Here is a 288,358-nt window from a genome sequence, read left to right as displayed (position 1 = left end):
ACCAATGTAGTGCTATATTGTATATATCAGAAATATAATTTTACTTGTATTCTTTGCTTGTTTTGCACATTATGTAAACGGGTGTGTGATTAAATAAATTTTAACATTCAGATATTGAATGAAAGTTCAAATAATGATAGTAAAAACTAAATAGATAACATATCAAAAGAGAACTTGAATTTTGTCCTAAATCATAAAATTTGGAATGAAATGGGCATTTGATGATGCAGCTGTTAGTAAAAATAAATACTTCTATGCAGAAATTTCCAATGGCCTGCATTCGAGGATTTAAGGATTTTTCACTCGCACTGTTCGTCTAGTGTTGGAGGAAAGTCATAAATTTTCAGTCATATAACCTCTATATGAAGGAGGTTTTTTTTATGCCAAAGCGTTAAGTATAGTTTCCGATTACGAATGTCACGTACGACAAAAATAAAGCTATTGCTCAAACACTCAAAACATGTGCTCACACATTCCCTGTGTTTCCTTGTTACTATCAAGTGCACGACATGTGCTGTCAGGAGCGACAAGCAGCATGTCCTCGAGTCTGTGTGGACGTCTCAGGTATATAAACTCCCGGGCACACTAGCCTACTGCTGCTGCCTGAACAACCTCCAGCCATGGTAAGCTATTGTTGGTGAACTCTTTCAGATTATTATATATAGTTAAATACTCAATGTAACAGAAGATGAAAGATTTTTTAACGAAATTTTGATGTGTTTTTCAAAGATAGCGCTGTTATTAAATTATAGGAAAACTTCAGTGAGGTAGATATGTAGGGTTTTTAGATAATTAATGGGTTTACAGAGTTTGAAATAAGATTTCTGTTGATATGGCCATGTATGTGAGTCACCAGGTGTTATAAAGTTGAACTGTTACTTACAATCCACTGATTGAGTTAATTAAAATATACTCATTATTAAAGCATATATTAGTGCTTTGAGCTACTCTCAAACTGAGAACTTTTCTGAATAATGATGGCAACTAAATTTTAGATAGAAACTGCCTACATGGTTTTAACAAGAGCTTCGTCTCACTAAAATTTTAAAGTAAAAATTGTTCGCTTAAAGAAAGTCCAAAAAGATGCTAAGAGCTGCTTTATTTGAAATTATGTTTCTATGAACATTATGTATTTGCTACATTATCTTTTTACGGTCAGCAACTAAAAAAAACCTATGACCTATACATGTATGTAAGTTTCCTTTCCTCCTTACAAATTTTAATACAGATAAATAGAAAACAACTAAAGAAACCAACAAAATGGTTTCAATTAAAATAATCCCAAACTAATAACTTAAATTTGCAATTTAACCGACAACCTAACAACTAAATACTACGAAACGTAGATAATTGAGCAATATTTTTTAAAATAACGCAATGAATTAAATCTAACAAAAGTAGCAAATATGATTCAGTTACATTAAATTGTGGTTTTTCTTTAGTTCACTTTGAGGCATGGAGTATCATGATCTATATGGACACTATGCTATTTGGATTCCAAGCCAGAAATTAAAGTAGTGTGTTTGGTTTTGAAAGCTAAATGTGTATAAATTAAATATATCACAAACTCTTCAACCGTTTTTGCTCATACACCCATGTAAAAATATTCATTGGCCATACCTGCCCACCTACCTAATTTTATGACAATACAAATACATACAAATGCCGATCGATCTACTGGTTACGGGGACCTCGCTTCACTCTGTTAGAAACTTCGAATTGCATTTGCATTTTATGTTAATTGTGGTTTCCAGATCAGCTGTGCCTATTTTTATTGGAAACTAAAAACAGAAATTATTGCGAATAATTAAAATTTAATAAATTAAATGTTGGAAATGTGGTTATAAAGGTTGCCCCACATATTAGAAATTAGCAATTTACAAATAGATCCTAATTAAATTTATAAATTAGTTATAATTTTATTTAATTTTTTTAATGAAGTAACAGGTAATCTATACAAATAAAAAAAATATTGAGGTAAAAGGTCTTTATATTGGAGGAAATGATGGGAAAACTATATGAAAATGCTATTTACATTATTGAAAACTCTAATATAGATTTCGAATTTTTTTTATATCTATCTATCTGTTTTTTTGGTTGGTTCTTCTGTGTTTTCCAGCATCAATCGAAAACTACTAGACGGATTTTGATGAAATATTTTTTTAATTATAAAGGTCATTGCCTAACGAAACAAGGCTAAATATAATTAGAGGGGTAAATGTCGTTATAAGGATATTAATTCTGTCTCCGAAACAAATCAACCATAAAAAATATATATGGGAAACAATAACAAACAAATGCAAACTACCAACCACAATTTTTTCACTTCGCTAAATTCAAACCCTAAGAGGTAAAAAGAGAGGTATATATTTTTAAGTTTAATATTTATATATCAGAGTTTAATTAAACAAAATAAACGATACTAGGTACCAAAAATAAACATACGTAAACTTATATCCACAATTTTGTAAAATTCAACTCCTAAGGGGAAAACGGGTGAATGCGTTTTTAAGAAAAAATTATAACTCCAAATGAAATTAAAAAATAATAAATTATATTGGTTACCAATAATAAACGTACACACCAAATTACCACAATTTTACCATTTTGTTAAATTTCACCCCTAAGGGGTAAAAAGAAGGTGAATATGGTTTAAGATAAATAACTATTTCTCCAAATATAATAAAGCATTACAAAAGGTATTGAGTACAAATAGTAAACATACAGAAAATACTAACCATAATTTTCATTTTGATAAATTAAACCCCTTATATAATCAAGCATAAGAAAATATATGAGGTTTTAGTAATAAACAAACGACAAATATATCAACCACCATTTTACCACTTTGCAAAATTCAACTTTTAAGGGTGCAAAAGGATTAATTTTATTTTAGGTAAATTATTATTTCTCTTAATCTAATGAAGATTAATAATAATTATACGAAAACTACTATCTACAATTTATCATTTTACGAAATTCAGAACCTTATGTAGGTAAAAGGGCTAATAGGTATTTTTTTAAAACGAAAATTGAACACTTACGATTTATTCAAAACTATAAGTAAAAGACTAGGAGAGAGCAACTTGTATCTGGAGTTAAATATTGCATTTTATTTTCATTTAATGAAATTTTGTCTCTTAAGAATGTGAATAGGGAGGAATTTGTTTTATTTTAAAGAAAATGTATCTTTGAAACTAATTACGTACAACTGAGACGTAAATTATTTGGTAAGAATATTAAAAAAAAATCACATTTTTATTTTACCACTTAGCAAGATTCCACCCCTTAGAGGTGTAAAAGTGTAAATGTTTAGTTTATAGAAAAATATGCACATTTATGATCTACTCGGAAATTAATAATGAACAACAATCATATAAAGTTACAAACTGCATTTTTTCAACCCTCCAGATTTTGACTTCTAATTTGTGAAAAGAGAGTCTTCTTACGTTAAATATAAATGGAAGTGTGAAAGAAAAGTAATGTCATTTGGTGTCACTTTGTCCATAAATACACCAATGCAATACAGTTATACAAATATACCTCACCTTCAAAATACTCTAAACATTGTTGCATTGTAGATATATATTAATACCATTATTCCTTCAAACTTCGTAGTCGGCTATGTATTGAAGCTCTGATGATAGAACTGAGAGTCTGTCGCCATCTGATGTTAGAAAAGGGTCTTCATAATCGATGAACTTGACATTTGACCTGAACCTTGAACCCAGCGACCTTTTTCAAAAAAATTAAAACATTTAGCCAATTTGAATTCCACCATTTTGAATTTTAGAATGTTCCGACATCTTAGAATCTTAAACTTTCTGCCACTATAAGAATCTAGAAAATTCTGACATCTTGTTTTCATCTGCTAGATGCCACCATCTTTGTTTCTGGTATTCATTCCTTGAGAGCGCCAGTGTCGCTCTGTGTATGTCACACATAATGTCGATTTTTCCAGTGGCTAACATTAATTTTATGAACTTTAAGGAAAACTGTATTATGTATTTCACACAAGATATACATAAAGCAAAGTGATGACAACCTTATCAGGTCCAACCTCTAGCATGAAAAAAAAAACGATTTTTTTGACCACACGGCAATCGACAAGACACACAGAAGACTGAAAATTAATTACTGTATTTATAAAATTAAAACTGTTCGCACTTCTATTTTTTATATGTAAAATAAATAACAACGCCTGTTGGATGCCACCATCGCATCGTTTAATTTATATTCCTGCTGATAGAAGCGCTATAATAGCATATTGAACACCTCGTTGGCTAGAATGCGCTACCATCATATCTGTGTTCATTGTTTGTACTAGGAGTCCTAGTGTCAAATATACCATACATCGTCTGCTAGAGTGCACTCGTGTCACATATTGGTTTATGTTTTATCCACTAAAGCGCACTAGTATTACTCACCACGGCCACTGAAGTCACGCGCAGTGTCACTTGCCGTACACAGACTTAAGACATACCACGCGTGCCTGGCCGGATTACAAGGGCAGTCGCTACCCCCTCGCATCGACCCTCCTCGGCACTGTTATCCACCGCTGAGCGGCCTTGGGAATTCCACAGAGGCCGCCGCGCAGAGCAGCGTGAATTGACGACGCCCTTTCAGACTGTTCGAGCGTCGGGTCGGCCCGGAATGGCACGATGCGTCACCAACCGCTCTCGTCGGTTCGAGAAGGGCTGCACAGTAGCTAAGCAGCAGCGCTGGTCTCCGCGAGAGTTCCATGATGAGTCCCGAGAAGAGCGCCGCGTGACTGCCGAGTTCCGAGAGTTCGGAGAGTTCCGCGAGTTCCGCGAGTGAAGGGAAGTGCGGCATCGGCTGAGAGGGTGAGAGAACCCTCAAGAGTGGTGCGACGAGGCGCTATTGGATCGACAGTGCAACTGAGTGACGCGAGACTGTGTGTGTGGACAGGTGCGGGGTAAGGGCTGAACCACTGTTGAGTCTAGCTCCAGTGAGGAGTGCGAACTGTGGAACTTGACAGACATTGAGTGACTTGAGAATAAACATTTTTAAGTGCAAGAAAATGGTGATTGAGTATTTTTAAGTAAGATAATTTATTATTAATGTAAATATTAGTATATAATAGAACTGTAATAAAACTCAATTTGGCTATCCTTTACCAACCCAGTTCTCCCCACTTCACTAGTTTGTAACAATATATATGTGTCTGTATACATTTATATAATTTATGAATCTTAATTTTTTAGGACTTCAAGATTTTCAAAATGTATTATATCTAATGCATACAATAAATATTTCTACACATAGAAAAGCAAATAAATTTCTCCCATTTGGTTCTTCTGATGATGCGTAATATGCCTCGTCTGCCTCTGCCATCTTACACCTTTGCTGTCAATAATCTGGAAATTACTACAGACTTTTGTTTCAAAACCAGCTTCCTAGACGTTATCGTCATCATCGCAGCTATCGGCATAATCATCATCAACATGCACATTCCTATCTTGTTCTAGATAAACTGTAATATCTCGAAATCTTTGACGCGGAAGCTTCTCCATAATCTTCAAGCATTATTTCTAAGTGTCTATCATTTTTCCAAAGACAGAGTGACCTACTATAAATCGGCTTGAATGCATTATAGTAATGGTACAATGATACTCCTACTGACTTTGTTCTCCTTAAACCTTCGATAGTAGTATACACATGTATAAGCTGGGACTGGATTCCGGCAGTGGAACCGGGAGCAAACCGCCATCTTAGATTGTGACATCACGACGGCCATTTGTACTCAAAACTACTCGAAAATAACTCACAAATGACTCCAAATGACTCGAGGGAAAAATTCCCGTTTCACTTATCGAAAATTTTAAATTTGGAACTCTAAAACCTCAAAAGATCTTTTTCTTAGAAAGAACTCAAAAGCCTCAAAATGTCTTAAGACTCCTAAAACCAAGCCACCATAAGTCGCTGATGTCAGGACCTTGACCTTGATCTTGGCCATAAAATTCAAATTTCTTTAATTTACGACCAAAAAATTTTTCTAAAAAATTTATAAAAATATATAAAAAAATTATTACTTCAAATTTTTAATTACTTAATCGATTTCGGTATTCGGTTCGATTGCCAGAGAGGATAAATATATAATTCATGAATGAAATACTGAAAAAAAACTTAATTAAAATTTAGAAAATAATAACATATCATTACATCACACCCACCATCTTCATTTTTTACCTAACCTTTTGTGCCGTAAATTTGAATTATTTGGCACAAATTTATTTTCACCTAAATTCTCTAACATAAACTTTGATAGTCCATTTTGCATACTGATCAAATATTTTCTATTAGAGTCCCGTCACTTTTTCCCAACACTTAAACCTATACCCAGATGTGATTTCACCTATGATAGAAATTCATCTCATTTATTTCCCCACCGCGAGTCACGAACCCGACCAGTAACACAGTCCTACTTCATGAGCAGGAGCGCGCCTCTCAGCTGCCGCCCACAGCAGCCCAGTTCCCAGACCTCGGCTGAGGTTGGCAGCTCCAGTCATGCCTCGTTCTTATGTTCCAGTACCGTCGGGCACGTATCGACGCCCGGCATAAGTATTCTCTCACAAGCTAGCATCCCCCCACCGCCACTCCTATTCCAGTGACACCGGGGCCATTAACCTCACTAGGCCGCCGAACGGCCTGTTTGCGCCATCTCCGGGCGACAACGTGAACTAACTTACCTTAGTTCGGCATTGGAGAGAGACCTCTACCGGCCGCTGCCATCAACTCTATCTAGTTCCCTTTTAGCCTGACATAGCGCGCACCAGTTGGTTCCATAAGGATTATGCTTACGCTAGTTCCCCCTCGCGGTACTTCGGCTTAGTAACATCGAGTCGGTCGCGCCTGATCTCCGATAGAGCACACTGCTTTCACCACCGATGCGCCTTAAATCTAGGCAACCAGTCAGCTTTTCAATTATTTTTTTTTGGTGGGCGGATCATGTTCTCCACCAGCCTATTCCAGCCTATCAGAGGCCAGTTCCTTAACTCCCTAAACCTCCGGGCCTCTGCCCCAAATTTAATTGCATGTTACCTTTTTGATTGGGAGATTCGTTCGTCTACAGTCACCGCGGTCGTATCTTGTTGGAGCTTATCGTCCGTGACCTTAGCCACGAACCATCTCGCCGCATCTAAATTAAGAGATGTGATCTCTTAAGTTGGGAAGTGTTCCCTAACTATAATTTTTTTATGTTTCTAGTGGGCTACTTGCCATTAGCTTAGTCAAGTAGTAATTCCATATCATGTCTCGCGACGGACTACCCCGAGCATTGGTGCAGCCTCTGTCGAGGGAGTGATCCTCTTCATTCCACCCTCAGCCTGGCAAATGGAAAATTCCACGTTCTTTTTGGCTATAGTGGCCTCCCTTGTCAACCTTTTGCCCTAAGTTCTCAATTCATTTGCTATTCTTGACCACTGGGTTCCTTTTTTGGTTCCAGTGGGGTTCAAGACTTGTTTCAAGATTCATTTCGAGATTTGGTTCAACATTTATTGCAAGACTTATTTCAAGATTGATTTCAAGACTTAGTCTACAAAATCTACGCCGGCCCCTCTGGAGTGAAGAATGCTAGTATTTCCCACTTTCTGTCAGCCAGTAAACAGTCAACGATTCAGTATTGTAAAATCAATATTATATATAGTCCAGCACTGGTGGTACCAACATATATCTTAATTTATTAAATAATGTATCAATATTAAATTTTTATTAAAAAAAAATGATTATCAAATTATTAAATGTATAATAATATTTAATTGATAACTTCTATCGGCCCGGGCCCCCGTCATAATTATTTCTGATAGTTGTAATTTCGTAATATCAAAGAATAACAAAAGAAAAGGTCAAATTTTAATTAACAATAAAAAAATAAGGTTTAAGCAAACTTATTTTGTTATTCAATTCAAATACGATGCTACAATTAGTATATAATATGCATGTTGTTTAATCAATTTTAATTTATTTTTCATTAACGTGAATATGTCTAAAGTTTTCCTGATCTAGTCAAAGAATTTTAATTAAACGACCTTAAAAGTTTAATAATGTAATAATACAATCTTAGCATTATTACTCCTGATTATATTGATAGTAACGATGATAATATGATAAGGATTCCTATGTCGGTGTTAAAACAAGGACTATATAGATTTACAGAATGTTGACAGTAAAGGTGTATCAGTAGAATATATAGATAACACATCGTGAGATAATCCAAGTTAATTGGTAGGCAGGGTGAAACATTATTTTGCTTTTCTATGTGCAGGAAACTATTTTTTTTGACGTGACAACGTCTAATAAACCGATGAACGCCAGCTGCACGCACGAAAAAGTGTCCCATTACGCACATTGTCCCGTTTCGCTGTGTCCCGCTACGCTCATTTTATATTGCTCTTTGCTAACCTGAACATCCTAGCATTGCGACCGAGTCCGTGGCGTAATTCTGTTTTCATGCATTTAAATGTAACATTTTCATTGCTCTTTGCTAACCCGTTCCTCCTAGCATTGTTGCAGAATCCGTGGCGCAAATATATTATTTTTGACTGCATTTTGGTGTTGGGTAAGCCATTTTCGTTCACATCATACTTGAAACACTCCCATTCGTTTCCTACTTTTTCTATCATCATCCTATCCTTAACAAAATAACACAGATTGTAAGAAGTTAAATAGCAAACATGTATAAAAGTTATAGTTAAAATATCTCTGCGTTAAAGTAATAAACATATTTGAATTAATGAGTGCAAATAAAAGTCAATTTATCAATTAAATTGTAGATTTCATTTCACTCCTTCTTTGTATCCATACAAAATAGTGATAATTCAATAAAAATGATTCAATTTTATTCATAAAAGTATGCAATCATTTCATCAATGTTTTGTTATGACGTTGTCACTTTAAACTATCGTCCGTAAACCGACTTTACCAGACAACCAATTTCACAAGGAAGAGTTATCATCCCTACTTCAAGTCCTGAGAGATGAAAAATTGTTAGAATAAAAATATTAATTTGTGTCGAAGAATTTTTTATGTTATACTTTGAAAGCTTAAAGGCTTAAGGGCGAGGAGGGAGGGCCATAAAATGGCTGGGACTGCGGAAAGGTGTTTGGGAGCAGATTAAATTACAGGAAAAACATTACGATTAACGTTTGCATTTAATAATACCAAAATAATACTGAAGAGTAAACGACAGCAAGACAGACTATGTTTGTCTAAGTTTACAAGTTTTACTTCATTAATGACATTAATAGTTAGACATTTTAATAGTGACAATAATTGACAAGGAAAATACACGACGAATATTTAGGTGGACGAGCCATTTCTCAAGGCCAAGAAAAACGCAAGTGACACCTGCTTAACAGTGCGTGGTCCCTAATCGGACCATCAAAAGGGACGTTGTGTCCACACAAGACAAACTCCTCAAATACAGAAATGTTACATCTAATGAGACTTCAAAGGCAAAAATACGCGAACAACAAAATAAAGCGCGCAAGGAAGTTACATGCGGTTACATAATTACTTAAATTACTTTACGTATTTTACGTACGTTTTACGTACGTCGACGCCTCAGGGGAGAACAATTACAACAAGTTCATTAAGTAAATTCAGTTAATCCAAACATAATTTTCTAGGTGGCGGCCGAAAGTGAATTTAAACAATACAGCCTATTATTTTACATTACATTAGGGCAAGGGCCACCGCCTCACTCGCAAACAACGCAAAATAGAATAACACTTACATTCTTTCCCCCGAGGTCGCTCTCGCACGTTGTTACAATTTAAAGATTAACAGACTACTTGCCGAAACAGACGATGTAGCTACTCAAGCTACTGGACTAGACCAGACGAGACGAGCAAATCAAGCTAACAAGACCGAATTACACCCTGACAGCAGCTTTTATTAAATCGGCGCGGCACAGCGCGCATGCGCCAACCCCTGGAGGGGAGGCGAGGAGAAATCAAACACCCACTAGGAGGGGTAAGGAGGAGGGGGAAGGTGCGCCGACGCCCGCGCTGACGCGTCTAGATCGATGGTAGCGGACCTGACCGCTACAACTTCTTTAAGCGCGGTATGAAAAAATGGTGAGAATGAATTTTTACGTTGCGCGCGTAAGAACAACGAAATTTACACGGGATTGAAATAACGACTAGGCAACATAAAATGAAATTTATGTATGCTCTTTTAAATCCTATACTTTGGTGATTAATATTGATTACGGGTCTATATCTTTAAAAACATTTATTTATTGTTAATATTAGCTACAGAAATTGTGTATATAAACATTTTCAAATATATTTATGTAAGTGATGTTATATTCTCTTATGCAAATTTTATTTTTATTATAAATTCAAAATTATTGCAATATTTTTTAGTAATTATTTAAAATTACAAAATTATAATGAAAATTTAGCATAGTTATTGACATTTATGCTTATTTAAATTCAACTCCATTGTTTTACTAAATTAAGAAATTAATTTTATACACGTGTTTATATTATTTATGAATACTGAGTATTTGTTTAAATTTTTAATTGAATTGAATTTATACTCTACCAAACTTATTTATAACACTATTCTAGTCCTTTTATTATTTTATTTCTATTGATTATTTGCATGCAAATTTAAAGTTACTTTTTTATTACACCACTGATGTATAACGTCTAATATGAGTACATAAGTACACGCATCATTTTTTTTTTACATTTGTGAGGCCAACCAAAATGTAGTTATTAATTTATGTCCAAATGTACGGTTTTTCAATCATGTTCATACAAATGTTTGTCCATTTTGAAATGTCATTAATCTGTGCGTTCAAATGTGCGACCATTTTGATAAATGTGCGTACCAATGTACACCCAAGATGATGAATGTGCGTCCGAAACTTGATCCTTTTTTACGAATGTTCGACCGTATGTGCGTCCTTTTGATGATTGTGCTTTCAGATGTGTGTCCTTTTTAATGAATGTGCATTAAAATATGTTTCCTTTATGATGAATGCGCGTTTAAATGTACGTCTTTATTGACGAAAGTAGTCTATTGTTACGAACGCGTGAGACCAGACTGCGGCGCGCGCCAGGTTCGGAGCTGGTTGGCGGCCCTGCCAGGCCACATGCGTCATGCGCGTATCACGTAGCCGCCACTGACGTAAGGCATGCTACGCGAGCCTGGCCGGTTTGCAAGAGTTGTCACTACCCCTCCTTTCTTCTGCTCTTCCTGCCTCGGGGCCGTTATCTATCGCTGAGCGGCCTTGGGAATTCCGTGGGCCGCCGCGTAAAGTCACGTGAGCGAGCGACGCTATTCTCTACGCTTCGGGCGTCGGGTCAGCCCGGGATGACGCGACTTATAATAGCTGCTCTCGTCTGTTTGAGAAGGGCGCCACTCACTACTGAGCTGGGGATCTTTAAGGTTTCACAATGTTAAAATAAAATGAACAGAAACAAGGTGTGATTCCGTCTGAATATAATTACGTCAAATTTATTAAAGGAAAATTTATAACAGGTATTAAAAAAATATAAACACACAATATCAATTACGTACTTAAACAGCTCTCAGGTATATTCAGAAAGAAGAAATAAAAATATGGGTCGACCCGAAAAAAATTATAAAAAGGTTTCATCTAAAAAATACACAAACCAATAAAAAAATACAAATATATTTAAACCATCCCAGTATTCTCAAAGTCCAGAAATGTCGTTTATCTGATGAACTTCGTCTGACGGCGTAGTTTAAGAATGTTCAGAAAAGGTTAAAAGATACAGAAGCACCGGAGGTCGGGGCTTCGTTTCCCGGAGATCACGCGGGAAAATGATGCCAGGGCGCCTGTGTGTTGTAGAGGAAGGGAGATGAAAATGCCAAATCGGCGTCCGGCTCTCGGACCCTGTCAGACAGGGAAGTTGGCTTCTATTTACCGATGCGTCGCCAGCCAGGAACTGGATCCCGCGAATACGCGGCTAAGCGCGGACGTTTCCACCATTTCAAAAGAAATAATTTAAAAGAAAATAATTATTACTCTTTATATTATGCAGACGGACTAAACTACTTGAAGAAGATTACAGGGATAGCATCCCTTATTTAAAGGACTACATCGTCGGTTGCGGCCGGATGGAAGTCTTGCAGTGTCTCGTCGATAATCGCAAACGGCCCGTCTGCAGTCGCGACGCGAAGTGTCTCGCGAAGAACCGCATCTCGTAATTAAAAGTAAATGTTCAATCAAAAGTGGAGGGAGGGACTGGGAGGTCCAGACCGAAAGATTCCGAAGTTCCCCGAGTGTGCATCATAAAAAACTCTGACTTTGATGTCTCGAAGTTGGTAGCACTTGCCGACTTTAGCGCTACCTGTTGAGGGGTGTCTGAAATAAAAAAGAATCGACTCGCCCAAGGCGTCTGCTATAACAAGGGGATAAGGGCGAAGTCTAGTGCTGCACTCTGGTGGCCTATAGGGGACAAGAGAGGGGGAGTTAGCAAGCTCGCCCACAGGTGTCGCGAGCGTCAGCTCCACGAGCTGGTGCCAAGAGAAGACGTAACAGTTTCTGCCGCTATAAGTCTTGTGTTGTCCATCTTTGCACACACATTTTTTTTATGCCAGTCGTCCTTGGAGACTGTCACTGCCTGGCGGGGTTTACGACCGGTCATTGGTCCTGATCTAAATTCTGAGAACCGCAGTGAGCTGGGAGGGGTGGGGGTGCAACGAGGCTGGGAACGAGCGTCCTAGTCGTGACTTTTGAGGAGTGAACCTAAGATGTATGCGTGACGGTAAAGGCTACGGTCAGCTCGTCTCTGAGAAATGATAACAACTCGTCCAGAGCTGTTGTATGCAGTTTTAGTCATGAAGTGAAGTAATATTACAGACCTGGGACGTGCCTGCAAGCGAGGGAAATGTTAAACGGGCTGCCAACGAGGTCTTAGATTTGCAAAAGCGCAGATAGGTCTCTGGTAAAAGGTGCCTTGGTCTACTGGCACAAAGTTTAACTAAGGAGAGTACACTAGCCTAAAAAAGAGTAAATCACCCAATGAAACCAAATTATAAAGAAACATAAAATTTCCAAAAATAATTTAAAATTATATAAACAATAAAAAAACCTGTCGAAATACCAAATTTCCGGCACACTACTTAAGCAGCGACTTCGGCCTCTGCGACTGTTTTGGTGGCGAGAGTGCCGCGGGTGCGGCGATAGTTCGGCGACAGGTTTTTGGTGACAGAGTTCCACGGGGTGTGCCGCGTGAGTTGCGCAAGGAATGCGGCCCAGCGAGGAGTGCGGACTGTGGAACTTGACAGACACTGAGTGACTTGAGAATAAACATTTTTAAGTGCGAGTAATTGATAACTAGGCATTTTAAGTAAGATTATTTATTAGTGATGTAAATATTGGTAATCAATAAAACTGTAATAAAACCTCATTGGATTATCTCTTACGAAGACAGTTCTCCCAACATTATTATTAATGATAACAATATAATAGTTACTCCGAGGACTGGCTTCTGGCTGTAGAACATGGCGCTGTAGATTCTGACGTCACGGCGGCGATATTGACTGAAATTTCTTCAAAAATGACTCAAAAATTCTGAACATTTCCCTTTTTCGGGGTAAAAATTCTTGTTTTGAAGGAAACTTTCCCGTTTTATTCCTCAAAAAATTCAGAAATTCGGCATTTGTAAAACCTCAAAAGACTTTGGCCTTAGAAAGAACAAAAATTCCAAAAAAAAAAAAGGCTTATGAGTCATAAAATAGCTGCTCCTGAGCCTTGACCTTGACCATAAAATTAAATTTCTTTAATTTTCGGACAAAAAATTAAAAATTGCCTATTTCAAATGTTTAGTTACTTAATCCTTTTCGTTCCTCTGTTGGATTCTCGGCGAGAGAAAACTTGTAATTTATTAATTATATAATTAAAACTTCTTATTAAAAGTTTTTTAAAAATTTCTTACGTCACACCCGCCATCTTGAATTTTGACGTAAACACTGCAATTATTGTTACGTCCGCCATCTTGAAAACTCGTAATATTTAACCCAGATTTTCAGGAAAAATTCCAAAAATCATGACCAAACTTAATTAATAAAATTTTAATAAAAATTCCGCCATCTTGAATTAAGACAACACCATTTCACATTTCGTAATGGTCACAAATTTGAATTCTAGAAATGCCGAATGTTTTGTTACGCCTGCCATCTAATTGCACATTTGGTCATGGTCTCCATATTGAATTCTAGATTGTTGCAATTATTGTTATGGCCTACATCTTGAAAAACTGTAATTTTTATGCTAGAAAATAGGGAAAAATTTTAAAAATTATAAAAAATTAATAACATTTTTAATAAAAACTCCGCCATTTTGAATTACGTGGTCACGATCGCCATATTTAAAATCCGTCATTATTATCAACAAAATTTAAAATTTATAAAAAATTAATAAATAAAATTTTTAAAATATTAAATAAAAAACACACTTACGTTTTGAAGTCCTTGGTTCGAACCCGGCGAGGACAAACTAAAAAAAGACGACAGATCATTCCTCCATGGAAGCCACTGACAGACTGACTTGTATGATTTCACGTCCGCCATTTTGTTTTCCAAAAAAATATTGGCAGGGAAAAGATCATCGGCCTTACATGAATGAGACAGAGTGATGCTGGCGCTTTCTAGGAATAAACAGCAGAAACAAAAATGTCGGTTTCCAAGATAGCGGCATCCAGCAGAATATAAAAGAACCAAGATTGTGGTCATGACATCATCCAAGATGGCGGCCTACAGTAGACGAAAACAAGATTGAGAAATGATATCAGAAACGAAAACAGTGACTGTGATGTCAGATCCAATATGGCGGCAGTGACATTTTAATAGATGGGCCCATAACGAAAGTCGCAACGTTCGGGAGTGGGACGTTCGATTTCAAGATGACAGAATTCAAGATAGCGACTGAGGTCAAAGGAAAAGTTCTAGGACAAAGTTCATGGTCATGATAAAAGGTCACGTTGAAGGTCAAATATCAATTTCAAAGTTCAAATTTAATGTTAAAAGTCAGGTAAAGTTTAATTTGAAATGTCAATGTCATAGTCAAAGTTCAAGATCAAGGTCAAAGGTTAAATGTCAAGGTCAAAGTGAAAGGTTAAGTCACAGTCATACAAATATGTTCGACATAGTAGTATGTAAATGTATGTCCGGGGACAGCGTTCTTTGACCACACAGAAATAATCAGGAGCACACGGAGAAAACTATCATAATATTGACAAGGACAATCAGAGAGCACACGGAGAAAACCGACAAACACATTTCTTTGACATCAAAAAATGACAGAAAAAATTTCAAAATAATAAAAAAAAATTATATTAATAAATAAAAAATATATAAAAAATTACAAAAAAAAATCTGACAGCTTGCGAACTTCTCATTTGTTGAACATGGATAGAGTTCTAGCACAAGCCAGAATTTTTTGTTATTTTTTATCAATTGTTTATTTTTATTATTATTTTCTATTGTTTTTTGAAAAATTTTCTGTGATTTTTTGATATCAAAGAAATGTGTGTGTCAGTTTTCTCCGTGTGCTCTCGATTATTCTTGTCAATATTTTGATGGTTTTCTCCGTGTGCTCCTGGTTGCTTCTGAGAAACCAATCTAAGCATGAAGGATTTTTACTTAATGAGTCATGTTTTTTTATTCAGAGTTAAATTTAATTAATTGAATTTCTGCTACTAAATTTAATCATCACTTGTAATATTTTTATCAGGTGGAATTCAAACGAAAATATCATTACTCAGTCATATATATAATAATAAGCTCTGAGACATATGGAATCAATAATAAGTAAGACGAACTTCCTTCTTCTTGATGCTTAGCGAAGCCATCCTTCTTTTGCGATCGTAAGTGAGCACCCTGCATCCCAAATAAAAGAACTAAATAATATTTACCTGTAAGCATCATGTGGTGTCATCTGTTGACAGTAATCGACACTACTTTTAAAAGGTTATTTTGCATGAGATAAAATAACTCTCACCACTGAATGGTGCTATTGTAGTCAGAGTCATGTAGTCTCGTAGCCACGTAGCCTCGTGTTCTGGAAGCTTCGTAGTCATGTAGCCTTGCAGTCTCGTAACCTTGTGTTCTGAAAGCTTCGTAATCTTGTAACCTCGTAATCACGTAACCATGTAGACTTGCAATCGCATAGTCTCGTAACCACATGACTCGTAGTCACATAGTCATGATGCCTTGGAGCCTCGTAGACTTGTAGCTACGTAACCAAGTAGCCTTGTAATCTTATAATATAATGCTGTTGGAGAAGTTGGAGCAAAACAGAAAATTCCGTCGAAGATAGATGCGGCAATTGGAGCCTTGTAGACGCTACGTCACCAAGTAGCCTTGATATGTTATAACATAATGCTGCTGGAGCAGTTGAGCCAAAGAGAAAATTCAGCCGAAGACAGATGTCGCAATTAGAGCCATGTAGACTTGTAGCTTCGTAGTCAAGTACTCATGTAGACTTGTAGTCGTGTATCCTCGCAGTCTCATAAATTTGTGTTCTAGAAGCTTCGTAGCTCTGTAGCCTCGCAGTTTCGTAAACTTGAAGACTCGTAGTAACGTAGTCTCGTAACCTCATGGCTCGTAGTCGCGTAGTCATGATGTCTTGGAGCCTCGTAGACTTGTAGCTACGTAGTCAGGCTTGTAGCTACGTAAACAAGTAGTCTTGTAATCTTATAACATAATGCTGGAGTAGTTGGAGCTTTGTAGACTCGAAGGCAGTTGGAGGAGTCTTGTAGACTCGTAGAATTGAAGCTTTGTAGACAAGTGGTCTTGTAGCCATGAAGTCTTGCAGTCATTTGGAGCCGAGTAGACTTGTATTCTTGTAGCTTCATAGACATGTAGTTTCGTAGCCACGCAGACTTTTAGCCATGTAGTCTCGCAACCATGTATAACTCGTAACCAGCTAGATCCTTGTAGACTCGTAGCCTTGTAGCCTCATTGTCTCTTAGACTCGTAGCATTCTAGCCAAATATCATTGGAGCTGTTAAAGTAAAAGGCAGTTGGAGCCAATGAATGTTGAAGCCAATGACTTTTGGAGCCAAAAGACTGTTGGAGTCAATGACTTATGGAGCCAATGACTATTGGAACCAATTACTTATAGGAACTAAAAACTGATGGATTCATAGACTGATGGAGACATTATATCCTAACTTAACATTGACGATCGCATCCTACCGAGTTGAATGTACATGAGAAAGTACCTCCTTTTCGTTAAATGAGCTTTCGTTTTGTATAATGTGCTTCATTTTGATTGACAGTGCGTCCCAAACGTGCTTCCTTTTTGTTGATTGAACTTTCAAATGTGCTGCCTTTTTGATTATGCTTCCAAATGTGCTTCCTTTTTGCGACTGTGCTTCCAAATGTGCTTCTTTTTTGAGATTTTGCTTCCAAATGTGCTTCCTTTTTGTGATTGTGCTTCCGAATTTGCTTCCTTTTTGCAATTGTGCTTCTAAATGTGCTTCCTTTTTGTGACTGTGCTTCCAAATGTGCTTCCTTTTTGTGACTGTGCTTCCAAATGTGCTTCGTTTTCATTAAACGCTTGAACTGCGTGAATGTTGTGTGGTCATTGCGTCCATTACGTGTACAATGCGTGTATTGCGCATTAATTGGGTGAACATTGCGTGTTCGATCCGTTTCCTGTGTGTACTATGTGTACTGTGTGTTCATGTCGTTGTTTCCTGTGTGTACTCTGTGTACTGTGCGTTCATTCCGTTTGCTGTGTGTATTGTGTTTACATTGCATACATTGCGTGTATTGTGCGTCAATTGCGTTAACATTGCAGCTTCGTACCGTTTACTGTGTGTACGGTGTGTACATTGAGTACATTGCGTACATTGCGTGTACAATACGCGTATTGTACGTCAATTGAGTTACCTTATTTTTGTGTGAATCTTTTTTAAATGTTGTTTTCACTCGAGTATTATAGTAAATGGTTCTTGTTTTAAATTAATCGATCGGTCGCAGGTATATAAGCGAGTCCTAGACAGCAGGTCGCTCAAATTGTTACTGTCGTCGACGATGTAAGGATCACCTAGTTGGTTTCATCTGGTGCATAAGTCGTGTAAATTACCTGTTCTTATGAACTCGATGGCATCTTTACCGTCTTTAACGTCAAACTCGATGGAGGTTGTACCATCGACTACGGGAACCATGACGTCAGCGACGACGATGATGGAGCAGATCCCGTTGGCAACGGTGACGTCAACACTGGAGGATACTTCAACAGTCGTGGTACCACCAGCAGAAGGTAGTGCTGGCTGTACAGGAAACCTCGACGAACGCTGTTTCGCCCTCGATGGAGACTTCAATGGATGACGAATCATCAACAACTAACCAACATCGATGTCGTTACTGCGACATGATTTTCTCAAACATTAGCATTGCTCGTCAACACGAGAAGAGAGAATGTGCTAAGAATCCTCCTCGCAACATGTTTGGTTGTGAAAAATGTCATAAACAGTTTGCCAGAAAAGATCATATGAAAACGCACATGAGAACTGTATAGGTCCTGCTGTGCGGCGGAGAGAAAAGGTTTCTATACAACAACGATGCATTAATGTTCATAAGAGTATGCCTGGAAATTGTACAACTGTGGAAACGCCAGTATCTGGATCAGGTCTGAAAGGCGTGTCTTCATCACCATGGTATCCTTGCAGCTACTGTGATACGTCGTTCGCATTTTCCCATGATGCACGAAGACATTAGCGAAGCAAATGCAAGAATAATCCTTGTCACATGAAGTTTCGCTGTGATGAGTGCCATAAATGGTTTACTCGAATTGATAGTTTGCGACATCATGCGAAAAAAATGTAAAGGTGAAGTTTGTGCGCCTACTGCCGAACTTCCTGCAGAAATTTCGACTCCTCGCTTTAGATTGGAGACTCGTAAGCGTACAAGCAAGAAAACTGATGTGCAGCAACCGATTTCTATGACGACTGAACATGAAAATAAACCTAAGACTGTGTTCGGTGCATTACATTGAAAGACTACTATTATCTAAATACGTTAAGTGAGTCGAAAGACATTTGTAATTTTCTTGATGATATTAGACAGGACATAATCAATCAGCTATTGATGACATAGCAACAAACGGTCAATTAAAATAAAACTTGTGGTTGGACTCTATATATGGAAAGCCGTATCCGTTCGATGACAAAGTGAAGAAGTGTGCATTCAAGACATCGGCTGCAGTAATTTACAGTTTTAACGATGTGAAGCAAACTGTTAAACACGGTGTTCAGAAACTCTGTCAAGAAGAGGAGGACTATGTCAATAAATGTTTTGGCTGGTCTCTGTCTAGTATAAACCGATTGGAGCTAAGAATTAGTCATTTCACGCCCATGCAGACCTAAATGTTTGTAAGATTGTTTGTGTTGCAGGTGATCCTGTAGTAGAATAAAAATTAAGTAATAAAATTATTTTGTGAAAGAACTTGTGGTGTTTTATTTCACGAACCTGTCACTATTATGTTAAATTGTTGTTATATTTTAATTTTTTGCATCATCCATGATTGTACCAAGAATCTAAGTCGATCTAATTAATCAGTATATTGATTTCAAATTTATTTAATGAATTTTTAACTTTTTCCTGAATTTCTAGGTTAATTATTACGAATTTCCAGGAAGGCGTCCAAATTTAAAGATGGCGGACCTCAGTTATAATAAATTATTACTGCACTCTAGCAGGTTAGAATAAAACTAGCATGATGGTAATGTACTCTATAAGATGAGTAGCCTACACACACAAGATGGTGTCCTCCAGCTGACGAAAACAAGATGGTGGCAATGTCCTCCAGAAGGTGGTGGCTCCTCGTAGTGTGTACTGAACACAAAATGTCGGATCCATGATGGTCGTCAAAGTCCAAGTGAAATTTCCAGGTCAAGGCCAAATTTCAAGGTCAAGATCAAAGTTCTATGCCAACAGTCGAGGTCAAAGGTATGGTGAACAGAAAATCATACTTACATGACCTCAGCACACTCTAGCAGACAAAAACAAGATGGTGATCTCCAGCAGACGAAGGCAAGATGGTGGACACGACGTCATACCAGCTGACGATATATAGGCTATCTTGTTATTGATGGTGAGAGGTCAGTCTAGGCGGCTTCTGTGGAGGTAGGATCTGTCGTTTTTTATTTTTTGCTCCTACCGGTTTCGATCCAAGGATGGGAATCAAACTAATCAATCAGTAGTCTAATAAGTAAATTTTTTGATGTATTTTGTACTTTTATTAATTAAAATCTGATAATAAATAAAGATTTTCAAGATGGCATCCGTAACGATAATTGATACAGTGGTGACATAATTCAAATGTCGGGTGTGCCGTAAGACGTTTTTATTACATTTTATTGAGAATTTTTTTAATACTTTCATAAATTACTAGTTTACTCTCGCCGTAAATCGAACCGAGGACCGAAATCGTTTAAGTAATAAAACATTTTAAGTAGACAATTTTTTAAATATTTTTTTGAATTTTTTTTGGACATTCTAGCATTGAAATTACGGTCGTAACGAAACTTGCAAGGTTTTTTAATTTTTTTATTTAAAAATTCTTTAATTATTTTATAAATTTTAAAACTCTTTTCATTAAATTGGATTACGATTTTGAAGGTCAAAGGTCAAGGTCATCCAAGATGGCCGCCGTGACGTCACAATCCAAGATGGCGGACGACAACACTACAACACCACACCCTGAACCCTGTCCCCGGACATACATTTACATACTACTCGCTGTGATATCTGGGCAGTCTGTCATTGACCGAACCACGTACCACAACCTGAAACCAGTGCCCGGTCCACCAGTCATATACTACTTTAGTTTTTTTTTCATAACTTTTAGAATCATTCATTTTTCTTATTTTTAATAATGGGTTTTTCACTATATTAATAGATTATTATTTTTATTTATAATTCTAGTTTTTAATCATCGCTTTGTAAGATGACGGTTAAAATGTTCGAAAATATGGTGGATGATACAGTAGCTCACAATCTAGTGATTGATTTTAGTGTGCTCTAGTTGGTCAAACATATACAAATATGCGGTAAAAGCACACACTAGCAGACGATGTATGAAATACTTTACCCTAGCACTCCTAGTAGTAAGCATTAAAAACAAAGATGGCGGTGGCCAATTCTAGCACACAATGTGTGTAATACAATATATTATCTCTCCAAGCAGATGGCATTTAAGTTAAATAATGGTGGCCTCCAACAGGTCATGCTATTTAAACCTCTATTAAAAAAATAAAATATGAATTTATTTTATTTGTATAAATACCTTATTTAATTTTCAGTCTTTTGTAAGTTTCGATGGCTGTGTGTTCAAAGGCATTAATTTTTAAATTAGTGTTCTGATCTTTAATGAATATAGTAAACTTCTCTTATTGCTTTTTATATAATTAGTTATATGAAACATAATTATATTTGGCTGAGGTCGCAGTTCAAAACAATTACATGCAAGTAGTTTGCGAGTGCATAACTATGCTAGTGGTGCAAGTGAGAAAGTTTGCAAGTATTCAATTATACAATTGTAAATGTATACAAGTATGCATAAATGCAAGCTTGAAAGTATGTAAGTGTACAAGTATGCAAGTGTGCATGTATGCAAGTTGTCAATTATGCGAGTGTAAATTAATGCAAGTGTGAAATTTATTCAAGTATGCAAGGGTGGAAATATGCAGTTGTGCAAGTATGCATGTGTGCGATTAAGTTCAATTGTGTTAGTATGTAAGTGCAAGTATGTAAATGTGTAAATATGCAAGTATGCATTTGTGCAAGTCTGTAAGCACAAATGTATTAGTATGTAAGTGCAAGTGTGCGAGTGTGTAAGTATGCAAGTGTTCAATTATGCAAGTTTGCAATAATGCAAGTGTGCACTATGCATTTGAGCAATTATGCAAATATGCAGGTGTGCAAGTATGTAAGTACAAATATGCAAGTATGCAAGTGCAGGTATGAAATTGTGAAGGTATGCAAGTGTCCTAGCATACAATTCTGCAATAATTCAAGTATGCAAGAGTGCTGACATACAATTTTGCAATAATGCAAGTATGTAAAAATGCAACTGTGCAAGAATGCTATTATTCAAGCGTGCAAATATGCAAGTGTGCAAGCATGCAAGTGTGCAAGTATTCAAGTATGAAGTTCACGTTTGCAAGTGTGCAAGTACATAAGTGTGCAATTATGCGAGTGTGCTGGTGTGCAGGTATGCGAGTGTGCAAGCACATACGTGTGCGAGTATTCTACGTCATTTATACCTCTCCCCTGCCATATCCTCCTTTACTAGTACCCCACTATGAACCTTACTATTCCCCTCATGCGATTGGGATTTTCGTAACACTCTAGAATTGTAGCCCCGTCAGCATAGAAGTTTACTTAAAAATCTGTGCTCCAATTATGGATTTTATTTTCTAGCTTTCTCGCAGGCCTTAATGTAGTCTGGTGGTAAATGGATTGACTCTGTCTTCAGTTTATGTTCTATTGCGCTGTGTACACTGTTCACTTCCATTTGTGTGTGTCTTCATATAAAAAAAAGGATAATTGTGACATTTCCTTCTTTGAAAATAACAGAAGAGCATTGATTAGAACACTTTTACTATTTTGATATGTACAACCATCTGAAAAAGAATTACTGGAGGAGCAGATTTGAGGGAAATTTGTTGCCGTGGAAAGTCCACAGTACACGAAGCAAAAACTGACAATTCTTGGCCACCTTCTGTCTTGTTTCGGAGAAATATCTATTTAACCGAGTTGTGAATAGTTAAGTTGTGCCCATAGAGCTAGCTCTTATAAAATATAGCAATAGCTTTCAGAACTGGTGCAAGTTTTACACCTTGCAGATCATGGTAAGTATCTGCAGCTGATATTGTTTGTAGCTTTCATTTTATGCATGTTATGCTTCCGGTTATTTGCACTGCTGAGAAGTTGTATACATCTATTTGGATGCTACTCATTCTCTATTCTATGCACACTTCACATTGATATTTATTTGTTTGGAACACAGCAATATTTGTATTCCCTAATAACCTTGTAGAATGAAGTTTTCGATATTGGTGTCTGGGATTTCTCCATACAGTTTTCACAGAACAACGCATACTGACCGTCCTTACTACCAATAAATTGCTCCAAGTACTACAGATTAGATGTACTGGTTCTACCATAATATAAAGGCATTTTCGGAAGCATGTCTAAGAATACTTCAACATGTTTAATTAAAATACTGTGAAATTTCTTAGTCATTTTTGTTGCTTCCTTGCTTTTGTGGATTGCTTCAATTCCACTCAAAACCTATCTATGAACTGACCACTCTCCAAGGCAGAAGGAATGTGGACAGAATCATCATATTGCACACATGATAATAAATCCCACCGACATTTAAATTTTATTTTAATGCAAACTATTGCATTGGTGTGTATCTTCCGCAGATTTCTTTTTCTGCAGCACATAGGAGGTGATACTGAAACAAGGATACAAACCACACTAAAATGATTGCAGTCCATATTTGCCCAAAAATACTCACAAAGTGCCTTTCTTTCTTCACCACTGACTTTATTAGAACATTCTGACAAGACACACCTCTCACCAATTTCTCTTGCTTGTTTCTTGGTTGCACACTTGGAATTTTCCGATTCACTCTTTTTAATACTTATGTAAGGCATTCCTTTAATTAGATTTTCTTGAATTTTTTTTTTTCAAGTGCATGTATCAGATATTTTTATTTTAGGTTCTTATCAATCCCTTTGCTGCTTTCAGGTAATGGGTGTAGAATATTCTCAGAATAATAAATAGCGTCATAAGCACCAGCTTCAATTTTTGCAACTGAATCTGTGTTATTTTCAAAACCAGCAAATTCGTCGAGGAATACCTGGAACGGAAATATCTGGAAAAGAAATATCTACATCTTCGTTTAGTAAATCATTTAATCTAAAAACAGCTTCCTTTTCAATAATAGAAACACAAACAGCTTTGTTTTCACTATCATAAATATATTAAGCTTGTCCTTCATTCACAGACCGTGAAACTTCATTTTGAGGTCCATGAATTTGAGTGCTTTCATCCTGACCACATTCTCTAAGTTATATGAATGTTACCACAAACATCATGGTGCTGACTTCCGTGTATTTCTAGGGTAAGCTTTTTTAGAGTTCCATCTTTATTTACCTCCACTTCTCACACTGAAATGAAAAGCTAAATGAGTGTTCCAAACATGTTAGTTTAATGATTAATAATCGATATTCAAATCTTGAAACGACTATAGATTTCATGCAAAGTTAAAACTTTTACAAATTAACTTTGCACAACAATAACGCGGTGTTAACAAACATTATCTCAAACATTATGTTAATATGCCACAAGCCACAGCAGTTTTACCATTATTAGTGAGATATAAGTATGTTTTTTCCAAAACTGAGAAGCAGTATTATTGTAGCTAAGCAAATTAACTTTCAATTGAAAGTATGAACTTACTTAGAATAAAGAATCGTCCAGAAATTATTTTTATCAAACGGTTAAACAATAACACAAAAAAATATCACAGAGTAATAACTACTCATATTTTAGCGTTTCGTCTTCAAACTTCGATTAAAATTTTAAAAATATTTTCACATATGAGATTTGGATGTAAATGTTTTACCTTTATATATGTGGTTTTTGAATCAAACAAAAACATGGCGATATGTTGTCAGTTCACTTACGAGAATTTGGTATGTTGAAAGCGATTTTTGTTCTTACCATTACCAACATGTTTCCCCCCAAGAGGGAAAACAAGAGGAAGGGTCGATTAGAGCGAACACTAAAACAGTGTTTTGAGAAACACACGAAATGTTTATTTAAATTATTACAAAGTCCAACAAACTAACACTCAAATATGCTTGAAGACTTGAAGACATTTACAGCAGTGCTTGGTTACTGGGAGTACTCCATTAAGCATAACTAAAAACAAAACATAAAATGTCCGAATTAACTAAAGGTAACTTTATCATTACCACGATACAAATATCAAAGCTATTCTCATCGTAAACATAAAAATATTACTATGCAAAAGTAAAGTAAAAATAGTAATCTGATTACAAAACAGTTAACAAAAATACAAATGACCGAAAATGGTCTTATTCAAACCTCAATGCAACTCGTAAAATATGGTTCAAAAACAAAAACGTGTTTTTACTACAAGAATATTTACAAGACGATTACTAGTAGTATGTAAATGGGGTTTCTGGCGCACTGTTATTCTTATGGCACTACGAATTGGTGGCTTACTCTGTTGAGGCTTACCAATCGTCAGAATTCGGCCATGTTCGGACGTTTCCGTCGCTGGATGCCTAAGATCAAGACCTTGTCGACAATCTTTTGACAATTTAGTCTTTTTCATCCGCAAGCCTGCCCGATGGTTCGCTAGCTGTGCTAGTGTCACCTGCGAGCTGCGCTATGGTCACCAGACACCATATTCTAGTTTTTTTTTACCGTCGTCGATGGAATTTTTTAAACAATGTATGTTCGGTAACGTAAATTTACCAGAAAATATGACCTTTATTAACGTATTTATGCTTTATATTATTTTTTCACAAACAAATGCTGTTCAATAATATTAAGCAGCAAGATTTAAAAGAAATACTTAGTTTAGGCAAAAAATTGAGTAAAATTTTAATGTTTATCATTTGTCTAACCTAAATTTAACAATTAAAAGATAATGAATTTTTTTTAAAAAAAGAGTGTGGTAATAATTGTGTGATGTTTTAAATAAAATAAAAAAACCATGCTAGTAGTATATAATAGGGACTCCGGCGCCTGGGTTCTGCGTGAGGATTCATGATTGTTTACATAGTGACGTAACGACGGCCATCTTGGATGATCTTCACCTTCAACAATGATTAAAATTTACTCAAAATGACTCAATATTCCTAAAAACTTCCAAATTTCGCAGGAAAAATTCCCGTTTTGAATTAAAATTTCCCAGTTTTTTTATCCTCAAAAATGCCAACAACTAGAAAGGTCCCCAAGACGGCTTCAGTTCCTTATTAAGGCTAAAGCATCCATGTCTACAGCCTCCGATAAGCCTCCGACGTAATCTAGGATTACGACTTCACCGTTGCACTTTTCGCTACGGGCGCCATCTTGAAAATCTTTATTTTTATCCGATTTTAATGAAAAAATGTCTAATATTTATAAAAAAATTAATTAATTAAATTTTAATAAAATATTACTTAAAAATTATCTTTTCACCTTTTGTTACAGCCGCCATTTTGGATTCTAGAAACATTTCTTGATTCGTTACACCCGCCATCTTGGATGACTATGTCGTCATCGTTACACTTTACGTTATGTCCACTATATTATATTCTAGAACGTTGCACTTCATTACGGGCCCCATCTTAAAAAACCATCATTTATGCTAGGAATTGTGGCAAAATTTTAAAAATTATAAAAAATATTAATTAAACAATTTAAAATATATATATTTTTCAAAAATGCACTTACGTCATGGAGTCCTCATTTCGAACATGATGATATCATAAAAAAAAAATGGCGACAGAAACTTCCTCCACGGAAGCTGCCAGGAGACTGAGCTCCCATCACTATTGCAAAAGTATATATCGCCAGCTAGTATGACGTCATGTTCGCCATTTTTTTTGTCTGCTGGAGACCAACATCTTGTTTATGCGCTACCGTCATATTAGTTTAAGTTTTACCCGCTAGATTGCGGTAATCACTTATTATTACTGAGGCATAGGCCATTTTGAAATTTTGGGGCATAATCCTAGAAATCCGTAATTATTTAACAAAAGAATGGGGAAAAATTCAAAAATTCATTAAATAAATATGCAATTAATATACTTATTGGTTTGGTCGATTCCAGTCCATGGTTCGATCCCTGGGAGATTAAAAAATTAATGTTATGTAAAATATATACTTTTTAATAAATATTTTCAAGATCCTAAAAGCAGCATGGGATCCTAGTCCACAAGCCTCTAGAAAGCCTATATGTCCGCCATCTTGACATTTGTGTGCCATCGTCGAAGTTCGTAGTATTTAACCTAGAAATTCAGAAAAAATTCCAAAATTCACCAAAAAAATCACTCATTAAAATAATGACTGAATCGATGGATTCCTGTCATCGATTTGATTCTCAACCAGTGACAAGTGTAACTAAATATAAAAAGAATATTGTATTCTGTTTCACATTTCCTTTCGCGGAGTTTATTAATCATTAACTCTAAGAAAAACTATTCAAGATAATATACCTGTCCGACGAAATAAATGCGTTGTCGACAAGCCAAACATATAAGTCTAATTATCAATATTTAGAATAACTTCTAAATCTTTCATGTACAAAACCATACATATAGAGCAAACGTCTTCGGACCACGAGACCAGGTCATTAACAATGTCAGACGTATAGACGAGACATTTCCGAACCTCATAAACTTTTCGTCATCAGCTAATATAACATATTTAGACCAGTCAAGACAAAGTCATCGAACTGTCAGACCTAATGTATCAGATTACAATCAATTAGACCAACCTAACATGTTTTACGCTTACAAGAGGACCAAGAATCACTTAAAAATGATTTACTAAAAAAAGTGTTTCATTAGTAAATATTCAGAGCTACTACAGAGCTACTACAGATTTGACTACGCACATTTAATGAAACGCCCCACAATCATTTAAAGAAAATAACACACTGAACATACAGTACACACGTTACAAACAGAAAACGGAATGAACACACAACACACCCAGTACAAGAAGGAAACGGAATGAAAACACAGTACACACAGGAAAAGGAATGTACACACAGTTCATACAGGAAACGGACTGAACACTCAGTACACACAGTACACATAGGAAAAGGAATGAACACGCAGTACAAAGAGTACACACAGAAAAAGGAATAAACACTGTACACGCAGGAAATGAAATGAACACACAGTACAAACATAAAACGGAATGAACACACAGTACACACAGTACACGCAGGAAACGGAATGAAAACAGTACACATTGGAAACGGAATGAACACACAGTACACACAGGAAAAGGAATGAACACACAGTACACACAAGAAACGGAATGAACACCCAGTAAACACAGTACAAACAGTAAACGGATGTAACGCTAAGTGCACACAGGAAACGGAATGAACATACCGAACACCAAGTACACACAGGAAACGGAATGATCACACAGTACACACAGGAAATGGAATTAACACGCAGTACACACAGTACACACAGGAAACGGAATAAACACAGTACATACAGTAAACACAGGAAACGGAATGCACACACAGTACACCCACTAAACGGAATGATCTCTCAGTACACACAAGAAAGAGAATAAATAACCAGTACACAACTTACACACATGAAATGGAATGATCACCCAGTACACACAGGAAACCTAATTAATGCTTAGTACACACTGGAAAAACAATGAACACGCTTTACACACAGTACAAACAGGACATGTAATGAACATACAGTACACACAGGAAACGTAATTAACATACACAGTACACACAGTAAACGGAATGAACACCCAGTACACACATTACATACAGGAAACTGAATGAACACAGTGTACACACACGAAACGGAATGAACACACAGTACACACAGGAAAAAGAATGAACACACAGTACACACCGGAAACGGAATGATCACACAGTACACACAGGAAACTGAATGAACACACAGTACACACAGTACACATAGGAACCGTAATGAACACGCAGTACACTCAGTACACACAGGAAACAGAATGAACACACAGTACACAGAGGAAACGGAATGAACACACAGTACACACAGTACACACAGGAAACGGAATTAACACACAGAACACACAGTACGCGCAGGAAATGGAATGAAAACACGAGACCTTAAGCTTAGTTAGAAATCGGAATACAAGAAATAAAACATTTAAATGTTTTTAATTTAAATTATTTTTTACTTCTCAACATCATACAAATGCAGGTAAACAAGTCATTATTGTATTTAGCCAACCTCCTTCAGTTCTTTGAGTATAAATGATATTTCTTTGATGCACGAATAGTTTCCTGCACAAAGCGAAGCATGTATAAGCCTTAGCCGGTCAACAAATATGTTTGGATCTTCCCATGGTTTGTAATCAATCACTTCTGCTATCCTCTTCCTTGCATGTTTATTACAAATACTTTTAATATCATTATCGTCCCGGTGATCATAATACGATTTATCATATTTATTTATTATAACACGACGTTTCCATCTTTTCGAACTCAGGGCTTCATCACAGTCTTCGATCTTGTCAACTTTAGGTACTTCAGCACAGTCTTCGAACACGTCACAACCCTCAGAATCACTATCGTCATCTCCGTAGAAGTCAGTTATATTTTTTAGATAATTTTTTTTTTTGCATCTTCCATGGTCCGAACCAAGGACAGGAATCGATCGAATTAATAAGTATACTATTTACTTATTTATTTAATGAATTTTGGAATTTTTCCCGAATCTCTAGCTAAATAATTTATTTCCACGATGACGCCCAAATTTCAAGATGGTGGACGCCTTAGTATTAATAAATGTTTACTGCACTCTAGCAGGAAAATATTAAACTAATATTACAGTTGCGCACTCCAGTTGACGTAAGCAAGATGTCAGTCTCCAGCAGAAGAAAACAAGATGGCGAACATGACATCATACTACTGGGCGATATATATACCTTTGCATTAGTGATGGGAGGTCAGTCTGCCGGCGGATTCTGTGGAGGAAGGAATTGCCATTTTTTTTACCACACCGGGTTCGAACCATGGACTCCATGACGTAAATGCGTTTATTAAATATTTTTTATAAAAAAATTATTTAATAATTTTTTTGTATAATTTTTTTAAAAAAAATCCCGATTTTCTAGTATAAAAATTAATGTTTTTTCCTTGTAGTAACGTAAAGTGCAACGTTCTAAAATATAATATAGTGGACATAACGTAAAGTGTAACGAAGATGAAATAATCATCCAAAATGGTGGGCGTTACGAATCAAGTAATGTTTATAGAATCCAAGATGGTGGCCGTAACAAAAGGTGCAATGGTGTTTTTTTTAATTTATTTTATTAAAATTATATTATTTTTATTAATTTGAAAAATTGTTTCTTAAAATCGGATAATACATAAAGATTTTCAAGATGGCAGCCGTAACGAAAAGTGCAACGGTGACGTCATAATCCTAGATGACGTCAGAGGCTTATCGGAGGCTGTAGACAAGGATGTTTAAGCCTCAATAAGAAATTTAAGCTGTCTTGGGAAAATTTCAAGTCGTTGGCATATTTAAGGACAAAAAAACGGGAAGTTTTCCCTCAAAACGGGATTTTTTCTGCGAAATTGTATTTTTTAATGAATTTTGAGTCATTTAGAGTCAATTTGAGTAATTTTTGAAGGTCAAGATCATCCAAGATGGCCGCCGTGACGTCACAATATAAACAATCATCAATCCTCACCCAGAACCCAGGCGCCGGATCCCCTATTATATACTACTCACGTTCTACAGTAAATACAATTAAAATCAGTATCTTTAAAACAATTCATGTTTATATATTAATTAAATATTTAATAATAAACATTACTGTTTTGAATAAATTAATTTTCAATATACATATTGAATTGTTTAAATATATTAAATATATGTAATTAATAACTGAATTATGAGAGAGATAAAATAATGAATATGTAGAAAAGCTACGCTAATGAGTGTCCAACCCGAACTGACAATTTGTTAAGTCATGCGTTTGACCACTGCGCCAAGCTTATGATTAGATTGCTATTGTTAACATGCATCTGAAAGACAGATTCAACTTAACTATCAAATTCGAAAAAAAAAAAAAATATAAGGAATTGGTAAGAATTAGGCATTTACCAAGCACCCAAACAAATAAAAAAAAAATTAAAATTGAGACGGAATTATGACTCAAATCATATTTTATACGAAGCTCAGATTTAACAAAATGTTAATGATGAGTTCAACTAATACTAGCGCCAATAGTTTGCAGGCAGCCGCCAGTTTCACTAAGCGGACTTAAAACGTCAAGTAAAAGGGTAGGAAGTTGCCAGACCTATCTATATGACCGTGGCTGAGACTAGAGATGATATAAACCGATATCATTCGATAACAGTCTAAACTGTGATTGATCCTTTTGAATATTTGTAGTATAGGAAAGTATTTCCTGCGCCTGGCTTCTGGCTGTGGACCGAGGCGCCGACCACCATCTTCGATTGTTACGTCACGGCGGCCATCTAGGATGATCTTGACCTTTGACCTTGACATGACACCGGTGGCTATCTTAGATCAGCCATCTCATAACCTCCATCTTAGATCCGCCATTTTGTTTTTCGAATGCTCCTGATTATTCCTGCCAATATATATATATATTTTTTTTGTTATTCTTCATGTGCTCATTATTCCTGTGGAGATTTCTGCTGACATTCTGCTGGTGCTTCTGGTTATTTCTGATAAATAGATCTCTGCACGAAATTTTTTTTTACTTAATGAGTCACGTAATTTTATTTTGAGATACATTTAAATTGTGAATTTCTGCTGCCAAATTATCAATAAAAAGGTCATTTTCGTTAAATGTGCTTCCTTTGTCGAATTTTCGTCCAAATGTGTGTCCTTTTCGTTAACTGAGCTTACTTTTTGACGAATTGTCGTCCAAATGTTCGTCCTTTTCGTTAAATGTGTGTTCCTGTGTGTACATTGCGTGTTCATTACGTGTTCGGTGTGTTCATTGCATGTTCATCACGGGTTCGGTGTGTGTATTGTATGTTCGTTCATTGCATGTCCTATATGTTTGTACTGAATGTTTATTGTGTGATCAGCGTGTGTACTGTGTGTTCATAGCGAGTGTACAGTGTGTTCATTGTGTGTGTACTGTGTGATTATTGCGTGTCCTGTGTGTGTACACTGTGTGTCCAATGTGTGTCCTGAGTGGGTACTGTATGTCCAGTGTGTGCCCAGTGTGTGTATTGTGTGTTCATTGCGTGCCGTGTGTGTACTGTGTGTACATTGCGTGTACTGTGTCCATTGTTTTCCAGTGTGTGTACTGTGTGTGTATCGTGTGTCCAGTGAGTATTTTTTGTTCCGTGTGTATACTGTGTGTTCATTTCTTTTGTTATATGTGTGTCATTTCGTTAAATATACGTAGTCAAATCTGTAGTAGCTCTGAATATTTACTCTTTAAAAACCTCTTGGTCTTGTTAAAACATTTTTCAGGGATTCTTGGTTCTTTAGTAAGCGTAAAACATGTTCCGTTGGTCTAAATGCTTGTAAATGATTTTATCGATACTTTAGGTCTGACAGTTCGAGGACATTGTCTTGATTGCTGGAAATATATTTAGCTATCTACGAAGAAGGCCATGTGGTTCGTAAATGTCTGGCCTATATGTCTGACATTGTTCATGACTTGGTCTCGTGGTCCGAAGACACTTGCCCTATACGTCTTACATTGTTAATGACCAGCTCTTGTGTTCCGAAGACACTTGGCTTATACTTATAATATTGTATATGAACTGGTTGGAATGTATTTCATACATAGAAAAATAATAGACTTACTTGTGAGGTAGCGCGACAACATATTTAATTCTTTTGACAGGTATCTTGTCAGTGTTGATTTTCGTAGAGTGAATGATTAATAAACTACACAAAAGGAAATGGGAAACCGAATTTAAAATTTATTTTAAGCTTTATTTACCCTTGTCACTGGCCAAGAATCAAACCAAGGATGGAAATCTACGAGTCAATCATTATTTTAATAAACAATTTTTAATGAATTTTGGAATTTTTCCGAATTTATAAGTTAATAAATACAAATTTCCAAGATGGCTGTCATATTGGCTTATTGGAGGCTGGTACTATATGAGGAAATAAGCCGCTTGTAGGATATAAAGGTAATTTATTATTTTTTTTGCCAAATTTTGTTTTTGCATTGATCAAGTATCGAACCAAGGACTGTAATCCATCTATTCAATCAGTTAATTAAAAAGTTTTTTAATGACATTTGAATTTTTTTTCTATATTTCTTGGTCAGTAAATACAAATTTCCAATCTGGCGGTCATAAAGGTTTACTGGAGGCTGGTATATGAGGAACTTAAGCAGGTTTTAGGATTTTAAACATGATTTACTAAATAAATAAATGTTTTCTTAAATGTTTTTTGAGTTGTTCAAGTATCGAACAAAGGACGGATGTCAATCTAATTAATCATTATATTAAGGAGTGATTTTTTCGATGAATTTTGGTAATTTTTCCCGAATTTCTAGTTAAATGATTACGAATTTCCAAGATGGCGTCCGAATTTCAAGATGGCTGTGCCACAATAATAATAATGATTGCTGCACTCTAGTGGGTAAAAATTTAACTAACAGGATCTTTATGGCCTTTAGGTCTCTTTATTTTTATAGTTAAGAGAATAAAAATTTTCTTTGAAGTCGCTGGGACTTTATAATATCACAAAACGATAACACATTAAACCTCAGAGGTGACACTAAAGGCCAAACATAGAAGGTCAATGCCTCCCTGAAAACAGGGTGGAGACTGTGGATCGTTAACTTTATATTAATGAATAAAAATGCAGGTTCGTCTATAGCCATACTTCTATTTATTTTGCTTCATAGATCATTGTGAATTGTTACAAAAGTAAATAGACATCATTTTGATAATAATAAGTAAACTTTATAATAACATTAATAAGTTAAATTTATAATACGGCTGGCCTGAAAATGATTACACAAATGCATTAAGACATAATTAAAAATAAAATGTAATACAATATGTTAAACATATTGTAATTTACACACTGGCGCTTTTGTTTGTTACATAAGTAATTATAAAAATGTGGCGCTATTTAAATTTCACATATTTGTTCGACTAGATGACATCGTAAATCTTGTAGAAATGGCCGGTTGTGAGTGTCGTGGAACACATAGGCGTGCGCAGGACTTCAGTAGTGGTGGTGCCAGATTACACAACAGCCCTGTCATTCACGGACCCGGAGCCTAAAGCAGGGGGTCCGGGGGTCCTCCCCCGAAAAAATTTGTATTTGAAAGCGCAAAATGGTGCTATTTAAGGTGTTTCCGAACAAAAATATTAAATACACAGATGTAAAAATTTTAACATTTTTTATGACAAATTATGGCTTTGAACGTTATAATCGCCAGGAAAACTACTAAACTATTTACAGTTTTAAGCTTTGTTGAGCCATAAAGTAAATTGCACAAATTGATTGCACGGAATTCATGCTGGTGGCTTTGAAAAACCGTACTTACATGTTTTCTGAAGACGCCAAATAAATGCTAGGAAAAACATTCTCAAATGTTAAGTTTTAAAATCAAAAAATCAAGGGAGTTTTTGTAACATACCTTTAATATGTAAAATAATAAAAATACACAAATAAGAGCGGGCAAAAGTTTTAACTTTTGGAATACAACAAAAATGTTTTGTCGGCGCACAACACAAGTAATTGCACCTGGCTTGTTTCCGTGTGTATAGTTGGTTCGATTGATAATTGATATACTGATAGTATTATGAGCACATATCTGTAACTCGACACGATTGGAAAACATTTTTTTTTTTGAAATAATACGGTTTTTTGTAAGTATGTATTATTTCTGCTTGTAAAAAACAAAATAACGTTAACCCTAATGGTGGTGCCAAGGCACCTGTGGCACCTACCGTGCGCACGCCTATGGTGGAACATAAAGGTGGTTCTGAGGCTTCGTGGAGAATTTGGAAGTAGAAAGTTCGTAGCCTGTGGGTCGGGAGTAATTATTTCAAATGGTGCCAGGAAGACCATTTGGCGGCCATCTCGGCTCCAGTTCTTGAACCCTGTACGCCAAATCCAAAAGTATTTTACCTGGTTCGTAGACAGCCGTTAAAAGGCACAAATGCCCGCAAAAAACTGGAATTATCTGGAAAGAGAATGGGTATCGACTACTCACCAAAACAGGGTGTTGCTCTTTGAAATCAGGAGGTGTCTTGCCGAGGTACCCACGAAACTTGGCGCGAAACTAGCGTAGTGGACGCGGATACATTCATAATTTAAGAAATAACCAAACTATGACCTATTAACACTGATTGACTACAAATGCTAACTTAAAACGAGATTTTGGTAAACATCCCTTGACGAGGCGACTACATCTTAATGTAAATGTCGGAGGCGAATCTCACTAGGCGCTGGCCTCTCAAAGAGGAAACGGCCGAGAACGATGCAGTCAGTCTGAAGACGCACCAAGATGTTCCTGGTATGGCACCTGTGGCGCTTAATTAAATCTGACGCTTCGCCTTGAAAGGAGGGGATACTTCGGCTTCAGGGCCGAAAGGTTCCGAAGACGTCCGAGGGAGGGGTCGAGAAATGCAGGATTCGAGAGCTCGACACAGTTGTCGGCACCCGATCGCAGCGCGATCTACTGTGGATTGGCTGAAACAGATACGAAGTCGATTCGCGCATCTCTGACAAGATTACTTCAAAGGCTTGTGAAGGGGACTGGTGGAGCTCCCTGGTGGCTCAGAAGAGAACGACAGGAGAACATTTGTTGCGTGGGTCGCTATAGGGCAGGCCAGGGGAAATAAGTGACAATTCCACCACTAGAGGTCAGGGGCGGTACATTCGAACACCAGTGGCCAGTCGAGAAAGGCCGTCGGTCGCCGGGGTTAAGCACCGGTTAATGCTCTGGGTTGTGTTCCTGGAAAAGATGGAGGGGGAGGTGTAAATTTGCAGGGGCAGTGGGAAATGAGCTCTACTGAGCCTGGAGACGTGCCGGGGTGTTAGGTAAACTGAGTCGGGAGCCTGACTGGATGTGCTCACCTCAGGCGAGCTCTGAGAAACGAGCTGCCCTGGGAAGCTGCAGAGTAAGGTGGTCCTGGTGACAGTGACAGGGAGAATTGCAGCAGCAGGGCGAGCGCTGAGGCGGAGAGAAGATGAGGCAGGATGCTGGTCTCGCAAAGGGTCGGTAAAATCTCAGATACTGCGCTTGGAACGACTCGAGGAAACAACCGAACAACGATTAATTGGGAGGGTACAGTGAGCGAAACAAGTTTAAATTTAAGCTATAAAAGTACTGATAAGATGATCATTCAAAATTCATATTTAATATTTGTGCCAAAAAATCACTATTGGCGGCACAAGATGGAAGCCTCTAGAAAACGAAAACAATATGGCGGCCTCCAGAAGACGAAATATATAAGGCGTAATGATGTCATACTAGTTGTTTATATATATATATATATACACCTTGGCATTGGTGGTGTGAGGTCAGTCTGCCGGCAGCTTCCGTAAAGGAGAATGATCCATCGCATTTTTTAATTGAATGACCTCACCGAGTTTCAAATGAGGACTCCATTATATTTGTGCGTTTTTTAAAATATTTTATTAAAATTTTATCAATCAAATTTTAATAAATTTTAAAGATTTTCCCATTAAAATCTGGCGATAATTGCGGATTTTCGATATGGTGACTGTAATCTTATAATCCATGATTGCCAAGTGTTTTATTTAAAAAATGTATTCACTTTTTTATAAATTTAAAAAAAATCCCGTTTTTCTAGCATAAAAAATTTGTATTTAAAGAAGGTGGTCGTAAAAATAATTGCAACAGTTATGTCATAATTCATTATGGCTGCCATGGCAACCTAATTGTCAAGGACTTGACTTCGGAGGCTTAGGGAAGTTTTTAGATGGATTCGTAAGCCGTTGGCAATTATGAAGACTAAAACGGAAAATTTTCCCTAAAAACGGGAATTTTTCCCTCGGAATAGAATTTTTTTTTGCGAAATTTAGTGCAAATGTAGGCAAATTTTGCATTTATGACCAATTTTGAAAGTCAAGATCCAAGTTCAAGGTCAAGGTCATCCATTATGATAGCCGTGACATCACAATCCAAGATGGAGGTCGACACCACGTACCACAGACTTAAGCCTAGGCCAGAAAATACTTTTCTATACTACTAATAAGAATGAGTAATGCGAATTCCCTAGCTGAATATATAGTTGTTCAGCTGGATTAATCCGCGCATGCTCCAAGCAATCCCTGGTTCAGAGGAGGGGGAAAATGAAAAGGGAACATGGCTAATATTATCTTTGAAATTTGTGCAATGGGAGTGCATAACTTGATGTAAGCTTTTGGACACACGCCATTGCTAAGCAATATGGCTGATTCTTTGATTTTCCTTTTTATTTTACCGGGTTCCTGTATGAGTGGGGTGGAGTCTTCCCAGAGAATGTTTTGGCAATTAGCAATGGCTTGGCAATGGCGTATGTCCAAAAGCTTACATCAAGTCAACATGGCTAATGAAATAGGGAATAGGAGGGGACACAGAAAAAGACACGATGCAACTTATCCAATAAAGTCCGATTATCTCCTAAGTTACAAGGGCACCACTTTCTCTCTAGCACTGGTGGAAGCGATAAAAGGATATCAAAATTTTAATATATAAAATTTAAAACACCATTTAATATTATCACTGACCTGTGATTAAATAAACAAATGAAATAGATCAAATCAATCAGTAAATGTATAATTTTATTTTTAATAATTATTGGAAACATTTCCTGTTTTTAAAAGTATGTAACGTTTAAATATTTTCAATGTTGTGAACACGATCACCAACTACGATATAAAGGATGCTATGATAGCTAAGGCCCTGTTGACATAGAAGAGTTCTAGATTGTAACAAGTAAAAAAAATGTCAATTAATTATAGCGTGCTTTCTAGTTTACGAAAAGGAAATCCGACATTGCGACCAACATCTCTGCCGTGACGACCAACTGATAGAATTAATAACTTTTTGTGGGTGTAATGGGTGATTAGTCCCCTATTTCTAAGGACATAGGACCAATTCTTTTTTAGAGTTTTAATGCTGTTACTCGGAAATAATAGTAAAATATAACTGGTTTTTGTTATTGGAATCCCTAGTAGCTGACCCCTTTCCTTGCTTCTTGCACATTAGGTCCATTATACCTACTCCACCTTAAGAACCTTGCACCAAAATACTCTATTTCCCTCCACTAGTGATAATTTTTTACTAGTAGTGTTATAAATTTACACAGAACCATTAACTTGCATACCTGTATACTTAACTACAATTCGAACAGCCATCGTGGTGTTACTTATGAAGAAAAGTTCATAAAGTCCGATGGCTTTAGCCCGACATTAGTAATACGTCATATGACTAATCCAGAATAAATGTTAGTCCTGACTAACACAAATTAGTCTGTAGATCAGAGAGAGTCTGGCTCTCTCAGTGGAAAAATATTTCTCACAAGATGAATTTTTCTAATTCCTGACTAAAACATTATCTGAATGTATCATGTCAAGCCTGGTTTATAAAAACATCTCATATATTTAATTTATTTTATGTTGTCCAAGTATTTCAGATAATGCTTTTATATAGACACAATAACTTAAATTTACTAGAAAATATAACAGTTACTAAGGTATTTATGGTTTTATATTAATTTTTCACAAACAAGGAAGCAAGATTTTATAGAAATACTTTGTTTAGGCACAAAATAGAGTAAAATTTAAATGTTTATAGTTTGATTAATAACCTACATTTTTCAATAATAAAGTAATGAACATTTTTTTTTTAAAAAAAATGTGATGTAATAAATAAATGTACATTATCATAATATAACTTAAAACTCATATCCGACAAATTCTAAAAGATACAAACATATTCAGAACGATTATTTACCAAGGCAAATTGCTTTGACGATCAGCGTCGTATGCAAGGAGGTGGGGCAAAACTGCCCCCCCCCCCCCCCCCCCGAAAAATAAAACCTACACATAAACTGATGTTGGTGATAAAACTAAACTATTCAGTCTCATTTATAGTGCATTTACCACAAAAAAAAGGGAAATTTGGTAACAATATAGCCTAGAAACAAAACATTATTGGGAAAAAATTCACAAATACTAATTTTTTCCTTCAACTTTATATGAACGGTTACTATTACAAGTTTCATTAGATCCCAAAAATATTATGTAATAAGAACTGTGTTAACATAAAAATGTTCTGTTTTCAGGCAGATGTAACTTCTGACTTCGTTAACAGCACCACGACAACAGCATGCCTCACTGAAAGTGCGAGGTTTTACACAAATATCATGAGCTACTTGATAAATTTCTCACCTGAACCAGCAGCTGAACCATATTACGACTTCGTCATCGTGGGTGGAGGAACTGCCGGCTGTGTTCTGGCTAGCCGTCTGTCTGAAGTTCCAGAATGGAAAGTGCTTCTTCTGGAGGCAGGAGGTGAAGAACCATCTGCTGCATCTGTTCCTGCTTTCGCCAAATTGCTGTGGAACTCGTCCTTGGACTGGGGGTACACCACGGTTCCCGACAACCGCTCGTGTGGAGGGAGAGGCTGCCACTGGCCCAGAGGGCGAGTCCTCGGAGGCTCTAGCACCATCAACCACATGGTCTATGTGAGGGGCAACAAGGCTGACTACGATCTCTGGGAAGATCTTGGCAACCCAGGTTGGGGCTATAAGGATGTCCTCAAGTACTTCAAGAAGTGGGAAAACAACCACGATAAGAACATTGACAGTTCTCTGCATGGCACGACAGGTCCGCTGAAGGTAGAGAGAATGCGCTATGAGGATGTTAATGTGTTGGCAATGCTCCAAGCATTCCAGGAGTTACACTATGCAGAAGGAGACATAAATGGTTTTAGGCAGGATGGGACTGCAACACGCGCACAAACTTTCACATTCAATGGCAAACGACAGAGTTCTTATGCTGCCTTTCTCGAGCCCATTAGAAATGCGCGTAAAAATTTGAAAATTGTGACCAATGCCACAGTCATAAAAGTGGTGTTCAACAAAGGCAGGGCAGTTGCAGTGGAGTACACCAGGGAGAACAGGAGTACTGTGCTCACAGCTCGAGTTCGGAAGGAGTGCATCGTCAGCGCGGGAGCAGTAAACTCTCCTCTCGTACTCATGCGATCAGGAATTGGACCAAGAGATCTCCTCGAGTCGTTGGGCATAACAGTGTTGAAAGACTTGAGAGTAGGCTTTAATCTGCAGGATCATGTTTCCACATCGGGTGTCAGATTTATGCTTAATACAACTTCACAACTGCGTTGCACGCGAAGACTCACAGATCTTGGGGAATACTACTTAACTTCCCGTGGTCCATTGGCTGGGATAGGCCTGACCGAGGTGATAGCTTTTGATAACTCGTCGTCCATAGGTTTTGGAAACCACACTGCTCCAGCAATTCAGTATATGTTTGATGGCTCTATTTCCAATTCCATTTTAGATGCACCCCAACCTATGTTATCATGTTACTACAATGAAATATTAGTCAGAACAATTTTAATGCACCCAAAAAGTCGTGGTTCTGTTAGATTATCATCCTCTGATCCATATGCTAAGCCACTTATTTATCCCAACTACTTTTCTGAGCAAGAGGATGTTAACGTTTTGGTTAGAGCTCAACAGACTGCGACACATTTAGCGTCTACGATGGCATTAGCCAATTTTAGTTACGAACTCAATACAAAGTCACTGCCTGGATGTGAGAAATATGTTTTTAATTCAACATCATACTGGGAATGTGTCCTGCGAGTATACACACAAACTATTTATCATCCTGTAGGCACTTGCAAAATGGGTCCTTTACATGACACTGAAGCTGTTGTTGATCCTGAGCTGAAGGTTTATGGTACTGCAAACCTGCGAGTGATAGATGCTTCCATTATGCCGACCCAAATTACAGGAAACACTCAAGCATCTGTTTTAATGATCGCCGAAAAAGGTGCAAAAATCATTAAGACAAAATGGAAATCTTATCATTAATTACTGCCAATAAATGAAGTAAAAACATGTCGACCCGAAATAACAAGCTGGAATTTAAAGAGTAAACTAAGTGTTAATTTTCTTCAAAAAATATTACTTGTCTATGTGTTATTTACTTCAGTTGAACCAGGAAAAATATGAGTGGTAATGTCAAGCCTCATTGGCACTCAATTGTCACTTGGAGGAAATAGTATTTAAATGCAGGTGGCAAGTTTAGTAATGACCATGGCTCGTGGTAGTGAGTTAATTTTTTTATATAAGACAAATTCGCATCTAAAGTTAGTAAATTCAGGTACAAAAGTAATAGTTTTAGATGCATATTGTGTTTAAATGATAGTTAATTAAAAAAAGAAGTGAAATTTGTATATTAAAATCAAATTATTGACCTGTAATCATTTAGGCAGGAAAATTTTGCTGCTTAAATTAAAGTACACCTCTATAAACCAAACCTATATGATGATAAATCGCAACAAATTGATGTTACTTCCGCTATGGTGTTGTATAACCCATTGCTTATTAAATAACTATTTGGCAATGCTTAACAGGCAGACAAATATATAAATCCCACAATTTTATTTTCGAAATTAGATTATAACCTTCAAACACGCCTCTAATAGTTATAACATGGAATCATTACCTTGAATAGAGCAAAAAATGTATCAAATATATTGATTGAACTATTTTGATTTGTTTTTTATTATAGTCATTATAATTTTTTTTAATTCCCTACACACAGATTCACAGTTTGCTATATTTATTATTTAACACTCTCTTAGGCCTCAAAACTTCTCAGTGAGCACAACAATTTCCTGAGGTGTATTGGAATGGTCTTGGTCTTATAGACCATATTACAGCCAACGAGTAATTAAGGCAGCCAAGCAGGCAACGCGAAACTCAATCCATCAGTAGTCATCAGGAAACGCGTGTCTCAATGATCGACCATACCAGAAGTCTGCCAAGACCAGCCCGACACCACGACAGAAGAGCTCAAGAGGGTGTTGTTCGGCACGTATAGAAACATGGCGGACGACGGCAGTATGGGGGAAGGGTTAAACGACTCGCCAGTATATCCTGGGAGAGTGGATGACTACAAAGCGATTGGACTGAAATGCTACCTCCAAGTTACGAACAACACGACGATCAGTGATATAATTTGGAGTCCGCCACCAACGAGTAACTACTCGCTGGGCGATTAGTGGTAACCCAGACCCACCGTACGCCCGATTACAAGAAAGATTGCCAGATCACAAAGGGTTGATGTATGGTATTCAGTTACACATACCGAGTACTGGCAGAGCGAGTGCCATCCCTTGGTGAACAGCGAGCTTCAGGAAACACTGACAAGATGTCCCGATAACTCATCGGGAGACATCGCTAGTGTAGCTCCGATCCGCAGAGGTGGACAGTGGCGGATGAGTCAGCAAGTCCCTGTGTTCATTCCTAGGTGGCCCGACAATGCAACTCCCCTGGAGACACTGCACCACAGAAGGCGAGTAGGTTTTTTTTTAGAAATGAGCCCTATTACTCCGCAGTGTTTACTAAACTCGATTTGTAATTTGTATTTTTAAATGTAATTTATGTACATGAATTGGAGACTGAAATGCAGAAATTTTTTTATTTAATTAAAGTAACTTTGTTTTTATGAACTCTTTAATAACTTAATTTTGTATAGTTATCCACACTAATGCTTACAAGCATCACGTTTTAATGGTTTTACCATTTATATAAATTTTTAATAAGAAGCAAAAGTGATCCCAATTATTTTTTTTATGATATATCAGTAATAATAGTTGTATTAGTTCATGTAATCAAAACTTTTGTTTACAGGCAGCCCTGGTCTGAAAGACCTGGCTTCAGAAGGTAAACCCCATTTTTACCTTAAGTTGTTGATTTGGTTCTCATTCTATGTCAATATAGATATTTATTGTGATAAATTAACGAAAACGACCTGTGGTGCTTCTGAGTTCCGACCTCCCATGTTCCCTAATACCGGTGGTTTAGAAAATAAAATGCAAACAATAATAAAGTTAGCATATAATATACAATCAGGTACTTGATTGTGTGTAACTTGTCCCGTGTAGATTGTATAATGCCGCTTAGTCTGGCAACCAAATAGATTTTGTTTCTTTTTTTTTTTTTGCATATGACACACTGATACAGATTTCTTTGTAAGTTTTCGAACATAACATCAACTTCTTAAATACCTGCTAGCATTAGCTGCTTTGGTAAAGTAATTTCCACAATACCTCTACTGATGCTTCAAGGATGTCGATGAACCTTAATTATCATCACCGATGGATTCACCAGGTAAAATTAGTTGATTGTAGCTACTGTATACACAGATGTATCCTCAGCTGAAGACACTACATCTGTTGAAGTCTCCACTACTGTTGCAATGGAAGACAGTATTGGAGCTGCCACCACAACGATTTCCGAGGACTTTGACATCGCTGTCATCGATGACTCTGATAACTCTACACCTTAAATCAAACTTTTAAAGGAGGATTCTCAACTAAGTACCTGTATAAGTACTAAAGAGAGTTAATTCATGCTATAATAAAGCTAAAGACCAACTGAAACACCTGCCTCTGTCCCCTTGTCTTATACTCGCAAATTTCCTGGTAAAATATGTGAATCAAAACAACCATTTTTGGCAGTTTCTTGTTTATGATTTTTAGATTGACCAATTATATTTCACCCCTGCTCGAACTGCATACATTTGGGTCCAACTAGCTCAAATTGCTTTGGGCTCAAACTGCATTTAACTACCTCGAATTACTCCAAATGCTCCAATAGCTTTATTTATTCAGCTTGAACAAACTGCTCCCACTTATCTAACTGCCTACATTAAGCTCCATGTACATTTAAATACCTCCAATTTCTCCTACGGCACCCATTGCTCCAACTGCATTTGGCTGGAATTTGTATTTAACTAACTCAAATTGCTCCAACTGCTCCAAATGCTACAATGGCTCAAACTGCTTCAATTGACTACAGTGGTTCCAAATGCTCCAAATTTCCAATTGTTAAAAATGTTAAAATTACTTAAACTGATTCAATTGCTTCAATAGCTTCAATTAGCTTATGTATCTACAATGGTTTTCAACTGGTTCTAAAGGATCCATATGACTGATTTCAACACGTGCATGGAAGTTATGCACGTAAATCATTGTATGTATCTGCATTGCTATTCTTAGTTCATGGAATTGAGGCCGATCTCATTTCGTCCCGAACACTCGCTGCAAGTAATAACTCTTTTACCAAATGACAAGGTACATTTGATTGTCCAGATGGGACCTAACCTGCATATTAAATGAAAATCAGAGGATATAACCTAAATGCTGAAAACTTTAGAATATGGCATAACATTAACTAGACAAAACAAGTAAATTGTATTGAATGTATAGAAATGAAAACATCAAACAAATATTGTGATTAAACAAACTTTCCATAATTAATCAAACTGGTGTTATTTTTTCAGGTACAATGAAGTTATTACGCAAAACGGGGTGAATAGGACCATAGGGGTGAATAGGATCAAATATGGGTAACATTATATTTTGAAAAATAATATAGAAATAAATAGCACATAGTTCTAAGAGCTATCATTTTATTTTAAAACATTATTATTCAGTATTTGGTTAAAATTAATGTTAAAGATTGGTTACTATGGCAGCAGTAATTTTTGTTTTCGTGCTGTGTACAGTGAGGTTAATAAGTTTGCTGATAAACTTTGTCTGTGTGGAGCAATTCGGTATAAATTTTTATATATCGGTGTGCTTTCACGCTTGTCACACACATGTCTGAAATAAAATTAGTATTTGTTTTATTCAAAAATGTAATAATTGGTTAAAATCTGGCAGATTCGTTTTGTAAAGAATTTAGTGCTTGAAAGTGGGGTGAATAGGATCGCCTAAGAAAATGCCACGTGTTTACTGTCCTAAACCAGAAGGTAAGAGATACAAGAAGATAGACTTGTATAAAGTTACTAAAGCAAAGAATGATGTAAAGAGTGGAAAACTGTCAATAAGAAAAATCTTAAGCATCAGGGGGGACAGCTAGCCCTTTCTGTCGAAGAGGAAGAAATGTTGGTGGGGTTATCCACTTGACTCATTTGACCTGCGATGCCTTGTAAAAGCCTATTTGGACAGGCGAGGGACTGCAGTGACCAAGTTCAAAAACAACTTCCCAGGAAAGGACTTTGCCGAATCATTCATGAAACGCCATAAGGAAGAGATTTCTTTGCGTCTGTGTCAAAATATCAAGAGAAGTAGAGCTGCTGTCTCACATGTAGCGATCAATACATTCTTTGATAATCTTGAAATAACACTTCTTGATGTACCACCATGTAACATTGTAAATTTCGATGAAACGAATTTACGAGATGACCCAGGCATAAAGAAAGTCATCATTAAAAGAGGCTGTAAGTATCCAGACAACATACTTAACAGTTCTAAATCTAGCACATCCATTATGTATGCTGCTGCAGCAGATGCAAATATCCTACCACAATATGATGTTTATAAGTCTGCACATGTATATGACTAATGGCGTAGAGGTGGTCCAAGAAATGCAAGATTTAACATAAGCAAAAGCGGATGGTTCGACTCAACATTTTTCGATGATTGGATTGAAAAATTGCTGTCCCTTACCTAAGTAAACGTGAAGGGAAAAAAACTTTACTGGGAGATAATTTGTCTTCGCACCTCTCTGCAGATGTCATTAAATTGTGCAAAGACAATGGCATTTATTTTGTGTTCTTGCCAAAAAAAACTCGACTCACCTAACTCAGTCACTAGATGTGGCATTTTTAGGCCTCCTAAAGGTGCATGGAGATAAATTTTGTCAAAATGGAAAGCTGGTCCTGGAAAAAGATAAGCATCCATACCAAAAGATGTCTTCCCAAGGCTCTTGGCTAAACTGCATGATGCAGTAACATTGATTGGTAGCACCAACGTAAAATCAGGTTTTGCTATGGCTGGAATCCACCCATTAGACAGAAATAAGGTCCTGAAAAGACTTCCCAATCTTTCACAAGCTGAAGGAGAAAGTGGCTCCAGCATTACCGGTACCGGTACCACTCAGGAAACCATGAATGAATGTTTTGTGAATTTTTTAAAAGAAATGAGATTTTCTGATGTGCCGAAACCACGTCCTTCTCGTTCAAAACTTCATGTTGAGGCTGGCAAGAGCGTTGAAGCTCTTTCAGATTCGCAGGAGGAGGAAGAGGAGGAGAGAAACAATTTTTCTGACAATGAAGATGATTTAATGCCGGAAAGTGGTGAGTCATCTTCAGAAGAGGAATTTCAGATTCAAACATCAGTTCTAATTAATTGTGTCACAAAGTTTGGGAAAACCATTTCTAATATTCACTATGTTTCCAAGGGATCTGTCAAAGTTTGTGACTGGTTGCTAGTTAGTTTTCCAACCACTGGTTTGAGACAAAAGTTTAAACTTTTTATTGGACAAGTGGAAGAGGTGTTCACAGAAAATTATTTTGAAGGGATGATTTGCGTTTTAGGCAACCAGAGACAACAGTGGATACATATATGTCTTTCCTGATGTTGCAGATGTAAGCAAATTTTCTTATGAACAAGTTCTTGGGAGGTGTGATCCTCCAGAACAGTTTCGACATGGACAAATGAAATTCAGTGTCAACAGCAAGTCGTTCACATAGGTTAACTTTTGAATGTATTGTATGTAAATAAAAATATTGTGCATACATATGTACTTAACTAAAAACTTATAGGTACATGTAAAAATTAATTACTTAGTATTTTGATTTATTCCATGATCTTTCTTGTAATTTTTTTTTCCTTGTTAGCAATGATGATTGTAATCAATGCATTATTGCACTTACAATGTTTTTAAAAACATTCTAAGTGATCCTATCCACCCCATGCATGCCAGAAAACAGATTACTAGGCAAAACAAATATGTCATCCTATTCACCCCGACTGGAGGGTGAATAGGATCAGGCATGTTTTTTATTATCATTTAATTATTAATTAGTCATTTCGTGACTTTTACCACTTGTGCCTCAACATAGAGGCCTAGAAAATTACAATGAACATTTCATAATGTCCTCCAAGATTAAAATAAAGGCACACAACTCCAACAAGTTTTCAAATTGATCCTATTCACCCCGTTTTAATCACACGAAATTATCTGAAAAATATTCTCAACTGTTAAATATATATCTCAAATTACTCATGACAAATTTTTTTGAGCGATCAGCACTTAAATATCTGAACAATAACGAAATATACAATTAGGTATAAATAATTTCAAGGCTTTGGAGATTTTAGTGAACTTAATAAGTTAGTTACAGAGTTAAGTAAGTTACTCTGAAACAAATATGGCCTCCCAAGTAAACAGCATAGAGAATGTGCAGAAAGTGCAAACTAGTACTGAGTATTATTAGCACCATGTGTATCACACACAAAATACCAACGAAAAAGGTGTCAGAAATTTACAAGTAACCTTGTACAACAGCAAACATGTCAAAATTGACATAAAAACTGCTTATTAATAAAGATAACTAACACAATAATTGTACTTAGTTCTCAAAAAACCTACATACTCTCGTCTCTCTCTGATATTATTTATTTATGGTGGAATCGTCTCGAAGGTCCTGCTTCTTTATCCTGAACTGCCCAAAATCCAAAGAATTTATTCCCTCAAATTGTTCCTGTCTCCCTCGAATTGCCTCTCAAACTCTATAGGATGAAATAGAAAGTCTGGGATGGTTACAGAATGTTCTAGAAGACTCTTCACTGTAATTCAAACAATCAATGCATAGGCGGGTCTTCGGGTAGTATTCTTCTTCTTGCTAAGATCTCGATTGGTACCCCCTAGTTTGACGCTGTTTTGGAAGGGACCCTCATGGTTTTGCTTGAAGGTTACTGTATTAAACAGTAAACAGCAGTAGCCTATCTATCCATTGTAGTGATTCTACATGTTAAACGTGTAAGGTTATGTTTCTATCGTGTCCTTAAATGTTTTTAATGTATAAAATGAACACGAAACATTTCGTGACCAATACACATAGTCACAAAATATAGGCCTTTTTTTATGTTAGCTAAATCTTCGAAACTTTCAAATATCTGTAAGCAATATCTTCTGCTGCTATCATCTTCCTTAAATGTTTATTATTTTAAAATTCTCTATGATCTACATTATCGCTATGAATGGCCTCATTGTTATAATGATCGTGACATTACTAATCACCCCAAAACATGATCAGTATCATTTCAATTTTTTTTTAATGTGACCTTTTCATAGCTTTGGTCTTCGATCTTGTTAGCTTCTAGTGCTCCTACATTATTCTCAAATTCGCAGAGGCAACTAGAATTTGAAGGGAATATATTTCAAATCCCATGGAGGTGGAACTTCAATCTATCAGTGTCTTTTTAATACATTCGCCAGCTTTCAAATACAAATTGTTATTGATATCTGCGATAACGTTGGTAGAATAATCATTTCATATTCTACGAAATGGAATAATTCCTGTAATGTTTTGTTTTTAATCCACTTCCTTGATGTGGAAGATAGTATATAAATGATTACCTGTGGCAGGAGTAGGTTCGATGTGTTGTTGTCGATGGTTGCTATCTTAGATTATGATGTCACATTAGCCAATTTGTTTTAGAGAACATTCTGCCATCTTGTTTTCCACCATTTTACTTTCCAGAACATTCCACCATCTTGTATTCTGTTATCTTGGATTTTACCATTTGTTTTTAGAACTTTCTTTAATTTGGGATTCTGCCATTTTTAATGACGATATATCCGCCATTTTGAATTATGATATTTTGTGTGCTTTAATGTAAACACATAATAAATATCCCAAAAATCTGAAAAATTTAAAAATTTCTAAAAAACATAATTACAATTTTGATAAAATTTTATTAAAATGGCACTTACATCATGGACATTTAAGCATTTTGTTTGAAAATGGAGAGGGCAAAATTTATGATGTGGCTTTCCTCCATGGAGGCTACCAGCAGACTGAACTCCCACTACTAATGCCAAGGACTATATTACACCAACTAGTATGAAGTCATGGTAGCCATATTGGATCTGACATCTTGTTTCATCTACTACAGTTCGCTGCCTCCATATTTGTTTATTTCTCTCTCTAGAGTGCTGTAGTGTCAATCACTAGACCATCATATGTCTTAACATCCGCCATTTTGACTGTCATTTTGGTCGCCATAATGAAAATCTGTAATAATTCAACAAAAAAATTCGGGAAAATTCCAAATTTCATAACATCTTTACCTATACAATATTGATTGTTAAGATCAATTTACATCTTCGGTTCAATCTTTGCTCGATAAAAAAAAATATTTTAGCTTAAAAATATTTACCGTCTTTAATTTTTCCCATTATCTTTCAAAGAGTTTATTAATTTTAATTATTAAGATAATGGGCTAAATACAAGATGCCCGCCTGAATAATAATGTTACATCCTACCACTATTTCCTATTCATTGAGGCCATATTCGGTGCACATTACGACTACTAGACCACCAAATACAAGCATATTGGTCGAGCATCTTTAATCCATGAGACCATCGTTGTTAACACTAAGTATCCAATACGTCCAATTAAAAGCCAATGAGAAACATATAGAGCTAGCATTTACGAACCAAGAGTCCCTCGTTTTAGACACTTGACATTTTTTAACCAAAGTCATTTTCAATGTCAGGCATACAGGCCAACCATCTCCAAACCACGAGGCCTTCTTTTTCGATTCTTTGCATTACTTTCAACCAGTCACATTTAGTTTTAGGGATATGGGCCAAACGTCTCCGAACCATGAGGCCTTCCTCGATGATACTTGAAATTCCTCAATAAGTTCATGTACAATGTGTTACACTCCTCAGTCATAACAGAGTAAACCTAAATTCTGTTATTATTTTGTCACACTTCACTCTCTCTCTCTTGATGACTGGTATAATTAGTGGATCTTTTAGTTTCAAAAGGAAAATAATTATCTCGTCTAGATAGAAGTACCTATACGTTTATTTAACTTTTGATTACTTTTATAGTAAGATAAAATTAGATAAATTGATTGACATGTATATAATGAAATTACATTTACATTGATTTAAAACATTTCCCGATATGTTCAATGTCGTGATTCAATGCTATTCCGAAGATATTAAAAAAAAATAATGAAAAACTGGCAGTTTGACGATTGCTGTGCGAAGTGAAATGGCTAACTGGTCGTCAGAGGGCCTAAGTCATCCGGCCCTTGGACCCTCATCTGGTCCTTGGAATCTCATCCGGCCCTTAGACCCTGTCTGTGAACAGATCCGAAACACACATGTTCAGGACTGGTTCACAGACAGTTGGAAAAATAGGCAAAAATGCCTTCTAACCACGATGATGGTCGGGGAAGATTGGTGAAGGGAAGGGGGGTGAAAACAGCGATAATATAAGGAACGAGGCTCTACTGAGCCCGGAGGCGTGACTGGACGTTGGTGAAAATGACTCGAGATCATGCCACGGAGTGCTCACGTCAGGTGAGGTCTTAGAAACAGCCTACTCTGATAGCTTACAGGACATAGCACTTCTTGTCACGGCTCGGAGGCGAATTACAGGCGACGTTCGTGCTCCAAGGAAGGAATAAAATGATACACAGACTGACTCGCAAAAGGCTTGGCAAAATCAGATCTAGGGCTGGGAAATGTTGCGGGGACAGGTCTGACAAAGATTAAACTGGAGTTAACAGGAGGAGGAAAAAGTTTATGTTCTTGCAGCAAGAAAATAAAATGACTGGCGACAGAATTTTCCAAAAATTCAAATTTAGAATTGTGCCCAAAATACTAGTTGGCGGCACAAATTTAATGTGTATAGGCCAAGCATATCCGATACCAAAAGCCTTCTTTTTCGATACTTGTCATATATTTTAAACAATCAATGGCCTTTTTCAAGCAGACAATACAAGAGTCTTCAAAAAGTTTGGATATAACCCATTACAAGCAAACAGACCAACAAACCAAGCATGTTTTATGCTTATTATAGGAACAATAATGCCTGAAAAATGTTTAACATTTACTACAGGCCAAGAGGTTCAAAACCATTGAAACTTCAGTCCTGATTACAGATTTGACTTTGTTACACATTCTCTGTACATTAGTGTAACGTAAATGTCTCCCTGGAAAAATTTTGGGAGACTGTGAATCTTTATTTCAAAACAATAAATTACAACAAATGCAGGTTCGTTTATAATTGTGCCTCTATTAATTTTTCTATTATAATTGTTTGAACAATAGTAAATAAAGTATTATCTTGAAAGCCCCAATAAGAAGTTAAAATTTATAATATAGTTGATACCTTTATAAGAAATAAATTTATAATAGGGCCAGCCCATGCCGAATTATTAAGAGGTGCCTTACACCATAATTATAAATAACAATTAACAATCCCAGAGTAATAATTATTAGCACATAGCATAGTTAAAGGCCTGCGATGACCACTTTAGTTATCACATATATGGTACAATTAGCTGGCACTTATAAATGGCTTACCACTGGCACACTGTAGAAGTCGTGGGGAATTGGGGGTCGTATAGTTGGAACTTGCTGGTCGGAAGTGAAAAATGCTACTGTAGGCGGGCTGCCAGGTGGCGCCTCAGTAGTTTCTGGTAACTGAAGATGAGGAAGAGCATTTGGCTGCAATTTTGGTGCGGGCTCTGGGATACCAATTCTTGGTTATGATTCTTGGATACCGGTTCTGTGATACCAATTCTTGAACCCTGTCTGTGAACAAGCCAAATCAAAACGATGACAGCCAGTCGTCAAACGGGCAAAAATGCCCACAAAAACGGGTATCGTTGGGGAAGAGAAATAGGTTGTTGAAAACTCACCAAAACCGGGGTGTTGTCCTTGCGCTCGGGAGGGGTCCCACCGGATTGTGCACGAGATCCTGACCGACACAAGCGCAGTGGATGAGGAAGCACTCCTAATTTAAATTTAATAAAAATTTAACAAAATATTAAAATTTTTACATTGAAACACAGACTAAGTACTATCTAAAAACATAGGGAAAACAACACTTGATGAGAAGACTACATACTAGAGGGCATGTCGATGGTGAATCTTGCGGAGTTCTAGCCAAGAAACGAAGTAGTCAGTCTGACATCGCACCAAGAAGTCCCTGGGGGTCGGTGTGATGCTTAATTAAAACAGGTGTTTGATTTAGAAAGGAAGGAGGGATACTTCGGCTTCAGGTCCGAATGGTTCCGAAGACTTCCGAGTGAGGGATCGAGAAAAACTGACTTCGATATCTCTATGTAGGTGTTAGTGCCCGATCGCAGCGCGATCTACTTGGAAGTGGCCGAAACCGAGATGAAATCGACTCGTGCATATCGCACGAGACTACTTCAAAAGCATGGTGCTTATGGAGGAGACTAGTGGAGTGCTCTTCTAGGTCGGGAAGAAACGACAGTCAGATGATTGTTGCGTAAGTCGCCAAGGGGCAGGCTGAGCTTTACAATCGCTCGGAGTAGTTTCTAATTTCGCCACAAGATGCCAGAGGTAGTACATTCGAACACTCGTGTCCAGACCTTGAGATAGGCCATCGCTGGCCGGGGTTAAACACTGGTCAATGTTCTGGGTGGTGATTCGTGGAAAAAAGGGTAGGGGGGAATGCTGGCCTTTGAGAAATATCTTACCCGGACCACCTACATGTGCTCGGGAGCCCTGAAATCGCAGAACAGTTATGACAGTAAGTGCTCACCTCAGGTAAGCTCTGAGAAACTGGCTGCCCTGTGAAGCTGCAGCCACAAACAGTCCTGACCACGACGACATACGGTGTTTCAGTGACCTGATGTGCTTATGGAGGATACTGGTGGAGCTCTCTCGTGCCTCCAGAAAGAACAACAGGAAGATGTTTGTTGCTTGAGTCGCCAGGGGGCAGGCTGAGCTTGACAACTACTTGGAGTAGTTGATAATTTCGCCACTAGAGGTCAGGAGCGGTACGTTCGAACACTCGTGTGCCGACCTTGAGATAGGCCGTCGCTGGCCAGGGTTAAGAACTGGTCAATGCTCTGAGTGGTGATTTGTGGAAAAGATGTAAAAGGGGGTGGAAATTTGCTGTGGCAGTGGGAACAGAGCTCTAATGAGACAGGAGATGTGACTGTGGGTTTGGTAAAACGACTCGTGAGCATGGCTTAAGGGTGCTAACCTCAGGAGAGCTCTGAGAAACTAGCTACTCTGTGAAGCTGCAGTCACAAGCAGTCCTGAGCATGGCGACAGGCCATGTTTCAGTGACCAGACGTACGCCGAAGCGAGGATAAGAAGAACTTGAATGCTGCCCTCGCATAGGGTTGGCAAAAATCACATATGGTGCTGGTAACGAATTGGGGAACTAGCCTGACAAAGATTAAGTGGGAGTGTGCAGTGAGCGGAAAAAGTTTAAGTTTTAGTTACAAAATTAAAACTAAAATAATAATTTAAAAATTCAAATTTACATTTTGTGCCAAAAAATGATAATTTGCAGCACAGTTTGCAGTTTGCTCCCCGAACTGTTCGGGTCATTCGTGTTGCCATTGTTTATGTAATAGTACTCACAAATACAGTGATGTGACGATTTATTGATGACTCATACTCTCTACACGGTGCTGTTATAGGCCTGGCCAGTTTCGCTTTAAATTTAACGATTTATTTGGCTTTGCACACCAGTATCCACTTGCTTGTGGTACAATTCACAACACGATAATAACTGCTTGCAGACATTTTCCAAGACTGGAAACAAGCAGCTGATGCTATGGGGAGGAATTTTTCAATTCGGACTGTCCAATGAAGAAAACATTGATGTAGTACAATTAACACTTACAATAAACTACAAAGTTACCAAATATATTTACAACGGGCATGATGTAACTGACTCGTGGATGCCGAAAAATGGACATTGATAGTAAGTGCTCTCGGTGGAGTGTGAGCTCATTGTGAAAAAATTGTTGATTGCTAACAGAACACTATAGACAACAGAGAGATTGACATTGTTGACTATGACTCCCGACCGGCGCGCACCGAAACGTACGGACATTGCTAGACAGTCTGCCCTCGGATAGCACGGCACAAAATGGTTACACAACAGTACTAGATCACTAACAAGATCATGCAGGATGGCGGATGCTTGCACTTGCACATTGATGTTCTTACTAAGCAGGGAAAGTCCAGTCCCCTAAAAAGAGATGGTAAGGATACTTCGTAGACCCGTGAATGCCATAGATGCTACACAGCTTACTGCAGAGATCCAGTTAATGAAATGTCCTTACAAAAATGTTTTACACTTGAAGCCCTTAGGCAGCCCTGTGTGGGCGAAACAGCAAACAGCCTCGAGGCTAACTGAATATGGTGAATGCAGATCTACACACGTAGCACACTTGAAAAGTACAAAATTTACGTAGAAAGCAAAACTGCTTGTGAAAGAGCCAAAAATAATTAGAGAAATGACTGGCAGTGTCTGACCAAGTCGGGTGAGGTTGACATCGTCCGACCGAAGGCCACCCCAAAGCCCGACCTGCAACCGCCAGTATTCGACCTCGCTAATGGAACGCACCCCTAGCCATGGCCCACCTGAGTCAGGCGAACACCGTAACAACAGGTAGAATCAAATACCATGCCCTAATTAACCAGCCACCTCGACTCCAGTTCATTATAAATCAAACACAATTTAATGGTAACGTCACTTTTTATTAAAAACCCCGTCCAAGGGAAGTGCGACGTAGGAGTGCCCGGGTCACTCACGTGTGAATTTAAGTTAATAAATTTCTGAGTGCTCCCCTTGCGGTCTTCAGCCTAAATAAATTAGAGTATTGTGTAACGTAATTATGACCTCCCCATTTTTTGTGTATAACTCGCCACTGGAGCAGTTAACAAATGACGAACAGTCTCCAGTATGACTCGTATTATTCAAACTTAATTAATGTAAACTTGTTAAATCTAATTCTTAGAGAGTATCGCAAATTAGGTTAATCTATATTTTAATGTATGAAATTAGAGCCACTTTCAATCTCTTGTTAATTTAATAATTTCCGAATAACAGAACTTTAGAAACCTTGGTGCGAGAGAACGCTGAGGCCTCCCCTCGCGCCAAGGCCAGACGCCAGTACCGAGCGACTCGCGGACCGGAGCGGACGTGCGTACCACGGGGAGTCCTCATCTTTTGTCTCCACTGAAATTCATTACTGGTAATTATAGTCATTCTAAAAATCCTTTTCGTACTTAAACTACCCGTGCGCACCCGGTCCTTTTTACGGTGTAGGGCCTAACCAGGCCACTTAAACATAAAATCCCCACACAAAGCATTACGCGGGGCAGTGCAGCATACAGCACGGGCCGACCCCCGCTACCAATGACTTTTGGATAATCGTCGAGTGCACAGACGCCGGCAACAACGATGTAAAGACTTTTAATAAATTTAATAGCGAACCGTGGTCCACACAGGTGGACCCGGTATCGCCGTTTTGCAATTTTCGGGATTGGCCGCCTCCAATCGACCTCCCCCTCAACCTCGACTGGCGTGAGGATTTAAGATTAGTGACGGCGCATCAGAGTGCCCAGTGTCAATTTAGTAAAATTGTAGCGATTTGAAATGCGCGCGTCATCGCGGGCCTCCGGCACTTCGCTCCCCTCATCCTTCTCCCTCCTTTTCCCCCCCTCCTAATGTTTGTTCAATTTGTACTCGTTTCTCCCACCCTTTCAATATGCGCTGGCGCGCGCTGCGGCGCGAGTTTATAAAATCTGCTGCAGACATGATGAGGGTCTTCTTCTATTGGTAGCCTTTGTGAGGCTTTGTTGTCAGCAGTAGCTGACCCGTTGTTAATTTCACTAGCATGTAGTCCGAGAGCTTCGACTTAGTCTTCGTGCGTGTGCGACCTCAGGGGAGAAATGTAAGTTGAATCGAGTCGTCAGTGAGGCGGTGGCCCTCACCCTAATGTAGAATCAGTTATGTTTAAATTTGTTCTGTCTAAATTCCTTTTCGGCCGCCACCATCAAAAATTGTTTGGATTTCTGCCTTAAATTTAAATTTAACTTAATTTGCGTTTTTCTGTTTGTAACTGTCTCCCCCTGAGATGTCGTCGCATGTATTTGTTTGTTAATGCTTTTTAAAGAATAATGAAACTTCTTTCTTCTGTGTACCTGCACTTTGCAGTAATTTCGTAAATGTAATTTTTTTGTAATATAACTTCATACATGGAAATTATGTCCCTTTTTGACGATCGTTGATTGGATCGTTCACTGTGTAGCCGGCTTACCCATGCAAATTATAATTATCAACTAACTCGTTTTGTCAGAAATGTTAACGTTATATTTATTGTGTATTAATATTGAATTTGTTCTTGCTTTTTGTATTTAACTTTGAATTAGTTAAACGTAACTGTATCTGAATAGTAATTATGAATTAATATTGAAGTTGTTCATGCTTTTTGTATTCAACATTGTCAGACATGTTGACGTTATATTAATTTTGAATTAATATTGAATTTGAATAAAATGTCTGTGTACCTGAAACCTTTTACCTTGATTACCCAACTGCTCCAATCACGTAATCCGCAGTCCTATCTCTGGTCTCCCTCCAAACCTAATAGTCCCCCACCTATTACAAAAATTGTGTAGGGAAATTCAATGTGCATTATGTAACTGTAAACTGCAAGTGTAACTGTTCGATTCCATTAAACATCCACCCAGCACACTCCGTGCGCAACGTGTGTACGACAGTGCAAAACCGAATCCGTGTATGTTATTGTGTGAACTTTCCTAGCCCAGTCAGGAACCAGCGTGTTATGCTGTGCAGGGCCCGTAACGTGTCAATAGCCACGACCACTGCCGACAGTCCTAGGGGGCCATGCAGGGGCATTCACACCCAACGACCCAACTCTTGGTTAGACACAGAGCTAGCCTGGCGCCCTCCCGGATACACTTTTATTAAAAAACCAGCCTTCCCGCTAGGAACCACGCCGGATCTCGAACACGAGAACCCGGACGATGGCAAGGTCGACCACAATGCATATTAAAACCCATTTAATATAACTTACTCTATTATAGTGAACTCAATTTGGCGCGAAGATGTGGGCTCCATGGTTTGAGGAGTCAATCGACCTCGGAACCCGGCCAAAGGTGACTGAGCTGGCTCCCCGCGGTGTCGTGCCGTACGTGGTCGCTTTTGCGCGTGTTGTGTACATTGTGCGGGGAGCGAATCAGGTCAATAGTTTAGTATGGTCGCACGATGAACAACAGTGTTTTAATTAATAGGTACCAATTAAGAGTGAATAAATACATATTATGAATGGTTGACATATTATATACATGTTATAGGTCAGTGGAAGAATACTAAGATTGATGGTGCGGTCGACAGACATGTGGGTGGCTATAGATACGTTGATGGCACGGGACATTTGAGACTTCACATGCTTTCACCCTACTACACGCACAGGTTCTTTTGTCGCACCCGACCTGGTAAGGCACCGATGTGGTATAGCAGCCTGTGTGACTGAAGAGAGTAATGGTAGTCTGCCTTAACCTGTTTATGGCCGGCATTCCACTGTAAAATATTTTATAAAACATATTTTTAAAAACTTGCCGTCACCCGCGGTCTTGGCTTCGAGACCTGGGCGGGGCCTAGTGGGAAGTGGTGGTGTGTGGGTATGTTCTGGTGGGCGCCAGGCTAGCACAGTCGCTAACCAATGGTTTAGGGCGTGGTTACTTTCTGCCCCGTAGTGGCCCACTAGGCCTTCGGCTGTAATTGAATTTAAGATTGGGGTTTTCGTAGAGCTAGTTATCCAGTACTGACGTGTCCCAGGGTTGAAAACCCCCGAGGTGTAGCAGGTTCAGGTGCTACCGAAGAGTTCCTTCTTGTCCAGCTAATGATTGCCCTGCCTGGAATGTCGTCTGCCTGCCCTCTTGCTGGGCATGAGCGAAGATAGAGGGGAGGGTGGGGAGAACAGGAGCCTAGAGCGAAATCCCCGAAAAGCCGCTCCAAGGGGGGGAAGGAGTCTAGAGCGCAATCCCGAAGGCCACTCCAGCAAAGGATTCCAGCGCATAATCCCGAAGGCTGCTCCGGAGAGAGAGAGAGAGAGAGAGAGAGAGAGAGAGAGAGAGAGAGAGAGAGAGAGAGACACACACACACACACACACACACACACACACACACACACACACACACACACACACACACACACACACACACACACACACACACACACACACACACACACACACACACACACACACACACACACACACACACACACACACACACACACACACACACACACACACACACACACACACACACACACACACACACACACACACACACACACACACACACACACACACACACACACACACACACACACACACACACACACACACACACACACACACACACACACACACACACACACACACACACACACACACACACACACACACACACACACACACACACACACACACACACACACACACACACACACACACACACACACACACACACACACACACACACACACACACACACACACACACACACACACACACATCCAATATTACTGCTGTATTTCCCCAGAATTTTCTGGGGTAGGGATCTCGCCAGGTCAACATTGCTGGAGTAATATATCCCCCAGCCTGGTACAATTGTCAGTGGCATACAGTGGCAAAATACAGTTACCCATACGATCTCGGCACACTTCCCTAATTTAACAAATACTTTACAACATTACTATATTACACATGAATGCTAATTGGTGCCACAGTTTAATAGAGGCCAAGACACATCATTGTTTAGTCTGTATGTGTATAAATTATAGTTGCCATCTATGGGTGCTGGCTGAACTAACATTCCGTAGAAGCACCAGGTCAGAGACATGTACAATGTCTTTCAGACAAGGGTCTGTTCCAGAAAGAGGTGGGTTTACTGGCGGGCGGTTGCAAGTCGGGCTTGAATCGGCCTCCGGCCGGACGACGTCAAACTTCTTTGACCAAGATTCTTTATAGTGTAATAGGTCATATTTTATAAATTATATCTTCTATAAAATTTATTTTATAAAATGTAATAGGTTGGCATTACATTTTATAAAAGAATTTGATTGTTTACATCGATTCATGGTAGGCCTAGTAAATTTTAAAAATGCCCTCAAATAAGTACATTTGGAGTCTGGAAATGACAAAAATGTTGATTGCTGAGCATGAATATAATGAAATGCTGTACAGTGCAAAGCACGAAGATTACAAAAATAATTATGATTAAGGTAAAGAATTAATATACTGACGCCGTCCCCGCTACCTCTGATTATTTAGACGCGATTTTGTTAGGTTCGTGTTCTCAGGGAAGGTTCGGACTTGTGGCTAGAGGTAGGGGTCAACGCAGTAGGGCTCCCCGAGCTGTTGAGGCCACTCGGGACGCCTGAATAATAACACAAAACTTCTTCAGATAGTGGGTGAATTTAATACAGCACAGCCCAATACATGGTGCTGCCCGTTCTGGCCGTAACGGTTTGCCCGACGCGACTAGTCACACGCGCAGCTCACTTCCTCAGTGGCGGCTCACGAATCTTATGCGCGTGAGGGGCAGACTCGTATACGTGACGCGAAAGTTACAAAAGACACTCTGACATGGCACACGATATTTTGAAGCACAATACACTACACTAATACCTAGCTCTGGATAAACTGGGCTAGCAACACGTAGGCCCGTGTCTCCGGCGACTCTACGTGGTGTCTAGGTGTGTCCCAGGGACTGAATCGTTATTAAGTTTGGTGGCGCACTGCCGTACGACGGTGATACATAAGTCCTGACATGACGAATTACACTTAGGCGAACAACTATTCCACTAACATATTACACTTGATAAACTGGGCTAGCAGCACGTAGGCCCGTGTCTCCGGCGACTCTACGTGGTGTCTAGGGGTGTCCCAGGGACTGAATCGTTATTAAGTTTGATGGCACGTGTCGCCTGCTGGCTGCCCCGTGCGGGCCAAAACTAAGTAGCCTGTAGGCTAGGTTGGGCGTGAAGCGCCGACGTAAAACCACATACTCTCCCCACAGTACTTACGTATGACGTGGAACACTCATCTCGGAGCACTGATTGAATTAAGTTAAGTACCTCATGGTAAATTTAGGCCGACCGCAGAACTGTACAAAAGGTTGAAAAGAAATTACACTATGGAAAACTACATGTCGGTGAATGCAAAGGTTGAAGGTTCCGCGTTGCGCGCAGGCTGCCGGCCTGGTTGAGCTCTCGAAGGACACTGACAGTGTCGCCGCGCACGACCCCCCTCCCCCGCCAGCCCTCCTGCGGAAACGTGTGAATTTCGCGGGAAACTGAACCGGCCAGGTTCGGGACAAATCGCACATTGAAACATGATTTTGCAAAGACTTAATTATTAATTAATAAAAAATAGTGTTTAATAAAATCCTGTGGAAAAACATAGTTATAACAATTTGTTGTAGTGCGGCGGAAGGATATGCCACACCCGGCCGGATCCTTGCGCTGGTGTAGCACTCGTTGTATGGTGTTCGCCACGTCGCACGAACTGCACTTTGCTGCGCGCACGGGCGCGTTCGGTGCACACGCTTTTGCGAGACGTTGATGAGGCATAGCGGTCTATGCGACAGAGGAGCATTGGCGGTCGGCGTCAAATGCCCCCCCTTCTCCGAGACCGCTATGTGCATCAACGCCTCGCTTCACACGCTGAGCACTTCACTGACGTTCGCCGCACTGCGAGCCCTACACTACGCGGCGGAGTGGATGGTGTGTTATGATGTTGTAACCGATTCGGACACACCAGGTCGGCTACAACCACTAAGCGGACATATCACCCTTATACACTTAACAAGTGAAACACTAGTTCGGCAAGCACTGTAAGTGTGAGTTAAAGACGTAATGGGGCTGACCCTAACGAACAGACTTAATACAAGAGGTACCAAAATATATATTTTATTTTAAAACAATTCAGAACAATATCATCACAAATAACAAATGTATAAGATATTTATATAGTGGAAATTGATACATTCATATAAAACAAATTTATGTTAACGCCCATGTCTATATGAATTGCCCTACAATTACGGGCGCACAGTCACATACGAATTACAAATGCAACACACATATATGGCTGCAAAATCTGACTTACTTCCTCTAGACCGTAGCCTTAATAACGTTAGTAATACGATAAGTTAGAGCGCATATACAAATCAACGCACTTGTACAAACAGTACATGCCTTAAACGCATACTTATGTACGCCATTCAAGTGTTTGGTAGCTAAGTAAATTATCATGAACAAATATAAATTTACCCGTATAAATATCTGTAATTAAGAACTCTTAATACACAACACGAATAAAACAGAATGCATCTCCTACTAAAGTAAGATGAGCCTAACAGCCCCTAGCAAATTTAAGAACGTAAGGAGGTACTATACCCGAAATTACAATAGAAACACCGGACATGTGTAGCACAAGGACCGTCAAAGACAGACACCGAAAAACGGTAAGTCCAAGTACAACCTCACACTAAAAAAAAAATCTAATGAAAACGCACCCGAAGAAATCCGCAAATCCCGAACACAGACCAATTGCTGTGTATACAAAAGGAAAAAGGCGCAGCTAATAAAGCTCAGCTAATAAAGACGCGGCTCTATGTTCAAACATAGTAACGGCCTACAACCACTGCCAGAAGGGCGATCAAGGAGCCGACGGGCATAGTAACGGTGTCAGAACGAGCTCGTAGTGCACATGTCGGTGGACAGCCTTGCTCAGAGGGAGCGAGGACTGCGAGGAATAGCCTCAGGCCAGGGGCTTATATACCAGCAAAAACTAAGCCGATAGAGGCGCTAAAATCGCGGTACACAGGGGAAAGGAGGAGAAAAGAGGGGAAGGAGGGGCGGCATGGCTGGACTAGGGGTGGGGCGGACAAGTTTAAGAAGGGGAGGGCGGGGAAAGTATTGGCGGGCCGCCGGGGCTTGCAGAAATTGGCTACAACTCCCCCCTCCTTAAGCTCCTCAAGCCTGCGGGGAACGTCAGTGCAAACAGATTCGGCAAGGTCCAGTCTCTATGCAATCATTAATCTTGAAGCGTGACTGGCAAGACTACGTCGAATTTTCTCACATCATCTTGGTTTGAAGTTGCATGGAGCTTGACCCATTTCAGCATGGATAAACGTTCACAGTAGCAGGGTCAGTCATAACACATATCAGGCACAGGTACCAAAATCATCTCATGGGGGCGCTAAGGAGCGGCTAACCATCCCACCGGTACCCCTCTTGAGGCCTGCAAGAAAAGGCACAGAAAACGATCGCTGACCCGAATCAAACGCCTCCAGACATCCACCAGACTCGGGAAGTCGGAGAAACGCAGAAAGCCAGAATCTAGTTAATCTTGCATCCACTCACGCCACCCATTCCGGGGTGGACCGATGTGTTGATCTCGACGAGAAGTCCATCCCGCAGGCGAGGTACACTCTAGCAGGAGGGAGAAAAACGGGATCAAGCAGACGCCTCTGTCACTGTCCCGACGAGGCGATCCCACGAAGATTAGCCCCGGCGTGACTGCGCCAGGAAAGGACGGAGAAGAAAACAAGGGCGGTCGCGACCAGGCTAAAACAGGTAACAGAGGTGGGGGGGAGCCGCACAGCACCGAACAACATGGAGAGAACACTCTTATACCTACATAAACAAAAAAAAGGGGCTCCTAAACTGCTTTATTGCCATAGAAGGGCTTTATCTGCTCCACATAGGCCTTGCGAGATTTTCTAGGATTTTTACAATCATTGAGCAGAACAGTGTTCTTACCAAGAAAACGATCTATAACAAAAGGACCTGCATAAGGGGGCATAAGGTTAACATTGAGCTGCGAAGCTAAACTAGGATGTTTGAAACTCCTAACTAAAACAAGATCACCTACTTGATAAGCATGGTCACTCCTATTCTTATTATAAGCCTGGGCAACATCTAGACATGCCTTGGTAAGGTTGCAAGAAACAGAATCTAAAATGTCTTCCAGCTCCCTGGCATCCAAGTTTGAATCTATGGGAGGAAGACCCCATTGGTTAAGGAGAGGGTGGGACACCTCCCTGCCCAGGAATGGAACACAGGGAGGGAACCCTGTAGCAGAATGAGGTGTGGAATTGAGCCCTATATTAAGGAATGGGATGTCGGTGTCCCACAAGGTTTGATCATGTCGATAAAAATAAAAAGAAATAAGAATACTTTTGATCACCTTGTTTACCCGTTCAACCATATTCCCTTGCGGGAAGTATGGAGAGCTATAAATAGGTTTAATGGCCCACTGGAAAACAAAGTCTTTATAAATAGCGGACTGAAAGTAAGGCGCGTTGTCTGAAACTATCAAGTTTGGAGGTCCAAAAAATTTAAAAACGTAATCTGCTAAAGATCTTACTATGGTTTCAGCCTTCATGTTACGCATAGGTAGCAGGATAAAAAATTTGGTAAAGATATCAATAACTACTAAAAGGCACACATTGCCCTTCTTTGACCGTGTCAGTGGCCCAAAGATATCGACATGAATGCAATGCCATGGAGCCTTAGGTGGGTCAGCCGCATACAAACCCTTCTTAGTATTGTGGGGGGGCTTAGAGAGTTGACAATCGATACAGGTTTTCACAAACTCTTGCGTATCCTGGCGCATCTCGGGCCAAAAAAAATGAGAAGAAATACATTGAAGTGTTTTATCAATCCCTAGGTGACAACCTATAAGAGAAGTGTGAAAATACTGCAGGATCATAGGGCGCAGGACCTTAGGTACCACCGCCCTTCGTGCCCTACCATTTTTACCTGTATGATATATCAATCCATTTTCAACTATAAATTCATTAGTTTTCTTAGCCTTAATATCACGTATTAATTCCTTACAAAATAAGTCATCTTGTTGATACAGGCGGATATTTATATAGGATTCTGGAAAAAGTCTAAAAGCGTTAATGCTATTCACATTATCAGTTTCTGAGATTGTATTTATATTGAACTCGTCAGGGTTGAACATACGAGAAAGGGTGTCTGCAACAATATTCTGATTACCGGGCAGGTGATGTATTACAAACCTAAATCGTGATAACCTCAGAATCCATCTACCTAACTTGCCTAACTGCTGCGGATGGTTAAATAACCAGCTTAGGGCCTGATTATCCGTGAATAAATCGAACTCCCGGTTATCCAGGTATGACTCGAATTTTTCCAAGGCGAATAGGCACGCTAAGGCTTCTTTCTCAATTGCAGAAATTGGCTACAATGTAAACATTCTGCCCTGAATACCTCTCCCACTCAATGAATGCTAAGGGGTTACGCCCTGACCCGTGTCCTTTCCCCCCCTGGGACTGGGCAGCGACGTGCGCCTCTTCTAGCTCAATATGGTGACAAGTGGGTGGGGGGGTCAGTGTGGTCGGGGTGTGGCAGGGGGGGGGGATGATAGGGGTCCGGCCACGAGTGTTGGCACCCCTGGATCGCCCCTTACGGGCCGCGCCCGGGTGGAGTAGCTCGACGGGGACCTGGACCACTCGTAATCCGCCAGGTAGGCCGGGGGTCGGCGGGCCCTCTGTGGTCGTGTGGTGGGGACTGTGCTGGTAGGGGTCTCCACTGTGCAGAGTGTGGTAGGTTCCCTCGTGTCCGGTAGGGTGGTCGGGCAGCTCGCCTCCACGGCGGGGACAGGAGCGAACTCTACCGGCTCACTGTCGTCCGCGCAGCACGTCCTGACCGGGGCCCGACGTCTATGGGTGGGGCGCCTATCCCTACTGTCTGGCTCCTCCTCCCCCTCCTCGGGCTCGTCCACGGATACCCGGAACGTGGCGTCCGCCAGGCTGAGGTCCAGCGGCCACAGTGGCTCGTCGTCCTCCTCCTCACAGACCTCCTCCCCCTCCTCGTCAGGAAACCAGACCAACGGATTCCCCACCTCCTCGGGGACGTGCGGAACTGTGGCCAGCGGCACCGGGGACCTGCTCGGGGTGTCCCGGAGGTCGGGTTGGTTGCACTCATGTGCCTGATCGGGGCTACCCACGTCTGTGTCGCCCGTGTGCATGTCCCCCCGGGTGGTGGATTCAGGTGCTGCTCCTTCCCGCGGCGTATCTGTGGCTCCCTGGAGTGTGGGGGATGGTGAAGAGGGGGTCGTTGGACCAACTCTGACCCCGTGCGCGACTACGCGCAGGTCGTCCCGGTGCACTTTAGCGGGCCGCCCCCTTGGTGTCCGGACCGCATAGGATGAGGGGCCCGTCCTCCACAGGACCTCCCGCGGCTCCGACCATCGGGGCGCCAACCCCGCACAAAAGTTACGCGCCCCGGACGACAAGTGGTGCTGCCTGACATATACCAGCTGACCTGGCTGGATGGGGGGTGGGGGGTGACTACTCATGAGCGTGTGGGCCACCAGGAAGTGGGCCTGCCGTTGTCTGGCGTGCTCCCTCCCCTCCTCATGATTGGGGCGTGCCACCGTGCCCATGGCGACATCGGCCACCCTGCTTTCCCCGGGCAAAGCCAAGTTCTTCCCGTACAGGAGCTCGGCAGGGGAATGACCGGTGACAGCGTTGGTGCGGCGCCGGAGGCAATACAACAGCTTCGGCAGGTGGACGTCCCATTTGGAGTGGTCGTCCCCCAACCTCAGCCGCAGCTGCGCCTTGACCTCCTGGTTCCGCCTCTCAGTGGGGTTGGCCTGGGGATGGTAAATGGGGGTGGTGTGGTGGTCGAGACCCCAACGGCGACAGTCAGCTCTCCAGCGCCTCCCGCTGAACTGACAGCCGTTGTCCGTCAACATCACGCGCGCGAAACCATACCGCGGGAATATCTCGTGGTCCAGCAGGGCGGCTATGGTTCCGGCGCGCACGTTGGACACCGGGAAGGCCTCGACAAACCGGGTGAAAATGTCTGTGATGACGACCAAGAACTTCCTTCCCCGGGTGGTCCGCGGGTAGGGCCCCATTATGTCCAGGGCCAGGGTGTGAAACGGGTCGCGGGGCCGTCGGGGGCACTGCTGCTCCACCCCGTCAGACCGCCTCGTCTTCCTCTGCTGGCACTGCTGGCAGCGCCGCACCAGGTCCCGTACGTCCCGCGTCACCCCCGGCCAATGGAAGGTCTTACGGATGTCTAACTGGGTTTGGTGCGCACCTGGGTGTCCCGCCAGCTCGTGCGTGTGGTGGAAGCCCATGACCTGCTCGCGGGCACCGAGCGGCACATGAAGGCGCCAGGCGTCCATGTCCCCTGGTACCCGGGTCTCCAACACCCCGTCCACGCACCTGTGGTAGGGGTGAACCTGCTCCCCACATGACCGCACCTCGGCCTGTGTGGGGTCGTCTGTCCGCTGGGCCTGTTTCACGAATTCCACTAATCCGCTCAGGGTCTCCACAGGCAAGACGGCGGGATAATCGGGGGCCCTTGGGATGTGGAAAAAAGTTGCGGGCGCCTCCCCTGGAGTGACCGGCGGCGCGACTCCCCCTGGCGGCAACAGCCCCTCCCAGTCCTGGTCATCCTGAAACGTGTTGTGTGGGTCGGGATGGCGCGACAACTCGTCGGCGAACTGGTTGTCCCGTCCAGGGACGTGCTCGACCACGAAGTCGAAGTTCTGGAGCATCAACGCCCACCTCGTGAACTTCGACTTGCGGCCCTGGGCGGAGTCCAGCCAGCGGAGACACTGGCTGTCCGTCCGCAGCGTGAACCGGCGGCCCTCCAGGTGGTGGCGATAGCGGCACATAGCCCAAACGACGGCCATGCACTCCTGCTCGTTCACATGGTACCGCCGTTCGGGCTGGCCGAACTTGGCGCTGGCGTACTCCACCACCCGGCTCACGCCTTTGTCCCCCACCTGGTATAGGACGGCCCCCATCCCCTCCTGACTGGCGTCTGTCTGAAGGAACAGGGGAAGGTCAGGCTGCAGACGGGCGAGCTGGTGGCACTCGCAGAACTGCTGTTTCACCGCGTCCAGGGCGGCGTCCGCCTCGCTGGTCCACTAAAACCGGAGCTTGTGTGACAGCAAGTCCGTCATCGGGGCGGTGACGCTGGCAAAATGCGGAATGAACGAGCGCAGCCAGTTGAGAAGGCCCATCAACTTCTGCAGCTGCTTGCGGGTTCGTGGGGCGGGTTTGGACTCAATAAGGTTCAGGTGATTTGGCAGAGGGCGGCAACCCTCCGCGTCCACCATGTGCCCTAGGTACTCCAGTTCAGCCGCGCCCACATGGCATTTCTGGGGGGCACACGTGAGGCCGTGTCTGGCCAGCCGCTCAAGGACCAGGCCGAGGTGCCGGGCGTGGTCCTCCCACGACCGTGACCAGATGATGACGTCATCCAGGTACGCGGCGGCGAACTCGCCCGCGTACCCGTCTAACACACGCACCATCATGGCCTGGAAGGTCGCGGGGGCGTCCATCAGCCCGAACGGCATGGCACAGAACTGGAAACGCCGGCCGTCAGGGGCAGTGAACGCGGTCTTCGGGCGGTCCTCTGGACGTACGGGCACCTGCCAATACCCGGACTTGTGGTCCAGGGACGTGAAGATGCGGGCGTCGCCCAGCCCTGCCAAAGCATCTGTTATGTTGATGAGCGGTGGTGGGGCGGGTATGGTTACTGAATTGACTGGTTTGCAAATCACACAAAAACGCATGGAGCCATCTTTCTTGTTCGCCATGACAATCTGGCAGTTGTATGGCGACTCACTGGGTTCGATGACTCCATCGCGTAACATTTCCGTGATCTGGGTCTGGATGACGTGCCTTTCAGTGGGTCCGAACCCGTATGGTTTTACGAAATGGGGTTGGTGAGGTCGGGTGGGGATGGTGTGTTCCGTGGTTGTGGTACGGCGGAGCATATCTGTGGCCGCAAACACCTGTGGCTGTTGAGACAAGACATTGTTTATGAGCTCTACATGGGCAGCGGGCACACCGTTCCTCAAGTCCGCGAGCGTGATGGGTGTCCCCTGCTCGGCGGGTGGCCGATAGCCCAGGCTGTAAACTGTGCGCTGCTCGTGGTGGCCAACGTGCAACCTCCCCTCCCTGACTTCCACAGTGGCGTCCTCCTGCGCCAGCCAAGGCAGACCTAGGATCAGCGTCTCCAGTAGTCCCTCTACTACTAGTGCTGTTGTGTGACTAACATGGTCCCTGATGGAGAGGGTGATGTTCGAGCGGCCGACAATACGCGCTGTCGCCCCCTGCGTCGCTAACTGTACCTCCTCCGCCCCTGAGTCAATGTCCCGTACGCTCGAGCATTGAGCCGACACATACGTGTGGCTGGCGGCCGTGTCGACAAGAGCATGCACTGGCTGTCCATACATCCTGACGGGAATCCGGAGTAAATGCCCCGCCCCAGGTCCCAACTGCCCTAATTGGAATGACTCACCACACTGCTCCCGGGGCGCTGCCGCTGCCGTCAGGCGGTCCGCAGGTGCTGCCGGTGTCGCCGGGGCCACCTGGTGTCCGGTACTGCTCGCCGACGACCCGGTGCAGGCCGCTGATGAGTCGGGTGCACCGCGCCCGTCCGTCCTGACGGGGCGTGCCGGTGTGTCAGCGGACACCGCAGGTGCTGCCGGTGTCGCCGGGGCCACCTGGTGTCCGGTGCGGCTCGCCGACGACCCGGTGCAGGCCGCTGACGAGTCGGGTGCGCCACGCCCGTCCGTCCTGACGGGGCGTGCCGGTGTGTCAGCGGACACCGCAGGTGCTGCCAGTGTCGCCGGGGCCACCTGGTGTCCGGTGCGGCTCGCCGACGACCCGGTGCAGGCCGCTGACGAGTCGGGTGCGCCGCGCCCGTACGTCCTGACGGGGCGTGCCGGTGTGTCAGCGGACACCGCAAGTGCTGCCGGTGTCGCCGAGGCCACCTGGTGTCCGGTGCGGCTCGCCGACGACCCGGTGCAGGCCGCTGACGAGTCGGGTGCGCCGCGCCCGTCCGTCCTGACGGGGCGCGCCGGGGTGACAGTGGAGGCCGGGCTAGGGTTCCAGGGACAGTGGCCAGCCATGGCACTACCCCCTAGCGGGCGTTTCCCGACGTGGGACCGCCCGCCCCACGGGCTTGCCAGACAGCTGCCCGCGTGGGACAGACGTCGTGCCAGTGGTACCGCTCCTCACGGCAGTACTTGCAGCGCGGAGCCCCCTGGTTTGGTGCCCCGGTGTTCTCCCTGGGTGCGGCACGTCGGGACGGCTGCTCCCCCTGTTGCCTCGGCACTGGCTCCACGTACGGTACCAGAGCCCTGGAGTCCCCGGGGTCCGCCAACATCGGTGGCGACGCTCCTGGCCGTCGGGTGGGCGGCTCGCGGCTGCGGCGGACAACTTTCACGTCGCGCTCCACCTCGTTCGCCAACCGCACGAACGTCTCCAGTCCCTTGTCGGTGGCGGCCCTAAGGAATGGCCGCAGTTCGGGCAGCATCAGCTGGACGACTACCCCTAGCATGCTGCTGTCGTCCTCCCCTTCCGCCAGCCGTCGGTGGAGCCGCGCCTTAGACCTGATGAAGTCCTCCGCGCTCTCCCCCGCCTCCTGAGGCCGGCAGAACAGTGACTGTTGACACCGGGCCCGGGCACGGGCGTCGTTGAAACGCTCCTCCAGTCCGTTGGCGAAGTCGCCCCACTCCATGCCGTATTCTCCGGCTGTGGTCCACCAGTCAAGGGCACACCCCCTCAGCTGATCGCACGCCTTCTCCGTCCACTCATCTGTAGGAACCGCGTATCGTGCCAGCCTGTCTCGGCATGTCCGTAGGAACTTTGCGGGGCCCTCGTGCTCCTGCCCTCCGAACTCCGGCAGTTTGAGGGTGCCGCCGGGGCGCGGTGCGATAGGGGCCGCCGGCGTCGCTGACGGTCTGTCCAGCGCGAGCTCGCACGCGCGACACATGAACATACCCATTCCTGAAGTTGAGGAACTCCCGGGCCTCGGTGCACGCGCGGTGCCTCACGGTGCCGCACTGGTGGCAGAACGCCACCTCATCGGGCCGCCGATGACATCCCCTCGCGCCGCACTTAATTGTCGACGTCGGCCCTGGTTTCCTGTCGTCAAAGTCTGTTTTGTACTTCCTCTCTGTGTCGCAGGTACAGGTGGCGAAAATCCCTGCCGCGGCATGATTTATTGGCAACCCTGGCAGAAGGCATGCGTGGCATACCCCTTCCATGTCTATCCTTACCGCTCCATCACGGCTCATGTTCGTGCTCATGTTCGGCGCGTAGCAGCTGCGCAGCTGCGCCACCTGATCCGTGTGTGAGGCGCGCGGACTTCCGCTCCCACAGCCGTTATCTCGCCTGGCGCGTAACTTGATGCGCGTCTGGCGTGTAACTTGACGCGCGCCTATCGCCAGGTGCCGGCTCCTTTGGCTGTCTGCGCGTCGCGTCCGTTTCCGCGCGATTCCTGACTTCCTACGCGAGCCCTTACTGGTACACTAATTTGAAGCACAAAATTTGAAAAATTTGAGAAAAAATTTGAAAAATTTGAAACAAAATTTGGAAATTAATTTTTAGAAAATGAAAGCCACACTAGTCGGGCGCCAATTTGACGCCGTCCCCGCTACCTCTGATTATTTAGACGCGATTTTGTTAGGTTCGTGTTCTCAGGGAAGGTTCGGCCTTGTGGCTAGAGGTAGGGGTCAACGCAGTAGGGCCCCCCGAGCTGTTGAGGCCACTCGGGACGCCTGAATAATAACACAAAACTTCTTCAGATAGTTGGTGAATTTAATACAGCACAGTCCAATACATGGTGCTGCCCGTTCTGGCCGTAACGGTTTGCCCGACGCGACTAGTCACACGCGCAGCTCACTTCCTCAGTGGCGGCTCACGATTCTTATGCGCGTGAGGGGCAGACTCGTATACGTGACGCGAAAGTTACAAAAGACACTCTGACATGGCACACGATATTTTGAAGCACAATACACTACACTAATACCTAGCTCTGGATAAACTGGGCTAGCAACACGTAGGCCCGTGTCTCCGGCGACTCTACGTGGTGTCTAGGTGTGTCCCAGGGACTGAATCGTTATTAAGTTTGGTGGCGCACTGCCGTACGACGGTGATACATAAGTCCTGACATGACGAATTACACTTAGGCGAACAACTATTCCACTAACATATTACACTTGATAAAATGGGCTAGCAGCACGTAGGCCCGTGTCTCCGGCGACTCTACGTGGTGTCTAGGGGTGTCCCAGGGACTGAATCGTTATTAAGTTTGATGGCACGTGTCGCCTGCTGGCTGCCCCGTGCGGGCCAAAACTAAGTAGCCTGTAGGCTAGGTTGGGCGTGAAGCGCCGACGTAAAACCACATACTCTCCCCACAGTACTTACGTATGACGTGGAACACTCATCTCGGAGCACTGATTGAATTAAGTTAAGTACCTCATGGTAAATTTAGGCCGACCGCAGAACTGTACAAAAGGTTGAAAAGAAATTACACTATGGAAAACTACATGTCGGTGAATGCAAAGGTTGAAGGTTCCGCGTTGCGCGCAGGCTGCCGGCCTGGTTGAGCTCTCGAAGGACACTGACGGTGTCGCCGCGCTCGACCCCCCTCCCCCGCCAGCCCTCCCGCGGAAACGTGTGAATTTCGCGGGAAACTGAACCGGCCAGGTTCGGGACAAATCGCACATTGAAACATGATTTTGCAAAGACTTAATTATTAATTAATAAAAAATAATGTTTAATAAAATCCTGTGGAAAAACATAATTATAACAATTTTTTGTAGTGCGGCGGAAGGATATGCCACACCCGGCCGGATCCTTGCGCCGGTGTAGCACTCGTTGTATGGTGTTTGCCTCGTCGCACGAACTGCACTTTGCTGCGCGCACGGGCGCGTTCGGTGCACACGCTTTTGCGAGACGTTGATGAGGCATAGCGGTCTATGCGACAGAGGAGCATTGGCGGTCGGCGTCAATACATAGAAGCCAAAATTTTTTTAAAATCTTTTTAGTATAAAAAAATGGTGGCGGGGGATCATCATGACCTCTAGCAACTGGGCCCACAGAATCTTGTGGGGGGCCTGTCATCCATAGTAATGTTTTCTTTAAACAATTCAATGTGGTTAATAAGTTTAACTGTTTAATGAACACTTAATACACTACAAACAATCAAATGCTATGCAATTACTGACTACTTCTTTGACAACAATCTTTTATGTAGTGTACTTGACAGTCAAGAACTTTTATAAAATAAGCACTTATCAAATATTTTATTAAAAGATCGAAAATATATTTTATAAAAGATGTTTTATAAAATATTTTACAGTGGAATACCGGCCTATTACTTCAGAAGTGTATTATCCTGTGCACCCTTCTGGGAGTGAGTCGTATTTCTAAATCTGTCACTGGCTGGTGACGAGCACAACAAATTGCAATACAATTGTCTACATTGCATTTAATATTAATTGTCTTCGGTCAGCATTCTGCATAACTTCTCCAATCAATCAATGAATTTTTTAAATTGATTTAATTTATACTTTAATCATTTTACTTTCTTCGTGTAATTATTTACATATAAAATTAAAATTAGTTTTGTATTAAGCCAAGTATGAATAACTTTCAACAAGTGTACATAAGTACACGCAAATTTTATTTTTTATGAAAGTGACTTTTTTTAACGACGGAGATTCTAATTCCTACTTAATTACCATCATCAGACATTACTAAACAATATTTCTTAAAAGTGATAGGCGGAACAATATGACGAAGCCACAGTTTAAAAGTGACTTCATAGTATGCTGTCTTCTGATAATTATTTAACTCTATGGAAATATGTTTTGTTTAAAGTTATATTTGTTGTGATATTCGGTTGCTATGCAACCATAACTTGTAAATGTTTATTTCTTAGTGGCGGTGGTGAAATGTTAAAAATAATAATTTGACCAACTTTCTAGTTCCAGATAGGAATTTGAATTAAAGTAATGTTACTATTACCAAAATAATTTCTCCTTATTCCTGAGTTTTAAATGTCTTCTCTAGGAGATGAAAAATCACGCGGAAGATGAACCTAAAGATAAACCTCAAAATGCATCGTTTTTAGATTTGGAAAGAAATGTGCCAAAATGGTTCAAGGATTTATCAGGGTAAGTGTTATTTGGAAGTTTGCTAGTTTAAGTTATTTAGTTTAATTTATTGCAACCGTTGTCTTATTCTTGAAGTTGGCTAAAAAGTGTATCCAAAAATAGAATGATAGAATGTTAATCAATAATTAATAAAGAAATGCGATACTACAATGAGAAAGAATTATTATAAGGTAATTCGGAAGGAAAGCTACTTTTCCATAAAAATTATAACAGAATTTTCTAGAGTCGCAGCTTTTCCATAATTAAAGTATTAAACTTACAAAATTGTTTTTTTTTATAACAATACCAATCAAAATTCCTGTGAGATTACAATAAAATACCATTTAAAGGTAAAATAGGTAGCTTGTGCACTTACACGGCTGCCACTATTGTTTTTGAGCATAGCAACTTGATACTGTTTGTCTCCATATGTGAGTTCTTGTATAATTTGTATTTTGTTTTTGTGATGCAAACAGTGGAAGGTAATTAAAAGTTTTAAATTATAATTGAAATTTTTTTCATGTACGGCCTGGACATGAGAGAGTGTCTAATGTGCATCTAAACCAAGCATTAACCCTGGACAGGTTTTTTTTTGTAACATTATGGTGGCAGGGAGGGCTCACGTGTTACGTGCGATTGCACCTGAGGTATAATAGGAATCGTCATTACGTGTATACATCTGACACAATCTGTGCCTAATTAGGGTGGAAAACAGTGTTGGCCCTAGCTGTATCATACTGACTATAACATTTCTGTCTTTTAGAAATCATTCTCGGCTATGCTGTATTCCTAAATATCTCTGGACAACCACAGGATCAGGTTGCAGCTATTATCAAGTTAATAGGTAGTAGGGCATGACAACAATCAAGGATATCTCTCATGAGGAACATTTACAGCTTTGCTATTAAATCACATCATAAATTTACGTCACTATAGCAAGCACAGATAGTGGCTGCTCTACTGGACAGCCTACCTTTATTAATTTGTCTTTATAGTTGCAATTATATATACATATATACATAGGTACTATACATATACACATACATTGATCCAGTGCTACATGATGCTTGTTTTAATTTAGTACGTAGAAAGAAGATCCTGGCCAAACAAAAACTCCAATATCACAATACAAGCAAAAAGTCAAATAGTGTTGAAAATTTTTCTTTTGTATTAAAATTACTACCATAATTCTTTGTTATATTGTGGTATCTACCCTCTGCACTCGGTAAATAGCATAAGCTCAACACCTGACTGGTTTAAAAATAAATAAATTGAAACTAACTGCAACACGATACGCAAAATGCAAGCAAAAATCGAGACCGAGTGTTAAGAAAAATTATATTGAAAACAGTTCCTTAAAAAGCAGAGCACAAAGATAATGGTGTCAATGTGGGCATTTGCTGAAATAAAAGAAAATGTTATTAATCATACTAACTTTTATTTTTATTTTACGTAATACTTTAACGAAATTTTGGTATCCATTACAAACGTAAATGCTCCAGTAAATATGATGGTAGATATTTGATTAAGCGCAAAAAGATAAAATTATAACAAATTGAAATAAAAACATAGTTACATAAAAATTGACTACCAGCAAAACAATTTCATTACATAATCCTACAAACTTCTTATAGGCCCTATAAGAACTATCCCTACACAGCCGAAAACCTTCAAAACTGTATGATGCCATTAACATTAAAAGTAAATACAAAAAAACATACTACGTATTAACAAAACAGCAATTTATAATATTACGAAAAACTCTAAGGGCGTGCATGAAACTAAAACTTTAAAAATTTAGTCCTCTTCACGAAGAGTAAGCTGTACAACAGTGATGGAGTTTCTGTCCATTTCTCACAACCTACACCCAAAATAATCGGAGCAAATATACTTACAGTTTCTTTCGTGTGTGCACCAAACACACTCGTAGCCAATTATCAAAACATGCATTAAAATTTCTTGCTGCCTGCAATAAATATGTCTAGTCTGACCTCGACAGCCGAGCAATACGTGCTCGAGACTCAGCGTGAACTTTTCCACTCCGCGCCCGACCATTGCTATATAGCCAACAGACGTCAGGTGAATTTTACTTGGCACGCGCGAATGAAGCACCCAGAAGGTCTGCTTTCGACCAGCCGCTGACTTTGAATCCCAATGTCTTTGCAAAACATACACCCACACACCTTTTTCCAGGGCTGCCAACTTGCACTTCTATTACCAATTGTCCCGTAAAGTCACTAAGTACTCGAGTTAACTCATTGCGCACTCCCCGTGCAACTCCCCACCGAATAAATATAATTAATAATAACAAGAGCATTAAAAATAAACTAAATAAAAAAAACTTTTAATTAAAAACTAAACTAGCCATTAAAAATAACATTTAAATGTTAAAAAAGGTTACTTACAAAACTATAATTACAAAAATGTATTTTGGCCAAGTTGTTGTTATGTCAAGTATCTTTAGACGCACTAAATTAAAATAGCAAGCATAATGTACCACAGTATCATGCCTTCAGTATCAATGGATCAGTTTGTATGTACATAATACTGAACATTTACCCTTAATAATAATAATCTTTAGCTTAAGTTTTAAAAACTGACATTTATTTTAAATAACAAAAAATATTTTAAGGTGTTTCACGTCATTCTTTCACTTACGTTTACATAGAGAATAGCTAAAATTATGAGACCTGGAATTTCTTTATCGTTAACCATTTACAGGTATGCCAGCGACCAACATACAAGAGAGAGTATCAAAACCTTTACTCTCAGTAACTCTTGCTAACATATAAAGATAAGTTAACCAGACAATTAAGTTAGTCTAGAGAGACTTACATAGACAAATGATCTCATGTATCTACGACTCCTGTCCTCTCCACAGTGGCGAATTCTACATCCCGGGCCAGAGCCTGCAGCTTACAGTAACTTTCACTTAAAAACCCTTGATTTCCCTTCCAGAAGGTTTTGGTTCCACCGTCTCCAAATTGGGCAATCAGGGCACAAGCCTGCTGTGTAGGCCACACGTCGCTTGCGCCTCGAGGGACAGAGTTGTCCAGAAATGTCAGCACGAGGCAGCGCTGGACGCACAGCCCGCGGTACACATCGGTATGTGCGGTGTCAGCACAACCACCGCCTGAGTCCACCACATGCTCCCGTCACCGAGTTGCGCCGCCATGTTACTGTGGCGAAACACAACCAGCCCGCACAAAGATGGCTCGGTTACACCGAAAACATCATTTTGTCTTGGTATTACATGACTTGGTTGTGTCATAAAATTTTGTAATTGATGTTTTTAGTGTTAGTATTAAAATCCATGTGAAGGGTTGAAATTTTTTTTTTTAGTACTTTCTTCTCTGCTGCCTATTCTAGCACAGTGTGAGTATGTAATCTATTTGTCAAAAGTGATCTCCAAAACATTTCTAATAATTTATATTGTGATTAGTCCTATTACTATTTTTCCTTGATTATCATAAAAAGCATGTTTTTCAATTCTAACTGGAGTCTAAAAGGTTTGGTGTTGGGAAGGACTATGAAGAAGAAGGAAATTGTTAGATAAAAATTATCAAAACAGAGATAGATAATTTTAATACTGTTGGAATATGTTATAGGAAGGTAAAACACCATATACTCATTGAAATATCTTTAAAATGTAGAAAGTTAGAAAATAAGTTATATGTATCCATTGTCTTTTTAAGAATTCATTTAGGATAAAAAGAAAAACCCACTAACTATGTAACTATGGTTTTTATTGTTATTTGGAACAGGGCTATCTTGACATAACCTATCTGTGTCTTTAGTGAAATGGGGTAATAAATTGTATGACCACCTATGCCTACAGTAACGTACTTTACTTTACCTCGAGAAATAACTACAGCAAACCTTAGCACTGCACATGAAAATGATACACATTTTAAGAAACGGTCGTCGGAGGATGTAATTGCTAATGGGTGACGTAGTTGTAGCAAGGGTTTTGGGTTTGATCACTACACTCCCGGCATGACATATGAGCACTGAGTCAATACCCAAGTTGCTTAGAATCCACTGATATTTCGAAAGCTCTGTCACCCTAAGCCTTTCTTCACAGCAGTGCAATGTACCTATAACCTTAATAAATCAAATACAGTAGACTTACGATAGTCTAGCATCCAATGGCCCAGAATGCCAGATGGTCTGGAATCCTCAGGGAATGAGCGGACTTAAGCCACCTAAGCAAACTCAATCCAAAAACAACATTTTTTAGTGCTCTGCGTAAACCGGTATTATTTCCGAATTGCTTAGAAGTGATTGGCGTATTTCTTCAAAAGAACTTGGCAGCCGTTAACAAATTTATTTTTAGCCTGTATTTGGGTTGAAATGTTTATCGTTATGTTCCTCCTAAACATCATCTTGCAGATGTATTTGCTCTACAACATAGTATTTAGCTATCATGGGAGATATCGCCCTAAGTGCTGGCATTTTTAGCATACCGGCACCTGCAAAGTCCTGAACGTGCCAGATTATCGGAAGTCTACCGTACAAGAATCAGGAATAAAGGGGAAAAAAAACCCTTAAACTTTCTTATTTCAGAGGGACTATAATTCCGTATCATCGTGGCACGTGGCTGTGTTGAATGGGAGCAGAAAGTCAATAAGTCATTTGCGCTTGCCTGAATATTTTGTGATTTATATAGAAAAATAGTGTATGTTATAACTGAGACAACATAAAGAAATAAAAGTAAATACTTGAAACTTTAGCATTAAAATAACAAATAAAATAATTAAATGAATACAATTGTTTAGAAACAGTATTATGTGGATTTCAAAATGTGTTAGCCAGACAAAGCAGCTTGAAACATCAAGAATGACATTACTTGACCTTTAAATTAAGTAGGCCTAAATATGGCCAAATGTACACTTTGTAAAGAACCAAAAATGTCCGAAGTGTACAAATCTACATTAAAAAACATTTATTTATTATAAATATATGTCTACCGTGGAAGTGGGTAACAAATTTTTAATGGTAATGCCAAAAATTATTTCTTTGGTTTGTTTAACTTGTGTCATTAAACTGGCTAAACTACATAATTATCATTTTATACTTCTGAGCAATTTTAAAGTGTTTTTGAAATGTCTGAAATTAATAATTACACTCATTTTTTTCTTGTTCAATTGTACCTCTATAATCTTTTGCAGAGTACAAGGTATTTTATTTTTATAACCAAGTGCCATTCATGCAGTCAATTAAGTTCTTACAAATTTTGTGTACAATAGCATTCTCATTATAATCTAGAAATGTGTTTACACTTCAAAAACCAAAATTGCTCCCAATAAGTGGGTGTGTGTGTGTGCAGAGAGTGTACAGTGTCTCTCACTCTCACTCTCTGAGTTTTGACACCTAGACAGCTTGCACTCTGTGACATACATATCATGAGGTAGCAAGAGGGAATTGGAACGCAATCAAATATTAAATAAGGGGAAAATATATTGATTTGTTAGAACCTTCTTTTTTTGGCATGCCTTTGATTTAATTATTGGAGCACAAGTTTTTTGATGTAAAACGTGGTTTGCTTTTCGACCTCAGGTGGTATACATAAATTTTAATCGTATCGATTTTCCAGCTGTAGTATATACTTGTCAGAATAACATAACGTAATGGACATCTATAACGAGGACATATCAAGTTGTGCTTTTTAAAACTGCTCGGTAGGTACTGAGTACAGCATGTCTTCCCGTGAGGGTGCAGTGTGAATGGGGTCTGTCACTAGCAGTGTTCTTGTGTTCTCATGCATTGGTGCAGGAAAAACTAAAAGTTTTATTTAAAACTTTTGATCACTTATAATTTATGGTTTTTATTTAATGGAAGATCAGCCTAGATAATAATTACTTTTTTCGAAGACACTTAATGTGAATAAAATCAAAGTTGGCAGCTTTATATTTTCAGTAAAGACACATACACACAAACACACAATTTACAGCATCTAAATTTTTGGATGACAAATGTATATTTTTATGCTTGATATTCATACACCTGTTAATGAACTCACCCTCAGAAAGTAATTCAGTGACCGAGATATGGTTTTTATAGTTGGGGAAATTTGGGAAAGTAGAGAAGAACTGAAGGAAAGCTTTTAAAAGAAACCCAAATGCAATTGCTTCATTAGTTATCAGTTCTGTTTGATTTTTTTGTTGGTAGAGGGAGAGGTTTGTCTAGGCAGCATGTAAGTGGCTTGGTTAATATATGTACCACTGTGTTAGAAGGGCATAGGGACTTGGTATGATTGCACCCATATGGAGTACTACCCTTGATTCTCCTGTTTCAGGCCTCCACAATGACCTGGCCCGCTCTCAGCATTGGGCATGCAAACCTTGTGCATGCGTTGAGCTGACAAATCATTTTGGTGCAGTGGGTTCAGTACTAGTTTTTACAGTGTGTGTTTAGGAAGATCCAAAAGAATGGTCTTTTTGGGCCAATGTTAGGCCAGTAATTAGTAGTTAGGCAGAGATAATGTTTTGTCACTAAGAGACTAGCAGGTCACAAGCCTCACATAGTTTGCCCCGGGCAGCTGGTACTCATGTCTCTGCTATAGTAGCAGCACCCAGCGACCCGTCCATGTAGAGTGTTTCTGTCCTTGTGTGGTTAAAGAAAGCTTTTTATTAATTTATGTTATAAAAACCCTGGAAGTTGCTTTAAGTGGGAGAAAGATACTATAGTACATTCAGAGGTACACAAGGGAGAAACATTAAAAACAGGAAACTTACTTCTCACAATAGGAAGTAGATAATGGTTTGTATTTGAAAAAATAAATAAAAAAGAAGAGTTTTGCATAAAGCTTACCCTTTTTATTGTTAATTATGGTTTTCATTATTTACTTTTGATAGTTTCGAAATTACAAAAATACACAGATTAAAGTTAATTGGGGGCCCAGGCTGTAAAAAGGTATAAATTACAAGTAGATTATAAATTGTACAATTTAATAATCATGTTTTCACAAAAAAATAACATAAATAAATTTAATTAGGAAGGTGAAACGTTTGTTAGCCCAAGCAGTGCAGGACTATGTATAATCTGATTTCACTATATCTCATCTTTGACTGTTCACTGACGGTGATTAGAAGCGAGTATGTAAATTTAGTTGAATTTCGTGATGGGCTTGAGTTGGAGAAAACCCTGAACTCTTGCACCATCTCTTGGACCCCACTGGAACAAAAAAAAAAGGATCCAGTGTTCAAGAATAGAAATATGTGATAAGCAACAGGAATCGAGAAGTCAGGTCAAAAGTTAAGTAGGGAGCGAACTATAGGCAAAAGACTTAGAATTTTCCACTTTCCATTCTGGGGGTGGAATTTTGAAAATCACTCCCTTTGAAGCTGCACGAGTGCTCGCGGTAGTCACACGCGGGTCATGCTACGAGATTACCTAGTAATCAGAACTAAAGCGACTAGCAAACTAGAAAACAAAAATTGGGGATCACTCCCGGACTACATAGGATCACATCCTTTAAGTAAGTCACGACGAGACTGGTTCTGAATAGAGTCGCGGCCTAGAAGCACTGGAGGGATGCGACCACGGTGACGACAGAAGGACAAATCAATCAATCCATAGGACTGCATGTAGTTAAAAACTTGTGTTAGGGGCCTGGAGGTCCAGGAATTGGGGGAACTTATCTGATTGGCTAGAGTTAGTGCGCGGAGGGCTCGCTCTGCCAACCATAAGAAAAAAATAACAAAGTATTTGGTAGCCTAACTTAAGTGGCATTGGAGATCACTCGCGCTCCGAAAGGCAGCGCGCTCCGAAAGGCAGCGCGCTCCGTCAGGGTACAGGGAAAACAGACTTGGGGTTAGTTAACAAAAGTCCCGCAAGAGGGACTAGCGTAAGCCTGGCACTTATGGGCCCAGCTGGTTCGCCCTCTATCGAGCTAAAAAGGAACTGGAGAGAGGATTGGTGGTGGCCGGTAGAGGTGTCACTGTACTAAAGTAAAGTAGTTGGCCTCTTCGCCACGAGGTGGCGAAAGCAGGCCTTTCGTCGGCCAGCAAGGTGACCGCGATCCCGGCTCGCCGAGAGGTGAGGTTAAAGACCTCGTTCAGTGACCTGGCTGAGGTTCGTGGAATAGAAGGAGAGGGAAATATGTTGGCTTATGAGAAAAGTGTTAGGGTGAGCGCCTATGCGTGCCCGACAGACCTGGAACATTATAATGGGGCATGACTGGAGCGGTTAACCTAAGCTTAGCTCTGGGAAGTGGGCTGCCCTGGGAGGACGCTGAGAAAAGCACTCTCAGTCATGAAGCCGGACACTGTTAGTGGTCGCGTTAGTGGCCCCAGGTAGGAATTTAAATGATGTCTAGTACTTCCTTGGCAAAATCACTCCGGGCTATCGGTTGCAGCGCTGGGAAAGCTTATTGGGACTATAGTAGGAAAGATTGGATCAGGATGAACAATAGGCTAACAAATGTTATATTAGGGAATTTAGGTGAAAAATAAATTTTTTGTCAAATATTTTAAATTTGCGGCACATCAGGGCAGAAAGTGTTAAACAACTATGCAGCATTACTTAATGGCAAGTGTGAAAATCACTAACTCACAGCCCAATCCAATATTGAACCCTTGCCCTACCAAATTACAACTCATACTCAATCCCTTTCCTTACATTGGAAACATGGTGGTGTCAGATAATGAAGAATGACCCCCTTACATTAGGTGTCGTTACGTACATTCATTATAATAAACAGTATTAATTTGAATTATTGCAAATACTTTCGGAGTCTACTCCAGTCTTGCAGGATCCCAAATATTTGTCTCTACTGTCTGTGTGTCACATAGCATACTCTCATTACTCTTTTCGAAATCAAATTCAAACCCTTTATAATAATTATTTTGTAAAGTTTTTCTGCTTAGTAACTTTTTAGTAATTACACACTAATTTCCTAGTATAAATCATGCATTTAATTAACCTTGTAAATTTTACCCTTACTTCCAAGACTAAATTGTAATTTTCAAATAATTTCATGAACTTGCTTTGTGTGTAAACATATGCCAAATGTTCAAACATACATTGTATGTGGAGAGAGTAGATGGCTGGTAGGGTCTCGTTGCAGCAACGTGCGCAAGAACCGACCGGGCTCGTGGAAGCTGTCGCTGGAGTCGACCCCGGACGGCGGCAGTCTGCACAGCGGCACCCGAGCTGAGGCGTCGCCCACCAGCGAGATGCAGACCCTCATGGCCAGCCTGCTCGTGGACGACCTCGGCCTGTGAGTAGTTGCCCCAGCTTGTCCGTCTCCAGTGGTGTGTTGTGAAATTTTCTTGTGACCAAAAAATTGTTCTTACTGTAGTTTATTTCTAAATTCCATTTCAACAATGCTTTTAATGTATAGTTTCTATATTTTTAACTGATGGTTGGCAGAATTGATTTAGAAAGATTTTAAGGATACGGACGTACAGGTATGGTTATCGTAGTTGCGAAAATAACACAACCAGGCTGGTCCACTTCCATAAAAGATTTTTGGTGGCATTTTATGTAGAAATTACTTGGTGGTAGATAAACTGTAAGAAAAAGACTGTTTACTGATAGTTCTGTTTGAGATGAATATCTAAGAATTGAAAGCCTCTGTGTATTTTTTATCAATTTTTTTTAAATCTGCAACCCATCTGGCTTAGTGGATTATTGGGAGATGGTCAGTTTAAAATTGTCACTGGACATGTGCAGTACTTCACAACTGATCTTTTGTTTCATACCCGCAGAGTCACGAATTCTGTAACAAGTAATACTGCATGCCCCTGTTCAATGTATTACACGTCCTTTTTGCTGTATCACTGGCCCCATCTGATCCAAGAGCAATAAATGATTGAGAATCTCCTGCAGGATACTCAGAGGCAGGTGATTTGTGACTTGGTCCATGTCCAAGTCTCTCTATAAACCAAAATTTAAATGTATGAGTCCTTCATCTCTTCATTCAATTAAATTTGTATCAGGTCCTGCTTCACGTTGAAACCAGTGGAGGCCCTGGGCCTATTGCATCCAAAACCCTGCCCCGCCAGTTGCGTACAAAAGTAAATTAAGGCCTTTAAGTAGACCCAGCCTGTGTGCCTATCATTTAGAAAGTCTCTACTAGACAGAACAGGAGTCTGAAATGAAACAAGTTTGATTTCAACTCATGCTCAGATTTAATTCCACAATAATGTATTAAGTTTAAATCACACAACTTACAAGAGCCGCTTGATGATGAGAATTTACAAATAAATAAATTACCGATCAAGCAATACATATAAATAAAATATGAATAAAATTTAAAATATTTTAAACATTTTACAAAATAGCTTTGGAAGAAGCTCGGTAATATACATGAAAATGTGTACAAGACTAAAGCATTGATTCTCACATAACAAGGTTGACTCCAACATACCTACTGAATGCCAAAGCTACATTGACATACACTTAATCAAAACTAACATGCCTATTAAAGTTTATGTCCATGGCCTTTACAAAAGATGTCGTACTGACAAGATGATACATTCGTAGCCTGAAAATACGATTACTTACACATCTACTAATTTTACAGTTACATATCTACTAATTTTACAGTTACATTTACAAATACAAAATTAGTTACAGTCTCTTGCAACATGTCATTTTAAAAGTAGCTCTTCCTCGTTATCCTTCTTTTTTATTTACGACCCGTATTCAGACATGTTGCAACAGCGGCTTAAATATAACTGGGTATGCAGACTCCATAATATTGCGACAGAAGTACAGTTACATAAAATGACAGTTAATAATAAGCTTAGTATCAGCTTTAATCTCTTAAAATTAGCAAAACATTCTTGTTTTACTGAGCAGGTGGCGCAGTAGGTATGCATGAGACTCATTCTGGAGATATGGGTTGAATCATAGTTTGGCCAACTTAATGTAATTCTCCATGGTTTCCCAGAATAAATCTGGGCAATGCTGGTATGGTTTCATCCCCAGTTTCCTTCTCTGGTTTCAAGTGTTTGATCATTGCTAATCTCCTGGTTTTGAAGTGGCGTTGAACTCAACCAATATAAAATAAAAAACATCTAATCTCTTGACTTGATGTAAGTTTTTGGACATACGCCATTGCTAAAAACCTTTTTCTGTTGAAGGAAAACTAAAAAATAAAAATAAAGAAATATATATCTTACACTGGCAAGATGTCTACAGGTCACAAAAGTCCCGAAAGTCAGGAAAAGGTCTCCAAATAAACAGTAACGGTGCTGAATGTCACGAAACTTTAATTTCCAGCACCATTTTGCTAACTTACATTTTGTTTTTTGACACCTCTTGTCAGTTTATAGCCACACATTAAATGAAAATATTTTGTGACTCTCCACTTAAATCATGTGGTAGTTATCTCTGAAAATGTTTAAGCTTTCTTTTTTTAAAAGTCGGTGCATTCATTCTTTATTACATTGGCTCATGTTTAAATTTGATTATATGTTTATTGAGAAATCACCCTTTGATAAAAAAAAATCTTGTTGAAAAATATTTCTAAATGGTCCTGAAAAAGTATGAAATTGGTTCACCAGGTATTTTTAGACAATTGACATTTATAAAATTTACACATGTTATTGGTGAATGCCAGGGTGGTTTTGTATCAAGAGTTTTTATATTGTTTTGATTTGGAAAGCAACTTTATACTTTTGTTATTTCGATACCATTTATATTTTATTGAATGGATATTATTGAAACCACAGACTATAATATTGGAACCTCGGCTCTTATGGTAGAGCCATACAGAGAGAATCTGGCTAATAATTAGTGTTGCCAAAATGGCTGTAAAAGACAAAAAAAGGGATTTCAAAACTAACGTATATTTATTAATAAAGGAAGTCCGTCAACCTCACCAAAGCTAAGGCGACTCATAACTGCAATGTATAAAAGCAAACTTTAAAGCATGGCTACAAACCAAACAAAGTTATGCACTAAACTTTTCTTGGCCACAACAAGCACTTCAAATCAATTCAAACGTGATAAACGTGTGACACCGACGAGAACTCTTGACAAGACCATAGTCACCCATGGTTCTCGACGCACCACCACACAGCTGATGACCCCGGACAAAACAGGCCAGCTGAAGGCTGAACCAAGGCTTGTATAAAACACATCAAACAGGGGGCGCCACCAGCATGAACGTAAGCTTGGAAAGTGGAGGGGGCGCCTACGTCACGAAACGTCAGAAGGGAAGGAGGGGAAGAAGGGGTAGGGGAGGCAGAAGTGAAGGAACGGCAACGGGAGAAGTAGGCGCCTACTTCAATTCCATCAAACATTCACTCTTTCACTCTTTGAATGAATCCCAAATTTTCACATACTTGTCAGGTCGACATACATTGAAGTCTGTTAGCTACAAGAAGGAATGAAACAATGTGAGACAGTGTCTTACTTGTATACACTGTGGCGTCTGCTTCTGCTCATACTGGGACACAGTCTTGGCTGAAGGGTACTTACTACTGTTTTCACCAACTTCTCCCAACCATACCCTCAGCAAGATTAAAGTCAATACTCACAAATTTGGTTTTCACTGTCGTAACATCCACTTACGTAGAAGTGGCTTAGGTAGGGACCATCTTACCATAGAGTTTCACTTTGTACAGATAAAAGCACTAAAAGTTTTCATAGCTAGCCAATAAAAAATTCTTATTAAACAAGAAAATGGTGTGTTTGTTCTGTTAGCTGTATTTTCATGTTGTTTGTTTATTTACAAGTTTAGGAAAGTTGTGTAGTTTGAACGCCAAAAAATTTCATAAACAATAAGAATACAGATGCAAATTTTTTTTAAAATAAATGTCCTTAGCTTATTTAAAAGGTACAAAATGGTAACTGAAAATAGCGGACGGATGCCTTTTCAAGTAAAAAAAAAAAGTGGCATAGGAAAACTTGGTACGTATTTAATTTTAGTGTATTGTCCTCTAATGTGTTCTCTAATCTAAAGATCTTTAATTATACTGCATGATAACTTAATACATGATTAAGAAAAGGCACATTCCAATGAGAAAATTCATCTCAAGAAAAATGGTGATGGACCAATGTCAGGTATAAAAACTGATCCAGTTCTTTTAAAGATACTGATGAGGAAGAGTTTTACTAGTCTGAAAAATCTCTATGATGATGATTTTACTTTTGGTGTGACAGAAAATGTTATTGTTGAATGTTAGTATAACAGTACAAATTTCTTGGCCACATTAGTATTTTTTGGTGCGTCTACCTTTACCATGCTTTAACTTTATGGACTAAGTCATCACTCAGTTTTGGTTGTTTATTTGCTTGCATTCCATATACTCTGTGGGAACATAATTAATTAAATGGAAATGGAAATGAGTTTTCCTTGGTACAAGTTTGATATATGTCCAGTTTATTTTTCACCATACTACTAGTACTAAAGCAGTGATCACATGGACTGCTGTCTTGAGATGACTGCATCAACCATTGGCTCACACTGTCATGATTAATTGCAGCGACTGCCTGCAGTTTGAGTCTAGCGAATAGTAGCGAAGCTGACCTTCCTTCGACATTCATAGCTCAGTTTGCCTATACATTCGAGGGCATCATACCAAAAGGGCGTATCAACGAAAATGCAAGTTTACAGGGGAGTCATTTAAAGTTTGACTGTTTTTTCCTTCCTTTGTCTACATAACATGGTATTATCATTCAATTCATGGTTATGTTTTTCAGAAGCTCTGAATAAGTGTTTATGAACCTAATTGGGTTATATTACATTTATCTCGATATTGCAAAAAGTGTTGATACGCCCTTCTGGTATGATGCCCTCATATTATGAACCTAAGTTCATGCCAGCTACAGAATGAGTGGACACAACATCTAGCAAGTTATTTAAGAATTTATTAGTTAAGCCAAGATGAAAGGGTCGAGTGGTGCAACTGTTACAGTCTAAGATGCTGTAGTTGGACAGATATTATGCATGGTGGTGGACTGCTGTCAGGCACGAGGCCTCGATGACGGCACGGCGGGGCTCCGTGCAGCACGGGCGACGCTCCGTGCTGGCAGGCACGAGGTCCGCGGGCAGCAGTCCGCGCAGGCCACAGCTCAGCGCGCAGGTGAAGGGGGCAGTGCACAACCAGGCGCTCGAGGAGTCCTGGAGTTCGCTCAGCTTCTTCGACAAGAAGCACAAGGGGAGACTCACCAAGACGCTGGACGGTGAGACCTCACGTGCTTCATATTGTGTACGATTCTCAAACACATTTACTTATTTAGTTACTTTGTTCAGTAAGTTCTTTTTTACTGATACCAAACTAAGTATGGTGTTAAAATATTAATGACCAGCTAATGTACCCGTTCTTCTCTATAAAAATCTCGAGGCAGAACACTTGCACTGTGCATAATATATAAGGGTGCTAAATATCCTTTTTTAGTGCTGTTCTATAACCTACGATAAACCTATGTACTTATGATAGCTATTTAACTCTGTATTTATATATGCATAGAGTGAACATGACTGGTAATCATGCTAATAAGTTCATCTTTGCTCCTCCTGATAGTTCCGCCACTGCGCCTCTTGATTCTTCGCTCAGGATAAAATTAATTATTGTCACAAAGTGTTACAAATGTAAAAAAAAATATAAAAGTAGAAAAGTAAATAAATAAATTCAGTAAATTAATGAAAAGAGTTGTTTGAAAAATAAAAATATACGATTATCTATATTTTTTAATTTGTGAATTATTTTTTTAATGTGAAAAACATCAAGCTGAATAACACATTAACTATATGAATAATGAAAAACAACTGTTACATTTTAGAAAATTTTTTGTGGATATAACGAAGTGTATACTGTACAACCCAGTGAAGTGGAAATATTGGCACACTTATTTTACATAGGTTTTGCCATGAACCCTAATCCACTTTTGGAGTCAGTATAAATCTTAAAAATATGACTTTGGAAATGTTTTTAACTATGATCCCATTTTTAAAAAAAATATTCAAAGTCAACTATCTTTTACTTAATTAATATAGATACAATTATGTAATATAGATTAAAGATACAGATAAATCATTCTATATGTAAAGAGCCTCTTGGTAAACAATATTAAAAGTTCTTCCATTGAGAGCTACAATATACAGATTTTTAATTCATTTAACTCTGGATCATCCAACATACGGCTGTCCAGAGAGAGACAATGAGTTTGCAGATCCAATCCAACTACATGAAGATATTTTCCTTGTGCTTTTTTGACGCTGAAAGCAAAACTGAGACAAACTGGGAATTATAGACATTTAAATTTAAATATTTTTTAAGTGGGATAATTGGCACGTGGGAGAGAAGACATCTTGGACGGCAGCTTGTCCAGTCAGTATGGTAGCTTAATTTTCATAGGGCATGAGTTTTTTAATGCATAGTCTTGTAACATTGAATAACACAAGTGGATTCAAATATGTGAAGGTATGCCTGGTAACTCCAAAGAGTTCTGAAATTCAGTCGGATAGTTTACCGCCTCTTCAAGATCTCATACAATGTCAATAGACTTGTAAACATGAAGATTTCGTGGAACTTGAGATTACAATTATTTTAGTTGGGTTACTCATGGACTCGTTTTGTGTTTTGTTGTGCAAGGGTAAGTCTTTGTAAGAGCCACGCATGTTTTGAAAATGCTGTGGCATTTTAATAAAAAAAACACTGTAGAAGTTGTTCGTGATTGTCAACATCTTTCCAAGTTTTTAGATTGATACGAGCAATCCGAATTCTGATGATTAAAGGATCCATTTCCTAGTTCAGGAAGCTGGGCAGTAAATTGCATAACAGAAGAATATCCCAATGAAATGAACTTGCATGTATCTTCTCAACTGTACATTTCGAAAGCCAATCCAGATGTATGAATATTTGATGCTTGCTTTCAATTCATTAGCTCTTGTCCCATGTTGGAATGACGAATAACATCTGACAAAAATCACTAGCCAATAGTAGAGTAACACCACCCATTATTTTGTTGTTACCACTCAGATCTTGCAGCGTGGTATTGGATGGTGAGATGATCAACTGGCCAACATCAGAAACATTTCTATCATTTAAAACATAATCTCTCTTCTGATTAAGTGATATGTATCGTAGCCGTTTTGATTCAGTCTTTGCATACATATCCACAACAAACTGGTGAAAAAGCTCATTGCATCACAGAATAATATTGAAACTTGTTGTGCAAAACATTAATCTGTATGCATATAAATCCATAGCAGGAATCTTTATATCATCTGTCAACATGCAGTGGAATGGTTTCTTTGTTGTAATGAAAATGGGTTGTCATCTTCTCCTTGTCAGAAGATTAAAGGAAACTGTTATGAACCATAAGCCCTATGTGTGTCTGCAATTTTCTGAATATTTCTGTTTATTGCTTTGAATATATCTCTTAGGCAGTGTTCTTCTCTAGCCATGATAATGATAGCAACTTCTGATTTTGTAGAAGCATTTAGGCATCTCTGACGTTCACAGGTCAACAGGTAAAGTTTTAACACAGTGAACGATACACAGTTCAGGTGAGAGTTTTTCAATTTCTGATTTAAAACTTCTGATGTAACACTATTCAGTATATAACGTGTGTTGCAGCTGCAAAACTATTTTCTGTTTAACTTGTACTATGTAGCAACATTTGTGTAGCTTGCTGTGTGTCACTGCTTTTAAAGATAATTCAGAGAAATTTTGGCTGTTGGTCAGGTAGAGTAAGGAGACTAAAGATTCTGTAGTAAACCTGACTCTGTATTTTAAATATAGGTATGAATCCAGTCTTTATAACTTTTTTTAGTTTCAAATGAAATCATTAGAAAGCAGCGGTTTTATGGTGTTATGTTTTTGTGTAAATGTTTGGCATCTGGCGATTCAAAAGTCAGCAATGTATAAAGTGTCTAATGAGAATCCAATAATGGAGGCAAATGCACCTTTCTTCCTCTTCAATGCATACCAGGTGCTTCACCTTTCCATTTTGCAGCCCGACAAATTTGACAGTTAACTGACATTGCATCAGTTACTAACTCTGAAGCTAGAAGAAATATCTACTGCGGGTTATATGCAGAGGCATAGTTTTCTTTATCCCTCTAGACGTCTTGTCTTGAAGCATGTTTTTTTGACAGAGAAGCCATTTTTCTCAATTTAATGAGAATATCTGTGGCCCTAGATGCAACTGTTGAACACTGTCAGATTCTCATGTTTTCTTATTTTACTCTACTCCTGTTTCTGCGGCCTTGGATCTTGCTGTAGCTGTGCAGTGAAGTATTATTTTCGCTCTTGGGGTGTTTTATTATGTTGTTTAATTTCTTGATGATAATTTTTTTTTTATCGCAAGCATCACTTGTTCCTTGGTTGAAGTAGTATTTTGTAACGTCACTAATGCTGTGATTTCAATATAATAAAAAAAATTCCAATTTTTTTTTATTATTGTCTTAAGTATGATGGAGAGAAAATTTTAAATTTACTCAAAAACTAAGGGGAAAAAAATACTGCTATTTTTTTTTGGAAATAAAGTTAAATTTTGATATTCTGCTAAGAAAATACAAGGAACACAAAAATAGCATAGAGATATTATAAGGTTTTCCATTTATTTTAAATGGAACATGAAATGAAACTGATGAAAAAAATTTAAATGATACAGATGAACAAAATGAAAGTATTTATATTGAAATTATTTTATCCTAAACTTGAAGCAAAACCGCATTGTTAACAGCTACACACAACACAGTAAAGCCCATTACTAGAGACACGGAAATTTCGCGAATCACGATATCACGAAATAACACTGCAATTTACCTTAATTCGTGACAAAACACCAAAATCGCACAGTATCGAGAAATAAAACTAATATTAATATTTTGAGTATTTTGTGCTAAGATAATAATTAGACTCTGGCTAATGAATTAGACCACCCATGTGAGACATCGCGAAAAACAAGTAAACACGACGTTGACGGCACATCGCCATTTTTCTAAGTTCCAACATGGCCGCTTTGTAGTAATAAAAGTAAATAATGATTTACACGTAATCATGAAAATTTGAAACGAAAGGAGGTACTGCAATCATAAACAAATTAAAAAGAGAAAAACGTACCTGAGCATCAACAATAAGTTAATACAAAATACCGGCGATGTTTTCAACACAATATAGCTGCCATGATTTTCAACCCACTCTTTGCTGCAAACTGTCGCCTTACAGCTGTATTTACACATTAATATTGTAGAGAAATATAAATTTTTAATTCTTCCTTTCATGTTGAATGGTTAACAACCTCATGCTTTCAACTACGTTTGACTGGCTTGGCAACCTACTCGTAAACATGAACACATGGCACTACGCCGATTGATAAGCAAAATCAGTGACCTGTAACTGCCGTAACTACACTTCACAGCAAATGCAACATGGCCGCAGAGCAAGTGAATACGGCGTCAACGGGACAAAGAACAGCAGCAAGAAATATTACAAGAATACTAAGTTGAGACATGCCGTGCCAAGGCACCGGGTGAAGCGACACCGGGCTGTGCCGAGCTGTTTCAAGCCTACAATTGTTATTTGCCAACAGTGTTGACTTTAGAGTGCAGTATGCGCCGTGCCACTATTATTTCGCCAAGCAAAACTTGCCTATCTGCCATCCTTTTGTTTGTATTGTGTACCTACATTGTCAGAAGAATGCCTGAAATAATCAGTTTATTTTAATAAGAACTACGTGAGATAATAGCTAGGGCATCATGCCAAAGCCTAAGGTAACGCCTCAGGTCAGGGCTGCCCGGTTTAAATGTGATGGATTTTATGTCACAGACAACATTCTTATGTGCAAGTTTTGCAACTGCAGGCTAGAGCATGAAAGGATGGATACTTTAAAGAAACACCTTGAAAGTAATCGCCACAAGAAGCTGAAACTTGGAAGTTTATGCAAACGGCAGCTATCACTTCAAGAAACACAAGAAATCGCAAAAAAATCCAAAACTGACAAGGAATTGTTTGTGAGAGGCACGACAGAAGCATTTGTTTCTGTAAGCATTCCACTGGAGAAACTTGACCATCCCAGTTTACGGACTTGGATTGCTAGTTATGTGTCTGGAGGTGGAGATTTGCCTAGTGCTGACACCTTGCGAAGAAAGTATGTCCTTTAATTGGTGAGAAAATGAAAAAGGAAATTAAAGAAAATGTTAACGATGAAGACTTAATCATATTGTGTGATTAAACTACAGACAATGGAGGGAATCTAGTTTTTAATGTTCTCTTCAAGCCACTCAAATCCTCTTCATCGAATAATGTGCACTTGGCAGCTTCAGTGATTTTGGACACTGCCAATTCAACAACATGTACTCAGGCCATACTTGAAACCTTAAATACATATGAAGTGAAGTTTGAGAACTGCATTGCGATTGTTACAGACTCGGCTGCGTACATGAACAAATGTGCAAATACCCTTGTTGGAGTTATTGGTGAACATTTGATACATATTCAGTGCTGGGCGCACAAAATTAATTTGGTAGGCAGTACTTGGCAACGTACTCTTAGTGAGTTAAACAGTTTTGTCGTGAATGTCAAAAGTGCCTTTTTGAACACAAGAAAAAGGAAACATGCTTATCTGTCGTTCCTTAGGGAGAAGCATGAAGATCGTAAGGAAGTCAAGCAATTTCCATTGCCAGTACCGACACGTTGGAACTCGTGGTTCAAGGCAGTTGTTTACATTGATCAATATCTAGATGACATAGTTGAATTTATGAATGAAGTTTCTGACTGTAACAATGCAGGGGTGAATTTCATGAATGACGTGTCTAAAGATCAACTTCAGGAAGTCAGAATACAAGCTTGTTTCGTCAGTGAAAATTGCCCAAAATTGGTTGCCTTAGTAGAATTATTGGAAGGTAACTCTTTCCCAACATCCCATCTTCTCCATCTCAAATTGGAGGATATCTGCACCAAGCTGGAGTTGCTCAAGGAAGGAATATTCTCACCTGCTTTAAAGCAAAAACTTTCAGTTCTTCGAACTGTAAAACAGGCTGAAGTAACAGCTAAATTGAAAACAGCTGCTCAACAAAGTGAAACTAAGCTCAAAACATTGATGTCCACAGATCCTGCCAGAAATATTTTCAAAGCATGCAGTGAACTATTAAATACAAGGCACCTCACAGTTTGATCCATGAACAAAACAGACATAGCAAATTTAATGTGCAAACTGCCAGCTTTCAAAGAACCATGTTTGCAACCACCAAGTATTATTGAATGTTTGACAGTCCTGAAACGAGTAGTTTCAGAATAGTTACGAGACGCACACACACAGACTGTTGATCTATGTCAAATTCTTTGTTCACTTAAAGCAGAATATCCTGAATTTGCAACATTTGCTTTAAAATTACTATGGTTGCCTCCAACCAATGTTGATTCAGAGAGGTCTTTTTCTACATATGCTTGCATAGTTAGCGACAGAAGAAGAAATCTCAAACCAGAAAATGCTGAAGTCTATACAATGGTGTCTTTCAACTAAACATTGCTATTTTACATTGAAATTATTGCTTTCCAATTGGTACATTTGAAACTGTATTTATTAATTAACAATTACAAAGACATATGCTTAATACTAAGCAATGCCCTGCAGTTGTAAACCAGCCTTTTAAAGTATTTTTTTAAATCTAGGTGTCATGTAAAGTGAAATGCTCAAATATGTGTAGTTTATTTGTACAGGAATCTTACTTTTTTATGTTTATTAGTAAAATTCCATATGTATAGTTAATACATTCTTTTAAAATTTGTGGTGTCGTTTGAATATGTAGTTCATAAAACCATTCTCAAAAGTTAAACATGAAAAACCAAAACAGCAAAATAAAACCGAAATTTGATTTTTTCAAAATTAAATTTAAGGAAAAATAAAACCACTTTTACGGGACTCTACCCATTACATATAGTTTACAAATGCAATCTTTTGAAATTTTGTACAAAATATTTTTTATATCCTTTAACTTATAAAACAGTATTAGCACTACGATTCATACAAAGAAATATAAACCAAAATATGACATTTTTAAAAAATAATTTAGGTTTTAAGATTATTTAGCTGTTTTTAAATTAAGAATTGGTAGGGACAAGATTATATGTTGAATTTCGTTAAAACCAAAATAATACCCAGAAACATGTGAATACACCATATAACACCGAAATTCAAGGAAATTCACCATACAGCAACAAAATGCAACAAAATAATGAAATTAAATACGTAGCTTAATTAATCAAAACTGAACTCAGAATACAAAAATGTAATCCATAGAGTAGAATTTTTTTATTTTTGCTACAGTTATTACTAACAAATAATAACATTGGTCCTTTTTTTAAATGCAACTATATATGTATATGCTGATTTATTTATATCATTGCCAGTAGTTTTGACATGCTTATTACAAATTATTATATGGTAAACGTGCATCATGTATCACTAGGGACAGAGTTATATGGTGAATTGTGATAAAACTGAAATAACATCGAAAATAATGTCGATACAATGCATAATAATGAAGTGCAGTTAATACACCCTAATAGCACTGAAATGGAAGTTAGGTATATCTTGGAATTATACAGAATTTAACCAAACCTTGATTCAAATCACAAAAATGTTAATGTTTGAAAATCAAGGAATGTCATTATTTACAGTCAAAAATTGTACCCAAATGCACAGATTAGAATAATTAGTTTCATTTTGGGTTATTGTGTATCTCTTGTTGAATAATATCTAAACCGCAAATGTTGACATTTTATTTTTATTGTTCTGACTGTATGTTTCGGACAATTTATTACAAATAATTTTATCACAAAAATGCTGCATACAAATACACTATATGATGGAGTACATATTAGAAAACATTATTTATAAAAATTAAAGCAATAACACCAAAATTTTCTGTTTTAAAAAGAAATTTGACTGAAAATAAAACTATAATATCGTGTCTTTAAGAATTGGCCTTTGTTAAGTCAGAATTAACTTATTAATAGTCAACACAAAAATTGCACACAGATTGTGTTAAAATTATTTACTTCGAATTTGAATTGAAACTACAATGTTAACGGCCACATACGACTGGAATAAAGAAAGAAATGTGGTAATAAAGTTAAATATACTAAAATAAGTGGCAAATAATATGTAATTAAAGAACCTAAAAATCACACAAAGTATTAAAAAGGAAATTATTCTCAGGGTTACTACGGTCAGGGAAAAAGTGGAAAAGTCAGGGGATTCCATGTGTCCTGGACAAGTCATGGAAAAGTTAGGGAAATAAAATAAATAAATCTGGAATTACTATACATACTTAAGAAACAATACAATTTTTTCCCACGCTGTTAAAATAAATTTTTTTAAGTTTGTTTAAGAAAACTTTTTTTTCTGCTGTGATTTTTAACTCTTTCACTTCGAAAACACGACAGATAAGACTGTATTTAATAAACTACAACAGACCTTATAGCATGTCCTGCAATTTTGACTGATTAATAGGCACTGATCTTGGAATAGCATGTCGTTGTAATGTACATTGAGACTGATAGTTGGGCAATTGTGACTCTAATCGATGTCTGCAATAGATGGAAATATTCTTGTAACTTCCATTGCACGTTTTGATTATAGCCTAGCTATTATACTGTTATGGCGCCACTCATTGCGGCGACACTTGTTGCAGGGCCACTCGTGGCGGCACCTCTTAATACGGGGGCCGTAGTCTCTGATATTTACTGATTGAATTGTAATGCGTGCTCGGGTTTTATGGGCGCCACCGTGCCACGTGCACGGACCGATGTGAGACTCTTTCTCAGGGTCGTGACGTCGCCCATGTGAGGCGTGATTTTAATTTCCCCCTGAATACACCTAGCACGAATCCCTGCCCGCTCTCAGCGTCGGGCACGCTATTATCTACGCAGTTGGCTCTCAGGCGTCCCACACGCCGTCACACTCCACGTGGTCTAACAGATTTAAATAACAAAATAATACATTTGATTTACACACCTGATTTATTCGGCTAATGCAACTTACACGATTGGAACTGTTTAAAACGCCCGCGGCACAAATCGGTTTAGGTGCGAAGACCCCCACGTGGTCACATCTTACATTACGTATTAAAAAAGAGCAAAGACAGTTGCTGGTCGTAAGACAAATAGTTATACAGTCCCCCGACCGTGAGGAGCTCCGAGGACAAAAAGAAAACAATTTATACGGAATTAAATTGAAACAGTATTACTTAGCGGTGAAACAAGCGGTGAGGTCCCCGGAGTGCTGGCGCGTCTACTCTCGGTCGTTGATGGCGGAAGACTGGCTGAGATCATGGCTCGGCTCTACTAACATGGCATCCTCCCGCCGAAACAATTGCAGTTAAAATATATTTGCGAATTCATGCCACGGGAAACTAAATTAACATGACAAGAATGAATTAAAAATTATGTGACAATTTTTGAATAAAGAGAAAAGATTGTACAAATTATAATTATTAAGATTTAAATTTAATTATTGTCTGGCTTCGGGTTTCCTCGGGAATGTCCGTAAACGCTATTATATTTTAATACATTATTTTAAAATAAAAGTACATAAAACCCTCCCGGCCGATCTGCCGTCACGTTGCACTTAGGGGACATAAAAACAAATAACACAATTATATTTACTGATGTTTTAGGGGTGCGGCGCGCTGACTCGACAGCGCCCTCTTGCCGTGTGAACACACACGCACGCACACGTACGCACGGGTAGGCGGGAGGTTTGAATGGAGGGTGGGGGGTTTTTGGGCGGTGGCATATCGGGCTTAAAAGGGGCCGCAGGCCCGGACAATGTCAATACAAACGGTTCAAGCATTGCAAGTAAACAAACAAAAAATTTTAGAAGAGGCTTAGAAGGAAGTCCATCTCTTATAAAATTTAATATCTTAAATTGACAAGCAACAGCCTTAAAACAAATTGAATGATGATTTGGTTTACCTACTTATCATAAGTTTTTATTTTTGGTGTATGGTGTTGTATGTATATTCTTATCAACATTTGTAAATTTCGGAAATACTGTACATTCCACAAACATTTTATATATTTTGTATTTTTAACATTTGGAAAATATAAAATTTACCATTAGTTCTGTGAAATGTGTAAGTACTTTTTAATTTTAATCTTTTTATGATTCTGTGCTTGTTCACTTGTTTGCTTACACTTATTAATATAAAAAAAATGATTTGGCACATTTCCAACAGTTAGTTAATTAATTTGTTCTACTTGAAGTGTAAATTCATACTGTTAAACCACTCATTAAAAAGAGGTCTTAAGTTAACTATTGCTAAGAGATTAATGTTCTTAAAGGACATTTATATAAACTATCAGATAGTCATGCTGCAGATATGCTAGAATGAAATTGCAGTTTACGAACAGCACAAAAAAAGTTACCAACTGCAAATACAATCATATCTAATCGTCTCAAAAATTTTCCATAGAGACTGAAAAACCTGGAAAATTCAGGGAATTTCATATGGAAAAGTGTATAGCAACCCTGTATTCTATTCGGAACTTAAATTGAATCTGCAATGTTAATAGTACTCAGGATTGTACTAAAGAAAACAATATAAAAATAATGACCAAATAATGTAAATTGTAGTGAATATACAGAGTGTATCAAAATTAATGTTACAATGCTTGAGGGTAGAAAGCTCTTATTATTTGCAACCATTTTTGCCAATAAACAGGTTGCCGGAAACGCGTAGTTAAGCCTCTGTAGCCCCAGAAAGAGTCAGCGTAGGCAACCCGTTCTAGAGTGTTTTGTTGTGGATGTGCGGGCGTTCGAGTAGAGAAATAACCTTTTTAATCGTGGCACAGATTTTAATTTCACTCTGAAATCAATCAGCTTCGGCTTTGTTTCACAACATTGAAATTGTTGCATACGTTTTAACGTGACAGCCTAAAGCAACGGCTCAAAAACACGCCCACCTTGAGCGACACAGAGGTGGCAACGGTGAATCATGTTTTCACGGATACGCTGGAGCATGTGTGGAGTCGACCTTATGATTTCAAACGCTTCAATGATTCGCTGTGTAAGCTATTCTACTGTTTCTACTGGCGTAGCGTAGATAAGCCCTTTTACGTAACCCCACAGAAAGAAATCTAACGGGGTTAGGTCCGGTGACCTTGGCGGCCATGCGACAGGGCCCACTCGTCCAATCCATCGGTTTGGAAATGTTTTGTTTAAATACTATCGCACTTTCAGGGAAAAAAGAGGTCGTGCCCAGTTATGTTGGTACTACATCACACGTCGGACAAGCAATGGAACCTCTTCAAGAAGACCTGGTAGTTCGTTCTGAAGGAAGTGGATGTATCCGGCGCCGGTAAGTCGTGGCGGAAGAAAAAAAGGCTCGATGAGTACGCCATCAACAATACCGGCCCAGACATTAACTGAAAAATGTTCCTGGCGAGCTGTAACACACGTTGCATGCAGATTGACATCATTTCAAACATGACTGTTGTGCGAATTGAGAATAGCGTCTTGAGTAAACTTGGCTTCATCGCTGAATAAAACCGCTAACTCGGGGTTCCTCAATACTCTTCGAATGTACCAACGAGAAAAGGTCATGCGAAGAGGATAGTCCGCCGGACCCATGTATTGCACTTTTTGTAGGTGGTACGGGTACAGGAGTTGCTCATGAAGAACTTGCCAAACAGCCATTTTGTCAGTGTCCATATCGGAACCTTCTGCCCTTGTGCTTGTATCCGGACTCTCCTCAAATCTCTGAAGTACATCTTCAAAACTGGGAGTACGAACACTGCGTGGAGCACCAGCATTTGGTCTTGTGATGGCACGTGTACCAGTATCACGCATTCGCTGAGTAAGTCTTGCAAACATGGTGTGAGCTGGAATCCTACGACCCGGATATCGTTCTTCGTACAGACGACGGGCGGCACGTCCATTTTGTCTAGCTTCCCCGTAAACAAGCAGCATGTCCGTGTACTCACTAAACGTGTACTCCATTGAGCTCCACTAAAACGTCGCCCTTTTCAGAACCACAGCGAAAGAAATGACACCTCGAGTTTGCTTGTACGACAGAACAGTCAACGACAGACCACCAGTGATATCAAAACACACTGCGACACTGCGATGTCACACTGCGCAGTGCTATGGCACGGCACAAACGGAAGAAAAGAGGTGAGGGCGCCACCAACGGAAGTAAAAAGGGGCTGGGTTCAGCATTCGACATCGTACAGTCCTCTCGAGCGCTGCCCGGCGTCGTAAACACGTAATTCACCACAGCATCGTCTGTCTCGCACAAAGCCCAACGGGTTGCCTACGCTGACTCTTTCTGGGGCTACAGGGGCTTAACTACACGTTTCCGGCATCATGTTTATTGGCAAAAATGGTTGCAATTAATAAGAGCTTTCTACCATCAAGCGTTGTAACATGAATTTTGATACAGCCTGTATGTTGTAAAAAAATTGAATTAATTAAAATTGATTGTAGTGAAGAAAGCATCAGCAATGCAGTAGATGTTTCCAGTAGAAAAAATTAAACGGAAGGAGAAAAATAATCATTGTAAGAATTTGTTAAACTAAAAAAAATTACTCAGAAATTTATTACAAGAAAACAATAATAGGTTCATTGAAAGGAATTTTTGAATAGTGTAAATACACCTTGATTCACCCAGTAGCTCAGTATCTCTGAAGTGCAAGTGGAACAAACATGGCACCATATAGCAGTGAATATACCCACTCTTTTCCAAGATGTTGATGGAAAAATACTATCGGTTAGTGTTACTCGCTAGGTAGCAACATGTTATAACTTCAAATTGTTTGAATGACTGCCAATAGGTATACAATTATTCTTTTAAAACCTGTGAACACATATTGCAACAATTTTCTGATGTATCATGTACCATTATACACTAGTTAGTGTATGCAGTATGTTTATGATGATTATAAGAGGAAATTTTTGGGATAAAATTGTTAAAAATTAAGAAAAAATTAAATTAAATTTTGAATTTGAGGTTCACACAGAGAATTTATGTTCCACGACTAAGCCTTTCCATCTCCACACTAAGCCAAACAGAGAACCAAATGGATAAACTATTCTCTTGTTATTAAATATTACATATCAAAAGATTGGCATTTTCAGGACAAAAGGAAATAGTTTGTAAATAACACATTAATAACACGTAGAATTTATTAAAAAACAAATTATTTATTTTTTGAATTTAAATCACAACTGCAAGGTTAACAGCCACAAAAAAAAACTGCTGTAAAGAAAACCATACGGTGAAGTATGCTGGAAATAAAAATTCACAGTTGGAACAAACAACAAACATTACGACAATTAATGATCATGGAGTCTGATAGTTGCTTCTCTACTTAAATCCTCACACAGAAAATGAAGGGTGAAAATGGCTGAAAAATAAAATAAAAAATAAATTTTAAATTAAAAGAATTTATCTTGAGGTGCAAAGGAACCCCCCCCCCCCCCTCCCTCCCCAGGAAAAATTTATGTACCAAATTGCATGGCTCTAAACTTCTTCATCTCAATGCTGTGTGAAACAAACTAACTAACTCTCTCCTTTATTATATGTATTTATTTATTTATTTATTGATTCATCATCTATCTAGTTATTCTTAATTCATCATTGCATTTATTTTGTTTGATATTTATTTATTCATTAATTGAATTATTTATTTGAATGTAACACTTTATTTTGCTGGTGCTTATTTCATAGTTTGTGGTTTAAGTAAATTTAACTACAAATCAATTGAAGCCTTATTTAAAATTTTTGTTTTATGTTTTGCCATTTTTTAATGTCAATAACACATAGTAAAATTTATTATAAGCTTGGCATGTTTAATATCCACTGTTACTCATGAAAAATTAGTGGCCACAAGATGATTTTATCATAAACTGCTTAGAACTATTTGAATGTGCTCATTATTTTAAAGTAATCATTACCTTTATTGGTTAACCGAGCACACTGTAGGGTGTAAGTTATTTTTTGGCCAAACCTCAAAATACTGTGTTATATGTTCAGTGTCTGCCTGGGTCAGCTGGGAACTTATAGTAGAGGATCTGAAGTAAAATCGACCTTCACCCATCTGTTTAATGGATAAAAATTATTTTATTAGTAATTTTGTATGTTAAAAATTATAAAAAAATGGGTTGCCTGAAAAAATCCTGGCCAGGCTATAATTAATTAAAAATTCAAAAATCACTTTTTCTTAATTTCTACCGATGAGTTTAACGAAAAATTTTTACACCAACTGTAAGTACAAAGCCTATATAATAGCCAAACGTAGGATTGCCTATATTTTTCCCGGTCTAACTATTGGGTTGCCAGGTATAAACAGGTATATTACGTTCACAATAACTTCTGAAAGGAAAAAAATGTTACATCTAACCTGAAATTTGACAAAAAAAATTATAACAAAAAGAATATTACTGTATTGCATGAGGAAGGCTGTAATCTGGGTTGTTACAACTACATCATGAGAGTGAAATAACAAGCCAGAGCTTCCTACTCTATAGGCGAGATGTGGATAAGCCTAACTGAAAATAAGTAAATACCTACACAGAACCAAGACGAATAAGAACGAGAAGGCTGGTGACAGCCCTTACAAAGCCTAGCAAGCCCCTAGTGTGCATGACTCGAACTAGAGAAGAGAAGGGTAACTCACAAAAAAAAAAAATTGTGGTTGAAGAGGAAAAAGTGGAGTGACGGATGAAGGCTCGTGCGAGCAAATGCAAATTTGAATTGGCGCTGCAACACAAACGTGCAAACCTACAAATGGAAATGATTGGCTATGTATCCAAATCAACCATTTTGATTCTGTTGGTAGATTTATTTTTATTATATTTAAAAAGGAGGTTATATCTACTTAGTATAAAATAACTAAACCAATGGACTCAACTATGTATTAAAATTATTATAAAAATTAGTTAAGAATTAACAATCTATGAATTTTCATAAATTATTGTTTAAAAAACTATAAGTTAAAATTATTTGCCTATGATTTGGTATTCGGCACAGGAATCTTTGAGAATATTGACTCCGCACTTAGGCACTGTACTATCAATTGTTATGAGAGATATTGAAGAATATTGTATCATTTATGGTTGAATCTTAGTACTATTAAAATGATTTTCAAGTTTGATTATTTCTTTTTGTGAATATTAACCAACTGTTATAAATTATATTCCAGGATAATTTTACTATCAAAATTATTTATTTAGCACACTGATACGCTTAGTATGTCCCCTAGTGTTCATGAAAGTAAATATATACAGATTAATGCCGCCCCACGCAATTGGCTATCTGAACAACTTCGTCTCACGGGCACATGCAAACTATACATTTCATCATGTTAAACTTCCGTCCTTGGTGCATGTGAACGTATTTCCATATCTGTTGCGTACTAAAATTTCACCCTCAATGTGCCTAAAGTACTATAACTTCAAAAAGTGGTTATCTGTAAAAGAAACTTTTGACATAATATATAAACAGTGTTTTCAAAAATATTTTGAAGCATGTGATCAAAGTCACATTGCTGTTGTTCATTTTCCTTCTGCTGCATGAATTTATTGTTAAACACAAACAGCCTGGACTGCACACACAATAAAATATGGTCAGCCTTACATAAAGTTATGAGATTTAATTTATTTAATTTATTTGCATTAAATAATTTAAATATGAGCTACAAATAAATAAGTGTAGGCAACTCACACATTTTTTTGGCTCATTTTGTTATGCTTTAGGCTTGACTTTGTGAATAGTTTTTGATGACTTGTATATATTTTTTTATTTTCCTCTACATTAATTGATTTAAATTAGGATAAAACATAATACAGAAAAAAACTGATTTAATATTGTTGTTTGGAGATAGCAAACACACTATCTGCTTGCTTATTATTGCTGAGAGGAAAGTAAAAATATATTTTAATTTTCAGAAAACTGATAAGGTTTATAAATGTCTTAAAAACAGCCCACAATGCTGTGCCTGCTCAGCGGTTATTTTAATTAAAAGCATGGCGAAGGAAACGTGTATTGATCTGGTAGGAAACACCCAAATTTAAAAATAGGGAGTTTCGTGCTACGACATGTTTTTTGAGTAGTTGTTCTCACCGACCGTAAGGATGCAGGCCTGCCCCTAACACCTGGTGTTCTAACAGCTGCTGGAAATGCTTATCTTGACAGCTCTGATAGTTAACTCTTCCCCTATGAGTCAACAAAAAAAAGTTAGCCCTTTTCCCCCAAGCACGGCACACTGCACAGGTGGGTGCCATCTGGCCTGCCGTGCGTTCCACCTTTCGCAACATTCCATGTCTTGCCCGCTTCCGCTCCCGCGAGCAATAACAAAGCCATGTCACGGCAGAGCTTAACCTTCTGACCTCTCTGGAGTGGTTTATGGTTACTCCTACATGTATAAAAATTAACATTTTAAATAAAATTCCTTTAATTTTTCTTATGAAATAGTGTCAAATGGACTTAGCGATCGTTAAAAGATACAGTTTTGCCACATATTGCATCAAGTTTATGCTAGTATAGGTGACAGATGTTGGTCCGATTGCTTCTTTTTTTGTATCTTTTATTTTCGGAAGATGTGGGCTGTTAAAATACATTTATGTTTATGTTTAATTTTAACTGGCCATTTTCGTGGCGAATACAACTGAACACACACTTGGTGTGAGAAATGGTGTATTTAGATGTACATGGGGTTGGGGTGTGTCAAGTCGTCCAAAATATTAATAATGAATAACCTCCCTCAATTAAAACCATATTTTCAGGAACTGCAAAGGGTCTTAACAACGAGGTTTTACTGATAGTTGCAAATTTATTGAAGAAAAAAAAAATCAGTACATTTTCTTTAAAACTTGGTGTTTACATTAATCTGTGGTCTTTCCTACCACCCACTGCAGAGTTTTGATTTCTTGGTTCTTTAAATTTTTAACCATGTGGTGGTTATTGTTCACAGAATATAAACCTTCAATCCTGGAGACACAAAGTGTACACCCGTCAGAAACAAAGACACCACCAGAAGCTAGCATGGTCACTGCCGTGCTTGATGACAAGGCTGATGATGCTGACTTCATCATTCCGGAGCTGCCTTTGGGCAGGCTCCTGGTGCTTAACATCAAGTCGACGTGGGGCGATCGCCACTACCTGGGCTTGAACGGCATCGAAGTGTTTAGCAGCACGGGCGAGCCCGCTCCCATCTCCACGGTAAGACACTAGTTCCATCCATCCAGCTCCTGCACAGGCAGGCTCTTACCTGCACTCAGGGTCTTGGCCAACAGATTGTTTGTACAAAGCTAAAATAATCTGATTCTTCATGTAAACTCTTTGGTTAATGTTTTTTTAGTCTAATTATTACACTTTTTGTGGCCCCTTACAATTCTAGCAGTTTCCCACAATGTTTGTAGTAAGTATCACATGTTATGAACTTGTTTGTAAGTGTTTTGTTTGTTGATTCTCAGATATGCGCTGACCCAGCGGACATAAATGTGCTGCCAGAGTACAGCAAAGACCCGCGCGTGGTCGGGAACCTCCTGGATGGAGTCAACAGAACTCACGATGACATGCACTTGTGGTTGGCGCCGTTCACTCCTGGGGCGGACCACGTCATTACCATCACATTCCAGCACACCATCAGCGTGGCGATGATACGAATATGGGTGACTAGCTGTCTGGTAGAGATGTGCATGCATTGTAGGCTTTATCAAAACAGTAGCTATTGAATTCTCTTCAAAAAAAAACCAAAACTTAACAAATATATCCAAATTTGGGGGGGGGGGGGGGGGGGGAGGAAATTACATACTAAGCCTGGAAGCCCTCCCCCTTTATTGGGCTCTGGATATGTGACTTGTTGATACTAGCGACCCAAGCTGTGTTTGTAGTGAAGCACTAACTAATAGACCACAGGTTCTTTGAGGAAAGCGCTAAAGTCGCCAAGCGATGATGTCTTTCTCTCCCACCCCTCTCTTAAATAATGTCATGCTTCTCATAATGAACCAGGATGAGGGGCGAGGCGGGTCACCTGCCTTTATCCTTTATGACATGACATGATGACGTTAGTCTACTGAGAGTAGAGCGCAGAGCAGGTGTGTAGACGAGGACTAGCGTGTAGCTTTTAGCAAGCGAGTAGAAATGGTCAGTTTTGTCTCAGAATAAGTTTTAGTGATGCTCCAGCAAAGTTCAAGTTTCATAGCTCTTTACAGAATAGAACCAAAAATGTTCTCTTGAGAACAGGCCTATTCTGATAGCTCCATTTCTGATCGCAATTCCCTGCATCCCTCAGTATCATCGCTGACTGGTCAAAATATATCAATACTAATAATAAAACTGTTCGAGATAAAAAGTCTATAAATTGGATAAAGTGATGGAAAAATATTGGAAATGGCTATTGAAAATATTTTGAACTCATAAATAAGGTTTTTAAAATTTTTGTTCTTTTGGTTTAGCTTCCTGTTTGCTCCAGCATCAATTTAAAACTACTTGATGTATTTTGATGAAACTTTTGTTGTTAGTAAATTCATAGGTTAACTTAAAAATTAGGCTGTAAATTATTTCAGCATTCCAGCCTAAGAGGATAAAAATGGTATTTGGTTTTAAGATCTCCAAATCCAAACAAGCATATGAAAAGATATTGGGTACCAATAATAAACATACGAAAACTGACAATCACAGTTTCATAATTTTGCATAATTTAATTTATAAGGAAAGTTAAAAAGGGTTAAATATAGTTTTAAGATAGTTAATTATATCACTGAATCTAATAAAGAATAAGAAAAAATTGGTTGTCTGTAAAGTCGGTTTACGGACAATAGTTTAACATGACAACATCATAACAAAACATTCATGAAATGATTGCATACTTTTATGAATAATATTGAATAATTTTTATTGAATCATCACTATTTTGTATGTATACAAAGAAGGAGTGAAATGTAATCTACAATTTAATTGATAAATTTACATTTATTTGCACTCATTAATTCAAATATGTTTATTAATTTAACGAAGTGATTATTTTAACTATAACTTTTATACATGTTTGCTATTTAACTTCAAGATCATCGAGAATGTTTTACGCTTTTTCGCGATTACACATTTATTGTTCGTCGTGAATTAAACATAGAATTTAATAAAAATGCCCTTGCAGTTAATAAAAAAGTACTAGTAAGTTTAAGAAAGAATTTCGGCTTTAATCTCCAACCCAGACGCTTGTGGTGCGCTGGGGCCGAGATTAAAATTCGTCGAGAATATTTTTTATGTTTTTATGTCTTCCAGTGCTCAAAATGATATGCAATTGTGGCCCTGGGCACGAAATTTTATTTATAATTAATTAATAATAACGCCCCTCGCGATAAACAAAGGAAAATATGTATTAACGAGTGCCTGGTTGCCGCGGACGCGGATAGATAGCGCGATTCGTTCGGTTCGTGTCCGTCACCGTAGACGGCAGCACCGTAGGGGAATAATATTATTTTGTTTTTATAATACGATTTTATAACAAATACGCATCCCAAATACACCAAACTTATTTATAATGTGTTACAATATTTTTTAAAACATTGTGCAACAGATCCCGGGTGTAATTTGAATTATTATGTGTAACTGTAAAACACCATTGTTCGTACAAAAACGTATTTCAAAATTCAACATTACTTTTAAATAACGGTACCGATAGTGCTGAAAATCGGTGGATGATCGTTAAATTACATAATATTAATAATTCAAATGACGAAAACATAATTGAAAAGTCTAATCGAGTGAAAGAGAGATGCGGCGCAATTGTACAATGAGCGTAACGGGACACATCGTAGTGGGACAATGTGCGTTATGGGACACTTTTTCGTGCGTACAGCCGGCGTTCATCGATTTATTAGACGTCACGTCAAAAAATATTTGTTATCAGTAATAAACGTACCAAAACTACCAATCCAATTTGACAAATCTGTGAAATTCAAATCCAAAGGGATGAAAAAGGGGTAAATATAGTTTGAAGATAAATATTTTTTCTCCGAACATTATCAAACATAAGAAAATGTATTTGGTCCCAATAATAAACATATGAAAACTACCAATGGCAAAGTAACATTTTTGTGAAATTCAACCCCTAAGGGGGATAAAAGTGGTAAGTAACTAAGTAGGTATGGTTTTCAAACAAAAAATTAACACTTCCGATTCTCTTAGAATTAGAGGTCAGAAACTAATTAAAAACAACTTGCATATAAAGTTACGTAGCCTATTGATTTTTTTTTTTAATTTTTAAATTAATTTTTAATTGTCTGAAAAGGGAGTAAGTTTTGATTTATTTAAATAAATGTTATCCCCGGAACGAATTAATAGGATGTAAATTATTTGTTAAGAATAATAAAAAATAAATGAAACATTAATATTTTACTACTTAACAAGATTCTGGCCTTAAGGTGTGTAAAAGGGATCAAAAAGCATAACTTAGAGAGTCACGAATTGTATTTTTAATTTTTCTGGATTTCGACTTTTAAGGGGAGAAAAGAGGGTAACTTTTATTTTATCATAAAAATGTCATTTTTCCATGGAAAATAAAGCGATTGTAAGGAACTGAGCATGAATAAATTAAATGATTAATTATGTAGGAATTGTGTAGGGTGATTTTACCATTTTTCAATTTCACAGTAAATGAATGCAGTGAAGTGGGGGTAAAATTTATAGCAATATATCACACATCCATGTAAATTAAGCTGGAGGTAAAAAACTGAGTAACATTTTTCTATTTTTCACTGCAAAAGGTGTAAAAAGATTGACATGGTCCGGGCTACGCCCAGCTCGATATGCCATCACACCCCGCCACTCCACTCCTTCCCTGGCGTTTGAATCTCCCGCCGACATGTGTGTGTGTGCGTGTGAGGGCGCCGCCAACCACAGGAAGAGGGCGCAGTAGAATCAGTGCTTCGTACCCTTAAATTATTAGTAATTGGATGTTTGTAATTCGCTTTCCTTTTTTACCCCTGTTATTTTTATAATATTTGTCATTTCAATAATTAACGTAAATTTTAAGTGTCTTGATGACGTATCCTGCAGGCCGCCAGAGACGTAGACTTGCCGAGGCCATAATGCAAAACCGATCTTCACCTTTTATTTGGAACTGCATAATAAATTTCTAATGTAATTCTTATATTTTATAATTCTATGTAAGAGATTAAAGAATAGCTTTTAGGGTTTTCTTGAATAAGCCTCGGCGCAATACGGCCCGAATAACAGTATCATCCGTTTTGGCACGCTGCGTCATTGTCTAGCCACCCCGACGGCCATTGCTCGCCCCAGTCGATCTCTAGCGCTCACCGAGGTAGGAAGCACGCCGCACTCCGGGGACTTCAACTTTGGTATTCATCTGATCCGGTAATTCTGTCGACTAGTAAGTACTCTAAAACGCTTTCGTGTATCCCCGGGGCCTACCTCGGGAGCCGACTGTTTGATTAATATCTGTTAACTCCGGTAGCGGGACTTGAAACTTTCGCGAAAAATCTAGCACGGCCACGTGGTGGCCGGCCTCACCTAAGCCTATTGCGCCGTAAGGCTTTTGACTGTTAAACGACGGGACTAGGAGTATGTAAAGAGTTATCGTGCCGATGTGTATGCAAGGCCAATAAAAACCCGGATCCGTATCTTGTGTTGTGATTGACCACGTGTGTGTTACCCGAGTACCTAGGGGCGTGTGGGACGCCCTGAGAGCCCACGGTAGGGACTAAAGCGTGCCCGACGCTGAGAGCGGGCTGTAGGTCTGGTTATTGCATAGGCAGTATTCGGGGGAAACGAGTCACGTCTCCACACGGGCGACGTCACGCCCTGGGATAGGAGTCTTGCCGGGTCCACGTGCCCCTACACGTGGTGGCGCCCATTAAATTACAGCCTAAACTTAACAACAACCCCCAGCCACGTCATGTGGCGCCCAAGAGCGTGGGGCGTGACAAAACTTCAGGAATAACTAGGACCGAGGCGCGAGGGAGATGTGCTGTTGTTGCACGGAGCGACGGAGCGAGCGGAGCGGATAACGGTACTCTGGCGCGACGGTCACGTGACCGTCCCTTGGCGCGCGCGCTTACAAGAATTCAGCAAGGGCATGAACAGACTTGTGGAGTGCGGGGCGAGAGTAGACTAGGCAGTACACCAGCCATAGCACGATGTCGTACTGTACGCGGACGGACTGTAACGTAAGTGAGGTGAAGACGGAAGTTCTGTACAACCTGAACAAGATGTACTGCATTAAGTGCGCGCGACCGAAACATGTGGGAGGTCTGTTAGGCGCGTCCTGTGCGGACACGTGTAGTGCCACGGGGGACAGTCCGCCGGGAGAAAGGAAGGCGGCCGTACCGGACTATTTCAAGTGCACGAACGTAACCTGCGACGGACGAACACGTGAAGGCGTGTGGTGTAAACAGTGCCGTGCGTTCAAGCACGTGGCGTGTCTCACGCGGACGGAGATGGACAGCACCGAGAACACCTGGTACATCTGTGCGGAGTGTCACGGCGCGCGGCGCGCAGGGGGAGGAATGGTCGAGGGACAGCAACCCGCCCCGCGGACCCGAGGACACGCAACCCCGGTGGGGCAGGTCGAACTCCCGGAATTCGCAGGCCGGACAAGTGACGACCCGAGGCAGTTTCTCAACGCGTGCCGCGGGACGTTGAGTCGCTATGGTGTTCCGGAGGAGGAGTGGGCCGAGAGAGTAGGCGGAGTGCTACGTGCGGACGCTAGAACGTGGTGGACGATCATCCACGAATTCGACATGCCCTGGCCGGAGTTCGTCCGATGGTTCGAAGCCAGGTTTTGCAGACGCGCGGACGAAGTTGAAGGTGCGCACGGAGCTGTTCTGCCAGGAACAAGGGCACGCAGAGTCGGCCGAGGCGTTCATACTCAAATAAATACGCCTGTACAAGTGCCTGTTCCCGACGCAAGCGCCGGAGGAAATCCTAGGACCCACCATTGAACTCATGCGCCCGGAAATCCGCCCGCACCTACGTCACGCGGCCCAAAGCTCAGCGGAGGAATTCGTCCAGCTCGCGCGGACCGTAGAACAGGACCTGAAGGCGCTCAAACCCACCAGAGCCAGCGCTGCGACGCTGGCGCGCATGGAGCCGACGACCGACACCACCCAAGCTGTAGTCACGTACGTCGCGCCGCGGGCAGAGGCGCGCCGCGACAACTCACGCCCAGACAACCGGTCGCCACCGGCGTGGCGTCGACGGGCCATTGGAGAGGGCCCCCCGCCACAGTGCCAAACTTGCCCGGCGGGCACCTACCACTGGCACCAATACTGCCCAGTGCGCAACCGCTACCATCCGGACCACGAGACGCCGGGGCAGTCGGGAAACGGACGCGGGGGGACAGCGCAGTGACTCCGACGCTTCCCCCCCCCACGACAACAGCCGAGGTCTGCGAGCACGCATCTGCAGGCCCCCTACTGGGTCACGTCAGTGCCGACGAAGGCGACCTCCTGCGCATCCTGATCCACGTCAATGGGCGGGCCGTGAACGCGCTGGTTGACACAGCCGCCAGCCACAACTGCGTCGCCGCACGCCTCCTGGAAGACGCCCAGTACGAGCGCCAGCCGGGCCAACTCCAGCTGGCCACGGCCGGAGACGTCTGCCAGACGCAGGGCGTCGCGACGCTACACGTCGACATCCGAGACCAGCGGTCGACGACGACAGCCGTGGTGATCGCCGGGCTGCGCGACGACGTCATCCTGGGTCAGCCCTGGCTCCAGCAGCAGGACGCGAGTATCGAGGTACGGGACGGCCGGGTGCACGTGGGCGTCCAAGGCCGCAGCACTGTCTACGGGCTCGGAAGGGCCGCACCGACGCCGGAGGTCAAGGTCAGTCTCGACGGATTTAAGCATGGGGTTCCTCCCGTATTCCGGGACCTGATTCAGGGTGTGCTCGACCAACAGAGTACTGTGTTCGCGAGTGCAGATCCCCTTAAACGGACCACAGTGGCCGAACACGCCATCCCCACCCATCCTCACGTCCCAATGTTCATTCCACCAGGTAGCTATGGGTACGCAGGCAGGCAAACTATCCTAAGACAGGTCAATGAAATGCTTAGGGACAGTATCATTGAGCCAAGTGAGAGCCCGTATAACTTCCAGATCGTACTTGCAGAGAAAAAGGACGGCACTGCCCGATTTTGTGTTAATTTTAAGCCCATTAACAAGGTCACAGTTAATGCACCCCCACCTCTGTTGAATATAGCGGACACGATAGCCGGCCTAGGAAACGCAAAAGTGTTCTCGTCACTGGACCTGAAATCGGGCTATTGGCAGGTGCCCATACGACCCGCCGACCGCCCAAAAACTGCCTTCACCATCCCAGACGGGCGCAGGTTCCAGTTCCGAGCGATGCCTTTCGGGTTACAAGACGCCCCCGCGACCTTTCAGAACATGATGACGCGCGTGCTCGACAATTACTCAGGGAAATTTGCGGCCGCCTACTTAGACGACATCATCGTGTGGTCACAGACGTGGGAGGAGCACGCCCACCACCTTGCGTTAGTGCTAGAACGGCTTGCGTCACACGGCTTGACCTGCAACAGGGAAAAATGCCACCTGGGGACGACGGAGTTAGATTTTTTGGGGCTCGTGGTGAATGCCGACGGCAACAGGCCTACCTCACAACAGCTCGAGGTCATACTCAACCAACCCACCCCGAACACACGCAAACAGCTCCAGCGGTTCATAGGGCTAGCCAACTGGTTAAGGGCCTTAATACCCGATTTCTCAATCGTGATGGCCCCGCTGACGGAACAACTGTCACCAAAGAAACCCTATAGGTGGACCGGCGCCATGCAGCACGCATTCGACGAACTGAAACGCCGATTCCGTCAATGTCTCACACTGGCTAGACTCGATCCACATAAACCAATCATAGTGCAGACCGACGCAAGCCAGGAGGGCGTCGGCGCCATCTTACTCCAGTTAGGCGAGGCGGGCGAACCACGGATCGTTGAATACGCGAGCGCTAAGTTCGGGGATGTGGAGCGTTGCTACAGCGTCAATGAGCGCGAATGTCTCGGGGTCGTGTGGGCCATAAGACGCTACCGCCCGCACCTGGAGGGGCAGCGTTTTATTCTGAGGACAGACAGCCAGTGCCTCAAGTGGCTCGCCACTATGCAAGGCCGCCGCTCTAAGCTGACAAGGTGGGCCATGCTTCTCCAAGCCCTGGATTTCACAGTAGAACACGTAGCGGGGAAGAATAATGAATTGGCCGACGAGCTATCGCGGAACCCGGACCACACGGTACAGGTGCAAAATGACGCGGAATGGGAAGAGCTACTACCGCCAACCCGGGGGCATGAGGGGCGCGAACATCAGGGGGCCGAGGCGGACGCACGCCTCTGCGCGATGCACCTGGCCACACCTCCCACGCTTCCCCCGGGGGCCGAACTCGACGACCTGGAAGCGTTCGTACGAGCCGTACAAACCGCCGACGCGCACACCCAGGAGCTGGTCCGTAGGTGTGGCGAGGGTACCGTGGAAGGGTACCGTGTCGTAGACGGATGTTTACAAGCCCACCCGGCGGGGCAGCCACAGGCAAGATGGCGGACGTACGCACCGCGAGAGGCACGACGGGACATCTTCTCCATGTTGCACGATAATAAGTTGGCAGGACACCCCGGTACCGATCAGACACTACGGGCAATACGGGAATGGTTCCACTGGCCGGGAGTAAGCAAATACGTCAGGGACAATGTGCGCAGCTGTAAACATTGCCAGCGGCACAAGACCCGCCGGCCGGACGGGCGCAAACAACAGGTACCCCGGCGGCCCACAGAGACCTTCCACTCCGTGGCCCTCGACCTCATGGGCCTATACCCCCGTACACCGCGGGGCAAGAGGTTCATACTTGTGGTCACCGATTGCTTCACCCGGTGGGTAGAGGCCTTTCCGCTGGCAAACTGCCGGGCCAGCACGATTGCCAGGGCACTGGAAACGGAGTTCTTCCCCCGGTGGGGTTACCCCCGGGTGCTCCTGTCTGACAACGGTACGCAGTTCGCGGGGCGCAAGTGGAAAGCCTTGTGCCAAAAGTGGCGGGTCATACCACATACGACCCCTGTGTACCATCCCAGAGCGAACCCCACGGAAAGGCGCAATCAGGAAATTAAGGCCCAGCTGCGTCTGCGACTAACAGAGGACCACACCACCTGGGACGTTCATCTTCCGGACATTCTATACTGCTTGAGGCGCAGGGCAAATGAGGCTACCGGCGAGACACGAGCCACCCTAGTACAGGGGCGTAATCGGCCACTTCCGGGACAGTACCGGGTACTGCAAGTACGGGGGGAGCAGGAAGAGATCACGCCTGACGCACGCGCGGAGCGGACGGAGACGGCCCGGGAGTTGGCGCGACGAAGACAGGCGGAGTATCAGGCGCGCATCACGCCGGCCTCCACGTCACCACCCCCAAAACTGAGTCCGGGGCAACTAGTATACGCCAGGCTACACCCCCTCTCTGCCAGTGGGCGGAAGTATTGCGCGGGGCTGGCGGCAAAGTGGGTGGGCCCCGTACCAGTGGTACGAACAGCCGGTACCACAGCCGTGTTGCTACGTCTACCCACCGGCCGAGTGGTTAAATACCATAGGGACACGGTGAGGTTGGCACCGGCAGAGGAGGGGACAGACGCGGACGTACCGAGCCACGAAGTGGAGTCACCGCGCAGGGAGCTCCCCAACCCAACTAGCGACAGTTCCCCGGAAAGCGCCAGGTTCCCAGAAGAGGACGGGCCGGGTCCCGAATCAGAGACGCCGTCAACCGCCACGTCAACGGGTCCGGCCGCGGACCAAAGAGCAAACTCCACACCCACTAGCGGCGGGACGCCGGGATTCGCCGGTTTTCCGGAAGTACCAATGATATCACCCGTCCGACAGGCCGGATGTACCACCCAGGCGAGACGGCTGTTCACGGAAAGCATGGACGAAGACTTCTACGGGTTCGAGGAAGGGGAAGACGTAGGTGGCACGGAGACGGGTCGTCTCCCAAACCCCCTTATCTGGCACCCAGACAATGAGGGGGAGCGGACAGACAGTTCCCCATTGGAGTAGCCGAAGTGGCCCTTCCACTACTCACTGGCCGACTCGTCCTTCCGGGTAGTGGTGGAGGAACCCGCAGATGAGGCACGCAAGGAGGGCGGAACGGGGGAGGGAGAAACGGACAGGCAGGACGCGGGGCATGGGTACAATCTCCGCCCACGCCAAGCGACGGCGCCACCCCAATGCTGCGTCGTGGAGATGACGCACCTTGGCCCGGCCGGCGCAGACGTAAACACCAAGGGGCACGCCCACCCAACTGTCCACGGCGCGCGGCCATATCGAGCTACTTTTGGGGGGGGGACAATTGACATGGTCCGGGGCTACCCCCAGCTCGATATGCCATCACACCCCGCCACTCCACTCCTTCCCTGGCGTTTGAATCTCCCGCCGACATGTGTGTGTGTGCGTGTGAGGGCGCCGCCAACCACAGGAAGAGGGTGCAGTAGAATCAGTGCTTCGTACCCTTAAATTATTAGTAATTGGATTTTTGTAATTCGCTTTCCTTTTTTACCCCTGTTATTTTTATAATATTTGTCATTTCAATAATTAACGTAAATTTTAAGTGTCTTGATGACGTATCCTGCAGGCCGCCAGAGACGTAGACTTGCCGAGGCCATAATGCAAAACCGATCTTCACCTTTTATTTGGAACTGCATAATAAATTTCTAATGTAATTCTTATATTTTATAATTCTATGTATGAGATTAAAGAATAGCTTTTAGGGTTTTCTTGAATAAGCCTCGGCGCAATACGGCCCGAATAACGGTACCATCCGTTTTTGCGCGCTGCGTCATTGTCTAGCCACCCCGACGGCCATTGCTCGCCCCAGTCGATCTCTAGCGCTCACCGAGGTAGGAAGCACGCCGCACTCCGGGGACTTCAACTTTGGTATTCATCTGATCCGGTAATTCTGTCGACTAGTAAGTACTCTAAAACGCTTTCGTGTATCCCCGGGGCCTACCTCGGGAGCCGACTGTTTGATTAATATCTGTTAACTCCGGTAACGGGACTTGAAACTTTCGCGAAAAATCTAGCACGGCCACGTGGTGGCCGGCCTCACCTAAGCCTATTGCGCCGTAAGGCTTTTGACTGTTAAACGACGGGACTAGGAGTATGTAAAGAGTTATCGTGCCGATGTGTATGCAAGGCCAATAAAAACCCGGATCCGTATCTTGTGTTGTGATTGACCACGTGTGTGTTACCCGAGTACCTAGGGGCGTGTGGGACGCCCTGAGAGCCCACGGTAGGGACTAAAGCGTGCCCGACGCTGAGAGCGGGCTGTAGGTCTGGTTATTGCATAGGCAGTATTCGGGGGAAACGAGTCACGTCTCCACACGGGCGACGTCACGCCCTGGGATAGGAGTCTTGCCGGGTCCACGTGCCCCTACACGTGGTGGCGCCCATTAAATTACAGCCTAACATCTTAACAACAACCCCCGGCCACGTCAAGATGTAAACTCTGAAGTTAATCAAGCGGGATGTAAGTTTAGTGGTATGATTTATTAAATTGCATAATCTACCTTATACAATTTCCTAAAATTTTACTTAAAGGGGTGAAAGATTGTAGATATGGTTTTAAAATTTAATGATATCTTCTGATCAAATCAAACCTAATCTAAGATATTGGCAGTGATTAATAAACATACTGTACTTTAAAATACCTTCTTGTAGTGTAGGAATGTTAGTAGGCAGTTGTTGGCAACTGTGTAAGTGAGCTATGGCCGTTAAATTAAATACAGGAGAATCCCGTTATAGCGAGCACGGTAATAACGAGAACACGGCTATAACGAGGTCTTTTTAAGGAATTTACGGCGTGTTCGCGTGACGGGCGCTGTGGTTATCTGCATGCTTTATCTCCACCCCTCTCGTTCGCCACTAGACTTCTTGCCGTTGACACCTGTCACATTCTTCAGCCTTGCAGTCGCCACCTAAGTGCGTGGCTTCTTTCTTTCTTTTATCAAACTTCCGCTTGGCTTCAAGGCCAAGGTATGCTCGACTCGAATAAACCAAGCATTTGAATATACATATACTTGTACACATTTCTTATTATTTAGAAAATAGACAAAATCTATTTTTTCTTGCCATTAAACATAACAATCTGCCCTTTTTTTAATATAAATGCTCTTAATTAATTTGTTGGGACATTTTCATTAAAAAAGTCGGAGCCGTCTTTATACGTGCTGCTAATTGATCGCGTTAATAATACACAAATATTTATAAACTTGTTTGGAATTATTTCAGTCGTGACACGTTTACAAACACGTCAGGTTTTTTATTTTATCATCTGACAAATAGTAGGCACTACCGTATTTATTTCCGAATCGCCAGGACAGTTTTCTTGTTACTTTTGTTTCGGTCAGTTGTTGGGGTATCTGTCCGGGAAGGGGGTTGTGATGGTTTGAGTTTAATCCCAAATTTATTTTCAAAAAAAGTTTATAGGGTTGTTTAAATGAAAAAAAGTATAGTTTTCCAGCGACTATTTCGTTTGAGGCGTACGTGCGTTGCCACACTCCTGCTTTTTTGTAAGGAATTAAATCGTCGCGCTACACTAGCGCCGTCTGTTAGCTACATCCTGAACCAACATGGTCGCCAGCAGACAGCCCGCGTCGACAATAGATAGCAGCACAATGCTGCGTCGGCCGCGGGCCAAGTCGAGTAATCGATTGCGGGCTAAGATGCTATACTTACGTGGCGTGGTAGGGTATTCTGGTTATTTTGACGCAATCGGTGATCACATCCGTACTTGTGGGGTATCGTTTTAAAGATAATTCACACATCTGCTCAAAGAAATTAAGATTTTGTTAATATAACCTGTTATTTTCCAATTTACAGGTTTAAACACAATTTTTATGCTATTTTCAGTAAATTTTTATTTTTTGGGGGCCAAAATCTGTCCAATTCGGTTATAGCGAGGATCAAACCCGGAACCGTGACACCTCGCTATAACGGGACTCTTGAGTACATAACATTGGCAACGAGGTATTTATTTTTTGTCGGAACGAGTGGAATTTTTATATAATAGCATTGTTTGGATGTATGGATGATTTTGAAGAACATTCTGAAATTTGATGCGGTTGTGCCACAAAAATTTTATGCTAATTCAGATAGTAATATGCTGATTTGCATACTAATGACCAAGCTAGGAAAGAGATCCTGAAAAGGCTGTTGCACTATTATTCGGATGTTTTTGTTTGTTTATTTGTTTATTTATTAAAATTGTTACTTGTCCATCAACAGGGAAGGGGCAAGGTAGTAGACACAATACTTATATACATAAAAATACAAACAAATATATAAACAAATACAAAAAATATAATAAAATACCAAATAATTTACATAAATGAGAAAGACAAGAAAAAGACATAAAATACATAAATAATAAGGTAATACCTAATTGAGATATTTGAAAGGAAAGGTAAATAACAATAATGCACATGAATCACTACAATAAAATGATGTAATAATTCTAAAAACTATTACAGTAAAACTTCACTACAACAAACTTCAAGGGCCCAAGATTGCCAGTGGTTTGTTGTAGTGAAGTTCTTTATACTGAAATCATAAAAATTGCATTATTTTTGGTTGTGCCTATTAACAACATAAAAATTATGTTAGCAACTGTATAAAAATTACTTTTTCTCAATTCATCACTATAAAAAATCATGAAATCTTGTAAATAACTCTAAACACATTAAGAATAAAAATATGTAATATTTATCAATTCTAGTTTAACTGATCTTCTCTTTAAAAACAGATGGTGCAGACTCAAGTTCATGGGAACACATTAAAAAACACTGTTGTAAAATATAAAAGTAAGACTATGTAATTATATGAAGTAAACTAAACTGATTTCAACAACAAACACACAATTCACTTTGATTTTGAAAAAAAGTCTTTAATTGATGACTGCTTTTTCATTGCCCCCAGTTCCCGAGTAACATCCTTCTCAATACTTTGGAGAACTCCCATGTGGTGAGATAAATTTGCGGATGTTAAGAACAGCCTCTCCAACACATCTAGTGCAGCACAAATTTCTTCTCTCCGAGGCCGCTTCAGCTCAACCTCTTCCGTATGATTCTCCTCATCTTCGTTTGCCTGGGCGGTCTCCTCGTCACACTCTGAAGTTATCTCATCTGATACAGGAGGACATGTTGTCAGCTGATTATCAATGGTAGAAAAATCATTGAATGATGACTGGCAGCTATCAAATTTTTTTTGTACTTCCACCCATTCAGCTTCACATTCATCTGCATCATCAATACAGTCATCTCCACTTGAGCTTGCAGGGAACCCTGCCTTGGCAAAACATTTCACATCAGTGCTAGGCTTGATTCGGCTCCATGCCGAACAAAGTCTGTGGATAGCTTGCAAAATGTTCCACTTTAAAGCACTTGCTTCTTTACCACAATCCATTTGTCGCAGAAGAAACTGCACCAGTTGTCTTTTATAAATAATCTCGTTTCACCTGTGCTATGATACCCTGATCAAGTGGATGTAATGTACTGGTGCAATTTGGTGGAAGGAAAACCACTTTGATGTTCCTTAGAGCAGCAAAATTAGCATTATCATTATGGGCAGCACAGTGGTCAGTAAACATTACCTTTTGGTTTTGAACACCCATCCTTGAGTCAAAACTGTTGAGCCACTCTTGAAACAATGATGAGGTCATCCAAGAGTTCTTGTTATTCCTATACTTGCATGACAAGAGTTTTATATTTTAGAAACAACGTGGTTTAGCAAATTTACCAACAACTATTGGTTCCATTTTTTCAGAACCATCGCTGTTTGCACAAAAAAGCACTGTGAAACGTTCTTTGCTTCTTTTGCCTCCATGGCATGTTTGACCCCTAACCTCCAAAGTTCTATCAGGAAGAAGATTAAAAAATATTCCCGCCTCATCAGCATTAAAAATGTCTTTCTTCTCATAACCGGAAATCAGAGAATTCAGTTTGGCTTGCCATTTCTCCTGCACAGTGACATCAACAGCAGCAGCTTCACCAAACACTTTCAGGGTACTCAAGTTGTACCTTGCCTTAAATCTGTGTAGCCACCCACCTGAAGCTTGAAAGTTGTCAAATCCCAATTTTAGGGCTTCTTTGAGTGCCTTCTCCTGCAAGACATTCCCAGCTACTGGTATGTTTGATGCTCTTGACTGCATCAACCAGTCAAACAATTGCTTCTCCAGGACTTCATATGGTACCGCTGAAATACATTTTCGGCTGTCGGATAAAAAATCATGTTTCATAATTTCAGACCACTGATTTAAAATCATGGACAAAGTAGATTTCGCGATTTAAATTCTGTCGCGATGTCGGTTTTCTTCTTCCCGTCGTCTACTGCTTTAATTATAGCTAGTTTCGTTTTCATATCAATTGATTTCCGCTTTCTCGGCAACATTTTGCCAAAAAAATTTGAAAAACTCAAAAAAAAAATCACAAACTTAAAACTGACATGATACTTTACAATTTACGTAGCATGTTTCGTATTGCAGGCACGAAATAAAAACACACAACACGGATATGACGTAATGGTGTATACAAAACATCCGCAACGGAGAATGGCCTTTGGCGGTGGATGCTAGAAGTAGGAGCGCTGCAGGCGCGTCAATGCAAGGTGGCGGCAGATGCTATAAGTAGGAGCGCTGTAGACGCGTCAACAAAAGACGTTAGATATTAATAGCGTTGTTACCTAATTGATGTGTTCTGCTGTCATTGTGTGCCGTATTGTTTTGCTTCTTGCGTTTCGTTATCATTTCATAACAAAATTTTGAGACGGAAGTATTTATGATGATTGTCCAGCGTATATATCGTGTTCGTTAGCGTGAATATTTTGTAAACCTCTCGCAAAATATTGCTGGAAAATTTGTATAAGTTGAAAATAATTTACATATGATTGCATTGCGTTTTTGCGGGACTATAGGAGATGTTCATTATAGTGAAGTGTACGTTATCCTGAAGTTCGTTAACGCGATGCTTTACTGTATATAAGTATGAAAACTGAGATAACTAATCAACTATTGAAAACTTCATTGTCATTTAGAAGAAATATCATAAAATTAATAGGTGGGGTATTTTAAAATATGCTTGTAAGGAGCGAACATCAAATTCTTTTTCTACTATTAGAAAAATACTATTTATTCTGTTGAAATTATTTACTTATCTGTATGAAATGTCATTTTTTACTAATAGTGTGACGTCGACCAGGGCTATGCCCTCCCTAAGCCCAATGTGCCTCACACCACTGCCGACCCCCTCTCCTCCCACCGACACCCTCTGTTTCAAACCTCCCGCCAACAAGTGCGTGTGTGCGTGTGTCCGGTCGCCCTGCACGAACCCTTTCGGCGCCCACCCTAACTGGAGCAGTGGAGACTGCATGTTTTTTAAATAATGTAATTCTTAAATATCTGTAATCCTTAAATCTTAATTAACTTGTAATTTTTAAAAGGTTTTAATAGTTATGTTTAACTGTATTTAATATTAATGTACTAACGGTAAGTTCAGCACTTCCTGTGGCCATGACACCCAGGGCCCGGGGGAGTCTCTTCTGTTCGCCGTGCGGGGTAGGACGCACCTCAGCACCTCGTCGACTTCAACTTTTGCTTGTAACCGATCCATTAACATCCGCTATCGTAACTATTTTTTCAACTTTTTTTAATCAACCTTCGAGGCCTACCCCGGCGGCAGACTGTTTAACTTAATTAAATAATTAATTAAGAGCATTTTCAGTATTATCAGCGGACTTATACTTTCGGGGCCGGGCCACGTGGTGTCCTGGTCAGCAAGAAACCTGGACTATGTGCTGTTTTCTGTGTGCGTCTTGAGTGTACGTGTCTGCGCCAATAAAGCTCAATATTCACCATACTCGTTGCACTTAATTCCCGACCACGAGTTTCCCAGCACAGAGACGGAGGTGTGAGACCCCACTAGCAGTAACATAGCGTGCCCGCCGCTGAGAGCGGGCCGGTGAGTGCTAGTGGGGGGAAGTCGAGCCTAGCTCCCCACGGGTCACGTCACAGCCCTGGGACAGAGTCGGTAGCCGGGTCCACGTGCCCATCCACGTGGTGGCGCCCAACATACACGTACGTCGATTTGAACCCCCACCCCCCCCCCCCCCCCCCCCCCTCATGAAAATTGAAAATGGAATCAGTGTGGTAATTAAAAAGTAATTTGGAATCAAGGATGATACCTATGTCTTAGACCAATTTTGGTCTTGGTAACAGAGTGATTTCCTAATGCATAATTAATATTAAAGGTGTGGAATTTTCTGGTAAATGTTTTAATTGTAGTTTTTCCATAGTTAAGAGTGACTAGATTTAGTTTGCACCAAGCAGTAGTAGCATTTATGTCATTTTGGAATATAGCAAAATCCTGGCAACAGTGCCCACTAATTATTCTCTACTATAAACTCAATGCTCTATAGCCAGTTAAGTGTTTCAGTGTTGTAACACCGGTGCAGTTTGTTCCATTGTTGTGTTTGTTTGTAGAACTACAACAAGTCTCGCATCCACTCGTACCGCGGAGCTCGTGACGTGGAGGTGCGGCTGGACGGCGTGCTGGTGTTCAGAGGGGAGATCAGTCGAGCCTGCGGCGGGATCCTGGGAGGAACACAAGCATTCGGCGACGTGAGTTTCTCATCCTCGGCTGTGGAGTGTGCAGTTTCTTGTGCTCATCTGCAAGTGGTTTTAATTATTTGTAATCTCATTTTGCAGACCATTTTATTTACCACGGATGAAACTATTTTGGAAATGATTTCACACTTTGATGATTCTTTTAGTGGCCTTATGAATGAAGAGAAGCTTAGCATGACTGCAGTGATGGAAGATAGGCCAATTACAGCTCACAGCAATGTAAGTACAATGATTATTAAAAATAAAACAAATTGGTAAATATGTAAGTAAACTTAGTAAAGTGTGATTCAGCTTATGTGAACACTTTGAGTCTAGAAGGTGTTGGAAGATGGTACTATGTGGTCTGATAGGTGGTTGGCTGAGGTAAGATCACACAGGCTGTGTTTATATAGAAGGTAGTGCACAGTCGTGGACAGGGATCACCCGAAATGTTCCGACCGGTTGCAGTGCCTGTGGCTGTATCAGGTGTTGATGCACAGAGCACACAAGTATTAGCTTCGTGTTTCTGCACGAGGCATGTCGACAGGGATGAGACAAGGTGTGGCGAGCAGCAACACTGTGGAGAGGTGAAGTGAAGGGGAATATTCCCGGTAGACGTCAGAGGTCAGTGCCACAGTATACATGTAATGTCTGGCATTGAACCGTGGGATGTTACTGATTATTGGTGAGCAAACATTTTATCCATCCTTTTATGTTTTAAATAGACAAAAGGGGATTACAAGCTCTACGTATTGGCAGGAAACTTATTTAAGTTGGACTTAGATACAGTAAAACACTGTTAAGATATTTTTCAAGGGACTTGATACTAAAGCTTACTATCAGGGAAAACTTCTTAAGAAAGAAATACTGTGCTCAAAATCAGTTCCAACATAAAAACAAACTTCACTTGAATGATATACGTACTGAATCAAGTAAAAAATTAAACTTATCTATTTTCATTATTGTTTGCATGCTGGAAAAACTATGTAATTATATCAAAAACTTTATTATTTAATCTGAGTCCAATTATATAAGTACAAATAAATACAATTATAAAAACAAAACAATTATAGCAAACAAAACTGTTTATAACTCTTACTGTTTTGTAAAATACTGGCCCAACGTTGTCTGTTTTAAGACATTTCAGGACTGACACATCACAAAATGGTCAAGTTCCCACAAGCTCTTCCACATGATGTGGTATTGCATCATGTATGCCAAATTTGTAAAAAGTTAATCACTTTCAAAATAAGCTACATAGGTACATATAAAGGTAGCCAATATGTTACAAAAAAGTGTATTAAATCCACTAGTTATTTAAACAAAATAGAAAATTAAAAAAAAATACAGTTATTCTTTTACGTTGGCTGTAAAAAGCAATGCAAATATTAAGTCCAATAATTTTCTAGAGCCATGTGCTATGCCACCGCAGATTTGAGTTCAGTTTCAATTTTTGTTTATAGTCTAAGAGCACACCAAATGACTTGTGAAATATCCATGCTTGTTAACGAAAGCATTTATAATATTGTAAACAGTATGATTTCCAAGCAGTACAATAGCAAAATTGCACAACGACATCTACCGCACTTGCGCCTACTTGTTGCACAAAGGTTCTCTGTTCAACATTAAAATGGATACGTGTGCTGCTTATTGAGGCATTCTATCCACTACTTATTTGTTGATAGTGCTTCTGCACCAACTCAATCGGGGAGAAACCTGTGCTCACGTGCCACACATTATTAGTCCTTCCTCTTCACTCACTACATTAGCCCACTGGCTATGATTTTCTCAGCAATACAATCCAAACAGTCTACCTGACTCCCTCAACACTCTCTCCACAGGATTTGCAGCTGGATGAACAAACATCTAGAATGCCAGACAGTGTTTTATATAATTCTCTTCAGAACTGGGGTCCATTGACCGAAATTATCTTCTTAGGTGTCTCCACCTCCTTAACATAAACATCTAAAATATTTTCAGCTACAACCTTTGAAGTAGTTTGTTTGATGGGGTACAATTTTTCATAGTTAAAATATCTTAAACCACGAAAAGGTACTTGACTTCACTCTCTCCTGTTGCTAAGGGTCCAAATAAATCCACACTAATTAGTTTTAATGGTTATTTGCTAAAACATGTTGCATGACTCCCTTACATTACTGTTCACTACTTTTGTTTGACCACATAACAAAAAAACTGCTAAAAACTTTTGCAACAGATGGTACATATCTCTGAATGAGCAACATCCTTAAAATTTGTTGAACATTTTTTTTTTTACTCCAAAGAATACAGTTTCTATATGCATTAGTGTAAATATTTCATCTTAAATTATCAAGTGTACATAAACCCCATTTGAGCACAGTATTACTATCATTCAGAAAAACATACTCTACTTTATTACAGATCTTATAGTATATTATTTCTCTAGCCTGTTTTTCTGTCGGTCCGTGAGATCTTCCTTATTCCTTTATCAAATTCCATGACTTACCCCTCATTTTAATGCTTATCGTGCCAGCTAATGACGAAAAATAAGACCCACGGTCTAAAAATATACCCCTTCTCTTAAATTTGAGATTTAAAGTCATCTAAGAAGAAATCCTTTAATGAATGCGTCAATTTTTCGATTGATATCATATCGGATTCTATAAATATTGAATCGGATATCTACTTGAAACATCAGCGTTTATATATTTATTTTTTAAATTGCACTTCCATCGTGATAAAGAAATCTTAGATGATCCTTCAACTTAACCATAAAATTCCACCAAAAAACCACTAAACCAAAACTTCTGGCATGTCAGACTTTTCTTATATGTAAGTAATTTTGAAATTACTGTTGATATTTGGTATCACAAACATAACCTACAAACATAACCTGTTACATTTTCTTCTCATAGCATCAGTTAGTCACAATACTCAATACTTGAATAAATTCTTTGTTCACATTGAAGGTTCATTAACATTGAGGAACTTTCAAATTCCATTTAATGTATTTAAATAGGTTTTGTAAACGTGTATATTATTGGTATGTTTGAATATAATACTTATGTAAAATAAAAATGTATAACAGCTATTTGTACTGATGTGTTCAATTACAATCTTCTTTTGTACCAACACTCATTTACTTTTTTCTATTCTTCTTCAAAATGTAATTTCTCCCAAATTTTTAAAAAATGGAATGCCACACAAAACGATTTGGTGCTCACTGAAGAATTGTGCATGGGACGACTAGTTTATTTTAAATATGTTTAGTGGGGGAATTTATAACAAGAAAATACAATGCTGAGTAATTACGTATTTTCCTGTTGTAGTGTAACAGCTGTGTTAAGTGCCCTACTGGCAGAACTGATAGGTACCTGTGTGTCGTCCTCATTTACCTGAAACATTGGTGCAACACAAGCAATGTGAAATTTCTCATTTAATTTAAGAAGATATAAGAGAACTTCCTTTTCCAGCTTCTGTTTCAACTGTTCCACTGATTTCTAATGCTTATGTCCCCATTCCCGACATTGTCAATTCTGCATCAACTTTCTCAACAGTACTCAAATATTACTGACATTCTGTTTGTATCTCCAAAAATATTATAAAAAACAAATAAATCTCTCCACCTGCTTACGATTTGTCAGTGATGGATATTACTTGCTGCTTTTAACTTTTTTGGGTCAATGTGAATGCCCCCGTCTTTACCACATAACCTTAAAAGTTTGTTTTGTTTTCCAAAAATTCAGACTTTTACAAATTAGCTATCATTCGACACTTTTATAATGTTTGTAAAAACCTTTTGATAATCTGATAATGTTTCTCAAGAGTTTCTGTGGAAATCAATGTATCATGTACATAAATGGTTTACATAATATATATTCACATATCCATAAACTGCCTAAGGCCCTCAAAAGAAATTGACACATTTAAGCCAAAAGTAATTTCTTAAAACAATAAGTTTTGCTTCATAGAAAAAAGCAGTCCACAGCTTAGACTCAACAGCCAATAGAATTTTCTAATATTTTGTAACCAAATCAATTTTATATAAGTATGCACAACCTTCAAATTTCTGTAATAATTATTCCATGAGTTCTGGTGTCTGGTATTATTGTTTGGTTTACTTTCCTGGCATCTAAACATATCCTAACTATTCCATTTATCTTTTGACTACCACCATTGGATTCAAATATTCTGAGCTGTGCCTCTCAATGATGTCATTATCTTTTATGTTTTGAATTTGCTGTTCTATTACTGGCTTCAGCTGATTGGGTAAGGTTTCTGGACAAAGAGACAGTGTTCTGTTGAATTTAATTTACATTAATATTTGTTATTGAGGCATGGAAAGTTATTGAAGGCCCTGTGCTGTTCCTGCAAAATTTCCAGGAATTAAGGCTGAATTATTCAGCCTTATGCTAATCAGTACTACTATGTAATGCATTTTGAGCAACATCTGTTTCAGTAATGTACTGCTTTTCCAAAAAAATTACACCCCAGTTCTATTTCTTGCTCAAAATTTTTCCATATTATTATTTGAAAACTAAAAGATTGTACTTTAGTGTCTGTCTCAAAACCAATGTATGCCTTTATTAACTGAATATACTGCCTGGAATAATCAGTTATGACATCATCCCCCTGTGGTCACTCTGCGCCTAAAACAACTTCAATAATGAGCTCCCTCATTACTACAAAAAAAAAACCTTTTACTACTATTACTGCCTCTCCGAATTTGGTTTCAAAAATTACTGGTTTTTTAACATAATTTCTTTGAACTCCAGTAGCTCCTACAATAGTTAAAATTTTATACTGGTGTAGTAACTTCATTATCCCAGGACAAAAAAGAATCTTCAGACATAGCAGTCACTTCACTACGTGAGTTAACTAGCATGTTATTTTTTTTTTTTTGCAATAATATTTTCACCTAGAATGTACAGGCTGACACATACGTTTCCTTGTAACACTTTTCAAACCAGTCTTCCATCTTGTAGGTAACTTGGTTTGGCTCCTTGGTATATAAAACATGACCCTGTGACTCAGCCCCTGTCCTGCTCCTGAGGTTCCTGCCTATCGTGTGCCCTACCCTTACCTTGGCGTCCCTGCTGGCGCTGCCCCTGCCTCCGTCTGGGTAGCCGGTCGTTCCCTTGAAGTTCTGGTTGACTGTTCCTGCCTCACCTCCCGGGGTGGTCCCTGCTGCCTGCCTCTCAGCCCCTCCTCCCATCCGTTCCTCCCGTCTAGTGTTTCGAGCAACACTCTTAGCTGTAGCCCTACCTGTTGGTAGATGTGGTGCACAATGTGAGAAGTTAATTGGATTATTTAAAAACTATGACTGCAAGTACAACATTTAACCATTCTTGCCTCAGTGCTTTCATGAAAACAAATATTGCAAAAAATCATCTTGAACGTAAATACCCAAATTTTCTTTTTTTCTTTTTTTTTCCTTTCAAAACTGCTGTCTTAGTTTCCTCGAATGTCTTCCATTCTCTTTACTTCTGCATCACCCACTGTAATGCTGCTCCATCCAACTTGGTGACAAACAACTGTACCTACTGTTCATCGAAACCCTTCAGATAACCATAAACCATTTCACATTTTTTTATGGTTTCAATTAGTCCCTTTGTCATCCCTGAAAATTTTTGTACTGTTTTTTTTTTTTTTTTTTTTTTTTTTTTTTCAAATTTGTTGACTGAATCAACTGTCAGCACTGAACTCTTAATACCGCTGTTTGATCACCTCTGATTTGTTTTAATTTCTCATCTACCTTCTTCAAACGTCTTGCTCACATCATCTTAAAATGTTTCAAACTTGTCACAAACCAGACCTTCTGAGCTAGCACAAAATTGGTCTGAAGTAGACATTCATAAACACTTCCATAAATATTTGGGTGCTGAAAAATTATGTTAGTTCCAAATAAATCTAACTATCGCTGATTCGTTTACTGAAATAATGTCTCTCGAACAGAGTCTGATATTAACATTTTTTATTAGCATTTCATGAATATTCACAAGTCATCACGGTGGCCATCTTGCAACCACAAGAACAAGTACGGTACATGTAGGATTACAAACAGGTTGCACATAACCTCTTCACTGATTTATAAACAAACAAGTTTACTGTTCGCAGGTACCGAAGGGTGAAAAAATTAAAAATAGTTCTTAGTAAAGTCCCTTGGTTACACACAAATTCACGGTACAGCCGGGAGACTACGTCCTCGGAACAAAGGTGTGATCACTCGAAAATTGCCGTGGGCTAACACCTGCGAACTGCGGTCAAAACTTCTAGTTAATATTCGGAAAGATGAAAACATGTTTATAATAAAAGGTAGCGCCCAGACCGCATTTGATAAATTCTCTACAAATTCACATAATTATGTGCTTTTGTTAGCCATTGCTCGACATGTGACCTTATCGGTACCTCGTCCAGACAAATACTAAATGAAAAAGGTTACACAGCCACATATGCCCGAATGATATTGCAGGTGCATTACCTCTCTAGCCAATCAGAGCACTGCACTCACAAAACCATAGCAGTATACCAATTTCATGCACAAAGGAGCGAGGTGCTTTGACAGAGATGAACCCCTGAAACAATGACGTGGTCTGGTGACAACACTTTAAACCAATCACAAAATTACCTTAAAATATTACCAGCCAATGTGGGCGCATAACAACAACTGCCGAACACCTTCAAACGTTTTTTCTCAGTTACAGAATTATTTGTCTCTCTCTAATCTCATCCTTACACAACTGGCCCAACTATTGCATCAGCTTAACCTTCAGACAAAGAATCATGGTGAGAAAAAAATAATTACTTTAATACGCCATTTCGAACAAAGCAGAAACTAGCAATCCTTAAATAATACATGAAAGCATTAAAAAATGTAAATTCACAACCAGACCGATAAAATCAAGGCCTAGGGGCTTATTCACTATAAAGTGTACCAATCATCAGAACACCTTGAAAAGCATGAAATGATGTAAGTTATGATTATTAAATATAGGGCAATCACAGGAATACTTCTTAAAAGTAATAAAAATATGTTATTTACGTGATATCAGCAAACCTAATCAAAGTATTGAATATGATGAAACAACATAATAAATCATTACTTAAACCATTTAATAAGTGGGGAGGACATTATTCTGGGTTGTTACAAACTTCTGTCCTATTTTTAAATTTTCAGTCAATCCTTCCTCAAAATTTATTTTGAAATTTTTTCAACTTCCTGTATTTTTCTCTTGTTTACATAAATGCTCCAAATATCCTCATTAATCATGCCTTGCAGATCTGTGAATTCTTTTTGGTTCCTACCAATGTTATTCAGCACCTGCCCTTAATTATTGTGTAAATCTGTAAATTTTTTTTATTTCCCTGAACATCATGACCTATGTATACATCAAACTACAAATTTCTACTATGTATATACCCAATCCATCCTGTATTTCTACATTTCTAACTTTACATTCAGTCAGCCTGTGTGCACAAGTGGCTACCTGTCCATTCATTCTGATTGCAATTTGTCAGTATTAGTTCCTATTCATACCAATTTCTGCTGTACTCATGGTATTATTTCTTTCCGTACCTGTGACAGTTCCTGCCTAGTTTCATGCCCTGTGTGAGGTTATGTTGTTTTTGTGTTATCCATTTCATTTCCTGTTTAATTGGCTGAGTGTTCTGTGAATTTTGTCTCATTTCCTGCGTCATTCCCATTGGTATCTTAAATATGGCTTATTCTAACCCCACCCTCTCCCCATGCATTAACTTTAGTCATTGGTGCAGGATCTTTCAGACCTGAAAAAAACCAAACTATAAATTCTACATTTACATTTGGTTTTTCTTGCATAGTTTCTGAGCTTCCCCTTCACAACTACCCACAGTACTCGTGATCCTGTAATTTTACAATGTAATTTACTTCAACACTTACCTAACCTCATTTTACTAAACAAAAAACAACTTAATTTAAAATTTTGTTAAAATCATGCCCTTTTTTGACTTGTTTCATTTAGTCTTCTGTCCCACAAAGTCCTGTGACGTGAAGAATTTGAAGACCTGCATTGTCCGGTGCTGTTACCTTCCCACAATATCACATGTTCACTTACTGGACACTGGATACTGTATCTCGCCAACAGTGCTGCTTGATGCGTAGAACACTTGTAGGTATTCGACACTCGTTGAAAACTGCATTCAGTCACTCAGCAACACAGCATCACCTACGATCGTGTAATACTTTAATGATTGTGCAAAAACCTTTTTTCACTCAACTGCTGTTTACTATTTTGGCAAGGCGTGTTAAACTCTAGCCTTATGGCCAGGTGCCAGTGTGCTAATCCAGACCTCACCGGCTAGCTATCGCCTGAATTGCATATACAGTGAACTCTCGATATCTCGGACTTCGATATCCCGGACATCGGATAACTCGGACATCTGCAAAAGTGGGGTGCGCGTCATTTGCTGGCGCGAGGTGCGAGAGACTTGGCAACAGTGCGTGATGGGCGGATTGGGAGACGTGGCAACGGTGCCCGGCGCGCCGAGGTGTCTGTTGTTATTAGTCACCAGCCCGTCACGTCGGCGGTAACAACGGCAGTAATTGATGCACTTGGTGAACTAATGGGTAGTTGGAATAAATAAATCGACACGTAGCAGTATCTTTTATGTTTATGTTCAGTTAATTCTTTACACATTAAAATGGCGCCTAAATGAAAATGTGTATCTTTAAGTATCGCGCAAAAGTTAAAATTGATTGAAAGGCTAGAGTCGTGCGCGTCTGTGGATAGTTTGTGCGTAGAATTTGGGATTGCTAAACAAACTTTCAGTTATAAATTTACATTACATACGCTCATAAAAACCTTTATCGGTACGTATTTTTTATCGGTAAATATTTTGTATCATTATCTCTCACGTTTACCGTCCACCCCCTCCATTCCGTAAGAGACGTTGAGAAACAGCTGACCTCGCCTCTCTCCGTCATTCTCTTTCATCTCCTCCCTTAGACCATTCCATAAACAACACGAGTCTCCTCAGCAGGCAAACAATGGATTCATTATTCAGCATATAGCACAGGCTTATCTTATCACCACGTCCCGGACCACCTCTCACCCCTTTTAGTCCGAGATATCGAGAGTTCACTGTACATAAACACTTAAAAACAAATCCATAATAATTTGCTGGTAGTCTGGTAAATTGATCTGTCTATGACTGGTAAATGAATCAAAACAATTAATGATGATTCTTAAATAAAAGAGTTGAAATGATTTTAGTCAATTTATTCTTCTCATGTCGAAAAAAAACTTACAGCTCCTTTACAAGATTGTTTCTACTCAAAATACTCATTCACTTTTATCACTTGCTACTTAAAGTCATGTGTCTTCACAAAGTAATGTCCGTAGCAACTCTGCATGTGGGACTAGGTACAGAGAAACTTGGGAAACTATGTTCCTGTGGGTCTTCCGACCACCCGGGCCTATGTCCCACATCTGGGGCTTAATTTATAGCTGAAACTTGAAAAGAAATATAGGTTTAAATTTAGTGGCGGCATGGCTTGACACCCAAACATGAAATTATCTGCCCTAGGCTCTCATCAAAATGTTATTTATGAGCCGTCACCCTCTCACGTCCCTCGACGCAGTACTTGAACAACGACTAAAGACAAAGAGTCTGTGTGATCGCCCGCCACCTCGCAGAGTACAAGTATCACGTGACCTCAATGACCAGTGACATCACAACACATTACAATAACACAACAGTATACCAATTTCCTAACCCTCGGAGTAGGGCTTTTCCCGCAAACAGTAAAACAATAAAAAAAATTTTTTTTTATTACTTATGCAAAAATATGATACAAATACAGGCTCGCCTGGGAGAGGACATATGCAGATTTTTATATAATAAAACTTGCAGAATGCCCCTGAACGCCTCTGCACACAAAAATAAGTCTAAAAAGTTGGCATTGCTGTGGCTCACAACTATCTCGTATCCTTTCTTTCATAAACCAAGTACACAATGTTCCATAAACTTTCTGATTGCTTTCAAATAAATAAAATAAAAATATGGGCTTGTGAAACGTATTTAGAACTAGCTGCCCGACCCGGCTTCGCACAGCTATACTAATGGAAAAAAATTAAGCCACATCTCCCATTTACAGTAATGGTAAATAAAAAAAAAATTCAGTGAAAATTTATTACAATGCTGTATAATGTACCGGAGAGAAAATGAATAGCACCGATGGTTTCCCGACTCGTGCACGCAACGTACAACTGATGTATCCGTACTTCGCTACGACATTCTACAGGCAGATCACTCTTGCGCCGCTCATTATACATGCCCCTCCTTGTGGGTACGCCACTGCCGCGCGATGCCCGTTGCCATGGAGACGCAGAAGGCATGTGAACAATGCAAAATCCTGTTCTCATGCAGACAAAGTACCCACTGTTGCCTGGTTTTAACCAACCATGGGATCTAATTTTCGGAAAATGTCATCCTCCGTAACATAAGGAACATTACTGTGAAGTTTCAAGTCTGTAAAATATATATACTTGAAAAAAAGGGCAATTTTTGATATTTAAAGTACCCGCAAAATTTCAACGGTGATGACTGCACTAACAATGAAATAGTCGTTGCCATAGAGACGAATGAAGCATCAACAAAGCAACAGACGTTGCCATGGTGATTTCCTACCAAAAACTGGAAATTTTGATATATTATGCCCCCGAAACTCCCCTTGGGATCGGATTTCCGCAGAATCCGTTCTTATTGAGCGTGTACATCACAAAATGTGTAACTATGCTAAATTTCAAGTCAATCGGGTGTATAGTTTTAGAGATCTCGTGATGAGTGAGTCAGTGAGTGGTATTTCGCTTATATATATATGTGTGTGTGTGTGTGTGTGTGTGTGTGTGTGTGTATGTATATATATATATATCCCCTTGGGGGTAGAATTAATCAAAATCCTTTCTTACCGAATGCCTACGTCATAACATCTACCTGCATGCCAAATTTCAGCCCGATCCGTCCAGTGGTTTGGGCTGTGCGTTGATAGATCACTATGTCAGTCAGTCAGTCACCTTTGAGTTATTTATATATAGATTAATAAAATCCGAAAAAATGCAGTTACTTAAATTATAACCAAGCATACAAAGTGTGAACCAGTTAAAACATATTTTAATGGCTCTTCTGAATAAAACAATAAGCATCAAAATTAATCATAGGAATATTTCGAATTATAAAATAAAAGTTTGGAAATTAGGTTATGTGGACCAATTAATACACTGTCTCACTGGAAAATATATTTGCAGTAATATACTTTGCAAAGCTAGGGAGTTGAGGGGTCTGCAACGATATACTGCTCTAAGAGTCCACATAATTAACATTTTCAATTACTCTAAGTAGCATACCTGATTCTCTGAAGAGGTGTGTTTATATGTTCTTAGACTTTGTATAGCCTTGTTTGGATCAAAACTTAAATATGGTACTGCTATTTAGAACAACATTAGTAAAACTGTAAACTGATAGTGACTTACTTGATAAATTCTGAAGCAAATTAATTAATATTTTAATCCTAATTGAGAAATTTAATAACTAGTATGTGGATTCGCACTCGCTTCTTGCCTCTTTGTCATGATGAAGAGAAACAATAAATAATATTAAATATTTAAATAAAATTTTTTAAAAATTTAACAAATTTTAATGAAAAATATTTGTACAATTTTTATAAAAGTAGCCCTAACTGTAATTATTTACTTGGTACCACTGTTATAAAAAATCTTTTCTTCAACAGGTGTAAGCTATCTTTAATTTGTACATTAACTGAGACTTGTGATATTTTATGTTGAATGCTCACAAAATTTCAAAAATTAAATAAGTTATTTTTTATTATGACTTAATAAAATAATATCACTTATTTATCTGAAAAATAATTACAGTATCAAGTAAATACGTTATGTTGTGTTATCTATGTTGTTAAGATTGTCTTGTAATCATATTCTTGTCCACGTTTCTGTAAATTTTGGTATTTTTTTATGTATTCAAGATTTTGGTATTCTGCATATCATTTAAGTCTCTAAGCGTAGGCAGACATGTAACAAATCATATATAAAACAAAAATAAAGTTTAATAAATAAAATTCTAATTGAATCTTAATGGGTTATCTTGTATAAGCCAGTGGAGTCAAAAAATTTAATGTAATATTTTTATTATGTTAAAGCAGCTAGAGTTCCTGGAGATTGCATTTGTTGTTGCATTTATGACAATTATTTTTAGGTTTAAGAGAGAGAGAAAAAAATTTTTCTTGAAAATTTACTTTTAAAAGCTGTGGTTTCTTGTTGATAGTATAATTTTTCCTTTTCACTCGTTAAATAGGAGTTACCAACCTATTTTGTCCTCTAATTTAGAAAAATTTAAGTATAATCCAGTTTGTACTTACTATAGAGTTTTGATATGAATGTGAAAATTAACATAAAACATTTTCTGGTTGAATTCACTAAAATAAATAATTTGAATGGTAATAACAGATATTAATCAAAATATAATTATTTATGTGATTTTGACTGTGGCTTCGCCTCATGAGCCTGTAACGACTCGGCTTCCTTGCGGGCTGTTGTATTGCTGACGTACGTGACTGTGTGTTTATTTAATTTCATCTTAATATGTGCAATCCTGACTCAGTCTGTAAAACTTACTCATTCTTTAATCTTTATGACTACTATCCGGACAAAAAGAGGCACCAAGTATAGTTTCTACAGGAATATAGAATCAAAAAAACAATTATTATTGTAATATGTTGACCTTTTGTTTATAATAATTGGTTTTATAATGAGCCATGTTTATAAGCTACGTAGTGGAATTCATAAATTTTTTCCTTCTGTATTTTTCCCTAGGATGAGCGTCCTTTCACATGTGCGAGAAATGCGAGCTTAAATGGTTCACCAGCCTCAGACACATGTGATATCTTTGTAAGCGGACAGAAGATTCAATTCACTCTTCTGGCAAACTGGGGGCATCCCTCTTTGATAGGTATGTCACATATGTATTTTTTTCATGCATGATTGTAAGTAGTTAAAAGTAAACAGCAAGTAGGCCCAAAAGAAAATATAAGGAATCAGCTTTATATGTTTGTTCCAAAAAATACACCATTTAAGTTAGTTCTTTCATATAAACATTGCCTAATCTAATCAGTTATATCTGAAAAAAATGTTTTTGAATAACCACTCTAATGATAAATCTTAATTTTTATTTTTTACTTACATAGGTAAATTAATTGTGTAACTTTCATTAGAAATATTTAAATCTTAATCATATTTTATTGTTTTTTATACAAACATATTATAAAACCAAGTAATAACACTTCTCAAGTGTAGATGTTGCTGTCACCTTCTTGTTTATTTTTTTGCATATGTTACTTTAGTATTGCGCAAAGTAAAGACATCAATTTGTCTATCTGCATTGCTATTTTGCAACCTCTTACTGCTTGATTATGTGTGACCATGTTATTAAATGAACCAGAGCTAAGTCACTTCTAATTAGGTCATGTACTTGTATTCACTAGGACACCTTGTTAACTATTGTTGAGTTCAGTAAGCATAGATGCTTTAAAAACTTGAGATAATGTCAGTTTTGGTAGAGAACTTAGATTTTTTTTATAAATAGGATAGTAAAATTATTTGCAATTTTTTATGAAAAACAAACTCTGTATTTTTTGTGATACATATATGTCAGTGTGTATCTGAAATATTTATAATGTAAAGATGTCTTAAAATCCGTGGAAGGATCGTCTTCCTCCCTTTGGTTAGAAACAATATGTTTCATTACTCTGGACTTTTGATTTCTTACAACTATAATTTTTTTAGTTTATTTTATTTCTGCGGTAACATGATTATCATGTAGAAATAATGCTGAAGTTAATTAAAATATTTTGGGCTAAAACAATTCATTAAACAAACATGAATACTATATGGAAATGATTAGAAATCATTACATAATATGTAACTCATGTATTTAATGTTTACATAAATTAATAAATTTAAACAACCACATGTAAATTATGGTATGGATAATAAATATGAACGTTAAAGTTCTTATGACATTATTTAAGTTATAGAACAACAATAAAATTTATATGTATGATTAGAACTAAAGGACAACAATAAAATTTCTACATAACTTTTAGACATATTTACATTAAAAATATTTCAGATACACACTAACATATATGTATCACAAAAAATACAGAGTTCGTTTTTCATAAAAATTGCAAATCATTTTTTTCTCCTATCTTATAAAAAAATCTAAGTCCTCTACCAAAACTGACATTATCTCAAGGTGTTTAAAACATCTATGCTTACTGAACTCCAGTTTAAAACTTAAGTTGAAAGCAGTTGACTCAAACTATTTTATTTAGGTACTATGTCAAACAATTTTATCACCCATGTGGTAGTAGGCAAAAATTTTAATTTCTGGGCAACAAACAACTGCAGTTTTTCCTATTTATTATATTAAAAACATAGGCTCAGGTTGAATTACGTACACTATTCCTTTTGTAATTTATTTGGTAATTAATTTATTTTAATCCAATGAACAATAAGTACTGAATGTTAGCGTACTGGTAAACCTAGTGTTATAGGGGCTGGCTACAAGAGTAGGCAAGTGATTTGGAGGAGATCCAGAACTGAAGCCTGGGACATCACAGTTGTAAAATGTAGACTTTTTTTTATATACACATGAATAAAATTTTTAATGTGTGAAATGTTGTGAAGTATGGAAGAGAAAGTTAAACCTACACTTATCACGCTTATCAGGTAGACATGCATAGACACTTTATTCCTTACAACAATTAAAATTGTACATATCTATTTCATACAGTATTAAAAAAAGGAAGTCTTGAAATATAAAGGACCAAATTTATCTAATATTCTATTTTGAAAATATGGATGAAATATTTTTTATTATTTTAATTACAAGTACCAAAAAAATTAAGGTGAAGATGCTAAAATTATAACAAAGGTTTCTGTAAGTAATTATCAAACAAACTAAAATAAAAAAGTTACAGAGCAACATTTATGATATAATGCTTCTTTATTGAAGGAAAACTTTATGAATTAAAGAAAGTGTTCATATTAGTCACACCAATATCACTTGTCAGGAAAGAGTTCTTACCTAACTTCTTGTTCGATCTCTCTGTGGCACTCCCCAGGTGTTCGTGATTATCGGTATAGAGTGCAGTCCTCTGAAAGTGGGAGTCTGTAACTGCAGTGGTGGTCCACAGGTCTCACGGGTCTGGAGCTGGTGGGGGATGCTGGCTGTGCTGTGCCCATAGAGCCTCACTACCTCCACTGCTCCGAGCGGTCCTCGGACATCTACAGGTAACACTCGACACGGCTCTTTGAAGGTTGGCTGGTGGCAATTAGTGGCCGCTAAACCTGCCTGGTTGAACTCTACTTAGAATCAAGTCTTGTGACATGCTTAATTAAACTTTAACCTTGTACATACTTTATGAAAATATTAACCATTATATTTTGATTCGAGTGACACCTTTTGTCATGTATTTGTATTACGTATGACTTATAAGTGTCAGTTTAACTACCTGAGGAACAGCAACAACTTTTGTTTTTCCAACTTGTTTAAGATTATACAGTCATTGGCATAAAAAGCGTACGGGCCATTATTGAAAAGTCAAGGATCAATGGAACGGGAAGGTTGTAATGGTGTATGTAAATGAGAAACAAATATGTTTGTAAAGGTGTTTTTGTTTCTGCTTGGAGAAAACAAGGCTTAGAGGTAGGCCATCAAGAGAAATATGAAAATATCTTTACTGCTAAGCTGCAACTGTGAATTTGGACTGGGCCAAGACTGTGAATGGCTAGCAAATTTTTTTGATCCCACTTGTTTTAAGTAGCAGTATCAACAAATTGCTAGCATATTTTAGCGACTTAAACATGACAGCGATAACATTGTCATCATTAACACATTACAGGAGGAAAAAGTTTTAGTTTCCTGTGATTTAATCAAAATTATGGGTTTATTGAAATATATTAATAATTTGGGTAAATAATATGATATACCATTGTTCGATGAGACTTGTCATGCGATGATGGCCACTGAACCTTGGTTATGGAATGACAGTGTGGATGGATGATTAGAATAATAGAGCAAGTCTGAAATGTTTGCTAGTAAATTTATTTAAAGTTCTTTGCTGCAACACTATAGTAAAATACCTTGACACAACTAAACATCCACAGAACATGGTATAGACGTTTTCTTGTGTTACGTGAGTGCAAAGTTCCTTCTTGGGTCATGTTCGGTTTCATGACATAACATGCTGATCCTATATCTCTGTCGGACTATCGACTGCCGTGAAAAATTCCTTTTCTCTGTAAGCTAATTCTCTACTACGTCCGGAAAAAACGTGCGTTGCACTACTGTACCGCAGAACAAGCCATCTTAGCAAGACTCTAAGTAACAATGTCAGTGGTTGTTACAGCAGCTCCTGAAACTTACCAATATTTTTTTTCCAGACGGAGCATGGTTGCAGGTTGCTAACCAGAATTTTAACATGATGGAGGATATCATCATGTCGGAAAATAAATATTGAATTTTATACATTATTCTCAATATTATTAGATTATTACCATTTTAGTGCAAAATAGTTGATCATACCCAAATACATTACACATGGTGTCCTGACGCTGAGATGCGATAAGATCTTTAAATGTACTTTATTCCTAATATTTTGCCATTTATTATGCAAAATACTTTTCCTTACCTAAATGTGTTACATATCAATTGTATTGTTTCTATGGAACATGATGAGGTTACGGAATCTGTTCTATCCTTAATTGACGACCACATTAAACCGCAAAATGATTTCTCATAACTATATTGATTACGTTATAAAACCATGTAATGTGACAAGAATGATGAACTGTTATATATTTAGTCTGTATGGAGTGGATATAAATTGGGGAAAGCATCCATGCAATCGACTATTAAGTCATATACCCTCAACACAATCACGATGTGGGAAAACATTAATGGAGATTCCGATGCAGCCGCTCGTCGAGATGCCAAAGAATGTCTTGAAAAAGAGCAAGAGCACTTAAAAGAAGATGAGAGGGAGAAACAAGAAAGAAGCGACAAGACAGGAAGCGGCGAAACGAAGAGCAGTGGCAACTCGACTGGCGCTTGATGCAGCATGCACTAACGCTAAATCAGCAGGCAGTGGGACATCTACAACACACTCGGCGAATGCATTGATCCCAATTCTTATACATTATGGACTTAAGGTTTTTTTAATGTATTAAAAATCTAAATTGAAAAGTTGGCTTTCAATCCATATTTGTTTCATTTCAAAGTGAATGATAATTTAGCTTTAAGTCCGAGCTCATCTGTACTTTTCTTTGAACATCACAAAACAACTGTTTTTCTACATGATACTAGTCAATCGGTTAATTACTTCAATAATAATACATTGTAGTATTTATGCCCACTTTGATGTAGTACAATCTGCATTCCATGCACAAATAACTGTGATTACTACACTTCGTAACACAATTGTATGTGTAATGTGACATGCTATTTAAACAGTGACAGGATCTACAGGACACGTTACATGAAGTTGTTAGGAAATAATTGTATCATTTGTACATCATACTTTGCATCTCAGTGAAGTTTTGTGTATGGTTGCTATCATATTATAGTCATAAGATGATAGTCAAAAAATAAAAGTAATCATATTTTAAGCATTGATTTATTACATCACTTATGTTAATATAAACATTATACTTGATTTCCCTAAAAATTTGCATTTTGTGTCAAGTGTCCGCATGGTATTATAGTACGCTGATAATTGACTAAATACATGTGCTTGCCACCAAAAGTATTTTTATAACTGTCATCAGGATCATCCGTCCTTACTTATTTATCGCAGTGGCGACAGATGTTTGGTTTCCTATTTGAACGGCATTGTGCCGCGCCATACTAGCTATTTTCTGACAACCTGTGTCATATGGATGCAGTAACAGCAACTGTCAGCAATCTTTGTCTGAATTTTTTTGCAGCTTATCTTTAGTCGTTACTCATGGATCAAGGAAACCTTACTCAGACATCTCAAGTTCATATCCTAGAAACACATGAAAGGTAGACATCAAGCTGCCGTACTAGCATTATGATGCAGTGACTTTTTTTATGTATCTTGTGCTGAAATCCATCATCATATTTGCAGTATGTCCAAATCCAGTATGTACTGTAGGGACCCCAGAAAATGGTAAATAAAACTGGCTCATTTCGGTGTAAAAAAATGACAAAAGCGGTGCAAAAAATCAGTGTAAAAATAAGCAAGCGGTGCTAAAAATCGGTGTAAAAATTTGGTGAGATACATTAAATTAAAATTGAAATTGGCAAACGAGGATTGTTTTGCTTAAAATTTTTTTAAATTTTAATATTAAGTTAAACATAAAATGCACTCAGTTGGCAAAGACTGGAACCTGGAATTTTACAAAAAAGTTTTTTAAGTATATGTTTATACAATGAAACCCTGATTGTAAGTTCCCATTTATAACATTTTTCTGGTTACTAAGTTACATTCTCTAGTCCCAAAAACTGATTTTTGTAACAAAGCTATAGGAGGCCTACATTCACATTACTTATCCTAACTTACGTTTTATGCGGGCATGATGAACTGAAGAATTATTTCATTGGCCAAATAGTGCTTAACTACTGCGCACACACAAAATAATACAAAAAATTTAAAAATGCAATAAAAATACTGAACCACAGTACCTTGAATATATTTATTTAACCAGGTCCTCATGTTTGGGTCATCTGCTTTTTCCAAAGGTATGTTTGCCCCCACCATCATTTCAACAAAGTCAATTATAAATTATTGTTTGTTTACAACTATGTTTTTAGAAGTTTGCAAAGCAGCTCCTATAGACGTCTGTTTTGCAGTACCGGTAGTCGACGTTGATGCCGCACATAATTTTTTTTTTATGAGTTGCGTTAGAAACATGTTTTAGGCATGTGTCTCGACGCATCCAGTCCACACGAACGTTGCAAAACTTACACATTATTATCTTATCCCTAACATCAAATATATAAAATTCGTCCTGCTTCATCTTTCGTTCTCGATCGAAAACCGTAACTATTTTCGGCATCTTAACACAAAAATAAGCACTACTAACTAGATGCTTGGATATTAATACCGAGTAACAGAGTAACCGAGACGTCATAAGAAAAACACTACTGCAAGCTGCACCGTAAAAACATTTATGCCGTAGTGGTACGCACACGAAAAAATATTGTGTTCGGCCAGAATGAAACTGTTATGTAAGCGTAAATATTGTGTTCGCTTCTGTGCGCTAGAATTTTTGAGAACTAATACCAACTACACGAAAATTGTGTTCGTAACGCTGCTGCATAGCGGCAATGTAAATATACATGTTTGCCGCCATGTTGAAACTACAATCGATTTCGTTACGCGATATCAATACAATCGATAGTAAGATTATTTACAGTATCCGACCAATGTAAACATTCTTGGTAACGGAAATTACGTGGATTTCGCGCAAAGTTTCGTGTTTTGTGAAAAAATAGCAGATTTATTGAAAACGGTGAAATAGTGCCCAATTTCGCGGTATTTCGTGTATTTCGCGGTTCACCATTTTCTGGGGTCCCTAATGTACCGTGTTTTTTCGCATAATTGTCACACATTTTATTCTAAAATGAAGTTTGAAAAGTAGGGGTGCGACGATTATGCGGAACAATTTTTTTTGTTAGATAAATTTATTCATTAAAACAAAATCCATTCATGGAAAGTACGTTTATTTAAAAAGGGAAGTATAAAAGAACACGCCAAAAAATTTAAATTAATAAGTCATACATCAAAAACCTTTATTCAACTTTAAATAAATACATCTGTGATCCAAATGAAAGCCGAACGAACGCGTAACTACCATAGTACACAACATGAAAGAATGCGGGTTATCAAATGTAGTTAACTCAGCACCTGATAGAGAGCGCGCGTTGTATGCACTCGGTGAGATATCGATATTCGGCTACGTGCGCGCGCTCTATACGGAAAGCAACATAACCAAACATTAATGATTGCAACGAGCGCTGGCTACAGTTTTGTACGGGATACACCGCGGCGACACTGACGAACGGATGAAGGTTATAACGTTTAAAAAGTCTCTAAAAGATAATGTACACGTCAGACAACTTCGTATTTCCGTTAATTAAATAAGTAAGTGGTAATGTCAGAATATATATTAGATTTATATTTTAAAATACATTGTTTTATACGGAAAAAAATACCCACACAAAGCGCTTGGAATCTAATAGCGGGACCAAACACATTATGTGACGTTTAAGGGAAAGTTTTTTTTTATCCAAATTTTGACACCCTAAAATATGGGTGCAACGATTACGCGCGTGCGACTATTATGCGATAAAAGAGGGTACTAACAAATGAACCTATATTATTGTCTTTTGGCTGATAAGACATCTCCATGTGGTCTGCACTGGAACATAAGGCTGCAGGTGCATAGTTTTTGAATGAGTGCTATTCGTGATAACGAGTCCTTTCTGCAGTTGACCATTATTAACACATAGGAGTATTTATGTCCCTGGCACTGCAGTATGCTTTGCATCCCCTATACACTAATCATAACTCCACATCATCACGCCTTGCAACACAACTGTAGGAGTAAAATGGCATTTTAGACAGTGGCTAGTAGCACATCAACTAGCTGTTTCCTCTAATGCCATCCAAGCTCGATTCAGCTGTATTTAACATAACGGTGTCATTGGGAGAACTAAATTTGAATGTTATGTTTGATGTAACTTTTTAGACCAGGTTAATGTGTTCTGGTTTGCACCTAAATTGATTATGTGTCATTAGCATTTTGACTTATTAATTTTTTTTTAATATGTGAAGTAACGAGTGTAAACTTCATGTCAATAAAAACCTCTACTTGACACTCTTGAGTATTTATCCAGTACGACCATGTGTGTACTACCATGGGTATGAGCATGGGCGTAGATCCCGGGGGGGCCAGGTGTGCCCGGGTCCCCCTGGAATTAATGGGCCCCTCCTTGGAGGGGCCCACTTTGTGATTTTAAAGTTAACGGTGTACACAACATATATATATATCAGATTATTATTTACAACGACGACAGACACTTTGACATGCTTTACATTCCTACCTTCGAGTTCCGTAGTTATTTTCCCCTACCCCTTCTGCGACGAAAGCCATGGTATGGAGTTTTTCAGTGAGAACTTTGAAACCCTTAATTCCTAGAAACCGTTCATTCCAAAGGATGAAGCTAGGGTAGGGATCCGTTAGCATTTCCTCCCCATTGTTATCCACACTACCTTGTCCTCTGAAACGACAGTATTATAGGTTTCAGGTAGTCTGTTTTTAAAGTGGTTTTGCTCTCGTGTGCGCCAGTCTTCTGCTTTCTTGGCAAACATCAACATGGATAAGTTTGTGACGCGTGACCTGGTAAGCTTGATTGTTTTATAAGTAGTGACTATTATTTAGGTAATATATTTTATTTAAGTGATTATGTAACGTTATTTTTTCCAGTAAATAAACAACTTAATACTTTAACAGTAATTATAGTAGAATTTAGTTTATTTACGAACTGAAACTTATATACCATTTTCTGGAATTTTTTAGCTCATCTCCATTCTGTAAGGCTAACTGCTCTGTACGTTACATGTGAATATACAGGGAATAATTTTTTTTCTCGTCAATATGGAATCTTTAATAACTATTCAAGCGGAATATTTTAACTAAATAATTCACTGCCAAAATACTGATTATACTAAATATAAGCCGAGAAATGTATGTGGTTCAATTAGCTGTAGGATAAATTTCATAGTTCTATCTCCAAGATTTTTCATTTGTGTCATTAAGTTTTTCTTTTTTACCTGGTTCATGCCTTTACTAAATAAAATAGTCTTTAAGGGTTTTAATATCATTCAATCATTCATTTTATGTTGATTGGTTTATTAGGTTTGGCGCTTTGGGTTTTTAGGGCGCATCAAAAACTGTGAACAAAGAATTTTACGAACAGCATTTGAATCGCAGTAATTATGTGATGTGGCATAAAAAATCCGAGAAAGTGCGAGTCGAACTCGCGCACGAAGGGTTCCGTACCATTATCTATAAAAACGGCAAAAAAAACATGTCTGTTGTATGGGAGCCCCACTTAAATATTTATTTTATTCTGTTTTAGTATTTCTTGTTATAGCGGCAACAGAAATACATCATTCGTGAAATTTTATTCTGTTTTCACGTTTGTTGTATGGGAGCCCCCCTTAAATATTTGTTTTATTTTAATTTAATCATTTATTTTTAAAGTGAATGTATAACTAAATATTTTGTGAATATTTCAAGCGTCTAGCTGATACCGTTTTCAATATCGAACAAACGTAAAAATAAAGTGTATAACATACGAGCTTATCATCCAGAGAAGACTTGTTTCGGTTGACCTTAAACCACAGAATTCACGGGCCCCCCTTGGAAATACTACAGATTTGCACCCATGGGTATGAGGCATGTGAGCCATCTTAAGGGCCCACTAACGACAATCTACTAGAAAACTCATAGTGTGCATGACACATAGAGCAGGCCAGGTCCTATGATTGGACAAAAGAGCGGAAACTTCTAATCTTGCCCACACATAGGTCACGTCATGGGTTCTGTAACCCAGTCTCTCCTCCAGGTCTGCTTGCCCTTCCACAGGGTGATGCCATTGTTAAACTACCAACGACTTCTGCCGTAAGAAAACCTTATAAACCCCTAAACAATAACATCATTCTGTGATGTTAGTAGTAACCATTCTTTACTACATGTAATTGTTTACCCCATTAACAAAATACTTTGTATTACATAATAACCATAGTTTTGTTATAAAGAAATTACTTAGCACTATAAATTCTGTCTAAGTTTTAGCAATAGTGAAAACACTTTGTATTAATGAGTGTTTTATAATAACAGGAATTTTATTAATGAGATTTAATTGCAGTGGTTACAAGTCAAGTGTTAGGTTTGTAAAGTTTTTAGTGATATTGAACCTTTTAAACATGGAAGTTATCATTTTGAAAAATTTATGTTTACTTTGCCACAAGTAAATAAAAAATATGCCAGAGTACGAACATCTAGCGTGAAAATTGGTCGCCCATGACATATTGCCTGTAGGTGAGATCATAAATCAGTCACACTATTTAACTTCTGTATAGCATTTGGTTTTATTATGGTTCCAGCCCCCAACTATAAACCATATTTAATCTGGAGCTAATCAGTGTTTGGCAAAAATTTTATAGTAGGTTTCTGCCAAATGGTTTTCTTTTTAATACTTCTGCAGGACTCAGGCTTTGTGGTAGTGAGGTTTGTGTGCACTGTGTGAGGCAGGCTGGTGGACGGAGAGAACGTGACGACAGATGAGAGACACATGTGGTGCACGCACTTCTCTGGAGGAGATGTGGTGCTGACAATAGCCTTCCCGCTGCCGGTGTTTGTGTCCTCTCTCAGGCTGTGGAACTACAACGCTTCCCCGGAGCTCAGCTACTGTGGGGTGAGTCGGAACACTGACAACTGCATGCACTGTCTGCACAATTTTCAACAACTTGCAAATATTATGTGTGTAAGTTTCATGGTACTACCAAATCCTTATAAATGCTAATATATTATTTTTCCATCTGCAATGCACATTAAGGTTTGACTTTACTCCTAACATTGGGTAGTTGCATTTTTTTGTCATTACTTTTGTTCAAGAACTCCTGCGGATTTTTTACTATACTAGCTGAAGTACCCAGCATTGTCCTGGCTAAACACATCATAATATGAGGAACAATACTACCGAGTTTCAGGTCTGTAGGACATGAACTTGATTTTGATTTTAGAGTCCCATTGATTGAACAATCTCAGTGCTGCAAGCCTACGCATCAGCAAAACCGGATGCCAATCTTCAGCTTCATTGTGGGAAGGCAGGTAACTCCTAGGCAAGATGTGACGGATGCACCAAACGATTGCGCATTTAAGTTCAAGGCAATTCCATCTATTGATGAAGTTCTATACTAAACTTTTATTAGTGCCTTTAGTTCGCTAGCAGCCTCGAGCTAGCAATTGGGCTATTCTGATGACTGTAGTCTAATAAATCCTAATTAAAAATTTCATAAAGGTTTTAATTTTGGCATAGCCTGAACCACAGAACTGAAAAATTCTCTATTCACCACTTTAATACATTACTTGTGAGCCACCGCCTGACATGTGACCTACCAGTATCTCGAACAGAAGCTGGCTGACTCCATAGCCGCTCTTTGTCCTCCAACAGAAAAAGGCGCTCTGTGACGTAATTTCTACCCATTCACAAAATTACACATAAAAATATCAGCCAATACTGGTGCATGCCAACAGCAGTTCAACTAAATCCAGAGTCTTTCTCACGCTTAGAGAACTCTGTCTCTCTCTAGTTATTATGTAACTTGCAAACTATTGCATCAGCTGGTTTTCAATCAAAGAACCATGGAAATCATAAAAAAAATACAAAAGATTATTACGTGAAGAGACACAAAATTGTAACTACATGAAAAAACAAACAATTTAAAATATCTTGAAGTGGTTTATTCACCACAAAGCTAAAAAATCATCAGGAACACTTAAAAAGTATGAAATTATAAAAATTATGATCATAAAACATGGCTAACACACAAATACTTCTTAAAAATATAAAACACTGTTTAAAGCATTCCAGAAAACCTATCCATAGTACTGAATATATTCTGACAACATAATTAATCAATATTAAAACTCATTTAAACATTAGGGACGGTAAAAGTCTGTACACCTCGGACTCGCATACCGCGAACAATTGGTTCCAAGAAATACTCGCGCTAAGTGAATTTGCGTTACGTGATTTCGGCTATCCCCGTTAATAACAATGTTATTTACATGTTATGGTTTAGTGAACGCACAAAAATTCCGTTTAAGTACGAGGGGAAGGTAATAAAACTGTCACACGTAGTGGTAGAGAACATCAGTCATATTAACTTTGAGGAAAAAACATCTAAGAACAATAATGAAACATGGCACAACTGTTTGGGTGCACACACACCAAGTTCCCTTTGAGTTTTCCCCTAAATTCTTACGTGTGTCTGTTTAAAAAAAAACCTAAAAAAAAAAAAAAAATGAACTCGTAAACACACATGACATAAGTTGCAGATTGCTTTACATTAATGGAAAGATTAACGTAGATTGTCAGGAGGAAAAGCGGATGTGGATGTAGTCGCTTCTTCCTCCACGAGTGAAAATGTAAACAAGCTGTCTTTGTGTTCGAGTACAGCAGGGGGTGAATCAACTTCCTGTCCTGAAGTGGGAGGGGTAACTGGCGTGTCACAACCTTCATCTTCTCTTTCGCAAGCCGGCGCCGTCGCCTCCTTCGCAAGGTCTGCTCTTTTGGAAGTCGATGCAGGCACAAAAAAACTTTCTAGCCGTGTTTGTGTTTTACTTTTTTTTTTGTGTTCGTACAAGTCTTTGTACACCTGACGTACCTTATCAATTTCTTTTTTGAAGTTGTCACTTCTTTCTTCGTTAGGATCATTCTCCTCTACAATCATACAAGCTTCATTTATTTTGCAAAAAAATGTAGCCAGATCTGTTGATGTGAGGACTCGTTCAGCTCTAGGTGACATGTCTTCTGTTGCTTCCTGCTCTGCACGTCTCACCTCATCCTGTTCAATAAGTTCTTGTGCGGTCAGTTCTACATCATGGGAGTTAATGTGTTCATTCACATCTGTTGAGTCAATTTCTTCAAATCCAAGTTTTTTGCCCATATCCACTACATCCTCTGCTATTTCCTCTAGCCGATTCTCAGCTGGCTCAAAGCCAGGGAATTCCTCTCTAAAGAATGGACACAGCTTCTTCCAAACACCACTTAGACAAGATTGTTTCATCTCATCCTAGTTTGCAGAGATGTTATCAATGGAATTTTTTATGGACTACGACTTCCAAAATTCTTTCAGTGATGGTTTCCCTTTCCCATCCATCGCTTTGATTGCCTGCAGAAAAGTGCGTCGTAAATAATACGCTTTGAATGTTGCAATCGCCCCTTGGTCCATAGGCTGCATCAAAGAGGTTGTGTTTTTAGGCAAAAATACTACCTTAAAATTTTCGTTCAGGTCTGTCAGGTGAGTTGGGTGGCCAGGAGCATTGTCTAGAATCAGCAATGCTTTGTTATCAAGGTAGTTGTCTTTGTTGTACTTTGTAACATCTGGTACAAAATGTTTTGTAAACCAATCTGTGAAGACAGCCTGTGTAATCCATGCTTTACGATTTGCCTTCCAGATTACTGGCAAATATGGTTTTAAGCAGCCTTTGAGTGCTCTAGGATTTTCGGAGTGGTACACTAATAAGGGTTTTATTTTATTATCTCCCATTGCATTAGTGCCAAGCAGAAGTGTAAGACTATCCTTGGAAGCCTTAAATCCGGGGACAGTCTTCTCCTCTCTTGAAATGTAAGTCCTGTCAGGCATTTTCTTCCAATATAGACCTGTCTCGTCTGCATTATACACTTGTTGAGGACTGAAGCCTCCCTCGGCGATGATGTCTTCTAGAATGCTAGGATATGATGTTTACAGTGCATATTGTACCTGTCTATGAACCTTGAAAACCATCCTTTACTTCCTGTAAACACTTCACTACTATCGGGGTACTTAGTTTTTAAAGCAGTAAAAATGTCTAATGCTTTTTCTTTTATCATGCCCGAATTAACACCACACTTATCTTTACCGTGATTTTTTTCAAACACCCATTTACTGAGCAGTCTTTCAGTGTGAATCATGATGGGTGTTCGGTTCCGCACTCTCACCTCCGTGGATGTTAATGCATCAGATGACAACAGCTTCTCCAGTTCACTTTTATTTTTGATAATGGTCCGTACCATAGATTCACTTAGGCCTAATGCGCGACCAATTGCACTGTTGCCTTCATGGTTTTTAGAACGCCGTACAACTTCCAACTTCGTTTCTAAAGGAATAGTTTTTCGTTTTGCTACCACTTTATCAGACTGTATACTTCTTTTGCACGTTTCATAATTATTACATATGTACTCTGAACTTTACCACGCACAACAACAAAATGACTAGCTGATTATAAAGTGTACAACAAAACAAAGCTTGACGATAACTAGTATATCTACAGTTGCCTGGGAAGCTCTTTGAGTCATGAAAAGGACACACACGCGTGGCGGGCGGGTAAGATGACATGATAGCTGAGACGGCTTTTTCCTGCAATAGTTGACGCGCCGAGCTCTGCTAGACACTGCCCGAGCGGCATTCACACAATGTATCGGACAATGCGGCAACACCCTACTGCAGTCAATTTATACCAAAAAATTAATTTTCACCTTGCGTTATGCGGGTTTTTATGTCGCACTATCTGAAACCATTCCACAAAAATTGTTCTCGCGTTATGCACATTCGCATTAATTGAACTCGTGCTATGCGAGTCGTAGGTGTATTGCTATAATATTTTCATACTTTCTGATACTTTTGCGTACTTTAACATACTTTTACATATTCTCAGAACTCGTAATTTGCAACTAAACTCTCAACTTTAAAGTTTGATCTGGTGTTAGCATTAGAATTTTAATAATTTGTTTGAATATTTTCAGTAGGGTTATGTATATCATATTTCAGCTATCATCAACCCATTAATTCATTCATACATTGCATTGAAGACATGGGCAAACTTAGTAAATAAATATCTATTTTAAATGCATTATTAATAAATACAAGATATTCTGGTTTTTATTTTAGTCAAATTTTGTTAGGTGTTATTGTTTCTATTTTGGTGTAAGCTGTTTAATAATACTTAGTTCACCAAATTATAGTAAATTTTTTATGCTCCATTTTTACAATAAAATAATTTGTAATAAATTGGTCTAATATTGATACATTCATAACAATAAAAATAAATGATCAAGCATTTGGTTTGAAAGTGATTTAATAAGAGATGCACAATAAAACAAATTAAATATTTTTTTTTCTGAAACATGCTCTTTGAATTATATATGGTGTGAATGAAGTTTTGGTTAAATGATATTTAATTCCATGAGTAGGTTTTGTTTTCATGTATCTATGTGTTAATTGTGGCATCTTGTGTCTTTTGTTATATTATGTTTATGTGTTTGTTTTTGTGTTGGGCCTATCATTAATGTTAACTGGCTTAACCATTGATAGGCATATAACTAATGTAATAATAAATAAAATAAACAAATAACTTGCATTTTTGTGCTATATGGTGTATTAACTTGCATTTCGGTACTAAGCAATTTTTCGACCTGCTTTTTAGTGTTATTTTGGTTTTATTGTAATTCACCACATAATCTTGCCTGTAATAATTACACATGATCAAATATTAATGTATCCTAAGAATTTCATATTCCTCTTATGTGTGAAGTTTTACTTCTAACATGCATGGTGGCTCTAAAATATTAATAAATAAATCTACTAGTATTCAGTCATAAACTGGACTTTGTTTGAAATGAAATTTCTTTACAGCAATTAGAGTAAGTCGAGGTGATGACATCATCAGTGCATAGTGCAAGAGTGAAGCATTCGATGGCATATTTCCATCATAGCTCACTTGCACACTTTCGCACTGCATATTCACTTACTTGCATACATGCACACATTCTTATACATTCTCATGCATCTGTCTTGTGAGGTTTCACTTCTGACGCGCATGGCGGTCATGCACCCATGCTTTTGTTTTACTGGGAGTTCCACTGCATACTGATGTGCATGATGCACGTTGAAGTGTCGCAGTGATATTGCAGTAACAGCACGGATGGTGGTGTATGTGGTGGATGGCATGAACTGACATGTGTTTCATTAACTGGAAGTTTATTCTCGTACAAAGTGATAGTTGGATTTTGAAAATAATTTAAATTAGATTTGGTTCAGTTAATGACAAAAATTATAAAAATCGTTTTAAAATTTTTTTTTATTCTTTAATGTTATTTGTAGAGTTAGAGCATATGCCATTTTTGCATGTCTTTAGTGTCAAATAATAGCTTTTCAATAAATAGTTCAAAATTTTTTTTTAAAAAACCCTGTAATGACAGCTTTTCAGTGAACAATTTTTTAAATATAAAAAGCTTGTTTTTACATCTGAATTTTTGATATTTATTTTTTAGTTTTATTAATTTTTTTTATCATCTGAAATGCATATAGATGATGTTAGTTCATAAATAACATGGAGTTATATGGCAAAGTTTGATACAGGGCCGTGGCCTCCGATCTTTAATAAAGCGGGGGTTTTCGTTGAATGCTCGGAATTTAAGGGCGCCACCGTGCAACGGGCACGAACCAATGAGAGATTCTTTACCAGGGTCGTGACGTCGCCCAAGTAGGACGTGATTTTAATTCCCCCCTGAAGCCAGCCTAGTATTAATATCTGCCCGCTCTCAGCATTGGGCACACTAGTTCCCTACGCCGTGGGCTCTTAGGCGTCCCACACGCCGTCACACTCGAGATGGTCACACAGGTTTAGAAATTGAATATAGATTTAAATTTACACACCCTTATTTATTTAGCCAACTCCGATTACACACGCACACAATTTAAACTGTAACAAACGCCCGCGGCACGAATCGGTTTAGGTTAAGTGACCAACCACGTGGTCACACATCGACTTACGTATAATACTTAGGAAAAAAGACCAGTAATGTTCACAATGTAATTATTAAAGCAGTCCCCCGACCGAGAGGAGCTCCGAGGACTAAACAAAAAAAGATTTAAATAGAATTAGTGACGAACAGAATTACTATGCAGAGATGAACAAGCGGTAAGTTCCCCGGAGTGCTGAAGCGTCTACTCTCGGTCATTGATGGCGGAAGACTGGTGCAAGCTCTCAGCTACAAAAACCCACAATGGCGTCCTCCCGCCGAAACAATTGCCGTTAATGGTATTTTCGATTCCGTGCCACGGGGAACTAAAGTAACATGAAAAAGATTCTTAAAAAATTACGTGACATTTACTGAATATTAAAAAGGGATAGTAAAAATTACAATTATTAAGGGATATATTTAAATAGTGTCTGGCTTCGGTTTCCTTCGGTGTGCTTCGTGAATGTCTGAAAACGACCTTATAATAAAATACACAACTCTAAATAAAAGTACATAAAAACCCTCCCGGCCGATCTGCCGTCACGTCACACTCGGGAAACAATATAAACAATTTACAATGATGCATTTGATTATATTTAGGGGAGCGGCGCACTGGCTCTACAGTGCCCTCTTGCCGGGCGACCAACACACACACACACACACACGCATGCACTCGTTAGCGGGAGGTTTGAACAGAGGGTGGTGGTGTTTGGGCGGTGGCATATCGGGCCCAAAGGGGCCGCAGGCCCGGACGATGTCAAGTTACAACTGAAAACAATATTATTAAAACAAAAAATTTGGATTTTATTTTGTAGTACAGAGATAAATTAGTATTAATTGTAATGAAAATAATTTTGGATAGTAAGCTTGTGCTCTATATATCTTTGAACGATAGACAAGGAATCAGAACTGTGGCACCCTTATGAATCTGCAGAAAAAACACATACGTAATATGATATTCGAGACTTTTCCGGCTAGCTATGATCTAAAATACACATGCCTAAACATTTAAAGAAATTTTGATGGAATCTTAAAATGTTATAATAGAGAAAGAAAAATATTACTGTCAATGATGGATTATTGAAATAATGTCTCTTTGACACAAACTGATTTTTACTGCTTTTTATTAATTTCATGAGAAATTTACAAGACACAATGACCACCATTTTCCTGACCTCTTAAAATAACATCGCAAAACGTTGCTGACTCCACAAACAATTCTCTTTTCAACTTCTACCAAAATGTCCGAAAAAACAATGTTTTTAAATATTTTGAAAATTGTAATTCTTCCTTATTTCATGTCCAGTTTATATAAAAAAAAATAGTTTCAAAATCAAATATATTTAGGTTGTGGTACAGTTTCACGTCTCAAACACATTTAACTGCTTACTTTGTTGTATTATTTTACGTTAAAATACAATTGTATATCTTACGTAGAACAATTCTATACATATTTTCATTACCAAATATATTTTGGTAACTCTTCAGCTTTGCATCATGATGGCAATCAATTCCTCTCTTTATTTTCATATTTTATTTTAAAATACAACTGGATAGACAATAGAAAACAATTACCCTCAAAATTCTACCCATTAGTTGTCGGGCCATTGCCCAGTCTTGACCGTTTAGCTCTAAATCTCACACGACTCTCTCCGATGCCTAAGTAACGACTGACATGGCAACCAACGAATACAACTTCTTGCCCACTGGGAAAAACTGCACTCGTGATGCCATCAACACTAAATCATAGAGCAGCTTAAAATTGTGACCAATGACAATACAGTACACATAGAAAAATAAGCCAATCAAGTGCACGCAGAAACATCATCTCAAACAACTCCCACTGAAAAGCAACGTCTGTTTCTCTCTCAAACTCATATAACTGATAAAGTGATTGAATCTTCCCGCTTTCTCAAAGAACCTTAGCAAATAATACAAAGAATACTACATGAACAAACCCAAAACTTAACCAACCAGTAAAAAATAGGTAAAAGCAACTTTAAACAGCTGATTGAATGGAAGTAAACAAATTATCATAAATACCTGCAAATATGAAATAATGTAACTTATGATCATAAAACATGTTGCAAATACACAATACCTCTCAAAAGAATAAACATCTTTTATTTAGATCATTCCAGAAAACCTAACCTTTTTTATTTCTCATAATAAAAACTTAATTATCGTTAAAAAAGTAAAATCAAAAGTAGGGAGGCCAGTAGCCTGGTTTGCTACAATACATTCCACTTACAACAGTTAATTCCCAATTCTATTTAGCCAGGCAATAACAAACCGGTCAGTGTAATAACCTCCTTTTTGGAAAGTCAAAAATTTCGACCAAAGAGGCCAAAAGAGACCAAAAAGTAGATTAGTTGTTTTTATTTTTGGCACAATAAATTATGATTCTGTTAGCGAGCACTGTATTGTCGCAGCATGTTATCTATCGAAGGTCTCGTGGCTGTCCACTCCGCCTCGAGGCATCTGCATTCCTGTCCGCCTCCCACTTATCACAGTGCTGAAGCCATCTTTCTTCCTGTCGTTCCCAACCTGCCCCTTTCCTTTTGCCTGCAGTGTCGAATGCCGGAGGGGTGGTGTTTTTATAAGCACTGGACTGCTGGAGTGAGCAGAACGAAACAGAGCTGACTGTGTAGGTATTGAGGGATGCTGCGACACAATCTTGGTCAGCGAGCACAAAGTGCTGGAGGTGTCATCTAGTGCCACATATTTTGTTAACTATCTGTAAAACTGTAGCGGTTAGGTCCGCTACTTTCAAACGGCGCGCGTCATCGCGGGGCCTCCGGCACTCCGCTCCCCTCCTTCTCCCTCCTTTACCCCCCCTCCTAGAGTTTGTTCAATTTGTACTCGTTCCCCCACCCTTTTGATTATAGGCGCATGCGCGAGCTGTGGCGCGAGCTTATAAATTAAGCTGCAACCATGTTGAGAGCCTTCTTCTACTGGTTGACTTTGTCAGGCTTGGTTGTCAGCAATAGCTGATCTGTTGTAATTCTACTAGCATGTAGTCCGAGAGCTTCTAGTTAAACTTCGTGCGTGTGCGACCTCAGGGGAGAAATGTAAGTTAGTTTGAGTCGTCAGTGAGGCGGTGGCCCTCACCCTAATGTAGAATCATTTATTCTTGAATTTGTTCTGTCTAAATTCCTTTTCGGCCGCCACCATCAAAAATTGTTTGGATTATTGCATTAAATTTAACTTCACCTTTGCTTCCGTTTTTCTGTTTGTAACTGTCTCCCCCTGAGACGTTGTCACACGTATTTGTTTGTTAAAGATTTTTAAAGAATAATGTAACTTCATTCTTTCTTGTACCTGCACTTTGCAGTTGTTTTGTAATTTAATTTTGTAATATAACTTCATTCGTGGCAATGCTTGTGTTTCGAGTTAACTGCGCATTGTCTCTTTTTGACGATCGTTGATTGGATCGCTTACTGTGTAGCCGGCGTACCCAAATAATTGTCAATTAACTTGCTTTGTTAGAAATTGTTCTCACTTTATGTATTCAGTCTTGCATTGTTTAAACTTAACATTATCAGCAATGTTAACTTAATGTTATTTTGAATTAATTTTGATTATGAATAAAATGTCTGTGTACCTGAAACCATTTACCTTGCATACCTGATCTATTCCATTCACATATACCCCAGTCCATGCCAGGTTCTGGCCTCCCCCCTCCAACCCTTAGTAGGCCCCACCTACTTCAAAACAAGAACAGCACTTGGAAGAATTACGTAATTTATATTCCCTGACAATATGAACTTCATTCCATCAGTATGTATGTTTAAGCACTGTCTTTATAATATTTAAGTGCATTTATTTTTAAAATGTGCAAAATCTTACCACTCATAGTAGGTGTACTCTAAATGTTAATGAGTTGCGGACTCTAAATTCTATGTCTACTTGTGGCGTTTTAACTTTTATGTAGCTGTGTCTTAATAAAAAAAGTCCTGTCTCTAAAGAGTATCGTAACATGACTGGATAGCTTAGCTGTGGTGGGGGCATGTAATTTAAAAATGGTTGAACATGGACTTAATTTGAAAAATGTAATTTTATGGTTTTGGGTTGAAGGTAGGTTAAAATAAGTCTAAATTACAATAGTAAATTTCAGAGTAAACAATAATTTTGTAAAAATTTTTAAAAATATTTATATGTTTCTTAATAGCCTACCTCGTTCGAGCAGTGTGCGCCACAGACTCCTACGAGAGGGTGTGGTAGTTTCAGTGCTCCATCCCCTTACATGATTATAAATTAAATTGTAAACTTTTATTTTTTATCCTAAGCATTTTGTAGCACTGAAGATTGACTGGGAGGGTTTTGTTTAGTAAATCTTACATTTAATTTTGCTTAAAATAGAGACGGCACCAGACATTTCCGAGGCGGATCTTAGTCCAGCCGAAGCTAGACTTTGAATATTAATTTTTAAATTATTACATGTTTTGATCATTCTATATGTGAGAAAGCTTGCAATAATTAAACAAGGGTTTTGTGTGTCTAGTTTTTAATAATCCTTGGCACACAATCATAAAAACGTAATGGTAGTTTGTTTCGGCGCGAGAGACCCATGCAGAGGATTTGCTCACCTCAGTCCTTCATCAACACCGGCCGGGAGCAGACATGCCAGCACTCCAGGGACCTCACCGTTTGTATTCACTGAGAAGTAGTTTTCTGTTAAAATTCTTAAGTCCTTAAATCTTTTTACTTTTCTCCTCGCGACTACCCTCACCCGGCGGGCTGTTTAAATAATTATTCTTATTACTCTCCGTAATTATTTAATCACCCTTACATAATTCTTGTGTGGCCATGTGTATGGACCACATCACAACATAAACTGATTCGTTCCTCTGGCTTTTTAACTGTTTAAAGGATGATGTATACTTGAGTGTGTAACTTCTTTATAAACCTAGATGTGTAATTGAAATAGTGTTCCTTTCGTCTTGTGCCCACGTGTATAACATCTACTGCATGGCGACGTGTGGGATGCCCTGAGAGCCCACTGCGTTAATCCTTAAAGCGTGCCCAACACGACGCTCAGAGCGGGTCAGGTTTTGGCCATTGGTGTGCCAAATGTAGAGGGTCTGAATCTCGCTCCCGCATAGGCTACGTCACGCCCGAGAGGAGTCTCCGCCGCATTCGTGTGCTTTTTCATACGGTGGCACCCATACAGTAGTTCTCGTATCGAAGTAATCAAGCCCTCTAGCCCAGACCTCATAGGTATAATGTCTCACATGTAACAACTTTGTCCCGCATGTGATGCTAATAGTAAACTATATTTTGTCAAAATGATTCAATTGCTTCTTTTCTAGAGCTCATTGAATAGAGATAATTCTGAAGATTTATGTAAAAATATAAAAGCTGACAAATGTTTTTTTATATTGATGTCTTTTTTCTTCGTACTGATGACAATCCTCAAGTTTTTAGTATAAATAAATGTTATTATATATATGTTCCAAAAATGACAGGTGGTATTTATTTTTTCCCTATTATACTAAGAAATATATTAATGATTACCAAACCTGAAATCATGTAATGCATTACATTTATGGAGTTATTAGATTTATAAAATATTACTTTTGATATTTAATGACCAAAATATGAAAAATGTTTTCAACTGTCCCACACGAGACAATGGAACCCCCCATTATTAACCCTTTCAACATAATGACATTTTGCCCAGAAACCGTCATGGGTAATAAAGAGTTGACTGTTTTATTTATTAAAGCTGCATAAGACTGCTTGGATGTTTTACTGTTGTTCTTTATCTTTTACTAGCTGTTCCGGCAGACTTCGTACTGCCTAATTAAATTGCAATAAAGTCCTGTCAAAATTTGTAATGTGACATTTTTTTTTTGCCTACATATTTTATAGTCGGGGCAAAAAATTCTCCTGAACAGAACTGTCACCCTGGTGATAGGGTGTTGTGAATAAGAAATATAATTATATAAAACATATAAATAAAAAGATAAATAAAAAAAAATAAGTAATCTCTTTATTGTTAATCATGTGAAACATAATAATTTTTATTTTCATTGTAGTGCATGATTAGATCGCTAATTAGCTTGGTTTGTAGCATTTCGGGTTCTTCTACCTAAATTGATTCGTCTAATAGGATGCATATCTTCTATATTATAGATTATTTTGTCACATGCAATAATTAGCGATCATAGGTAAATAAACACTGCACAAATCACTATATAGGTAAGAATTTGTTTCGTGTATAAGTTGACAAAACCAAACTCATTAGGGTAGGTAACCTAAAATCCAAGGAAAAAAAAAAACACTGACATTGACATTTTGTTGTTGTTTCAACTTTTTTTTAATTTGATATGACTTGGAGTCAAATCTTTCAAGCCGTATTTAAAATAGGGAAAAGAAATAATAAAAACTTAAACTTATGAAATACTTTTGGTAATGCTGGTTTTGTTTGACTGATGTAATGACTTGAAAACTGATGCATTTTAAAGTAAAACAAATGAAATAATATCGCGAAGCCGACCAAATTGAACTATTCGAGTTCGGTTTATTTTTTTTTTTTTATTTATCTGTGCTCCAACGCACACTGTTTTGATAGATATGATTGAACGTTGTACAGAGGTAATAAAGTGCAAATTGACTCTTTGATGTTAGGAACATACCTACATTGTTTAAACAACAATGAGTGCTCGTTTTAGTTAGAAAACGTTTGTATGGAAAAAAGAAAAGGGCTGGTTTTAGGGTTTTTCCGGCAATTATTCAAATTTTTCTCGCCGTAAAAACCATCTTTGAACTTCAACGAACATTTAAAAAAAAAAATTGGCCAAATTGGTCCAGGCGTTGTTGAGTTATGCGCTTACCAACACATTTTGCGATTCATTTTTATATTATAGAAGATTTTAAAGCACTTCATCCAAATTATGGGCTTCTATGTCATTACAGTATTAGGCCTACATATTTAATACCTTATATTTCATACCTGAATTATATTTTAATATTTTAGCAGTTTCAAAGTAATGTTATTGAAATAATATAATATTTTCAAAAACAATAATAATAGAAAACCTTACTACTTACACCTAATATTTCTGATGATTAAAGGTAATATGTATTTGTACATTAAAGCTTACATTATACATGGTTGTAATGATCCTAAAAGGTTTTGTGTAAGTAGTTGCAGCAAACCTTTCTTTTTGGTAGTAATACATATTTCAAATATGTTATATGTTCAATTTTTATGACGCAAATAACCTTTAAAATATTCTAAGAAAATATAAAATTGCAAAGAAACCTTTATTATAGCTTTATTACTTGTATAATGCATGTTACTTGATGTTTTCTCGTACATGTGAAGGCACCTTGCTGATTCACGTGGACAGTTCAGGTACACGTGTCCGTGCACGAGATGTGAGAGCCAGCGAGGGTGGCTGTGTGCAGGCGAAGCTGGTGTCCGTCCAGATAGACGGCCGGCAGGTGTGGGAGGGCCCGAGCGTGTTCACCGCGAGGCGGGCGCCTGGCAACTGCCACTTCAACTTCGTCCAGGACGTGAGCCTGGCCCGGGGGGTAGGTGTCGACAAGCCGCCCGCCGCCTTGCCCTCGCCGCCGGTCGAGCTCCTGGTCGATGAGGAGGGCTACGAGCCCCCGGACATGCCCCGGGGCTTCGTCTTCCAGCTGCTGATTCTGTCCACCTGGGGCGACTCCTACTACGTCGGCCTCAACGGACTGGAGATGTTCGATGACGACGGGGACAGAATAGCTCTGAGCGAGAGCAGTGAGTTGCCTTACTTCCTTGTAGCACATACAAGCAATTCCTATGCACGTTTCGCTACATATGCTACATTGTGTGCTTTGTTTTGTTGCAAAATATGATTAACTGTCTCTCAGTCAACTGATAGTGGTAATTTATCATTTCCACAACTGGGTAGTTACTGAAACTTGGCTTTAAAAGTCATGTTTGTTTAATTTTATTTATAAGTATATGAAATTAGTAAAGAAGAAAACTAAAATGGTGAATACAGCTGTACTAAAAGACAAACTGAGCCGCAAGGTGAAGTGGTCAGACCACTCACCTCCTACCCAGGTGATCCAGGTTTGATTCCTTGCGAGTTAGAATCATATGTTTCACAAGTGTGATACTTGGTGGACATCTCAGTGACCAGGATTTTGCTTGGGAAACTCCACTGTACCAAGCATATTCATACCGTCAAGGTTCTGTAACTCTGTCATCACCACTCATCACCTAATGACCTTGATGTTGACTAGACGTTAAATACAATTTATCCAATTGATTTTTTGATCTATTGATTCATTCAAACTGCAGATTTTCTGTTATGTAGTTTTTACTGTTACCAATGAACAACGTTTTTGCAAATACATACAAAGTTATTTATTTAATAATTATAGAAATCATAAAAGTATCCCAAATTCTGTTTAAGAAATACATGCTACCGTGTTTTGTCGCATAATCGTCGCACATTTTATTCAAAAGTCAAGTTTCAAAAGTAGTGGTGCGACGATTATGCGGGAATTTTTTTTTTGTTTGGTAAAGTTATTCATAAAATCAAAACCCATTCATGGAAATTACGTTTATTTAAAAAAAAAGAAGTGTAAAAGAGCATGCCAAACAATTTAAATTAATAAGTTATGCAACAAAAACCTTTCATCTTTAAATAGTAAAACATAATCTGTGATCTAAATGCAAGCCGAACGAACGCGTAACTATCGCCGTAGTATACACCACGAAAGATGACGGGCCATCAAATGTAGTTAACTCGGCACTCGACAGAGAGCACGCGTTGCATGCACTCGGCGAGATATCGATATTCGGCTATGTGTGCGTGCTCTATACGGGAAGCAACATAACCAAACAGAGAGCGCATGTTGCATGCATCGGCGAGATATCGATATTTGGCTACGTGTGTGCGCTCTATACAGAAAGCAACATAACCAAACTTTAATGATTGCAACAAGCGCTGACTACAGTTTTGTAAGTGGTACACTGCAGCGACGCAGACGAACAACTGAAGTTTATAACGTTCAAAAAGTCTTTAAAAGAATATTTACACATCAGACAACTTCGTATTTCTGTTAATTAAATAAGTAAGATGTAATGTCCGAATGAATATTAGATTTCTATTTTAAAATACATCGTTTCATACGGAATAAATACCCACCCAAACTGCTCGGATTCTAATAGCGGGAACAAAAACATCATGCAACGTTTACACGAGAGGTTTTTTTTATCCAAATTTTGATGCCCTAAAATATGGGTGCAATGATTATGCGAGTGCGACGTTTATGGGATAAAAGAGGGTATTTTATTATTTTGTATTAAAAAAATTATATTACAACTTTTTAATGAAAATATAACAAAAAATTTAAAGTAACTAGATAATTTTCTCGTAACAGCAAACATCATGAAACAAGAATCAGTTTTGAGCACTTGTTTGGTAAAGACATCTTTTTTGTGAAGATAAAATTTTTAGTGTTCTCAATTTGATTGAATACATTTTCATTATTAATGCTTTTTACTCTTCCTCTTGATATACCAAAACTATATTTGCTTTAGATTTTTATTCTTTGTGCTATTCTATAATGATGTCATTTCAAAAGTTTGTATTTTTTTATTTTGCATAATCTGTACAAGTATCTAAATAGAAGCCATAATAGGAAAAAGTTTTTAAAGTAATGTTCCCTTTTTAAATGTTACAATTTGAATGAAAATGTCTTACATTTCTCAATTAAAAGAATGGTATGGAGTCTATTTATTATGTCTTTGCATGTTGCTACAATCCATTTATCGGATGTGTTTAGATTTGTATTTATGAGAAGTCATTTTGAGCAAAGTATGTTTATTGAAATACTAGTCACCTCTTTATGGTCACCTTTTAGTGGGAAGTAGACATCTGCGAATTGTGATTTTTCAGTTCAAATTGAATTCGAATTTAAAAAAATTCACGAGTTTCAAATTTTTTTCGAATCGAATTTGAGAATATTTATTAAAATAATATAGATCATAGTAATTACTGTATTTTGTAAATTTACAGACTGGCAATCATTAGTGTGTTTGAACGTTTGACAGTTTTAGTTGGTTATTTTATAAAGTGGAACTTGGCTACGCACATTATTTACAGTAAAACCTATTTCCACTTTTCATGGGGTCAAAGTAAAAAAGTTTAAAAAGCGGGAAAGTGTAAATAAAGGGAATACCATAAAACTTATCACAGCTTACCTTATTTAGCATGTTTGACTTTCAAGGATAAAAATATTATTAAAAATATCACTGCATAAGGAAGTTGTACAAAAGAAAAATTACAAATTTACCTTTTTTATCGCTTAAATGTCGCACATTTTATTCTAAAATCAAGTTTGAAAATTAGGGGATGAGACCGTGGGTGCTACTATTATGAAGAAAAAAAATGTAAAGTAATCCATGAAAACAAAACCTATTCATGGAAAGTACGTTTATTTAAAAAGTAGACTTTGCGAAAGCACGCCAAATAATTTAAATTAATGAGTGATGCAATAAAACCATTATGTTCAACGTATAAAAAAAAGAAACCCGTAACAAGAATGTGATTTGTAACTATACGCATAACGATTATGCGGTTTAACTCAGTTCCTGACAGAGCGCGTGCATGCATGCAGACTGCGAGCTATCGATATCAATCTTTGACTACGTGCGCGCGCTTTATACGGAATACAGGAATCAACACAACCAAACTGGCACTGCGTACGTTTTTATAAGCGGTATAAAGCGACTCCCGAGACGTTAAAGATGAAGTTTTAATTATAACTTTTAAAAACGTCTTTAAAACACGATTTACACATCAGATTACTTTGTAATAGGATTAATTAAGTTAGAAAGCTGTTTTATCAGAATGAACGGCGTAAACGGCGTAAAGCAATAGGCGTGTTGTAAACAATGGGAATTTATTGCATTACATCAAATGAGGTTAAAACAGGACAGAAATAAAATGATTCAAATAACGGGGAAACGTAAATAACGGTAACGTTAATAAGGGGTTTCGCTGTATAATTTTTGTAAGTGGAAGATGTAATCGTCCATTTACATTTCTTTTAACCATGGGGGGGGGGGGGGGGGTAAATATCTTATATTAGTGTATCCGGGCCAGAGTTTGCAAGTCGAATTATTGTAAAATGAATTCGATTCGAATTGACGAATCTAATATCAAAAAATTCGAACTCGAATTTGGAAATTTTGAATATTCGCAGAACCCTAGCGGGAAGGGGGGGGGATGGAGGAGAACTGTAGTAGTTAATGCATTTTGCTGAAAAATGGGGAACATTGTAGTGAGGGCCAGTCCAAAAAAAAAATGTTTAACCATGCGGGGACTCCTTGCAGAGACCGAGGTGTTTGTCAGGGTGTCTAGGCACGCAGGTTCTCCAGGGTGCCAAGAACGAGACGTACCAGTGTAGCTTGTTCAGTGATCTCCTGAAAGCATTGACAGGGGCACTGAAGTCCTCACCTGCTCGTGGCCTGCAGGGATGCCGCAGTGCTGTAACAAGTATCGACAGGTCACGAAAGTCTCCACAATGTAAGGAAACAGAAGTACTGGTTGAAAACGTCCCTAAGTAAGCAGCAGTGATGCTGTAAGTTACAAAAACCTTAATCTCCAGCAGCGTTTCGCTAAATAACAATTAGTTTTTTGATGCCTTTTTTAACTTAATAATTGCATGAAAAAATTATTTTTAAAAATTATTTAGTTTGTTAACTTTAAAATTTCTACGTTGTAGAATGTTTTGTATTGCATTAGCTCATGATTATGTTTGGTTATGAATGTTAGTATTTTGTTTTCAATATCATCCTTTGTAATAAAACTACTTCAAATTTTTGACGTGACAACGTCTAATAAATAGATGAACGCCGACTGCACGCACGAAAAAGTGTCCCGTAATGCACATTGTCTCACTACGGATTTCCCACTATGGATGTGTCCTGTTATGCTCATTGTACGCATGCGTGGCATCTCTCTTCCACTCGATTGGAACAACCATCGATTTGACTTTTCAATCATATTTTCGTCATTTTAATTATTAATATTATGTAATTTAACGATTGTCCACCGATTTTCAGCACAATCGGTACGGCTATTTAAAAGTAATGTTGAATATTCAAATACATACGTTTTTAACGAACAGTGGTGTTTTACAGTTACACATAATTCAAATTACACCCGGGATCTATTGCACAATGTTTTAAAAAATATTGTAACACATTATAAATAAGTTTGGTGTATTTGGGATGCGTATTTGTTATAAAATCATGTTAAAAATGAAATAATATTATTCCCCTACTGTGAACAAAATCTTTATAAATATATATATAACATCTGAATCTATTATTTCTTATATGGCCTCGTGGCCATGCAGTTAGCCTCACTGACTACCAATTCAAAGGTTGACGGATCGAATCCCCGCCGCCGCTAAACTTTTATTTTTGTACTTTTAAAAATAAATACGGTGCAAACGACACTACAAAAGTAATAAACATATTTGAATTAATGAGTGCAAATAAAAGTAAATTTATCAATTAAATTGTAGATTTCATTTCACTCCTTCTTTGTATCCATACAAAATAGTGATAATTCAATAAAAATGATTCAATTTTATTCATAAAAGTATGCAGAGGTAGATTTTGTCATACAAAAGATAGAAAAATTAAAAAAAATTACTTGCTCAAAGAATAACATATTGTTATGATTTACCGCAGGTTCGTAAAGGATGGCCCAATTTTAAGATTTTATTACACTACACAGTTTTATTTATTGCCACTACTTATGTCACTAACAAAAATCTTCTAAAATAGCAAATAATTAATTACACTTAAAGAAAGGTCTATTCCCCAGCCACTCGTTCCACACACCTTGCTGGGCCGCACATCTGGCACAACTCTCGCCGCAGCACCCCTCGTGGGTCTCCGCCGCGGGACTCGGTCGCCGCCGACGCACTTCCCCTTCGCCGATGATCTGCTCGACTCCTCGCTCGGAACTTCGCTCGGGACTCCGCCGCGCCCGCGACTCTATCGCCCGGAAACAGCGCCGCGGGAAAACTCCCGACTGAACACTCCGAACTCACTGACTGACTGCCCTGATGTCCTCGGGCATATATATAGGCCCCGGCGCAATTCCAGAACTCACGAGAGCGGCCGGGGCCAGTCGCGTCATCGCGAGCCGTCCCGACGGCAGAAATCTCTCGAAAACATGTGTTGGCGGCTCGCGTAACTCTGCAGCTGGCAGGTTTCGAATGTCAAACTAACAGTGACGCGCGGGGGGTGGGAGCGGAGGGCTGGAGGGAGATAAGCGGCGACCCAGGTGCGCATGGCACATCTCATGTTACGGCAGCTGCCAGCCCAGCTAGCTCTGCACCTGCGCGTGGCGTGGCCTTGCTAACGTTCGTAACAATATTTTTAACGAACAATGGTGTTTTATAGTTACACATAATAATTCAAATTACACCCGGGATCTTATGCACAATGTTTTAAAAAATATTGTAACACATTATAAATAAGTTTGGTGTATTTGGGATGCGTATTTGTTATATAAAAACAAAATAATATTATTCCCCTACCGTGCTGCTATCTACGGTGACAGACGCGAACCGAATGAAACGCGATATCTATCTGCTATCGTGGGAACCAGGCACGGCGAGTGCAGTATAATAATAGGTTATGTTACAATTGACTAAAGAATTATGGTGATTCATATAATTTATGATAGATATTTAATTACAGTTTATTTATATGAAAACTTGTTCATAATTATATTTAAACTTTATAGCTAAACACCAGTTTTTAAAATCAATTACAAGTCATCTAGTCGTGAACTGTTTCGTCGACTGTTTATAAAGTGAAGTGAAAAGTTAATGTGGTTTTCAACAACAATTTTGACAATAAAGGTTAATTCAAGACTGCCATGCCAAAACGTTGTAAGTGCCAAACCGGGCGAAATGTGTATTCCTGTAAAAATAGGTTGTAAGTGCCATGCTTTTTCATGTGTTAAAAATTGGTGATGATTGTGGCGCTCCAAGTGGCAAAATATGTTTTGTGAATCTCAAAACGTTGTAAGTGCCATAGTGCGAGTGCATCGCATTTTTCCTTCTCCTGAACATTTTAGTCAATGGCACTTACAACGTTTTGGCATGGCAGTCTTCAATTATTCTTGCATTTTAAAAATCTGATTACTAGTATAATTTCAACCATAAACATAGAAATACAAGAGATATTTTTAAATACTGCCTTACAGAAAAATTTATTCTGTATAAGTAAATTTTTTTCGTGACATAGGTCACATTTTGGGGTAAAAATGTTGTCGCCTGATTGGCTAAAGCTACCATTTACAAGAAAAATTGCTAAAGAATATGCATTGCATGTTTTTTTTTATTCACTGGTGCAGCCCTGGGGTGTTTGGTGCAGTGGTGAGATTCTGGACTCACATTCCAGGGAACCCAGATTCAAATCCTGGTCCGGCTCCTGATTTGGTTTTTCCTTAGTTTCCCTGAATCGCTCCAGGCAAATGGTGGGAGGGTTCCTTGCAGTAGGTACGGGCGACTCCTTTGTGAGCCTCCTGGCACTGAGATGTGCGTGTGTGTCTCTAAAGACTGTGTTGTGGATAGCAAGTTTAACTAAAGTAAAAAAAAAATAATACAAGATGAGAGAACCAGCGTGCTGGTATAACCTGCGGCTTCGCTCGTGCCAATTTCAGGACACTGCAGTTATTTTTTTATCATTTCAAGAAAAGTATTTGAATAAATACAAACATTTTTACTAAAGATATAGACAAATTAAAATGTCAGGTGTACATAACAATTTATTTATACTTGCTGGAAGGTTAATCCAATCGTCCAAATACCACCAAAAATCACACTACCACTGGGTGGTGTAGGCTACTGTATCTGCGAGGTGGCTGGATGTCAAGTGTCTTACATCTCGGGTACAATCTGTGGTTGTCATCTCTGTAGCACCTGGACTGTGCCGAGCTGTGTTGTCATGTTGTCAAGTACCTGGGCTAGCCTCAGTTGACGTGTCTTAGCCATGAGTCCTGTCAGCGAGCTTCACAGAGGAACACCTGGACTCCTGAAACTAGTGGCCTATGACTACCGCAATTACAAATTTACAAATTTGTGTGATATTTAAAAATTATTTTGTGTTTGTACCTAAATTTATGAATATATAAATTATATATAATTATTTATTTACATGCATATAAATTATTTAGCATATTGTGTTTTGTAGTTTGAATGCAGTATTCATATGTATAGTTTATTATATTTTATGTTGTTTTCTTTATTGTATTAACAAAAGTTTTTAACTAAAACTATGATAGAGCAATCTATGATTTAACTTCTAGATTTTTGTAATCAACCAGTGTACAATCATTGTGTTAAAAAAAAAATTTTATTTTTGGGAAAAAAATGTAGTGGCTTAGGTGTAACGTGCATGTGACCATAGGTCGTTTGGTCCATTCCAACCCACTTTTTTTTTATTGAATTTGTGAGCTTAAAATTGTTATTGGAGTGGTTCGATGCACTGCTTTGTTTATAACTTTAATACCAAAAACTTTCTATTTTAATGGTAAAACACCAAACTTTTTTAAACCTCTGTTAATAGAAACTCACATCTATTCAGGCTTGCACCTAATGGTTTGAAAAAAAAAAAATTCTTAAGAAAACAAAAAAATATTTTTATTCGAAAAACAAGTTGTGTCAATATATTGTGCTGATTTCAGGTTTTGCTGTAGAAACACTTACTTCAATTTTGATTAACACAGCCTTTTTTTTGTAGCTAACTTGTTAAAGCTTTACCAAATTTTGTAGTTATAGAAGTTGTTATCTACATGAACATAGATCTGTATTTGGGAATTCTTAAATTTTTTTAAAGAAATCTGTTTTATTGGCTGTTCCCAATAATAAATTCTCTTGATATACATACATACGTCAACTACCTTATTGGGATATAGCTTTTTTTTCTTTCCGTAATACAGACTATAAAAGGCTCCAAAATTTTAACAAATATTTCTCTATTAGAACAAATTTTTCCTTATTTCTAATTAAACCATTGTAAATTTTGAAGTCAGAACCATAAAAATTGGGAATATCTACTTTGTGATAGGAGTTGGGTCACTAATGACTTTATTCAAACCATTTTTTTTTTAATTTTTATCTGTGTGTTAATCAGTAAGTTAGATTTCATCATTTAAATAATTACCCTTACAATTAATTTAAAAAATAATTTATTTTACTTTTATGTTCACAAATAATTGACGGTTTCAAGTATCAGAATAAACATCAGTAACAGATTTTGTATGGGCTTCCAATAAAAATAATAATAGTTAATTTATTTATTGTTTTAGTGCTTGCAAACAGTCTTAGTGTTTAAAAACAGGACAGAACGTAATGACAGAACACTTTTTATTGTTATTTAAATTTGTTAAAGCAACTCTTCACCTATGTGCCTCACTTTGGCAAAAATGTCTAAAAAAAATATTTATGAGCCAGAAAAATTAAGAAAAACTGATTCCTACCCCCTCTCCAACAAATTTAGTGCTTGCGGTTCCCATGCAATTCAAATTTAGTGGAATAGATGTTGTTGTAAGTGGTTCTTGCATATATTCGAACATAAATACTATATGTGCACACAATTTTTAATCCAAACTATCACATTGTTGCAAAAAAGAATACTTAAATTTTATTTTTTCCACCATTCAATTTTTTTTTCTTCTTTCTCATAATCTCCCTGTTATAATGCTTACAATCCACGAGTGTTTTAGGGGCCACCCGGAAATTAAAATCCTAAAGTGAAACGCGGGGAGCCGCCACCAGTGGTTGAGCAGTTAGTTAGCCTTGAGCACTGCGGAGGGGCGATAGGTGGGGCTCGTATACCTGCCTGGCAGCTGGACCGGGCCGGGCTTTGCTGGCTTTAGAGATCCTGGCATCCAGAACACTGCGGGCTGTAGGCACTGCTTGGATCCTAAATATCTGCTCCAATTTTATCATCATTCAAACATGGTGACACATAAATATTAAATTGAAATCCAAACGCACACTGTGCGTTCTCACTTTATGATTAAAATATAACCCTTACGGTTTTACAGTCTAAAAAATAAGTAATTTCATGCCTGCACATTTTCTTATCACTTTGAGAGCTATTTCAACCATTGCCTTTAAAAGAATATCAAACATACTTTAAGTGTACTAAATGTAATTGATATAGCTCATCTTGTTTTTGTGGTTAGTACCACAAAATTGGAGAAAAAAATATCTAATTTTGGAAGCTATTTATTGAAAAATTGCTTACTGACATATCTTAAATTTGGTACAAAATATAATCGGTCGGATAAATAAATGTCATAAACAAAACAAAAAGTTTTGTAAACTGCCCCCTTAGGTTTGAAATTTAGAAAGAGGTTGTCACACCCTAGACCACCTCAGCTAGCTCAAAATATTCGGTCTATAGTGGACATACATGCTTCATGAGCACTTGTAGAAATGAATTGGCCAATGAAAACATATATAAGTTTGAAACGTAAACAATACTGTCGACCATTGGATACTTAAATAAAGTATTTTGGAACACAACCTGAAATTAACTGTTTTTTATTAATCTTTCATGAATATTCACAAGTCATCGTAGTTGCCATTTTATCACAAGAACAAATTATTTTGAGATGACAAACAAGATGAACATAACCTCTTCCTAGACTCCAAAACACCTGTTCACAGGTACCGAAGAATGGATGTTAAAATATAGTTTGCAAGTAAATCTGTGGTTGCTTGCAATACATAATGCAGAAAGACTCTGTCCTCGGAACAATGGCGAGATCACTCAAGCATTGCTGTGGGCTAAATACGTGTGACTGGTGAAAAAATTCAAGTTACAGCTCCAAAAAACAAAAGACGTTGATTATATAAGGTAGCACCCGGACCACAGTTACGAACTTCTCTCTTCAACTCACATTAATATGTTACTTGTGAGCCACCGCCCGACACACAACCTATTGGTACCTTGTTCAGACTCCGACGAGACTATTTGCAATTCCGTACCACCTGAGGAAGTGGTAGGTGCACTACCTCTCCGACCAATCATAGCACAGCCCTCACAAAAACAATGCAATAAGTCTGGTGACATCATTTGTGACCAATCACAAAAATACCCAACCTGAAAAAACATCAGCCAATCAATGCGCATGGCAACAGAACTTTGACTAACTCCAGAGTTCTTTCTCACTGGTACCGAACTCTGTCGCGCTCTAATTGTTATGCACCATACAAACTACTGCACTTGCTCTTTCAAACAAAGAGGGATGGCACAAAAAACTATAAAAAAACTTACATTATCACACATTTACGAATAAAGAAAGAACAAGCAACACTTAAAAATTATGTTAAAGCACAAAAAAAACCTAAACACACTAATTAACAAACAGTTAAAAAAATGCCTAGGGGCTTTGTAGTAACCTTGGGATTACGATGTACAAACTGCGCACCAGTCTTTGTTTGGCCGTGTATCACCAGCCTCCATCCCGGAACTGTATGTCCGGATGTGCGTTGCCAACCTGGCAGTGCACAATATACCACACTCCTCTCCTACCCATAGTAGCGAACAAACAAACAACGACACATGGACAAAGAGTACTACTAGAAATGTATTTTCACACACATCACAGGTTCATCATTTTTTTGGGGACCCTGTTCCTTTTGGGGTATCGTTGTTGACTACTGGCATCACCACTCACGAATACACTGTCTTCCCTTAGCACAAACCCCTTAAACCCGCTTTCCGCATCACTACACCTACTTCTTTCTTCATTTTGGACACTGCCAGCTGCACTTTTCATCACGTTTTCCTGTGGCTCCTTTTCTGTCAGTGCTGCCCTGCCGCCTGTAGGCTCCGAAGTTGAGGACGTTTGATGGCAGGGTGGCAGCTGTGTTTCTCTACCACTGACCCGCATGTTGTTGCTGCTGACCGTGTTTGCCTCCATCTGCGACAGCGGCGGAAGGGGGCGAAGCTGATCTAGGTGGCGGCGATGGGTGACTCCGCTGGCCCCTTGCACACTGTACGTGAGTGGACCCAACTTGCCAACGACCACCCCCTTCTCCCAACTCTGTTTCCCACGTGCATAAACGGTAAACCCAACACTGTCATTCACCTCAAAAGCTCTGTTCCTGAGGGCGGAACGTGAGACCACCGAACCCATTTGGCGAGTTGCAACAGTGGTGGCTACAGACGGGGCTAGTAACGACAAACGGTTACAAACAACCCTACCGAACATTAAACTGCTAGGTGACTCCCCCGTGACTGTATGGGGGGTTATTCTGTAGCTCAACAAGAAGCGGGGTAAGGCTGTGTTGAGCGGAACATTAGAGTGAACCAATGACTTGAGTTTGTTTTTAAAGGTTCTGACCATGTTTTCCGCCAGACCGTTTGAGGAAGGGTGATACGGAGGTGAAAATGTGTGCCTTATGGCATTGTGTTTACAAAAACGTTTGAACTCTTCCGACGAGAACTGGACACCATTGTCTGAAACTAGCTGTTCTGGCAACCCGTATACAGCGAACCACCAACGCAACTGTGTTATCACTGCATCCGACGTAATACTGGGAAGAACACTGATTTCTGGCCATTTTGAATGGCTATCCACAAGGACTAGGAAATACTTTCCCATGAATGGACCGGCGATATCCACATGAATTCTTTGCCAAGGTCGGTCGGGCCACGCCCACGGCAGCAGGACTTGTCTTGTCTGGCAAGGACTTGTTCTGGAAGCATGGGGTACAAGAAGAAACTACCCTCTCCAAATCCTTGTCTATCCGATGCCACCATACATACGAACGTGCCAAGGCTTTCATTTTGCATATACCAAAGTGACTGGTGTGCAACTCCTGCAACACTCGATCCTGCAAGGCTTGGGGAATGACGACCCGGTGCCCCCACAAAACGCAGCCCCCTTTCTAGTGCAAGTTCGTTTCTTTTGTCATAGAACGGTTTGAGCGTGTCGGACAGTTGCGTGGCCCAACCATCTCTAAGACACCTAATGACTTTACCTAACACTCCATCCCTTTCAGATTCTCGCCTGATTTCCTGAGGCGTCACTGGCAAAAACTCTGACACTCCAACATCCAAATATGAAAATTGGGTTGAAGAAGGCTCAACATTTGGAAGTGGCAACCTAGAGAGGCCATCAGCATTCGAATTGGCGTCACCTTTGGCGTACTGAACTGTGTAGTCGAAACCCTGAAGCAGCACTGCCCAACGCTGCAGCCTATTGGCAGCGAGCTGCGAAATACCACAATGGCTACCTAGAATGTGTGTTAATGGTTGATGATCGGTAATCAGGGTAAAGCTTCGGCCGTACAAGTACTGAAAGAACTTTTTAACTCCAAATATAATTGCTAAGGCTTCTCTATCTAGCTGAGAATACCCTCTCTCTGCAGACGACAAGGTGCGAGAAGCAAATGCAACTGGCTTCTCTTCCCCGCTGGGTAGGACGTGGCTTAGGACTGCTCCCACACCATATGGGGACGCATCGCATGCCAAACGAACTGGCAAATCCGGGTTGTAGTGTATGACAACATGTGAGGAGACTATCAGCTGTTTTAACTCTTTGAAGGCAGAATCACAGCTTTGTGCCCAAACCCACTTATGACCCTTTTTCAAAAGCTCATGTAAAGGTGCCAACACCGTGGCTAGGTTAGGCAGAAAACGGGCATAGTAATTAACCAGACCTAGCCATGCCCTCAACTGGCTGACACTACGAGGTGGTGGTGCATCTACTACTGCTTTGACTTTGTCATTACTCGTATGCAACCCCTCCTTATCTACCCTATGCCCCAGAAAAGAGACTGATGAACGGGAAAATGCACATTTCGCTTTATTTACCTTGAAACCAGAGTCCTGCAGACGTTGTAACAGTCCATGAAGATTTCGCCAGTGAATTTCCTTGGTAGCGCCTGTTACCAAAATGTCATCTTGAAAACACACAACACCTTCTAACCCCTGTAGGACTTGCTCCATTGTGCGTTGAAAAATAGCGGGGCAAGACACTATTCCAAAAGGGAGTCTGCTAAACCGAAACAATCCCCTATGCGTGTTGATAGTGCACAGCTCCTGCGACTTCTCATCGACCTGCAACTGCTGGAATGCCTGGGAAAGATCAATTTGAGAAAACTCTATCCCCCCTTGCAGCTTGGAAAACAACTCATCAACTCGCGGTAAAGGATAATGTTCCACAATGAGGTTAGGGTTGACTGTGATCTTAAAATCAGCACAAATACGGACCGTACCATCACGTTTTGCAACGGGAACGATTGGGGTGGCCCACTCACTAAATGACACTGGATGAAGTACACCTAACCCCAGAAGCCTGTCTAGCTCTTTATCAACCTTACTCTTAAGCGCAAAGGCTAGGGGCCTAGCAGGTAAAAAGACTGGTGCTGTCCCTTCACGTACATGCAGTGACACCTTACTTCCAATGAACGTACCCAAACCGTCATCGAACAAGGTAGGGTAATGTTTGGTAATGACACTCAGCACTGACCTGTCCTCATCTGAAGTGGCCCTGATATGGTTGAGACTCGGTTTTGGCAGCTCTAAAGCATCGTACCAATCCCTGCCAAGAAGTGGAGGGCCTCCATTTGGAACTACAAACAAATCTAGCTTCTTGGGCTTGCTCGATTTCACTTGCACCAGTACTGTAATTGTCCCGCATGGGTGTATTACACCGTTCGTGTAAGACTTGAGACTAAACCGTGTCGGAGACAAGGGGTATTTTGAAAACTGCATCCTATACAGCCTTTCTGAAATAGCGGATATGGACGCGCCACTGTCGATTTCCATATCCAGGACCACGTCCCCCACCGACACCTCCATAACCCAAGGTCGTGACCTGGCTGCCAACCCACACAACTGGAACACAGACGCAAAATCCTCGTCCGACGTGTGTACACTTTGGCGATCAGGGTCTTCACGCACAACATAATTATGACGGGTCCGGTCAGTCGACATGAAGTTCGGACACATTCGTTTAAGATGTCCTATACGTTTACAATTATTACACTTGTACTTACGGAACTTGCAGTCACGCACATAATGAGTAACATTTCCACAGCACAAACACCCAGGCCCGCCCTGGTTTTTGACGCCATCTTCCCGCGAACGTGTTTTCACCACGTGTACATTTACTGGTAGCTCGGTCTGTTCCGCCGAGCCGTGTGAAATTTCAACTTTCGGCACATTTACATGAAGGGCTGCATTTCCCACGGCCGCTTCATGCTGAACTGCTATGCCTACTGCCTTTTCGAAGGTGAGGTCATCGGTTTCCAGGTAAAGCCGCTGGGTAATGTTTCTGTCCCTTAACCCTACCACAAACTGGTCACGCAAGGCGGCGTCTAAGAAGGTACCAAAATTGCAAGAGCGCGTTAATTTCCTTAAATTCACCACAAAATCTGAAACTGTGTCCTGTTCTTGTTGGACACACTTGTGGAAGTTGTGACGCTCGGCAATCACAGACGGCCGTGGAGAAAAATGGCTCATCAACAAAGTGACTAGCTCGCTGTAGGTGCGCTCCGATGGCTTCTTGGGCTCACACAGATTGCGTAGCACTTCATACGTTTGTTTCCCTACAGACGAAATAAGGATTGCACGTCGTTTAACTTGATCTTCTGGCTTGTCTCCCACGCCGTTTGCGATGAAAAGCTGTTCCAGCCTTTCGACATACGAGTCCCACGTGTCCTCACCGGGCGTAAAACTTTCAACTTTAAACCCCGACATTCTTTCTGAACATTACACGAGCCGTAATGCACGCAAAGAAACCAATCCCATCCTCGTCGCCAATGTAGTAACCTTGGGATTACGATGTACAAACTGCGCACCAGTCTTTGTTTGGCCGTGTATCACCAGCCTCCATCCCGGAACTGTATGTCTGGATGTGCGTTGCCAACCTGGCAGCGCACAATATACCACAGGCTTATATACTATATAGCAAGACAATTGTCAGAATAACTTAAAAGCGTGAAATAATGTTAATTATTGTTATAATACATTTGGCAAATACATAAATATTTCTTGAAAAGGGATTGAAAGATGTTATTTGAATGAAATCAGAAAACCTAACCAATGTACTTAACATGATTTTTCTCCATAATAAATCGTTAATTAAACCATTTAACAAGTGAGAGGGCAGTAACTTGTGTTACAGGGGATATGTGTAAGCCTGTTTAATGTGGATTTTATTGCTTCTATTTTAGTGTATTCAGAGATACATATTTTGCCTTGATAAAATCTCCTTTGCCTAATTTTAAATTTATATGTTACTCAATTAAAACATTTTAAAAGAAGCCTACTTAAATATAATTTGTAAAATATATTTTATATTCCCACTTTATTTTTGTATGCACAGTGTAGTTACAAATACTTTTCTTATTTGAAGATTTTTGAAATTTTATTTATTTTAAATGTATATCATAGTTACCAAATTTTTGCCAAACATTTTAGTAGCTTTGTAGTCATGCTTAGTTTTAATGAAACAAATCTGGGGGAAAAATTTGCCTGTACTACAAAAAATTTTTTTGGAAGTAATGGAGCTACTTGCTATTATTATTATTATTATTATTATTATTATTATTATTATTATTATTATTATTATTATTATTGACATTTAGCACTTTATGTTTATTTATAATGTTAAAGCAAATAACTGCTATTTCACACTATATAGTATGTGATTGTTTGCATTTCAGACATTGGAGCATTTCCAGACAGCGTTAACATTTTGGAAGGTGTCAACAATGATGTCCGTACGCCTGAAAAACTCATAGATGGTGTTAATGAGACATTTGACGGACGACACATGTGGTTAGCACCAATTTTGCCGAACCAGGTATTCTGTATTTTACTAGAAAAATTTTATTTTTGTGGTCTGTTGTTATGTTAGGTTTCTGAATCCAGTGATAATATAATTTTTTTTTTAAATCTTTAAACTTGATATTTTTCATTAAAAAAAGTAATATGGTATCAACAATTTTTACTGTCCCCACTGTGTCATTGAGTTGAGAGAAGTTGAAGAGATATGATGATTCACGAGTCTTCAATGAGGGTCTCTTCTCTACCCCGGACTATGCTCCGTTCTCATCCAGGCGCTCGGCACCCTCGCCTCGGTGGCCGAGCCTGGCCGTACCTCGCTGCTGCATCTCTGAGTCAATACCAACTGGCTCAGGTCGATCTCGGTGCGCCCGTAGGTGGTACTGAGGAGATACTCCTACACTTGGGTTAGGCATTGAGTGGCTGTCTGCTCTTTTCCTTGTGCAAAGCTCAAGGCGTAGACTACCGTCAGAAGTCCCACATCTTGAAATGTGTCATGTCTGTCTGGCCAGACAAGATGCAACAAATTAAATCTTAGACAATATTTGACAATAAACATTTAGTTCTGCCAACCGGAGATGAAAGTTAATTTTCCTAAATAAAATAGATGGGATATTTATTCAATTAATTAATTTTTTTTCAAAACTTCTCTGAGAAACATTACAAAATCCTCTTAACACTGTTACAAAAATGTTTTCTAATATGATGCATTTTTTGGAGCCCCCTAGCGATGTGCTGCCTGCTGGCCCAACGACCGATCTGGTTGAACGATGTGATTACCTATCCCTGACAGAGAGGGAAGGCGGCACATATCTCAATGGACAAATCACAAAATAGAACTAAAATTCTAGGTCATCTTCACAAGCCTGTTACAGATAATCATTGTTCCTTGATGTTATGTTGCTTACCACTGCATGTTGTTTTCTCATTGACTACACAAATACTATCCAGTGAATATTTCATTATATTGCAGAACATATATACCTGCTGGATTCCCCAACTGACAGAATTTGAAGAATTGTGAAAAGTAACTAGAAACAAAGTTGGACAAAGACACAATTGCACTGCTGCCTGCATACCTGCAGTGCCAGAAAAATTTTTGGTTTTAAACTAAGCTCTTTCCGTAGTTGACATCTGATCTCATAAAAGTGAAAGGTACGGACTTCTCGGAGCTGGAGTGGAAGTACTAGTACTAAACTGCCACACAGCAGAGCGTGTGGAGATTGGCTAGTAAAATTAAAATGATAGAGATACAAAAAATTTAGAATATACTGAAGTAACTGGGATTGTGGGTTGTAGCCATGTCCTTGGCGAATAATTCACTGACGTTTCGGTCAAAATTACAGTCGCCATCATCAGGGAGCAGTAACACTTCACAAAACATACTGACTGTCGATGAACATGGCTTCACCACTGTACAGTACTCATATAATCGGCTTTTTAACATGTTTAATAACAATACAAAATAAATAACTATAGGCTTATCAAAAGCAACTAAACTGTTTTTAAATATGTAGTCCATGGAAGAAGATAAAATAATTTCCTTTTAATTTTTTATAACTTGTACAAACTTATAAAACTCTACCTACTGCAGAAAAGAATTTAAAGAGATACTAGTAAGTTTTAAATGTAATGTTACGAACTAATAATGTGGGTAACTGGGTTTGTAAGGGATAGCCCGATTAAGTTTATTAGAGTTTTATTAATTACTCATATTTATATTATTAATAAATAATTGTACTTAAAAATGTCCGATCACAAGTCACTGGCACTTAAAACTGATCATTCTCAAGTCACTCAATGACAGTCAAGTTCCAAGTTCGCACTCCTCACTGGAGCTAGGCTCAACAGTGTTTCGCCCCTTACCTCGCACCTGTCCACACAGTCTTGCGCCACTCAGTTGGTTGTACTCTCATGATCCAATTGAACTCTGCGTTACGCCACTCTCTGGGGGGGAGGGGGGGGAGCGCCCCTCTCTCTCTCTCTTCACCGATGTCGCACTTCCCTTCAATCGCAGAACTCTCCGAACTGGCTTGGAACTCTCCTTGGACTCTGTCACTGGACCTACACGGCATTCATTGCGGAACTCTTGCAGCGCTCATCGCAGGACTTGCACGGCACCCTTCACGAAACTCTAGCGGAGGCCAGTGTCGCTGTGTAAATGCTGTGATGCCCTTCTCAAACCGACGAGAGCAGCTGATGACGGGTTGCGTCATCCTGGGCCGATCTGATGCCTGAACAGTCCAGAAAGGTGGCGTCAATTCATGCTGCTCCGCGCGGCGGCCTGTGGAATTCCCGAGGCCGCTCAGCGGTTGATAACAGCGCCAAGGCAGGACGATGCGCTTGTGAGGAGGCGGGGAGGGGGGTAGTTACGACCCTTGTAATCAGGCCAGGCCATGCATGCGACACGACTCGTGATGCCAGTGGCCCTGCAGGGGCGTCAGCCAGCTCCGAACCTGGCATCGCGTTCGTAACATTAATAATGAAGGTAACTGAAAGTAATATTTAAAAGTTTAATACTCAGATTTTAATCTCAGTACTCGTGAATTATCAGCAGTTTAGGTGTGCATGACTTACCAAGCGTGTCTCAACAGGCTCTTCTCCTGTGGTGACATGCTGCTCTCTGTAGCAGAGTTAGTACAGTTGTCCCTTTCTTTGATTGAGGACATGCCTACAGTGATTAATTGTTGTCTAGTTATAGATTTTTTAAGTTAATGTTTTTAAGTTAAATGTCATTAAGGCAGTAATAATATAAATTTTTTTAAAATTGATGTTGATTTTAAAGATAACTAAATTTTTTTTGAATATATAAACTTATTTTGTTGACTTTGTGATTTGAAGATGAGGTAAATTTGAGTGTACAAGTAGTGAATGGATTTTTTTTTGACGACTATGCAATTGAATGTGTAATTACTGGCAGTTTGCCAATAATTTAGAAACCCCTAATAAATACTGCCTTTTTTTTGCTAGTTACTAAACAATATATATGTATAAAATAATTTTTTTATTTTGCTTTAAGAACTAAAATATTTTGCAAGTATCAAATGAAGAATAATACTTAATTTTTATAACTGCATGGTAGAATTTAAAACCTGTATCATTGAACTATTTAAAAAATCAGACTGTTTCTAAACTATCTACAGACCTTCAAAAGAGTTTAAATGTGTTTCTGAATCAAGTGATAAAGGAAAAGATTTTATTTGCCTTGAATCTGGAATTACAAACATCTGTTCTCAACACACCCACAACTTTTTAAACTTATTTGAAAAGTATCAAACAATCTGTGTAGACCCTTTAAAAAAAAACACAAAAAGCCTATTAAAACCATTGAGAAGTATATGATTAAGCTTTTCAAAACAATTGATAGCAAAAAAAAATTTACATTAAACCTGGCCAAAAGCTCTGTTCAACATGCCGTAACTTTTGTGAACATAAAATAAAAATCAGTGAGAATGAAACTGATGATGTACTCCTGAATGAATTAGATTTATTAGAATCAAGAAATGTATCCCTCTCACAAACAAACACTGCTTTAGATGATTTTGGTTCACACCTTGTCATCACATAGTAAGGGGTTATATTATAAAGAAAAGTTGATAATGTAACTATGGCTGTGAAAAGAAAAATTTCCAAAGCACTAGATTATGATGTACGGAGTTCTGATGAAGAAGATACAAACAAGTATTGTTAAAAAGGCACAAGATTTTGATGTGATGATTTCTCTTTTGAAAGAAAAGATTTCATCTTTTGGTAGGTCTCAAAAAATCCAAATTTGCTACTAAGCAAATATAAAGTGATGAAGGAATCAATGTGTGTGAATACATGGTGTGACAGTCAGTAAAGCTGAAACGTGAAAAGGGTATTTTGGAGATTCCTGTTCCAAAAAAAGGTAAAACATTTTCTGAAAATGCAATTAAACCTTTGATCATTTTATCAAGATAATGAAATTTCAAGAGTGTTACCTGGGGCAAAAGACAAATTAAGAATTAAGAATTTAAAAAAAATGTTGAGGTAAAAAATAGACTTATCCTGTGTAACTTGAGAGAACTCTATTCTTGTTTTAAATTGGAATATCCAAATGTGAAATTATGGTTTTCAAAATTTTGTGGTTTGAGACCTAAATGGTGTATCCTTGTTGGTTCTGCAGTCAGACACACTTTATGTGTCTGCAGCATCCACCAAAATGTAAAACTGTTATTGGATGCTGCCAAAGTTGAAGAATCATATACATACACCTATCCCTCACTTAACACGACTAATTCATTCCTAAAAATGCTCGTGTAATTTGAAATTGCGTATTCTGAAGCATTAGTTTCCATAAATGAGAATGTTCTGATTTATAATCATTGTTTTTTAAGTGAAGATCTTGACTATGACACAAGTTTTGTTAACTATGTCCAAAAGGAAATTACAAAATGGCTGGCAATAAATCATCAAGAAATAGATACAGTCAATTATTTCACTGATGGCTGTATTGATCAATATAAAAAAAGGAATTGTTTTAAGAACCTGTCTGAGCATTTGAAGAACTTCAATATGAAAGCTGAACACTCATTTTTTGCTACCAGTCATGGAAAATTAATATGTGATGGTCTGGGAGGAATAGTAAAAAGAATTTTAAGGAAAGCGAACACCCAGCTACCAGATAAAGATCTAATTATGTCAGAAAATGCTGTCTGTAACTTTTGTAAAAAGAACATTGAAAACGTTCTTTCATTTTATTCACAAAAAAATGCTGAATCACTATGATTCAAACTATAAAAATGATTTTCAACAACCTATTCCTGGTACTAGAATTTTTCATAATTTCAAACCACTTCAGACAAACGACCTTGAAATTAGTAGGACTACTTATAGTCTCAACCCTGCACTAATATTTTATCAAACGTCTTCTGATTGGGTTTGTGTTCGGCCATCTTTAAATAATTATATGACTGCAAATTATGATGATAATTGGTATTTTGGACTAGTAAAAACTATCTTCAGTGAAGAAGATGTGGAAATCCTTTTTCTTCACCCTTAAGGACCAGCTGTATCTTTTTATTGGCCTCAAAGAAAAGATTTGTGCACAGTGTCTTTGGAACACATCATCAGTGCAGCAGAGGCACCTCATTCAAGTAGCACCGGAAGAATGTATTATATTTCAAAAAAAAAGGTAGTGTCTAAAAAATTGAAAGATGTTGGATGAGGTGGAAAAAGTGTTTGTTAGCATCTATATGTATTTAAAAGACAAACAACTCACAATATTGAACGTGGATTGGGAACTATATATTTTGTTTGATGTAAGTACTCAATGGTGTATTGAATTTGAAAATATATTTTTCTGTTGTGCACAGAAATTAAACATGTTAAAAAGCCAACTATATTTTTTATTTAACTAATAGCCTATATATTTAAGAGTATTTTAAAACAAATTTTATCATGTCTTAGACTCCAAATATTGTTGTTTTTGTAAAACAAAACACCATTTTATTATATTTATTAAAAATTATATTTATATATGTTTTTTTTTGGGGATTGAGATAGGGAAATAATAACATTTTTTGTTGCTTTTAAGTATAACACACAAACTTCCTGCAAAATTCTGTGATGATATCTGGAGTAGTTTTCAAACAAATAATTTTAAAGTTCTGAATGCACTTTATAGGCATGATTTGGGAGACTTCAGATAGCACCAAATAAAAATAAAAAAAATAAAAATTCTAAAATATCTAAAAGAGCGAGTGAAAAAAATAATTTGCATGTGTTATCAGGATAGTAATATGTAGAATCTATTGTGCCAAGTTTCATAAAAATTTGAGGAGGTGTGTGTCAATACCTGGGTGACTTGGTGTGGAATGACCCTGACTTGTTTGGGCAGTTAGTGTATGTTAATGGTGCGAAGTGCTTGTTTTCTCTCACAGTGCGGCAGTGTCACTTGTCTGTCAGCACTACAGGCTATCTGCAGGCTCGTCACATTGTTCTGAGCATGTTCTCTCTCATTCTAACTCTGGTAAAGCTTTTAATGTTTTTATATTCACGTACAAAATTAATTTTACAGGAGGTTTAAGGCCAGGGTAAAATCAATCAAATCTTTAAAAAATATTAGGTAGTATGTTTTGTTCCAGGTATTTATTTTTTATTTACATGAATATATTAATATGGTTACCTTGTAGATTTTTTGAGTGGCTGAAATTCAATGAAAATAAGAAAAAATTTACAGTGCATTCTTCTTACATAATTATCTCCCTAAATTGCATTTTAATGTCTTTTTTTTTGTGAAGTATGGATAATGAGAAACAAATGGACATGTATTTAAGTTGAAAAACAATACCCATGGCTATTTCATGATATTAGTGAAATTTCTTGTAAATAATTTATTTGATTTTACTTAACCTTTCAAAATTCTTAAAAATTTTGGCAGTTATTATGCAAGAATGTAGTTCACCACATGGAAATTCTAAAAAAATATAACACTATAAATATTGGGTGAGGTATTTATTCATTTATACTACATTAAAAAAATTATGTTTTAATTTTTTAAAATATAGAATTTTTGAGACCTAAATTATTTTCAGTATTTTTACAATTTGGTTTATTATTTTTTTATAATAAAAATCACTTTTGTATAGCTATACAAAAGATAATATTTTTATTTTCAGCTCAACAGGGTGTATATAGTTTTTGATTATCCAGTGACAGTTTCTATGATTAAACTGTGGAACTATTCAAAAACTCCAACGAGAGGTGTCAAAGAGTTTGAGGTGAGAGATGGTTATATTACTCTAGTATAAGATAAAAAACTTTAGAATATACAGTCAATGCATGATACTCAGAATATTAACTACTAGGTAAGCACATGCTCATGCACATCCCCCCCACCCCAAGTTGTCACTCTCTGTGAGGCCTAGCCCACTGTAAGTTCATTCCCTTCATTATTTTTACAACTTTGTTTTAAAAGTATCAATATTTTTATTCATTCAGTGTTTTGCATAACTCACAAAAATTTTGTTATGACCATAACTATGTATTTCTTATAAAATATGCTGTAATATAATATGTGCAAAGTAAAGAAAATTTAATATGTTTTCAAAAAATCAAGCTCTGGAAGCCATTTTGGTGGATAATGTGCCGGAGCACACGGAAACTCGAAAACATACAAGATTATCTGGAGAAAATTGAATTTTTCTTGCCTCGTCGTGACATTGCAGGCTGCTCTCCAACAGCAGCTGATGCTACTGGGACCCATGCTTTTATTATTGCCAAAGGCAGTACCACGTCAAATAGTTCACATTGAAATACCTATACATCTCAAAATACACATATATTCATTACAAATAGCTGATATAACAATTAAAAAGAATTCTCAATACTTTTAAAAGTAAATATAAACCATCATGTTAGTATTTTACTTGATATAAATATAATGATTCATGTCTTATCTATATGAAAACAGTCAAACCACATAGACTTGTTGAATTGGTTATGGGAGAAGGCAAGATTATATGGTGGATAGCGATAAAGCGAAATAACAGTGAAATATAAGCCAATACACCACCAAACACTGAAATCATTGTGAATACATCAGACATCACATAACACTGAAATGCAGGACAAAAAACAAAAAAAATGCAACATTTTCCTCAATTACTTTGTTTTGGGAAACATAGAATTATTTTTATATATATTTAGTTTAGGCTTCTATTTTAAAATCTAAAATATTATATACTAAGTAAATATATTTATTTAGTTTCTATTCATGTTTTTTTTTTCCAAATTAAATAAAAACAATCTACAGCTGATGCTATACAGAAATGGCTAAAGGCCTACAGAGAAACATCACAAATAAATGTATAATTATTATAATTTGCATATTGATTTTTTGATTCATGTTAATAGTAATAACAACTTGGCTTTAGACATTACAATTTAAAAAAATTGTTTAGCTGTACTTTTAATTTGCATGTTTAATAGTAATAACAACTTGGCTTTAGACATTACAATTTAAAAAAATTGTTTAGCTGTACTTTAAATTTGCATGTTTAAAACTTTCATCAATATATGTATAATGGTTTTATGTGACACATTTTAAGTATCTTTTAGATGAAATGTTGAAGCAAATGATTTACATTATTGGGTTTGATATGTACTTGTTATTAGCCGACAGGTTTTTAAGTTTTTAATGATGATAAAGACTAAATCTATTATTTTTAATGATGCAATTTGCTTTTTAATAACACCATATAATCTTGGCTCTAGTTATGGAGTCTGTTTGTTTCTTTTGTAAATGTTTACTACACTGTTATTGTTTGAGTAATTTTTAATTTGCTCTTCATTCCAAGCATGTGATAGCAAGTACAATTATTTAATTATTTAATCTAAGATTTTACATCCAGACAGATATTTTTATGTAATGTTTTCTAGATCCTAGTTGATGATCTGTTGGTGTACAATGGTGTCCTGGATAAAGTGTCGAGACCATTTGGTGAGCCCGGGAACAAAGTGTCGTACAGGACAGTTCTTTTCACAAGGGACATAAACCTCTTGAGGCAGGAACGAAACACTCAAGTCAGGTGATTCTCCCCATAGTTATAAAAAGTATATTTGTAAAACTCCCATTGTCCTTTTAATTTTTTTTTTTACATAAAAATTGAAAGTTAACTTATTCCAGTGCTAATGTTGACACTGTTGATTAGAACACCAATGTAAGATCTAAAAGTAAGCCACATTTTCTGTGACCATGTAGTTTTATTTGTTTTAGTTATAATGTGTTAGGTAAAGGTTTCATCATGTCTCTAAATCACAGAGGCAGTTGAAACAGTCCAGAAATATTATGCATGTAATTTAACAAGCCAAAATTTAAAAATAAGATTTGACACTCAAGTTTTTATTAATTGCATACTTGTCAAACTACTGTACACTGGTTAAATTTATTCCTTTTCCTAGTATATTATTTGGTTGTACAGTGTTTTTTTGAAATTAACAAGTTGTTTCTAAAAAAAATTCTTTAATGTTAATGTTTCGAAGGCTTGGTCTCACTTGTCTAATTGAAGTTTTTAGTTTTATCCTTATCTTTATTTTATTTTATGACTAAGTAGAATCCCGTTATAGCGAGCACGGTAATAGCGAGAACACGGCTATAACAAGGTATTTTTGAGGAATTTACGGCGTGATCGTGTGAAGCGTGCTTTGGTTATTTGTCTGCTATATCTTCACCCCTCTCGCTCACCACTAGACATCTTGCCGTTGACACCTGTCACATTCTTCAGCCTTGCAGTCGCCACCTAAGTGCGTGGCTTTAAAAATAGAATCCCGTTCTTTCTTTCTTTTATAAAACTTCCGCTTGGCTTCAAGGCCAAGGTATGCTCGACTCGAATAAACCAAGCCTTTGAATATACATATAATTGTACGCATTTCTTATTATTTAGAAAATAGACAAAATATATTTTTTCCTGCCAATAAACATAACAATGCGCACTTTTTTAAAATATAAATATTAATTAATATGTTCGGACATTTTCATTAACGAATAATAACATTGTTTATAACTATGTTAGGGCAAAAAAGTTAGAGCCATCTTTATACTTGTTGCTAATTGATCGCGTTAATAATACACAAATATTTATAAATTTGTTTGGAATTATTTGTCGTGACACGTTTACAAACATGACACATTATTAATTTTACCATCTGACAAATAGTAGGCACTACCGTATTTATTTCCGAATCGCTACGACAGTTTTCTTGTTTTGTTTTGGTCAGTTGTTGGGGTATCTGTTGGGGAAGGGGGTGGTGATGGTTTGAGTTTAATCCCAAATTTATTTTCAAAAAAAGTTTAGAGGTTTCTTTAAATGAAAAAAAGTATAGTTTTCAAGCGACAATTTCGTTTGAGGCGTACGTGCGTTGCCACACTCCTGCTTTTTTTTGTAAGGAATTAAATCGTCGCACTACACTAGCACCACCTGTTAGCAACATCCCGAACCAACATGGCCGCCAGCCCACGTCAACAATAGATAGCAGGACAATGCTGCGTCGGCCGCGGGCTGAGATGCTATACTTAAGTGGCGCGGTAGGGTATTCTGGTTATTTTAATGCAATCGGTGATTGCATCCGTACTTGTGGGGTATAGTTTTAAAGAGAATTCACACATCTGCTCACAGAAATTAAGATTTTGTTAATAAAACTTGTTATTTTCCAATTATACAGTTTCAAACACAATTTTTATGGTATTTTTGGTTAATTTTTATTTTTTGGGGGCCATAATCTGTCCAATTCGGTTATAGTGAGGACACGGTTATAGTGAGGATCAAACCCGGAACCGTGACACCTCGCTATAACGGGACTCTAGGTATTTATAAAATTTTAACTCGAGACCTCTTTTGTAATTTTTGTGCTACCACAAATATTTTGAACAGATATTAGCTTATTATAATATTACAAGAGCTAAAAGTTGCGCAAGTAATGATAATTCCGAAGACTTGAACGCCTTTTCACACTCCTAATTAGAGACTCAGAAAAATTGTCTCTCACATATTTTGAATAATTTATTAAACATTATTAAACAATGAAAAATCTTTTTTCATAAAATATAAAAATTATTTCAGATATTTTTGACATGAAAAAATCTTTTTGAAATTATATTATTCATGAATTTTATAAATATTCAGGAATTATAATATTTGAGAATTTTTTTGTTATTTTATTATTATTTCAAATTATAAAACATAAAGGTGCAAACATACAATAACTGTGGTACATCAAACCATAAATATGTTATGTTGTGGTGTTAGTTATGCTTATGACACACTATAGTTAATTTAATACTACACATTATCCTATGCTTTACCCTTAAATGATGGTACATGACAGCAGAACATTTTTACTGTAGTTCTGGAGAGGCAGTGGTAGGCATATGTATTATATTTATCTCAGTCTTAGACAACTATTAATTGCAAAATATAATACATCACTCATCCACAATATCATTATCTATAAGAAAAATATTATTTTCATTAAAATCTTTTAGATAAGCAATGAAACAGTTTTAAAAGGATCCAGAATAAAGGCCTAGTCTATGCTGGTATGTGACAGAAGCAGCCTTCAAGCAGGAAGGAAAGATAACTTTATCTTGGAGGCCTGTGTGATTTAACACTCAAAACAAAAACTTATTTTGTTCTTTGCGCTTGCCCTTAGTTTCAAGCCTTTAAGGGCATTTCTGGTTAGAGTTGATGATCCTTTATTCATATAGTCTCTCTCTCATTCTTTCAGTGATGTCCAGCCGAGTTTTAAAATCACGCCCACCCCATTCTCCAGTAGAACGTGTTTCCTTTCATTTGTACTTCTTGACCCTGCCTGGACCAATCCAAACACATTCCCCTTCTCTTCTCACATTGGCCTTAGCTTTCCAAGTCAAACGACCCAATGAAATTAATAATTCCAGTATTCTGAGGGGCTGGGTTTTGCAAGACAAAGGGTTCTTTTTAATATCTTGTGGATACAAATATCTACTCCTTTCATTAAATAAGTAATAAAATTAGCTTCTCTGAAGTTATATTTTGTCATAAGTAGAGTTGAAGAGGTATTAAACTTGTTTTATTTATTTTTATTGCAACATACAAATTCAAAAGATCCTCGGGTTGGTATGCTTGTCTATGTCACAGAACCAAATAATTTTTTACTAGAATTTTTTCAATTTTATCCAAAAATTTTGGTGCTTGTCAGCCAAAAATTTGAGAACCTGCTACTCCAGAAATTATTGAATATCTGTTGAAAATATTTAAGGCTGAACAACAAATCAAAGAGAGGTATCGAGTTTAAATTTTTAGAAATAGTCCCTAAGTAAATGTCTGCGAGATTTGCGGCAGCGTGCGGCACAACGTGTAGCTACTGAAAATGACAAACAACGAGAATACTGTTGTGCGGGAACCTTCTTAGTTGTTTAGGCCCCGCTAGGGTAGCCAATTAAATATGTAGAGCTACTTTCGTGCTGCTTAGTAGGCTCCACACACACACTTAAACGTTGGGCTGAATAAAACTGTGTAATAAATTAGATTTCTTAAATTGTGTGACTCTTCACTGGTAATGTTGACATAAGGTAAGTCACAGTTAGGTGTTATTTGATTGATATGGAACATACATAAATACACACTGGAGTAGGTGGAATTACAAATAACACAACACAACACTGTGAATATTAAATATAGAATTATTTTATTTCCAATGTAAAAACGATTTAAAAGATTTCAATCTTATTAATATATTTAATTATTATTCATATCCAAAACAACAACCTAACTTAACGGTGACATCATAGTAATTCAATAAAAGTTCAATTACCAGGAGTTATGTTGCGCACATTTAAATATTTTCAAAAGTCTTAATTCGGGTTCGTTGACACTACACAGTTTTTAATTAATGTTTTTTTTTTAGGGAACTTAAATCAATTTACCTCGGCTAGATAGGTTCAAAATCATCGGCAGAGCTCAGAGCCTCTCATCTATAGGACCACTGAGTCTGTTAATTAATGTGTAAATTCGTAAAATTTATGTCCAAGTATTATTTAAATCCTCTATAAAGTCAATTTAATTCATGAAATCAATGTTTATAATAAGTTTCGGCGACGATGTGACGTAAAAACGGGAGTTTCGTGATTCGTGCATAAGATTAGGGCACAAAAAATCTGGGCACTTTTATTACTCACGTTAATCACTCCTATGATATTTATCTTTTTAGATAAATCCTATTTAAATGTTCTGAACTCCCTAATGGTTCATAATTATCATCCACTATCCGGGATGCCTGATGCTAGATAGCTAATTTTCAGGATTTAAATTCGCCGACGTCACGAAGTTGCCGCTCATTCAGCTGGCCATTGTAGAACTCTCCTTCTTACTAGTTTCCTCAAAATAACCAGTAAGACTCACTTTTAAATGGTGGCCCGTGATTGGCCAAAAGGACCGTTTCAGTTACCTAATTTCTTACCGAAAACGTAAACTCCGAACGCAACAATTGCGCGGATAACAAAATTTCACTTAAAATTCAAATACATAAATATTAAAATTAATAATTTACATAATAAAATTACGGCGTTAATTTTACCGTTTACAGTTTTCAAGTCCATTAGTCCTTAGAGGGGTATCAACAATACCTCGTTCAAATAGTCCGGTAAAAATCCAAAGAATCACTTTTCCATAGACATACATAACCAAATATTGCCGTTTCTGAAAATAAATGATATTATACATAGAGCAAACAAAAATAAAATAAATCGTAAATAATAATAAATAATTAAACTGTCAAAACAAACATGTTGCAGTACAGATTTTGCCGCCCTTGTCAATTACATTGAACAGTGCTCTTTGACCTGTTCAAAACGGTGCAATGTGATTGGCACTTCTCTTTCTCCGTCGCACAATACACAACACTCTTCGTTGCCTAGCAACGCGCGCACCAAACGACAAACAAAAAAAACAACTTGAGAGAGACTACCTCTCCTCCTCGATTCGTTTTTTACCGTTGCGCGCCTGAAAATCGCGCCTTTTTAAACACTTTTTATCGGGTCGTCGCTGCTAACAGACCTGCGCGAAGAAGTTCACGGATTTTGCAGTGCAAAATCTTCGAAGGCTGGAACTGCTGCTGCTCTCCGACAGCTTCTGCCTTGAGCCGCTCCTGTTGAGAAGGACTCGGGAGGACTTACTTACTGTGAGTATGATTCACTAAAGGGATTCGAAGGGGTGCAATGTACACGTGAGTCAACAATAGGACGTTCTCCAGGTCACGTCACGGCAATGGGTCAACGTCCATCTGCGGTGATGACTGCATCCTTGCTGCGACTCCTCCTTCCTGCAGCGGACAGCGGCGTCGAGACGGCGCCTGTCCTCAAAACGACCAACAAACCTGGCCTGGTTCACCACGCGTCGACGGGGTCTGGCGTGGGGCGATGATGCTGTACCAGACAGCACGGCATCTGGCACTGCAGCTGACGTCATCAACTGCTGATGTGGCGGCGTCCAGCCGCCCTGCCTCACGACTACGCGCGAGACGGCGTCGTGGCGTCTGCGGTGCTGATTGCGTGGGGCGAGGTCACCACTTCCCACAAGGAAGCACTCGTCTATTCCCATCACTGTTAGGTACACAATCGTTGCGAACCGCACTACGTCTAGCTCACTCTGGTGTAACCTTCGCACCTGACTTAAGTATAGGTGTCCGGGTCTTAATCGATACCTTAATCACTATGTGCGTACTTGTACTCTTGCAAATACAAGTGTCTGCAGGCAATACAACTTGTGTACTTGCCGCGGAACACTATGACGTCACCGTTAAAACAAAAATATCTTAAATTAACCTTAAAATTCCTAGCTTAACATATAACATTCTCATTATTAACATCATTGTTAGAAAAAAAAATAAATAAATACTATTAATTATTAAATCTCAATTCTTGCATAACAATGCCTGGTTATCAATATCCATTAAATTCAATATTAGTACTTTGCTTGCTACTAACATATCACATTGTTAGTTCGTACTTGATTAGTATGCATCACAGTGCATTTGCTTGTTTGTGTTCTCATTTCATGAGATTTCATACATTTCACCACAACATTTCATTATATCGTATCATTATTGAATATCAAACATCACATGTTTTGCTTTTCATTATAACATATTGATAGCTAACATAATTTATATTCATTACTCAATGTTTGTAACTTACATGTTTACATTTCATTATTAAAAATATTTGCATTTAACTATAGCATATTTAGCTTGCAATTTACATTTGCATTTCATCACACTTGTTAACATTTCATCCAAGAATATATATCATATCATGTACATACTGACAATTAATAGTTCATTGTTATGTTTACATAGTACATACTAGCAATTGATCATATAATATAACATTTATATATAACTATATATATATAATAACATTTACATAACATACCATTAACCTTTCATTATGTTTACAAGTTATACAATCAAAATTTCATAGCGTTTTTACACATTGTTTACATTATCTTCTCCTATACAGAGAAGTCGTTGGTTTACACAATTACCAACTTAGTAACTTTTTCAATTTCAGTCTGCTGTGCTCAACTCAACAGCTGTAGAGGCTTTATCTTCCTCTTCTCATCTTTCATTAATGTTGTTTTCATCCCGTAGCGGTTTCGCTGGGTTGAATAAGTGTTCACATTTCATCTCATCTTGGTTACTATCAGTAACATGAGTCTTGTAATCTACTGAGGTTCCTGACTTCAGTGTAGCTAAGGTTCCTTTACCAATCAGCTGTTTCACAAACATGCTGTATCAGGATAGCTTTCAACACATGGTATCACATGTTCAATATTTTTTTCATTTCTTTTTAAGAAAATTTTCTTGCTTCTTCAATTTTATAACTTCTGTTAGGCGAAGTTGCTTGTGGACACTTGTTTGCCGGAGTATCTTCACTTCTCGTGACAAAGGGCTTAGATCCTGAGTTTTTCAGATCCACATTCTTCGCTATTCTTCACATCATTCGAAGAATACTATTCAAGCAACTATGACAGTGATGCGAGTGAATAGTGTTGAGACGACGTAATTTTCTCGTATAGGGGCTTCTCCCAATAAATTCTTAAAAATCATCGATTTCAAATTTCAGTGTTTTCATTTCATAAAATATCAATGCCTTGACATCCAAAGTTTAATAAACTAAATATTTCAGCTAAATCTGATTGGATTTGTATGCGAAATGAGTGCATACTTTTCTAACCTGCATTCTGGGTAGAATGCAATCCTAAAGATCATTCTTTTCCCTAAATTCATCCCAGAAATGGTAATAAAATAGTGAAGTTTTAAAATCTTAGTGAGTTCTTCTATAAATATTAGAAAATTTAGTGATTTTCTATTTTTCATCATCAACATAACGACGCCTATTGGATTACTCAGCATCATCATTAAATCAAGGTAACCTGCATAATATTACTCTGCTTGTAGTTGCAAAGGGTTATGTGCTTTTAGAGATGCTTTGCATGCCAGTGTTTATATATGTCTACACAGCAGGATGGGGTATCATACCACCTAGTTACATCGACACTAAATAAGCTTAATTTCTTCTCGTTTGTTAGTACACAGTACATACAGCTTCACATAGGTATAGGCTAGTCTAATGTTGTATATATATGTCTTAGTGACATTTGAGTTCATACTCATACGAGGAATTGTGCAAGCCAACTGATACATAAATACAATACACATTGTACACAGGTAGCTTCACAGGCTACAATAACATCTGTATGGGTGGCATTTCACTTCACCTCAAATACAGCAATATAGCGGGAATTACACTTCCGTATAACCACAGGGTAAATATCTGCATAGGTGGCATTTTACTTCACCTTTACACAGAAACAAGCGGGAATTACACCTCCGCTTAACATTACAAATTACAGTGGCTGCACTACGCCTCACATGGCGTACTAGATCACATAATCACAGTGACATACACTTACTCCTCTGTACAGTTCAGATCCTTGGTCTGAAACTTACACTTAGACTGCTCTCAGCTGTTTATGGTACTACACCTTGTACCATCACGAGGCATTCGCAGCTTAGGTCGGTACTGCTTACATAGTAGTAGGGCTCTTGTATTCCCTTAACTGCGTTATATTATAACGGCCTACTGGTCGGCCTGTTGCTGGCTCTGCTAGTGCATAGCAATTCTCTTGTACTATGTCTGTGATGACATAAGGACCTTCAAATAACAAAAACAATTTCTTGGTTACATGTTCCCAGGCCTTGCTTACCGGAGTTGTTTTCTTCAGTACCTGGTCTCCAATTTTAAATTTTGCTAATTTTGATGCTGGTTTCCTCTTGCGTCTGATGTCAGCTTCTGCTGTCAACTTCCTCTTCACTAGAGCTTCTACCTCTTCTCCTGTAGGTAGTTTTTCCTCTTCATTAGGGGTGTGTTCACATCGGGGTAAATATTTCGGGTTGATCGCCACCGATCTATTCAGGCTCATGGCTTCTCCAGGGGTAACTCCAATAGAACCATGTACAGTATGGTTAATAACGCACTCTACATATGGCAACTTATCTCGCCATGATTGCTGCGAGTTATGGCATAGCGTACGTAAAAGACTCCCTATTGACTTCATGAGTCTTTCCACAGGGTTACTTTGTGGATGCCGTACACTGATGGTTGTAGGTATTGCACCTAATTTCCTGACTCCTGTTTGCCACAAATCACTGGTAAACTGGGTACCTCTGTCTGACAATACCACTTTAGGTAAACCAATTTCTTCAACGAAAGTTTTTAATTTTTGCATAACTGCTTTTGCAGTTGGGTTCACAATTGCATATAATTTGGTGAATTTTGTGAAAACATCTTGCATCACAAAAACATACTTAACACCTCCCTTTGACTGTGGTAGGGGGCCAAATAAATCAACTGATAATAATTCCAATGGTGCTGTTGGAATGATTGGCTGCAATTCTCCATGCAGGTGTTGTCCAGGTGGTTTCACCTTCTGACATAGGTCACAGGCACTTGTGACCTTACTTACATAGCGTGACATGTTAGGCCAATACACTTGCCTCTTTAATGCTTCAATGAGCTTCTTGCTCCCTACATGTCCCAAGGCTACATGTAGTTCCTAGGTGATTGGTTGCCTCAAATCAGCTGGTATCACTGGTTTCCAGTGATCTTCGAAAATGCCTCTCTTCCTTGACTGGGCAAACAAAACATTTTCTGCTGACAAACAGAAATGTTGGTGAATTTTATTATCAGCTGACTGCTTCTGCAGCTGGTTGATGGTGTTTTTGCAGTACTCATCTGCCTGTTGTTTACATTTTATATCCTTCAGGATATCTCGGAGTTTAGGGTTGGTTTTAAATATTTCTGTGGATACTGGTGCCACTAAAAATTCCTTCTGTCGTTTTGATGTAGATGGTGAACTTTCTTGCAGTTCATGCAGGCGACTTAGGTAATCTGCAGTGGTGTTGGCAGATCCCTTGATATGATGTATATGAATATCATATTCCTGCAGTAGCAAAAACCATCTCGTAAGGCGGCTACCAAATAACTTGCCTGCCTTAAGGCATGTTAACGCCTGGTGATCTGTTAACAATTTCACTGTTTCTCCAAGTAGCAGATCCCTGTACTTCTGGAGTGCCCATATGATGGCCAGAGCCTCTCGCTCTGTAACAGTGTAATTTCTCTCGGCTTGGTTGAGAGTACGACTAGCCATTGCTACAGTCTTTTCAATTCCATTTTCCTCCTGTGCAAGCTTACATCCTAGGGCTGTGTCAGAGGCATCTGTGTATAACAGAAATTCCTTCCCTTGGGTTGGATGGTAGATGACGTGTTCAGTCAGGAACAAGTTTTTCAAGCTGATGAAGGCTTGCTCGTGCTCTTCACTCCACATCCATGCCTGACCTTTCTTCAATAGGCTGAACAGTGGAACTGCACACTGTGCAACTTGGTTGGAGTATATCCTGTAAAACCCAATTATTCCAAGAAACGCTCTTAGCTGTTTCACGTTCCTCGGTGTAGGAAACTCTTGGATGTTCTGCAGCTTGTCTGGGGCTGTCTTAATGCCTTCAGGTGTGAGGATGTGTCCTAAAAAGGGTAATTCCTCTCTGCAGAAAACAGATTTTCTAATTTTCACAGTCATGCCTGCCTCTTGCAATTTGTGCAGTACAGTGGCAACATGCTGCATGTGCTCTTCAAAATTTGATGATGTTATTAATATGTCATCGACATACGCCCTTGCAAATCCCTGACACTCGGGTCCTAAGGTTGCGTCTAGACATCTCGTAAAGTCAGCCACTGCGTTACACAGTCCAAACGGCATAACTGTAAATACATACTGCTGATTCCTGAACAGAAATGATGTATATTGGCAGGAATTAGGCTCTAATGGTATCTGCCAATAGCCTGACGACAGATCCATGGTTGTGAGATACTTCACACCTTGATACAATCTTAAAATTTCTGCCGTTTGTATAGGACTTTCCCTGTCCTTGACTGTAATTTTGTTGAGCTCCCTAGCATCGAGACACAGTCTTACTGTCCCGTCTCGTTTACTCACACAAACTATGGGGTTAGCATAGGGGCTTGCTTCTCTCCTGATTACATTCCAATCAATCATAAGTTGTAGGTAGGCTGTGGCTTCCTGAACGTACTTCACCGGAATGGGATAGCATTTGCGGTGGTACGGTGCCTCCTCATTTATTTTAATCTTCGCTTGGTAGAATCTGTTTCTGCCTGGCTTGTCAGAAAATACTGACTGAAAATTGGCCAGTACACCAAACAGTTGTTGCAGCTGACTGGGTGATACACTCTTCACCTCCTGTAGTGACTGTCTTATGTCTTCAAGTGATGCCTGAAGTTGCTCACTTGCTTGTGCATTGTATATGTGCCTGTGCATAGGTTCACTGTACAATATTCCCACAAAACTTTCCCTCACATGCCACTTGCCTGTGAGTGTGACTGGAGTTTCACAGTCATTTGAATGAATTTTACATAGTTTAAAATCTATCACTACACCAAATTGTGATAGAAAGTCGGTGCCTATTATTAGCGGTTTTGCTAGGCCTTTCACAACTAGTGCAGTCATGTCTTTCGGTCTGCCTAGGCCGTGTACTGTTATCAGTACCTGTCTGTTTACAATAGGGCTTGCCCTTGATGTCACTCCAATTATCTTGAGTGCTGGTACTGGTATCTTGGGTAGTATGATGCCCTGATGCTCGAGGTAGTTCACCAACTCCTCACTGATACACGTGACTTCAGCGCCACTGTCAATTAATGCATCCACGTTGCATTCTTCAATTTTTAATGTCACATGTGGACAAACTGTACAAACTTGATGAACCCTATTTTCATCATTTTCATTATAGAGAAAGTCCCTTTCACTTTCTCTTAGCATAACAGTGCATATAAATTTATCGTAGCTGATGCAGCTGTAAATTGGAGTTTTGTCGTTATGTACCCCTGAGCCTGAATAGTGGGTTTCTGTTCGGGGCGATCCAACTGAAACCCGTTCTAGTTTAACGTGCCCTGGTTGGCACGTCCACCTGGAACACGTTGTTGTTGTTCTTTGTGGTTCCAATTACTTGGTCCTGCGACGCTGGACACTGCAGCCTTGAACTCGGCTGCTACCGGGTTCACTTCCCCTCTCTGGTAGTATGCAGCTTGATGTCCTGGATGCTGCGCCTGGAATGGTGGTGGAAATGTCGCGTTCTGGTAGCGTTGCTTGTTTCCAGAGAACTGGCTATTATGGGCTTGGCCGCCATGATTCTCTGTCGTCTGGGGGGAATAATGGTGGGGTGGCATTCGGGTTTCTTCGTGCCGGCCCTGGTATCGAGGTTCCTCCGTCTTGCGGTACTTCCTCGCGTACTCTCTCTCGTCTTCAGACGAGGATCTTGGGCGTCGGTCACGGGACTCCCTGGGAGGCCGTACTTCAGGCGAGTAGGAGCGGCGGCGGTTGTCGTTGCGGTCGTCCTTCCTCTTGCGCTGGTACATCTCTTCGTCGCTATGATAGTTCCTCGTATTTGACCACCAGGTCTTCCTCTTGTTGTAGGGGCCTTTGCGTTGGCTCATAGCGTACCGGCCATATGAGCTTTGCTCTCTGCCCTTGGGTTGCCACGTCATAGTGTGGACAGCTGCCTGACGGTTGTCCCTTGGCTTGTTGTCCCTGTTTTGCCAATAGTTATTCAGGGGTGGCTGGCGGTTCTGCTGGGGTACCCTCTCGTGGTCCTCCTTGGGTGCTGGCGTCCTGTCCATTTTCTCCAGCTTGTCGTAGTTCAGGAGCCTCTCTCTGAACTCTGTGACGTCTCGGTACGTCAGGCCGGACAACTGCTTTTGGTAGCGCAGCGGCAACTGAGTGAGTATTGCCGCTACGAACTCCTCGTCCGTCATGGGCAAGTCGAGGTATCTAGTTTTCTCAAACATTGTTGAGAGGTGGGCTTCCAGCGTTGTGCCCTTCCTGGGGTCATACCTCTCAGTATGGAGCTGGGCACGCAGATTGCTCTGAATGCGCAGACTCCAATACTGCTGGCGGAACATGGCCTGGAAGTGATTGTAGCTACTGGTGGTTGCACTCAGCATTTCCCACCAGTAGAAAGCCTGCCCTTTCAACGCACTGTTGAGGCATTTTAGTACCTCAGCCTCGCTGAGATTGAACGTGGCCGCATATTCCTCAAAGCGCTTCAAGAACCGTATAGGGTTCTCGGTAACCCTTCCTGAAAACGTGGGCATGGCCTCTGCCCAATGCTTGGCCGGGTGGTGGATCAGAGTAGCAGGGTCCATACTCGACGTGTTTACAAACGTCCTGCTACTTGGCCGATGAGTGATGGGGGTGACACGTGACGGTTCCTGGGGCAGGTGCTCAGTGTAGCACTCGGTGCCGCCCTGTTGCTTGCTTGTGGTGGGCAGTGTTGGAACAGTAGGTCCATGGCACTCGCTTGCCTGGGCCTGGCCTATACTACCAGCTGATGCAGCTGTAGGGCTCGGTTGGACAGATAGATTTTCAAACCTGTCCCTCAGCGTAGCTGTGGCCACCTCGAAGTCACCAAGCCTACTCTCCAGGTGCTGGATGTGCTCACGCACCTCTTCCCTGGCGTTGGCCTGTCCTCGATGCTCGTTGGCCATCATGTTCCTCAGGGACGTGACGTGGGATTCCAACCCATCTACCCTGCTGTTGTATTGGGAGACCTGTTCGGCTATCTGCTGAATCTCCTCATGTTGTTGCAAGAGTCTAACCTCGATGCTGTGCTCGAGATTCCTTAGGCTGGCATTGTTCTGTTCCATGGCAGCATTGGTCTGTTCCAATCCAGCCCTCAACTCAGCCGTGAGATTGATGTTATTTTGCTCTAGTTTTTCAGTGAGAGCAGTGTTGTTTTGCTCTAGTTTTTCAGTGAGAACGGTGTTGTTTTTTTCCAATTTAGAGTCGTTCTGCTTCATCTGAGCATTTGTCTGCAGCAAGATCTGCATCAGTGACTCTAGTGTCACTGGTGGTGGAGTAGGAGTGCTATCCTGGGGTGCAATTGTGTGTAGGACAGTGTCATTTATGTTTTCCTGCTCCATGATTAGGGGAGATGTGAGCCGCCCTAACCTTTCCTCACAGGTGACTACAGGCGAATTCCCTGCAGATGATGAAGGATTCGACTCACTGCTTGAGGTTTGTGCAGTAGCAAACTCCTCCCCTACACTTCGTGATCTTTCTCTAAGAAAGTATTTGTTTTGTTCGTCGGCCATAGTGGTGTGCAAGGAAGTAATTGAAAAAAATAATGCGTTACACAAATAGTGCACTTGCACACAGTACTCGGATGGTACAGAATTTACACAAAAAAATTGTTGAGGTGTCCCTTAACCTCAAAATCGGCCCCACCGTATGGGCTCCAAATAAATATGTGCGGGAACCTTCTTAGTTGTTTAGGCCCCGCTAGGGTAGCCAATTAAATATGTAGAGCTACTTTCGTGCTGCTTAGTAGGCTCCACACACACACTTAAACGTTGGGCTGAATAAAACTGTGTAATAAATTAGATTTCTTAAATTGTGTGACTCTTCACTGGTAATGTTGACATAAGGTAAGTCACAGTTAGGTGTTATTTGATTGATATGGAACATACATAAATACACACTGGAGTAGGTGGAATTACAAATAACACAACACAACACTGTGAATATTAAATATAGAATTATTTTATTTCCAATGTAAAAACGATTTAAAAGATTTCAATCTTATTAATATATTTAATTATTATTCATATCCAAAACAACAACCTAACTTAACGGTGACATCATAGTAATTCAATAAAAGTTCAATTACCAGGAGTTATGTTGCGCACATTTAAATATTTTCAAAAGTCTTAATTCGGGTTCGTTGACACTACACAGTTTTTAATTAATGTTTTTTTTTTAGGGAACTTAAATCAATTTACCTCGGCTAGATAGGTTCAAAATCATCGGCAGAGCTCAGAGCCTCTCATCTATAGGACCACTGAGTCTGTTAATTAATGTGTAAATTCGTAAAATTTATGTCCAAGTATTATTTAAATCCTCTATAAAGTCAATTTAATTCATGAAATCAATGTTTATAATAAGTTTCGGCGACGATGTGACGTGAAAACGGGAGTTTCGTGATTCGTGCATAAGATTAGGGCACAAAAAATCTGGGCACTTTTATTACTCACGTTAATCACTCCTATGATATTTATCTTTTTAGATAAATCCTATTTAAATGTTCTGAACTCCCTAATGGTTCATAATTATCATCCACTATCCGGGATGCCTGATGCTAGATAGCTAATTTTCAGGATTTAAATTCGCCGACGTCACGAAGTTGCCGCTCATTCAGCTGGCCATTGTAGAACTCTCCTTCTTACTAGTTTCCTCAAAATAACCAGTAAGACTCACTTTTAAATGGTGGCCCGTGATTGGCCAAAAGGACCGTTTCAGTTACCTAATTTCTTACCGAAAACGTAAACTCCGAACGTAACAATTGCGCGGATAACAAAATTTCACTTAAAATTCAAATACATAAATATTAAAATTAATAATTTACATAATAAAATTACGGCGTTAATTTTACCGTTTACAGTTTTCAAGTCCATTAGTCCTTAGAGGGGTATCAACAATACCTCGTTCAAATAGTCCGGTAAAAATCCAAAGAATCACTTTTCCATAGACATACATAACCAAATATTGCCGTTTCTGAAAATAAATGATATTATACATAGAGCAAACAAAAATAAAATAAATCGTAAATAATAATAAATAATTAAACTGTCAAAACAAACATGTTGCAGTACACTGTCACGATCCATTGACGAGGGGGGAGAGAATCGTAGCTCTTTACATAGAAACAACTCGCTTGCTGGCTTCAACTAGTCTTAACTTCATAAAATACTTTACTGTACCTATGATCATAGGTTCGTCATCCCGTACAGGATGTCTGGTGAGAGCTGAACTAAGGAGATTTTGCAAAATAACATAATACTAAATTAAAATGAATTTATTCTTAACATCAAATAATCAACATCTTTTTTTAAAGAACATTTAAATAGCGGGATTACAATTTAAAACAATAATCTCTTCATTACTTCCTTAACGACTGAACAATCTTTACAAGAGAGAAAGAGAGAACTTCACTAAACTCTTCCCTAATCCTTCCGAATACATCAAATCATAATTAATACTTAAAATTAAAACAAAGATAAGTCCATACTCACATTTTCCGAAAAGCCTTTCTTGATCAATTACTTAAAACTAACGTAGGGGCCTCTCCTGCCCTTGAAAACCCGAACGAACATTACATTTTAAAAACTAGAACTAAACGACTAGTGACGAGAGCCATAGCCTCCGCCCGAGTGCTTGAAGACGACTACATTAGGACCTAACTTAAACTACATTACGAACTAAACTACTCGTGGCCTCTGGCGTCGGCCATAGCTTCCGCCAGAGTGAGCCCCGAGCTACCAATCACTTGCGCTTAAATTCGCGCGCCCTGCCGCACCTAGCATAACAAATCGCTCGTTATTGAAGCCAAATTTACTAAACAACTAACTAGAACATCTGGGAAAGCTACCCCCCTCTACCCCGACGTGCAGGCCACACCGCGCGGCTTGTTACGACAGCGTGCCCCAGTAACTGCGGCCCGTGGCTGCGCCAGCGCGCGGCCGAACAACCAAACAAACAAAATTCTGTAAGCCCGCAGCGCGCCGTGCCGGCCCCGTGCCCCAATTACATGGTCACGCCACTTGCGCTGACGAGTGAACAGAGCAGCCAGCCCAGAGTCCCGTCAGTAAAGTCCCTAAATTTGATTTCAACAACTCTGCAAAATTTCAACCCGCGACAATACCTATTAGAAGAACAAAGACGTCGAGACGGTAGACGTCGTAGGGCTTTAGAACTTAATAATTATTTACCGACTTATAAATGTGCCGTTACTTCAGCTGTGCAATATCACGCCTTAGGACCATTTGAAATTTTGTGTATCCATTGTGGTGCATTGCATTTCCCTGAGGAACGCATTTATAATCGTTTAAATAGAAATTATTTTGGTGACTGTTGTTTGCATGGACAAATTTTAATGGAGCAACCAAAATTTTCAAATGAATTAGTATGTCACTTTTTAAATGAGTCTTCTTTATGTAAAGTTTGAGAAACCTGACCAGTTTGATGACGAGTTGAAGCTTCGTGAAGTTAGATTGTTTATAAGCATTGTTTAGGCATTTTTTAGTAAACAAGTAAACACATGAGTTAAAAAGACACAAATAATATAAGTAAACAATTTATTTTCTTGGTTTAACCTCAAACCAAACACTCATTGGCTTAGTGTTGCTTAACAACGCCATCTACTGGAGTAGCTTTAGTGTTGTTGTGTCGTTAAAGCAGTTAGTTGCTCCCAATTGAAAAAAAAAATGGTATTATTACTCGCCAATAGATGTCAGGAAGAGTCATTTATGTTTAAGTTGATTATTGATAAATTTGATTATTGAAAACATGGATAAAACAACTTTTTCTAAAAATGAATCCTAGCTAGATCGATTTATCGCCCGCGAAGCCCCATGCATACTAAATTTCATTAAAATCTTTGGGAGCCATTTCCGAGATTCAGATTATATATGTTTGTGTGTGTGTGTATATATATATTACACACATATTCAAAAATTTAAATTTAAGAATATATTTTTACTTAAAATATTAATTATTTTACTTAATAAACTGATTTCAGCAACATTTCATTTACTTTTAACTTCAACAAAATAAGCAATATGCCAATAGATAGCCAAGAGTGAATTGTATTTTTGCTGTAGTGCTAGGCTCCACCGACAAACAAATGCTTTTGATTCTCATCTGAGGTGAAACTGCCATGAGGGCATCAACTCAAAGGCTGGCTCAGGTGTGTTGCTGACTCAGTGGGGAGGGGACCGCAGTGAGGCAGGGCAGACCATGGGAGATGATTCTGCAGTACGGAGGTGAAGGGCCAACACAGCACACAGTCCTGCACCAGGGAAGGAACTGCTACACGAATGAAAATTCCCAAACCAGCCAGGAATCACACCCGTACTCACTCAACAATCAGAAGGTTTAAACACTAAGCTTACAGGTTGCACCAGTTCCTAGTGCCACATGATGTACTGTGTTGATGACTCAGTTTTTAAAGAGAGTCACCGAGATTGGATTTGAGGATGAAACCAATTACCTTACAGATGATGTTCATGTTTATTTTTTGGCCCTAGCAAGTCACTTTAAACACTTATTGAAATGCAACTATGTGCTGTAATGTTTACATGGGTGACAGATGTGTGGTACGTAAGGCACGTGGGCGCTGCGGTGGTTTTGCTTCCAGACACAGCAGCTACGGCCATGCAGTGCGTCTGCTGAACAACCAGCAGCGAGTAACTTCGGGTGGATTGAGCGCATCGGCCGATCAGTCTCTGCGACCGTTGACCTCGCTCGTCCCGCCCAACCGCAGCAAGAGCATGCACGACATGTGACGGCCGTGCCGTGCACGCTGGGAACTGCAGCTGGATTCATGTGGGGCTTCCTCGCCCTGCCAGCCTTGTGTGCTGTGAGTGCTGGGTTCAGCACCGTACATCTGTGATGACAACCTATAACACTTGGACAATCAGTGACGCATTGTGATGTGTTCCCAGAGAACTGCTTGCAGTTCTGGTTAGTTCTACTTGCCATGCGAGAGGATTAATATTCAAATATCTTCTTAAAGAAAGATATCAACTTCCTTCAAGCAATACACATTAAGCTGCTGCCTTGAATTGATTAAAAAAAAAAATGAGCCACATCCTGCAGTAAAGATGTACGTATTGTTAAATTTTATGGCTCGTTAAATCACAATTCATAGTTTTGGACAGTTGAAGTTGACCTTAGTGGCGTTGTGTTCCTGTTATGTCAACTGAAGTGGTTGCATGAAATAATGAGTGACTTTCTCCGGATAGTTACATGTTAGAGCTTACGTTCTTTAAATGATTTTTGTGTTGGATAATTTTGATTTAATGCAATTTTTTGGACAAATACCATTTCAGTTTTTTGCATTCTTTGCCATGGAAAAACTTCCATGGCAAACAATGCAATACTACAATGGTGTATGTCCAAAGAATTATGTCAAATCATGATAGAGCCTGTTTGTTTTTACTAGATGATAATAGTGTGAAAAACCTTACAATATTATATATTATTTACTATGATTTAAAATAATTTCTTTCACATACACCATTGCTGATACAAGCTAGTTGCAAAAACCCTCAGGAATAAACAAATAATATCAGCTGATGTCAAATTTTATATTTTTGAAAACTCAGAAAATTCATTGGATGGAATTTAGTCAGAAAATATGACAGCACAGACAAACTCAGTAGGCCGACGTCAGTTGCAACAAGAACAGTAAATACAAAAAAAAACTTTGTACAACACTGTAACATACAGGTGTATCCATGTATGAAACTAAAAAGATATCTGGCTGAACACTGTAGGCTTTGACTAAACAGTTGCGACGTTCAGGAACTCACGTCTGCTCCCATTATGAGTTTTGTTTTTGTGACAACAGGTGTAAGCCAGCTATGGTGTGTGTCCAAGATATTAAATTAAATATATCCTTGCCGTTGCAAAAAAAATTCAAAATAATAACCTTCACAAACGATAACTAAATCTAAAATGGTGCATTATGTTTCCTTTAATTTTTATTTGCTTATAAAAGGTTCTTTTTTCCTACTAAATGAGTCCCCATTCAATGGTGTTTTAGAACTTAAAGAAAAATCTGTATGTCAGCCCTAGCATTGTGTGAAAACATTAAATCATGTGCTAAACAGTTCTGGATTAACTGTTCATAAATAACCTTCATCTTAAAACTGTTTATTTTTAGTATATCATTCATTCACTAAATAAATAAATATTTTTTCCCAAAACCAAGAGACCTAAGTTTGTCAGTGTTTTCAGAAAACCAAATGTATAATAACTTAATAACACAATTGAACAGATGTTCATATGATGTACTATTTACTACCATGTTATGTGCAAGAATACTGCAATGTATGCAATGACAATTTTTCATCAAAGAAATATTGAAAACTTGAACAAAACAATTACTAAAACATACACAATTTTAAATTAGAATATTTAACATATAAATAAATAACACTTTAACACAATGCCACACGTGTCCCAACGGTACGTATCTCTGGCACGAGCACTGCCCAGTGAGAAACTGATATCGGCCGGCGCCCGAGCAAGACAACAGGGCGGGAAACGGACAGCCGGGGGCGGTACGCTGAAATAACCATGCCACCCCCAGGCAGTCTGGAAACACCGCAAAGTGCAGAAGAGAGGTGAACTGCTGCACATACTAGTGGTAGTAAATGGACGCGTGGTCCACTCACTTATTGACACCGCCACACGGTTCGCCGAGGGGTCGGGCATCGAGGCCCACCCGGGCTGCCTACAGCTGTCCACCACTGGGGACGCCTGCCAGACCCTGGGCGTCGCGACGCTGTGGGTGTAGGTACAGGACTACAGCTCGAGCACGACCGCCCTGGTAGTCGAGAACCTCCGGGATGACGTGATCCTGGGGCAGCTGTGGCTGCATGACCAGAACGCCACGATCGAGGTACGCGGAGGCTGTATACACATCGGCAACCAGGGCCGTCGTACCGTGTACGGCCTCGGACGCTCACCGTCCCCATTCAAACACTTGGTTAGTCTCGACGACTTCAAACATAGTGTGCCCTGCGAGCACCAAGCCACACTCCAGTGTGTTATTGCTCCCCGCAGTGAAGTGTTCGCAACTGCAGACCCGTTGAGATGTACGACTGTTACCGAGCACACTATACCCTCCCACCCTCACGTCCCAATGTTTATACCCCCGGGCAGCTATGGGCACACGGGCAAGCCAACCATACTAAACCAAGTGAAAGAAATGTTGAGGGATGGGATTATTGAACCTAGCGAGAGTCTGTACAATTTTTAGGTGGTGCTGGCAGAAAATAAAGATGGGACATTACATTACTGCATTAAATTCAAGCCCATTAACAAAGTTACAATAAACATTCCCCCGCCCCTTTTAAACATAGCGGACACGATCACGGGACTCGGCAACGCAAGAATCTTTTCCTCATTGGATCTTAAATCTGGTTACTGGCAAGTCCCCATACGGCCAAAAGACCAACCGAAAACAGCCCCTTACAACACCAGACGGCCGATGTTTCTAGTTTTGCGCCATGCCCTTTAGGTTGCTAGATGCACCGGCCACTTTTCAAAATATGATGATGCGCGTGTAAGGAGTCTATGCGGGCAGGTTTGCCGCGGCATATCTTGACGACATCATCATTTGGTCACAGACGTAGGATGAACATGCGCACCACCTTGCGCTAATTTCGGAAAGCTTAGCTGCTCACGGATTACATGCAACCCAGAAAAATGCCACTTGGAACAACAGAGCTAGATTTCCTAGCCGTGGTAGTAAATGCTGAGGGGAATCGCCCGATGACACAACAACTGTCCGTCATTGTCAATAAACCAGTGCCCACTACTCGTAAACAACTGCAACAGTTTATCGGGCTGGTCAATTGGTTGCACGCGTTCATACCAGAGTTCACTTTAGTTTCCGCGCCCCTAACCGCACTAACCGCACAACTGTCGCCAAAGAAGCTGTACCGATGGACCGCGGATATGCAAATGGCGTTTGAGGAAATGAAGCGCAGATTCCAACAATGTCATTTGCTGGCACGCCTGGACCCGGAGAAGCAGATAATCGTGCAAACGGATGCTAGCCAGGAGGGGATGGGGGCCATCTTGTTACAGCTGGGAGACGCAGGCGAGACCCGCATATCGAGTATGCCAGTGCAAAATTCGGGGACATTGAACGACGGTACAGCGTCAATGAGCGGGAATGTCTGGGCGTAGTGTGGGTCCTCAGGGGGTATCGGCCGCACCTGGAGGAGCAGCACTTCATACTGCGAACATAAAGCCAATGCTATAAATGGCTGGCCATGATGCAGGGACGGCGGTCGAAGCTGACACGGTGGGCCATAACGTTACAAGCGCTGGATTTTACCGTAGAACACGTCGCCGGGAAACAAAATTATTTGGCCGACGAATTATCATATCACCTGGATGACAGCGCGGAGGCGCAGGGCGACATGGACTGGGACGAGCTCTTACCATGTACAAGCGGCATGCCGATACAGAGTCACACAGAGCAGCGGCACTGTGCGCCATCACAGACACTAGCCAACCTCCCACTCTACCACCAGGCACAGAGTTTGACGACCTTGACGCATTCGTGCACTCTGCACAGCGTGGGGACGGACACTCACAGGAGCTGATACAATGGAGTGGTGAGGCGGCGTGTGAGGGATACCGCGTGCTCGACGGGAAGCTGCAAGCACGCCCCGCGGGCACACAACAACCATGGCGGACGTTCGCACCTGCAGGAGCAAGGCGCGATACACTCAACCTGTTACACGTGGACCGACTTGCCGGGCACCCGGTTACCGACCAGACCATTAGCGTATTACGCGACCTCTTCTTCTGGCCGGGTGTAAATAAATACGTGACTGTGAGAAATGCTCTGCGAGAGTGTTGGCACTGTCAGAGATGGAAGACAAGGTGGACAGATGGCTGGGAGCAGCAGGTACCACGTCAACCCGCTGAGCTGTTCCACACGCACATTTGCCCTGGACTTAATGGGGCTGTATCCGAGGATGGCACGCGGGAAGCTGGTTTTGCTGGACGTCACCGACGGTTTTACGCGTTGGGTCTAGGCTTTCCCGCTGGCAAACTGTTGTGCAGTCATTACTGCGCAAGCCCTGGAAACCGAATTCTTCCCACGTTGGTGCTACCCATGCGTCCTTTTAAACGACAACGCGTCACAGTTCTCGGGACGGAAGTGGAAGGAATTATGCGGAAAATGGCGGGTCACACCGCATAACACGCCGGTATACCACCCCCGAGCCAACCCCACTGAAAGACATAAACAAAATTTTAAGACGCAGCTGAGGCTCAGACCGGCGAAAGATCACACGCAGTGGGATACTCACATTCCAGACATCACCTACTGCCTACGACGCTGCGTCAACACAGTCACCGGCGAATCCCCAGCTACTCTCGTTAAGGGGCGAAATCTCCCCCTGCCCGATCGATACCGAGTGCAGGACAGGCAAAGATAAGACTCGGAGAACAGCCCGGTGGTGTGGCATCGCGAGGATACATTACGAAGCCCGGCACAGATGAGCGTGTTACCAGGCACAACACACGCCTGTCATGACACGACCGCCACCGGCATTGACGCCCGGCCTGATGGTCTACGCGCGTCTGTACACGCTCTCTGACGGAAGCTGGAACTTTTGCGCGGGACTCGCGCCCAGTTGGACCGGAGCTGTTCCTGTGGTACGAGTGCTAGGACCCACTGCGGTCATAATGAAGTTACCGAGCGGGCGTACTGCAAAATATCACCGGGACGATGTGCGAGTTGCACATGAGTATGAAGCAGAACAAGACAGTGCGGCGGGAAGTGAACCAGCAACCCCGACAAACACGGAGGGTCAGCGACACGCAGGCTCAGGGGCGTCCACCCCTGAAGGCAGTCAGAAACCAGGTTTCCGGGGTTTCCCGGAGATGGAGACGCAGTCACCGATCACCGCTCCGCGCGCGACTGAGTCCGCTAGGCGGCTATTCGCGGAGTCGGAGGCAGAAGACACGCCCTTCCACGGGTTCCCTGAGGACACACCCTCACCATTAGTCTGGACACCGGACGATGAGGACAAACAGTCCAGAACGCCCGGCCACGACAAAACGCTATGGCCTTTCCACTACTACATAGAGGACTCAGACTTCAGGGTAATGGTAAAGGAACCCGCCGAACCCGAAATGAACACGCCAGGAGAAGGGGTGCCAGAGCCGACTTCCGGGTACAAATTACGCCCCGTCGGGCGCCACAGGACCCGAGCTGTTGTACGGTACGAGGGACAGGAGCCACGAGCAGCACCGGAAAGCAGAAGTAAACAGTGTAACACTCACCCAGCTGCCAGCGCGAGCTGTTGTCATATCGACCTACTTGACATCGTCCCGGGCTGCGCCCTTCTGAGCCCGATGTGCCACCACCTCCCCCCCTTACAAGCTGTGAGCCCCCTCCTTCCAACACTACCCTCTATGACCCCGGCATTTAACCGCCCACCTAAGTGTGTGTGTGTGTGTGTGTGTGTGTGTGTGTGCGCGTGTCGGCCCGCGCCCACCCGTGTGACAGTGCTCCGCTCCCGAAAGTTGCCGAGCGAGGACGAACTGGCAGTGAGTCGCGATTGCTGCTAGAGGAAGGAGCTTCATGCTGCTTTAATTGTTTTTGGAGGTTTTTGAGTTATACAGGGGGAAGAGGGTCTCGCCACACATGGGCTACATCACGGCCCTGAGAACAGAGTAGCAGAATCCACATGCCCATTATACATGTGGTGGCGCCCTAAGCTTCGACGGACACGTCAACCCCCATTGTGATAGCAACGCATGCACTATTTTTTATTTATTTATGAATGATATACCAATATAAAGAGTTTTAAGATGAAGGTTCTATACAAATGGTTAATTTAAAAGTTTATATCTAATGTTTTCATGATTTCAATACATCCTAGGCCTGACATAAATTTTTGCCTTCAAGTTCATAAAAAGTAGGGCTGTTCCGATACCTCCTTTTCTGATACCGATTCCTGATACCCGATGCTACTTCCAATACCCAGATATCACCACCGATTACCTAATACTAAATAATATATATATATATTTACTGACCACACTATATGCCTAAATAATATAAATTTTTATAAGTATGATAGAAATTGTCCTTATTTTATATCTGAATTTAATTTAACGCATGTTTACTGAAGCATTGTGCATCATGTATTTTTTATGAAAACTGTTTAATTTTTTTTTGCTTTAAGTTAAATAATGCATAAGTTAATAATTAAAAAAAAAAATGTTTATATATTTTTTAAATAATTCTTAAAGTGATAAATATTTTCAAACAATGACTAACAAACATTTTTTTCTTTGTACTGTACTTGTTTGTCTGGCAAATTTATAATAAAATGCATCTTTTTTCCACCAGCTTTTTGCAGCCGACCATCTGCGAATCAGGTGTTTCAAGTTAAAATTGAATTTTGAAATGAAACACAAATTATTTCTTAAGTTTAAAGATTTATTCAATAATTTTGTCCCGCAAACTGCTGAAGACTGCTGCATGATGGGAGCAGCGGGATAGGGGAAGGACAGTTCCCTTGCGCACTACATCCATAAAGCACTAATAAAGGTTTTACATAAAATTTAACATCTAAACGTCTTACAATTTACTTAGTTATAAATTCCCCACATGGGAAACGACTGACAGAAGTTCTAAATATGTGCGTATTATCTATATGGTACCTAATTGTTTTACTTGACAAAGATCAGTCAAACCATAGACTGTTCATCGCTTGTGGGCTACTACGTTACCTGGAGCCATACTTTATATATATTATTAAATACACTCAGTGAGCACTACGTATTGAATCTGGCCTGGGGCAGCAAAAGTATTTAAGGCGTTCGTCTAATCATGTACTCTTAAGGGGTCACATGCATACTTAATGATGCATTTTTTTTATGAATATTATGATCTTACATAAACTCTTACAGGAAGTAAATACACTAACTTGACTCGTGCGGACGTGATGCAAGGGTGTGTTCCGCCAGCAGGGACTGGTACTGGCGAGTGGAGACCGGACTCTACTATCATAGGAGGTACGACATCATTACAGTGTGAATAATGCCCGTTTTGGTACTTGTTTGATGGTTGTAATTAAAGTGTAGGTATTGGCCCATATGTGTCAGTTTCTTATGTACTTTAGTGGTGATTAGCACATTTCCTTGGAAAATAGGACATCTAGGAAATAAAGGCTCTCATCGGTTTCCATTTCATATGTGAACTGTATCGAAGGTCGGAGTGAATTGAGGAAATTTGAAAACTCCTCTAACTTTTCTGTCTATTTTGCCAAACAAAAAAGTGTTATCAACATAGTGAAACCAGATTTTATGTAGAGTATTAGTTATATTCAATGTTTCTTGCTCAAAGATCTCCATGAAAATATTCGTAATGAAAGGAGAAATTGAAAAACTGATTGCAATTATAAATGTATCTGATTGCGTTTATAATTCGCCTTTAAATTCAATAATGTTGTATTAACACAGAGAGTTATAAGTTCCATGAATGATTTCTGTTCTTTCTTTCAGCATGCTGTCATTTTCAAATTTAGATTTTAGATCAACAAATGTTTCTGGTACAGGCATATCAGTGAGAATGCATGATTGAGAATGTCGTGCACAAACTTCAAGACCTGTTGACACTTGCATTTAAAAAGGTGAATGTACAGTGACTTTAGGCCCTCTTAAACCCTGCGTGAACACGTATTTTATTTTCCCATAGCTCTACCTCGAATGACTCCCAGCATGCCTTAGAACTTAAACACTTTACTTTACCAACATGTCAAACACTTGTCTACTTCATTTATTAATTAAACATGTGGAAAGGTCCAACTTATTTAAATACTTATAATGTACCTGAATGGAGCACTTTCTCAATTATCTGTATAGCTAGCTTATTTTTGAAATGATATAAATCAATTTTAGACTCATCCTCTTTAACACTGACCCTGCTTTCAATCACGAAAGACTCTTTCATGCTTTTAAAAAACAGTTGAAACTCTTGTGTTATGCTTAACTTATCTTGGTTATGCTTCAACTTAATCACCCTCTTGGACCTCTACCCCAGCAGCATTATAGTTGTTTATTAACTGCAGCTCATGCAATGTATAAAATCATGAGCCTAGCCTTAAGCATCTCTACTTATTAGCAAAGCTATGCAGTCATACAACCCTGGGACTAACTCCAGACCATTTAACTGAAATATTTAAAAAATAAAATAAAAAATAAAAAAAAAAACAGGAATTTATGTAGAAAGGCTAAAAAAAAATTTTAATCATTTAGTAGCAAATACAAGCAATGAGATGTTAAGGTTAGATAAATAATGTTTTAATCAACACATTCACTTGGATAATGTCAATTATACAAACAATGGCCATTTAACCAATTCTTGGTAAAAAAAAATTGTAATGAATCTCACTCTGGTGTTTCACAACATATTACAATGAGAAATGAATTGCTTATCACGAAAAGAGCATCCATTACTAATGCCCACTATAAAAATTAAATAATTGGCCCAAATATTCCAGGAAATGCTAAAAAAAAAACATAATTAAAATTCTTATTAAATATCAAAAACATTAAGTCTTGTGCCTTCACTTAATCAGCCTAGATTGTTGAAGCTAAAGCCATCAAAAATAATTGCATCTTGTTCGAGCATCCATTGGACTAGAATGATTACAATTGACATTAACATGGCACAAAAATAATTTGGCTCTGTGTACAGTAGGTATTAACCAGTAATATCACAATTTCTCCAAAAATGCTAACATAGCCAAAATAAATAATTGCTAGTAAAAGTAATAAATTGGTAAAAGAAAAAATGTTGTGAATAAGTCTCTAAATAAAAAAGGAATATTAAGAGAAATTATCAGCAATAGCTCGAAATGCATTTTAAATAGCATAAAGAATTTTAAAAAAAAAATTTCAGTGAGTAGAACTGATATTGTGAAATTCATTCGTGGAAAAGGTGCATAAAAAAGTGACATAACCTGATGTCAAATTACAACTCACAGTTACTGCAGTCAGCTTGCAGTCTTGCCTGCACATACACCATGTATGTTGCAGACCTCATATCAATGAACTTGCTGCTTCTGTTAAAAATAAATTATACCTCATGATGGTAAGGAGATGCACATATCACCCAAATAGATAAAAGAATATTATCTGTGACACACTGGCAGGGAGTTCAGGGCTGCTGCACAAACTTCTCTTGTACTGCATACTTACAAAAAGTTCATGTTTTATTGCCCCTAGCTGAATTAAATTATTTCATTAAATACTGGAACATTCACTCAGCACTGTAAAAGCACACACTGCACTCGTGGCTGCAGAAATTTGGTCACCCCCACAGTTGACTGCTCCAAACAAGTGCCTGGATAAAGACTGTTAAATGGTTGATGCTGTACTACAGTAAGTTGTGTTGAAACTCAAAGACTGATTGCACATCGATAAGGATTGAGTTATGCCATTGTTTAACTTGGGAATAAGGAGCTGCGCAATCCAAGTAGATAGTAAAATGGCAGGAAAGCACGGCGCTGATGTTCGCCGCAGCTGGCGACGCACCATTTCGCTGCCTGGTGTTCCTTGGCTGACTCTTGCCCTTGACCGAGAGGCAACTCTCTCAAGCCCACCAGCCAATTATGTCTTGTGGCTGCTTCGCACATGCGTACGAGGGAGCAGCCACTGTGGTAGACCTCTCGGCCAAACAGGGAATTACCTGCTAGTCTACTTGTAGGCTGTCGCTGTTGTAGTTCCTTAAATAATACTAAGGACTCTTGGTACTCTATTACTTTTATTATTGCCACTTAATCACACTTACACTAATCACAGTTACAATGTCTCGGAGTAGTACACATCTAAGTTACTCTTACAGATCACGGCCATCTTAACCTACATCTTCTCAACAGTCTCGCCAATTTGGCCATATACAACAGTCACTTGCTACCACCAGATAGCAGCTCAGTACCCATGCTCCAAGTGGAAAGAAACCAAAAACACTAAGTTATCAAAATTGGTACATAGCAAAACAAAAAATGTATTAGAATAAAAATAAGTATGAAGGAAAATACACAGAGGTGTAACCAACTTGCCTCAACATTCAGCAGCTGCAGTAATTGCAACTGCAACTGTGGACATGATTCATGAGACATGGCAGGAAGTTGAATACTGTTTAGACATCACCGGAGCTAAATATGGTGCAGATGTCAAAGTGTACTAAGGTAAGTCTAAAACTTTAAACTTTTCTGAACTTTTAAATTCCACACATGTACACATGTACCTATATCCATTAAATACATTTTTATAACAATAGTTTAGGATCCTGGCAATCATTCTCGATGTTCCTGAATGTACAGTGTACCAGGTTTCACTGCTAACTGTTTGCAAAATATTGGTATGTGATTTTACGCCCATTTTACATTTTAAATAAGTATAAAATTTTAAGATAAATTTGGTTGTGTCTCATCCTGTGGAGTGCTGTGACGTCGAATTTTGAATCGAATGGACCTGGAGCTACTTGCTCATTTCGGCTTGAGTTTTTGATTCTTGGTCCATCTGTATTATTAACATTTTTGATGTAAACTTATTTTCAATAAGATTCATACTTTTCATGTTTTAGCTCAATTTTCCACACTTAATTTTCAAAAAAAAAACTAATTGTGTTTCATTTAGTAAATTATTTCTCTCTCTTAATACACACTGTTTATTTCTACAAAAAATTTTTAAATTATTTTTGGGATAAAACATGGTGAAAAATTATTTGAGAGATGGCAGTATTATAATAATTTTTTTCAATTGTTATAAATGGTGACGTCAGCCGGGGCTTCGCCCCACGAGCCTGATCATCCTCCGTTCCCTTTCCCACCACCTTTCCTACCCGGCATTTGTGTCGTGACGTACGTAGCCGTGTGAGATTCAAACTGCGCGCCACGAACTACAGCAAGAGGGCGCTTAGCTGCAGTGTGCCGCACCCCTAATTGGTATCAATAAATATTGTAATCCTTTTCTTTTCGCCCCTAAATAGTGTCACGACGGCTGTGCATGTGAGTGTCTTTATTTAACTAATTCATGATGTTTTGTTATTTAATAAATGCAAGCACGAACAAGGACGCTCCCTAGCGGGCGACGGAGGAACTAGCATGCAACTTCATTTAAACCATTTTTATTCATATAAGTAATTATTACAGACGGTCTGGGTATGGATGTGATGTACTAATTTTTGTAAAAGGATTTATGTATTTTTTAATAGTAACCCGGGGCACGCCATAGCTAAGTTGTAACGGTAATTGTGTTCGGCGCGAAGGGTGCCATGTTGCCTCCCGCAAGCCCTGGTCTCACCCTAGTCTCCTTCTTCAGCCGGCAGAGAGCGGACGTCTCTGCAGACACCCCGAGGACATCACCGTTGTTTCACCGAGAAGTAGTTCTGTAAATTAATTTATCCAAATTGTTTTTTTTTCATCCTCGGGGCCTCTCTCAGTCGGAGAGACTGCTTAATTAATAAATATTTACTCTCCGGAGAGTTTTCTATCATCTGTGTATTAAAATGGCTTGAGGCGGCCACGTGCGTGGTTCGCCTCCTCACCTAATCTGATTCGTGCCTCGGGCGTTTTATAGCTGTATCAACGGATGATCGTGTAAGGACGTGTACCGTGAGTAAATAAAAACCAATTAACTGAGTCACGTGTTTTGTGTTCGGGGGGGCCACGTGGGCCCTTAACCTGGTCAGCGGCGTGTGGGACGCCCTAAGAGCCCACTGCGATAATTAGGAGCGTGCCCGACACTGAGAGTGGGCTTAATTAGGGACAGGTGCTGCGTAAAAAATCAGGAGGGCTAATATCTCGCCGCACACGAGCCACGTAACGCCCTGTGTTAGAGTTTCCCAGCCGGGTCCACGTGCCCACTCACGTGGTGGCGCCCATTAATTCCCACCGATATCCTCATCCTCAACACTGGTACGCCCTCAATGGTTTACTTAAATATAGTCTTCTGGCAAAATCGTAAATAAAAAAAATAATAACGCCCTATCAACATCACTTTTAACAAAACTAACCACAGACATCAGACAAAAATCAGGGTGTCTACCGACCCTGGAAAACCTGGAAAAATCAGGGAATATTGTAATCAGGGAAAAATCAGGGAATTATGTTTGGCAGGATGTAGTTGGCAATACTTTTTTTGTTTATTGATCAGCTTGCATTGACGTAGCATCAAGTGTATCCCCTCCCATTTTTATTTTTGAATGGCAAATATCGAACAGTTCCCACGTCCATTTTCTTTTATTTACCATCGGATTCGGAAGTGGCGTCAAATCACGTGATACAAACTGGTTCAAGCTGGTCTGTTATCGTGCTGACGTGACGTGCTGCGGCATGTGCTTCCCACGTTCAGATTATACTGACAGGTGCATTTCATTTTAATTATTTATGGATGCCCTCAACGTAAACTGGGCATTTTTGTTAGCTTTGAAAATACGTATTGCAGACACTTTTGGTGAAGATTCGCCATTATTGCTAGAAATTGGTAGCTGTGGGCTTCATACGGTCCATGGTGCTTTCAAAACTGGAATTTCTGCTACACAATGGGACGTAGTTAGGTTTTTGAGGCACAGTTACTATTTGTTTAAGCACGTACCTGCAAGGAGGGCAGATTACATTAGAATAACTGGATCAGAGATTTTCCCAAGAAATTTTGTGCAATCAGATGAATACTGCAGTTGCTGAGCATGCCATGAAAAGGTTACCCCACCTGAAGAAATTTGTTAGTGAAGTTTCTATTTCATCTGTCTCTTTCAGTGTAATGAAAAGTGCTCTTGAAGATAATCTTCTAGAAGTAAAGTTGACATTCTTCCACTCTTTGGCATCAGAGCTGGAATTTTTTCTTACAATGTTCCAAAGTGAAGCACCCATTGCACCTTTTCTCTGATTCACTGGTAGACATTTTATTAGCTTTGGCAGGAAAGTTTGTGAAAGCAGAGGTACTGAATTGCTTTAAGGAGAAACGCAATGTATCTCGATTGTATGTAGATAACCAGGAAAATCTATTGACTGCTAACAATATCAAGTTGGGTTATGCAGTATGCCATACCATCAAGAAAGAGAAAGTACCAGAAAAGTCCGTCCTGTTACAGGACTTGTCCAAAGGTTATGGTAAAAAAACTTCAAGACAAAAGTCCCCTGAAGTACAAACTTACCAAGGGAATTTCCTGCTTATGTCCGTCTGTGGCTTTAAATTCGGGTGTGAGGAAACAGCGTTTGAAGTACAGTTTAGAATGTTGTCTTCAAAACAGGTGGCTATCAGGACAAGAAGCTGATAACATTGAGCAATCATATGAGTTGGTATGTTCCTCGCAAGATTCTGAAGCACTGTGCTCGTCTTTTTCTCGAGAAGACGGGCACCTTGATCACTTGTGTATGCTCATTCTTAAGGCACATGCAGTAGTTGCCAAAACAGGCCTACTAAAGTTTGTGAGGATGATGTTGGTACTTTCCCATGGAAATGCATAATTGGATAGAGGATTTTCAGTGAATTCTAATCTGCTAACTGAAAACTTGCAGGAAGAAACACTGCACAAAGACAAGTGTATGACTTTTTTCAACGTTCCGGAGGTGTAAAGCATGTTGATATCACCAAGACCATGTTACAGTATGTAAGAAATGCTAGTTGTAGGCGTAAGGAAGCCCTGCAAACAAAACAAAAAGAAAGAAAAGGAAGCTACAGACAAGAAGAAGCCAGAAAAAAGAAGAGTTTAAGAGGAGATCAAGCAGATCAAGCAGTTGAAGAAGGCTTGAGTGTTGGATTTCGCTCGGTCTGAAGCAAGTGCAATAGACGCAAAAGTTGATTCACTGCAAAATTGATGGGAGCTTCCTTTTACTAATGTTTTTGCAAATGTAAGTGTGTGAAATATTTGTAGCAGCATGTTTTATTTGTCATCAAATGAGTCACTTTGGCCTCGTCTGAAAGAAGGTAATTTTTTTTACTTATTTAGGTGAGTTGAAATACTTTAAAACCTGTGAATGTACTGCTATGCAGTTTTTTTTAGTTTCGTGGAATGTCGTAATTTTGTTACAGAAAACCTAGAAAAATTCCGTTTTATACCTGGAAAACCTGGAAAAATCAGGGAATTTAATTTACTAGATCTAGTAGACACCCTGAAAAATATTAAACTTAAGATAGATATATAAATGGAGTGTGTCGTATTGTCTTGTGAAAAGTCAGCACAATATTTCATAGTTTAAACAAATGCTACACTAATTGTTAATGATGCTGTTAATAGCTACATCTGTTGTCAACTTAAAAAAAAATCTTAATATGTTACTAGCAACAAAATCTCAAGCGTAATTTGGGGGTGGCAGTTGCCACCACAGGTTTTTCTAACGCAGTATTTAGCCTTTTTTTTTTTTTTTAAGTAAAAATATCCAACATTTTTAAACTTACACGATTAAAAGATCAGGCAGAAGACTCATTAAATTAAAAATAGGCATATACTCTTGAGTTGTGTGTAAATAATATCTACTTTACAAATCTGTTAGTTACTAATTAAAGTATTTTACAAAGAATCTTTTAGGGTAAATAAACGAATTTCAGCAATTATTTTGTCGTTTGTGTTGAAAATAGTCTGAAAAAGCTTATCAAACTAACAATTGAATACTTTTTTTTTTTTTTAATTTTGCAGAGACTCCCTGATGTGGGGGCATTCCATACCCCCAGACTCCTGGTATGCTTTGCCACCCTAGTTAAAAAAAAAACTGAAATTACATCTCTGAACAAAATTAAAAAGAAATTAAATAGTGTGTAGTTTATATGTTTGGCTTCTGGATGCCAAATATTTAATGCCTTATATGTGTGCCTGTATGTTATAAAACAGGCATCTAATGTGAGGGCTTACCGGTGTTACATTTATAAGGTACCTTGAACAAATAAGGCCCGTCATTGAGTTTACTAGGATAGCAAAGAGGTTTTCACCGGACGAGAATGCTGCAGACAGCCTCTGGCATCTAGCGGTCAGCGCAGGTACTACTTGGGACGGGAACTGTTCGCCATTTTACTCGCATTAGAGACCAGCAAGGAATTCGTAGTGGCTGTGGCTACTAATTTCAATGAATCGTGAAAAACTACTCCACATTAAGGTAATGTAACTGACACAAAGTATCTACATACCATTTTAAAGCCTGTAGTTTACAGAATATGTTAGTATGGTTATATATTCTAAACTCTTGTTGTGTATTAAACTGTGAGTAAAACACTTAAAGAAAGTGTGTGTTTGCGACAAACTCCAAATAAGGCCCACACTAGAGAACCAAATAAGGCCCGCGGGCCTTATTTGGAACATCTGTTTTCTGAAATTTTTATCTCATTGTTGCAGCACTAAACCTTTTTGTAAAACACTGAAACAATTATTAATTGTAAAATAAATATTTTAAAAACCTTCTTATAAGGTTAAATTAAAAAAAATTTCAAAAAATAATTTATTTTGTAAAACTGAACTGCAAAAATTTACCTCTTAATTAATAACATTTTTTTTTTGCATTCAGTATTTTAACATATATTAGGTTTAGTATTTTTGTTTAATTATTTTAAAATTTTACAAATATATTTTTAAAATACAATTTGACCAAAGTTTCCACATGGCCTTCAAGAAATAAGTTAGTCTTGAGAAGTGATTACGACTTATTTATGGAAACAGTGGTGCACCCAGGACTTTCTTATTTTTTTTATTTTGGTGGGGGAGGGCTAGGTGTTGTTTTTTGCTACCAAGCTTAAAATAAATATCAATCTATTGTATCTAGATACTAAAAATTTATATGGTTAAACTGCAAGCATTTGGTACATAAATATTATAAATGCAAAATTAATTACAAATTTTTGTTAATTTTGAGGCCTAAATTTGATTATATAAAGAACCACAAAAATTTGGCCTGTTAGTCTGTATAAATTACACACACGTCAAACTAACACAGTTAAGACGCAAAAATTGTTTTTACACTAAATACAATACAACTGTAAGCCAAAATAGCAGTTTTTTCAATTTTATTTTTCCTTTCAGATAATGGTTTATTTTCCCTCATTTACTTTCTTTACATGGGGCTCTGGGAGGGGGGCTTCAGTCCCCTTTGGTCCCCCCCCCCCCTACATGGGTGCACCACTGTATGAGAACATAGCCTACTTTAAAATATGCAGTTACATGCAAATACTTTTTTTTCTGTTTTAGATGGCTAAAGTTAAGAAAAAGAGGGCTCCTTGGACTAGTGAACAATTACGGGCTGCAATGGCAGCCATAGCACAGGGTGTGCCTGTAAAAACAGCAGCTACATGCTGGAAAATTCCTCGAAGGACATTAAGAAACCATAAAAGTAGCAGCAGCACCACAAGAATGTTAGGAAGATCATCATATTTGTCTCCTGCTCAAGAAAAAGATCTCTGCGATAGAATTATTCGACTATCAGAGATAGGCATGCCAATAACAGGTATGGTACTTCGACGATCAGTGTACACATTTTGTGAACAATGTAATATCGCCAACCCATTCGATAAAGCACGTGGACTGGCTGAAAGAAAATGGTTGAAACTGTTCTTACAGCGTCACCCAGAAATATCCAAGCGAAAAGCTCAAAACATTAATCCTGGTAGGGCTGCAAAGTTGAATAAGGATATCGTGGATGATTATTTTGATAAACTGAAGGCAGTTATGACCCATTTAGATATTTTTGACAAGCCCCAGCTAATCTACAACATTGACGAGAAAGGCTGTAGACTTACCCTCCACAAACAACAAAATGTGTATGCCAGAAAAGGAGAAAAAAGAGTCCATCTTGTAGCACCTGAACATGGTGAAAATGGGTCTATTGTATCATGTGGGAATGCACTGGGTCAGGTCATACCACCAATGATTCTTTTTAAGGGAAAGCGATTAAATCCTGAATGGAAAGATAACCTTCCGCCTGGAACAGAGGTTTATATGACAGAAAGGGTCTATGACAACGGCAACTTTCATTTCATGGATTCATCATTTTGCGAAATTCAAACCACAAGGTAACATTTTGCTTATCTTTGGTGGTGCATCATCACACTTGGACATAGGCATTGTGGAAGCTGCTGAAGCCTACGGAATCACACTATTCTGCTTACCAAGCAAAACAACACATAAGCTGCAGCCTTTTTATAAATCTGTTTTCGGTCCTTATTGGGATGCTATTGGTCAAAGCAGACAAACATTCAAGACCGCACAATAACCAAAAGGATTTTTGGGAAAATATTTAGAAGGGTTTGGACCAAAGCTGCTACGTCTAGTAATGTAGCAAGTGGGTTTTCTGCAACTGGCATTTACCCATTTTACCCTACTGTTATCCACGAGAGTGCTTAGGCTCCTTCAGAACTTACCAGAATAGAAAACCCAGATGAAACAACTCAAGGATCACAGTCTGCAGCCCCAGTTCACACACAAGAGAGCAAGCATGGGCAGGTAAAAGAGAAAACTCGAAAAATAGCTGACAAACTAATGTATGTTGAAGACTCATCGTCGGGAACAAGTGATTCCAGTGACTCTTCTCTTGTATCCTGTGATGGCACAGAACCTAGTCTAAACATTTCATTCAAAGATATCCTACGGACACCTGAGGTGATGAAAAAGAATAATATAAATCGGAAAAAATCGCTAACTACAAAGCTGTTGAGGTAATGAAGACATTATTTGAAGACAAAATGAAGACTTAAGCTGGTATTTATAGTCGCATCTTGAGCAATGTCTTGAGACCGTCTTGACAAAGACGGTCTTGTTTCTCAAGGCAGCGATTTCAATCTCCATGGTTCATAGTCCGCGAACATGACGAGCTTCATGAAGGCTGCATGCTCAAGCAAGAGCTTGTTTGCCGTACTTACGGCTTGACGAAGCACTTACTTGAGACAGCCGAAAAGACACAAGCATACATGAACTTTGCTGATTTAACTGTTTTCGTTTAATATTCTGGTACTATTCACACCAAGCACTAGAACCCCAGAATTTCAGGCTATTTATAGTAACAAGATTTAGTGAGTATATATCACCACATTCGATGTGCATTTGTACGTTGATGTGAGGAATTCGTTTATTGTTTTAATACTCTTGAATCACACATGGAAAAATTGATGTTTTGCGACTACAAATATGCACACCTTCTAGTACATCTCAACTTGTGTCACTTGAGATGAATGAAATTAAGAACTTTATAGACTTTTGTCTCTCCTGTGTAAGTTTAACATTAAGAAATTATGTATCTAACGATTTAATAATACCCTTTTAAAAACTAATACAATTAAGTTAGCATCTTCAGAACTGTTAAAACTGAATTACTACTTGTTTAAAAGCTTCTTGTCTTTACAGAATTATCAAAAAAATATTTCAGGTAGTAAATTTTTTTTTTTATTTTTTTTTTAAAGAAAATGTCACTCTGCTTCAGCTTCAGGATATGGTACAGTAAATATTAGTTTAATAAAAATATCAGATTTAACTACACAGTAAAAGAAATTTTTTAATTTCAGTAAGAAAAATGTATGTTTAGAATTATAACAATAAGTTTGAACAAATCTGATAAGGGTACATAGTAAGGAGCTAAAAATTTTGTAAAACCTTTGTAAAGTGTTTGTTTGTTCATCAATAATATAAGACATTAATTTTCTCATATAATAGGTTAGCTTTTCTTGTTCAAGTTACTTGTGATTCTATAATTTAATCGTATTGTTACGATCGCGCTTGGCTGCAGTGCTTGGCGTCGCCGCTTTCGTTCGGCCTGTCTGCGCCCCCTTCCACCCGCATCCTCTCCCTGGTATCTCTTGTCATACTATCTCGCGAAATCTTGACCTTCGCAGAGCGCACCTGCCTCAGATTGAGTTACTTAAAAGTGGCCGCAATGCGGCATAAAAGGACTCAGACATGTTTATCGGCGCGTTTTGGGGGGACACGATGCTTGTTGCGTTCATCGGTGTTCTTTGAGCAGCCACCGCGTCCTTCGACAGGACTCACGACGCGTTTCTGGACATTTCGACGGCGAAGGTCGCGCGATATCTCGGAGACATGCCCGATTGTTCTGGACGGGAACCCAAGGGCTATATAAGGAGGTAGGCCCGAGGACGTCATTCAGAGTCTGAGTGAGTGAGTTCAGTGGAGTCGGGAGTTTTCCCGCGGCGGAGTTTCCGGGCGATAGAGTCGCGGGCGCGGCGGAGTCCCGAGTGAGGCGTCGAGTGGGATCTCGGCGAAGGGTGTGACGGCGGCGTCGGAGTGTGGCGACGGAGTCCCACGGCGAAGACCCACGAGGGGTGCTGCGGCGAGAGTTGCGCCAGAGGTGCGGCCCAGCGAGGTGTGCGGAACGAGTGACCGGGGAATTGACATTTCTTTACCTGTAATTAATTATCTGCCAATTTAGAAGATTATTTCTAATTGACAAGTAGTGGTAATAAATAAAATTGTGTGTGTGAAATACAATCTTTAATTGGGCTATCCTTTACGAACCCGCAGAAAATCGTAACATTTTGGTGTCAGAAGTGGGATAACCCTAATTAATAGATTTAGGAGTCTTTTTTTTTATAAGGGAAGTTAAGAATATAATTTAGATTACAAGAATATTGTTTGTGTTTAGAACTTTAGTGAATTTGGATTTTTCTAGAGTTAGAGTTTATTGTAGTCAGTGATAGTTTTGAATGTAATAGAGTTATTGTTAGTTTAATTAGAAGGTTCGGTTAGGTCATTTAAATTAAGAACAGTATTAGAAAAAAATTAATTAGGTTGTTTAGTTAGTAAATTCTTTAGAGAGAGATGGCTGCTGAAGAGTTAAATGTAGAAGATATTAGGAAGATACGGGTTCTCCTGGAAGAAATGGTGAATGACATGAGGGCATGGAGAACCAGTATGAAGAACTCTGCGAAAGAAGTGAAGAGTGAAAATAATGAGGGTAAGGACCATCATGAAGAAACGAAGAGTGGGTCAAATAATAGCTTAGAGGAAATGAAGAAGGATCAGGATGAAATGAAGAATGAAATGAAGACCGAAGTGAAGATAAGCCTAGAAGAGAAAAACAGCGAAGAGAAGAACAGCGAACAGAAGACCGGCCAAGAGAACAGCGAAGAAAATACCTGCAAAGAGAAGACCAGCGAAGTGAAGACCAGCGAAGTGAAGACCAGCGAAGAGGAGACCAGCCAAGAGGAGACCAGCCAAGAGGAGACCAGCCAAGAGGAGACCAGCCAAGAGGATACCAGCCAAGAGGAGACCAGCCAAGAGGAGACCAGCCAAGAGGAGACCAGCCAAGAGAAGACCAGCCAAGAGAATTCCAGCGAAGAGGAGACCAGCCAAGAGGAGACTAGCCAAGAGGAGACCAGCCAAGAGGAGACCAGCCAAGAGGAGATCAGTGAAGAGAACAGCGAAGAGGAAATTAGCCAAGGAGAGGAGAACAACCAGGACATGAAGATGAAAGAAGAGCTGAAGAACAGCACAAAAGTAGTAAAGATGAGTTACAAAGTGAGGAACATTGAACAAGAATCAATGAAGATAAACATAAGAGAGAGGGGAAAATGCCAAGATGAGCTGAAGAAAAGTCGAGAAGAGATGTACATGAGTCAAGAAGAGATAGAGAAACGCAAAGAAGAAACGAAGAAAGACCAAGAAGAGATACAGGAAGACCAAGAGAAGGTGAAGAAGGTCCAAGAACAGGGGAAGAAAGACCGAGAAAAGAAAATGAGAACACAAGGAGTCATGAAGAGGGTACATGGAGTAATTAAGTGCAGTCCAGGTCAGACTCAGAAGAACCAAGAGGGCACGAGTAATCGAGAAGAGATGAAGAAGAGCCGGGAAGAAATGCTGTACGAACAAGTAGCTGCGAGAGAAGAAATGGAGAGAAAAAGGGAAGAAACAAGGAAACTGTTGGAAGGCAAAAAGCAATACTCTCATGAGTATCGGGCCCGTCCAAGACAACGGTCGGCCTGGCTCCGGCGGCTGACTGAACGACATGGGGCATCTGCGACGCGGAAGTGGCGCCGGGTGACTAGAGAAGCTACATCTACTGCGAGAGAGGGTTATCTGGTGAGACTGTACAGTCCGCGATGGAGGAAAGGCAGGAGGCCTAAACTTCGGGTAGCATGGGGACCTCCAGGAGGAGATGCATTACCTGTTCGGGACGAACAGGTTAAAGGAGGGGGCAATGTTACGATCGCGCTTGGCTGCAGTGCTTGGCGTCGCCGCTCTCGTTCGGCCTGTCTGCGCCCCCTTCCACCCGCATCCTCTCCCTGGTATCTCGTGTCATACTATCTCGCGAAATCTTGACCTTCGCAGCGCGCACCTGCCTCAGATTGAGTTACTTAAAAGAGGCCGCAATGCGGCATAAAAGGACTCAGACATGTTTATCGGCGCGTTTTGGGGGGACACGATACTTGTTGCGTTCATCGGTGTTCTTTGAGAAGCAGCCGCGTCCTTCGACAGGACTCACGACGCATTTCTGGAAATTTCGACGGCGAAGGTCTCGCGATATCTCGGAGACATGCCCGATTGTTCTGGACGGGAACCCAAGGGCTATATAAGGAGGTAGGCCCGAGGACGTCAGTCAGAGTCTGAGTGAGTGAGTTCAGTGGAGTCGGGAGTTTTCCCGCGGCGGAGTTTCCGGGTGATAGAGTCGCGGGCGCGGCGGAGTCCCGAATGAAGTTCCGAGTGAGGCGTCGAGCGGGATCTCGGCGAAGGGTGTGACGGCGGCGACGGAGTCCCGCGGCGGAGACCCATGAGGGGTGCTGCGGCGAGAGTTGCGCCAGAGGTGTGGCCCAGCGAGGTGTGCGGAACGAGTGACCGGGGAATTGACATTTCTTTACCTGTAATTAATTATCTGCCAATTTAGAAGATTATTTGTAATTGACAAGTAGTGGTAATAAATAAAACTGTGTGTGTGATAAAAATCTTTAATTGGGCTATCCTTTACGAACCCGCGGTAAAATCGTAACAGTATTATAAGTAAAATATATAGACTATAGTATGTCTCAAAGCCTACTGCGTATGAAATAACCAAATCAATAAACTGAGCTATGTATTTAAATATATTATAACAATTAGATTTTAAAAAGTCAATCTAATAAAATTTTTCTTAAAGCTATATTTGCATTGTTCATTAACTGTAACTATAAAAACAGTACTGTCAGTGCCAGGTTTGAACCACATTCGTATCGTTTCCTCGATTCACTTGAAGCCCAACTTCCTAACCATTACTCTACCAAACCTCTAACGAATATTTGTGGAAAATTATTTTATATCAATATTTTAATACCACTTTTTCTTAAATTATTTTTAATGTATTCTGGGTGTCACGAATGTAGAATTAAATTTTCTGATTGTGATATGTACCATCAACCATAATTAAACGCATTGTTTTCCACATCCATTGTACTCGTTCTGTGATCAATATGTAAATAAACGTGTCTGTTTAGCACTTGAAAATGTAACCACTGGTCACAAACAAACACTACACTTATTTAAAATACATATAAAATTGCTTCAGCACTTCATACAGGATTTATTTAAGTTTAAAAATACGAGGTTCACGAGAATCCGCCATTTTATACATTGCGATCAGAACAAGAAATTGCTTGAGACATGCCTGCAGTGGTCTTGGCAAAGGCGATCTTATTCGTGTTCTTAAGCACGGTTTCAGCGACTATGAAACATGCTTCTACGATGGTGTTCTCAAGCAACGACTATGATACAGGAGAATGCCCTCTCAGAAATAAGAAATATGGGACTATCATAAGATGATCTTCATCAAGATTATCTTGTTTGCGATCACTTGAGATCATCTCAAGCAACCTCTATGGCACACAAATGTTAAATAAGAATGCATATAAGAATTTTTTGACGAAGGAATTGCTCAAGAAGTGAATATAAATACCACCCTTAGAATTATCAAAATCAAGACAACAAGCCAGGCAATGCTGCCCCAGGAAGTTCCAATGTTAAAAGCAATAAAAAACACTCTGAACCTGCCACACAAAAACATCTTGCTATTGGATCGAGTGACACGAAGAAAGGAAAAGAAGCCTGGCATTGTTTCATTTGCACAGAGGACAAGATTGCTGACATGAGACTGTGTGTAAAGTGTAGCCACTATGTTCATGAAGGATGTGTGGGGCTTACTGCTAAGGACAAAATACCAAATTTAATTTGCCCAGTTTGTGCTTGTAAGGCTTCTTAGGGCACGGTTACACGGGAGTCTGAACTACTTCAGGTGAACATGTTCAGTTGTTGAGTGCGGTTACACACAGTCTGAAAATGTTTCATTCGAGGCCATTTCCCATTTAATTTAAGCAGGTTGGCAAAGCAGTTTAGATCGACATATCTTCTACATTAGCCTCTGATTGGCCGTTTAGAATATAAACAGTCATTTGCAGAAATTCAAGATGGAAAGTGTTCCTGGCACAAGTTAGAGTAATATTTGACCGAATGCAACAAAAAAAAAATCAACAGGCAATTATATATAATTTTTTTTTTTTAAATTGATCCTGACCTTAATTTTCTTAAAACTGAGATAGGTACTCTCGCTCAAAAAATAATAAAAAATAAGTTTAAAATTTTTTACTGTACATGTTGTTTCAATTCCCGATTTGTTAAAAAATATTGAGCGATATGAAAACACATTCCATTTCTGTTGATAATACTGTATAAACAAGTGAGAAAATCCCGCGTTTTCTGGATATAAAATAGAGAAAATCAACAACACAGTCATTCGTTGACAGTAGACAATCGGTTTTGGAGCTGAATATACTTTTCAGCAACTACCGTGTAACCGTACACTTTCGCGTTTGTAAACTTGTTTACTTAAACTAACGTCGTACCGCCTGTGACAGTGAAGCCCGGTCTCCACCCCGCCAGTACCTTACCCCGCTGTGATACCGCACCCCTAGCCTAGCCTATGCAGGCTGACGCTGCCGCCCCCCCTCCTAGGCCGGCCGCGGTCAACGGCAGTCGACAACGGGTCATCAACTAGGACGGACGTGCTGTTCCCCGCGTTTCCCATCCATTCAAAAACGTGCGTGTGTTCATTGTGTTCAGCCACCATATAGCCTAGGAGCTTAGTAGTGCATGCTGCGGCCGACGACCCACCACAACAACGGCTAGACGCTTAAGACTAGCCTGGCGCCCTCCCGGAGAACAAACACCTCAACAGAAACACCAGCAACTACTAGGCTCACCCCGGGTATCAAGTTCAAGACCCCGGGTGATGGCATTTGGCGACCATGCATGTGACAAAAATTAATAATTCCAGTGTTTTTCCGCGATCCGCCAACACCAAGGAAACCAGTGCGCGTGAAACGGCCATCTCGTGCGTGTGAAGGAATTGGGGTTTGACAGACAGGCGCGACCAGGACAGCGGACAAAGGGCTCCCCTCCCTTTCACTTCTGGACATTCCAAAGGAGCGAGACCGACCTCCCCCTTCCACCAGCCGGAGCTAACGCTCTTCTCTTTGTGCGACCGCCCGGGCAGCGGCCCACACCCCTCCCCCCGCACCCCGAGAACTCCGTTAAGGCCCACCCTGCTTCTCCCACCAGCCGAAATTATCGCTCTACTCTTTGTGCGGTCGTCCGGGCAGCGGCCTACCGCGCCACCCCTCCCTCTAGTGCGCGCGCACGAGTCCTCACCCCGACTACAACAAACAGCACCGGACATTGTGTGTGAATTTCTTTTATATTGGTAAAAATTGTTACGCGACCGAATCCTTCTAAATTATATTAGCTACACTAAATCAACTGACACCTACCAGTGACATCAACAACACAATTGCTCACCGGTAAAATGTTACCACACATTTCAACCACAGTCTGTGCAAACTGCTACCTACCTAAGGGCATGGACCTATTAACTGGGACACTACCGTGGCATAACACATGCCGATGCGCACCCGACACCTTAAAATTCCCGATCAAGCGGGAAACAGTAAAGTCCACATGGGAAATGCAATGGAATCCTGTGTGGCCAGGGAAGGACGAAGCCGGGCTACCACCAACTGCACCGCCTGCCCTAGTGACCACAGCACCAATCACGCACACCGCCACGGGAAACCCATCAGATAAATTAGAAACAACAGAGTGTGCAAACTGCGCACAGCGCGAGCAGAAACCAAGGCAGGCACGGGAACACACAAGGCTGACCGACCTGAGTGCCACATGGGGGGCACCGCGAATGGTGACGAACACGGGTAGAGCAACACTACCGGAGTTCAGTGGACTGCCGCAGGAGAACCCGGGCGAGTTTCTACGGCAATGCGAGGTGCGCCTAGCGAGGGCGGGAATACCATCTGACGAATGGGCAGAACGTGCGAGTGAGCAGCTGCGGGGCGTGGCACGTCACTGGTGGAGCCTCTGGGGCCAGTTCGGAATGCTGTGGCCGGAGTTCACCACCAAGTTCATGCAGCGTTTTGACACAGGAGAGGCGGTAGTACAGTGTACCTCCCAATTCTACGGGAGACAGCAAAGAGGCGGGGAACCAGTGGAGCAGTTTGTCGCCCACAAACTGCAGCTGTTTCGGCGGATCATGCCGAACACAGAACCAATGGCAGCACTGCCGACTGTCACCACCCTGCTGCGTGATGAGCTTCAGCCCTTCCTCCGCTGCTACCGACACACCTCGGTAGAAGACTATGTGCAACAGGCAGTGGCCATTGAAAGAAACCTCCAGATAGTGTGGCGCCGAAACCCATCAATGACAGACCGGGGGTACCACAGCCTAGCGTTACCGGGCGCACCAGTGACCAACCACCAAGCCAGGCCGAGTGAGCCTCAATCATCACCCAGGCGGCAGCGGGCCATCGAGGATGCACTGGCGTCACGCCAGATCACCACGCAGCCAGGCCGCCGGGACAACCAGTCGCAACGCAACCATGAGCGGCCACCTCAGTGCCAACGGGGTTGCGCCACTGGGGCATATCACTGGCACAGTGAATGCCCACTTCCCCCACCACTACGCCAGCAGCAGACAGTGCCGCAGTCGGGAAATGGACCACCGGGGGTGCGGGACTGAGGGGCCCACCCCCCGCGAGAATGGCACCATCTGCCACAACCTTCTCGGCACCACCTGCCGCAACTCCCTCCTCGGCACCACCTTCCGCAACTCCCTCCTCGGCACCACCTGCCGCAACCTTCTCGGCACCACCTGCCGCAACTCCCTTCTCGGCACCACCTGCCGCAACTCCCTCCTCGGCACCACCTGCCGCAACTCCCTCCTCGGCACCACCTGCCACAACTCCCTCCTCGGCACCACCTGCCACAACTCCCTCCTCGGCACCACCTGCCGCAACTCCCTCCTCGGCACCACCTGCCGCAACTCCCTCCTCGGCACCACCTGCCGCAACTCCCTCCTCGGCACCACCTGCCGCAACTCCCTTCTCGGCACCACCTGCCATGACCTCAGCCAGGGCACCACCTGCTGCAACCTCACGCTTGGCGCCACCAGCCACACCACCAGCAGTGCTACTGGCACCATCCTTACCAACGGCATCACTGGCCACAGGACCAATGCCCTCAATGCCATCTGCACCACCACCTATCAGGATGATGCCAGGTACCACACCAACACTGGGCCAACTGTTCCGGCCACACGACCACCTGCTGCGCATCTCGGTGGAGGTGAATGGCCAGCCGACGGCGGCAATGGTCGACACAGGTGCGAGCCATGTGTTTGTGCGCCCCAAGCCTGGTACCCCCGGAAGCACTCCAACCCTACTGTGCCGAGCTGCGCCTCGTGACCACTACACGGCCAGGGATGACAGTGGGCCAAGCCGAACTCCAGGTAAACCTTCGGGAAATGTCGACCACAGTTCTTGCCCTTGTTGTGGAGGACCTGCATGAAGACCTCGTATTAGGACAGCCCTGGCTGGCAGAGCATGATGCTGTGGTGGAGCTGAAGGCTGCACGAGTCCACGAGGAAACCCGGGAGCGATACACAGTGTATGCCACGGGGCTCGCACCCGAACCACCTGGCGAACCGCTTACACTGGCGCAACTGCGTCACGATGTACCCCCGCAGTATTAGGCAGCTGTGGTAAAGGTGCTGCAAGAGAGGCAGGATGTGTTTGCACTTGCCAACCCCCTGCAACGCACCACAGTGGCAGAGCATCGGATCCCAACCATGCATGATCAACCCATTCTTGAACCATTCAGGGGATATGGCTTCCGAGAGCAGAGCGCCATCAGACAGCAGGTATCAGAAATGTTACGGGATGGCATCATCGAGCCCTCCAATAGCCATTATAATTCATGTGTGGTGTTGGCCCCGAAAAAGGACGGCTCGCTGCATTTTTGTGTGGACTTCCGGCCCCTGAATGCCATCACCATCAGCTCACCTCCGCTTCAGATCAGTGTCGAGGCCGCCATCGCAGGCTTAGGACGAGCCAAAGTGTTCAGCATGCTTGACCTCAAGGCTGGCTATTGGCAGGTGCCCATACGGCCTGGGGACCGAGGTAAAACTGCTTTTACAACACCAGATGGGCGGCGCTTCCAATTCAGGGCCATGCCATTCGACTTAAAGTGCGCACCAGCCACCTTCCAGGAGATGATGATGCGGGTGCTAGAGGGGTATGTGGGACAGATTGCCATAGCCTACCTCGATGATGTCATTGTGTTTTCCGAGACATGGGAGGACCACATCCGCCACCTTGCCCTCGTCCTAGAGCGGCTCGCGACACATCACCTAACAGCAGCCCCAGCCAAGTGTCATGTCGGGGCACTCAAAGTCAAGTTCTTAGGGCACTTGGTGGATGCGGCAGGCAACAGCCCACAACCAGTCCACCTGCAGAAAATCGCGGAGGCTGAGGTGCCGAAGACCCGCAAACAGCTACAACGTTTTGTGGGACTCGTTAACTGGTTAAGGAGCTATATACCCAACTTTTCAAGTATCATTGTTCCACTCACAGACCTTTTATCACCACAGTTGCGCTACAGGTGGGATGCGATCGCACAAAATGCCTTTGACCACATCAAGGCCACATTCACGAGCTGCCACACATTGGCATGGGTGGACCCAGAGCGCCGCCTGTACCTGTAAACCGATGCCAGTGCCCTAGGAGTGGGAGCTGTGCTGTTCCATCTGGACCAAAATGGAGACCGACAAGTCATCGACTATGCGAGTGCGAAGTTCGGCTCGGCAGAGTGTCGTTACCACAGTTACGAGCAGGAGTGCCTGGCTGTCGTGTGGGCCGTGAAGAAGTACCGCCCGCACCTGGAAGGAAAACCATTCACGCTCCGCACCGACAACAGGTGCCTGACCTGGCTGCACACCATGCAGGGAAGGAAGAGCAAGCTGATCTGGTGGGCATTGTTCCTGCAATCTTTTGACTTTGAAGTCGAACATGTCCCTGGAACAGACAACCAGCTGCCCGACCTTCTGTCTCGCGAGCCAGACGAGAACAGCGAGCTAGCCGACCATGAAGACTGGGAGTATATGCTGCCACCCAGCCACCAAAACAGGCAAGCCCAACCAGATGCAACATGCACGTGGATTACAGCCGATGCCCAGGAAGACAACGTACCACCGAGTACAGCAGCCGACGTCCACCGCCGAGTTTTGGAAGCCCAAGGGACGTCACCAGAGGCCAATCGACGGCGCCAACAGGCGACGATGGGGGAACATGACACCTGGTGTGTACGAGACGGGACAGTGTGGTGCCGTACACCTGGACACCAAGTGGACTGGAAGACGTACGTACCACCTGAAGCCCGGGAAGCTGTACTATGGTTCTACCATGACCACGACCTAGCCGGCCATCCCGGCACCGATCAGACGAAGCGGGCTGTTTGCCAATATTACCACTGGCCCGGAGTCGCCAGCGATATACGCGAGTACGTGCGCGAATGTCAAGTCTGTCAATCACGGAAGGCAAGACGGCGAGATGGGGAGGAGCAGCAGCGGCCACGGGAACCCACCACAGCCTTCCAGACAATAGCACTGGATGTGATGGGCCCATATCCACGAACACCGAGGGGGAACAGGTTCTTGCTTGTAGTAACTGACCTGTTCACCCGGTGGACGGAGGCCTATCCCTGTCGAAATGTGCGAGCCGCCACCATCACCAAGATCCTGGCACAAGAGTTCTTGCCGCGCTGGGGCTACCCGCAGTCAGCCCTCTCCGACAATGGCAGCCAGTTCTTGGGCCGACAGTGGAGGACCTGGTGCGACGACCACCAAATACAGCATCACACCACACCTGCATACCACCCGCGGGCAAACCCCACCGAACGCCGCAACCAGGAGCTGAAGGCACAGATGCGCATACGCCTCAGCTCAGACCATGCGCAGTGGGACAGGCACATTTCAGATGCCCTGTTCTGCACGCGCCGTCGGGTGAATGCAGCAACTGGTATAACACCCGCCGAGATGGTTCAGGGACACAATCTACCCCTGCCCGGTGAATGGGCCACGCATGGAGTACCACACCCGACAGAAGGACCGGAAGAGCGAGACTGCCGCCGCACAGCCACACACGAAGAAGCACACCAACGGCAAAAAATCTACGCGATGGAAATAACACCAACGACGAACCACATGCCACCCACCATACAAGCAGGAGACCAAGTGTTTGTGCGTGTCCATCCCCTGTCGGCCACACCACGTAATTACTGCGCAGGATTGGCCCCCCGCTGGGGAGGCCCCTACACAGTACAGAGACGCCTGGGCCAGACCACATACCTCGTGCGCCTAGGTGGACGGCGGGTGAAGAAGATTCATCGTGATGACCTGCGCCTTGCCAAACTCCCGGGAGACAGGCTCCCAGAATCGCCTGTAACACTGACTCCACCAGAACACCCAGCACCCAGGAGAGAACTGGACGATCCGACCACCCCTGAGGGTGAGGGGGACGAGGACCAGAACGGTGGGCAAGTCTCACGCCGACGGTTCAGACGCAAACGATTACCACGAGTAATTATCACTGATGTCTCGGCAGATGAAACGACATTCGATGCAGACGAGGCACCAAGTACACCACCGGTCGTGACCGAACCGTACGAGACTGAACCCGATGCACCTGTGTCACTGACCCAGGGCGCCTGGGGCCACCTGGCATCCCTGGAGGATGCCCACTTCACTGTCCATGTGATCGAGCCGAACGACGAGGCTAACGAACAGCCCCGCCGGCCATCCCAGCACCCGTGTCACCTGGATGATAATGGCCTCAATGAGCCAATGACCCCACAGCGACAAATGCATTGAAAAATGCGAACAAGGCTGTTCACAGGCACAGAAACCACACCTGATAGGAGCAGCGACCACGCGCTGTCACCACCCGCAATGGAACCAGAGGAGGACCGAACCAACCAGAACTCGAGTGGTCTGGCAGCACCCGGGATTCCAGAAAGTGAAGAGACCACGTCGACTACCCAAACTGACCTCCGCCAACATGACAACCTGACCAGACGGCCCCAACGGGTCAGACGGCCACCGAGATACCTCGCAGACTATCACCTGGGAACAATCCGGGGCGCCCGGTATGCTGAAGAAGCCCCCGTGTTCACACAGCGGGATGACCTATGAGCAGAGCGCGGGCCCTACCAGCTGCTGCCACTCCAAGTGCCTCCAGCCTGGACCTGCTGCCAATGCTAGGGGTGCAACCATGCTGCGGGGTACCGATCGCAGGGAAAGACCGGGCTTCTCCAGGGTGGTGGGGGGGGGGGGGCGTTTGACGTCGTACCGCCTGTGACAGTGAAGCCCGGTCTCCACCCCGCCAGTACCTTACCCCGCTGTGATACCGCACCCCTAGCCTAGCCTATGCAGGCTGACGCTGCCGCCCCCCCTCCTAGGCCGGCCGCGGTTAACGGCAGTCGACAACAGGTCATCAACTAGGACGGACGTGCCGTTCCCCGCGTTTCCCATCCATTCAAAAACGTGCGTGTGTTCATTGTGTTCAGCCACCATATAGCCTAGGAGCTTAGTAGTGCACGCTGGGGCCGACGACCCACCACAACAACGGCTAGACGCTTAAGACTAGCCTGGCGCCCTCCCGGAGAACAAACACCTCAACAGAAACACCAGCAACTACTAGGCTCACCCCGGGTATCGAGTTCAAGACCCCGGGTGATGGCAAAACATGTTCACCTGAAGTAGTTCAGGGTCCCATGTAACCGCGCCCTTAGTTTCACAGACATATTGTCTACCTACATGTTCATTTTCAGCTGTGACTTTTCTATAAAATTTCTGGTTTGTGATTCGAGTGCGAACTTTTAGTATTTACATTATCAGCTGTAGGAATTTTAATATTTATCGATAGCGGTTCTAAAATGTTATAATGTAATTAAAATTATCTGAATGTGGACTACCACCATTGCACCTTGTAATGTATAGATAATTTCATTACACTTTATTGTTATTTGACTTCAATTGGCAGTTATTTAAATATGGGCCTTATTTGGTACCTACTGCTGCTGAGCCCAGGGCCGGAACTAAGGGGGGGGGGGGGCATGGGGGGCATGTGCCCCGGGCGGCAAATATCAGGGGGCGGCAAAATATGAAAAGTGGTTCACTAAAACAAGTTGAAACTAGTCATTAAAAAAAGTTTTGAAAGTGTACATATCGCAACCAATAAGTTAGCCAAGAAATTAAGAAATTCTATTTAACTTGATTATGCATAATTTGTAAATATATTCGTACTTCAAATGCGTTACTTCACTCTAAGAAACAAGTATTACCATAATTCGTGGTCTGGAGTGAGTAAAACCACTGCGATGAGAGCTGGCATCTCAAGGACCCATAGCGCGGGTGTTCACTTGGCTGAGCAAGATGTAGCCCTTTCTCTGATAAATACCCTCATTTTTCCAGCCCCTACTCAGTCGCACCTGTTTTTTCGTACCATGTGCGTCTCTGCCTGAGGACGGGAGCAGATAGCAGTTCCCGAAACGTCGTTTCTGTTTTGGAAAAACTATTGTGTTTGTTTCGTCTTTTCGTTTTGTCGTGTTTTTGTCTCGTATCAACCATTGTGCTGAATTTTTTTGGGTTCAATATTTTTGTGTCGTCATCATTTGTGGGGTTTTTTCGTTCTCTTAGTATATTTTTCTTTGTTTTTATTTGTTTGTTGACCATATTCCTGTTACGGAATATTTTGTGTTGTTTATATCCTGTTGACAACAGAAATTGTTTGCTTAATTTGTGCTTTTTGTCTTTCGGTTATTTTTACTTATTTATTTATTTTATTTTTTAATTTCCTTCTACAGAAAAAGTGCTTAGCAATGGCGTATGTCAAAAAACTTACATCAAGTAATGTTGGAAGTCATTGACAGATTAATTATGGAACTGAGTAACAAGTTTAAGGCTTTGGAAAACATTAACAAAAAGTTTGGATTTTTAAGTGGTGTTCAAATTCATAAAATGGAAGTAGAAGATTTAAATTCAAAGCAGCAGAATTAGGAAACACAGTGAAGCTGGGTGTAAGTGGGATCGATATAACTTCAACTGGTTAAGTGGGAACCAATGGTGTACCATTCCAGTATGATACAACAGCAGTTGTAAAAATGTTGTTATATTAGAAAAAATATGAAAGTAGAAAAAAATATATTTTATTCATTAAACAAAAATGATAATATATTAAGGTACAAATAGATATAACAAATGTGCAGGCCACACCCATTAATCGTTGTGGTTTTTACAAACATGAGTATAAACAAATGCTTGAAAAGAAAGCATCATGAACAGTTTGCGCAATTAAAAAGCGCCTGACGTAACACGTATATAGGTACTGCGCATAAGGAAAGTTCTCTTAATTAATGTACATTTAAAAGACCTTAACAGGCAGACAAAAGTCATATACAAGTCTCACGCAGAGCAAATTCGTTATCAAACAATTAAGTATAAATATTAAGGCTTTAAATTATGCATTAAGTTTACTTGCAACATAAGCTTTCATGGCAAATTTAAATGGGAATCGCGAACCCCAGCTAAAAGACATTAAAACAAAAAATATTACGACAGGGAGGAAGCCCAATGCGCAAAACAAATAATCAAGCAAACACTCATGTAAATTAAGGTCGGTGATAAATGGAACATCCAACAAAATTAGCTACAAGACCCATCTAGACCACTCAATCAAGAGCAGAAGGCTCGTAAGAAAGAAGTTAAACTTGAGCAAACACACCATTAATGCCCGCGGAAATTACAAGGCAGAGATCCATAGTGGATTTAGAGCGAAGCTTCTAACATAACTTATCAACCATGAGCATAAGTAGCGCGGCCTCCTCCCAGCGGACTGCCTACGAGCGAGAGTGACTGAAGACAGTGCCGGCCTAAGCAAACTCGCGGCCTTATATACAGGCGAACTGTCTTTCGAGAACAATAGAGAAAAGCGGCGGAGGGGAAGGTTCGAGAAACGAGGAGAAGGGAAGACGGGAAGCCTTGGGAAAGGAGGGGAAGTGCGGAGGGGAAGGCTGGGGCAAGGTGGAGAGGGGGAAAGGATGGAGGGGAAGGGAGCGCTCTGCTAGCCCGGGAGGCGGCAACTGCTGCAACCCCCCCCCCCCCCCCCCTTAAGTGGCCCTACCCTGAGAGCATAAGATCACGAAGTCGAAGAACAATGCGAAGCCACGCAAGCTGCAAAAACATGGATGCTGGAACGCCAGCATGAAGAAATCTTTAGCGGCTCGCAGCTCGAGCCGAAACGTTGACGAGTCCAGAAGCGGGGCAGAAGACGCCATCAGTGTCGCTTGGTGCAGGGAATCCGCGAGTCTCAACCACCCAGGCCTAGGTGGGACTCCAGCGGAAGCCGCCGTAGACCGAAGTGCCGAGGCAGGCAATCCAGAGTGGCAATCACCGTAGATGAGGGATCACCTCTGATGGGCTCTGGAGCATCCAAGCGCTCACAGGAGCGCGAAGGCATTCAAACTGGAGACTGCCGGTGCTCAACAGGGCACCTCAACAGGGGGCCTGCATCCGGGCGCCGCGAAGGAGCCATGCCATCAGGCAAGAAGTCGAAGCGAAGATTGCTCTCAGGGGGACACGTCCCGGCAGGGGGAGGCGAAGACGACGACGACGCCCTGAAGAGACGTCTCTCCTCGAGGCGAAGAAGCAGGTTGGTGAAGATCGTAGAGATGCGGGGCCAGCAGAGCGAGGGCAGGGGAGAAGAGGATGGCGCGCCAAACTAAAAAGGGAAAAAAAAGGAAGAGCCGCAACAGCAAACACAACAAACAAACAACACTGAAACTTAATAATAAAACAGTTATCTAAACGCAAGCTTAATAAACACTCTCAAGTAACAATAGCAAAATACTTTTAACTCACAAAGGCCTTGACTTGACTCACATGAGCCTTCTTAAACTAATGTTTAAACTTACATGACTTAAGTAACAAGGTATTAGCGGCCAAAATCCTATGCACACTATAAGGTCCTTCATAGGGAGGCAAAAGTTTCACATTTAATTTACTGGCCAAAGAAGGGAGGGTGAAGCTGCGACAGAGAACAAGGTCTCCGACTTTGTAACCATGAGGGGATCTGGATTTGTTATAAGATTCAGCGACAGCCTGACGGGCCTTACGTAAATTGCAAGCTACCGAGTCGAGCACACTGTCAAGGCCCGAGGCATCGAGGGCGGAGTCGAGAGGGGGAAGGCCCCACTGGTTAAGTAAGGGATGAGTGAGCTCACGCCCAAGGAAGGGAAGAGAGGGAGGAAATCCAGAGGAGGAATGAGTAGCAGAGTTAAAACCCACGTTAATATAATCCAAATCGGAATCCCAAAGAGTTTGGTCAGAACGATAGAAGGATATAAGGATGCTCTTCAAAACCTTATTTACTCGTTCGACCATGTTACCCTGAGGAAAGTAAGCAGAGCTATAGATGGTTTTCACAGCCCATTAAAAAAGAAAATCACTGTAAACAGAAGATCTGAAATAAGGAGCATTGTCAGAAACCATGATACAAGGGGGACCAAATAATTTAAACACCTGTTCTCTAAGAACCCTAACGATCGTAGCAGCCTTCATGTTTTTGAGAGGAAGGAGAATGACAAATTTCGAAAAAATGTCCAGAACCACTAGTAAACAGATATTTCCCTTTTTGGACCGGGTAAGAGGCCCAAATATGTCGATATGTAAAGCGTGCCAAGGAGCAACAGGAGGATCGGCGGCATAGAGCCCTACCTTGGAGTTGTGAGGGGGCTTTGATACTTGACAGTCTATACAAGAGCGAACATAGCTACGAACATCGCTCAGTAGCTCGGGCCAGAATAAATGCGCGGAAATCCTGCGCTGGGTTTTCTCAATACCCAAATGGCCACAGAGAAGTGAAGAATGAAAATAAGCCAATACCATGGCCCTTAAGGCGGCTGGAACGACTGCCTTGCGAGCTCTACCTGAAGTTCCAGTAAAGTAAAGTAAACCCTGTTCTTCAATATAAGGCACAGGCCTTTTGTGATGAAGATCTCTACGAATCTCCTGGCAAAAAGGGTCATTGCTCTGACATTCTCTAATATTTAAGTATGACTCTGGAAAAATTTTACAAACAGAGAGGAATTCAGTTCTCTCAGAATAGTCCTCATCAATAGGCTCAAACTCATCAGTACAAAACATACGGGAAAGAGAATCAGCAATAATGTTTTCTCTACCTGGTATGTGATGAATGGAAAATCGGAACCGCGACAACCGAAGGATCCAGCGACCCAACTTACCCAGCTGGTGTGGGTGGTTAAATAGCCAACTAAGGGCTTGGTTGTCGGTAAATAGGTCAAACTCGTTAGCATCCAAATAATTTTCGAATTTTTCAAGAGCAAAGCGGCACCCAAGGGCCTCCTTCTCGTACACACCCAGGCGCTGCTCAGATTCCGAAAGAGAACGGCTTGCAAAGGCGATGGGTCTGATCTTACCCTCTTCCAAATGACCTAAAACTGCTCCAAGGGCGATAGAAGAGGCGTCAACTTGAACTGCGAAGCGTCTACTGAAATCGGGTAAAATAAGAACTGGAGGAGAAGCCATACAAGTCTTCAAGGCCTGAAAAGATTTTTCTTGTTCAGGACCCCACTCAAAAGCTACATTCTTTTTTCGAAGGTGATTTAAAGGAGCACTTAGAGAAGCAAAATTATGAATAAATCTGGAAAAGTAACCCAGCATGCCTAAAAAACGCTGAACTCCCTTAATGTTAATAGGCTTAGGAAACTGTACAATGGGTGCAATTTTATCTGGATCCATGAGGAGGGTTCCCTGAGAAATGACATAGCCAAGGAATTTTACTGACGTCTTTGCCAAAATGACCTTATTAGGGTTAACAGTCAGATGAGCAGCTCGTAAACGAGTAAGAACTTCTGTTAAGTGGGCAATGTGATCGTCAAGAGTATCGCTATACACAATAATATCATCGACATAATTAAACACAAATTTATACTTAAGGTCCTTTAGTACATGGTCCAAAACACGACTCATGGCCTGACTGCCAAAATTAACCCCCATGGGTATGCGATTAAATTCAAAATGGCCAAACGGGGTGGAAAAGGCGGTATATTTACGACAAGAAGGATCCAGGAGGCATTGTTGGAAGCTTTGATTTAAATCAATAATTGAAAACACCTTGGCCTTGCCTAAGTGCTGCAAGGCACTTTCTACAGTAGGGAGGGGATAAACATCCTCCATGGCTATTTTACGATTCAAGGGAATGTAGTTGTGAACCATTCGCCAATTAACCCCGTCCTTCTTACACACTAGGAAGGTGGGAGTGCTAAAATCAGAAGTGGAAGGAGAAATAACGCCAGCAGACAAGAGCTTATTTACGATATCATGCATGGCCTGAAGTTTAGGAGGGGAAACCTTGTGATATTTACTGCGAACCGGAGATTCATCCTTCAAGTAAAACTTGTAGGGCAAAATGTCGCAGCGTCCGATTTTAGGAGAAATAACATCGGAAAATCTATGCACAAGGTTGGCAACGGCTTGCTTCTGTAGAGAGTCGTTACTATCACGACATTCAAAAATGACAGGCTTAGAAGAGTCGAAAGTTAAAGGGATTTTGACAGTAGGTGCGAATCCAAAAGAAAGCTCACGAAGACCAAAATTTAAAACTGCTTTAGTCTTGCCCAAAAAATCTAAACCCAAAATAAATTCAGGGTGTAAATCAGAAATAACAGCGAATTTCCAGTTCCAGGAAAAATGTTTAATCTTTAAATGTAAAGTGACTGACTTGTTAGATCGAATGCATTCACCATTTGCAACACAAATATTAACTGGATCATTGCAATACACATGTGAAGCAATAGTAGGAAACATTTTAATTAAATTCTGCAAAAAACCTTCGCTAATAACCGAATGGGTGGCGCCAGTGTCAACTAGAGCCGGAAAAGAATGCTCCTGAATATGAATTGGAAGAAAATGAAAATAAACTGGCACAGAGGATTTTTTAACAAACCGACAGAAACGACCTCTCTTACGTCCCGTCAAGACGGAGTTTCCTGGACACTTAGCCCGGTAATGCCCTGTTCCCTTACAGGAAAAACATTTCCGGTCATTGTGCGGTATGAATGGCTGACCGCAGTCTTTAGAAATATGTCCAAAAATGCAACAGTTTGCACAGCGAGTGCGTACATTTCTTTGATCGCACTGTACATGACCTGTGGCTTTAAGAGCGGAGGCGGCAGCAAGGTGGGCGGGAGCACTTACACGAGGCGAAGAGAATGCGCCCGCTGCCGGCGCGCTAATGCGTTCAGTGTTGTGTGACTGAATGCGTTGCCGGAATGCACCCCGACTAGGATTTGAGGGGCGATAAGAATGACATGCCTTATCATTTGCCTCTGAGCGAAATGTGGGTAACGAGCGAACCTCGCACTTACAGTCGCGAGGCTGCCACTTACTATCAGTGTCACGACACGATGGAAATTCCGTCTCGTATTTAGAGACGGCTAACAAACGGGCCTCTATTTCACTGCCCCAGGCTCGTAAAGAATCAAAGGTGGAAGGAGGAGTTAACATACTAGCAAGACTGAGAACACGAGGGGCAAAGTTACCTAAGACAAGCTGAACTAATTCCGCCTCGGGGGTATCAAGTTCCAACACATCCGTGTACGAAAGTACCGAATCAATGTACTGAGTCACCGACTCATCAGGGCGCTGAAAGCGAAAGACTAAGTCTCTCTTGCAGGCGTCCAACACCCGGGGGGGGGGGGGGGGCAAACTCCCCTCAGCACGGATAACTTAAATGTGTGAAAATCCGACTTTTGCACAATAGCCTCAGTTAGCCTATTCACAAATATACCAGAACACTTAGTTAAGAGCGCCTTCATAAACGCCTCAGAAGGAACTAGGTTCAGCTTAATGAGGCGCTCAGCCTCATGAAAAAATTCAAGAACACGCTTAGGCTCACTGCTGTCAAGAGCGGGCATACACTTCAAAGAGGAAAAGAACAACTTTTGAGAAAAGGAATGAGTGGGAGCAGGACTTACTTCCAGTGAGGCTTCCACCTCGCCCCTTACAGGTGTGACGTCACTGCTGTCACGCATAAACCGAACGAGTCGGGCACGCAAGGTCGTGACAGTGTCGCCCGACTCGGCAGGCAGTTGATTTTCTTCACAGTACCGGACAAGTTCATCCCGGTGCAGCTGATAGATCCATGTGACTCCAGGGCGGCTCATGGTAACAGAGAACAAACAACAAAGTAACAACTGCCGAAGCAGAGTTGCGCAGACGTTGAAGCTGGGTGTAAGTGGGATCGATATAACTTCAACTGGTTAAGTGGGAACCAATGGTGTACCATTCCAGTATGATACAACAGCAGTTGTAAAAATGTTGTTATATTAGAAAAAAATATGAAAGTAGAAAAAAATATATTTTATTCATTAAACAAAAATGATAATATATTAAGGTACAAATAGATATAACAAATGTGCAGGCCACACCCATTAATAGTTGTGGTTTTTACAAACATGAGTATAAACAAATGCTTGAAAAGAAAGCATCATGAACAGTTTGCGCAATTAAAAAGCGCCTGACGTAACACGTATGTAAGTACTGCGCATAAGGAAAGTTCTCTTAATTAATGTACATTTAAAAGACCTTAACAGGCAGACAAAAGTCATATACAAGTCTCACGCAGAGCAAATTCGTTATCAAACAATTAAGTATAAATATTAAGGCTTTAAATTATGCATTAAGTTTACTTGCAACATAAGCTTTCATGGCAAATTTAAATGGGAATCGCGAACCCCAGCTAAAAGACATTAAAACAAAAAATATTACGACAGGGAGGAAGCCCAATGCGCAAAACAAATAATCAAGCAAACACTCATGTAAATTAAGGTCGGTGATAAATGGAACATCCAACAAAATTAGCTACAAGACCCATCTAGACCACTCAATCAAGAGCAGAAGGCTCGTAAGAAAGAAGTTAAACTTGAGCAAACACACCATTAATGCCCGCGGAAATTACAAGGCAGAGATCCATAGTGGATTTAGAGCAAAGCTTCTAACATAACTAATCAACCATGAGCATAAGTAGCGCGGCCTCCTCCCAGCGGACTGCCTACGAGCGAGAGTGACTGAAGACAGTGCCGGCCTAAGCAAACTCGCGGCCTTATATACAGGCGAACTGTCTTTCGAGAACAATAGAGAAAACGGCGGAGGGGAAGGTTCGAGAAACGAGGAGAAGGGAAGACGGGAAGCCTTGGGAAAGGAGGGGAAGTGCGGAGGGGAAGGCTGGGGCAAGGTGGAGAGGGGGAATGGATGGAGGGGAAGGGAGCGCTCTGCTAGCCCGGGAGGCGGCAACTGCTGCAACAGTGCCGATTTTAACAAAAAAGAATTCGTATTTGAAATTGAAAGTTTTAAGCACCATGCATTAACAGTAGACTATGAATTAAAAGATGCTACAGCATCAACAATGTTGAGCCTTATATACAAAAATAAACTGGAGGAGCCGCATACTAACATTACTACTGCTCTGAGAATGTTTCTCGCCCTTCCAGTTACAATTGCGTCAGGTGAAAGAAGTTTTAGTAAACTTAAAATTATTAAAAGCTATTTGAGAAGCACGATGGGCCAACAGAGATTAACAAGTCTAAGTATTATATCTATTGAACACAAACGAGCTGCTTTGATCAATTTTGATGATATTTTTAACACTTTTGCAGCTAATCATGCTCGAAAAATTAAATTTTGAATTGAATTTCTTTGTATGGTTATCAATACAATATTATACTTAATTCATAATCACATGTTCCTTATGTAATGTTAGTACTTAATAAACTTATTATTGGTAAGACATTAATTTTCACTGTTGTGCAAACCATAAACAATAGTTTGATAACAGTCTGATTCATTATAATAAAAAAATGTAATTGTATTAGTTTTCCAATTAGTGTACTTGATAAATAGAAGTTCTCAATTATGTATAAGTGAATGCTATCATTTCAACCACCGATTCTAATGAAAAAGGGTATTTTATAATGTTGGTAAGGAGGGGGCGGCAAATTAAGCTTGGCCCCCCCCTAACGAATCTCCTAGTTCCGGCCCTGGCTGAGCCTTATTCGGAACAGGTGTTCCTACTATGGCCCTTTGCATCATTTTTGAATAATGTATTTTGGTACATACAACTAGCTTACTTTTGGTACTTCTTATCATGTATTATCGAAGTACACATGTTTAAGAAGGCTGCTATCCAACATTAATAATTTTTACTATCATACTATTTTTTTTTAAATTTTATAATTGAGGGGGGCCTTATTTGGCTAACTTACCTTACTGATTGCGGAAATTGTGGGCACCACCACGTGAGTGGGCACGTGGACCCGACTGGAAACTCTTACTCAGGGTGTTTTGTGGCCCGTGTGAGGCGAGATATTGGCCCTCCTTACTCCCTGTTGACACCTGTACCTGTACTGAGCTCGCTCTCAGCGTCGGGCACACTCCTACCTAATCGCAGTGGGCTCTTAGGGTGTCCCACATGCCGCTGACTGGAGTAAGGACCAACGTGGCTCCCAAACACAAAAACACGTGACTCATTTATGTTGATTTTTTTAGACCTTACACACCCTATTACACTCCTCTCTTTACACGGTTGAAACGCCCAAGGCACTAATCGGTATAGATTGAGGAGGCGGACCACACACGTGGCCGCCCCAAGCTTTTACATAGAGAGAGAATGCCAAAACACCTGGGAGTATATAAACTATTTAATATACAGCCCCACCGACCGAGAGAGGCCCCGAGGATAATAATAAAGCGATTTAGATTAATTAAATATACAGAGCTACCTATCAGTGAATCAACAGTGATGTCCTCGGGGTGTCTGCAGAGACTTCCGCTCTCGGCTGGCTGAAGAAGGAGACTGGGACGAGCCAAGGCTCGCGGCGGGAAACATGGCGTCCTACGCGCCGAACACAATTACCGTTATCATTTGTAAGACTGTGTGCCCCGGGTTATTAGAAATAATAAAATAATAACATGAACCTCTTACAAAATTAATACATACATACCCACGACGACCAGACTTTCTATAATAATAACTTGTACATGGAAAACAGTTTAAATTGCTGTCGTCCGGGTTCTCGTGTTCGAGACCGGGCGTGTATCCTAGCGGGAAACTGGCTTTTATTGAAATTGTGTTTCGGGAGGGCACCAGGTTAGCTCAGCGTCTAGCCAAATTTGGGTCTCGTGGGTGCGTTGCCCCTGCTTGGCCCGTTAGGACCGTCGGCGAAGTTCGTTGTTGGAGGGGCCCCTAGCTGGTATTACATCACAGGCCCTGTGCACCATAATACACACATTCCTAGCTGGGGTAGGGAGGCCCAATATAATAACAAACACCAACTCGAGATTTATATTGTCGCTGGCACGTCGTGCACGGAGGATGCGTAGCGGTTGTTTAATCAGGTGATTGATTACAGTCTCAAATTACATTTACATTACACTTGCATGGCGCAAAAAGAATTACCCTACAAAGTTACACTTAATTCAATACGAGTGCTCTGATGCACTGTCACTAGTTAAGCCCTCATGCCAGCCGAGGTTAAGGGGGAGTTTGATTGGAGGCGGTCAATCTCGAAAGTTACTAACTTGTCGGTGCCCGGATTCACCGGTAGCTCCCCGTGGAACGCACGTCCGCCCTGGTCCGCGAGTCGCTCGGTACTGGCATTTGCCCTTGGCGCGAGGGAAGGTCTCAGTATTCTCTCGCGCCAATGTTGCTAAAGTTCCATTATTCGGAAATTATTATAATAATAAGCTGAGAGCAGCTTTAAATTCGTAAATTAATTATTGCTTATTACCCTGATTGGCAGATACTCTTTAATAATTATTAACTAATTTACATAAATTAAGTTTAAATATTAAGAGTCACACCAGAGACTGTTCGTCACTTGCTGACTGCTCCAGTGGCTACACACAAAAAACAGGGAGGTAATATTTACGTTAACACAACACTATAATTAATTAAGGCTGAAGGCCGCAAAGGAGGCACTCACAAAATTATTATGGTAAGTTCACACATGAGTGACTCGGGCACTCCTGCATCGCACTTTCCTTGGGCGGGGTTTTTAATTAATAGTGGAGGTACTATTAATTTATTTTTTATTGTTAATGAACTGGGGTCGAGGTGCTTGATTAATTAGACACCACCCTTGGTTCTACCTTGGCATCGAAGGCTCGCCTGTCTCGGGTGGGCCATGGCTAGGGGTGCGTTCCGTTAGCGGGGTCGGATACTGGCAGGTGCTGGTTGGGCTTTGGGTGGCCTTCGGCTGGACGACGTCAAAATAAAGTTCTATATTAATTCCATCGTCGCCCGCTAGGGAGCGTCATTGGCCGTGCTTGCACCTACTTTACTAAAATTATCTAATTAAGAAACAAAAGAACACTTACCTGACTGACCTGTCCTAACATTATTTAGGGGTTAAAAGAAAAAGGCTTACAATATTAATTTAGGTGTTGTAGTGGTACTAAGCACTGAAGCTCAGCGCCCTCTTGCGGCAGTTCGTGGCGCACAATAGAAACACCCACACGACTACATACATATCGGTTCAAATGCCAGGCAGGAAAGGATGGGGAGGGAAACGGAGGATGACCAGGCTCATCGGGCGAAGCCCCGGCAGACGTCAAATGTTTGTGTATGTTTTAAGGAGTAAATAATCAAAATTAGCAATCAACTATGCAACAATTATTGTAATTTAACAACTTTTTTGATGAATTTTCAATTTTTGTATTTCTTTTGTATTTGTGTTCGGTGTATAATTTTATGTAAAAATTTCAAATGTTCAAATGGTTGGGTTTAGGTGAAATTGTGTATCAAAAAGTAGATAAAATAAATTTATTTTCTACTGCAAGCTCATGATTTTTTATTCATACCCTAAATTTGAACCATTTATATCTATTTTAAGAGACTAATGTGCATAATATTACTGGGCACCTAGATAGCAATAGTGACCAAAATTGATACTGTACTGTGCACAGCAAATGCAAAGAACCATCCAAATTAAATAATAATTTCACATCAAACCAATAAAAGCAATAACTGTTTTGCTACCATTTTTATTTCCTGAAAGATTTACATTTTAATATATTTTTATCTGAAGAAAGCCAATAAAAATTTTAAAATACCTTTTTTTTACTTTCTGCGGTTTTTTCTAATTATTATATGAAAAGGAACACTTTAACTTTATTTTCATTACCTGTGACAGACTTATTTCCAGTGGTAATATTATACAATATGATTTTTGTCGATAATACTTGAAACTGTTGTCCCTTCGGCCCTAAGTCCCTCGGTCCCCGATGAAACTCACCCTGTGGAAGTCGTTTTTGCCCGAGTCCCTCCAGCCGGACAGTATCGAGTTCAGACCAAACAAGGCCGGGACTGTAATATGCGGGACGGAAAGGATATCAGGAGAAGTTGGAGATGTTGACAAAGGTGGTAGGAAAAAAACATCTTTCCCGGTTTCGTAGATGAGATTTATTAAGGGAAAGCCTATCGCAGCCTGGCCGACCACGTCGTGAGATAAATGTTTCTTCCACACCGCGACCTGGACTCCCTAATAACAATAATAACGAAAACGTGGTGCTGTAGGGCAGCTGATGACGGCCCCATGATATGATAAGCTGATCGCGATACTCGACCATGCGTGACATGTTCGTGACGATTGACTTCTCGCGGAGCGAAGCGACTCAGGTCTGCTCTGTGCGGCAGCTAGACAGTGACTGAGCTCTCCACCCGCCCGCGCGCACCGCTACATGCGCGCGGGCCGGAGGGGGGGAAGAAGGCCGGCGTGGGGGAAGAAGGCCGGCGTGGGAGAACACGAGCTCGTGGCAGGCCAGGCAGCGGGTCTACAAACTAAAACACAAGCACTGAAATAACATTATACGATTAATTATAAAATACAAATACAATATAAATTACAAAATAAAATACACAAATCACACAAATACGTGGCCGTCCATGAGTGGTCCTTAATCAGACGTAGTGTGCACACAGGTGCATCCCTGATCTAATCACTACACTGCACTGTATTGTGCTGCACCAGTAGGACAGGTGCCTCCCATAGGCACACGGCGGTAGACAGGTACGGCCTCTACGTCTAGGAGGGCACAACGATTGTCGTCATATCCCCCCCCCCCGAGGCCATCCTGGCCACCGACGTCGGCCTAGACCGGCAGCCGCGGCAGCGTCCATTTGCGAGTCTGGTCTCTCTTGTTGGGTGCGTTCATGTCAGTCATTCGGGGTCGGACGAACCGTGGCAGGAGCTGCATGACGCTGCAGCGCAAAACCGCCGGCGTCCGGCCGTCGCACGTCACAGTACTTGTACTGGCCCTCCCACTCATAGTCTCTTAGATAGCGAGTGGCAGTCATGTCACAAGTTGACCGGCGCACCTCCGGCCCGTCCCCCACATGGGTAATCGTCGTCGGCTCCTCGAAGGGCATGTCCAGGACCACCTTCTGTGCCTGGTCCACGTCACCCTCCCCGCTGAGGAGCCGCACCATCACCTGGTTGGCTGTGGCATCGTTCACATCCATGTTTCCCATCCGCTGTTCCCAGGGGTTGGGTTTGTCTCTGTTTGTGTCCCTTTTCGTGGTCCGGCAGAGTCACCACTGGGTCACTGAGGTCGACCAAGTCACCGAGGATGGTGTCGTCATCGGTCACGTCCTCGATGAGCGGCCCCAACCCGCGCAGAGAGTTCCCGTCATTGACGTCGTTGTCGTCTGGAAGTACTCGGCTCATAAAGCGCTCCAACTCCATCATGCAGGCGCCTCGCGGTCCTCCTCTGTCCATCACGTCGGGTGTAGCTGCCTCATCCTCGGTCACCGGTGGGGAACAGTCGCCCCCCCCTGACTCCCTTTCGAGGGATATCGATCCAGCTCCCTCGCAGTGTCTATGGCGGGTACGACATCCCATGGTTCGTCGTCGACGTCGTCCGTCCAGTCAGCCAATCTGAGGTCGTCCCTGTGTACCTTTGTCGTGCGTTCGTCAGCCTGATGGACGAGGTATGTCGTGGTTCCCAGTCGGCCACACACCTCCTGTGGGCCTGCCCACTTAGGGGCTAGGCTGGTGCAGAAGCCCTTGTCGCCTGATGACAGATCGTGGCACCGGACAAAGACCCACTGGCCTGTCTCCAGCAGTCCCGGAGGCCGATGCATCTGGGGCGTACGTCGGGCCAGGTATTGCTCCTAGCATCGTCGAGCGTTCTCGCATCGATCGTCGACAGTCGCCTTGTGGGAGTCGGTGAGTGCTCGCGCCTCCCCGGGCAGGGCAAGGTTTTGGCCCTGCACCAGTTTGGTGGGGGAGTTTCAGTGACTATGTTTGTCCTGCGGTGCAGGCAATACAGCAGGGTTGGAAGGTGCAGGTCCCACTTGGTATGGTCCTCGTCCAACCGGATGCAAAGCTGAGTCTTTATGTCTTGATTCCTGCTTTCCTTCGTATTCGTGCATGGATGGTAGGTGGGTGTGGTGTGATGCTCCACCCCCTATCGCTCTCAGGACATTCGCCAGTGTCTCCCCGTGAACTGCACCTCGTCCATCAGGAGGACCGTGGGGTATCCATATCGCGCGGGAAGAACTCGCGCTCAAGCAGGGCCATCACGGTGCCGGCCTTCACGTTTTGTACCGTGAATGCTTCTGCCCAGCAGGTGAAGACGTCCGTGACCACCACGATAAAACGCCGGCTGTGGGACGTACGAGGATACGGCCCCATGATATCCACTGCTACAGTGTGGAAGGGATATCGGGGCCATCGTGTGACCTGTTGCTCCGTACCATCGGGACGCCTGGACTTCCGCTCCTGGCAACGTTGGCAGGCTCTCACGTAGCGCCGTACCTCTGCTACATTGCCAGGCCAGTGGAATGTCCGCTGGAACTCACGCAGCTTCTGCTCCGCACCTGGGTGTCCCACCAGGGGGTGGTCATGCATGTAACCCAGTATACACGTGAGTCTGCCATCTGCTTTACCTGTGAGCCCACTTGGTCTGGAGCACACCGTTAAGACTCCAGCAGCCTGGTACCACTTTGCCCCCACACTCAGTCAGCCGAGACTAGGTTTCAGGGTCACGGATCTGCGCAGTGTGAACCCACGAAAGCAGTTCTGTCATGGTCTCTGGTTGAGTGTCTGGCTCAGGAGCAGTGGAGCTGGACAGCGAGTACAACGCGCACAGCTGTGGCCCCGAGTCCTCGACCTCGAGGTCGCGCTCTGGAAGGAGCATCTCCTCCCAGCCCTGTTCATTGTGGAACTCACTCCTAGGGTCCAGATTCTAGGACAACTTGTCGGTCAGCTGATTATCCTGTCCCGGGACATGTTCGACCGTGAACGAGAATTCCTGAATCAGCATGGCCCAGCAAGTGAACTTGGACTTCCGACCCTGAGCGGAGTCCAGCCAGCGAAGGCACTGGCTGTCGGTTCTCAGCGTGAATGAGCGCCCCTCGACGTGGTGCCGGTAGTGCTGCAGGGTCCAGACCACTGTGAGGCACTCCTGCTCATTCACGTGATACCTCCGTTTAGCCTGGAAAACTTTGCACTAGCGTACTCGATCACACATTTCACTCTGTCGTCGTCAGCCTGGTACAGCACCACACCCATCCCTCCTGACTCGCATCTGTCTGGATGAAATTGGGGTGGTCGGGGACCTGACGCGACAGTGTGTGACAGTTCCTGAACCGGTTCTTCACCTGGCGCAGAGCCTCGTCCGCAGCAGGTGTTCACCAGAACTTGGTCTTCGGCGACAGTAGGTCTGTCATTGGGGCCGTGACTGTGGCGAAGTCAGGGATGAAGGACCGCAGCCAGTTAAGCAGGCCGAGAATCTTCTGGAGCTGCTTCCTGGTCCTCGGTGCCCCCTTACCCTCGACAGCTCCAACTGCTCGAGGTGAGGACGGCACCCCTCCACCATTACTATGTATCCCAGGAACTCAATCTCTGTGGCCCCGACTTGACATTTTTTGGGAGCACAAGTTGGTCCATGTCTGGCCATTCTCTCCAGGACCAGTGCTAGGTGGTGCGTGCGATCCTCCCATGTCCTGGACCAGACGATGACATCCAAATTGGCTCTGGCGAATTCGCCAATGTACCCATCTATAACACGCACCATCAGGGCCTGGAACGTGGCAGGAGCATCCATGAGACCAAAAGGCATGGCACAAAACTGGTATCGCCGACTGTCTGGAGCAGTGAACACCATTTTTGGATGGTCAGCGGGGCATACCGGCACCTGCCAGTAGCCTGACTTCAGGTCAAGAGTTGTGAAAATGGTCGAATCCTGCAGTCCGGCCAAAGCATCCATAATGTTGATTTGCGGGGGTGGGGCGGGAATAGTCAGTCTGTTTACTGCTTTGAAGTATACGCAAAAGTGTAAACTCCCATCCTTTTTTATGGCCAACAACACCCTCATGTTGTAGGGAGAGGTACTACGTTCAATCAACCCGTCGCGCTGCATTTCATCTACCAGGGTCTGAATGGCCTCACACTCTCGGGGTACGAACCCGTGCACCTTCTCAAAAGGTGGGCGGTGCTTTACCATGTGTATTCGGTGTTCCATCATAGTCGTGCGTTTTAACCGGTCTGCGGCCGCAAATACCTGAGGTTGGGAGGCGAGGACACTGTTGATGGCGTCGACATACTCTGCTGGGATGTTGTGCCTCAGGTCCTCCTGGCGGATGACTGACTGAGGAGGACTGGGAGGAGCCTGGTGTACGCCGTACACAGTCCAACGACCACGTGTGCCGAAGTGAATCTGCCCAGCTCGTACCTCCACAAATGTGTCGACCTTGTACAGCCATGAAGCTCCCAGGATCAGTCCCTCGCGTAGGTTGGGGACCACCCAGGCCTCGATGTGACTTACATGTCCAACAATGTTTAATGTTACTGGAATGGTGCCCCTCGCTGTTGCATTGGCATCCTTGGTGGCCAGCTGCACCAGCTCCGTACCCGGGGTCACTGCCTCCTCCGCCACCAGATGTGCTGCGATGTAGGACCGGCTGGCGGCGGTGTCCACCAGGATCAGCATCTCCCACCTGTCGGCGAGGACAGGTATCCACAGTAGCTCCGGCTGCTCAGTTCCGACCCGTCCCTGATGGGCAGCTGCCTGGTCCCCATCGTCCCCACCCTCAGGGCCGTCTGGGCGTGGGGAACTCAAGGAATGCTCACCTGACCGCCCTGGAGTCGGTGCGCCGTTATTCTGGTAGCCCACCCCACTGGCGACAGGCCAACGGAGTGGCAGGTCCGGTTCCGGGATGACTGCTGTCGGGGTCTCCGGAGTCATGTTGCCACCCTGCTGTCCCCACGGCAAACGTGACGTTGGGAGTCTCGGCATGGGTCGTGGTAGAAGAGTCCTCTTGGTTACTGGATCTGCTCGTAGTTGACGGATCGGGAGGCGGTGCCCAGCTGTCCGTCCACCCCCATCTCCGCTTTTCCCGCCTGTGGTGCGCTGCCCTCATGCACTCCTTCCCATGCGGCCTTGGTGGGACACAGGCGATGCCAGTGGTACGCCTCCGGGCAAAAATGGCATCGCGGCGGGCGATCTTCCTTGCCTCCTCCTTCCTGTGTTCCCGCCGGCCTGACCTCCACCCTTCTGCGCCGGCCCTCTTCTGCTGGGAACCGCTCAGGACATCCTCTGGCGCCGCCTAGGTCAAGCACCTTCCGGTGACCCGCACTGTCGGTGAACTTCACCACTGCCATGTCATTGTCCGTAACTTCAGTGAGAGTCACCCCTCTTGACTCAGAGTGGAGCTGGGGAACCTGCGCGACCGTGGGTGTTGTCCTTCACTGCATCAGGTCACATTTAACTACGCGGGCGAGGGCCACGAACTCCTCCGCGCCTCGTCCGACGGCCGTCCTCCTGAAGGGGCGTAACTCCGGCAACAGCTGTTCGACGATGGTCAGTAATGCCGCGATTATGTCCCCGCCTGTCCCCGCCTGTCCCCAATCATCTGAACAGGCACAGCTTCTAATAGATGAAGTGCTCCACGCTCTCTTCCTCGCTCTGTGTCCGGCAATAAAAGGTTCTCTGACACATCGCGCGTGCCTGATCATTGTCGTACCAAGCCTCTACTTGTCACACAAAGTCCCCCCAATCAGTGTTATAGCCCCCGGCCATCAACCACAAGTCCCTCGAATCACCGCGGAGCTGTCCAATCACCCGCAATGACCACTTGGCCCGTCTCACTCCGTACAGTTTCAGGAGGTGCTCGCACTCCCGCACAAACTCCAGCAGATCCTCATTGTCACTCCCCGAGAACACCGGCAATACGAATGGTGCACGCACGTACTGCAAGACTGGCCTCTCAACATCTGCGCACCTGTCACCCTGATCACATTCCCTGTCGTGACCTCTCATGACCATGTCGTGAACACACTTGGCTTCGCCATTCACCCCACACACCATGTCCTTCACGTCACTCTTTTCGGTGTCCTTTTTGTCGCCCATCTCTGTCTCGAAGTTTATCAGATTGTCCGTATCCTGCTTGAATTTAGCCTCCGCCATCAATATCAGTGGCGCTACTGACGCGGGAAGTAATATTAGCCGATTGGTAATACAGTCTGCGCCTTCCACGCTGCGTTATCACGTGCCGAAGAACCTTGCCGCGCCGCCGTCTCCGGTTCGCGTCGCTCCCACGTCGCGCGGCCCCACCAGCTTCCTGTCCGCGCCTGAGCGTGAGAGAAACGACCTGGCCTCCGCGACACCGTTAACGCGCATCCCATGCACTATGTATTCTGGCCACACTTGTTGGGCACCATATGTTGTCCCTTCGGCCCTAAGTCCCTCGATCCCGACGAAACTCGCCCTGTGAAAGTCGTTTTTGCTCGAGTAGCTCCAGCCGGAGAGTAGCGAGTTCAGGCCTAACGTGGCCGGGACCGGAATATGCGGGACAGGGAAAGGAGTTCAGGAGAAGTTGGAGATGTTGACGAAGGCAATAGGAAAAGACGTCTTTACCGGTTTTGTAGACGAGATTTATTAAGGGAAAGTCTATCGCAGCCGGCCGACCACGTCGTGAGACGGACGTTTCTCCCACGCCGTGACCTGGACTCCCTAATGACAATTATAACTAAAACACGGTGCTGTAGGGCAGCTGATGATGGCCCCGTGGTATGATAAGCTGATCGCGATACTCGACCGTGCGTGACGTGTTTGTGACGATTGACTTCTCGCGGAGCGGAGCGAGTCAGGTCTGCTCTGTCGCGGCAGCTAGACAGTGACTGAGCTCTCCACCCGCCCGCGCGCACCGCTACATGCGGGCGAGTCGAAGGGGGGGAAGAAGGCTGGCGCGGGAGAACACGAGCTCGCGGCAGGCCAGGCGGCGGGTCTACAAACTAAAACACAAGCACTGAAATAACATTATACGATTAATTATAAAATACAAATACAATAGGTATCAATTACAAAATAAAATACACAATCACACAAATACGTGGCTGTCCGTGAGTGGTCATTAATCAGACGTAGGGCATCCCTGATCTAAACGCTACACTGCATTGTGCTGCACCAGTAGGTCAGGTGCCTCCCATAGGCACACGGCGGTGGACAGGCACGGCCTCTACGTCTAGGAGGGCACGACGTTTGTCGTCAAAACAAGATGTTAACAAATGTTCGAAATATATTATTTGTTATAAGCTGTAGCGAAGGTGATTTTACTTTTAAGTTTCTTCATATTCTGTTTTATTGGGATTCTTTGATTTTATTAATGTATGCTTCTGAGGTTAAATTTTTTGCACATTTTGAGGGTTGATTGAGTAAGGTCAGCTACATTTATAAAACAAGGAATTAAGTAATGAATGTGTAATATTGTAGCTTATCTTACCTAATGCACTGTCCACATATTTTTTCAGGATTTTAAATTTAGCCTTTCTAGCTTAACCAACCATTCAAATGTAAACTACTGGTAAACTTCTTGAAATATCACAATGATGTGTTCACAATGAGATAAAATCTAAGAAAATAAAAAATAATTCATATTTTAATTTTATTAGTTTTAGGATGCACCCGTTCTATTTAACAAGCAATGGTAGATTTTGAAATAGTCCTTAAAATATAACAGTGTTATTTGGAGTGGGAAAGTAATTAGATTAAAGTGTTTATAATGGTTCAGCAAATATTGAAAAATAATTTGCCAGGATAAAAATTGTGTCCCGTCAAAATATTAGCTTATTTGATAGGATACAAGTAGTGTTTTCTGTTGACGTAAAATAAATCGGTTATTTAGGTTCTCTTTATTCAGAGGCCATTTAATACACGGTTCAACAGATAACCACAACTGTGTGTAATACAAAGAGGTTACTAATAATTTACTCTATAACTCGACCCCTTCAATTTTTACAAAGCAATACCTTAATGATTCAAAGTGAGCACAACTCACGGAGGTTAGTCTAAACCTAATTTACTTTTAAACTACTCGTGTTCATTTTGAAGAAAGTGTTTTGTAAATATATCGGACAACATTTCCTCAGTAGGATCACATTCCACAACATTTTCACGGTAGGAACATATTCAACAGAAGTGGTCTTGTTCTGCTCATGTTTTTGCCAAGTGCATGGCTCGTTTGCTGTCACAAAATGCATTGATTGATTTGGGTTGTTGAATCTCCACTGATTGTTCTGTGACTGCAACCATAGCCTTTAGAGAGAAACTTAGTGCCATGTATTCAGCCTCTGCAGTGCTTACGCAGACTGTCGTCTGCTCTGTGCTTAAACCCTAAAATTCCACATACACTGTTTTTATAGTTTTACTGCGACCCAGTGACATTTTGTTAAACTTGTCGCGGTTCGGGTTTCGTGAGGGTCGTTGCGTTGCTGATTGATAATGTGCGCCACCACGTGGAAGGGCACGTGGACCCGGCTGACATCCGTCTCAGGGCATGACATCGCCTGTGTGAGGCAAGACTGGACCCTCGGTTACCTCCCGTAATACGCTCAGACCTGGCCTGCTCTCAGTGTCGGGCACGCTTATGTTATACCAATTAACAGTGGGCTCTCAAGGCGTCCCACACACCTGTTCACGAGGTATAGGTCACCACGTGGTCGGTGAAAAAATAAAAGACAATTATACTTAGGTGTTAAATGCATGCACGTACAACCATACGCGGCATCACGAGAATACGGTTCCAAGACCCTAGGCACTTAATCGGATCAAGGGAATAAGGACCACGCACGTGGCTGTACAAGCGATTACTTAAGAGCGTTGAAAAGTCTCGTTAAGAGTCAAATATGATTTAAATAAACAGTCCCTCGACTGAGGCAAGCCCCGGGGATAGCGTGAAAGAGATTTGAATTAATTAAGAAAGAACGGAACTAATGGTCAGTGAACAAAGAGTGAAGTCCCCGGGTGAAGAAGGCAGCGTCTTCCCTCGGTCGTTGGCGACGGAGAACTGGCCGAGTGAAGGGCTCCCTCGGAACTACATGGCGCCTTCTCGCCTTGCCAGATTACCGTTGTGCCCTTCCGATTAAGTGACTTGCAATCTTACTTACGGAAATACAAAAACTTTTCTAAAATTAAGGCACCCTCTCCCACGGCTCTAATATGATTAAACATCATTCAGTTATTAATTTCTCATGTTTAAAACATGCTGACTTCGTTTACGTTCGGGTCCGCTCGGGTCCGCCCGGCAACGCATTTATCTTACACACTTAAAATTACATACTAAACAAAACAAAAGCCCTTCCGCCCGTCAGTGGTAACACAAATAAATGGGGAAAAAATAAAAAGTTTTTCAATATAATTATTACAAATTTAGGGGAACATCGCACTGCCGCTACAGCGCCCTCATGAGGTAGTTCGTGGCGCGCTATTTAAACACACGACTACGTAATCATGACGGTGCGACTGCCAGTGCGGGAAGTGGGACGGTTGGCGAGGGGAAAGGTAGCACCCTCTGACCAGGCTTCTGGGGCGCAGGCCCGGTTGACATCAAACTGATGTAGGCAATTTTCAGCATTTTTATACAATATTAGGCCTGACAATTTGAGGTAAGTTCAACAGACTACCTGTAGCTAACTGGTATGGCACATTTTCACTACAGTGCACATAACTATCATTTGCTTTGTTCACTTTTAAGCCTGCTTCCATCGGAGTTGACAAGGGCTTCAGTCCAATATCCCAAACTTATGCAGCAATATGTCTATGTATTCTAATTGGTCAATCCAAAGCCTGCCACCTTTCAATTCTGTGGTTATATTCATTCCTAGTCAGTTTTGACATTTCCAAGATTCTTTATTTAGGACAGATTCCAAGATTTTGTTAACAGTCTTCTTTAAAATTAATAAATAAATAGGTAGCCTATTCTTTGAGATTTCAAACATTTTATGTTATTTCAAAACATTCAAAAATAATTTCCACTCAATACCCAAGTTCTTTTGTTAATTTGAGATTTCAATTTTCTTAATAATGGTTATAGATATACTTGTGTGTTTTTTAAAGTACAAATGGTATTTAATTTTTTTATTATTTATATAATGGTTACAGGTTTTGAGCAACTGAGTCCAAATATATTTTCTTCATAAATTATTTAACCGTAATTTGGACAAAAATGTAATAATTTATCTTCAAGCCTGCTGTATTTTAATGTTTAATACATTTTTGAAAAGGAAAGCTTTAGAAATATTAAATTATAACAGGAAACTGGTTTACCTCTTCAACATTTTTTTTAAACACTGAAAAAACCGAGAAAAATTCTATAAATTAAAATCATTATGTTAAAAAAATAATAATTTTTTACTACACATGCATTCTTATCAACATACACTGACTTTTAATAGAAATTGATAGTGTAGATAAAATCGTAAAATTTTAATAATACTTTTTTAAAAATGATTCTTTTCAAGTTTAATTATAGTGATATTCTTGAATCTTGCAAATTGCAAGATGTAATCTTATCTACTCAATTTGAAAAGTAATTAAATATATATTTTTTTTAAATTTGGGTAAATAAAAATTATATAAACATTACCTTATGCACATTAAACATTTACTTTGTAGATTAAAGGAAAAACATAGCGTAATGAAAATTTTAGTATGTATTTAAATTCTATGTAATGTCATAGACAATATTACTTTCACAATTTTTTTAAATTTTAGGCTGAGAATAAAAAAAAGTCGTTAATAAGGAAAAAGGGATAATAGCCAGTATTAATTGCAAAAAAAAAATGTAATAAGGAACAGCTAAAAAGAGGTGAAGAATGTCATGAAGACTAAGATCAAGAATGTGAAGAGGAATCAAGAAGCCTTTTTCGTGGGAATTATACAGGTAACAGTTGCAGAATGGAAGGGCTGGAGGATGGAAGAAAGTGGCATAGCATTCATTTTGGCCCTTTGAGCTGATGCAGATCATACCGTTCCCACCCAGATGGACTATGCTCAGTGGCGGATCCAGGATTTTGGTTTGGGAGGGGCATTACCCAGCTGAGGCTAGGCTTTATCAAGGCAAACACTAAAACAATAGTGGACTCAGATGCTTTTGGAGGGGGCTTGAGCCCCTTAGCCCCCCCCCCCTTCTGGATCCGCTACTGACTATGCTGTATTAGTAGAAGCTCCTGAGCCGAAGTATGGTGACCGACACATGGGTGAGGTGTAGGTACTTGACTGCTTTAAAACCATACCGACAGCGAATTTTGGAAACCCTTTAGGAACTTGAAGCAGACGTCGAGAGGCTTGTGCACCTAGACTACCGAGATGCTCCTGCAGAGTTCTGATAGTGGCTGGTTACTCGTGCTTTCGTAGATGGACTCAGGGATGCAGAAGTACAGCAAACCCTTCTTTTAACCCACCACAAGAAGAGCTGCGATTCCCTTGTCCATGCCCTGGAAATCAAAAGGGCACGCAGCACCTCGAGGAACACAAGCATTAGTACAACAAAAGCTGAACTGGAACCACGTTATGAAGATAACCCGCTCCGCCTGTCTCTCTGTAGTAAATTGTGAGTCCGTAAGGAAAATAAGTGGGTCCCAGGGTTTGGTTCGGCCACGTGACCAGAGGAAGAGGCGTGCCGACACGACTGAAGGACTCCCTGGGTTGTTCAGGCTACCCAGTATGCCATATTAAATGAAGTGAAGAATACATGGATAAATGATAGTCTTTGAATAGCCCTGGCATGAGGTACGCGGTGCTATCGCACACATGACCGTTTCTGTTATTGGATAGACGTCTCTGCACTAATGCGTCCCCTTCCAGCGGCGGCACTGATTACGTTGCTAGTGAAGGTATCTTCCCGATGGGTGACGCGGCGGACATTCCCGCGTTGAACAACGTATCTGAAGCTGATACGAAAATACATACATGAAACCCTAACACTTTACTTAAGATGTTAACACTTTCGTAATGGATGTGCACTTGAGATGCGGCAGTATACTACCGTGGCGGACATTTCCGTGTTTAACAAAGTCCCTGAAGCTAATACTAAAATACATACATGAACTCCGACACTTTCTTAAGGTGTCATCATGTTGACTGTGCGCGTGATGTGCCGTAATATGCTGCCAACATGGCGGACGTCTCCACTACATGCTGGTTTGCATGCGAAAGTCCTGTTTCCGCATGGCATGGAGGGTGCTAGCCTCTGTGAGCTCCCGATGGTAACTGACTCGTCTCCCCAGCACCGGGCTGGAAAGAGATGCTAACTCCCGCCAAAAGCGCAGAGCGCGGAGAAACAAGCGGTCAGTTTTCTGACATAGTCTCACGTAGAACAATTTTTATTCATGAGAAAATTAATTGAAAGCGGTTACAAATTTTACGTTGTCCTTGAAAAGAAATACATAAAACCTTTTGACTGGTTCGGCAGAAGCATCTTTCCACACCTGGCGGATATCGCCAATGTGGCCGGTAGCAGCGCTATCTTCGTAGTGTTCGCGCACTGCTCACATCTGAACAACACTGCGCGCACGGCCGCGTTCGTCGCATAAGTTTCTGGGCAGGTGTTGATGATACATAACGGCATGTGCGACGAAGCACCGACGGGTGGCATCAAAGAAAATTCTGATAATGCTAATAATGAAGGGCATATAATTAAGGCAATAAAGAAGCTGATGAACAGTGCTTTGGGATCTCAGTTTCGAAGGACAGGAGTACAGCCACAGAGATTCGCCTGCCAAGAACTAGGTCATTTTAAGTGGGACTGCCCGACACACAATAATACATCGCTAAAAGAAGGGCAGCGGGGAAATGAGCAGAAATCAGCATAAAGGGGCACATGCCAGCTCCTCGGGAAGCAGTATCCTTTCGGGTTTTTCCTTGATCCCTACTTCGTATAGACATTGACAGTTTACTACTGAATGAATGTGTCAATGGCAGGAAGTTTATTTTTACTGTTGATACTGGGGCCTTGGTATCCATAGTTCGCACACACGTACCTGATTAGTAGCGAATAGCTAAGAACACTACTACCATAGCGTCTGAGGACAGCAAGTGGGGACACATCACCTGTACATGGACAGCTAGACGTGAAGGTAAAGATCGGAACATGGACATTTTCATGGACTTTTCTTGTTGCCGATAGTACTGATGAGCAAATTCTAGGAATTAATATTATGAATTAATAAGTATTTGTTATTGACTTGGAAGAATAATCAAAGTAGACACGAGGTAGCATTGATTACTCTCAACCAATTGGAAGTACAGGTAATGGAATTAGTAGTTAATGACAGGGTTGCAATCTCAGCCAACCATGCTCATTAAATATAAAACATCTAGGATAAAGGGTGATTCTCAGGGCAACATGAGCTACATATTTGAACCAGATATTTCTATAGGGTCGGAGAAACTTAAAATTTCTCGAAGCATTGCTAAAGTTGGTGAAGTTATACCAGTAATAGCTGCAACCTTGACTCGAAATAAGGATTTTTAAACAAGGAGAACCAAAATCTCACTGTGAACCAGTTGTTTTTAGATAAATTAGTGTGAAGATATTCCACCTCTGGAGATCATTATACCACCACTGAGCCGTAAACTAGAAATTATTGAAGTAATCTCTGGACAACTTTTACCCTGAAGAAGTAGAAGAAGGTACAGCTTTTCTACGAAACCACAAGAATGTGTTCTCCCTGGGAGATACTGACCTGGAAAGAACAAATGTGGCAGGCACCACAGTGGTTGCCTTTAGCAAAGCATAAGACTGCTTTATTAACAGGAAGTGGATTCTTCCAATTCACGGTCCTGCTATTTGTATTAGATAATACCCGCACAATTTTTTTAAGAAATTTGTAACCTGCGTTCCTTGGTTTGATGTGGAAAAAATGCCTGTTAAATATTGATGACAATATTGTGGTTAGGAAATACTAGGAAGGAACTTCTACGAAATCTCCAGGAATTTTTTAACATTCATCACTATGTGGAAATTAGGTTAAGCCCTAAGAAGTTCTTCATGTTCCAACATGAGGTAACATTTCTGGGTCGTGTATCGTAGGATGGAGTAAGAACAGACCCTGAAGAGATCCAGTCTGTCAAGGAGTGACCTCAGCCTAAAAACAAACATGAGATAAGGCTTTTATTAGAACTTTGTACCTATTATAGATGTTTAATGTTTGGGTTTGCAGCTATTACCATACCACGGTAACAACCAACTGAGGGAAAGAGATAATTTTGTGAATATATGGGTGTAATGCTGCCTTTCAGAACCTTAAGGAAGCACTGTGTTCAAGCCCCATAGTTGCCTAGCCCCATCAGAATGAAGAGTATATCCTTGATGCCGATGCAAGTGGATACAGGCTAGGTGCTGTACTTTTCAAGGTTCAGGAAGGAAACGAACGAGTCATTGGGTACTACAGCAAAGATTTATCGAAGCCTGAGCACAACTATTGAATCTCAAGAAAAGAAACTTTAAGCTATAGTTAAATCTCTGCAGCATTTTCACAAGTACTTATATGGGAGAAAATTCCTTTTAGACACTGCCCAGGCTGCATTTAAGTGGCTCTGTTGCAATTCAAGAACCCAGAGGGAACATTACTAGGTGCATTGATCAGATACAGTGGTATAATTGCTGAATCGAACACAGGAAGGGCCGAACTGATAGCAATGCTGACATATTCTCTCGCAAATTATGCAGTGTAGTCTGCAAGCATTGCAAAAGGGCAGAGAACAACAAATAAATCTTAAAACATCTGATGTACAACTATCTTTAACAGCGAGGATAAATGTGACCAAGCCAGCCTAAAAGTGTCACAGTTACATGACTCTGACATAAGGCCCATTATAGGCTAGTTAGAGAGGGATACAGGATGTCCATCATGGCATTGTATCCAGTAACCGAAGGACTGTGCGAGCTTATTGGGCACAATGGGATTCGTTCAAGGACGGGGGATGGGTTATTAAATATTGCATGGGTGAGTTCAAATGGAAAAGCGGTTACCATGCAACTACTCCTTCTGATGAGCCTCAGGTATTTATCTTGTAGTAAATAAAACTCTTGCTAAGATTCTTCAATGGTACTACTGGTTGAGGTGCGTTAAGGGTGTATAGACTTAATGTGATCAATGTGAACCATGTTCATTCAGAATAGGGCCACAATACCATATTTGTGGAAAAATGTGTTCTTACAATCTTGGAGCCCAATTTAAGAGGGCTATTATCCAAGACTAAAAATGGTAACTGATTTATCCTGGTAGCAATTGATTATTTCAGTAAGTGCCCAGATGCTTATGGTCTTCCTAACCAGGAAGTCACCACTGCGGAGGACGCCTTAGCCAATAACTACATTTGCAGATTCGGGGTACCGAAAGAGATGCACTCAGACCAATGCTGAAATTTTTAATCAACTATATTATTAAATTATGAAAACCAAGACAGCTTTACATACTCTGTCTGATGGCATGTCAGTAAGGTTAAACAGGACCCTAGAGGAGAACCATGCCTAGGTTATAGCAAGATTGGGATCAAAAAAGGCAATTGTTCCTGATGGCGTATAGGAATGCCATTCATGGCTCCACTGGACAGACTCCTGCGAGTATTGTGTTTGGACAGAAATTGAGACTACTCTGTGACACCAAGTTTGACCATCCTTACCAATAACCAACCAGCCCCATGATTATGTTTATCATCTAGAAGAGCATATGGCACTAATCCACGATGAGGCCAGTAAAAACCTCGATTAGCCAGATGAAGACAAAGTAGAAATGAAGGCTAACTCGACTAGATTTCAGAAAGGGGATTTTGTGTGGCACAAAATTAAGTTCAAGTGGCATGTGAAGGCCCATATTGCTTCTAAAAGATGTGGTCTACCGCATTCAAAGAGGTAAGATGTGTTTTTAAAGGAGTAGGCCTAAATGTTGCTGTAAATTTGCACGAAACATCAGCAAAGGTGGAAATGGTTGGGTTTAATTAATTGAAGAAAAGAACAACCATATTTATTTTCCCTTGAGAATACAAGACATACTTTCAAAAGCGTGCGCGAAAAACATAACTGAAATAAATACTTAGGTACCTACTTAGATAATAAATATTTTTTTCTTTCAAGATGTAACTATTTAGATAATTAATCATCATTGTTATATTTGTACGTACGAACAACCGATTAGTAGGTATATGTCAATAATTCCACATGATGACTGGTACTAACATATATTTCAAGTTTAGAATGGTATGGAAGTGTTACAATTGCTCAGCAGGCAGTACAATCTATCATTATATTTCTTCATTGGCAATATTTAACGGAATTAAATTCCGGCAATTGTACAGTAACATATCATCAGGATCAATAGTTACAATTCCCGAGTATGGAAAACCTTTCTACAAACTTATTGGTTACATTAAAATGATTTATTTTACTTTATAGTATATCTTACCAGTGCTCTTTTTAAACGCTGAACATGTTTTGAGGAAATATTTTTTTCCCCTTCTCTATCCACACAAGACATCAACTTCAACCATTAGACAGAACCATTTTAAAGACAAAATGCATTAATAACCAATGAAAATTAAAAAAAAAAAAGATGAAACTTTTTCAGTAAGGTATGTAGAGAGGTATGTAGTAAGAGTTTTGAATATGCTTGCATGTATTCATACTAATCATAAACTTTTATTACACTGGTAATTGCTAATTTAATAATTTTTTAAAATTTGAATCTAGATTTAAATTTAATGTCTTAATAACATGACTCCAAGCATTGGAAGGTGAATATATTATCAAAAGTCCAGGACAATTTTTTTTTTTTTAAATTTTGAAAACATTTTCTTTTGTAGACTTATAAGTATCTGTTTATTCAATTCTGACACTTTTCCAGAAGATAAATTTTTCCCAACAATATCATTCTAACCACAGGAAGGATGGTCTTGATTGTAGCACTGCTGTAGTCTATAAACACTGCATTCTGGAGACTCTATCTTCACCATGCCTATTTTTAACATTCTATTCTAAAAAAAAAAAATGTTTCCCGATGTTACACGATACTTAAAAACAAAACATTTCGAAATCAGTTGAATTGAAGAAAATTAAATGGGAAACATAATCATCGATTTGGGTATCATAAACTATTAACCTAGGTCCTTTCACTTGGTAAAGTGGCTAGCATAAAATATCATAAAAGGGCAATATCGGAAACTCTAGTCAATTATCATTTGCTAAGCGTAAGACAATGTACTTCATTGCTTTCAAGCTATTTTACACTCCACGCCGCTAGGTCACTAATATAAACTATTTTCTCGCACTTAGAAACATAAGTACACTCCACGCCGTCAGGTTCTCTGGCATCACTTGTCTCGCGTATTTCTTACCAGTTTCTCATATTGTCCATATTACAATATTTGCTAGCATGTTTGGCTGGTGTGCCACGGGCAGATGTTCAATTCCCGGCCGGGGATGTTTTTTTCAAACCTTCTTCCTAGCTTCATCATTGAGTATTAGTGTTGTCACTTTCACCTTCAACCCACAAAAGACAGTGGCATCATCCTGCCTAGGCAGCATAGGGACCTTACAGCCTTCACCACTGTGATGGTGTCTGTGCTGACGTCACCAGGTAATGAGCTTAAATTACTCATCATCATTATCCTTGAATTTGGTACAAAACAGAACAGCAGCCAAAAAATCCATTCGAAGGTTATGTTGAAATTTTGTACATTCACAGGGCTACACTGAATATATTTTAAATGAAATGTCAATTTAAAATTAATAAAATTACAGCATATCGATAGCACATTAAGAATTCAAAGCAATGCCATCTATTACGAAGTTCTAAACTTAACTGGTATTAGCGCCTTTAGTCCGATCTTAGCCCGAGATTACCTAAGAGGATGGGTTTCGTCAAGAAAAAGGATAGAAATTTGTCAGACGTTACTGTATGTGACCGTGTGGTGGACATAAAGAAATGATACAAACTAACTGTTTGTGCGTCTATGACCTACCTCTTATGATTTTCTATTATAAAAATGCATTTACCCCTTTTCACTCCCTTAGAAATGGAATTTCATAATTATATATCGTATATATCACTCTCCGGTTCATGATCGCGATGAAGGATTGGATATTTTACCTAACCGACTTTGGTCAACCTGAGACACTGTCCACTCCTGAGTGTAGGTCCGATGCACCAGCTCGTGACAGTACACTTATACACACTCCGTATCCTACGAATGCGTAGATGCTGAGGCTAGGGCCTCGCAATGAAGGACTGGATAATTTTTCTAACCGACTTCGGTCAACCTGAGTCTCTGTCCACTCCTGAGTGCAGGCTCGATGCACCAGCTCGCGAAAAAGCACGATAAAATTAAAGCTACCAAACTAAACATATTTTTAAATGTTTATTTTTATGTTAACTTATTGTTTCTTTACATTTGCTTAAATTCAATAGCGTACACGTATTTTCCCCCTTCTTAACTTAGTCTAGGCTGGCTGGCAGCCTGGTGGGAAACGACAAAGTGGACCCCGAAACAACCAGTGCCACCAAACCAAATGTGGACAACATTTCCAAGCTCCCACCCATTTGCATAGTAGTCTTTCTACTATGTCCAACTCTTTTTCCAGAACCATCCTTCTGTTTCCTGTAACCAACCTGCTTGTAATTAATCCATGAAACTTTGCATCCCGCATTCCAGTGCCCAGGGTTTTCCCTGTGTCTATGCAGGTTTTACCTGGGGCTAACTTATCTAGTTTTTAACCTAGAATTGTCAATGAGGGGAGTTAGTCATGGCTAAAACATTGCCATGGCTGGTCAATCCCCTCCTAGCACATGATGCATGCTTCCTCTCCTGCATGGTTCATAACCTGCATGCTTAGAGCGTATAGGCTTCGGCCTGAGACGCACTTAGAGTCTTCCCTACCCAGACCCCTCCCAAATACACTTAGTTATTAGTTAGGTTAGGAAAAAAAACGGCTCACGAACTATTTATATTCAACAAATCATGTGAATCGGTGGTTCTGATGCTGCGTGAGAGGAAAAACAGACAATCACACATTCACATTTATAATGTTAGTAGGAATGGGAATAATTGTGAAGAAACTGTTTGGATGACTTAAAATGATACTATTTTACGAAATAAATTTTAATTTGGTCATATATACAGATTGTAGGATGAAGTGCTATAAATATAAAATTCGTAAGCTTAGAAATAGCTAATAATGAATTTCATTCATTATTTTTTTGACTGAAACAGGCAATATAAGTATCCACATTTTGCCCCGTGAAACATGACATGCAATGTTTTGAGAAAAAGTATGCATTTTATTACTCAGAACCATTTAAAGGCGAATTTGAATGTATGCGCATACCGCATAGTATTCATATATTACACTGTTCAATGAGACATGGCATGCAATGTTTTGAGAAAAGCTTGCATTTTATTACTCAGAACTATTTAATGTCATATTTTTATGTATGCGCACGAAAAATATTATATTTATTTTGATTTTAAGCAATATAAACTTATTTAAAGATAGCTTAAATATCTCTAAATAAAGAACATATTTAAGTATAATTTCTCAATGCAGCTTCCTCACTTACTATATGCACTATTTCACAGCCATTTTTTTACTTCGTAAGTGTTTATTGCTTCAGACAATTTAACAATGTACACGTCATTAAATTCTACTGGTCTGTCATCATTAGGCACACCTTCCCCCATAGTTTCAATCTGATCTTTGTTAAAAGTGATGGGCATCAACATGTAAATGATCTGCATCAATGTTTCAGGAGCAACGATGTTCACTTCTTCCATAAATTTTTCAAATGAAAATTTTTTGGTTTCACAACCCAAAACTTCCAGCCAATCTACGAAAACACGATGATAAAGTTCTAGGAGACTATCTATATGTTCGGAAACTACCCCTGTTTCAGTACTTGTGAACAAGAATAACATAATATCTGACACGGGTGACCCGTACTGGCTTACTTGGAAATCAACAATTTTGAAATCGATGGGTTCTTCATCTGTTTCAGATCGAAACTTGAACATCATATTGTTGGTCCAAAAATCGAAATGCGCGAAAGTAGCGAAAGGTTCCCTTATTGGTATAAACTTATCGCTGTGAGTAAATTCCAGGTTTTTCGTCATTAATTCTCTCAGGGCATCGATGTTTCTGTTACACGCTGGAATGGTTTGTAAACTTTCAAGAAACTTCTTGTTACGCGTTTCATCCTCTTCCTTGGTGCCACCTTTTATCTTGAAAGGCGCGAGGACCTTGAGCAGCTTGTTCCTGAACAGCAGGGGCTTCTTGATCTTGATGGCCACTGCGGTGGCGTGGAACTTGGCCAGGCGCTCCAGCACGAACTGCGTCCTCTGCAGACTGGCTCCGACGACGCGGTCCCCGGTGCGGTAGCCCTGCACCCTGAGGTTCTCCAGCAGCAGCACGGAGTCCTGGTCGGCCAGCTGGTCCTCGGCCTGGTGGTCCTCCAGGGACAGCCGCGCGCCAGGACAGTCGCAGAAGGCGTGCAGCCTCTGCGAGGGAGGCACCAGCTGCTCCTCCTGTATCCGCTCGTACTCGGGGCTGATGATCTGGTACACTTCGATCTCCTTCTTCATCGACGTCGGGCTCTGGAAAACTTTCTGCCCCATCTCGTCCGTGGGGAACATCTTCGCCACGAGTGCCAAGTTACGCCCGGACTTCAGCACCGCGTCGACCGCCAGCATGACGCTTCCGTAATTATCGCCGGGAGCAGTCAGTCTCTTAATGGAGAGTTTAGTAACTTCCATCCCGAGCAGTTTCTCTAGCTCGCTTGCAGTTAACGTTCTTTCCTTTTTATCCATTATTTACCTGAAACATACACCAACAAGAAATCTGCAAACTGTATTTTATATTTTGGAGTGATTTTTGAATAACGAAGTAAAAGCATAGGTATAATTTGTTATTTTTCCTTATCTGTTCGTGCATTCAACACAGAACAAATGAGTTATAGGAATTAATTAACCGAATCTAACGTCTCGTCAACATCTGTATCGTTAGGAACGATGAGATAATAATGGAGCATTGACGGAATGCCTGGGTGAAGTAAACAGGAGCACCAACCACGAGAAATCTTTCAGGCTTACAGAAAAAAGGGTAAAATCTGAGTTTGATTCCTCCACGTATCGAACCCGGGTTGTCTCGATGGGAAAAAAGTGATCTGACGATTCATGAGCTATGGCTCAGCCTAAATGGGCCTGGAGGAACTGCTAACTGCCAGAGGAAGAACAAAATTAAAAAGAAAGAGAAGGTTATGGAGACAAGTGAGGCAAACGTTACAATATAAAGCAAATATTTCCGTTTGCCAAATGCGAAACTAAAGAAATAAAATTTTAATTTCAAACATCCTTTTTGAATGTAAACATTTAATTTAAATTTACATATTTTTGTAATGGTGTGAGTACACATTGATTCATGAAAAACTAACACAGATAATACTGTGTCTTGATTGATGGCCAAGGGAATCATTGTCTGGAATAATAACTTGGAATGTAGTCATTTAATAGGTAATGTGCCTGGCTTAATTTTTAGTGTCCATGTGAATAGGCTAACATTGTTAATAAATTATATGAGAGAAATTTGATTACTGTTTTGTTTATCACAATTTTATAATTTATAAAAAAACATATTTATATATTCTAATTTATATCTCTACATGTTCAAATAATAAATTAGTCTTGCATTTTTTTATTGTTAAGTTATGCATTACTTTATATGCCTTCATGCCATGTATTGAACGTCATAAGAATAGCCTGATAAATTAAAAAAAATAAATTTTTTAATCATTGCCAGTAGGCCTAATATATAAAAAATTATTTTATGTATTCACTTATTTTTATTTTAATTGTTAAAACTTATCAAGGAATCTCTGGAGAGACAGCTGTAAATTAAATTGAGATGGAATAGATATGAACATCTGCAGGGGCCAGTCCTATGACACTGAGAGCGAGCATGACTGGGAAAAATAAAAGTGTGTTATCAAGTATACTCAAGAAAAACTAATTATTTCTCAACTCGTTGACAGTCATTAGTAGTAGTATATATTAGCCGGTCCGGCGGCAGGAGTAGGAATGAGGTGCGAGGTGCCGACCGACCTCTGACGTCACGGCGGCCATCTTGGAGTCCAAAATTCCTACAAATTTCCTTACTTCGAGAGAAAATTTACGTTTTGAGGGAACATTTTCATTTATATCCACAAAAATTAAAAAAAAAAATATCGAAATTCGAAATGCCTCAAAATTTTTTGCCTTAGAAAAAACGATAATTCCTAAATGCGGTTTGAGTCTCTGAAAATATATCATGACCTTGGCTTTGACCGTAAACTTAAAATTCTTTAATTTTTGACAGAGAAATAACGATCATTGGAGCACTTGGAGCACTAGAACATCGGAACAGTTGCAACATTGGAGCAATTAGAGCTTTGGAGCTTTGAAGCACTTGAATTATTGGAGCATTGGTTCATTGGAGCATTTGGAGCAATCGAAGCATTGGAGCATTCGAGAAATTGTAGCAACTGGAGCTTTGGTGCCGAAGACTGTTGGTGACAAATACAATTGTAGTCAAAGACATTTGAAGGCCTTTTATCCCTCTGCATATTGCGACCGACTGTATCATGCTGTGAGATTATATTCCGTATCTCTGCAACGAAATCGTATCCTACTGAGTTGAATTTTCGTCTAAAGCTGCGTCCTTTTAGTTAAATGTTCTTCCGTTTTAAATGTGCTCCCTTTATGATGAATGCGCTTTCTTTTTGAATGTGCTTCCTTTTAAGAGGAACAATGAGCACCGAAAATTATTTACTCAGGAGATGATTGGCCTCGTGGTTCAGAAACGACTGGTCTATACGCATGACATTGAAAATGACCTGTTTAAAATTTTGCTCAAATTTCGAAGAATAATATATTTTGGTTCTCAGACGCTGCGCCTATACGCCTTACATTGTACATGAACTGGTTGAAAAGTATTCTATGCATTGGAAATTTAGACTTCTATATTAGACACAGAGACATCATGTTTATTTAGTCCTACAGATATGTTGTATCAAGTCGTTTTTTGTAGAGAAAATTATTAATAAACTTCATAAACGTAATAGGAAACATAATTTAAAATAATTTTATGATTTAGTTACTCTTATCACTAGTCGATAATCGAACCAAATATGGATATCGATTGATCAATCATTATTTTGATACGTAATTTTTTGGATGAATTTAGGATTTTTATTTCGAATTTCTAGGTTGATAATTATGATTTTCCAAGATACAAGATGGCATCGGTAGCTTACTGGCGGCTGGTGTACTATTAAATTAAGGAGTTTTTGGAATTTTTCACCACGTGATATTTAGTAAGTTTTTTTTCTAAAATAAACATATTGCATTTTCCAAGGATAGGAAAGTAGTATGTAAATGACGGACCGAGATCAGGCTTCAGGCTGTGGTGCTTGGTGCCGGTGTCCGCCATCTTGGTTTGTGACGTCACGGCGGCAAAAATTCCTCAAAATTCCTCAAAAATGACTCAAAATGACTCAAAATTTCCCGTTTTCGAGGGAAAAATTCCCGTTTCGAGGAAAAATTAGGATTTCAAAAAACCACAAATGTCTTTTGCCTTAGAAAGAACACCAATTCCTAAAATAGGCTTAAGCATCCTTAACTCAAGCCTCAGTTAAGCCATTTCTAGGAATAAGGATACCTTGACCTTTGACCTTGACCCCGACGGCCATCTTGGATCCACCATCTTAGATCCGCCATTGTGTTCTCGAACATTCCGTCGATGTGTTATCCGCCATTTTGAAATATGACGTCACAGTTGCAATTTTCGTTACGCTCGCCATCTTTAACTTTTTTATTATCCGATTTTAATGAAATTTTTTTTAAAAATTATAAAAAAATTCACTTAATAAAATTTTAATCAAAAATATCGAAAAAACATATATTTACGACACGGAGCTCGGAGTCCTCGGTTCGAACCCGGTGAGGGCAAAAAAAAATAAAAATGGTGACCGATCCTTCCCCTGTGGCGGGGTGCTGGCAGACTGACCCCCACCACTTATGTCAATGCACATATACCATCAGGTAGTATGACGTCATGTCCGCCATCTTGAAATTTGGACGCCATCTTGAAAATCTTTATTTATTATCCGATTTTAATGAAAAAAATTCCAAAATTCATCAAAAAATTAACGTATTTAAATTCTGTTTGATTATATCGATGTACGTCCTTGGTTCGATTCCCGACCAGAGTAAACAGTCGATCCTTCCTCCATGAAAGTTACCTAGACTGATCTATCACCACCAATACCAAGGTATATATCGTCAACTGGTATGACATCATGTCCGCCATCTTGTCTTCATCCACTGGAGACCACCATCTTGTTTTCGTGTGCTAGAGTGTGCCGATATCATGAAGTATAATTATCTGGTCACCACACCTTTGACCTTGAACTTTGACCTTGACCTTGAAATTTGACCTTGAACTTGAACTTTGACCTTGACCTTGAAATTTGACCTTGAACTTTGACCTTGACCTTGAAATTTGACCTTGACCTTGAAATTTAACCTTGACCTTGAACTTTGACCTTGACCTTGAAATTTGACCTTGACCTTGAAATTTGACCTTGGCCTTGAAATTTGACCTTGACCTTGAACTTTGACCTTGACCTTGAACTTTGACCTTAACCTTGAAATTTGACCTTGACCTTGAAATTTGACCTTGACCTAGAAATTTGACCTTGACCTTGAAATTTGACTTTGACCTTGAAATTTTACTTTGTCCTTGAAATTTGACTTTGTCCTTGATGTCCATCACGGATCCGTCATTTTATGTTCAGTACATGCTACCAGGAGCGACCACCTGCTGGAGTACACCATCTTGTGCGTGTACTCGTATTACCATCATTCTAGTTTTATTCTAACATGCTACAGTGCAGTAATCATTTATTACTGAGGTACCCACCATCTTAAAATTTGACCGCCATCTTGAAATCATGTAATTATTTAGCTAGAAATGCGGGAAAAATTCCAATAGTCTCCGAAAAAATCATTTATTAATTTACAAATCGAATCGATGGATCCCTGTCCACGGTTAGATTCTTGACCAGAGACAGTTGTAACTAATTATTAAATAAATGTTAGGTTCTGTTTTCCATTACCTTTCGCGGAGTTTATTAATCATTCACTCTACGAAAATCAACTCAAGTCAATATGCCGGACCAACGAATTAAATCAGTGCCGATTAGCCTATTATGAAAGTCTAATTTTTCAATAATCTGAATAACATATAAGCCGTTCATGTACAAAGCCACACATATAGATCAATTGCCTTCAGTCCAAGAGACCGAGTCATGTCATTATCAGACGTATAGGCTAGTCATTTCAGGACCACATGACCTTCGTAAACCATCGTGACATTTTTATACATTCTAAAGGACCAAGTAACCTTGTAAAATATTTTAGTAACACCAAGAGGTGATAAACTAGTAAATATTCAATCACTACATTTTGTACTACGCGGAGTCAACAAAAAAGAAAGCACCAACAACGAAAAGACAGCACCACCAACGAAAAGACAGCACATTTGGAAGCACCGACTACGAAAAGGCAGCACATTTGGAAGCACCGACAACGAAAAGGCAGCACATTTGGAAGCACCGTCATCGAAAAGGCAGCACATTTGGAAGCACCGACAACGAAAAGGCAGTACATTTGGAAGCACCGACAACGAAAAGGCAGCACCGACAACGAAAAGGCAGCAGCGACAACGAAAAGGCAGCACATTTGGAAGCACCGACAACGAAAAGGCAGCACCGACAACGAAAAGGCAGCACATTTGGAAGCACCGACAACGAAAAGGCAGCACCGACAACGAAAAGGCAGCACATTTGGAAGCACCGACAAAGAAAAGGCAGCACCGCCAACGAAAAGGAAGCACATTTGGAAGCACCGACAAAGAAAAGGCAGCACCGCCAACGAAAAGGAAGCACATTTGGAAGCACCGACAAAGAAAAGGCAGCACCGCCAACGAAAAGGAAGCACATTTGGAAGCACCGACAACGAAAAGGCAGCAGCGACAACGAAAAGGCAGCACATTTGGAAGCACCGACAACGAAAAGGCAGCACCGACAACGAAAAGGCAGCACATTTGGAAGCACCGACAACGAAAAGGAAGCACCATCAACGAAAAGGCCGCACCGCCAACGAAAAGGAAGCACATTTGGAAGCACCGGCAAAGAAAAGGCAGCACCGCCCACGAAAAGGAAGCACATTTGGAAGCACCGACAAAGAAAAGGCAGCACCGACAACGAAAAGGCAGCACATTTGGAAGCACCGACAACGAAAAGGCAGCACCGACAACGAAAAGGCAGCACATTTGGATGCACCGACAACGAAAAGGCAGCACCGACAACGAAAAGGCAGCACATTTGGAAGCACCGACAAAGAAAAGGCAGCACCGCCAACGAAAAGGAAGCACATTTGGAAGCACCGACAAAGAAAAGGCAGCACCGCCAACGAAAAGGAAGCACATTTGGAAGCACCGACAACGAAAAGGCAGCACCGCCAAAGAAAAGACAGCACATTTGGAAGCACCGACAACGAAAAGGAAGCACCATCAACGAAAAGGCCGCACCGCCAACGAAAAGGAAGCACATTTGGAAGCACAGGCAAAGAAAAGGCCGCACCGCCCACGAAAAGGAAGCACATTTGGAAGCACCGACAAAGAAAAGGCAGCACCGCCAACGAAAAGGAAGCACATTTGGAAGCACCGACAACGAAAAGGCAGCACCATCGACGAAAAGGAAGCACATTAATTTGTCATTGACTGCAATATTCATTGGTTCCAATATTCATTGGCTCCAATATTCATTGGCTCCAATATTCAATGGCTCCAATATTCATTGACTCCAATATTCATTGGCTCCATCAGTCATTGACACCTACAGTCTTTTGGTTCCAAAAGTCTTTTGGCCCCAAATATATTAGGCTAGAATTCTTCGAGTCTAAGAGACTATGAGACCACATGGCTACAGAACTACGTGACTACGAATCTTCAAGTTTACGAGACTGCGAGGCTACAGAGCTACGAAGCCTCTAGTACACAGGTTTACGTGACTGCGAGGATACAGGACTACCAGTCTGCATGAGTACTTGACTACGAAGCTACTCGTCTACAAGGCTACAATTACAGCATCTGTTTTCGTCAGAATTTTCTCTTTTGCTCCAACTGCACCACCAGCATTATGTTATAAGATTACAAGGCCGCCTGCTTACGTAGCTTCAAGTCTACGAGGATACTTGGATACGTAGCTTCAATTCTACGAGGTCCTAAGACTTCATGACTACGCGACTTCGAGCCATGAGGTTACGAGATTACGTGACTACGAATCTTCATGTTTACGAGACTGCGAGGCACCAGAGCTACGAAGCCTCTAGAAAACGAGTTTACGTGACTGCGTGGATACAGGAATACAAGTCTGCATGAGTTCTTGACTACGAAGCTACTCGTCTGCAAGGCTCCAATTGACACATCTGTCTTCGATGGAATTTTCTCTTTTGCTACATCTACGCCATCAGCATTATGTTATAAGATTACAAAGCTACTTGCTTACGTATTTCAAGTCTACGAGGCTCCAATACATCATGACTACGAGACTACGAACCATGAGGTTACGATACTATGCGATTGCAAGTCTTCAAGATTACGTCATCGCGAGGCTATAGGACTACGAAGCTTCCAGAACGCATGGTTACGAGAATGCATGACTAATTGGCCGCATGGCTACGAAACTTTATGTCTCTGACTGACTACAATAGCACTATTCAGTGGTGAGAGTTAATTTATTTCATGCAAAGGTACTTGCTGCAAGCAGTTCCGCTTTTTAACATCAGATGACGTCACGTTTTGCTTGCAGGTAAAATAATATTTATTTATTTTATGCGGGATGCGGGTTGTTCACTATCGGTCGCATAAGAAGAATGGCATCGATAGTCTTCAAGGAGAAGGAAGTTCGTCCTTCCTGCTAGTGCTTCTCAGATTTCTCACAGTCCGCCATCTTGGATTGCGACGTCACGGCTGCTATCTTGGATGGGAGTGACTTTGACCTTTGACCGAAACCGCAGGAATGATCGCAAGCACACGGATTAACCATCATAATATTGATAAGAATAATCAGGAGCACACGGAGAAAACCATCATAATATTGGCAAGAATAATCAGGAGCACACGGAGAAAAACGACACATGTTTTCTTTGATATCATAAAATTACAGAAAAAAAATATTTAAAAATAAAAATAAATTAATAAAAAAATTTAAATAAAAACAAAAAATACATAAACTGATTCTGCTAGCTTGTAAACTTATCATTGTTGAGCAAAGATAGAGTTCTAGTACAAGCCAGAATTTTATGTATTTTTTGTTTTTATTTAAATTTTTTTATTAATTTATTTTTATTTTTAAATATTTTTTTTCTGTAATTTTATGATATCAAAGAAAACATGTGTCGTTTTTCTCCGTGTGCTCCTGATTATTCTTGCCAATATTATGATGGTTTTCTCCGTGTGCTCCTGATTATTCTTATCAATATTATGATGGTTAATCCGTGTGCTTGCGATCATTCCTGCGGTTTCGGTCAAAGGTCAAAGTCACTCCCATCCAAGATAGCAGCCGTGACGTCGCAATCCAAGATGGCGGACTGTGAGAAATCTGAGAAGCACTAGCAGGAAGGACGAACTTCCTTCTCCTTGAAGACTATCGATGCCATTCTTCTTATGCGACCGATAGTGAACAACCCGCATCCCGCATAAAATAAATAAATATTATTTTACCTGCAAGCAAAACGTGACGTCATCTGATGTTAAAAAGCGGAACTGCTTGCAGCAAGTACCTTTGCATGAAATAAATTAACTCTCACCACTGAATAGTGCTATTGTAGTCAGTCAGAGACATAAAGTTTCGTAGCCATGCGGCCAATTAGTCATGCATTCTCGTAACCATGCGTTCTGGAAGCTTCGTAGTCCTATAGCCTCGCGATGACGTAATCTTGAAGACTTGCAATCGCATAGTATCGTAACCTCATGGTTCGTAGTCTCGTAGTCATGATGTATTGGAGCCTCGTAGACTTGAAATACGTAAGCAAGTAGCTTTGTAATCTTATAACATAATGCTGATGGCGTAGATGTAGCAAAAGAGAAAATTCCATCGAAGACAGATGTGTCAATTGGAGCCTTGCAGACGAGTAGCTTCGTAGTCAAGAACTCATGCAGACTTGTATTCCTGTATCCACGCAGTCACGTAAACTCGTTTTCTAGAGGCTTCGTAGCTCTGTAGCCTCGCAGTCTCGTAAACATGAAGATTCGTAGTCACGTAATCTCGTAACCTCATGGCTCGAAGTCGCGTAGTCATGAAGTCTTAGGACCTCGTAGAATTGAAGCTACGTATCCAAGTATCCTCGTAGACTTGAAGCTACGTAAGCAGGCGGCCTTGTAATCTTATAACATAATGCTGGTGGTGCAGTTGGAGCAAAAGAGAAAATTCTGACGAAAACAGATGCTGTAATTGTAGCCTTGTAGACGAGTAGCTTCGTAGTCAAGTACTCATGCAGACTGGTAGTCCTGTATCCTCGCAGTCACGTAAACCTGTGTACTAGAGGCTTCGTAGCTCTGTAGCCTCGCAGTCTCGTAAACTTAAAGATTCGTAGTCACGTAGTTCTGTAGCCATGTGGTCTCATAGTCTCTTAGACTCGAAGAATTCTAGCCTAATATATTTGGGGCCAAAAGACTTTTGGAACCAAAAGACTGTAGGTGTCAATGACTGATGGAGCCAATGAATATTGGAGTCAATGAATATTGGAGCCATTGAATATTGGAGCCAATGAATATTAGAGCCAATGAATATTGGAACCAATGAATATTGCAGTCAATGAAAAATTAATGTGCTTCCTTTTCGTCGATGGTGCTGCCTTTTCGTTGTCGGTGCTTCCAAATGTGCTTCCTTTTCGTTGGCGGTGCTGCCTTTTCTTTGTCGGTGCTTCTAAATGTGCTGCCTTTTTGTTGTCGGTGCTGCCTTTTTGTTGTCGGTGCTTCCAAATGTGCTGCCTTTTCGTTGTCGGTGCTGCCTTTTCGTTGTCGGTGCTTCCAAATGTGCTGTCTTTTCTTTTGGCGGTGCTGCCTTTTCGTTGTCGGTGCTTCCAAATGTGCATCCTTTTCGTTGGCGGTGGTGCCTTTTCTTTGTCGGTGCTTCCAAATGTGCTTCCTTTTCGTTGGCGGTGCTGCCTTTTCTTTGTCGGTGCTTCCAAATGTGCTGCCTTTTCGTTGTCGGTGCTGCCTTTTCGTTGTCGGTGCTTCCAAATGTGCTGCCTTTTCGTTGTCGGTGCTGCCTTTTCGTTGTCGGTGCTTCCAAATGTGCTGCCTTTTCGTTGTCGGTGCTGCCTTTTCTTTGTCGGTGCTTCCAAATGTGCTTCCTTTTCGTGGGCGGTGCTGCCTTTTCTTTGCCGGTGCTTCCAAATGTGCTTCCTTTTCGTTGGCGGTGCGGCCTTTTCGTTGATGGTGCTTCCTTTTCGTTGTCGGTGCTTCCAAATGTGCTGTCTTTTCTTTGGCGGTGCTGCCTTTTCGTTGTCGGTGCTTCCAAATGTGCTTCCTTTTCGTTGGCGGTGCTGCCTTTTCTTTGTCGGTGCTTCCAAATGTGCTTCCTTTTCGTTGGCGGTGCTGCCTTTTCTTTGTCGGTGCTTCCAAATGTGCTGCCTTTTCGTTGTCGGTGCTGCCTTTTCGTTGTCGGTGTTTACAAATGTGCTGCCTTTTCGTTGTCGGTGCTGCCTTTTCGTTGTCGGTGCTTCCAAATGTGCTGCCTTTTCGTTGTCGCTGCTGCCTTTTCGTTGTCGGTGCTTCCAAATGTGCTGCCTTTTCGTTGTCGGTGCTGCCTTTTCGTTGTCGGTGCTTCCCAATGTGCTGCCTTTTCGTTGTCGGTGCTTCCAAATGTGCTGCCTTTTCGATGACGGTGCTTCCAAATGTGCTGCCTTTTCGTTGTCAGTGCTTCCAAATGTGCTGCCTTTTCGTAGTCGGTGCTTCCAAATGTGCTGTCTTTTCGTTGGTGGTGCTGTCTTTTCGTTGTTGGTGCTTCCTTTTTTGTTGACTGCGCGTAGTACAAAATGTAGTGATTGAATATTTACTAGTTTATCACCTCTTGGTGTTACTAAAATATTTTACAAGGTTACTTGGTCCTTTAGAATGTATAAAAATGTCACGATGGATTACGAAGGTCATGTGGTCCTGAAATGACTAGCCTATACGTCTGATAATGACATGACTCGGTCTCTTGGACTGAAGGCAATTGATCTATATGTTTGGCTTTGTACATGAACGGCTTATATGTTATTCAGATTATTGAAAAATTAGACTTTCATAATAGGCTAATCGGCACTGATTTAATTCGTTGGTCCGGCATATTGACTTGAGTTGATTTTCGTAGAGTGAATGATTAATAAACTCCGCGAAAGGTAATGGAAAACAGAACCTAACATTTATTTAATAATTAGTTACAACTGTCTCTGGTCAAGAATCTAACCGTGGACAGGGATCCATCGATTCGATTTGTAAATTAATAAATGATTTTTTCGGAGACTATTGGAATTTTTCCCGCATTTCTAGCTAAATAATTACATGATTTCAAGATGGCGGTCAAATTTTAAGATGGTGGGTACCTCAGTAATAAATGATTACTGCACTGTAGCATGTTAGAATAAAACTAGAATGATGGTAATACGAGTACACGCACAAGATGGTGTACTCCAGCAGGTGGTCGCTCCTGGTAGCATGTACTGAACATAAAATGACGGATCCGTGATGGACATCAAGGACAAAGTCAAATTTCAAGGACAAAGTAAAATTTCAAGGTCAAAGTCAAATTTCAAGGTCAAGGTCAAATTTCTAGGTCAAGGTCAAATTTCAAGGTCAAGGTCAAATTTCAAGGTCAAGGTCAAAGTTCAAGGTCAAGGTCAAAGTTCAAGGTCAAGGTCAAATTTCAAGGTCAATGTCAAATTTCAAGGTCAAGGTCAAATTTCAAGGTCAAGGTCAAAGTTCAAGGTCAAGGTTAAATTTCAAGGTCAAGGTCAAATTTCAAGGTCAAGGTCAAAGTTCAAGGTCAAATTTCAAGGTCAAGGTCAAGGTCAAAGTTCAAGTTCAAGGTCAAATTTCAAGGTCAAGGTCAAAGTTCAAGGTCAAGGTCAAAGGTGTGGTGACCAGATAATTATACTACATGATATCGGCACACTCTAGCACACGAAAACAAGATGGTGGTCTCCAGTGGATGAAGACAAGATGGCGGACATGATTTCATACCAGTTGACGATATATACCTTGGTATTGGTGGTGATAGATCAGTCTAGGTAGCTTTCATGGAGGAAGGATCGACTGTTTACTCTCGTCGGGAATCGAACCAAGGATGTACATCGATATAATCAAACAGAATTTAAATACGTTAATTTTTTGATGAATTTTGGAATTTTTTTCATTAAAATCGGATAATAAATAAAGATTTTCAAGATGGCGTCCAAATTTCAAGATGGCGGACATGACGTCATACTACCTGATGGTATATGTGCATTGACATAAGTGGTGGGGGTCAGTCTGCCAGCACCCCGCCACAGGGGAAGGATCGGTCACCATTTTTATTTTTTTTTGCCCTCACCGGGTTCGAACCGAGGACTCCGAGCTCCGTGTCGTAAATATATGTTTTTTCGATATTTTTGATTAAAATTTTATTAAGTGAATTTTTTTATAATTTTTAAAAAAAATTTCATTAAAATCGGATAATAAAAAAGTTAAAGATGGCGAGCGTAACGAAAATTGCAACGGTGACGTCATAATTCAAAATGGCGGATAACACATCGACGGAATGTTCGAGAACACAATGGCGGATCTAAGATGGTGGATCCAAGATGGCCGTCGGGGTCAAGGTCAAAGGTCAAGGTATCCTTATTCCTAGAAATGGCTTAACTGAGGCTTGAGTTAAGGATGCTTAAGCCTATTTTAGGAATTGGTGTTCTTTCTAAGGCAAAAGACATTTGTGGTTTTTTGAAATCCTAATTTTTCCTCGAAACGGGAATTTTTCCCTCGAAAACGGGAAATTTTGAGTCATTTTGAGTCAGTTTTGAGGAATTTTGAGGAATTTTTGCCGCCGTGACGTCACAAACCAAGATGGCGGACACCGGCACCAAGCACCACAGCCTGAAGCCTGATCTCGGTCCGTCATTTACATACTACTTAGGAATCGATTGAATTAATTAATATTTTAACGAGTGATGATTTTTGATGATTTGTAGAAATTTTTCCGTTTTATAGCTTAATAATTAGGGATTTTCAAGATAGTGGCCGCTCTGGCAATAAATGATTTCTGCATTCTAGCGGGAAAAAAGGAAACTTATTTGGTGGCAGCGCACTCTAGCAGAGGAACAGGAAATGGAGGTCCCAAGATGAAGTCACACTGACTGACGTCATATATTCCTTGGCATTAGTGGTGGGAGGTCACTCTGCCTATGGATTTTGTGGAGGAAGGATCCGTCTCATTTTGAAACGTATGACCTTGTTGGTTTCGAACTGAGGACTCCTTGTTGTAGTGTATTTTTAAATAAATTGTATTAAAATTTTATGAATTAATTTATTCATTAATATTAAAATATTTCCCTATTGTCTAGCAAAAACAATCACTCTTTATGAAGATAGCGGGCGTAACGAAAATTTTAACGTTTCCAGTATCCAAGATTGCGGGTCTGACATAAGCAATTTTGTGTTAAAATTTTATTGAAACTGTAATTAGGAATTTTTTAAGCTTTTATTAATAAATCACATGTTTACTTTCGTCGCGAATCGTACAGTTGGCTCAGATGGAATCTTTAACCAAACATTCGAAGTTTACAATTTTTGTTATATATTTTTTGGAATTTTTCCAGAATGTTTCGGTTGAAAATTTAGGATTTAAAGTTTAAGGTCAAGGTCAATGTCAGGACCTCTGATGGGGCTTATGAGGAATTCTGCCCCTCTCCGAGGAAAATTGCATTTCTAAAAGGAATAATGCCCATCTTCGAGGAATTTCCCCCCATCATATATTCATGGAATAAAAACCTTGAATTTTTCCTTCAAAATTAAAATTTTTCCCTCGAAATAGGGAATTTCGTTTATGAATTGTAAATAATTTTGAGTCATTTTAAGTTATTTTTGAGAAATTTTGAGTAATTTTGAGTACAGATGTCTGCTGTGACGTCAGTGGCCAGTCGGTTATTGACTCCATCCCTATCCATTATAGAGCTCCATCGCCAGCACATACATTTATATGTATACTACTTACGTGCTTTGAAGATTGTGTCAAATTTTTGTAAATTGTTTGCACTATTTTGTCACGAACTTATTTTAAATAAGGTTTCATACAACATTGCTTCAAATAGACCAAATTATATATATTTTTTCAACCAGGATAATTTTATATACACTTGTACTGTACATATGAACTCAACTTAATAATTTACAATACTCCAATATTTAAAGATTATAAAAATGAGTGTAGTCCAGATTTATGATACCATTCTTAATTTATGAATTGTTTTTGATGAGGAATAAAAACCTTTCCTATATTATTTATTATTTTATTTAAAAATATTTACATCATAAAATGTTGAGAAAATAAAAAAAAATTACTAATATTAAAAACTTCCATATAAAAAACAACGGAATATTATTTTAAAGTTAAATCTGAAGTTCTTATTTTGTCCTACGAAAAAAAAAAATTAAAACTACAATATCATGAAACATATAATCTTAATTATTTGAAAAAAAAAAAATGGTTCAATTCTTGGTCCTGTATAAGAACACCTAAAACACGCACAGAAGTTTTGACAATACTTATTAAATATCTTAGTATATAAAATAAATTTTTTTGTAAACGTTGTACTTAGTTTTATTGTTTTGTTTTATATATCTATAAATGAGATGTATATAAATTTGCATTCAGGTACTTGCATTAAATTTGATCTTTGAATTAAAAAAAAGCGATAACACCTAGAAAAAACTTTTGTTGGAAAAATAAGCTCTTTTCACGAGTTTTTAAATGCTTTTTACTATAATTTAATCTTATGAACTTTTAGGAAGGTGATATAAATACTTAGCATTTGTACTTTACTATTTAATTATTGATAAGGCATACTAAAACACAAATGCAACCTGCGTAACATAAGTACAAAATTGTAAGCTTAGTGAATTTTTTTAAGCTTACTAAGTTACACGTAATATTTAAAAAGAATTTTTAAATAATAATTTACTGCATCAACAAACATAAAAATAATCAAATTCCAGTCACTGAATCAAATTTCGAATATTTTTTTTTACTTCGATTCCTAAATAAGAACGTAATATCTATAACATTATCCGTAAAAATGTTTTAAGTCTCCTTAAAATATTATTTGTAATTAATTAATTTAAATTATAAAATTTTAACAAAAATATGTTACTTATCAAACCCATAAAATAATTATATTAAAATTACTTACTTTCAATAAACGATCGATTTTGTAAGAATTTTCGCCCACAACTATACGTTAACCAAGATGTTTAGACGAACCAAATAGGCTCTGGTTCAATACAAAATACAATCTTGAAATGATAATGGATTACAGTCAGCAGAGTAAGAAGTAGCTTCGAAGAACCATCGACAATACTATCAGATCTGATTAAATATTTTGTTATGTGAATGTGTAAGAGTGTTGAGAAAGAAACCATCTACCACGTTTTTTGCCTGATGACTGCCACTACATGACTTTCCCTTCCTAACGTGTGACGACAGCTGTCTATGGCTCTTCGACCTCCTTGAAGAAAGTCTCCGAAGTCTGTTCCTCCGTCCCTGGGGGCATACCGTTGCAGTTTTCACGACTGTCGCGAGCAGGTATAAATAATTTTTTAATAGCAGACAAAACATAACAGCATTTAACGTAAAATAAAAGAGTAGGAATGATTTTATTAATGTTTATCAAAAAAATTAACATCAGAAATACTAAATGCCAAAGGTTCAGGTTTGTAAACTTATTTTTTTTAATAACGTAGAAAGAATAAGTCATATTTTGCGCTGCAATAAGTGAATTAAAATTTTTATTAATGTGTAGTTAGATTAAATAAATATATTGGTTAGAACTTGTTATAGGTAAAAATTAAAACATATCAAAATATATCTAATACTGTTTTTGACGGTTGTATATGCATAAAACGAGTCCTATCCTAACAGCAACGCAACAAGTAGATGGACTTAGTTATAAAATTACTTCTGAAAAACTTACGACGTCACTAAATTACGTAACCCCACACTAAGAGTATGCCAGCTGTTTAATCACTAAGTTCATTAAGGCTTGCTATCAGTCAGATATCGGTTATCCCATCGATAAACTCTTCTCCACTGGTGAGTTTGTGTGATTATAATGCTATCTTTCGGCCTAAAAAATCTTGCCTTATCTTATTTGCAGTACTAATAACTTAAAAGTGATGTGATAATTTTCTCTCGCTTCGTAAAACATGGATACAAATAAAATATACATTACATACACATTAAATAATTATATTTTTTTCTTAAATGGTTTTCATTTTCATCCCTATTATCACTTATTTCGAGATTCGAACACTCTAAGTTAGTTATTTAACCCAGTCTGTGTATTTGTCCACCGTAGTGTATAATTAATTAATAACCCAATTATTGAATGAACTGTCATGTCCACCAGTTTGGCCTCGGCTGTTATGATAACGCAAGCCCCAAGTGCGCCACCCATCCTACATAATCTATGGGGAGGAAAGTTAGTTCGCCACCCGCCCCTAGATGGCAGACAAAGGATTATGTAAATTAAGGAAACTTTGTCAACCTGTCCGGCATAATTCAGGACAAATAGGTAAATACCCAGTGTTGTAACAAGAAGCCTTTGAATTATACAAGTGAATGTAAATATTATTGTAATTCTACTATGTATGCACAGGAATGGTACAGGTGTGTCCACCCTGATGAATATGAACATGCATTGTATATTTACTCTGGCTGAGCTAAAGTCACTTAGATTTAGAATACAACTTAGTCTTAAGTTTCAGCTGGCTGGCAGCTGGGGGGAAATGACTAAGTCGCCCCCATAAAACCAGTGCCACTAAACCACACAAGCGGACACAACAGTCAAAGCGCCCAACCCCCGCATGGTTGACTGTTTCTACTCTGACCAACTATTCTTCCTGAACCATCCTTCTGTTTTCCGTAACCAACCTGCTCGTAATTAATGCATGAAATTTTGCATCCCGCATGAAAGTGCCCAGGGTTTTCCCTCTGTCTATGGAGGTTTTACCTGGGCCTAACCTATCTAGTTATAGTCTAGTATTAAGATAGGGGAGTTAGTCATTGCGCCAATCGCAGCCATGGCTGGCCAATCCCCGAACAAGCACACGATGCATGCTCCCTTGTCTGCATAGCTTTAACCCAGCATGAATAGCCGTAAAGGCTTCGGCCTGGGACGCACCTAGAGTCTTCCCTAACCCAGACCCTCCCAAACAAATTACACTTAGTTTTTAGTTAGGTTAGGAAAAAAAAATTGCCAGGCAGAAAGCTCTTTCTAGTAATTTCTGGCGAAATAAAATTGGCATAATACTTGAACAGTATTATTTAGGTAGCGACCTCCCTGGAGGACCGCTCCTACTCCTACCTCCTCTGGTAGGCAGCGACCTTTCTGAAGGACCGCTCCTACTCCTACCTCCTCTGGTAGGCAGCGACCTCTCTGGGGGACCGCCCCTACCTCTTCCTGCTCTTGGGCAGCGACGCCTGCTCGGGGACCGCTCCCGCTCCTCCCCTCTGCCCCTCCATGCCAAAAAGGGCCGGCCGCAAGCGCTCTCGCCAGCAGGGACGACCCCGGAAGTAGACATCGGAGGAGCTGCTGAAGCCGTACCAGATGGGCTACTTCACTGGGCCGGCGGAACCCAGCCCTACCTACCATCCCGAATCCCTTGCACAATACTCCCCAGTTCCCTGCTCCCCAGGGCACTCGCCCTCTGCTCAATTCCTGTTCCCTCATCCTCCTACCCCAGTCTCACCCACCGGCTCTCCCGTGCGTCCCCTCATCCCCATCGAAGTTCCTCCTCTCCCCGAACGCCGCCCCCAGAAGCCCTACACGGCCGGTGACAGCCCTCGGGACCCGCGGCCGCAGCCCATCTCAGCCAGACTTGCTGCACGGCTGCAAGAGCTCTTCGGCCCAGACGCTTGATCGCGTTACCCATCGGGGGTTTTTACCCTCACCTGAACCACTCCAGGGTCCCCAGCAGAAGCCCAGGACAAGTCAATTTTGGCGCCCAACATGGGGCCAGTCAGCTTGGATAAGCTGAGGACCGTGCCCTGCCTCTACGAGAGCTATCAGCACAGCCGGAGCAAAAATATACTTCCAGGAGTGAAGACAACACCTGGTGGCGCCCTACAGAAATACCGCAATGGAGTCTTCACTGTGTGCTGCCCCAGATAGCCATACCCAGGTTGGACCCCAAACCCCCTGCGTGTGTTGCAGGACATTCTTCCACTTGCAGTGTCTGGGACGCCATAATCGATACATCGATCCCCAAGACTTCATTCACATATGCCAAACCTGCCGAGAACAATTGCGGGACCAGAAGACAACGTCAGTGCTACCACGCCGATGCTTCGCCCGAGACTGCTCACGGACTGCCCTAGTGCTTACCACCTGCAAGAGCTGCTATCGAGAGTACCATCTATCCTGCCTAGGCTGGGATGACACCCCACTGAACCTCGCGGAACTCTCTTTCAAGTGCGGGATATGTAGGAACACCCTAGAAATTCCCAGTGGTGCCGAAACGAAGATGACACCAAGGCCCTTCTGGGGACAAGACCATGAGGATCCTGTTAAACAGCTCCAGCACTGGGAGCAGGCCCTACATACCCAGGGGATTCCCCAGGGCTAATGGATTGACCATGTCGGAGGACTACTAATGAGAGAAGCTACTGGATGGTGGAAGAGTCATGAAGGACTTAACGAAACCTGGGAAGATTTCGCCTTAAGTTTCGCCAACCAGTTCGGCAGCCTGCCACGAATCGCGGAACTTACTGCCCAGTTGTTCAGCCGCAAGCAGAAGGACAGTGAGGAAATAGAGTTTCCTCGCCCGCAAGAAGAAACTATATGAATGTCTCTAAACTGATAGAAATGTGAAGGAATTCCTTCCTACGGCACTGGAATTGGTCAGACCCAACCTACGGCCATTTCTCAGACACCCACCTCCCAAGGATTGGGCAGAACTACATCTCCGAGCAACCGCAGTACAATGGGACTGTCAAGAGACCCGGAGCACTCCCACGGGAAAAGTGAACGCCTTTCCCACTTGGGAGGAGAAACCCGTCAGCTGCCAGGAGGTACCAAAATGCTGGTACTGCCCTGAGAGGCACTTAAACACAGAATGCCTGGTCCAACGCCAACAGCGGGACATCCAGGACAAGAAACCCTTGCAGGGAAACGCCTAAGGGGGAGGAAACCTACCTCCGGAACTTTCCCCAAGGGAATGGAGGAATACAAGAACCCACTTGCCATATCAAGAGAACCAGAGGGAGCTGGGAAAGTGACGAGCATCCAGCAGAACCACCCTCGGGTCCTACCCCGCCTTTCCGTACAGCTGGTCCATCACCAAATCTATGCATTACTGGATTCTGCAGCCACTACCAGTTACATAAAAGCCGAGTTGGTTCAGCAGACTGGAGCTGCCCTGACCCCACAAGTACAGTATGCCCAACTGGCACAACGAAACACCTGTATTATGCTCCAAGGCAGGACCTCCTTGAAATGCCACATTGGAGACAGGGAAGTGCCAGTTTCCTGCTGGGTAGCCGAGGACCTCCATGAAGACATGATACTGGGGCAAGACTGGCTTATTGAACAAAAGGCTGTTATGGATTTCGAAGCAGAGCGGATATGTTTTGGAAGAGCTCCACGCCAAACCCTCTACTGGGTAGCCCGGCGAGTAACTGAGACATCGCTACCAGAACTATCATTGACAGACCTGCAACAAGCCTTTCCTGAGTCTCTTCAACAACAATTGGTTGATATGCTCCAGCCCTATAGAGTTGTCTTCATTCCCAATGGAAACCTGCCACGGACTTCAAGTGCATGTCACCAAATCACGCTGAAAGACAACCGTCCCATCTACTGTAGGCCAGGGGATCCCCCACACCACAAGCAGAAGTTGATTGCAGAACAGGTGGCTGAAATGCGGGAGGCGGATATCATAGAGCCCAGCCGGTCTCCATACAACTCGAAAATTGTCATAGTGACAAAAAAGGACAAGACACCAAACTTTTGCATTAACTTCCAGCTGCTGAATGAGGCGACAGTCAGTGCAGCGCCCCCGGCAGTAAATATCCACGAAACGCTTAAAGCCATTAGGACAGCACTGGTATTTTCCACCCTGGATATTAAATCAGGGTACTGGCAGATCCCCATGCACCCAGACTCCAAGCATTTCACTGCCTTCACCACTCCGACAGGGGAGCGTTATCATTTCAAAGTCATGCCCTTTGGCTTGAAGAATGCCCCTAGTACGTTCCAGCAAATGATGTCACAGGATGTATTACCGGACCTCATTGGGCAATGCTGCTTTGCCTACCTTGATGACATTATTATTTTTTCCAACTCTTGGGAGGAGCACCTAACCCATCTAGCACAAGTACTGGAACGGTGTCAGTTACACCATTTAACTTGTCATCTAAAAAAATGCTACTTTGGAAAGAGCCAATTGGAGTACCTGGGACACATTGTATCAGCAGATGGAAACGAAGCTAATTCAGAGAAAATACAGGCCATCATGGAAGCTGAAGCACCCAGATCGGTACGTCAAGTCTGGAAGCTATTGGGTCTCTGCAATTGGGTCAGGGAATTTGTACCCCATTTCTCTAGTATCTGCCAACCCATTACCGATCTGCTGAGCCCGCAAGTGCGCTTTCACTGGGGGGCCGAACAAGCACAAGCCCTGGCAGACTTCCACAAGACATTCTCCCAGATCAAGAGGCTAGGCCAACCTGACCCAACCCAGCCATTCACTCTACAAACAGATAGCCGAAAGGGACTAGGAGCGGTACTATACCAGGAACCGAATCCGGGAAACTGAAGGATCATCTCCTATGCCAGCACCAAGCTATCACCGAAAAATACCACAGCAATGAGCTGGAGTGCTTGGCCATCTTGTGGGCCACCAAGCGATTTCGGCCATACCTGGAAGACCAGCAGTTCACGTTGCGCACTGACAACAGAGCACTTACGTGGCTGGGATCCATGAAGGACAGTAAGGCGAATCTTGCCCGCTGGGCATTGATGCTACAGGAGTTCGATTTCAGCATTGAACATTGTGCTGGGAAGGACAATGAGTTCGCAGATGCCTTGTCCCGAGCACCCACAGGGCCACCACTGGAAGATGACTTCCAAGACTACGATAGGATGGTCGCAGACCCATACCCACTCCCTCCAACAGCAAAGGAAGGGATGAGCCTACAGCAAACAGAAATCCCAGGGGAAATTCTCTGCCAATCCATAACACAGGGCCAACAAGCAGACCCAGGCATTTGTATGATGGTGCAGCGCTTGCAGTGCATTCATAATACCCCACCTTCTGAGCAACCGCCTGCTGATCAACAGTTTGCTCGCACCCACCGCCTCTACCCCGCTGGCCTAGTGAGATGGCCTGACAAGGGGGCCAACCCACAACTATTAGTTCCCCGAGCCTTAAGGAAAAAGGTAGTAAGGGAATATCATGATGCGAATCTCGCCGGCCACCCCGGCATGGCGGAAACCCGGAGGGCAATCAAAAAGGGATACACCTGGGAAGGGATAAATAGGGATGTGGAAGTGTATGTAGGGCAATGCTATCGGTGCAACGTGGCCAAAGCACACCGACCTGCGGGGCCCAACCAGCTTTATCCTCGCCGCCCAGGGAAACTCTGGGAAACAGTAGCAGCCGACCTAATGGGGCCATACCCCAAGAGTGGCCGGGGAAATCGATTCCTATTAGTAGTTACCGACCTTTTCTCCTGATGGGTGGAGGCATTTCCCTTGAGAACCTCTAAAGCACCAAAGTTAATACAAACCTTGGAGAATGAAGTCTTCTCACGCTGGGGATATCCCAAACAGATCCTAACAGACAATGGGAAGCATTTCACTGGAGAACAATGGGACAAAGCCTGCAAGCGATGGCGAGTGAACCGATGGACCACCGCACTGTACCATCCCAGGGGGAACCCCACAGAGCGAAGGAATCAAGAAATTAAAAAGGGAATACAGATTCGGCTTGGGGAAGACCACCGACAATGGGACTCGCATATCCCATCGATATTATTCTCCCTTCGGAACAGATACAATGAAGCGCTCGGCTGCAGCCCCAGCCAGTTGCTGCTAGGAAACGAACTTCCCCGACCTGGAGAATAAGAGTTACCCACTACCCAACCCCAACAAGCCGAAGAGGCACAGGAGCAAATTCCGCACACCGGAGCCGAAGCCGAAGCCCGACAACAAGCCGCCAGAAAACATCAGTCTCAATACCACCAAAGGATTCAACCTGCTCCTCCTGAAGGAGTACAAGAATCAACACTCCAAGTAGGGGACTGGGCCTTCTGGCGGACACACCCAATGTCCTCACAGGAGGATAACTTCTGCGCCACCCTCTCCCCTAGGTGGCAGGGACCCTACCCAATCGTGGGGAGACACGGGCAAGTTCTCGACCTAGAAATGAATCCTCAAAAGACCATCAAGGTCCACCAAAAGGACCTACGAAAATCCCCACTAAGGGATCCCACCGGAAAACCTAACCCGGGCCCAGATAACCTCCCCAAATCCCCATCATTAGGGACAATGTCATCAGGACCCCAGGACACTCGGCAAGAAGAAAACACCACTCCAAGAAGACACTCCAGTCCATGCCAGAGACTATGATCACGGGACTGCCTCACCAAACCGGC

General features: G+C 40.5%; 3 protein-coding genes across 6 annotated transcripts; 2 read left to right on the top strand and 1 right to left on the bottom strand.

Annotated features, from left to right (window-relative positions):
• The first annotated feature begins 573 nt into the window (after positions 1–573).
• On the top strand, positions 574–56,553 carry LOC134531629 (glucose dehydrogenase [FAD, quinone]-like). The gene is made up of 2 exons (XM_063367387.1): positions 574–623; positions 39,074–56,553. The coding sequence occupies exons 1-2, from the start codon at positions 621–623 to the stop codon at positions 40,847–40,849; spliced, it is 1,779 nt and encodes a 592-aa protein (XP_063223457.1). The 5' UTR covers positions 574–620; the 3' UTR covers positions 40,850–56,553.
• Positions 56,554–72,581: 16,028 nt separating this feature from the next.
• Positions 72,582–208,958, top strand: LOC134531628 (katanin-interacting protein-like). 4 transcript variants are annotated; one of them, XR_010075049.1, is made up of 16 exons: positions 72,582–72,875; positions 81,925–82,077; positions 86,782–86,996; positions 103,742–103,989; positions 104,244–104,441; positions 121,315–121,452; positions 121,540–121,677; positions 134,283–134,418; positions 136,667–136,763; positions 144,819–144,981; positions 158,491–158,824; positions 174,808–174,947; positions 181,570–181,671; positions 183,332–183,480; positions 201,251–201,718; positions 208,007–208,958. XR_010075049.1 is itself a non-coding variant. In XM_063367385.1 (15 exons), the coding sequence occupies exons 1-15, from the start codon at positions 72,775–72,777 to the stop codon at positions 201,396–201,398; spliced, it is 2,460 nt and encodes an 819-aa protein (XP_063223455.1). In that variant the 5' UTR covers positions 72,613–72,774; the 3' UTR covers positions 201,399–202,816. The 4 variants fall into 4 exon arrangements, 2 of the variants coding, with proteins under 2 accessions (XP_063223455.1, XP_063223456.1); XR_010075048.1 differs by having other exon boundaries at positions 72,613–72,875; positions 201,251–201,472; XM_063367385.1 differs by lacking the exon at positions 208,007–208,958 and having other exon boundaries at positions 72,613–72,875; positions 201,251–202,816.
• A 55,499-nt stretch (positions 208,959–264,457) lies between these two features.
• On the bottom strand, positions 264,458–281,009 carry LOC134532341 (uncharacterized). Its single transcript, XM_063368766.1, has 2 exons — positions 280,896–281,009; positions 264,458–266,181 (listed from the first exon to the last, which is right to left on the bottom strand). Exon 2 carries the CDS (start codon positions 266,172–266,174, stop codon positions 264,945–264,947), a length of 1,230 nt encoding a protein of 409 aa, XP_063224836.1. The 5' UTR covers positions 266,175–266,181; positions 280,896–281,009; the 3' UTR covers positions 264,458–264,944.
• Positions 281,010–288,358: the final 7,349 nt, after the last annotated feature.

Source organism: Bacillus rossius, chromosome 5 (assembly GCF_032445375.1).
Source record: "Bacillus rossius redtenbacheri isolate Brsri chromosome 5, Brsri_v3, whole genome shotgun sequence".
In the NCBI taxonomy this organism is placed as follows: domain Eukaryota; kingdom Metazoa; phylum Arthropoda; class Insecta; order Phasmatodea; family Bacillidae; genus Bacillus; species Bacillus rossius.
This window is presented reverse-complemented; position numbering and strand designations above follow the sequence as displayed.

Coding starts and splice junctions, on each gene's coding strand:
- LOC134532341 (XM_063368766.1), bottom strand. CDS start 266,174: ATGGATAAAAAGGAAAGAACGTTAACTGCAAGCGAGCTAGAGAAACTG.
- LOC134531628 (XM_063367385.1), top strand. CDS start 72,775: ATGAAAAATCACGCGGAAGATGAACCTAAAGATAAACCTCAAAATGCA. Junction 103,990..104,243: donor AGCCCGCTCCCATCTCCACG/GTAAGACACTAG, acceptor GTTGATTCTCAG/ATATGCGCTGACCCAGCGGA. Junction 121,678..134,282: donor CAATTACAGCTCACAGCAAT/GTAAGTACAATG, acceptor ATTTTTCCCTAG/GATGAGCGTCCTTTCACATG.